Genomic DNA, 228002 nt, shown 5'->3' on the forward strand with positions numbered 1-228002 from the left:
TGCCGGGTGTCTAAATAGCGAGCCCGTGATGCCTGGGCTATGTACTTAGAATATTGCAAAATGTGCTTTCACCAAAAAGCTATTTTAAAATCGGACATATCGAGTGCATAGAGGAGGTCTGTATCTATAATTCTTAAAATAATTGTTATGCTTTTTGTGAACGTTTATCGTGAGTAATTTAGTAAAATGTTAGCGAATTCCCCGGAAGTTTGCGGGGGGTATGCTAGTTCTGAACGTCACATGCTAATGTAAAAAGCTGGTTTTTGATATAAATATGAACTTGATTGAACAAAACATGCATGTATTGTATAACATAATGTCCTAGGGTTGTCATCTGATGAAGATCATCAAAGGTGAGTGCTGCATTTAGCTGTCTTCTGGGTTTTGGTGACATTATATGCTGGCTTGAAAAATGGGTGTCTGATTATTTCTGGCTTGGTACTCTGCTGACATAATCTAATGTTTTGCTTTCGTTGTAAAGCCTTTTTGAAATCGGACAGTGTGGTTAGATTAACGAGAGTCTTGTCTTTAAATAGCTGTAAAATAGTCATATGTTTGAGAAATTGAAGTAATAGGATTTTTAACGTTTTGAAAATCGCGCCACAGGCTGCCAGTGGCTGTTACGTAGGTGGGACGCAAGCGTCCCACCTAGCCCATAGAGGTTAATGTGTTTGAGCCAGTCAGTTGTGTTGTGACGAGGTAGGGTTGGTATACAGAATATATCCCTATTTGGTAAAATACCAAGTCCGTATTATGGCAAGAACAGCTCAAATAAGCAAAGCGAAATGACAGTCCATCATTACTTTAAGACATGAAGGTCAGTCAATCCGAAACATTTCAAGAACTTTGAAAGTTTCTTCAAGTGCAGTCGCAAAAACCATCAAGTGCTATGATGAAACTGTCTCTCATGAGGACCGCCACAGGAAAGGAAGACCCAGAGTTACCTCTGCTGCAGCGGATAATAAGTTCATTAGAGTTACCAGCCTCAGAAATTGCAACCCAAATAAATGCTTCACAGAGTTCAAGTAACAGACTCATCTCAACATCAACTGTTCAGAGGAGACTGCGTGAATCATGCTTTCATGGTCAAATTGCTGCAAAGAAACCAATAAGGACACCAATAATAAGAAGAGACTTGCTTGGGCCAAAAACACGAGCAATAGACATTAGACCGGTGGAAATCTTTCCTTTGGTCTGAGGAGTCCAAATTTGAAATTTGTGGTTCCAACCGCAGAGTAGGTGAACAGATTAACTCTGCGTTATGTGGGAACTTTTAGCTACATATCATCACCATTACTAGTTTTAAACATGAACACTTCTTATTCCATTTACTATTCTAATTTCACTCAATTCTAATCTCACTCTAACCCAATTCAATTACTCCAGTTACATCTTAAACATCCAACATCCCACCATCCTCTTAATTCAACATTCTAACATATCACTATCAACCTCATCCACAGGTACACCTCCAATTGACTCAAGTTATGTCAATTAGCCTATCAGAAGCTTCTAAAGCCATGACATCATAAGACCTTATCCTCCGAGCCTAATAGACATAGTCCAAATATACTGTACCTTAAAAAAACATATCATCCTTAACCATTAACATTCAACATATTTAACCTTTAATTATTATTTTAATAAATTCCAGTCCCAATGAATTTCATATTTTCTAAGGTCAATGTCAATTTTTCTCTGTTCATTCTTCTTTGTGCTCCATGTGAGTGTAAGTAAAACTTCTTCATGGGTGTGTGGGTGCGTGAGTGGGGCCTTCCTATTCATACTTTCTGCCTCTAAAATGTCACAGAAAACTAGGCCTTAGCCTGCCATTCTGAGAGTATGTATGTACAGTTGAAGTCCGAAGTTTACATACACTTATGTTGGAGTCATTAAAACTCGTTTTTCAACCACTCCACAAATTTCTTGTTAACAAACTATAGTTTTGGCAAGTCGGTTAGGACATCTACTTTGTGCATGACACAAGTAATTTTTCCAACAATTGTTTACAGACAGATTATTTCACTTATAATTCACTGTATCACAATTCCACTAAATTGACTGTGCCTTTAAACAGCTAGGAAAATTCCAGAAAATTATGTCATGGCTTTAGAAGCTTCTGATAGGCTAATTGACATAACTTGAGTCAATTGGAGGTGTACCTGTTGATGTATTTCAAGGCCTACCTTCAAACTCAGTGCCTCTTTGCTTGACATCAAGGGACAATCAAGTCTGGTTCTTCCTTGGGAGCAATTTCCAAACTCCTGAAGGTACCACGTTCATCTGTACATACAACAGTACACAAGTAAAAACACCATGGGATCACGCAGCCGTCATACCGCTCAGGAAGGAGAAGCGTTCTGTCTCCCAGAGATGAATGTACTTTGCTGCGAAAAGTGCAAATCAATCCCAGAACAACAGCAAAGGACCTTGTGAAGATGCTGGAGGAAACAGGTTCAAACGTATTTATATCCAGAGTAAAAACGAGTCCTATTTCAACATAACCTGAAAGGCCGCATAGTAAGGAAGAAGCCACTGCTCCAATACCACCATAAAAAAGCCAGACTACGGTTTGCTACTGCACATGGGGACAATGATCGTACTTTTTGGAGAAATGTCCAAAATCTGCTGAAACAAAAATAGAACTGTTAGGCCATAATGACCATTGTTATGTTTGGAGGGAAAAGGGGAAGCTTGCAAGCCGAAGAACACCATCCCAACCGTGAAGCACGGGGGTGGCAGCATCATGTTGTGGGGGTGCTTTGCTGCAGGAGGGACTTGTGGACTTCACAAAATAGATGGCATCATAAGGGAGGACAATTATGTGGATATATTGAAGCAACATCTCAAGACATCAGTCAGGAAGTTAAAGCTTGGTCGCAAATGGGTCTTCCAAATGGACAATGACCCCAAGCATACTTCCAAAGTTGTGGCAAAATGGCTTAAGGACAACAAAGTCAAGGTATTGGAGTGGCCATCACAAAGCCCTGACCTCAATCCTATAGAAAATCTGTGGGCAGAACTGGAAAAGTGTGTGCTAGCAAGGAGGCCTGACTCAGTTACACCAGCTCTGTCAGGAGGAATGGGACAAAATTCACCCAACTTATTGTGGGAAGCTTGTGGAAGGCTACCCGTAACGTTTGACCCAAGTTAAACAATTTAAAGGCAATGCTACCAAATACTAATTGAGTGTATGTAAACTTCTGACCTACTGGGAATGTGATGAAAGAAATAAAAGCTGAAATAAATCATTCTGTCTACTATTATTCTGACATTTCACATTCTTAAAATAAAGTGGTGATCCTAACTGACAGGACATTTTTACTAGGATTAAATGTCAGGAATTGTGAAAAATTGAGTTTAAATGTACAGTCGTGGCCCAAATTTTTGAGAATGACACAAATATTAATTTCCACAAAGTTTGCTGCTTCATTGTCTTTAGATATTTTTGTAAGATGTTACTATGGAATACTGAAGTATAATTACAAGCATTTCATAAGTGTCAAAGGCTTTTATTGACAATTACATGAAGTTGATGCAAAGAGTCAATATTTGCAGTGTTGACCCTTCTTTTTCAAGACCTCTGCAATCCGCCTTGGCATGCTGTCAATTACCTTCTGGGCCACATCCTGACTTATGGCAGCCCATTCTTGCATAATCAATGCTTGGAGTTTGTCAGAATTTGTGGGTTTTTGTTTGTCTACCCGCCTCTTGAGGATTGACCACAAGTTCTCAATGGGATTAAGGTCTGGGGAGTTTCCCGGCCATGGACCCAAAATATCGATGTTTTGTTCCCTGAGCCACTTAGTTATCACTTTTGCCTTATGGCAAGGTGCTCCATCATGCTGGAAAAGGCATTGTTTGTCACCAAACTGTTCCTGGATGGTTGGGAGAAGTTGCTCTCGGAGGATGTGTTGGTACCATTCTTTATTCATGGCTGTGTTCTTAGGCAAAATTGTGAGTGAGCCCACTCCCTTGGCTGAGAAGCAACCCCACACATGAACGGTCTCAGGATGCTTTACTGTTGGCATGACACAGGAATGATGGTAGCGCTCACCTTGTCTTCTCCGGACAAGATTTTTCCGGATGCCCCAAACAATCGGAAAGGGGATTCATCAGAGAAAATGACTTTACTCCAGTCCTCAGCAGTCCAATCCCTGTACCTTTTGCAGAATATCAGTCTGTCCCTGATGTTTTTCCTGGAGAGAAGTGGCTTCTTTACTGCCCTTCTTGACACCAGGCCATCTCCCAATAGTCTTTGCCTCACTGTGCGTGCAGATGCACTCACACCTGCCTGTTGCCATTCCTGAGCAAGCTCTGTACTGGTGGTGCCCCAAACCCCGCAGCTGAATCAACTTTAGGAGACGGTCCTGGCGCTTGCTGGACTTTTTTGGGCACCCTGAAGCCTTCTTCACAACAATTGAACCGCTCTCCTTGAAGTTCTTGATGATCCGATAAATGGTCGATTTAGGTGTAATCTTACTGGCAGCAATATCCTTGCCTGTGAAGCCCTTTTTGTGCAAAGCAGTGATGACGACACGTGTTTCCTTGCAGGTAACCATGGTTGACAGAGGAAGAACAATGATTCCAAGCACCACCCTCCTTTTGAAGCTTCCAGTCTGTTATTTGAACTCAATCAGCATGACAGAGTGATCTCCAGCCTTGTCCTCGTCAACACTCACATCTGTGTTAATGAGAGAATCACTGACATGATGTCAGCTGGTCCTTTTGTGGCAGGGCTGAAATGCAGTGGAAATGTTTTTTGGGGATTGAGGGACTTTGCAATGAATTGCAAGTCATCTGATCACTCTTCATAACATTCTGGAGTATATGCAAATTGACATCATACAAACTGAGGCAGCAGACTGTGAAAATTCATATTTGTGTCATTCTCAAAACTTTTGGCCACGACTGTTTATTTCAACTTCCGACTTCAACTGTATGTATGTATGCACTGAGTATACAAAACATTAAGGACACTTGCCTGTCATAGCCTGCCCAGGTGAATTCATGTGAAAGCTATTCATCCCTTATTGATGTCACTTATTAAATCCACTTCAATCAGTATAGATGAAGGGGAGGAGACAGATTAAGGAAGGATTTTTAAGCCTCGAGACAATTGAGACATGTGTTGTGTATGTGTGCCATTCAGAGGGTGAATGGGCAAGACTAACTATTTACTGTAAGTGCCTTTGAATGGGGTCTGGTAGTAGGTGTGGTCCACCACCCAAAGGACATCCAGCCAACTTGACACAACTGTGGGAAGCATTGGAGTCTACATGGACCAGCATCTCTGTCGAACGCTTTCAACACCTTGCTGTTCTAAGGGAAAAGGGGGGGGGGGGGGTGCAACTTAATATTAGGAAGGTGTCCTTAATGTTTTGTACACGTGTGTGTGTGTGTGTCTTTAATGTTTTGTACACTGTGTGTGTGTGTGTCTTTAATGTTTTGTACACTGTGTGTGTGTGTGTCTGTGTGTGTGTGTGTGTGTGTGTGTGTGTGTGTGTGTGTGTGTGTGTGTGTGTGTGTGTGTGTGTGTGTGTGTGTTTAGTCATAACTTACAGTACTATACAACAGAAGTTATCAAATGCACTGCACACCACAATAGCATTAAATCAAAGGAACACAAATCACAAAGTTCTGAAGTGAAAAATATCAATAGCATTTAATCACCAAATATCATATATAAACATTTAGAGATAATTTTTTTCATGTAGCAGACAAAATGTTCTACAAAGTTGGCCTTCTTTCGTTGACTGATTTGAGTCATCTGTACAAAACACGAGGTGACATGGACGACTGCGCACAAGGAGAGGAAACGTTGTCCCAAGCAAACAACAATAGCAGCAAACCAAACCAAAAGTACAGAAAGACATTAAACATTCATATTATTTCATAGCCTAATAAATAAAACGATAGGAAAGCTGTTACGGGCTTTTTTGAATTAACTGATTAAAATGCCCATCCCCCATACTTTTCAAAAACATTCAACGTTCTTTAAATTTTGCAATGAACAAACTGCCCACTGAGTTCATTCTCACAATCAATGCTATTACCTAATTTATAACAGGTAATATGAAGCATACTCAAAGGTCAATCAGAGGTCATCGACCAAAACCCCCACATGCCTATCAGATTCTCACAACACTCATAGTGTAAGGTAGCTCTGGTCCAGAACGTTGTTTGGCTGCGCTCTCAAAGCTGAATGACGCCCTGGACCAGAGCTAAGTGTAAGGTGGCACCCATTGGGAAATCCTCACGGAGTGGGAGAGTGCTTAGGCTACTCACGTTCACCTGTAAAGAAATGTCAAATACTTTTTATTACTAGTTTATACATCAATCTGGAAATGTTCCATAAAATCATGCAATAAGTATATCATAAATTAAACATACCAAACTAAAACACTGACTTCAGAGTTAATAGCACACTGTATAAAGAGCAATAGTCCTCCTATAATGTGGACTGAGTTGTTTTCAATATTTAATTCCCCCAAATCAATCATGAAAAGCCCAGATAAAATGCTCGTCTTTAAAATGCCCATGGTCTCGGATGGGTACTGGGTTGAGGTGTGCAGCTTCGATGTATACCATTTTTGTTTGTTAATTTACTTTTGTAAACACATTCTTGAAGAGACGATTATTTTTATGTTTTGTACAATCAGGTTTTTGTCTAGTCTGTCTTGAATAATATCTAAATAATAATAAAAAACATGGTCCAAACTGAGTGTTCTTCAGTCTATTTAACAAAGGCTCTACATGATCGAGAATTGCAGAAAGAAAGTTAAACTGTACTACTGCTAATACTGTATTCTAACATTCATTGTAATTGAGTGACTCATCATATCTGATTGGCTGATGGCAAGTCACTTCCTGGATGTCTCATGTATACAGTGAGGTCAGTAGGAACGGTGATCTGGTAACTGGTATTCCTACAGAGAGTATGGAAATTCCCGTGGGTTGGAGGTCGCCCCCATAGAATTAGGAATTAGAATACTAGAATGGGTTAAAGGTCAGCCATTTTGGTTAGGGAGTTGGTCAACTATGGTTTGCCAGTGCTGTGATAAGATATTGTGTAAAATAATGCATTTGTAAAATGTATCTGCACTGTATATTTGTTAGCTAGCTATCCAGACAGTTTTACTGCCAATATTCCATTCAAACAATGTAGTCAATCCACAGCCATACACTGGCTGAAATCAGTAGATGATAAGACTTAGACAAGTTGTAAATGCAACAAGTACTTATATTGTATCATATAATAGCACTCTCAGATTTCCAAGAAAGCAAAAATTTTGACATTTATGGTCTGGTTACATATATTTTTGTGGCTATTTATACAGAAAAAGTGTATAAAACCCATATAAACTGTTTTTATGATTATATAACATATTTGGTTGAAAATAATTATATTACACAATTTCTGATACATCACATGCCTTTGTTTTAATTTCATGCATAAGTAAAATCCGGATTATGCCTTTCATTCCATTTAGACTGGTTTGGATTTCTCCCTGACCAATATGGCAGCCATTTTCACTCCATTCTGGAACTTCAAGGGTTAATGACATAACCGCCCTCTAGTAATTTAATAGGATCTCTATGGTCCCCCCACCCTCCCCAGATACGATATGAACATGTCATAAGCATGTAAAAAAAAAAATGAATTACAGGAAATTTGCTGTAAAACTGCAACATTATCTCTCAGCCTCATGCCAAAATGTATAGAATGACAGGAAATTTGCTTTAAAAATGCAAAATTCTCTCAGCCTCATGGCAAAATGTGTAGAATAGCATGAGACACTGCGGTACACCACTGAACTACAGGGTAGAGGGAGATGACACAGTACTGGGGAAGCAGGCTATCTAGGCTGTCCTTTATCCATGATCCACTCTTGGTCACACGGTTGACTGCACCTTTTCACAAACAGACTGGAGCAGGCTGAATGATAGCTGTGCCTCTGTGTCCATGGGGAAATTACAAGGGAAAGTACTGTAACTGCACTCCAACTGTGCGCTGTTCCAATTGTGCTGTATCCCTAATACCTTGCAGTCTGAAATGTAATCCTAAACTACACCTATCTCCCTTCACCTCACACAGTCCACCTTAACATTTCCCATGGCCCACAAAATCCATTGAGGGCTGTCCTTTCAGTCAGTACTGTCCATAGAGTCGAGTGTGCCTTTCTCCAGGGCTGGAGCAGAAGTGTCTACTGTCCAGATCTGAGATCTAAAGTCCCGCTCATCCAATAGGAGTGCACCAAGGCACTGCTGGGTGGAACACCAGGCATGACATGAAAGAAAAAACATTTTACAAATATTTCATCAAAAAAAGTGTGTCAAAAATATTACTCCTTTTTCTATAACCCAAATGTGTTTCTTCATAAAGGCTTCCAGGGGCTATAAAGCTCTGCTTGGACTAGAAGAGAATATCAACAAAGGGAATCTGGGAGTGGCATCATCAAATGTTTACACTGAAAGCTGCCCATACATAAGCTACATTCTCCAGAAGTTAGCATACACAAATGCATGAGCTTTTCAGATCACATAGACAAATCATTGCACAAGATGCAAGGTAAAGCTTCAGTAGGTCATCTTCAACCATCCAAATGGAGTATAACATTTGACATATAGGCTATGCATGTTTGTTCATACATCTAATTCAATACACATATATATATATATATATATATATATACACACATATGAATATATATATATATATATATATATATATATATACACATATATATATATATATACACACACATATGAATATATATATATATATACACACACATATGAATATATATATATATATATATATATATACACATATATATATATATATATATACACACACATATGAATATATATATATATATACACACACATATAAATATATATATATATACACACACATATGAATATATATATATATATATATACACATATATATATATATACACACACATATGAATATATATATATATACACACACATATGAATATATATATATATACACATATATATATATATACACACACATATGAATATATATATATATATATATATATATATATATATATATATATATATATATATATATATATACACATATATATATATATATACACACACATATGAATATATATATATATATATATATATATATATATATTCATATGTGTATATATATATATATATTCATATGTGTGTATATATATATATATATTCATATGTGTGTATATATATATATATATATATATATATATATATATATGTGTATATATATATATATATTCATATGTGTGTGTATATATATATATATTCATATGTGTGTGTATATATATATATATATATATGAATGAACAAAAATACATCTTTGGAATATATTTTAAGTATTTGTATTTTTTTAATTTTATATTTACTATATGTTCAAGTAAAATTCACAAAAACGAAATGTACTGTATCAGTTGATAGCAACGGTCCACTGTACTTCTGTAACAACGTTTTTTTTTTATCTCTCAATCACTTCTTATTTGGCTTTTGGAAGCACTTTTAGAACATATTGAGCATTGATGCTAACTAACATCTAAGTCAATAAAATATTTGTCTTAACATCCCTTTATCACACATTCAAATGGAGTGATTTTTTTAAAGGATATGGATGATAAAAAAAATCCATATCTCACACTTGGGGTAATTTACTATCATCAAAATAAGAGAAACTCTCTTCTTTTCAAGTGGCCTGTCATATGAGACATGCAATGGATACGCAGAGAGAGAGATTAAGGGAAATCACACTAGAGAAAGGGAGAGGAAAGAGGAAGTTGGAATTATGAAAAAAAATAACAACTGTTTTTGCAGAGGTCAAACCCCGACCAGAAGTGGATAAAGAAATGTTGAAGAACAAAGGGAAGAGTAAGAGAATGGATGTTAGGAGATAGTGGATGATGACTGTGGTAATGGTCTAGTCCAGGTGTCAGAGAGAGAGAAGAGTAAGGATCAGCTGGATAGAGAAAAGGATTCCTATTGAAGATTGTAGGGAATGGCCTCTCCCACACTCTGATGTGTTCTCCTAGAAGAGGGAAACAAAGAGAAGACACAGACTGAGAAGACTAGAGAACAACCACCTATATAATATATATAAAAATAATTACAATAGGAAGTGATGCACAAGAGACCACGGTTGTGTCCCAAATGGCACCCTGTTCCCTTTATAGGGCACTGCTTTTGACCAGGGCCCATAGAACTCTGGTCAAAAGTAGTGCATTACTGTATATAAGGAAAAGGGTGCCATGTGGGGGACACAGTATGTCTGTGGTACTAGAGAACTTCTTACCCAGATGTTGTAGTCCCAGCATTCGGTCGGGCCTCTCCGGTAGCGTGCAGAGTTCAACACCTCACAGGGATCCTCCTCCTGGACTGTTAGCCTGGGTTAAGGTCAGAGGGTCAACAAGGAAATGCAGTGACACTTTGGGCCTATATAAAGTCTTCGATATGTATATGATAACACCCAGTGATTCACTTATATACTAAATGTAGGCTACAGCTAGCTGTATTATCTAATAAGTCAATGCATTAGGTTTTTGTAACATGCAGGAGATCATTCCCCCTTGTAGACGTTGCAGTCCTGGTGACCAAATGAAGGATACACTCCGTTTTGACCTGGGTCAGTCTCTCGATCTCACAGGAGCTACAGGGCAGTGTCTCAGCCACCACAAACAACAGGTTGGTGTTCTCTATCCTCTTAGCATGAAATAACCTTCAACAGAGGAAAAGAGGTCATGTATTTGTACAAACATACACACACACATACGCACAAAACATGCATGCGTACACACACCTGGAGCAGTTCCCACAGTCCTGCAGCACATTGTATGAGTTGGTGGTGTTGGTGAAGTAGAACTGGCTTTGGATGGTCACACAGCTGCTCTCCTTCTGGTCAAACCCATCTGCCAGAACATCACCTGCAACAAAGGAGGAATGAAACACCCAGAAATGTTTTTTGTTTAGGGTATCTTGACACTTTGACAGTTATGAAATGTGAGGGGGATACAGGCACGTGGGAGAAACAGTGCAAAAGGTGGACGTGGGGATTGAACCTTCGTCTACAGTGGGGAGCCAGCTTCATACATGTGACATGTACATTTTTATATGTAAAAACACATCGAGCTTCATTCATTTCCAGCAAGACAGCCCTGGCAATGTGCTGTCCCGTGTACACCAACTACTTTCCATAGCCTATGGAAACATATTCCCCTAACATATCAGCTTGGAGAAAGGCACACATGCAGCACAAGAATAAGGAATGTGCACCAACCTGTGTAGAGCCAACTGTTGTAGGCAAGTCCATAGAGCAGCTGCTGGACTACAGACCTGATATAGATGAATCAGGTAACAACACACAGTGAGAGGGAAGCTGAGTCATAGAGTAATATCACAGTAATAGACAGGACATCTCTCTGACCTAAACCTGACTTGATACCTCATAAACCCATAAGAGTCTAAACCCTGTCTAGGGGGTTTCTACTACCAAGGATAATTTTGCCATCTAACTTTGATTTTTAAGAACCCCTTGAAGTGTCCCAAAAATATCAGAAAAAAAAATTTGATAAAAAAAATGGTTGGCCATACTGTTATTAGCCCATACAAACGCATTGAATAACATATTCACTTCACGGAACAACAGATAGTCCCCCCCAAAAAAAATCTAAAGGAAGTTTGTTCTGAAGTGTCTGTCCTATATCTGAGAGATATGAGAAAGATCAGAAAACTATTTTGTATGTATGTAACCCTTATTTTTGCCACAGTCTCCATATCTACAGTGCATTCGGAAAGTATTCAGAAAACTGTATAAAAAAACATATAAAAAACTGAAATCATATTACATAAGTATTCCAGACCCTTTACTCAGTACTTTGTTGAAGCACCTTTGGCAGCAGTTACAGCCTCGAGTCTTCTTGAGTATGACGCTACAAGCTTGGCACACCTGTATTTGGGGAGTTTCTCCCATTCTTCTCTGCAGATGCTCTCAAGCTCTGTCAGGTTGGATGGGGGCATGTCGCTGAACAGCTATTTTCAGGTCTCTCCAGAGATCTTCAATCGGGTTCATGTCTGAGCTCTGGCTGGGCCACTCAAGAACATTAAGAGACTTGTCCCGAAGCCACTCCTACGTTGTCTTGGCTGTGTGCTTAGGGTTGTTTTCCTGTTGGAAGGTGAACCTTCACCCCAGTGTAAACGCTCTGGAGCAGGTTTTCATCAAGGATCTCTCTGTACTTTGCTCCGTTCATCTTTCCCTCGATCCTGCCTAGTCTCCCAGTCTCTGCCGCTGAAAAACATCCCCACAGCATGATGCTGCCACCACCGTGCTTCATCGTTGGGATGGTGCCAGGTATCCTCTAAACGTGACGCTTGGCATTCAGGCCAAAGAGTTCAATCTTGGTTTCATCAGAACAGAGAATCTTGTTTCTCATGGTCATAGTTCTTTAGGTGCCTTTCGGCAAACTCCAAGCCGGCTGTCATGTGCCTTTTACTAAGGGGTGGCTTCCGTCTGGCCACTCTACCATTAAGGCCTGATTGGTTGAGTGCTGCAGAGATGGTTATCCTTCTGGAAGGTTCTCCCACCTCCACAGAGTAACTCTGGATGTCACGTTCTGACCATAGTAAGTTGTTATTTTCTATGGTAGAGTAGGTCAGGGCGTGACAGGGGGTGTTTGTCTATGTTTTGTATTTCTATGTTGGTTTTGTTTGGTATGATCTCCAATTAGAGGCAGCTGGTCGTCGTTGTCTCTAATTGGAGGTCATATTTAAGCTGATGTTTGTCCCACCTGTTTTTGTGGGTGATTATATTTTGTGAGTAGTGTTTGTTTCTCCTCTGCGTCACGGTTTGTTGTTTTGTCCTTCAGTTTATTTTGTATTGCATTAAGTTTCACAGTCTAAATAAATATGTGGAACGGAACACACGCTGCACTTTGGTCTGCTCCTTTGGACAAATGTGACACTGGAGCTCTGTCAGAATGACCATCAGGTTCTTGGTCACCTCCCTGACCAAGCCCTTCTCCCCCGATTGCTCAGTTTGGCCAGCTAGGAAGATGCTTGCCTCAGCACAATCCTGTCTCAAGCTCTACATACAATTCATTCGACCTCATGGCTTGGTTTTTGCTCTGACATGCACTGACAACTGTGAGACCTTATATAGACAGGTGTGTGCCTTTCCAAATCATGATCAATCAATTGAACTTACCACAGGTGGACTCCAATCAACTTGTAGAAACATCTCAAGGATGATCAATGAAAACAGGATGCATCTGAGCTCAATTTTGAGTCCCATAGCAAAGGGTCTGAATACTTATGTAAATTAGGTATCTGTTTTTTTATTGTTAATACATTTGCACATTTAAAAAAAAAAAAATCCCCCGCTTTGTCATTATGGCGTATTGTGTGTAGATTGATATCCATTTTAGAATAAGGGTGTAATGTAACAAAATGTGAAAAAAGGGAAGGGCACTGTATATAAGTATATGCACTGTATACTTCCATTCATTTTTTCAACTGGTACTGGGAGAACTACAACAAGTCTTGTGAGGCCTATGGGCATCCTAGAGCAAAACAACCGACATGTACGTGTTCGTGAGTCTCACCTTTCCATAGAGACGTCATATTAGTGTGTAGCCCAAACTGTTCAGACACTACAGCCAGAAGTTAGCAGATCGGCTGTACTGAATTTAGACAAGTCCCAAGACTCTTGTGGGAGGCGTAGAGCAAAACGGAGAACACCATTGTCACCACCATGTTCGTGAGAGTCTCATCTTTCCATAGAGGGGTCATAATAGTTTGTAGACTACAGACGATTTTGTGAGAAGACCGATTTTTGTGATGTCTCATGTTCTGATGTCTCATGTTCTCTAGCTCTGTCACCTTTCACCGCAGATGTGGAAGTGCAAAATAGGCAGATGCGGTGGATTGAGACGCATCCAATGCCAAAAACATATCTCTAGCTTAAACTGACAGATTCTTATGGGGATTTGTTTATTATCCTAATTAGATTTCTGCAGGGGCGGGGACATCGACCTTAGTGGGTAAACAGCCGAGACTAGACACGCTTAAAGGGGCAATCAACAACAACGTTTTGGTAAACAGCTGAGGGATGGAGTTGGAGAAATTGAACCACTCTCAAATTCAAACAGGGAGCTATGGATTCAAGGACTGACCATCCATGAGATCAAAATTATATTCCTATTTTGAAGTTACAGTATTTGTTTATTAATTATATTGTAAAACAAAGTTTTATTTTGGGTTGTGATGGAGTAAGACAGTTGAACTATTTCTAAGTTTTATTCTCCAAGAATCTATGGCTGTATCATTAAATCCAAAAATGTATGTACTAATCCCAGATCATCCCTTTAAAGGGTTACGTTTCATACATCTTGTTCTTTAGGTCATGTGATCTGTGCTAAAATAGAGATAGCCTCACCATGCTGCCGCCGATGTCCACCAGGCCAGACTGAGCATGTCTGCGATGGAGGGCTAGACAGAACACATTGGGACCAGGAGGGGAGGAGAAGAACAGAGAACACAAGGAGAAGCCATTACTCACTGAAAGATTTAGAATAAGTCCCAAACGCCGTTCCCTGTAGTGCACTACTTTTGACCAGAGCCTTATGAGGTTGAAGTTGATAGCCCCTTCCAGAAACAACCTTTAGCCCCTCTACACTCTTAGAAAAAAAGGTGCTATCTCGAACTGAAAGGGGTTCTTTGGCTGTCCCAGTAGGAGAACCCTTTGAAGAACCCTTTTTGGTTCCAAGTAGAACCGTTTTGGGTTCCATTTACAGTGCCTTCGGAAAGTATTCAGACCCCTTGAATTTTTCCACAGCCTTAATCTAAAATTGATTAAATTAAACAATTTCCTCAGCAATCTACACACTTCACCCCATAATGACGAAGCAAAACTGTTTTTTAGAAATGTTTGCTAATTTATTAAAAATAAAAAAAACGTATTTACATAAGTATTCAGACCCTTTGCTATGAGACTCAAAATGCATCCTATTTCCATTGATCATCCTTTAAATGTTTCTACAATTTCATTGGAGTCCACATGTGGTAAATTCAATTGATTGGACATGATTTGGAAAGCCACACACCTGTCTATATAAGGCCCCACAGTTGACCGTGCATGTCATGGCAAAAACCAAGCCATGAGGTCGAAGGATTTGTCTGTAGAGCTCCGAGACAGGATTGTGTCCAGGCACAGATCTGGGGAAGGGTACCAAAAAATGTATGCAGCATTGAAGGTCCCCAAGAACACCGTGGCCGCCATCATTTTTAAATGGAAGCAGTTTGGAACCACCAAGACTCTTTCTAGAGCTGGCCGCCCGGACAAACTGAGCAATCGGGGGAGAAGGGCCTTGGTCAGGGAGGTGACCAAGAACCCGATGGTCACTCTGACAGAGCACTAGAGTCCCTCTGTGGAGATGAGAGAACCTTCCAGAAGGACAACCATCTCTGCAGCACTCCACCAATTAGGCCTTTATGGTAGAATGGCCAGACGGAAGCCTCCCCTTAGTAAAAGGCACATGACAGCCCGCTTGTAGTTTGCCAAAAGGCACCTAAAGACTCTCAGACCAAGAGAAACAAGATTCTGATGAAACCAAGATTGAACTCTTTGGCCTGAATGCCAAGCGTCACGTCTGGAGGAAACCTGGAACCATCCCTACGGTGAAGCATTGTGGTGGCAGCATCATGCTGTGGTGGTGTTTTTCAGCGGCAGGGACTGGGAGACTAGTCAGGATCGAGGGAAAGATGAACGGAGCAAATTACAGAGAGATCCTTGATGAAAACCTGCTCCAGAGCGCTCACGACTTCAGACTGGGTCAAAGGTTCACCTTCCAACAGGACAACGACCCTAAGCACACGGCCAAGACAATGCAGGAGTGGCTTCGGGACAAGTCTTTGAATGTCCTTGAGTGGCCCAGCCAGAGCCCAGACTTGAACCCGATCAAACATCTCTGGAGAGACCTGAAAATAGCTGTGCAGCAACGCTCCCCATCCAACCTGACAGAGCTTGAGAGGATCTGCAGAGAAGAATGGGAGAAACTCCCCAAATACAGGTGTGCCAAGCATGTAGCGTCATACCCTAGAAGACTTGAGGCTGTAATCGCTGCCAATGATGCGTCAACAAAGTACTGAGTAAAGGGTCTGAATACTTATGTAATGTGATATTTCAGTTTTTTTAATAGAAATTACCAAAAATGTCTAAAAACGGTTTTTGCTTTGTCATTATGGGGTATTGTGTGTAGATTGATGAGGGGGGAAAAACGATTTAATACATTTTAGAATAAGGCTGTAACAAAATGTGGAAAAAGTCAAGGGGTCTGAATATTTTCCGAAGGCACTATAGAACCCTTTCTGTAGAGGGATCTACATGGAACCCAAAACGGTTCTACCTGGAACCAAAAATAGTTATTGTATGGGGACAGCCGAAGAACCATTTTGGAACCCTTTTTTCTAAGAGTTTCCCACTAAGGGACTTGTGTAGATCTGAGGCTATAAACAATGTTGTGGTAGCTGCATCTTTGATAGGCTAGGTGGAATAGTTAGTCATTTTCTCTGGGCCTGTATCCATCCGTAAAGCGTCTCAGAGTAGGAGTGCCGATCTAGGATCAGAACCCCCTGTAAAATACAAAACTGATCCTAGATCAGTACTCCTATTCTGAAACACTTCACAAATATGGACCCTGGAGATGAAATAGGGTAAGTAAGGTAAGGTAAGACTGCCCTGGTCCTGGAACTCTCACCACAAAGATGCCCCTGGGTGCTGCCCCTGTGTGGCTGCTGCTGACTGGCTCACATGCTGACTGGTACTGAAAGGACTGCCGGCGGGCATAGATGGAGTTGTTATACAGCGCGTGCATAAGATAGGGGTCCACATCACCAAAGAAAAGGCCCACCTGCAACAGCAAGACACTGGGATAACTGACAGGCACGTAGAAAAGATCTTTGTCAGACCAACATCTCCATATCTTTAATACACAGATCTATCATACAATATATTTGGTAACAATCAGTCTGCATTATTTGCACACTGAGCTATAGCAAAAAACAAGGGTCAGGCTTTGTGACTGGTCTGCACCTATTAAAACTAATGGAGTCAAATAATACAGACTGAATGTTATAATTTTAACATACAGCTACCAAAGAATCTCTCAATATCTTCGATAATCAACTTTACTGTGCTATTTGACCATTTAGAGATTGTGTAAATTGACCTGGTTGGTACCTACTGACGTTTACCCTCCATACCTTTTTCCAGTGATCCCTCTGGTTGGACATCACCAGGAAGCCACCATCGTCAATCAGATAGCAGAGTAAGTCCTAGAGACAGGGAATTGTATTGGATTATTATATCACTATCGACAGGCTCTCTCACACTCTCTCTGTATGTACAGACTCTCTCACACTCTCCTATTCTCTCTGTCACACAGACCAGCACTGGACACACACAAACAAATCACGCCATAATTCCCCAGACACTTGGTTGACATGAACTAGTCAAACTGTATGTGTGTGTGTGGGTTGTGTCTGGTTGGGTACTGTGACAGCAGTTTGTACAATTTTGGTATTTGGTATTTTTATTAGGATCCCCATTAGCTGTTGCAAAAGCAGCAGCTACTCTTCCTGGGGTAGGGCTATGTGAAAGGAGATTAATTCTTACGTCAGTGTTGACTTCGCAGTCCATCTCACAACTTCTGGATGGCCCACACTGTACAAAGGAAGTCAGAGTCATCATAACATAATAACGTTAGACTGGATCTGTTCAAGTCACTTGACAGCAGTCACATAGAGGACTGATCATTTTTTACCCAGCCTTTCATACTGTACCTTTTGCGAGCCTTGACGACTGTCAGACACGTTGCTGGCCAAGATCTTGAACTTGTCTACCCATGCTTCCAAGTCTAGCTTCACCCCCACCACTGGTCAGCAGGAGAGTTCAAACAAAACCATGAGACCAGAGCATGAAAGATAGAGATAACTGAAGAGTAAGAGATAGCCCACTAAAGGAGGAGGCCTTGCTCTGCTCCCGTTGCCAGTGAATTCATGATTCAGAAATCTGGAAAGTGTGGATAAATTCATTGTTTTATTGAAAGCGTACAGCCGAATTAGTTATTTTTGTCAAAAGTACTGTCGGTTGGGGCCTCCCGGGTGGCGCAGTGGTCTAAGGCACTGCATTGCTAGCTGTGCCACCAGAGATTCTGGGTTTGAGCCCAGGCTCTGTCGCAGCCGGCTGGGTTAGGGAGGGTTTGGCCGGCAGGAATATCCTTGTCTCATCGCGCACTAGCGACTCCTGTGGCGGGCCGGGTTCAGTGCACGCTGATCAGGTCGCCAGGTGTACGGTGTTTCCTCCGACACATTGGTGCGGCTGGCTTCCGGGTTGGATGTGCGTTGTGTCAAGAAGCAGTGTGGCTAGGTTGGGTTGTGTTTCGGAGGACGCATGGCTCTCGACCTTCGCCTCTCTCGAGTCTGTACGGGAGTTGCAGCGATGAGACAAGACTGTAACTACTACCAATTGGATACCACAAAATTGGGGAGAAAAAGGGATTAAAAAAATATTTAAAAAGTACTATTGGTTTTGAGTCAGGAAATGTGTACTTTTCCACCTAAAACATTTGTGATGATTGTAAAAAACACAATTTCAAATGTTGCTACATAATATCGAATCGAGGCGGTGAGTCACATTTACTATTTGAATTGCTACTAACCATTTTCAGCATCTCTCCGTATCTTCTAATGGAAAACAGTGACATTTTGTGCCTTCTTCACCCAATTTCCTATTTAAAGTGCCACCAGGGACCGAACCAGTCTTGCCAACTCCTCAGTAAGGAAAGTAGCTATTGGCTGTCCTAAAAGTCACTAAATGACGCCATCGCCTAATTTGCATAATTGGCAATGTAATTGTGATGGACGCTGTAGGAGAGAGGAATAATGTCGTGGGAGAGACAAAAAGTGAGTAAAAAATACCCTAAATATGTTTAGATCTACAAATGAGCAAGCTGCAGAGAGTGGCACACACAGCGAATAAGAACCGGATATTTGAGGCCATACTCCTCCTTCAGCACTTTATGGACCCCATTGTTAATCCCCATCATAACAGAGGCATTGTCAGTTCCTATCCCCAGGAGTTTCTCTTTTTTAAGACAACACTTCTCAAGGAAAGCCACAACAGCACGGGGTATAATTTGGCATCTTCTCCCTCCAACTCAACAAGCCCCAGAAATGTTGATACAATTGTCTGCTTGGTGTCACTAAAGTACCTTATCACAACCCCCAGGTACTTAGAAACACTTACATCCGTGGACTCATCGAGGAGGAGGCTGAAACGCTGGTCACCCACATCTGCGACCAACTTTTTCAGAAAGTATGGTGCTAGAACACCATTAATCATTTCTGTGCACATTGTCCTGTGCATTTTTAAGTGGGTAGCAGCAGTGGAGTCTGAGAAAACAGCTCTACATGCTTCTCCAATGTGATCACATGCCAGCATGGAACAGTGTTCGGATAGCTAATGCCATGGTGACCTCAGCCTTTTTTGCAAAGCCAATTTCTTTTACCATAAATGGCAGCTTGTTTTGGGTGGAACTGTTATAAGGCTTTGCCTTTTGAGTATGTTTTTGAGTTGTCATGTGTTTTTTTACATCACTAAGTTTGGCGTAGAAATCAGCCGTACAATACAGGCAGTATGCCCGTGTATCATCTCCAATAAACGGCTTCAACCAGCCTTTGAATTCAGGGTTTGATTCCCACTCCTTTCTGTATTTTTGAGTGTACAGTTTAGACTGAGACATGATGAGCTAGCCAGCTAGATGTTTAGCTTATGTCACAGAGAGGTACACACACAGAGTGGACAAGGTGAGTAAGTGACTGAAGCTGTGTGAGTCAAATGCAATGATTTATTTTTGTGCAGTGATTTATTTTAGACAAAGAACATTTTACATTTACATCCCGCCCTGAATGTAAGCCAGGGCGGGATCAGCCAGCGGTGGCTTCCCGCATGCGCGATTAATTTGCAGTCTGGATGTGGAGGGGTGAACATCTCCTGCTCTGACTGCTTTGGGAAGGGGTGGGGCCCACGGCAGCACCCGCTGCTCGTTGAGAAGAGTAAGAACGATACGTGCTTTCACGTCAGAGTCTCAAAGTCTCCAATAACACCAGAAAAAGTCGCTACATTTGTCGCTAGTCGCTTTCTTGAAAATGTGTCGCTAGAGGGGTCTGAATACTCGCTAAATGTAGCGACAAAGTCGCTAAGTTGGCAACACTGGACCGAACACCAGCTTCCTCTAGCTGCCATCTCTTTACCATTTTGTGTAACTAATTTTACCTGCGATATGCTCTATCAACTTTCGCACTAGCGCCTTCTCCCGCCCCCAAAAAATGAATCTGTGACATCAAGCTCCATATGAAGGCATATCGTGACGTTCCTTCGTAGCAGGGCCCTTCCCCACGAGGGCGCACATGCGCAGTTGTTACTCATCTCCGCTGCTGTGGCAGTCAGCCTTCATAAAATATTTACATAAAATAAAAGCAAACGTTTTAGATGGAAAAGTACACATTCCCTGACTCAAAACCGATAGTACTTTTGACAAAAATAGCTCATTCGGCCATACGCTTTCAATAAAACAAAACAGTTGCCCACACTGGCAACGGATCAGAGCGAGGCCTGCATCCAGCAACGTCAGGAGTAACATGACCCATTTTTTCAGCTGTTTCAGTACAGCACTACGGGGGGGGGGGCAACATCCACTGAACTAGTTTCAATTTATGGAATCACTTGGGTGTTTTGGGATTTTGGGTGAACTTCTACTTTAAGAAGATGGAGCAGGACAAAGCAACTAGGATCTGAGGCCATTAGAGTTTCAAAATTCCAGTAACTTTCCCTAAATTCCCAGGTTTTCCAGAAATCCTGGTTGGAGGATTCCAGATTTCTTGGGAATTTGGGGAAAGTTCCTGGAATTTTGCAAAGCTAGGGAACATTGACATTAAAAGATAACACCTCCTCCAATTACTTTATTCATAACCAAAACAGCTTTACCTGCCGGTTTCAGGTTCTTGCCTCCCAGGTTGACTTCCACGGCAGTGCTGACCAGGATTCCAATGGTGCCGTTCTCCGAGGTCACCGGATCATCCATGGCTATGACAAAGGTTAACAGGGTCAAAGTTCATGCAAACAGAAAGCAGTGATTGATCTGTGTTATCCTGACAGGTTAAAAACAAAATGTGTGAATCACTTATTTTCATGTTATATGAGTGAAATGTCTTTAAATGCCTACAACCTGCTTGCTATCTAAAAACCTGACTTTTATATCCAAGGTCATATACACTACATGATCAAAAGTATGTGGACACCTGCTCGTCGAACATCTCATTCCAAAATCATGGGCATTAATATGGAGTTGGTCCCTCCTTTGCTGCTATAACAGCCGCCACCTTCCTGGGAAGGCTTTCCAGTAGATGTTGGAACATTGCTGCAGGGATTTGCTTCCATTCAGCCACAGGAGCATTAGTGAGGTCGGGCACTGATGTTGGGCGATTAGGCCTGGCTCACAGTCGGCTTTCCAATTCATCCCAAAGGTATTAGATGGGGTTGAGGTCAGGGCTCTGTGCAGACCAGTTATGTTCTTCCATACTGATGTCGACAAACCATTTCTGTATGGACATCGGTTTGAGCACACGGGCATTGTCATGCTAAAACATGAAAGGGCCTGCCCCCAAACTGTTGCCACAAAGTTGGAAGCACAGAATCGTCTAGAATGTCATTGTATGCTGTAGCGTTAATATTTCCCTTCAATGGAACTAAGGGGCCTAGCCCAAACTATGAAAAGCAGCCCCAGACCATTATTCCTCCTCCACCAAACTTTACAGTTGGCACTATACATTCGGGCAGGTAGCATTCTCCTGGCATCTGCCAAACCCAGATGAATCCGTCGGACTGCCAGATGAAGCGTGATTCATCACTCCAGAGAATGCGTTTCCACTGCTCCAGAGTCCAATGGCGGCGAGCTTTACACCATTCCAGCCAATGCATGTCATTGCGCATGGTGATCTTAGGCTTGTGTGCAGCTGCTCAGCCATGAAAACCCATTTCATGAAGCTCCCAATGAACAGTTCTTGTGCTGACGTTGCTTCCAGAGGCAGTTTGGAACACGGTAATGAGTGTTGCAACCGGGCACAGACGATTTTTACGCGCTACTCGCTTCAGCACTCGGTGGTCCCGTACTGTGAGCTTGTGTGGCCTACCACCTCGCGGCTGAGCCGTTGTTGCTCCTAGACATTTCCACTTCACAATAACAGCATTTACAGTTTACCGAGGCAGCTCTAGCAGGGCAGACATTTTATGAACTGACTTGTTGGAAATGTGGCATCCTATGACGGTGCCACGTTGAAAGTCACTGAGCTCTTCAGTATGGGCCATTCTACTGCCATTGTTTGTCTATGGAGATTGCATGGCTGTGAACTCAGATTTACACACCTGTCAGCCAAATTCACTCATTTGAAGGGGTTTCTTCATACTTTTAGCCATGTAGCGTATATCAGTGTGTGTTACTCACAGGCTCTGGGTGGAGCTCTGAACATATAGCCCTTGTTGTCAAGGCTGCGGCGGTAGTAGTTAGAGTTGAAGGGCTCAGGGTCCTCATCCCACGACTCAGCAGCCCTGAGAATCACAGGACAACTCACATTCAAGCAGTATTGGTTGAGTATTCAAGCAGTATTGCTTGAGTAATGCGTAAGTATTCAAGCAGTATTGCTTGAGTAATGCGTAAGTATTCAAGCATACTCACATTCAACTGCCATAATGCTCACAGACAGGAAAGGCATGCAATTATTAACAAACAAACAAACGCAGTATATTTTATTAGCCAGAGTGATATCTGTAACTACTCAAAGACACACTCACGAGTTGGGGAAGACCCGGGTTACACCTCCGTCTGTGGCTGCAAATAATGCCAGGAAACCATACCTGAAGCAAAAAGTAATTTAATTCACTCAGACGTTTCACATATTGTTATTATTGAAATGAATTGGCTTTAATATCAATGATATAGGGCAATTATTTGTTGAGTTCACTCACGTTTGGATATCCTTGTTCTTCCACACTCTAGATGCTAGCTGCCAGATGATTCCAGAATCCAAGATCAGGTTGTGAATGAGGCCTTGATCACCTGTGAACACACACAGTTAATGTAACCCGTCAGTCTTTATAAAATATCATAGGTGAAAAATGTTTGCTTTTTGCACACTTCCATGTCGTCTTCAGCAGTTCAAAGCTGGTGTAGTATGGTGAATGGCATGGCCCTAACCACTCTACAAACTCATTGACATAAAGAAGAGAAACTCACAGTCTTCAGATTCTGGTGTGATCTCCACCATGAGAGACAGGAAGTTCTCCAGGAACTGTGTGTTGTTGTCAGAGATGTGCAGACGCTTGCAGTATTCCCTAAAATAAGAATGGTTGGACAGAGATGAGATTATATACACACACACACACACACACACACACACACACAACACACACACACACACACACACACACAGACACACATCTCTGTACCTGGGAGCCAGGAACACGTGTCCCCCTGATTCAAAGGAGCTGGGCAGCAAAGATTGCAGATCTGCAACGGACAGAAAAAGTAATCAACCGCCCATGTTATCGGGATCAGTGTCATCAAGCCGCACATAACGCCCTGGACCAGAGCTAAATGGAGACAGCGGCTCTCTGGGTGGGCAGTGGTACTCACACTGGAGCTGCAGCATCACATCACTCAGGTCTGCCTGGATGTAGTATTCACTGTAGGGCGGCAGTACCAGGCCCAGACTACAAGTGGCAGCATCCCCAACAGAAAACAGAGGAAATTAATCAAAGTCTGAGGCTCAATAGAAGACTCTACCGCCATTAAGCTGATAGATATAGAGTCCGACCACCTACACTCTCAAACCTGTCATCTTCAGCAGTTCATATCCTATTGCTATGGTTACCATTACTAATCCTCTACCCTTCAACCCACACCTCCATCTCCTGCCTCCTCACCTGTAGTCTGTACCATTGATGGGTGTCCAGGTGTAACTCCGAACTCCCTCATCTATGTATCGCTGCAATGAAGGGGGAAAAACCACATATTTAAAAGTGGTTTGCTCTCACGTAAGTGTGTTGATCAACCATCCATGACCATGGCTGATGGGTTACTGAGGTTGACAAAGTCATTACTGTGAATTAAGTGTGAAGTAAAGTATACCTGATATATTGCCTAGGTGTGAAGTAATTAACAAATACACACACATACACACACTTGCCTCATCAATTGATTTTACAAGCGTCTTAATCTGCATGTCACCCGGTCTTCCATCAATCATATGTTTGCGGATCTGGAATGTAGAGATAGTATGTTACCAACGCAGTGTTCAGTGTTTAATTGCTATATTGTAATTACTTCGCCACCATGGCCTATTTATTGCCTTACCTCCCTTATCCTACCTCATTTGCACACACTGTAAATAGACTTTTTCTACTGTATTATTGACTGTATGTTTGTTTATTCGATGTGTAACTCTGTGTTGCTGTATGTGTCGAACTGCTTTGCTTTATCTTGGCCAGGTCGCAGTTGTAAATGAGAACTTGTTCTCAACTGGCCTACCTGGTTAAATAAAGTAAAAAAAAAAATAAAAATACGCTGTCGCATCTCCATGGTCTAACCCAAAAACATGTTTTAGAACAGTAATCTCAGTAGGAAATATGCTAACATGGTTGCCATTCCTAGCTAGATAGCTAGCTAAATTGGTTGCCTAGCAACACACATCTTAAGAAGATTCGTAAGAAGATATTTGAGAAGTTCGTAAGAAAATCATTGAATCTTAAAATATTGTTGAGGAATTGATCTTACAAACTATCTTATGAACTTCTTATTTTCTTTCTTAAGAAGCTTCTTAAGTTCTTGCGTAAGAAGTGTTTTGTGAATCTAGGCCCAGGTGTTCTTAATGTTTTGTATACTCAGTGTATATAGTTTATGGCACAGTGTATGTTATTATACTCACTTCCTGTTTGGAGCTGTCCTCCACCTCAGCATCCAGGAAGTCAAGTGTTACAGGCTCTGGTAGGTCGAGCAGCTGTTGCGGAAAAGCACCAGTCACATTAGGGATATCACAGCATCCCCATGTTTTACAGTAACACATTCAGTTGAATAAATCTCGGTTGTATTCTATTTTCAGTTTAATACATGCAGTGGCAATCTTATCTTAGCTAATTGGAATGCCATGCAATAAGCAGTACACACTAGGTTCTATATCTAACCTACATCCAACCACATTCACTTTGTATCAAATAGAAATGTACAATCTACAATCTATTTACATTACTCCCTATAAACTGCACAGTGATCTTTCAGTGGGGGAATAAAGTATACATAACCTTTGGGTGAAGGTTTGGATGCAGGAGAAGGTATCCATTTGGGTCGATGGCGTATATGTACCCATTGGCACCAAGCTGCAAAGTTACGGAACAGAGAATAAATTATTACTTGTGTGCATGCAAGTGTGTGTGAAGTAAGATATGATGCGTTATACTGACGTTGTATCGTGGTGTCAGCTTTTTGATTTCGTCCAGATGCACGTCCACCCCCATGACACCTAATATGAGCTGATTCTGTGGAGAAAACAACCAGTAAAAAAAACCTCAAGAAATTGTGATTTATTAAAGAAAGATTGTCCATTAGGTCAACGTGAACTGTTTTAAATGACTGCACCTGTGAGTTTCCATCCACGGTGAGATTAAAAACAGGCATGGTTCCAGTAAAAACCAGTCCCAGACCCTATATAGAAACAAGACAAACAGAAGAACAAAATGTTACGTTTTTTTCCTAATAGTCCTCCCCCACACCACCAACAGAAGACATCATAATCCAGGCCTAGGCTTAATCTGTGTCTAGGAAACCGCCCCAATGTGTCTACATTGAGCAATGGCACCTCACTATATGATTACAGGAGATTGTAATGCTTATGGAACTTAGAAATCAGATGTGGATATATTATCATCCACCTTCAGAGCACTTGTAAGGGTCGATGCCGGAGATGAGAAGCAGGTACGGGGAGTCAAACATTTAATCGGGAACTGACATAGAACAAGACAGGAAAAGCATTAGCACACGGGTAAACAAGGACGTATGACAATCAATGCAGAAGCAGGGAACAGAGCGGGGAATCAGACAAATATAGGGAAGGTAATGACAAAGATGATTGTGTCCAGGTGAGTCCAATAATCGCTGACGCGCGTGACGGGGGGACGGCAGGTGTGTGTAATGATGATGGAGGAGCCTGGCGCCCTCGAACGCCAGGGGGGAACAGCGGAAGCAGGCGTGACAGCACTCAATGGTATGTCTCTGTCAGTGGACTATGTGTATATACTGCAGGGTCAACTGCCCCTTAGAATCAACTTCTCTGGTTTTAAAACAGCCTATGTGGCATCAATATGAGTCCGAAATATTAATTATAGTGTCAAAATTGACTACAAGGTGTAAATAGGATAATTTTGGTCATGAAGTCAGTCTCGTCCAAATTTGAGTTTGGCAAGTGACTGCGTCATCACTTACTTGAGGGTTTGGTTTGGATTATAATTCTGTCAACATTACTTTTAATGCACTACATTCCTAAAGAAACGAATGTACTTTTTACTCCATATATTTTCCCTGACACTCAAAAGTACTTATTACATGTCAAATGCTTATCAGGACAGGAAAATAGTCCAATTCACACATTTATCAAGAGAACATCCCTGGTCATGCATACTGCCTCTGATCTGGTGGTCTCACTAAAATAAAATGCTTCATTTGTAAATGATGTCTGAGTGTTGGAGTGTGCCCCTGGCTATCCGTAAATTTAAAAAACAAGAAAATGGTGCCGTCTGTTTTGCTTAATATAAAGAATGTGAAATGATTTCTACTTTTACTTTTACTTTTGATACATTTTATATTTTAGCAATTACATTTACTTTTTATACTTAAGTATATTTAAAACCAATTACTTTTAGACTTTTACTCAAGTAGTATTTTGCTGGGTGACTATTACTTGAGTCATTTTCTATCAAGGTATCTTTACTTTTACTCATGTATAAAAATCGGGTAGCCTACTTTTTCCACCACTGCGCAAAACAAACTCGCCCACTGGAACCTCTTCCCCAGACAAGACGTGTGGTTAGTAGCTACTCTAGAGAAAATGGGCTTCCAGAAAGTTGTTCAACAATCTTGGGCATATGGCCAGGATATGGATACATCCAACTAGTTTCTTCTTGGGCTGTCAAGCGTCAAACAGCTACATGTCATTATAGGCTACGCTGTTATGATACTAGGCTGTGATACTGTGATGTAACTAGCTAAATACATAGCCTCTCGCTTATGTGTAATGTCAGAGAAAGATTTGCATAGCTATCGTTGAACCTGAAGGAAAGATTTGCATAGCTATCGTTGAACCTGAAGCTCATAACCACGCAAAAGACATGTTTGATGCATGTTGCCAGCTCGCTTTCAATGTTTCAACACGAAATGGCTAGCTACTTTCCTTGTTTGTTGTAATTGACTGGCAAAGACAAACCCAAGAAAGACCCACCTCAAACCACACCCCCAAGACAACTCTTGTTTGCCTTCAGTCATGGCCGCTAGCATTTCTTAATGAGCATTGATAAAGAATTTGGCCAAAGCAGGAAGTGCAGTCGCCCTTTAAGTCCAAAGTAGATGAATTAGCATGAGTGCCAGTCTGTTTGAGCTATCATGCCAACTCTTTGTCACTCAATGTCATTCCAAACAGTGACTGACTGCAATGAAGTTGGCATGATAGCACAAACAGACTGGCATTCAGGCTATAGATTAGGTATAGCTGAATGTTCTGAGGTAGGTGACCTCACCAAGGCATCCTGATAGACATTGGTCCACTGAACCTGCTTGGCGCGGCTGCCTGCCAGGACCATCGGGCGGCCCAGCACATCCAGGTACTCCTGGTAACAACACACAGGAATAGCAAACAGTCAGGTATCAGCTTTGTAGCAATACTGATGTTACACATTCTGTAGCTTGTGTCCCAAATGGCACTGTATTCCCGTTATAGTGCACTACTTTGGACCAGGGCACACAGGGCTCTGGTTAAAAGTAGTGCACTATGTAGAAAATAGGGTGCCATTTGGAACGCACTCATGCTGATGTCACACAGGAAAAGTATTTCACATGACTACGTGCTGTTGCTGATGGAAAGATGCTCAGTAAAGTTTGTCCAACTTTATATCTTTGCCTGTCATCCAGCTGTCACAGTAATAACCTCAGCGTAATAATATAAACGCTACATTAGAGTCAGTCTCCGGTAAACAACAACAATTCCAGGAAGCAGTGCCAGGAGGAGAACTGGCTGACCCAGGATCAGCTGTGTAAGAGGCACTAGACAAACCCACCTGGGTGTTAATCCTTATGGCACAGATGGAGCGGATCTCAAAATAGAAACCTAGAGGGAGAGCAGAGAGAGAGAGGGATAAAAAGAGAGATAGGATGAGAAACAGAGCTCACAATTATGGCACAGATGAGGGAGAGTGAAGATGGAGGTTGTGTATCAGGCGCTTATAAACTAGGCTAGGGGTTATAAACTGAAAGACTACAGTAACTTCTCTTAAGCAGACAAGTGTCATGTTTATTAGCGCACAAGGAAATGAAAACGGCAATTTTGTTACAACCCCCTACTGCATCTATTTTTGGACAAGAGGGATCTTCACTGATGCTGGTTAGGAAAAATAGCACCTGCACCGATCCCACTCACCTTTATTGGCACACGCAATCCACTGCAAGGGTGTGACATCATAGTTGTGCTGCCCCACAGAGAATGTAAAGACCCGCACCTAAGGAGAAAGAGAATTCAAAGAACCCATTCATCTTTATTCTGGGACATTAACACAGAGATACACGGCCAACTGTGGTATCCATTGTGGTATCATTTGACAGGAAATCCCATTTGGAAGATTCCTGTAACAGGAGGAAATAAGCAGGTGGAATGTTTTAAACCCTAGTGAAGCATTTATGGATTCCATCAATGAAATAGTGATTGAAATGTTTTGTGTGTGTGTTTAGTTTCTGAGAAACGGACCGTTTTGTTGGGCCAGTTGTACTGCTCAAAGATGTCCTGAGCTCGATCCTCTCCTCCATCAGTGAACAGCATGATTATTTTATTGCAGTGAGCTCGCGGGACATTCGTCTTCTAGAAAGAGAAACAGAAAGCGTGTGTGCTAACATTAATACAAAACACAGCAAGTGAATGATTAATACAGAATGTAAGTATGTGACGAATAAAGCAGGCAAGAGTGGAACACTGTCTATGTCCCAAAGGGCACCCTATTTAAAAATAGGGATCTGGTAAAAAGTAGTGCACTATTAGAGCTGCTCCCCTAATATGGCTTTCACTATGATGCCCTACAAAGGCAAAGAGCAGTAACTATGCAAACAGTGAAACTGAGAAAAATGGCTTAAAGTGTATTTGCTGTCCAGCCAAATACAGCATGTTGTAGGTAGATATGTGATAATGCACTGATGTATTATCTTATTATGAAGTAATGTGTTATGCATATCAACCATGACCACTGATTTGACCTATGACTCATAAAATGCAGATACTGCACTCTGTCTTTGTATGACCTTAAACAACTATACTGAACAAAAATAGAAACGCAACATGCAACAATTTCAACGATTTTACTGAGTTACAGTTCATATAAGGAAATCAGTCAATTTAAATAAATTCATTAGGCCCTAATCTATGGAATTCACATGACTGGGCAGGGGCGCAGCCATGGGTGTGTCTGGGAGGGCATAGGCCCACCCACTGGGGAGCCAAGCCCAGCCAATCAAAATTAGTTTTTCCACACAAAACGGCTTTATTACAGAAAGAAATACTCCTCAGATTCCGCAGGTGAAGAAGCTGGATGTGGAAGTCATGGGCTGATGTGGTTACAGGTGGTCTGCGGTTGTAAGGCCGGTTGGACGTACTGACAAATTATCTAAAACAACATTAGAGCCGGCTTATGGTAGAGAATTGAACATTCAATTCTCTGGCAACAGCCCTGGTGGACATTCCTGCAGTCAGCATGCCAATTGCATGCTCCCTCAAAATTTGAGACGTCTGTGGCATTGTGTGGTGTGACAAAACTGCACATTTTAGAGTGGCCATTTATTGTCCCCAGAACAAGGTGCACCTGTGTAATGAACATGCTGTTTAATCAGCTTTTCGATATGCCACACCTGTCAGGTGGATGAATATCTTGGCAAAGGAGAAATGCTCACTAACAGGGATGTAATCAAATTTGTGCATCAAATTTGAGAGAAATAATATTTTTGTGCGTATGGAACATTTCTGGGATCTTTTATTTCAGTTCATGAAACATGGGACCAACACTTTACATGTTGCATTGATATTTCTGTTCAGTATATATTGGTAATGCAAAGGCAAAGTGCAATATCAACAATCTAAACGTGTTTTTTTTTTTTTTTTTTTCTGTTTGATGGAAACAGTTTGAGAGTCCTAACTACATTCCAACTGTATTTAATGGTTTTATGCTTTTCATGTTTTGTTGCATTTTTTCACCATAAGTTACAAACTATTTAATCACAGAAATGTTTATACTTTTAAGAAATCTTTGACTTTGTATAACTATCATTTTTACACTGTCATTTCCTTTATGTTAGCTAGTTTTTACATATTTAGTTTGCTATCTTTCTTACCATTGTAGGCTCTGCCCTAATTTATGTGCTCTCTATCACCTCTGGGTCCGCATGGCAAATGGCCAGGAAACCAAGGAAAGCACAAAGGACAATGCCTTCACCTCTGGGTCCGCATGGCAAATGGCCAGGAACAGAAGGAAAGCAGAAAGGACAATGCCTTCACCTCTGGGTCCGCATGGCAAATGGCCAGGAACAGAAGGAAAGCAGAAAGGACAATGCCTACACCTCTGGGTCCGCATGGCAAATGGCCAGGAACAAAAGGAAAGCACAAAGGTCAATGCCTTCACCTCTGGGTCCGCATTGGCAAATGGCCAGGAACAGAAGGAAAGCACAAAGGACAATGCTTAAGGACTAGACAGCCATTTATTTCCCTTATGAGGAGCCAAAATGTTATACTCTCTGTTACAGTATACAGAGGACTGACTATTGAATGTGTGATATAATAATACTATAGTATCCATGTTTGGTATCTATCTGAAACGTGTTCACTGAGGATAACTCCGATGCTATCTATATGGATGTACGGTCTCTGTAGTAACTTGCATCTATACAGGGTGAACTCTAAATGCAAGAGTTTTATGGTCGTCTCTGGAATTGGTCTCATCCCCCACACAAGCCTTTAGAATCTATGCTGTCACACCCTGTGGAGATTGGGCTTGGTGGTCAGGTTACACTAAACTTGGTATCGTTTGATTTGTCAATGGTGGTTGGCTGTGGGTTGAAAGAGTTTCACCTTCAGATGTTATGGATGGAATTAAATGCCTTTGTCCTCTCTCTTATCCTGTTTCCAGTCTATGGAGGAAAGTTGTATGACCAATTCTCATTTCCTAGGCTTCTAGGGCTCTGGTCTAGTAGGCATCTCTTTGTTCATGCTTTGTCTTGTAAGTTAACTTTAGGATCTATATGCCTAGAATTAGGTTGGTTAATGTCAGTATTGCCTTGTACTTTAAGTATGCGAATCCATTAAATTTACAAAGTTATTAAATAATACTTGATTGCACATGGTTTTACTATAATGTTAAATGGTATTCAGTAAATTCAGATATTCAGTTTAATAAACTTTGATCATATTAATTGCAAAGTCTTATTACAAATCACATGTGATGTACAGTTGAAGTTGGAAGTTTACATACACTTCAGCCAACTACATTTAAACTCAGTTTCTCACAATTCCTGACATTTAATCCTAGTAAAAATCCCCTGTTTTAGGTCAGTTACGATCACCACTTTATTTTAAGAATGTGAAATGTCAGAACAATAGTAGAGAGAATGATTTATTTCAGCTTTTATTTCTTTCATCACATTCCCAGTGGGTCAGAAGTGTACATACACTCAATTAGTATTTGGTAGTATTGCCTTTAAATTGTTTAACTTGGGTCAAACGTTTTGGGTAGCATTCCACAAGCTTCCCACAACAAGTTGGGTGAATTTTGGCCCATTACTCCTGACAGAGCTGGTGTAACTGAGTCAGGTTTGTAGGCCTCCTTGCTCACACACACTTTTTCAGTTCTGCCAACACATTTTCTATAGGATTGAGGTCAGGGCTTTGTGATGGCCAGTCCGATACCTTGACTTTGTTGTCCTTAAGCCATTTTGCCACAATTTTGGAAGTATACTTGGGGTCATTGTTAATTTGGAAGACCCATTTGCGACCAAGCTTTAACTTCCTGACTGATGTCTTGAGATGTTGCTTTAATAAATCCACATAATTGTCCTTCCTCATGATGCCATCTATTTTGTGAAGTGCACCAATCCCTCCTGCAGCAAAGCACCCCTACAACATGATGCTGCCACCCCCGTACTTCACGGTTGGGATGGTGTTCTTCGGCTTGCAAGCCTCCCCCTTTTTCCTCCAAACATAACGATGGTCATTATGGCCACACAGTTCTATTTTTGTTTCATCAGACCAGAGGACATTTCTCCAAAAACGACGATCTTTGTCCCCATGTGCAGTTGCAAACCGTAGTCTGGCTTTTTTATGGCGGTATGAGCGTTATGACGGCTGCGTGGTCCCATGGTGTTTTTACTTGCGTACTATTGTTGGGTACAGATGAACGTGGTACCTTCAGGTATTTGGAAATTGCTCCCAAGGATGAACCAGACTTGTGGAGGTCTTCAATTTTTTTCTGAGGTCTTAGTTGATTTCTTTTGATTTTCCCATGATGACAAGCAAAGAGGCACTGAGTTTGAAGGTAGACCTTGAAATACATCCACAGGTACACCTCCAATTGACTCAAATGATGTCAATTAGCCTATCAGAAGCTTCTAAAGCCATGACATCATTTTCTGGAATTTTCCAAGCTGTTAAAAGGCCCAGTCAACTTACGGTGTGCAAACTTCTGACCCACTGGAATTGTGATACAGTGAATTATAAGTGAAATAATCTGTCTGTAAACAATTGTTGGAAAACTGACTTGTGTCATGCACAAAGTAGATGTCCTAACCGACTTGCCAAAACTATAGTTTGTTAACAAGAAATGTGTGGAGTGGTTGAAAAACAAGTTTTAATGACTCCAACCTAAGTGTATGTAAACTTCCGACTGCAACTGTTTTTTTATAATATGCATATACACTGAGTGTACAAAACATTACTACAAAGTCTGATTTCGGTCAACATTTTTACAAAATGTGTAGTCACTGCTGTTTGCAATCGTACGACATTACACTCTCAGCCGTTTCTTATCCCCAGGTGCACATTCTTTAACTAATGCACAGGGTGATTTAGAGGAAGGCAAGGTTGATACTGTAACTAAAGTATATTTAACCAATAAGGCAAGAGGGGGTGTGGTATATGGCCAATATACCACAGCTAAGGGCTGTTCTTAGGCACGATGCATTGCGGAGTCATTGAGAGCCACTCGTAAATATTCTGCTGGTTGGCCTGTTATCTGTAATGAAATGCCCTTCATGTGCTTGCTCAAAGCACAAAATTGCAAGCACACACATTTTCTTTGGAAAATGTCCTTGTCTATTTCATAGTAGGAGCCCTAAAGAATTGGGCATCACTTGTACAGAATGCGGTCGTTCAGAGTGTTGAGCTTTAAGTCATTTACGTTTAGTAGCTGATTGAAGGCAAAGTGGAAACCAGACTTGTAGTCTGTGGTGCCTTTAGCTTGCATGAGCTTTACAGCCTCTTTGAAGATCTTCTTGTTGCGAACGTTGGCCTGGACCAGGTGTTTGAAGCAAGGGACCACTGCCTCAGCCTTTTCATTAAACTGAAACAAGAAAGGAGAGAGAATGAGAGCAGAAGTGGGATTGAGGAACAACAATGAGAGAGCAGGCTAGATAGCAAGAGATAGACAGTGAGAGAGCAGGCTAGATACATTTACATTTTAGTCATTTAGCAGACGCTCTTATCCAGAGCGACTTACAGTAGTGAATGCATACATTTCAATTCATACATTTTCTTTTTTTTTCTTCCCGTACTGGCCCCCCGAGGGAATCGAACCCACAACCTTGGCATTGCAAACACCATTGCAAACACCATGCTCTACCAACTGAGCCACAGGGAGATAGACAGCAAGAGATAAAGACAGTGAGAGAGCAGCCGAGATAGACAGCAAGAGATAAATACTGTTAGTGAAAGAGGAAATTGGTTATGAACATAACCGTTCATATGAGTGATTGCGGTGTTGTTTAAGGTTGTGCAACATGTTTTATGCTGATGTCTATGAAAATAGTAAGAAATAGAATTCTACAAAAAAAACGAATGTATAACCAATGAAATGTCAATCCCAGGTGTAACTACAGTAACTACCACACTATCACAGACACACTCACCCTGGCCACGTTGACATAGTCGTCATCAGACAGAGTGTCCAGCATCTCCATCACTGATGACTTGATCAGCTTCAAAGTGAGGCCGCTCACACTGCCACTCCTGAGGGGGGACAGGGGAAAGGTATCATGAGATGCATGCACTGCACTGTCTTATAGTGTAACCAGTCATTTTGGTACTAAGTTATTGGAACTTAAATTTGAGAACTCACACATCAACGAGTATGATCATGTCTTTGGGGGATGAGGCCCCTTGGATGTACCTTATGAAAAAGAAATAATTAAGAATTCTCAAAATGAACTCTTCAACCATAATCAAAATCAATTATTAAAAGAGAACAGAATAGGTAACACATACCATGGCCTTCTCCTCACATCATAAAGGTCGATCTTATCAGGGGCCCTCCACGGTGTGGCTACAGATAAGGCAATAAAAACATAGAATTGTAACTTTCAGTTTTTATTTGCCCCTACCAGTGTCACGACTTCCGCTGAAGTTGGATCCCTCTCCTTGTTCGGGCGGCGTTCGGCGGTCGAAGTCACCAACCTTTTAACCATCGCTGATCCTCTTTTCCAATCCCATCAATTACATGTTGTGTATTTAACCCTCTGTTCCCCCTCATGTTCTTGTCCGTGATTGTTTGTTGTAAGTGCTTGTGCACGTCTGTCCTAGTGTGCATTAGTTATGTACCCATTATTTGATTGTTCTGTTTTCCGGTGTTTTTTTTGTTATTAAACTGTGTCGTTTGGAAACACCATTTTTGCTCTCCTGTGTCTGACTTCTCTGCCGCCAGTATGTACCCCTTACAACCAGTATGCCACCAGACGATGATATTTGATATATATAAGACAATGGAGCTAATATTGTATTTACATTTCATAGGTTTTGTGGTATTACTTTCCTTTGAGTTTTGTAACCTTCAAGTAAGCCCTCTTTGAGGACCAGTGCAAAAACCTGACTTTCCTGTGTTTTTTTATATTTCCACACTATGAGGTTGGAATAATACTGTGAAATTGTGAAACTTATGAGAACGCGTAAGAGCTGTTTGCGGTAAATTAGTTAGTAGACTAAGAGAGTTCCAAACCGCTCTGCCAGTAACAGATAGTTTTCCCCACTCAGACCCCTCCCAGACAATCCTAAATTCTTGCTTGAGAAATTGTTCTTTGCCGAAAATCTATTTTAGTTTATTTTTAACAATTTTAATTGAAACAAATCGCAGGTACTTCATTGTTGCCTAGAAATGATAGATAAATGCATAGATAAGTGCATCCCAAATGGTACCCTATTTCCTATATACTGTAGTGCAATACTAGGAGCCCTGGTAAAAAAAAAGTGCACTATAAAGGGAATAGGGTGCCCTGGTTAAAAATAAGGCACTATAAAAGGGAATAGGGTGACATTTGGGATGCAGAAAATATGAGACAGAGGGGGGTTATTATGGAACACTTCAATTGTGCAGACTTGCTGACATTCAGTTTAGTTTCACAACCCAGCATATTTCCAACCATTCATATAACCATATAACCATTCACATTTAAGTCAATTTTTATTGCTTTACAGTATATTGCATTGTCGTGAAGGAAAGGACCAAAGAGATCCTATAATTCTAATAAGGACATCCTGTATTCCTGTAATCAGGGCATCATGTATGTCCTGTAATAAGGGCATCCTGTATTCCTATAATAAGGACATCCTGTATTAAGGACATCATATTTTCCTGTAATAAGGACATAATGTATTCCTGTAATAAGGGCATCCTATATTCCTGTAATAAGGGCATCATGTATGGCCTGTAATAAGGACATCCTGTATTCCTGTATTAAGGACATCATATATTCCTGTAATAAGGGCATCCTGTATGTCCTGTAATAAGGGAATCATGTATCCCTGTAATATGGACATCATGTATTCCTGTAATATGGACATCATGTACCTGGGTAGTAGCGGGTGACCCCAGTGGCGCTACCAAATGCCTGCCAGAGTAGTGAAGGATCCTCTTGACTGTTCTCCATAAACACCTTCTCCAGCGCCTGGGTCCAGTTCAGCTCATTTAGAATCACTGGGGCTGAAGGGGAAGACCATGTAGAAGACGGATTGGTCTCACTTACAGTGCCTATAGAAAGTCTACACACCCTTGAACTTTTTCACATTTTGTTGCGTTACAAAGTGGGATTAAACTGGATTGAATTGGAATTTTTTGTCAACGATCTACACAAAATACTCTATAATGTCAAATTGAAAGAAATTATATATATTTTTAAAAGATGAATGAAAAATCAAACACTAATATACCTTGATTAGATAAGTATTCACCTCCTGAGTCAATACATGTTAGAAACACCTTTGGCAGCGATTACAGCTGAGTCTTCTTGGTTAAGTCTCAAAAGAGCTTTGCCCACTGTATTGTGCAATATTTGCCCATTATTCTGTTGGAGACTATTTGACTTGAGCTCATTTTAGTTGCATAATGAGTCCATTTATGATTTCATAATCCCATTATCAGTAGTAATAACTTGTTATTGGTTAGGATATTGGAGATGGAGAGGGTTAGTGCAGCAACAAAGGGAAGTCCAGAAAGTCTAGATACACTAAATTACCAAAAGTATGTGGACACCTGCTTGTCGAACATCTCATTCCAAAATCATGGGCATGAATATGGAGTTGGTCCCTCCTTTCTTGTTATAACAGCCTCCACTCCTCTGGGAAGGTTTTCCACAAGATGTTGGAATATTGCAGCGGGGACTGTGTTCCAATTCATCCCAAAGGTGTTCGATGGGGTTGAGGTTAGGGCTCTGTGCAGGCCAGCCAAGTTCTTCCACACCAATCTCGACAAACCATTTCTGTATGGACCTCGATTTGTGCACGGGGGCATTGTCATTCTGAAACAGGAAAGGACCTGCCCCAAAACTGTTGCCACAAAGTTGGAAGCACAGATTCGTCTAGAATGTCATTGTAAGCTGTAGCGTTAATATTTCCCTTCAATGGAACTAAGGAGCCTAGCCCAAACCACCATACACCACCAAACCTTACAGTTGGCACTATGCATTGGGGCAGGTAGCGTTTTCCTGGCATCCGCCAGATTTGTCAATCGGACTGACACATGGTCAAGCGTGATCCATCACTCTAGAGAACGCGTTTCCACTGCTACAGAGTTCAATGGCGGCGAGCTTTACACCACTCCAGCCGACGCTTGGCATTGCGCATGGTGATCTTAGGCTTGTGTGCGGCTGCTTGGCCATGGAAACCCATTTCATGAAGCTCACCGACAAACAGTTATTTTGCTGATGTAGTGAGTGTTGCAACCGAGGACAGATGTTTTTTATGTGCTACGCGCTTCAGGAATCGGTGGTGCCGTTCTGTGAGCTTGTGTGGCCTACCACTTCGCGGCTGAGCCATTGTTGCTCCTAGACGTTTCCACTTCACCATAACAGCAGTTACAGTTGACCGGGGCAGCTCTAGCAGGGGATAAATGTGACAAACTGACTTGTTGGTGCCATGTTGAAAGTCACACAGCTCTTCAGTAAGGCCATTCTACTGTCAATGTTTGTCTATGGAGATTGCATGGCTGTGTGCTCGATTTTATACACCTGTCAACAATGGGTGTGGCTGAAATAGCCGAAACCACTAATTTGAAGGTGTGTCCATATACTTTTGTATATATATTGTAGGTTACTGTCCTCCTGAAAGGTGAATTCTTCTTTTAGTGTCTGGTGTAAAGCTGACTGAAGCAGGTTTTCCAAGGATTTTGCCTGTGCTTAGTTCCATCCCGTTTCTTTTCATTCTGAAAAACTCTTCAGTCTTTGCCGATGTCAAGCATACCTATACCATGATGCAACTACACCATGCTCGATGTGTGGGTGATGTAATGCATCATCCACAGCATAATTATTAACTTGACCATGCTTAAAGATATATTCAATTTCTGATTTATTATTGGTACCCATCTACCAATCACTGCCCTTTACTTTATGAGGCTTTCGAAAAGCTCCCTGGTCTTTCTAGTTAAATCTGTGATTGAAATTCAATACTTGACTGAGGGACCTTACATATGTTGTATGTATGGGGGACAGAGGAAGGGGTTTAGTCATAAAAAAATACAGAGTGAGTCGTCATTTATTATGTTATTTGTTAAGAAATGTTTTACTTCTGAACTAATTTAGACTTGCCTTAAACAAAGGGGGTGAATACTTACGAAACGACTATTTTTGTTATTTAATTTGTAAAAATGTGTAGAATTTTCTTTTGACTTTGACAATATGGAGAATTTTGTGAAGATCAAAGACCAAAAAATACAACTAAATCTATTTCATTCGCACTTTTTAACACAACAAAATGTGAAAAAAGTTCAAGGGGGTGTAGGCATTATATAGGCTTTGTACCTGTGAAGGAGCATGGTGTGGCGGTAGTGCATAATGCCACCCCTACCGCCACTTGTTTAACATTCCTGTTCTCCAGTGCTTGACATGGGCAGGAGCTCCCCGGAGAGGAGTACAAGCACCTCATATTTTGTGCTGCTTCAGCTCCTGTTCCTCTTATAGAATATTAGCTCAAAATAATTGTGGAGCTCCTGCACCTAAATATAAACAGTACTGGCACCCAAAATTGAGTACCGGTACCTATTTGAGTCCAAGTCAAGCACTGCTATTCTCCCCTCTACTAACTTGTAAACCTTATACTTTCCACCTGTCTAAATGAAGACTGAAAAACACTCTAGCCCTTTACACACACAAAGCATTTGGTATGGAGTTTTTCTGCACCAAAAAAATTATCACAAGCATTATTGAGGAGACAAACTATCTGCCAAAATATTTGTTGTTTCACAACCATTGTGTCAAATGTGTTGTACATCAGTTGTACTAATCAAGTGTGTACAGGGCCATAGTCTCAACTGAGCAGCAAATGACTGCTAAATAACATAATTACAAGATAATCATTGTCCATTTCACTAATGCGAAACTCACCTCCTTTGTAGATGTCTGTGGGGATCTGAACGGCTGTGAAGGAGTAGTTGACCTTATTTTTGAAGTTAGGGTCATACACAAACTCCACCTGTAGTGGAGGGCTCACCGTTTCCCCATCACCATCTTGCAGGGAGTACTGCTAACACACATACCCACGTAGATACACGCACACGTGCGCACACACACACACACACACACACACACACACACACACAAACATACACAATATTACTACCACTTCATTCTTCAACAGATTTCAAAAGTTTTATCAACAAATGAGAGAGGATGTGTAGAAATGAGCTTTTCACTTTCTACTCACATAGTCTAGCTCTGCCTTGGAATCGTAATATGTCATGTTCCACTCCTGGTAAAGACCAAAACAAAACAGACATATAACATGGATGATGACAAGTTAGCCTAGAGTTGCAAGGCTAACGCTAATTTACCAAAGATCTGGAATCGTAAGTAATTTTGGTAATTAACAGGAAATCTATGGCAATCTATGGTAACTTATAAAAATGAATTCATATATAGTACTCATTTTTTGTATATGTGTCCATATTGACCTTGAGTTTCTAGTGGATAGACCATATAGTTAAAGTGAAAATAGCCTAATTAATGAAAAAAAAGCATCTAGTCAACAATGTCATTATTTTCAATGAACCAAGCAACTCCACCAACTATTGACTTTTTCACAACTGCCACCAGTTTGGCACCAAAACATTTAAAACAAAGACATATTGAGATAGCAAAATAAATAGAAGTATGTCAAAAAATATATTGGATATTTCATGCTGAAAACCTCACATTAAACACCAACGGTATTCACTAAGTTGATGGTTTATATTTAGGATAATGTTTTACAGCTTTGTCATTTTATTTTATTTGGCCTATATTATATATTTTACATGTGATAAGGCCACACAGAGGACCAGAAATAACTACGGACACCTGTGATTATCTGGAGTATCTAAAAATAGATGTAATCTGATCAAATAAAATAAAAACTTGAAAGTTACCAAACTTCTGGTAGTTTACTGGTAAACCCTCCCTTTGCAACCCTAAGTTTGTCACAATCTTATAATAAGGTAACCAGAGTTAACGACCATACTCCCTCAACAAGTAAAAAATAAATTGGAAATGCTCATCTGAAACAAACTGTCCTGCTGTCATGAAGGAACACCAAACTACACCCCTGTATTTCATATACATAATACACCCACGACAATACGACAGTGTGGTCAAACCCACTGAATCATCCAACCAAACACTTTTTTTGTCGGTGCATAAGGATGGGAAGAGTTGTTACTTGTGAGCTCTGCTGGTTCGTACACAGCGAGCGAGCCAGTGGTGGTGAGGCTCACAGAGGGAGTCAACTGCTGCTGGGATGGCTGGGGTGGGGTGGTGTGGCGGGGGAGGGAGGATGAGTCCACCGGCCCTGTCCTGCCTCAATGGGCTAATGGACCAAACCATGTGGAAAAGTGGAATGTCAAAGTGTGTAGGGCTCAGCAGTGCTCCCCCCGGCTGAGCTGACCATGCTTGCAATAACATCTGCTAAATATGTGTCCAACAACATTTGATTTGATTTAGTCCGCGCCGCCAGTTACAGCTCCAGCTATCCCAGCCCAGCACTATCGAACCAGCTCATCCCTGAGCTCCGTCCTCTGCCCCTGACTGGTGGGGCTTGTGGGTAGGCCATGGTGAAGATGTGGGGCTTTAGGTGGAACTGAAAGGTGTCACAGAGGGAGTTCCAGGGCCTGGTTACCTTAGGTAATAATTTGCATAGAGCACCTCAAATATTTCCTTAGGTAAGGGAATACTTAACGGGGTTTACGGTAGTTTGAAGGCATGTATGGCAGAAATAGTATTTACATAGGAGACGGCTTAATTCACTGACTAAAGGTCTCGTCAAAGAGATCGCATTTGTTTTATGAGATAGCAAAATATAACTTCTATAATGAAGACAGGACACTCAATTGCTTCAGAAGATAATAAACCACGTTTCTTGAAGTTACTTTTTTCTCAACTTGTTTCAATTACTTTCTAGCATGTCAGAATAGCTAGCAAGCTAACTTTTCCATGGATTGTGCTCCTTCCATAAAAAAAAAATAACAAAGCTCATTTCCTGCAATTCTACATATTTTCCAACGGGTTTGGCCCATGAACAGGGTGGAATAAAAATGTTTTTTTTTTTTTTAATCACAGGTCGGATGTAGGGATGCACAATATATCGGAATCGGCCGATATTAGCTAAAAATGTCAACATCGGATTCAGCTCTATGTACAGTGGCAAGAAAAAGTATGTGAACCCTTTGGAATTACCTGGATTTCTGCATAAATTGGTCATCAAATTTGATCTGATCTTCATCTAAGTCACAACAATAGACAAACATAGTGTGCTTAAACTAATAACACACAAATGATTGTATTTTTCTTGTCTATATTGAATACATAATTGAAACATTCACAGTGTTGGTTGAAAAAAGTATGTGAACCTCTAGGCTAAGGAATTCTCCAAAAAGCTAATTGGAGTCAGGAGTTAGCTAACCTGGAGTCCAATCAATGAGACGAGATTGGAGCTGCCTTGCCCTATAAAAAAACTCACAAATTTGAGTTTGCTATTCACAAGAAGCATTGCCTGATGTGAACCATGCCTCGAACGAAAGAGATCTCAGGAGACCTAAGATTAAGAATTGTTGACTTGCATGAAGCTGGAAAGGGTTACAAAAGTATCTCTAAAAGCCTTGATATTCATCAGTCCACAGTAAGACAAATAAAATAAAGTGTTATTAGCCACATGCGCCGACTACAACAGGTGTCTTCCGCGCAGTGAAATGTTTAATGCTTACAGTGAAATTCTTACTTACGAGCCCCTAACCAACAATGCAGTTTAAAAAAAATACGATTAAGAAATGGTCACAAGTAATTAAAGAGCAGCAGTGAAATAACAATAGCAAGACTATATACAGGGGGGTACCGGTTACTTGAGGTAGTATGTACATGTAGGTAGAGTTATTAAAGTGACTATGCATAGATGACAACAGAGAGAAGCAGTGGTGTAAAAAGGGAGGGGGGTAATGCAAATAGTCTGGGTAGCCATTTGACTAGATGTTAGGAAGGATGCCTGTATCTTTGTAGCGAATGCATCCAAAGTGTAATTTATAACTTCACCATGCTCAAAGGGATATTAAATGTTTGTTTTTTTACACATCTACCGATGCTGCCGTACCAGGTAAAAGAGCAGTAACTGCTCATAGACTGAAACTGAGAAAAAGGACAAACGTTGTTACATTTTCCAGCCAAATGAATTGTAGTCTGATCATTGGAGATGTAGTTATCTGTTGTCTTACTATGAGGTTATTTTTTATTTATATTGACCCTGACCTCTCACATGACCTTTGACCCTAGACAGCAGCTACTGCCTTCTTGCTTGGTACACCACTGGAATACATGTCCATTATGATTGTTTTTTTTTTACTAAAACATGTGATCATAGATTTATTTGTGGCTGTCAGTGTTATATAGTTTGAAACTTGTATCAGCAAACAATAAATAATAACTAGGTAAACCGTAGTAACTGCAGCCCAAATCTTGGTGAAACCAAGGTAAAAGACAGTAACTGAAGTGAGTGATGGAAGTTACTGCTTTTTTTCCTTGGTTTCACTGTAACCTTTTCTCCAAAACAACACAGTGGAGGCAGGATATTTCTCCACATGATAAAGCATGTATTTAACGTATCAAAAATGTCTAACACATTTCTGACCAAATGTGCAGTTACTGCTCTTTTGCTTTGGAGGACAGAATAGGTGCCCTTTGCGAGGAATTGGAAAACCTCCCTGGTCTTTGTGGTTGAATCTGTTTCAAAATCACTACTCGACTGAGGGACCTTACAGTTAACTGTACAGTATGTGTGGGGTACAGAGTTATGTTAAACACTATTATTGCACACCGAGTGCAACTTATTATGTGACTTGTTAAGCAAATTTTTACTCCTGAACTTATTTAGCTTTGCCATAAGAGGGGTTGAATACTTACTGACAAAAAACATTGAAAAACATAATTCCACTTTGACATTATGGGGTATTGTGTGTAGGTCAGTGACAAATAAATCTATATTTAATACATTTTAAAGTGAGTCTAACGCAACAAAATGTGGAGAAGGTCAATGGGTGTGAATACTTTCTGAAGGCACTGTATTTTCCTCCCACTAGAATCAGTTACACATTTTGGGTTCACAATCTGTTTGGGCAAAATAATGTTCACCCTACCAAAATTTCTGCCGAATGCTGCCTTTTCGACATTACAGCCAAATGAACCTAGCCCTAAATTGCCAATGACCAAACAAGGTGAAAAATGTAGCCTATGGATTATATCACCAGTGGCATAAACAGAAATTAATTAACATTTTGCCATGGGGCAAAGAGAAAAATGTGGGGTTTTATATCTAATCTCATGCTATTCTACACATTTTGACATGAGGCTGAGAGAAAATGTTGCTGTTTTAAAGCTCCTGCAATACTACACACTTTGCCATGGGGCCGAGAGAAGTGTGGTTTTATAGCTCATCTCATGCTATTCTACACATGAGGCTTAGAGAAAATGTATCATTTTTAAAGATAATAAATGCTAAAATATAGGTCTTGACTTTAGGGCTGACCCCATTTAGTCAACTGTTTGGTCGATGGGCTGTTGGTCGACCAAGATTATTTTTTTTTGTCAAGCAGTTGCAAATATACATTGCATTCGGAAAGTATTCAGACCCTTTATCCACATTTTGTTACATTACAGCCTTTTTCTAAAATGTATTCACATTTTTTCCTTCAATCTACACACAATACCCCATAATGACAAAGCAAAAACAGGTTTTTAGACATTTTTGAAAATGTATAAATTCAAAACTGAAATATCAAATTTACATAAGTATTCAGACCCTTTGTTGAAGCACCTTTGGCAGCGATTACAGCCTCAAGTCTTCTTGGGCATGACGCTACAAGCTTGGCACACCTGAATTTGGGGAGTTTCCCCCAATCCTCTCAAACTCGGTCAGGTTTGATGGGGAGTGTTGCTGCACAGCTATTTTCAGATCTCTCCAGAGATGTTCGATTGGCTTCGAGTCAGGGTTCCAGCTGGGCCACTCAAGGACAGTCAGACTTGTCCCGAAGTCATTCCTGCATTATCTTGGCAGTGTGCTTAGGGTCGTTGTCCTGTTGGAAGGTTCAGAACTTCACCCCAGTCTGAACCTGCTCCAGAGCGCTCAGGACTTCATCAAGGATCTCTCTGTACTTTGTTCCATTCATCTTTACCTCCTTCCTGACTAGTCTCCCAGTCCCTGCCGCCAAAAAACATCAAAGGCATTATGCTGCCACCACCATGCTTCACCGTAGGGATGGTACCGGTTTCCTCCAAACGTGATGCTTTGTATTCAGGCCAAAGAGTTCAATTTTGGTTTTATCAAACCAGAGAATCTTGTTTCTCATGGTCCGAGAGTCTTTAGGTGCCTTTTGGCAAACTCCAAGCAGGCTGTCATGTGCATTTTACTGAAGAGTGGCTTCCGTCTGGCCACTCTACCATAAAGGCCTGATTGGTGGAGTGCTGCAGAGATGGATGTCCTTCTGGGAGGTTCCCCACAGAGGAACTTTGGAGCTCTGTCAGAGTGACCATCGGGTTCTTGGTCACCTCCCTGACCAAGGCCCTTCTTCCCCGATTGCTCAGTTTGGCCCCACGGCCAGCTCTAGGAAGAGTCTTTGTGGTTCCAAACTTCTTCCATTTAAGAATGATGGAGGCCACTGTTCTTGGGGACCTGGAATGCTGCAGAAATGTTTTGGTACCCTTCCCCAGATCTGTGCCTTGACACAATCCTGTCTCGGTGCTCTACGGGCAATTCCTTCCACCTCATGGCTTGGTTTTTGCTCTGACATGCACTGTCAACTGTGAGACCTTATATAGACAGGTGTGTGCCTTTCCAAATCATGTCCAATTAATTTAATTTACCACAGGTGGACTCCAAGTTGTAGAAACATCTCAAGTATTATCAATGGAAACAGGATGCATCTGTGCTCAATTTCGAGTCTCATAGCAAAGGGTCTGAACTTATGTAAGGTCAAGGAGAATCAGGATGTTGAGGGCACCAGTACTAGCAGCGGTGAGGTCATTGATGACTTTGAGGAGTGCATGATGATGGTGGGGTGAACATTTACTGTTGATATAATCATTACATCAATAGGGGATGTGCTTAATATCATGACCCCCTGCTGACTCTTTTATACATTACAAATGCAGACAGTCTGCTGGTAGGGTGTTACAGTAGTGTTACCTTGACGCTGTCGTGCCAGGGATGGTCTCGCTGGACACGTTCTGCTTCACTGGCCAGCCTCTGCAAGTTCAAGAGTTCAGGTTAGAGAACAGAGAAAACAAAGGTCCTGCCCTTTATTTTCAATAGGCCTACTTGAACGGGAAATTAAATATTTAAATGATATTCACATTATTTATAACAGGGCCTGCCATGTCAAATAGTGTCCACTGACAAAAGTGTCCACCCCTGGGTCACAACGGGATTCAATTAGCTGTTAGCGTCTGTTGCTAGGGCCGTTGCTAGAAACAGTCAAATCCTGACCAGCCTACGTAATGAACCAAAGCTGTTGCTATACTGGTTGCTATGCTGGTTGCTAGCTCTATTTAACCTCCGCGCTCGCGGAGGACATGGGCGGTTCTGGTTCCATTTCACCTCATACGCCCATTTCTAAAGTAGCCTAAACAGCCTGACTTCATAGACATGTAATGGGTTTAGAAGACTATAAGAGCTGAGTGTTTGTCTAACCACATAACCACCTGATGCTCTTATTCGTAAAAAAAACTGTGAAAGTGTAACGTCTGTCGTCGGGAATAGAGGACCAAAACGCAGCAGGAATGTGGATGCTCATCTTGTATTTATTTTTAAATAAAGAGAACACCAAAATAACAAAAACGAAGAACGAACAACAAAACAGTCTTGTCAGGCTCACACAGGCAAAACAAGAAACAATCTCCCACAACACCAAACCAAACAATTACCCATATATAGGACTCAGAGGCAACGAGAAAGCACCTGCCTCCAATTGAGAGTCCAACCCCCCATCAACCTAAACATAGAAATACAACAAACCAGAAAGAACATAGACCAAAACCCGGAAATAATAAATCAAACACCCTACTACATAAATCACCACCCCGAACCACAAACAAAATACCCTCTGACGTGACAGTACCCCCCCCCCCTAAAGGTGCAGACCCCGGATGCACCTCATAAATAAAAAATAAAAAATCCCCCTAAACTAAAGGGAGGGAAGGGAGGGTGGCTGCCGTCACCGACGGCACTTGTGCTACACCCCCCCTCCCCAACCCACCTATACAGGAGGTGGTTCTGGCTCCGGCCTACTGTCCTCCAGAATGCAGACAGACTTGCTCAGTTTCGGGCCGCAGACTCCCATCGTTCCGGATCGTAGGCAGACCTCTTCCGTTCCACACTGTAGGCAGACTCATTTGATACACAGTTAATCATATTTAGTTCCGGATCGTCAGACTTACTCAGTCCCGGGTCGCAGGCAGACCCCCTCGGTCCCGGGTCGCAGGCAGACCCCCTCGGTCCCGGGTCGCAGGCAGACCCCCTCGGTCCCGGGTCGCAGGCAGACCCCCTCGGTCCCGGACTAGACACTGTTGCCGGATACTCTGGACTGCACACTGGTGCCGGATACTCTGGACTGCACACTGGTGCCGGATACTCTGGACTGCACACTGGTGCCGAACTCTCGAAGCTGGGCTGACGCACTGGAAGCCTGATGCGTGGTACTGGTACTGGATGTGCCAGTCTGGGAACACGCACCTCAGGGCTACTGCAGGGAGCGGGAACAGGCCGAGTCGGACTGGGTTGACGCACTAGAAGCCTGATGCGTGGTGCTGGTACTGGAGGTATCAGCCTGGGAACACGCACCTCAGGGCTAGTGCGGGGAGCGGGAACAGGACGAGTCGGACTGGGCTGACGCACTGGACCGTAGAGGCATACTGGCGGTCTCGAGCGCAGAACTGGCATCGCTCTTACTGGCTGGATGCCCACTTCCCCCTGGCAAATGCGGGGCGCTGGTACTGCGCGTACTGGCCTAAAAATACTTGGCCTCGCCACAGTACCCATTACCCCAAAGCACGGGACCTGTCCAGTCACTGGTTGCCCAAAAGAGGTACGGGGATTTGGCCTGGGGCTCACTCCTCGCCCAGCCAAACTACCCGTGTGCCCCCCCCCCAAAAAAAATCTTGGGGCTGCCTCTCGGGTTCCCTTAAATCCTCCACAGCCCTGAAAATGCCTCTCCTCAACTCTGCCCATGTCTCCTTTTCCCGACAGTCCATATCATATTCCCATCTCTCCCTTCTCCGCTGCTTGGTCCTATTGTGGTGGGAGATTCTGTAACGGCTGTCGTCGGCAATAGAGGACCAAAACGCAGCAGGAATGTGGATGCTCATCTTGTATTTATTTTTAAATAAAGAGAACACCAAAATAACAAACACAAAGCACGCACGAACAACAAAACAGTCTTGTCACGCTCACACAAGCAAAACAAGAAACAATCTCCCACAACACCAAACCAAACAATTACCCATATATAGGACTCTCAATCAGAGGCAACGAGAAAGCACCTGCCTCCAATTGAGAGTCCCCATCAACCTAAACATAGAAATACAACAAACCACAAAGAACATAGAACATAGACCAAAACCCGGAAATAATAAATCAAACACCCTACTACATAAATCACCACCCCGAACCACATAACAAATACCCTCTACCACGTCCTGACCAAACTACAATAACAAATAACCCTTATACTGGTCAGGACGTGACAGAAACTTATATTGAAAGTAAAACTATGGAGCCATTATAGTAATAGAGGGACCATTTACAAGAAATGGGTATAGCAATAGGAGAGCTAGACAGCCCTCCTCACCTGAATTTCACTTTCTACTGTGCAGATATAAATAGGTGCTGGTGCAATCCTTTTTTCACAACTATACCAGAATCTCAGCCTCAGGAGGAACTAGTACCAACAAGGTAAGTCTAGTCACATTTTTTATTCATTTTTTTATTTTATCTTTTATGAACAATACAAAACAATTTATTCTGCTGATAGGAAAAATTGTTAGAGGACCTGATCGATATACAGTACAATATTTGCATTGCAAAAGGAAAAATTGAATTGCTATACTACAATGTTTGTAGATGCTGCCAATCATTTGTGCTAAAAGGAAATGTAACATTGTCTTCTATTGTTCCTATACATCTTCTATATTATGGGGAAGTTTCCTGGACATATATTAAAACTATAAATTAATTATACAATAACAAATGTTTACTGAAACACAAATTGAATTGTAACTTGTTAAAAATGCATTCCACCTGTCTTTGCTTTCACAAACACCAGCTGGTTTGGGGTGCATTTTTTGTTCCTAAGTATACTGAACAAAAATATAAAAGCAACATGTGAAGTGTTGGTCCCATGTTTCATGAGCTGAAATAAAAGATCACAGAAATGTTCCATATGCACAAAAAGCTTATTTCTCTCAAATTTTGTGCACGGATTTGTTTACATTCCTGTTAGTGAGCATTTCTCCTTTGCCAAGATAATCCATCCACCTGACAGGTGCAGCATATCAAAAAGCTGATTAAACAGCATGATCATTACACAGGTGCACCTTGTGCTGGGGACAACAACATGCCACTCTAAAATGCAAAGTTGGGTCACACAATGCCATAAGTTGAGGGAGCGCGCAATTGGCATGCTGATTGTAGGAATATCCACCAGAGCTGTTGCCAGAGAATTGAATGTTCATTTCTCTACCATAAGTCGCCTCCAACGTAATTTTAGAGAATTTGGCAGTACATCCAACCGGCCTTACAACCGCAGACCAGGTGTAACCATACCAGCCCAGGACCTCCACATCCGGCTTCTTCACCTGCGAGATCGTCTGAGTCTGAGACCAGCCACCCGGACAGCTGATGAAACCGAGGAGTATTTCTGTCTGTAACAAAGCCCTTGTGTGGAAAAACGAATTCTGATTGGCTGGGCCTGGCTCCCCAGTGGGTGGGCCTGGTTCAGTGGGTGCGACCCTGCCCTGTCTTGTAAAATCCAAAGATTAGTGACTAATTTATTTCAAGTGACTGATTTCATTAAGAACTGTAACTCAGTAAAATCTTTGAAATTGTTGCATTTATATTTTTGTTCAGTATAGATTAAAAATGTATTGGAAACAGGTTATCAAGTCATTGCGTTCGCAATACTAATATATTGCATATGAAATGTGTTCATTTTGTGTGAAATATCCAGTAGAGAATCCTGGATTAAGAAGCATTTTCAATGGAGATTCACTATTGAACTTGCTTTTTAGCCCAGGACCGAGCTAAATCTGTCTGTCAAACTGACACTAAATGTAATGTTTTTTTGTGAAATAAATAGAAGTCAAATTGCTGACTTACATCAAGTGCTTTGCGTTTCTTGGCCAGTAGCTTCTCGATGTCTGAAGCTACCTTCTCCACCATCTCATAAGGAGAATTCTTTACCAGGCTGAACTGCCTTCTTTTCTCATTGTAGATCTGCAAGAGTAAAACAAACAACAACGAAAAACATCAATTTGAGTGCAGTTAAAGGACAGTTCCACATATGTTGTACATGTACTGCTTGTATTACTGCATTTAACATCACTTGCAACAGTTTCCGATCTTTGAGTTGACAGCCACAAGGAGACACCCAGCACATACAGACCATATATCTGTTTGTATGTGGCGCTTAGCAGTCTGCAATACACTACATGGCCAAAAGTATATGGACACCTACTCATCAAACACTTAATTCCAAAATCATGGGCATTAATATGGCGTACCCCTTTGCTGCTATAACAGCCTCCACTCTCATGGGAAGGTTTTCCACTAAATGTTGGAGCATTACAGCGGGGACTTGCTACCATTCAACTACAAGAGCATTAGCGAGGTCGGGCACTGATGTTTGGCGATTAGGCCTGGCTCGCAGTTGGCGTTCGCATTCATCCCAAACGTGTTGATGTGGTTGAGGTCAGGGTTCTCTGCAGGCAAGTCAAGTTCTTCTACACCGATCTCGAAAATCCATTTCTGTAGGGACCTCGCTTTGTGTATGGGGGCATTATCATGCTGAAACAGGAAAGGGCCTTCCTCAAACTGTTGCCACAAAGCTGGAAGTACAGAATCGTCTAATGTGACTTTATGCTGTAGCGTTAAGATTTCCCTTCACTGGAACTAAGGGGCCTAGCCCGAACTATGAAAAACAGCCACAAACCATTATTTCTACCTCATCAAACTTTACAGTTGGCACTATGCTTTGGGGCAGGTAGCGTTCTCCTGGCATCCGCCAAACCTAGATTCGTCTTTCGGACTGCCAGATGGTGAAGCGCGTCACTCCAGAGAACTTGTTTCCACTGCTCCAGCCGACGCTTGGAATTGCGCATGGTGATCTTAGGCTTGTGCGCGGCTGCTCAGCCATGGAAAACCATTTCATCAAGGTCCCGACAAACAGTTTTTGTAGTGATGTGTCACGCACAGGCCATAGAGAGGGTTTTGTTCTCTATTTTGGTTAGGCCAGGGTGTGACTAGGGTGGGCGTTCTATGTTCCTTTTTCTATGTTTTTGTATTTCTTTGTTTTGGGCCGAGTATGGTTCCTAATCAGAGGCAGCTGTCTATCGTTGTCTCTGATTAGGAATCATACTTAGGCAGCCTTTTCCCACCTGTGCTTTGTGGGATTTTGTGTTTGTGTAGCTGCCTGTGAGCAGCCCAGAACGTCACGCTTTGGTTTCTTCTGTATTGTTTTGGTGAGTTTCATATTTATTAAAAATGTGGAACTCTAAGTACGCTGCGCCTTGGTCTACTCCTTTAGATGATTGTGACATGATGTTGCTTCCAGAGGCAGTTTGGACCTCAGTAGTGAGTGTTGCAACCAAGGACAGATGATTTTTTTAAATGCTTCAGCACTCGTGGTTCCGTTCTGTGAGCCTGTGTGGCCTACCACTTTGCGGCTGAGCCGTTGTTGCGCCTAGAAGTTTCCATTTCCCAATAACAGCACTTATAGTTGCCCAGGGCACCTATAGCAGGGCAAAAATGTTACAAACTGACTTGTTGGAAAGGAGGAATCCTATGATGGTGCCACGTTGAAAGTCACTGATCTCTTCAGTATGGGCCATTCTACTGCCAATGTTTGTCTATGGAGATTGCATCACTGTGTGCTCAATTTTATACACCTGTCAGCAACGGGAATGGCTGAAATAGTTGAATCCACTAATTTGAAGGGGTGTCCACATACATCTGGCCATGTAGTGTAGCTACTTGGGCCGTGACGATACCAATATCACAATATTCCTGAGTAACGTGGCAAGGAAACAAAACATGAAGCGGATTAAACTTCTTTAGAAAACAGCCCTAATGTTGGAAACAAACATCATAATGTTGCCATCCAGAGTCACATGTATCTATTTTTCAAGCTGTAGCACACTATCTTACATACAGCAGGTATTTAAAGGACCAAAGAGTTTGGTCTGCTTCGTATTTTCATTTTTGCCATGGAAAATATATTGTTGTACTGGTATCCACCTAGCCTTAATAGCTGCAGTGCAGACATGACATACTATTCAACCCAAATAGTATTTTTATGTTCCAGGGTTGTGTTAAAGGTCCAATGCAGCTGTTTTATCTCACTATCAAATCACTTTTGGCTAACAATTAAGTACCTTTCTGTGATTTATCAATTGAAATGTTTAAACTAACACAGCTTCTTAGCAAAGAGCAATTTCTCAAGCAAAAATGTTGATAGGACTGTCTGGGAGTGGTCTGAGTGGAGAGGTGAAAACTATCTGTTATTGGCAGAAAGGTTTGGAACGCTATTTCTTAATGGTCTACTGACTAATTTACCTCCTGGGGATGTCACCAGGGAGGACAACACTCCATCCCACCAAAACAGGCTGAAATTTCAACCAGTCTTTTCAAACAACTCTTACACTAAAAGGACATTTCCAACCTCATAGTGTGGAAGTGTGTATATATAGAACACAGGAAAATCACATTGACTGCACTGGGCCTCTAATTCCACAAATGTATCTATAATTAAATTATTTCTATCTGTAAATTTAATTAAATAAAAATTCCAGGTCAGTCTTTGAGTTTTGATAATTAAATTCCTCTCCATTCCAATGTTAGGTAAATTCCAAGAATTCAATTCCCTCAGGCTTTCAGACTTATCATGTGACTGTTCAGACAGCCTAACTATACTGGAACTATAGAAATACCAATCCTGCAGTCAATGTTTGATACATTGCATTACCTGGGAAATGTAAATATCCTGAATTCCAATTTAATTCAATTCCACAGATTAAATATTTTACAATTCCAATTAAATTCCAATAAAAAAAGGTCCATGCAGTTTAATTCCAATTCAATAAATTGAAATGTAATTAAATATAAATTCTCACCCCCACTAAAGGGTAAGAGAGATATGACATATCTGTAAAATACAGTCAACCCCTGATAGTGAATATCAGGTGTGAGTGCAAATTCTGTTCAAGCACAGTGCATCAGTCCCAATTCTTTTTACTTGTTCTGGGAACCTGCAGACACCATTTTAGCGCATGCATTGACCACAGCCCCAAGGCATTACATATATAGTACATACCCTGTATCATTGACTGTAGCCTACTCTCATTAATTGTGTCATTGTAATCAAAATCTTCAAATTGTTTTGAAAGTAAGAGATGGGGGGGTGTTGAAATGTGGAAAACAGTAATGAACTAATTTAATCAAAATGTGTTCCATGTATGTCACACAGAATTTGACCAACAATGGAGGAAAACATGTTGGAGGTAAGTACTGTACTGACTGACCGATATGAAGGAGAAAGAGAGAAAGTAAAACAAACGTTTAGGTTATAATTACAATCACTATCATGGGTTGTGTGAATGGTGTGCTATACTAAATTGCTGATATCAGTTTTCCCACCATCTTAAATTAGTCCTTGTGTTATCTTGATACAATTTCCCTGTATATAATTATAAGCAGTCTATGGCCACTGTTTCAAAATGCAAAATGTTAAGCATTTGTGGCACAAATCCACAATCATGCAAAAACATGCTAATATCGGTACCACTGATTTACATTGAACCCGTGCCACAAATGCTAAAAGGTTTGCATTTGGAAACAGTGGCCAGCCAGGCAAACAAAACAAGAAGTAACAGGTACTCTTCATTGTCTCTCACAGTAAAGGAGACAGAGACCACATGGTGGCTGCACTGAGGAGCTTTAAACTGAGTGATCCTGACGTGGGCCAGCTCAGATGCCTGCTATATGGACCAGTCGGTGCAGGAAAGTCCAGCTTCATCAACTCAGTCAACAATGTCTTCCAAAATCGGATAACAGGTGGTGCCCTGGTAGCTTCTACCTCTGGCACAAGCTTCACCATGACAATAAGCTGCAGTGCCTAATACATTTAACACAGACACAATGCAGGTATGGAATATGGCTCCCTAATATATCCTGGTACACTAAGACACAGTATTTCATGAGCTACAAACAGGCAGAGACATGAAGAGGGACTTACAGGAACAGAGGTTGTCTGCACTAATTTACTTGCAAAATGTAGTCAATCACAGGGGTGTAGGTTTGCAAAAGTAGGACCATGGAAAGAATAAATACACTCAGACTGTTGGAAACTTCAAATAAAATATGGAGACTCAGATGCATAAATGTATATAATTTACATATTTTTATGTGAAAAGGTGCATAAAGAAAAGGGACAAGACAAATGAAAGCACACATCTGTCTAAAGAAAATATAAATGAGTTGAATACATCACATTATCAAGACTAGATAAATGCAAAGCATGTAACTACACAGTAGAATACAAAGTCGAAAAGTACACAGTAGAAATGTTATATTTAAACAATAAGGCCCGAGGAGGTGTGGAATATGGCCAATACACCACGGCTAAGGGCTGTTCTTAGTCACGACGCATCAGAGTGCCTGGACGCAGCCCTTAGTCGTGGTATATTGGCCATATATCACAAACCCATGAGGTGCCTTATTGTTATAATAAATTACCAACATAATTAGAACAGTAAAAATAAATGTTTTGTCATACCCATGGTATACGGTCTGATATACCACGGATGTCAGCCAATCAGCATTCAGAGCTCGAACCACCCAGTTTATAATACGTATTCTACTGCTTAGTTATATCCTTTGAGTTAAAAACTGAAATGTTGCTCTTGCATTTTTACTTTAAGCACATTTCAGAGCATTGTGCCCTAAATCAATTTTATATAAAGGGTCTGAGTAAAGGGTCTGAATACTTACAGTACCAGTCAAAAGTTTGGATACACTTACTCATTCAAGGGTTTTTCTTTATTTTTACTATTTTGTACATTGTAGAATAATAGTGTAACGCCCTGGCCATAGAGGGTTTTTTTGTTATTTATTTTGGTTAGGCCAGGGTGTTACATTGGGTGGGCGTTCTGTTCTTTTTCTATGTTTTTGTATTTCTTTGTTTTGGGCCGTGTGTGGCTCCCAATCAGGCACAGCTGAAGTTCGTTGTTGTTGATTGGGAGTCACACATAAGTGCATGTTTTTCCGTTGGGGTTTGTGGGTAATTGTTTGTCATTGTGTTTCACCTGACAGGACTGTTTGGCTGTCAGTTTCTTGTTTTGTTTTTGTATAGTGTTCTTTCTTAATTAAATATGACGAACACTAACTCCGCTGTACCTTGGTCTTCTCTCCAGTACGACAACCGTTACAAATAGTGAAGACATCAAAGCTATGAAATAACACATATGGAATCATGTAGTAACCAAAAAGCGTTAAACAAATCAAAATATATTTGAGATTCTTCAAAGTAGTCACCCTTTGCCTTGATGACAGCATTCTCTCAACCAGCTTCATGAGGTAGTCACCTGGAATGCATTTCAATTAACAGGTGTGCCTTGTTAAAAGTTAATTTGCAGAATTTCTTTCCTTCTTAATGCGTTTGAGCTAATCAATTGGGTTGTGACAAGGTAGGGTTGATATACAGATAGCCTTATTTGGTAAGACCAAGTCCATATTATGGCAAGAACAGCTCGAATAAGCAAACAGAAACAACAGTCCATCATTACTTTAAGACAGGTCAGTCAATCCAGAACTTTGAACGTTTCTTCAAGTGCAGTCGCAAAAACCATCAAGTGCTATGATGAAACTCGCTCTCATGAGGACCACCACAGGAAAGGAAGACCCAGAATTACCTCTGCTGCAGAGGAAAAGTTAGAGTTAACTGCACCTCAGATTGCAGCCTAAATAAATGCTTCACAAAATCCAAGTAACAGACCCATCTCAACATCAACTGTTCAGAGGAGACTGCGTGAATCAGGCCTTCATGGTCGAATTGTTGCAAAGAAACCACTTCTAAAGGACATCAATAAGAAGAGACTTGCTTGGACCAAGAAACACGAGCAATGGACCGGTGGAAATCTGTCTCTTGGTAAATTCGATTTTTTTTTTTTTTTCCAACCGCCGTGTTTTTGTGAGACGCAGAGTAGGTGAACGGATGATCTCCGCACGTGTGGTTCCCACCGTGAAGCATGGAGGAGGAGGTGTGATGGTGTGGGGGTGCTTTGCTGATTTATTTAGAATTCAAGGCACACTTAACCAGCATGGCTACCACAGCATTCTGCAGCAATACGCCATCCCATCTGGTTTGTGCTTAGTAGGACTCATTTGTTTTTCAACAGGACAATGACGCAAAACACACCTCCAGGCTGTGTAAGGGCTATTTGACCAAGGGGTGTGATGGAGTGCTGCATCAGATGACCTGGCCTCCACAATCAACCAGCCTCAACCCAATTGAGATGAGTTGGACCACAGAGTGAAGGAAAAGCAGCCAACAAGTGCTCAGCATATGTGGGAACTCATTCAAGACGGTTGAAAAAGCGTTCCAGGTGAAGCTGGTTGAGAGAATGCCAAGAGTGTGCAAAGCTGTCTTCAAGGCAAAGGGTGGCAAATCTCAAATAAATGTAGATTTGTTGAACACTTTTTTTGGTTACTACATGATTCCATGTGTTATTTCATAGTTTTGATGTTTTCACTATTATTCTACAATATAGTAAAAATAAAGAAAAACCCTTGAATGAGAAGCTGTGTCCAAACTTTTGACTGGTACTGTATACACACACACACTTACACTAGGAACAGCTTTCTACTATTGAGTTGCACCCCCTTTTGCCCTCAAAACAGCCTTCCTTCGTCGGGGCATTTTCTACAAGGTGTCGAAAGCATTCCACAGGGACGCTGGCCCATGTTGACGCCAATGCTTCCCACATTGGAGTGCTAAGATGGCTGGATGTCCTTTGGGTGGTGGACCATTCTTAATACACACAGGAAATTGTTGAGCGTGAAACCCAGCAGCGTTGCAGTTTTTGACACAAACCTTTGGGCCTGGCACCTACTACCAGAACCCGTTCAAAGGCACTTAAATATGGTGTATTGCACATTCACCCTTTGAATGGCACACATACACAATCCATGTCTCAATTGTCTCAAGGCTTAAAAATATTCTTTAATTAACCTGTCTCCTCCCCTTCATCTACACTCATTGAAGTGGATTTAACAAGTGACATCAATAAGGGATCATACCTTTCACCTGGTCAGTCTACTGTATGTCATGGAAAGATCAAATCAAATTGTATTTGTCACATTACAGTGAAATGCTTACTTACAAGCCCTTAACCAACAATGCAGTTAACAAAAAATAAGTGTTAAGGAAAAAAATAGATAAGGAAAAAATTACAAATAAAAGTAACAAATAATTAAAGAGCAGCAGTAAAATAATGATAGCGAGGCTATTTACAGGGGGGTACCAGTACAGAGTCAATGTGCGCGGGCACCAGTTAGTCGAGGTAATCGAGGTAATATGTACATGTACTGTAGGTAGAGTTCAGGTGAAACATCAGGGGTTCCTAATGTTTAGTACACACAGTGTAGTACATACACTGAGCCTCAGTTTGGGATGCTTTCATGTGTGTGAGGGTATTTATCCTTTCCATAGAAAAAAAGATACACGTTATTAAATAAATGTATTTTCAGTATGACACGCACTACATTCAAGGCCGTTCAGGAGAAAAACGTGTTCCCTTTGCATTCAATGATGTCATGGGTCTGGAAGACCACAAAAATGGCATGCACCTTGATGACCTCATCAATGCTCTGAAGGGCCATCTACCAGAGGGCTATGAGGTAATGCAGACGTCAAAAACACACACACATCGCAAGTTTACACACACCTTAACCAAATACATTTAAACTCAGTTTTTCACAATTCCTGACATTTAATCCTAGTAAAAGTTCCCTTTCTTAGGTCAGTTAGGATCACCATTTTATTTTAAGAATGTGAAATGTCAGAACAATAGTAGAGAATTATTTATTTCAGCTTTTATTTCTTTCATCACATTCCCAGTGGGTCAGAAGTGTACATACACTCAATTAGTATTTGGTAGCATTGCCTTAAACAATTTAAAGTTGGGTGAAACGTTTTGGGTAGCCTTCCACAAGCTTCCCACAATAAGTTGGGTGAATTTTGGCCCATTCCTCCTGACAGAGCTGGTGTAACTAAGTCAGGTTTGTAGACCTCCTTGCTCGCACACGCTTTTTCAGTTCTGCCCACAAATGTTCTATAGGATTGAGGTCAGGGCTTTGTGATGGCCACACCAATACCTTGACTTTGTTGTCCTTAAGCCATTTTGCCACAACTTTGGAAGTATGCTTGGGGTCATTGTCCATTTGGAAAACCCATTTGCAACCAAGCTTTAACTTCCTGACTGATGTCTTCAAAATATCCACATACTTTTCCTCCCTCATGATGCCATCTATTTTGTGAAGTGCACCAGACCCTCCTGCATCAAAGCACCCCCACAACATGATGCTGCCACCCCCGTGCTTCACGGTTGGGATGGTGTTCTTAGGCTTGCAAGCCTCCCCCTTTTTCATCCAAAAATAACGATGGTCATTATGGCCAAACAGTTCTATTATTGTTTCATCAGACCAGAGGACATTTCTCCAAAAAGTACGATCTTGGTCCCCATGTGCCATTGCAAACTGTAGTCTGGCTTTTTTATGGCGATTTTGGAGCAGTGGCTTCTTCCTTGCAAAGAGCCTTTCAGGTAGTGTCGATATAGGACTCGTTTTACTGTGTATTTAGATACTTTTGTACATGTTTCCTCCAGCATCTTCACAAGGTCCTTTGCTGTTGTTCTGGGATTGATTTGCAATTTTCTCACAAGTACGATCATCTCTGGTAGACAGAACGCGTCTCCTTCCTGAGCGGAATGACGGCTGCGTGGTACCATGGTGTTTATTCTTGCGTAATATTTTTGTACAGATGAACGTGGTACCTTCAGGCGTTTGGAAATTGCTCCCAAGGATGAACCAGACTTGTGGAGGTCTACAATTTTTTTTCTGAAGTCTTGGCTGATTTCTTTTGATTTTCCCATGTCAAGCAAAGAGGCACTGAGTTCAAGGTTGGCCTTGAAATGCATCCACAGGTACACCTCCAATTGACTCAAATTATATCAATTAGCCTCTCAGAAGCTTCTAAAGCCATTACATAATTTTCTGGAATTTTCCTAACTGTTTAAAGGCACAGTCAACTTAGTGCATGTAAACGTCTGACCCACTGGAATTATGAGACAGTGAAATAATCTGTCTGTAAACAATTTTTGGAAAAATGACTTGTGTCATGCACAAAGTAGATGTCCTAACCGACTTGCCAAAACTATAGTTTGTTAACAAGAAATTTGTGGAGTTGTTGAAAAACAAGTTTTAATGACTCCAACCTAAGTGTATGTAAACTTGCGACTTCAACTGTACATACATACACTAACAAATCTTATATTTTCTTGGCCAGTTCAATCCTTTCCACCCATTATCGGATCAAAAAAAGGAATTCATTCAGAATCCCATCTTAAGTGACAAAACTCACTGCCTGGTGAGTATTGTGTCAGCGGACAAAATCTCGCATGCAAAAGGAGGTCATAGACAAGATGAAGAGCATCAGGGCAGAAGCCAGCAAACTGAGTAAGCTCTTTAAACTCTGTTTCTCAATGGTAACTACAACTATGTCTGGCGATCAGTTGTCACCTTTCAGCTGTAGCGCTTGACTTTTCACTATTACATGATACAGTGTTACTTATGCCAGTCCTTCTATTCATTAAATATTCATTTCTACGGCAGAAATCCCTCAAGTTCTTGTCATGACCATGCCAGACAAGGCTTGTGAGCTGGTGAACAAGGATGTGAAGAGAATCTTCTACAGCAAGGCGATCAAAGAGAAGGTAAATCACATGACCTCAGACCTGAACAAATGTCACATTGCCTAGACAAGTGTTTAACATGTCAACTAACCATATAATATGATGAGGCAATCTGATGCCCAACTGCACAGTTGATGATGTGGCACGCAACCATCGGTTGACACAATGTCTGCAATGTAGTCAGCCATTAAATCTTGGTTGTGCTGACATGATTCAATGATCATCACTCAGGCAAAACTGATCCAGACCTTTTTGTCTCCAACATTTTTCAGATGCAGATCTGCAGTAATGAGCTAGGCCTTCCCATGAACTGCATCCTGCCGGGGAAGAACTACCACGAGGAGGGGATGCTGGATAACGACATGGATATCCTGATACTGAACGCCATGACTCAGATTATGAACTTTGCCAACGACTACCTCTGGAACCTCCAACAACATGCAATTCAAAAAGAGAATGAGTATTAAGAGATTAGTTAGTGAGCCCTGTAGTATAAGATTGGAATGAAGTTCTTAATTTCTATATTTTTGACATTGTGGTCGTATCATTTCACTTCCATGTAGAGGCCTAAATATGTTATCTGCGGCTCTGGGAGAAATGTATTTTGAGTGAGTATGCATTTCGTGTGACAAGAAAATCTAGCAAATAAACTGAGCATTGCTGTGCATATATGCTACTTTTTAACATCAACACCCAACAATGTACAATTGTGTTAGATAAACTAGCATCGTTCACCAAATTCTTTAGATGACTTAAACTGATTTTAAACCATACTTTGTTTTACTGATATTGCTGTAACATGAATTTGATGTGACATTAATGTTGTATCTTTTTTTTGTGTGTAGCTTTTCTGCTTAAGTTGACTTAATTTCCAGGTAAATTTTAAGTTAAATAAAAAAAACAGGGTGTACCAAAAACATCACCATCTATCTCTCTAAAACCAGGTTTCCATCCAACCATTTCATGGGGATGAATTACCTGACGCATAAAGAAACTCACGATAGGCCTGATGGAAACAGCAAATTTGTCTGTAAAATTGTCCCAATGTCGACAAAACAAAATACACTACACAAGGGTGGATACATTTTGTGGGTCTGTGAAATAGATTATGCGACAATTGTGGCGGAAACGCATTTAAGTGCAAATATTGATATAATAACCATCATATCGAAGTACACTTGGGGTCACGCGATGGTATGTTATGTTGTACAACCACCACGATGTGGAAAAGCATGCAGAGTTTATAGGCAGGTTAAATATCCAAAATTATGATGAATTTCTGCTTGTAAACCTGTTGAATGTGAAGTGGATGGCTGTATTAAACATATCTTCATGAGAGGACCATGAACAGTACCTAGTAATGCCTTATACTGTTAGAAAGCGGCTTTGTTGCTTTTTTGGGGTAATTATTATTTGTATTAACTTTTTGCACTAGCACACACTGCTCTAGTAAATAGAATGAAAAAATAAACATTTTAGATTTAATTTTTACATTTAATTCGCTATGAACAACCAATTCATGAAAAATGACAATTGATATGGTATGAGATTTCAGCTGCCTAATTACTGTAATAAAACTAGTGGTCGGAAAATCTGACAAATTTCCTGGTGCACTGCTCTCATTCATTGATGTCTCTATCCCCCTGTGAAGAACACAAAGTATTTTTTATCACATCTTCAAATTGTGTTCGAGTTTTTTAAGTTAAATTCGATATAGAATGATGAGACTTCCTATGGCTGCAGTAGACTCTCAGCGCTATGCAGTTTGTGTGCCTGTGATGTACCGTCCACCACAAATTGACAGATAGTATGTTAGGAGAATTAGGTTAAGGTTAGGAAAAGGGTCATCACTGACCGGACTATGTTAATTCCCCTAATCTGCTGCGAAAATTGTATATTTTTCGAAGTGGCGCGTTTTTAGGGAATCTCGATTCAAAAAGTCCCACCGGTGACGTCTCTGGTAATTCCTTTGTCTCCGTCTTTCTGGCAGATGGACGCCTTCTTGGCGTATTGCTGGTTTGAGTGCACACTGCACACTCTCAACCCAAAGTAAAGATTGTGACTAAAACTAACCAGTAACCTCACAAAAGTAACAAGCTTCCTGTCCCATCAGAACATGCAAGAGTATTGTAGCGAATACATATTTAAATGCAAGGTAAACGTTTGAATTTGATTTGACATTGCACTTTTAATTGGTGCAATATTTTTAGAGAGAAATAGAGTATGTCACCAGTTGGGTTTCCAACTTTCTCACTACCAAATAAGGGACAAAAGGTGGCGTGCCTGTGCACGGTGCCACGGCGGTGTGGGTATGGTGTTGTGTGAATGAATATACAGTATATTGTTATTCAATTGGAAAGGCAAAACATTTTTATATTCCATTTAGTCTATAGCGTTACTAAAACTGTATCATCATGTAAACGTATGTGAATAAACCTCCAAATAAATGATCAAAGAAATCACAATTTGGACCTTTACAGCAAAAAAAAAAAAAAAATAATTTCAAATGGAAAAGAGGGGCATTAGTCACTCACCAAGTCTACTTTTTCCATGGATAATTTTTGCTGCTCTTGACTGTTTCAAGCAATCCTTTGCCCTTTTGCATAGCCAGAGAGAAGTCCTTACATGACAAGTCACAGTTCACAGATATTTGAAGTTCATTTTTGATCAGCTCTGTGCTGCATCCGTTTCTTGAGTCTGACCATTTAATGGTCATCAGAGAGAAAATCCTCTCTACAAAGGCATTTGAGCCTGGCACACTGAGGACAAATGAGACAATCCTGAACATGTTGATCAAGTTGGCTTTATCTAGGTTTTGGAAAACTGCCACCCACTTCTCACTGGTGGATTTTGTGGTATCCTGTCTGTCTTTCTGTATTTCCTCCCGGCTAGCACAAAACTCTTCATAGAGTTGGTCCATACTGACTGTCTCTGTCATTTTCAGGGCAACCACCACCTGCTCCAGGTCAGTGAAGGAGAGCTCCCCATAGAGGCCGATTTTCTGGTGAGAAATCAAACCACTTGTCAATGTATGTAATGACAGTGTCATAGAACTTCACAAAGTCCTGTTGCTGCTTGGACCTTTGTGCTGACAATTGTTTGTCCATCAGCTGCTTGGTCTGGTATCCAAAAAAGCTGTCCTGTTTCCGCTGAAGCATCTTCATTTAGAATTTCTGGACTTCCTCGTAAACATCTGTGATGCAGAGCGTTGTTTCCTCCAGCTTTTTTTTACGGGTTGGTCTAATACACACCCCACGTTGTGGAAAAAGCACAGATAAATCTCAGCAGCTTCCGTTTATTCTTCATACTCAAAAATACTCTTCAGTGCCACAGGACAGGTCTCCCCAAGGGACCTGAGGTATGAAGTAAGAGCTGGCCAGCTTTGCAGGAGACGATCGACAGCTGGTTGAAGAGAGAGCCATCTAGTGCAAACATGTCGCAGAATTTCACGCCACTCAATGTCAACAAAGGCAACACATGCACGCAGTTCCTCTCTTAGGGAAGCAGATACTGAGAAGTGGCTGTAGATCTTTAAAACATTGTCTCAATATCCACTGACAGCTGATCGCAGGCGTGCTTGCAGGCATTATGAGCTATGTGAGCTGCTTCCCTAAGAGAGGAACTGCGTGCATGTGTTGCCTTTGTTGACAGCTTTCAGAATGCGATTGTTGGCACTGCTCAATAACTGGTAAACGGAGTGGTGTTTTCCAAAGTTGACATTTGCATTATCTGCTGCATAGGCTGTGATGTGTCTAATTTCCAGTTCACGCTTTTCCAGACAGTTCATCAGCCATTTTCAGTTTCATCACTGTCTTCATGAACGTCAAGTAACTTGCACTGCACTCCATCAGACACAGAGAAATATCTCACGCACACTGGAAACATTTTTCGATTTCCCTTGTTTGAGGCATCACTGGCAACTGAGAAATACACGGGCTCACCTTCGGTCCGGGACAGATCATCCAAAATATCCCGCACAGTCTTTGGTCCTAAAACATTCATTGTAATCATCCCCGCTTTCGTTCTTCCCAAATCGAGGTAAAAACAGTTTCAGGTTGGATATTCGTCGGATATTCGACTGTAGTCTTCCTTATGTCCACCAACAGCAGTTAGAGACCGTCAACATAGTGACAAATCAAATGTTTCAAATTTCAATAGCTATTTAACCATTACTCCTAAAACTTTCAAAACTGGTTCTAGCTAACCCGATGGCATAGACACACATTGCACACATTTATATTCTTTCGCACTATTTTAAATTATTTATTTACATTTTTGAATTTCAATAGCTCATTGGTCATATGACCTACTGAACTCAAACACAGTTCAGAATGTCCACTGACTACCCTTATATATTGCACACCCTTTAGTTTGTCCATTTTCATCTCACATGGTTTTACATGAAGTTTTCAAAATGTAGAATTTCAATAGCTCCTTGGTCATGTGACCTACTGACTTCAAACAAGGTTCAGAATGTCCACTGACAATACCTTCATATCGCACGCTCTGATGTTTGTCTACTTTCATATCATGCTATTAGACTTAAATCTGTAAGCTTTGCAGGCCTTCATTTCACATGGGTGTTAAAAACATTTTTTTAAGTTAACAAATGTTCCAGCCTCGCAATAACCATCTTTCACATGGACACTGAAAAGATCCGCAAATGGCTGTATGTGGTATGGATCAAGGACAGGAGAGGTGTTCGAACAGAGGTGCTTAAAGGAAGGCGCACAGGTAGGCCTCATGAAAACCATGTTTCATATGCTCTTTTTAATCACAGTAATAGGCAGTGATTTGTCAGTAACAGTGAGCTTGATAAGGTGAAAGAATCCTTTTCAAAGCGTCACTTTCATATACTGTACATTAAGACAGATTCTTCTACGTTGAGTATTAGAACGCAGTTTCCATAACCTGATAATGATATTCGAGTGCATTCACAACAAGCCACCTGCAGACAACTTACAAAATGCAATAGCGCAACTGAGGGTTCGTTTTTCTGGTGAAAATAGTTATTTGATGCATGGCCTACTATTTCTAACTGGGAAAATAAATTCCTACGTCTTTTGTGAGTAAAATCCTTTTTCCAAAATTGATTTAGGTACATTTTAAGAGGTATGAGGGTTGTGATATGGGTCATTTAATAGTAAAATCATTTAAGGGATCAATACATTTCTATATTGCTTCCCCAGTATCTGCATGAACCATCAGGCCAAGTGTTTTTGGTTGACCCTGCTGGACAGAAAGAGAAGGAGGAATCGGAACACGCTGCATTCAAATTCAGGTCTTAGTTATTCCATTGTACTGGATCTATTACATATTAGCATTTTACGTACATTCATAAGTGAAATAATTTCTTATGACATAATGTGAAAAAATCTCTTGGCTGCTGGCTCTGTCACTTTCAGACATGCGCAGAGCAGCCTGAAAGGGGAAGGGAAGCTCTTGACTAGAACCACAGGGGTTCTCTGTAAAGAGAGAGTAATCCAAAGGCACAGACACACCCCTTGACTTTCAATTGGCACCGTTGACCTGTATGTATTCTCTCCTGATTGGCTCTGTGGTGCAGTCTGGCAGTCTGACTATAGTGCCAGAGGTATGAGGAGAGACATCCTCCTTTGTATTTATGGGAACAAATATTTCCTAACACTTTGGATCCTATTCTTGGACAGTTAGAAGACACAATGCATCAATGCAAAAAAATAATGACTAATTACTGTCCAATGGCTAACCTCAACCTCGTGGGTCTGTGGGTGTTTGGGCCAATAAAGTGCCAACTCAATTCTACCAGTGACGAGTCTCTCATGCCCCTATGAACGGGGACACAGAGCAATAGTTTTTAATCTAAACCAGCCCTTTTTTACTGGACTACACTAACCCCTAATTGGGGCTCTTTTCTTGACACATAGTAGCAGTTTACCAGATAAGAAGTCAAGAAGATCAAAAAGTAGATTGTTGTGAGGGTGTATAATGTCCTGTGCTGGCCACATTGTCATATCCATTCTGGATTCTGAGTGGTAAAATCATAGCTGAAAAATGCCTGTATGTGTCACGATCGTCAAAATGAGTAGACCAAGGCGCAGCATGCGTAGAGTTCCACATGTTTTAATAAAATGAAACTCACTGTTACGGATACAGGTATCCTGAGTGTGTATCCTGTATGTGTATTTCTTTGCTCTCCTCCTCACAGGTGACAATCATCACTCCCCAATCAGTCATCAATCAGTCCCCAATCAGTCATCAATCAGTCCCCAATCAGAAGACACCTGTTCCTTTTCCCTCAACTAATCACAGCCCCTTTCCCTTGGTTTAAAAACCCAGTCAGTTATTTTCTCCCAAGATCAATCTCTCTGTAGCTGCTTCTCACTCTCTGTGTTCAATCTCTCTCTGTGTCACTAGCTCTATATCTCTGTATTGATCTCTTTTGTTTTGCAACTACATGTCACATTTGTCCGGTTATCCTGTGAGTATTGTCGTGTCTTTGGGGTACCATTAAACTTAAGACATGTTTATCAATTAACTCCCTGTAATTATTATCATGCGATTAAACTGATTAATCGTTTAATTGTAATTAACTAGGAGATCGGGGCACCAAGGAAAATATTCAGATTACAAAGTTATAATTTTCCTAATATAACTTTCCTATATTATAACATTATATTATAGTATAGGCCGATTATCTTCTGGTTTAAATGGTGTATTTTACCTCGTGTCCAGTCTCATTCCAAACGTCGTAAATTGTTGTATCTGCACGAACCCAGTCTTTACTAAGAGTCATCCATACATCAATTGTCTTAAAATCATTTATTTACTAAACTAAGTAATTCACAGAAAGTATACAAACAGTAATTATCATCACAAAGAATTGGTAGAGTAATGTGCCCTAGTGGCTAACAGGCATGGCTGGTGTCTTGTTCAACAATGGGTCATAAAAGTTCAGCTGAGGAGGTACAGAGTTCATTAGTATTAACAATTGACATGCTAAATCTTTTGCACATGAACGCTCACTCATTTGGGAACAATTGCAATCAATATATAGTTACGCTCAGTGTGTCGTCGGGATCCTTGTTGGAGCGTCGTTCTGTTGGAGAGTTTTGTCCGCGTTCTCTCTCTCTCTCTCTCTCGGTTAGAATGGCTCTTTCAAAGCGACATTCATCAATGTCGTTATAGAATGGATGTTTCGTTGGTCTTCGCGTTCAATGATATAATTTCTAGCTGCAGACTATTAATTAATATCAAAGACTTGTTCTTATTCTGTCGGTATCAATAGTCTAAAAGTTAACCACGTGGTATGGTTCACTTTCAGTAGATGGGTTGGATGGTCAAACCTATTGACCAACTCGCAATGGAGTGGAGGCCGGGTCAGTAGAAAGTAGATCAGGGTATAGTTTTATAGTGAACATGTCACATGACGCCTGGTCCTGTCTGTGTCCCTGGGGGCGTGCCGATGACTGAGTTAAGCTTGGTACAGAAATACAATTCTATCACATTAACATCAGTACATAGCATCTCAATGTATTACAAAAGCTTTATCCTTATTAATACATTCTATACAACCATGTGGATGCAAGTCTCAAGGCTGAGGCTATTATATAAACCGTTTTATGGTAATATGGCTATATTGTCTCTTCTGAGTATCACAAAATTGTACCAAGCAGACCAGTTCGTAGCTGGATTCTTCACCAATCTTTCATACCTTCTCCAGAACCTAAATGTCATTCGGTTCCCCAATTCTGTGAGTTGGAAGAATTTCGTGTGTCTCTCTATGTGGCAAGAGATTCTCCTCTTAGAGTTTTACAACCCTTTCACACAGGGCCGGGGTGGGGGGAGGTAGGTTGGGGGATGGTGCAAGGGGGAGGGGGTCAACTGTCCTCCCTGTTCTCAAAGAGGCCAACGTCATGACAGTATTGTTTTGTTGTTTGACTGTTTGTTTGGTGGGAAAAGGGGGTACTAAGACAAGTCGCCCATGGGCATACATTACCCGTAGGAATACTTTGACCAAGTACCCTAGTTAGAACTGGGTGGACCACCCACTGTATTTTTGGTTAGTTAGCTAGCTGTTCTTGAAGTAGGCTAGTCTAGCTTAGGGGTGTTTTGGATTATTGTTTCTTTGCTTGGGTCCAGCTCAGCCCCTTTTCTCACACCCCTTTACCGTGTGTTTAAAATAAACCCTGAGTGTTTGACGGTAGATTTCAGTGGTCTGTGGTTTTTGTTCTCACTTACTTGTCACGATTATAATTTGCATGATTTATGTTACGGGTCTCGTTTCCATCCCCCCTAGACTGCAGGGACAAAGGGATTCGTAACACTCACCAAAACAAATACCGAGGCAAACGAAACGTGAAGTAATTTGTGTGCTCACAGGCACAACACAAACAAGATCCCACAAAACACAGGTGGGAAAAGGCTGCCTAAGTATGATTCCTAATCAGAGACAACGATAGACAGCTGCCTCTGATTAGGAACCATACTCGGCCCTACACAAAGAAATACAAAACACAGAATGCCCACCCCACACCCTGACCTAAGAAAATAGAGAAATAAACCATCTCTCTCAGGTCAGGGCGTGACAGTATGTGTATACATTTTCCCCCAAGACAGAACTGCCAAAGGTGGTGGAGTTGCAATCTACTGCAGAGTTCTGTCATGCTATCCAGGTCTGTGCCCAAACAATTCGAGCTTCTACTTTTAAAAATCCACCTTTCCAGAAATAAGTCTTTCACTGTTGCCGCTTGTTACAGACCTCCCTCAGCCCCCAGCTGCGCCCTGGACACCATATGTGAATTAATTGCCCCCCATTTCTCTTCAGAGTTTGTACTGTTATATGTGACCTAAACAGGGATATGCTTAACACCCCGGCCGTCCTACAATCTAAACTAGATGCCCTAAATCTCACCCAAATTATCATGGAACCTACCAGGTACAACCCCAAATCTGTAAACTCGGGCACCCTCATAGATATCATCCTGACCAACCTGTCCTCTAAATACACCTATGCTGTCTTCAACCAGGATCACTGCCTCATTGCCTGCGTCCGTAATGGGTCTGCGGTCAAACGACCACCCCTCATCACAGTCAAACGCTCCCTAAAACACTTCAGCGAGCATGCCTTTCTAATCGACCTTAGCATCGAATAGCCCCCGCGATATGCAACTTTTCAGGGAAGTTAGGAACTTATCGGCAGACTCAACAGCCTTGGTTTCTCAAATGACTGCCTGGTTCACCAACTACTTCTCAGAGTTCAGTGTGTCAAATCGGAGGGACTGTTGTCTGGACCTCTGGCAGTCTCTATGGAGGTGCCTTCCCTGTAGCTCAGTTGGTAGAGCATGGTGTTTGCAACGCCAGGGTTGTGGGTTCGATTCCCACGGGGGGCCAAGTACGAAAAAAAAAAAAAAAATGTATGGAATGAAAAAAATGAAATGTATGCATTCACTACTGTAAGTCGCTCTGGATAAGAGCGTCTGCTAAATGACTAAAAAATGTAAAAATGTAAAAAAAAAGGTGCCACAGGGTTCAATTCTCAGGTGAACTCTTCTCTGTATACATCAATGATGTTGCTCTTGTGGCTGGTGATTCTCTGATCCACTTCTACTCAGACGACACCATTCTGTATACTTCTGGCCCTTCTTTGGACACTGTGTTAACTAACCATAACTCTCCTTCCGTGGCCTCCAACTGCTCTTAACCTGTTAGGGCTAGGGGGCAGTATTTACACCGCCGGATAAAAAACGTACCCGATTTAATCTGGTTACCACTCCTACCCAGTAACTAGAATATGCATATACTTATTACATATGGATAGAAAACACCCTAAAGTTTCTAAAACTGTTTGAATGGTGTCTGTGAGTATAACAGAACTCATTTGGCAGGCAAAAAACTGAGAAGGTTTCATGCAGGAAGTGGCCTGTCTGACAAGGTGTCGTTCTTCTTGTCTCTGTTTATTGAAGAGTGAGGATCTTAGCTGTCCCGTGACACTTCCTACGGCTGCCATAGGGTCTCAGAAGGCGGTAAAAAGCTGAATCGTGGCTTTGCAGGCTCTGGCTGAAAAAAAGTAGCGCGTTTGGGTAGTGGCTGGTTACAGTACTGTGAGACTCAGGCTCGTGCCCGCGTCGACCAAAAGCTTTGTTTACTTTCCTCTGTTTAGCTAAATGGACATTCCCGGTCGGAATATTATTGCTTTTTTACGAGAAAAATGGCATAAAAATGGATTTTAAACAGCGGTTGACATGCTTCGAAGTACGGTAATGGAATATTTCGATTTTTTTTGTCACGAATTGCGCCATGCGCACGACCCTGATTTACCATTTCAGATAGTGTCTGGGACGCACGAACAAAACGCCGCTATTCGGATATAACAATGGATTATTTTGGACCAAACCAACATTTGTTATTGAAGTAGCAGTCCTGGGAGTGCATTCTGACGAAGACAACAAAAGGTAATCAAAGTTTTATAATAGTAAATGTGATATTGGTGAGTGCTAAACTTGCCGGGTGTCTAAATAGCTAGCCCGTGATGCCTGGGCTATGTACTTAGAATATTGCAAATCATTTCAAATTCCTTATAGTAAGCAAAGCAGACGGCACCATTTTATTTTTATTGACGGATAGCCATGAGCACACTCCAACACTCAGACCTAATTTACAAATGAAGCATTTGTGTTTAGTGAGTCCGCCAGATGAGAGGCAGTAGGAATGACCAGGGATGTTCCCTTGATAAGTGTGTGAATTGGACCATTTTCCTGTCAAAATGTGACAAGTACTTTTGGGTGTCAGCAAAAATATATGGAGTAAAAAGTACATAATTTTTTTAGGAATGTACTTTAGTAAAATAAAAATATATAAATAGTAAAGTACAGAAAAAAACTACTTAAGTAGTACTTTAAAGTATTTTTACTTAAGTACCACTGCGGAATGGGTAACTCACAGAAGGTATTGGAATATAACCAAATAACATAGAAATTCTATTTTTCTAAACAAACCAGTGCTGAATGCACACATGTGAAAATTATTATTAGCAAAAAAAAATCTAATTTCCAGTGGGTTTTATGTGCTCATTTTTTTTTTTACAGTTGATTGGCAAACCAGTCGGCTGCGACAGGGAGATCCATGGGGCAGCGCACAATTGTCCCAGCGTCGTCCGGGTTTGGGGAGGGTTTGTCCGGCAGGGAGGTCCTTGTCTCATTGCGCACTAGCAACTCCTGTGGCGGGCCGGGAGCAGTGCATGCTGACATGGTCGCCAGGTGCATGGTGTTTCCTCCAACACATTGATGCGGCTGGCTTCCGGGTTAAGTGGGCATTGTGTCAAGAAGCACTGCGGCTTGGTTGGGTTGTGTTTCGGAGGATGCACGGATCTCAACCTTCGCCTCTCCTGAGTCTGTACGGGAGTTGCAGCAATGAGACAAGACTGTAACTACCAATTGGATACCACGAAATTGGGGAGAAAAAGGGGTTAAAAATGTTAAAAAATATATGTATTGATCGATCCAGAAGCACATAGACTGTAAATACTAAAATAAGATAATAGTTGCCCGCCCAGCTGGACCAACCAAACTACATCTAAACTATATTGAAACTAATTTCACACATATAATAATAATAATAATAATAATAATAATAATAATAGATGTAGCCTAAAGACACGATTAAATTGACAATATTCTGATGGTTGATAATATTATACATGATCGGCCCGGCTGCATAGTATCAACTGTAAAGTTTGGTGGAGGAGGAATAATGGTCTGGGGATTTTCATGGTTCGGGCTAGGCCCCTTAGTTCCAGTGAAGGGAAATCTTAACGCTACAGCATACAAGGACATTCTCAACAATTCTGTGCTTCCACCTTTGTGGCAGCATGACAATGCCCAAGTGCACAAAGTGAGGTCTATACAGAAATGGTTTGTCAAGATCTGTGTAGAAGAACTTGACTGGCCTGCACCGAGCCCTGACCTCAACCCCATCGCCTTTGGTATGAATTGGAATGCCGACTCACCCAAAATCAGTGCCCAACCTAACTAATGCTTTTGTAGCTGAATGGACGCAAGTCACCACAGCAATATTCCAACATATAGTGGAAAGCCTTTCCAGAGGAGTAGAGGCTGTTATAGCAGCAAAGGGGGGACCAACTCCATACTAATGCCCATGCTTTTGATGAGATGTTCAACGAGCAGATATCCACATACTTTTGATAATGTAGTGTATGTGTCGTCAAAAAGAAAGGAGGACCAAGGCACTATATATATATATATATATATATATATATATATATATATATAAATAATATACTGCTCAAAAAAATAAAGGGAACACTTAAACAACACATCCTAGATCTGAATGAAAGAAATAATCTTATTAAATACTTTTTTCTTTACATAGTTGAATGTGTTGACAACAAAATCACACAAAAATAATCAATGGAAATCCAATTTATCAACCCATGGAGGTCTGGACTTGGAGTCACACTCAAAATTAAAGTGGAAAACCACACTACAGGCTGATCCAACTTTGATGTAATGTCCTTAAAACAAGTCAAAATGAGGCTCAGTAGTGTGTGTGGCCTCCACGTGCCTGTATGACCTCCCTACAACGCCTGGGCATGCTCCTGATGAGGTGGCGGATGGTCTCCTGAGGGATCTCCTCCCAGACCTGGACTAAAGCATCCGCCAACTCCTGGACAGTCTGTGGTGCAACGTGGCATTGGTGGATGGAGCGAGACATGATGTCCCAGATGTGCTCAATTGGATTCAGGTCTGGGGAACGGGCGGGCCAGTCCATAGCATCAATGCCTTCCTCTTGCAGGAACTGCTGACACACTCCAGCCACATGAGGTCTAGCATTGTCTTGCATTAGGAGGAACCCAGGGCCAACCGCACCAGCATATGGTCTCACAAGGGGTCTGAGGATCTCATCTCGGTACCTAATGGCAGTCAGGCTACCTCTGGCGAGCACATGGAAGGCTGTGCGGCCCCCCAAAGAAATGCCACCCCACACCATGACTGACCCACCACCAAACCGGTCATGCTGGAGGATGTTGCAGGCAGCAGAACGTTCTCCACGGCGTCTCCAGACTCTGTCACGTCTGTCACGTGCTCAGTGTGAACCTGCTTTCATCTGTGAAGAGCACAGGGCGCCAGTGGCGAATTTGCCAATCTTGGTGTTCTCTGGCAAATGCCAAACGTCCTGCACGGTGTTGGGCTGTAAGCACAACCCCCACCTGTGGACGTCGGGCCCTCATACCACCCTCATGGAGTCTGTTTCTGACCGTTTGAGCAGACACATGCACATTTGTGGCCTGCTGGAGGTCATTTTGCAGGGCTCTGGCAGTGCTTCTCCTGCTCTTCCTTGCACAAAGGCGGAGGTAGCGGTCCTGCTGCTGGGTTGTTGCCCTCCTACGGCCTCCTCCACGTCTCCTGATGTACTGGCCTGTCTCCTGGTAGCGCCTCCATGCTCTGGACAATATGCTGACAGACACAGCAAACCTTCTTGCCACAGATCGCATTGATGTGCCATCCTGGATGAGCTGCACTACCTGAGCCACTTATGTGGGTTGTAGACTCCGTCTCATGTTACCACTAGAGTGAAAGCACCGCCAGCATTCAAAAGTGACCAAAACATCAGCCAGGAAGCATAGGAACTGAGAAGTGGTATGTGGTCCCCACCTGCAGAACCACTCCTTTATTGGGGGTGTCTTGCTAATTGCCTATAATTTCCACCTGTTGTCTATTCCATTTGCACAACAACATGTGAAATTTATTGTCAATCAGTGTTGCTTCCTAAGTGGACAATTTGATTTCACAGAAGTGTGATTAACTTGGAGTTAGTTACATTGTGTTGTTTAAGTGTTCCCTTTATTTTTTTGAGCAGGGTATATATATATATATATATATATATATATATATATATATATTAAAATGCCTTTATTTGTATTTCATGTTCAACGGAAACAAAGATTAAAAACAATATGTGTGTTGACTGTGGTAGGGCAGGGCCTGTGATGTCTGCTAAATGAACAACTTAGGTTTATTTCTTTTGAAATAAATTGCCTTGTATCATGTTTTTTTATGACCTTCCTAAACAAAATATTAATGGATTTATTTGTGATTGTTTATAATAAAACACCAGAAAGTCAGAGCATCATAATATCTCAAAACACATTTTAATGTTTAATTACTGCCATTTCTAAAGTCCTGTCCCCCTTGTCCTTGACTTTCCCTAAATAAGTCTATATAACACACTGTCATTGTTAGACTCTTAATTTCACAAACAGAACAGGAGTTATAACCAGTTTTTGGGGACATGTAATATTTGGAATGATTTTCCCTGGCCTGCTCCGCTCCTTCTCCAATAGTTGAATGTACCATGTCCAGTTGATAATCACACCAATAATTGCCTCAAAACTGAACCTAAACTACACCAAAACTAATTTCACGCATATAACAACAGACAACAACAAAAAAATAAGTATAGTATGATGGGGGAGAATGGGTGATTCGATGAGTGAGGGGAAGCGAACGACGCATAATTATGTAATCACCAATTGTGAATGAAGAACAGGGCAGGCCATTCTATTGTATTGATATTTTCTAATTATAATCTCAAAATGGTGTACCCTATATCAGTCCACCAAATCCAATCAGTTGTGTTAGTCTCCTCTAGGCCTACTTGGAGTAGGCTACACAGTGAGAGGGTGCATCATTTACAATGGCAAGACCAAGATGAATGGATGCACATGCTGCGTTAGTGTTGCTATAAGATCTGAATGAAAAAAAAGTATCATGACGTCTCAGATTATTGTGCTACTGTGTTTGTTGATTTATCAAAGGCATTTGATTCAGTTGACCATGAATTGTTGCTAGCTAGACTCAGTAACATTGTTCTCTGTGAAGGGGCAGTAAATTGGTTTACTGTAATTTCCGGAATATTAAGCGCACCTGAATATAAGCCGCACCCACTGAATTAAAAAATATATATTATTTTGAACATAAATAAGCCGCACGTGTCTATAAGCCGCAGGTGCCTACCGGTACATTGAAACAAATGAACTTTACACAGGCTTTAACGAAACACGGCTTGTAACAAAAATAAATAGGTTTTAACGAAACACGGCTTGTAACAAAAATAAATAGGCTTTAACGAAACACGGCTTGTAACAAAAAAATAAAAAATTAGCAGTAAGCTTTAGTTGTCTTTTTGCACTGAGTCAATTCCTCACGCTGCTGTTTCCAACGTCTTATCATCGACTCATTAAGACCAAGCTCCTGTGCAGCAGCTCTATTTCCTTTTCCAACAGCCAGATCAATCGCCTTCAACTTGAAAGCTGCATCATATGCATTTCTCCGTGTCTTTGCCATGATGAGGGTGACAAAATGACTACCGTAATCAGAATGATGGGAAGTTTGAGAGCGCTCGGTTTAATCTAAACAGTAAACAAAAAAGTTGTTTGACCTTAACCTGTTGGGGCTAGGGGGCAGTATTTTCACGGCTGGATAAAAAAAACGTACCCGATTTAATCTGGTTACTAATCCTACCCAGTAACTAGAATATGCATATACTTATTATATATGGATAGAAAACACCCTAAAGTTTCTAAAACTGTTTGAATGGTGTCTGTGAGTATAACAGAACTCATTTGACAGGCAAAACCCTGAGACATTTTCTGACAGGAAGTGGATACCTGATGTGTTGAATTACCTTTAAGCCTATGCCATTGAAACACACAGGGGCTGATGAATGTTTTGGCACTTCCTATTGCTTCCACTAGATGTCCCCAGCCTTTACAAAGTGTTTTCAGTCTTCTACTATGAGATCTGACCGAACAAGAGCCTTGGAACGGTGATGGCCGATTAGACTCTGGCGCGCGAGGTCATGTTGGGTACCCTCGTTCCAATACGTTTTAAAAGAGAATGCATTCGTCCACCTTTAACCCGTTCGGCAATTTCATTGGTCTAATGAAAGCTTCATGCCGCCAAAAAACTGAGCACGTCACAGAATGTGTTTTTTTGGAGAAAAAAAATGAAAGCGGGAAAAATCCATATATTAGCCGCGTCATTGTTTAAGCCGCGATGTTCAAAGCGTGGGAAAAAAGTTGCGGCTTATAGTCCGGAATTTACGGTAGTAACTATCTTTCTGACAGAACACAATGTGTATATGCTGACAATCACAAGTCTAGCTTTCTTGAGATTAATAGAGGTGTGCCCCAGGGTTCCATTGTAGCTCCTGTGTTGTTCTCAATTTGAATGAATGATTTGGGAAATGGGATGCAACCAGCAAAGTTGCATCTATATGCAGATGATACAGTCATATATTCATGTGCTCCTTCTCTGGTTCAGGCTGTTGAAGAGCTCCAGACTGCTTTTCAGTCACTGCAGGCCTCTCTTTATGGTCTCAATCTGGTCTTGAATGTACAAAAAACTAAATTCATGACCTTTACCAGAGTTCACACTCAGCCAGAGAAGGTTAGCATTGTCACATCTGGTGGCTTATCCATTGAAAAAGTGTCATCCTACAAATACCTAGGTATATGGTTGGGTGACAAGTTGTCCTTTAAAGTTCATATGGATAAGCTTGTGAGGAAGCTTAAATTGAAATTGGGTTTTTATTTTCGTAATAAGGCTTGCTTCCTGCTTATGGCTAGAAAGAAGCTTGTTCAGGCCACTTTTCTCTCTGTAATTGATTATGCTGACTTGTTGTATATGCATGCAACCCCCTCTGTCTTACAGTGACTGGACTCTGTTTATCATGCATCCTTGTGCTTTATTACAAATGCCAAGTCACTGATCCACCATCGCACATTGTACAAAATGGTAGGTTGGACCTCACTTTATATGTACAGAAAGCTACATTTGTATGTGTTCATCTACAATGCCCTTTTGGGTAAACTCCCTTTACCTCTGTAGTCTGGTCTCCTTCACCATCAGCAGTTACCATACCTGGTCTGCTAGGTGGTTGCTACTTAAAGTCCCCAGGACATTCACAGTATTAGGCAAGACTGCCTTCTCGTCCTGTGGACCAGAGGCATGGAATAGTCTACAATCCATGCTTCATCTAGATAAGTTAGTGCCACTGAATGAATTTACAATTTTGATGGGAGACTCTGTGTAAATGGTATGTTTAGCCTGGAACATGTTGTTGTATTGTATTGTTGTATGTTTTAATTATGTATTGTATTGGTTGTTTCTGCCTTCTTGGCCAGGTCTCCTTTGAAAAAGAGACTCTGGGTCTGAATGGACTTTTCCTGGTTAAATAACGGTTAAATAACAATAAATGATTCTGATTCATGCTGAACGGCTTTTCCATATCTGGGAAAGGATCCATATCGGGCAGCAGGTGAGCGAGTGTCGGATAATGTTTTGGATCAGATGGCACTGCTGTACTAGGTGTACGGAGGAACTTGCCGCTGGCCTGTTACTGTGTTCTTCAACATGCTTGACTTGGCTGCTATCAACGTACACGTGTTGTTCAAGCAGTGCATGAATAAAACCCATGAGCAGAAGAAACTCCATCAGGAGTCTGGCACACGGGCTACGTGAGAGACATATGAGGGCCAAGAGAGCAACAAAGATTGAACGCGAGCCATTGCTCGAGCCAAAATTGCGCACAGCTCCCGGCGAGGAGAAGCTGCAAGGTGGGCAGATGCACTCGGAACAGAACCCACGACACCTGTTTCCGCTCCAAGCGACTTGTTTGTGGGAAGTGTTGCAATCTAAGTGAAAAGTGTTGAAGATTTGTGGCGACTGTTAGGACAAGGGATAACAGCTAAATGAGATCCAACTGTTGCGTGAAGATGCACACCATACTGTAAGCACAAGCGAGGCCACAAATAATGTGTCCAATAACTGTCAATAATATTATATTTTTTACCGCTGTCATATCGACACTTATATTCATTAGAATGCCATTATTGCTTTTGTGCTGATTTTTACTGTTCACAAGCAGGCTTTCACAAGCAGGCTTTCACAAGCAGGCTTGGCGCCTATACTGATATTTAGGCCGCCACAGATCCACAGACGACACAATTTCTATTGCACTCAACACTGACCTTTCCCACCTGGATGAAAGGAACACCTACGTGATAATGCTGTTCGTTAATTACAGCTCAGCATTCAACACCATAGTGCCCACAAAGGACCCTGGGAGTAAACACCTCCCTCTGCAACTGGATCTTGGACTTCCTGACGAGCCGCCCCCAGGTGGTAAGGGTAGGTAACAACCCATCTGCCACGCTGACCCTCAACACAGGGGTCCCACTCGCTGTTTATTATCTATGCATGGTCACTTTACCCCTACCTATATGTACATATTACCTCAATTACCTCGACTAACCTGTGCCCCTGCACATTGACTCGGTACCGGTACCCCCTGTATATAGCCTCGTTATTTTTTACTTCAGTTTATTTAGTAAATATTTTTCTTAACTCTTATTTTTCTTAAAACTGCATTGTTGATTAAGGGCTTGTAAGAAGGCATTTCACGACAAGGTCTACACCTGTTGTATACGGTGCATGTGACAAATAATATTTGATTTGATAAACAAGGAGTACCGGTACTGAGTCAATGTGCAGGGGTACGAGGTAGTTGAGCTAAGTGAGGTAATATGTACAGTAAATGTAGGTAGGGGTAAAAGTGACTAGGCAATCAGGATAGATAATAAAGAGAGTAGCAGCAGCGCATGTGAAGAGTGCCTATTTGTGAGTGAGTGTGTGTGTGTGTGTGTGTGTGTGTGTGTGTGTGTGTGTGTGTGTGTGTGTGTGGCATCAATATGCATGTGTGTGTGTGTTGGAGTGTCAGTGTAGTATGTGTGAGTAGTCTAGTGAGAGTGCATGGAGTCAGCTCAAAAAAACTAAAAGAAAGGGGTCAATGTAAATAGTCAGTTTAGCCATTTGATTAACTGTTCAGCAGTCTTATGGCTTGGGGGTAGAAGCTGTTTAGGAGCCTTTTGGTCACAGACTTGGAGCTCCGGTACCGCTTGCCGTGCGGTAGCAGAGAGAACAGTCTATGACTTGGGTGGCTGGAGTCTGACAATTTTGAGGGCCTTCCTCTGACACCGCCTGGTATAAAGGTCATGTATGGCAGGGAGCTCGGCCCCAGTGATGTACTGGGCGATATGCACTACCCTCTGTAGCGCCTTGCGGTCGGATGCAAAGCAGTTGCCATACCAAGTGGGGATGCAGCCAGTCATGATGCTCTCAATGATGCAGCTGTGAAACGTTTTGAGGATCTGAGGGCCCATGCCAAATTTTTTCTGCCACCTGAGGGGGAAGAGGCGTTGTCTTGTCCTCTTCACGACTGTGTTGGTGTGTTTGGACCATGATAGGTCCTTAATGATGAGAACGCCGAGGAACTTGAAGCTCTCGACTTACTCCACTTCAACCCTGTCGATGTGGATGGGTGCAGGCTTGGCCCTCCGTTTCCTTTAGTCTACGATCAGCTTCTTTGTCTTGTTCACGTTGAAGGAAAGGTTTTTGTCCTGACACCACACTGCCAGGTCTCTGACCTCCTCCCTATCACTGTTGGTGATCAGGCCTACCACCGTCGTGTCGTCGGCAAACTTAATGATGGTGTTGGAGTCATGTACGGCCACGCAGTTGTGGGTGAACAAGGAGTACAGGAGGGGACTAAGCACGCACCCCTGAGGGGCCCCATGCATTGAAGGTCAGCGTGGCGGATGTGTTGTTGCCTATCCTCACCACCTGCAGGTGGCCCATCAGGAAGTCCAGGATCCAGTTGCAGAGGGAGGTGTTCAGTCCCAGGGTCCTTAGCTTGGAGGGCACTAGAGCGTTGAACACTGAGCAGTAAGAAATGTAAAGCATTCTCACGTAGGTGTTCCTTTTGTCCAGGTGGGAAAGGGCAATAGAGATTGCGTAATCTGTGGATCTGTTGGGGCGGTATGCGAATTGGAGTGGGTCCAAGGTTTCTGGGATGATGGTGTTGAACCATGACCAGCCTTTCTAAGCATTTCATGGCTACAGATGTGAGTGCTACGGGCGGTAGTCATTTAGGCAGGTTACCTTGGCGTTCTTGGGTGCAGGGACTATGGTGGTCTGCTTGAAACATGTAGGTATTACATGTATGGATTATAGGTATTACATGTTTGCATCTGTATGCATTACATTTACATTTACATTTATGTATAATGATATATAATGTATAATAATGTAAATGTAATGTATGCATCTTTGTATGCGTCTCTGTGTGTGGAGTAAAGGTGATCTAGAGTTGTTTTTCCCCTAGTTACAGAAGTGACATGCTGGTAGAAATGAGGTCAAACAGATTTCAGTTTTTCTGCATTAAAATCATTGGTCACTAGGAGTGCCGCCTCTGGATGTGCATTTTCTTGTTTGCTTATGGCCCTATACAGCTAGTTGAGTGCGGTCTTAGTGCCAGCATCAGTTTGTGGTGGTAAATAGACAGCTACTAAAGATATAGATTAAAAATCTCTTGGGAAATAGTATGGTCTACGGCTTATCATGAGGTATTCTAACTCAGGCGAGCAGAACCTAGAGACTTCCAGGCATTGTTAACAAAGAGACACACCCCTCCTCCCTGAGCTTACCAGACGTTGATGTTCTGTCTTGCCGATGCACAGAAATCCCAGCTAACTGTATATTATCCATGTCCTTGTTCAGTCATGACTCCGAAAAGCATTGAATATTACAGTTCTTCAGGTCCCGTTGATGGGATAGTCTCGAACGGAGCTCATCCAGCTTATTCTCCCAAGATTGCCAGCCAGCAGCATACCACCCTGCTGGCTTGCTTCTGAAGCTAAGCAGGGTTGGTCCTGGTCAGTCCCTGGATGGGAGACCAGATGCTGCTGGAAGTGGTGTTGGAGGGCCAGTAGGAGGCACTCTTTCCTCTGGTCTAAAAAATATCCCAATGCCCCAGGGCAGTGATTGGGGACACTGCCCTGTGTAGGGTGTGGTCTTTCGGATGGGACGTTAAACGGGTGTCCTGACTCTTTGAGGTCATTAAAGATCCCATTGCACTTATTGTAAGAGTAGGGGTGTTAACCCTGATGTCCTGGCTAAATTCCCTATCTGGCCCTCATACCATCACGGCCACCTAATCATCCCCAGCTTACAATTGGCTCATTCCTCTCCCCTGAAACTATTCCCCAGGTTGTTGCTGTAAATGAGAATGTGTTCTCAGTCAACTTACCTGGTAAAATAATGGTAAAAAATTGCCTGTTGGCCAATAGAACAGAAGGTAGAGGCGGTCTATCCACTAGCCGACTGTAGTCTCGTCAGATATCCTGCACGCCGACCTCTATAACGCCACCTGTATGTCGGGGATTTGGGCCTGGTCCGGATTGAGCAGTAAGTCCTTTGCTGCCGACTCATTGAAGTAGAAACCCTCATCTAAATCAAGGTTAGTTTTGATGTCCAGAAGCTCTTTTCGGACATAGGAAACAATGGCGGAAACATTTTGTACAAAATAGCACAATTGGTCAGGAGCCCATAAAACAGCATCTATTCCCTCCAGCGCCATTCTATTCGCAGTTGAGTAGAAACTCGAGTTTGGGTAGAAACCACAGATAAAATAGATAAAGGTTCAGTTCAATTCATGGGCCTTTTTCAAATGAGCACAGGATTCTCCTGCGGCCTACACTGTGTAGCGCCAGGCTGTGGAACATTCGCTCCCGGAGCTGTTTCAGACACTGGGCAGGATTATGGGTAAATGAATGAGGAAAAGGTGCATGGCTCCCATCAAGGATTTACTGCAGGCTGCCAGACCATCTGTTCTTCTCTGACACCAACACAGAGGACACGAGCCACGACCATCAGTCATCGCTCACTCACAGCATCGAGGACACCCATCCCTCACCATGTATAGGACCCATTGGCCCACTACAGCTGATCCAAGTTTTACAATTCGGCTACTGTACAGTATATGTTAAAGGATGTTGTATTGTTCAGCACCTGTCATAGTATGGTCACAGGCACACACACATACACGCAGACACACACACACGTGCACACTCACAACTCTCTCAGTACAGAAGACACACCCACATGTATATCTTACAGTACACAGAGGGCAACTCAGACACACATATTCTGAGACTTGACAATCAGGGGCAAATGAGTTCAAAATATAGGTTACAATGTGATCCAATGAGAAAACGCAGGGCAGATTGACAAGCCGTCTCTCTCCCTGTTGAAACATGATATGCGGTAGCTTTTAGCCTGGGGAAGAGAGGTTAGGCAAGCACTCACCCCCTTTAGCTGCTGGGCTCCGCTGATGTGCTGGAAGACTCTGTCGATCTCCTGCTCGATGCGCCTGGCCCAGTGCATTATTCTGTGGACACACAATATGGAGGTGAGGTGTTACCCAATACCAGCACATCTGCATATTAACCCAATCCAAACTGAGACAACGGGAGTTTGTTATGACCAGGACCTTGCTTGCGATCCCCATAACCAGCTTCAACAGTTCCCATTCCCCTCCGAACACATGGAAATGACGACGCCACTCTAACAAATGCTAGAGAGAGAAAGTGGAGGCTACGGGCCCTGGTCAAAAGAAATGCACTACTTCGAGAATAGGGTGCCATTTGGGACGCAGCCTTGGTCAAAAGTGGAACTGTATCTACAAGATATACTGAGTCGAAGCAAAGGGACTCTCGGACTCGTGGTTCCAAGCCAAGAACATCAGTTTCCTCTCACTCCCTTGGTGGGGTTAGATTCTCTCCTGCAACAAAGCCAGAAGAAGAAGCACATTCAACCACCTGACTCCACACTAAAAAGAAATGCAAAGCCCCAATGCTTGACTCAAGTACTTTGTGGAGCATTAATCATTGATGGGCCCATTCAGCGAGATAAAATATGAGGGCCATATTTTGTTGCTTCATCAGGCCTGAGAAATGCTGCAGTAAAGCAAGCACATCTAAAATGGTGGAGCGAGTCAATCGAAGGACACATTATTCTTACTATTGTAGTCCATTGCCTTATGCTACACCTTAATAATCACAGCAAATACACTTCTGGAACAATCTTCAGTTAGTGTTCCAAAAGAGGGTTTATGACTCTGATGCTAAACAGTAGATATAGTAGGTCTATAAACACGTCACTACCACATCAAGACATATAGGCCTAGACTCTGCCTCGAGTATTAAAAACAGACTGTGCATTAAGAACACAGTGTATTCAGTTGTCCATACTTGCACACTGTGAAATCAAGTCGAAGGGCTATATATAGGCACACAATGTAGGTAGCAAGTATCAGATGAGTCATGACCAGCAGCACAAGAATCAAGTGGGTAACAACTGTAACAACCAGGCTACAGTATAAACACGCTCGTGAATCATCGGCTATGGAGCCACAACACAGCCAGTCACAATGTAACCGACACCACTACAGCTGGCTGAGAGAAGAGCCGATGCAGACTGATACTGTAGAAAGACAATGCATTCCACTCCCAGACGTTGGCTGCTGGATGACACATCAAAGCGCTATCAACGACTAACAGACTCATTAACGATTTAAAAATAGCCGTAGTCCTGTCTGATGCAAATGAGGCTACTGTCTGATGACTACGCAAGAGATGCCGGACACAGGAAGACAGACATGATATGACCAAAGATGGTATTGTTTTAAAGGAGAGGTGGCAAAACAGGCTTCGTTTCACGACTGTTGCAATCCGAGCTGCAGAGCACCCCCTGTCTGTTGGCGAACACAAACAGACAGACATAATATGTGATATGATATGACCAAAGATGGTCATTTAGAAAAAAAAAAAGGAAGACTAGGGTGGTAATAAACGCCTTTAGTATATGATAGTGCATGACTAAACAGGCTTGGTTACATGACTACGGCTAGTGCCCACAGAACAGCAGAGCAGAGCAGAAGTCCTCTCTCTGACTGTGGCGACATCCCAAATGGCACCCTTTTCCCTGTATAGTGCACTACTTTTGACCGGGGCCCGTTATAGTGCGCTAGAAAAGTAGTGCACTAAATAGGGAATAGGGTGCCATTTGGGACGCCCCAGCGTGTGTGACTCAGAGCAGCTGAAGCCCAATCCTGGCTTTTCTTAGTGCGCTCCATTTCCTCTCCTCCTGGGCCCCACCGGGGCATCAGTGAACTGTGTGTTGCGGAGCTAGCTGCCTGCCATGCTCCTGCCTCTCCTCTGTTACCTACCATCCATGCACACCCCAGGGACCTGAGAGAGAGAGAGAGAGAGAGAGAGAGAGAGAGAGAGAGAGAGAGAGAGAAAGAGTAGCACTACACGGCCCGCTGTGACCCATATTCACTTCCAAAGGGAGAGGGAAGGAGAGAGAGGGAGCGGATGAGATATTCAGAGAGGGTGGGGTGATCAGAGAGGGAGAGGGGCAAGAGAGAGAGATTCTGAGGAAGAGCGAGTGTGAGAAAGAGACAGAGGGGAGGGAGGGAGGGACGGGGGCTGTGAGGGATGGAGAAAAGGGATAAACCCTGACTGCTGCAGTATTAATTCTTAATTGGAGGGAGCTGCTGTTCTTCAGTGTAGCGATTCTGCTTCATTTAGCTTACATGAAGAGACCCAGGGCTGAGGGAAGTGGTGCTGTTTCAATGCACTCACTCAGCAGATAACCAGAGGGAAGAAGGAGAGGACAACCTTATGTACCTCCCACAATAACCCAATTCATCACACACCCCCCCCCCCCCCCACCACACACACACACACACCCACACCTCCCCTGTTGCGCCAAAGACCCTTGCTCTCATTGGAACACAACAAACCGCTCCCAGTATCTCCAGCTGTCATTGGCCCCGAGTTTCCTTCTACTGTCCCAAAGATCCCAGTCCCATCTGGTGAGTGCCTGCCTGCCTGCCTGCCTGCCTGCCTGCCTGCCTGCCTGCCTGCCTGCCTGCCTACAGAGCCTGGAGAAAGGCCCGGAAAGCTGTGGTCTCCAGTTAAGTGCCAGCTGTGCTTACGAGTGAAAGGGTTAAAGGTCGGAGAAGAAGAGCTGGGAAGAGGATGATTAAAAGTAGGGCACAAAGTGATGACTATTCCACTATGGACAGATTGACGATAATTTTGAACGCAGGCTTAATAAAATCAGCTTCAAGCATAGCTAGAATGGCATTATTACTGTCGGGCTCACCGTAACTGCCAGAGTAAGCCATGCCTTAAAGGAAGTAAGTAGCCTACAGTTGTTAAGTCACCGTTACCTGTCTTGCTTCCGGCTAGTGTTTAAGCTCCTCTCACAGACCAGTTAGGGCACAGAGATTGTCTATTTTGACATGTGGACATGGGCTAATGGCTACAGAGGTTTTTATTGATTCATTCTATAGATCCATTTTAAAGCAAGACATGCTTTAGCCCCAGATTACGTTCCAGATCTGGTGGTCGTAGTCCCAGCAACCACATAAAAGGCAAAACTGATCCCAAATCAGCACTACTACTTTGAGACGCTTGGTACATATATCAAGCGTCTCAAAGTAGTAGTGCTGATTTAGGATCAGTTCTGCCTTTTAGATCACAGTGAATAAGATTACACGGACAGAGGGAACCTGATCCTAGATCAGCACTCCTCTGAAACCCTTGATCAATTTGAAAGGCTTTCAAAGAGAGGACTGGAGTGAGTGACTTTGTCGAGACTGTAGGCTACACTTGAATGTATGTCGTTTGTGCAATGAAATACAACAAGTGTATTGAACAACAGTGTTCTGTAACCCTGCACACTCAACCATCACGGCTCCTATAGAAAATGCAATCCCATCAAGTAGTCGGCAAACCATCAAGACATGCATGTCGTTCTGCACAAAGCGCCAAACGAAAAACCCACATTTCATAGGCTACCTAACTAGACCTACATCCCAAATAAAAGCATCTCCACATGATGTGTCATTCTGATTCCACATGCTTCAATCCCAAACAAAAGCTCAAGATTTGACAGCATTAGAAGTAGTGGAGCACAGCTATATGCTACCATGTCCAAAAACAAATGACCTCCACTATATTCCCCTCAGGACTGTGACAGTCTGGAAGGAAAGCAACAACAAAAGCCTGATGCTGCCCAGTTTGATCAAAGACAGCAGCCAGCACTGCATTGACATCATGAGACACACAGAGATGTTGTGACGACTAAACTCTCATTGAGCCACATATGAACACAACAACCATCAATTATGTGGCAAGCAGCCTGCTCTTGCCAACCAGACTGTTGACAGAGACTGGCTAGCAAGCAAACAGTATTGTTTGTGCCAATGATATGACAAAAATAACACATCTAGAACATTTACATTTTAGTCATTTAGCAGACGTTTTTATCCAGAGCCATTTAAATGAGCAATTCGGGTTAAGTGCCTTGCTCATGGACAGATGTTTCGCCTATTCTGCTCGGGGGTTCGAACCAGCGACCTTTCCGTTAATAGCCCAACGCTCTTAACCGCTGGGCTAAACGGGAAATTATATATGTAGTCAATGGTAAATGGTAATTGGTGAATAGTGCCGTGTTTGTATGTGATTCCTTCATATATTGTGTATGACAGAAAGCAACGGTCCACATCCTAATTTATTGCCCGTTCCTCGTTTGCGGAGCAGTCGCAGCATAGCGAGAAATATGTTCACGTCAGAAATACAATGCGAGTAACCTAATTTAATGATAGGAAAGCAGAGGTGGTACACCAGCACAATGACAGTCACCCAACGTGGCAATCAAATGCTGGACCTCAAAATACGCATTTTGTCTTTGACACCTGAGCAGCCAGTGATATAGAATACTTACGTGTATTGCTGGGGGAACGTGAGACCATCGGCGCCAGGCCACTGTACATTGAAAATCAAGATAATCTGGAAAGATAGCAAGCAGACAATGCTGCAAGACGGAGTGCATATCGCCATTTTCCATTAAAAATCTTGAAAACGGGTTTGGAAAAAATGTGAACTAAGATCCCAAAACGTTAATGTTCAATCGCCTTTCGAGTTTATTTCGGGTCGCCTGCTGATTTCGACGGTAAACAAATGTGGACTAGCCTATGATTGATGCTCCTGCCAAGATACCGCAGTCGCTCACTCGCCCACTCTGCACTAGCCTCAGCAGCATCCGACGCCCAGGCACGCGTGTAGCCTCTCTATTTCACGCATGAAGAGGACCACTTTGAATCCAATGTGATATAGGCTCAATTTCACAGATGAGCTAGACTTCAAACGCATTGTCATTTAATTTAATTCCCAAACACAAAACATTTGCATGTATTTATTATGCTTTCAAGATTTAATGACAATAAAAATGATTTATTTTTTATAATTATTATTATTGAAAAAACATCTAAAAAGGTGATTTACCATGCCTATATTTATTTTAATGTGTTAAGCCTAGTGATGTAGAGATTAAAAGGAAACTTGATATGCATGAAGGAAACTTATGCAATGCAGTTTGCCTACTGTACTTCCTCCTACTTCTTCTGACTACTGGGTAGCCTAATAGCCTATATCCTACTGATATCATGTGAACCCACTGATGCGCAACTGTGTAAGAGCTCGAGCTCCTTGGATAAATCACTGTGCGTGGGAGACTTGCCAATGTAGCCTATAGCAACTGAACAAAACGTCAATTCAATCCTTTCTCTTCTACCGTCTCTTCAAGCTTGAAAAACCCTAACAGTACATTGCTTACTTGAGCAATGGCCTTGTGCCTGTTAATGAATTTAACAGGTCCCTCTTTGTGCCTCGGCCCCTAGTGTTCCTTCTTGAAATATAGACTGAAGAACTCAGCTCTCTGCTGGTAAACTGACCTTCTAAAGGTTACATGAGATTGCTGCTTCAAAGCAGCTTGTTGAGTTCTGGGTGGCTGGCTTGTGCCCCATGTGAGGGACCTCACCCGCAGGCAGCGAGGCAATGCCAGCAGGTGTAAGTTGAACTCGTATGCATGCTCTCCACATATTGATTAATGCTATCAAAGTTAAAGGGGAACTCTTTTCCCCCATTAGTCCACTGTTGATACAGTGCCAAAATGTCTTGCACGTCAGCATTCAAGTTTGGAAGATATTGGACATTCAAGAAGCAAAGTGTCACCGGCCACATCATCATGATGATGTAAAACGCTCTCCTGAATAAAAGGCAGTCAAAGCACGATACGATAAGAAGTTGAAAAATTCCCATTGTTGTGCAAAATACAAGGTCAACCAATTACTTTTGTACTATAATTATAAGGTGGAGTTGCAGGATATTTGGGCAGGCCAACACATATTAAGGAAGTTGTAATTGAAGACATCTACTACGACTGAAAAATCCCAGCTCGCTCATACTAAGCAGATGGACAGAGTGTGGCAGCATATATTCCTGTTTCTCCAATCTCCAGACAGGGGTGAGGGGGCAGTGGGGTGCTAGAGGTTACAGCTTTGAGGACTCTCCCTGACAGCCCTGCAGGCTTTAATCCTGTTGCCACATCCTGGGGAGAGCAGTCTAATTACTGACCCACCACTACCTCTTCTCTTCCTGCTGATCCCCCCTAGGAGGGCACTACTCTCTTAATTGGAATGGCTCTCTAAAGGGAATTGAACAGTAGTTCAACACTTCATGTGTCTGTCTCTCGTGTGTGTGTGTGTGTGTGTGTAGCCAAATTCGAGTTATAATAGCCCTACATTAATAAGTACTTTGGTTTTGTGCACTGAGACAGGGAACATTGTCAAGTCGGACGGACCGTGAACACATTGCGTAATGTCAGTAATACCAGCCAGACCTTAACCTTCCTATGACCTCTGGTCATGTTAACTCAGTCTCAACGTTAAAAATCACACAAGTATCATGCGGTTCCACTACAGCATATTGAGGATAGGTCTATGGACACAACCCTGCGGTCTCAGACTAGGTTAATTGGGAGCAGAAAACAACCTTTTCTCAGTCAGTCAAGCCTCTTCGTCCGCTAGCCTCAAACTCTTTGGCATATGCCTAGTCGTTTACTGGATTGACATTTGTAAAAAAAAAAAAAAAAAAAAAAAAAAAAAAATAATTTTTTTTTTAAATGCCCAAACCGAAATATAATTAACATGACCTTAGAATACAAAAAGGCAGAACTGGATAGTTGAGCACTCACGGGGGCACTGGGAAGCACAATAAATAGAAATTCAAACCAACTTAAATTATTCTAAAGAATATTGTAGCTTCTACAAAAAAAAAGTATATATTTTTTAACTCATTGAGGATCATAAACATTTAAAATCTTCCCCATTACTGTCATTGAGTCTATGAGTAGCGGCAATGTTGTTAACGTTGGTTCATACCCGAGATAAACACATTATGGTGCTTATTATGGTGCCGACGGCCTCGACGTGGCTACAATGTAGTTACTCCTCAGTTCCTCTGCTTCATTTATTCTGTTTTCTAAAATACCTTATGCTCATGTTGTAAGATATTTCTGTCTTAGTGTTTTGAGCTGTGTGGTGTGCATGATACCAACTCTGTTTTTTTTATTTATTTGTCAGAACAGATTTAGCTACACTGCTCTTCCCTATCTGCAGTCCCTGGGCAGAAAACATGAACACTCGATAACCTGTAAAAATCACATATAACACAACAGTTTAATAAAGTGATATCTTTATTCAAATCAGCTCAATCAAAAAGCAGGCACAAATTAATTTTCAAAAAGAATTTAAAAAATCATATGAATCTGTGGTTTCAAGTAGTTGATGAAATATGTGAATGTTAACATGGCATTACTTCAGTCTTGCTTGTGTGGTTGGGGGCTAATCAGTAAGGTTATGGCGTAAATAATAAAGTAGCTTAGCCAATCACATTACAATAGGACTGGAAGATACCAAGTTGAACAGAAGATAACTTGGTAAGTGTACCGACATACCACTTCCTTAACAATCTAATGGATGGATTTAACCTTTTTAAAAGAATACTCATTAACTCTTTTAATAACAGAATCTTTTGCCCAATTGGGTTCTGTGTTAGTGGAAATCTATTGCTCAATTTCACTAACTGTGAAACCAAGTTGGTTCTATGTTGTTTTAATCAAATGGTTATAACTGTTATAAGTTGTTCAAAGCGCAAATATCAGAGAAACTTGATTAACTGAGGGGATAGTTGATGCTAGGTTTAAGTGGATAAGTAGTATTATGGAGGGACATTGAAGTTATGCTGTACAAAGTTTGGATGAAGCAGCATTTTATTTACCGACTTCAAAAAGAGTGTCATCTGATATAACCGTGTTGCTTATCTTTAATACATCTTTGATAATCATTTAAGATTATAACACATGGATTAGAATAGTGAATGATCACACCCTTTGTCAAGACCGCTTACACTGACGCATGAAACACATTCGCTTAAGTACAATGTTGTTACAATGTGTAATGCAATGGTATAATGTTGTCCTGAGTTGCTATGTCCGGTCTGAGAAAATAAAATAGATTTTATGTATACAAAAGGCATAGAGACAAAATGTGAAGTGCTAAATTTGACTATTTTAAATTATAATCTGTATGAAGTAATCTCATCTCATTCTTTGGCGCTGCCTTGTGGATTATTCAAAACCATCGGGATTATTCAAGATTTGTTTATCTGTGAGAGGTGTCAGAGCAGACTTACACGTGCCAAGGGGAGGTTCAGAGACACAGGATGTGAAGTAGCCAAGGTATTGACCTTTGACCTCTAAACTAGCAGTTCTCAACTGGTTTGGTTTCGGGACCCACGTTTAACTGGGTTGCCTCAGTCGTCACCAAATATTCGAGTGACCCCCCCCCCAAAAAATATCTTCACCAAAATGTAATCAAATTTGCGTCACCCACCAGTTAAGAATGGCTGCTCTAGGCGTCGCAAGGCAGAGCGGGCACATTTGCTAATGCTGGCACTAGGTTCTCGTACACCTGAATGCCTTTGAGGAAGACCTGCTCGTTCAGATACTCGTTGTGGTCGTGCAGCAGGATGGGTGTCCGGTTCATTGGGGAGAAGCCGATGGCAGGGAGGCCCACCTACAGCAGGACAAACATGATTTTGAGAGATCCTACTTTTTGGAAAGAAAGCATTGCCACTAATATCCGACACACTGACAATGACCTAACAGCAGAAACACTTTTTTTTGCCTCAATGAATAAATCAACATTAAATAACTTTGAAAACGTAATTTTGCCCAGTAAGGGCCCTCGCTCAACCATTTTACCAAATATTGGATCAATCTCAAGTGGGATGATTTTAAAGGGAGAACTGCATTTAGCTCGTTCAAAGCACTGCGGTTTGTCTCTACGGAGATTTCTGGCTTGTGGCATTTATGCTGCATTTCTTCTCCTAATTATCAAGTAAAATGAACAACACATATGGACAGAGCTTTGAAGTGCAAGCTTCTACAACAACAAAACATGTTTTGTCCTGAGGTCATAAACATAAAAACACATGCAGTTCTAAGTGTCTGAACGTAAGATGTTGTTATGGTGTATTAGGGTTGGGGGGTATCCCCGATTTTCATACCGTTTCTGTACCATACCAAGGTATACGGTATTATTATTATTAAAATAATACAATACATTTTTTTTTTAAATGCACAAAACAATTCAGGCAACAGGGATCTTTATCTAGGAGGGGATTGCTGTAACCAAGAAGCTTGATTTTGACATCTAGCAAGTCAAATTGATAGCTGGAGCCCTGAGCTGGATATAATTGATTTGACACTTCTAAGATTTCTTAGTTATACTTAACTTATAGTTAGTTATAAGCAGTGGCGTAGCCCCCGGGATGCGGGGGTGCCCCCCCCCCCCCCCCAAAGAACAGTATTGAAAATCATACCATCAGTATTTCCAAATCACCCAGTATATCGGCCAATCCTGTTTTACACACTACATTACCCATGTGTCACTGCTCTAACTCACCGCTCTGATGAAGCGACTGTCCGTGGCTGCAGGGAAGATCTCCTTTTCCAAAGTCATGTTCCTGAGGCGAGAGAAATTCAGATGAAGCTCGCCTTTACGGAGTGTGTGTGAGTTTGTGTGCGAGTTTGTGTGTCCTCACATGGCTTTGCAGGTTGTACTGAAGGTGTTCCACCAGGGGTCGCTCTCATCTGTGGATGTCAAATTCTGGTTCATGTGTTTCTGTGGAGGACACAGAACATCTTACAACTAGGTCGTTTTCATTAATGTACACCGTAGCAAAACAAGCGTTTCTTATTGGAAAGTTCAGGGAGTCCCTCCCCGTTTGGGTCTGTTTACTTCAATTTCGTATCTACTGAATATGACCGAAATCTGAACACATTAAAGCATACTCTACTGATCTGTGATCAGTTGTCTCCATGCCCATATACAAGTGCGTGTATAGAGAGATGCATTTTATTGTACTGACCTGAGCAAACTCATACGTGATGCCCTCTCCTGCCTCCTTACACCACTTCTTAATCTGCTCCTCGAACTCCTAACAATGGAATAAAATATTTGAAATGGTGAAAATAACATTGCGCTGAACTACGTATAATAACAACCCACGCGCGGTAGGGATGGACACAGACTATCCGGATATCCAAAACGGACGTTAGCTAGTACTCTAACAAAGAGTAATCGTTTTTGGATAATTTCTTTTAGGCATATTTTAACAATTGAAAAGTTTTCTAAATTGAAAAATTGCCCATGTCACATTGTTACACACAAAGATATGACATTTGAAATGCTTAATTTAAATGAAACAAACTTAAGAATATAGTGTTTATTTACGGCGCACTTGGTTACTGCGGATTCAGCCGTCACGTGGCTTTGACGGTACATAGCGCATTTACAGTTGCGCAATGTAAGTAGCCTACAGTTCTGAGGATGCACAAAGTGATTGTGCTCAACGACATTTAGACCTCCAGTCAGCCCTGGCAATGGTATGCCATTTCCCCCACTTCAAATAGCGATTAGCCTAGTACCAATGGAGGGTCCACAAGACCTGATACAGATCAATGCAACACTCACCTGAAAACTTTTTGGGAAACAGAATCAGTTCTATGATGGGAGCATCAAACTTTCACTGTGTTGCTGTTAGTCAAAGTCGACCGATATAGCAACAACCGCGCACTGTCTGCTGTTGTGGAATTTTGCTTCATTCTGATTGGTCAAGAGAGTAGAGCAATTTATTTTATTTTTAGAATTGTCTTTTTTATCAGGATATTATTCGAATAGTGAAATAGGCCGAAGCTGTACTATACTTAACAAAAATATAACCGCAACATGCAACAAATTCAAAGATTTTACTGAGTTACAGTTTATATAAGGAAATCAGTCAATTTAAATAAATTCATTAGGCCCTAATCTATGGATTTCACATGACTGGGCAGGGGCACAGCCATGGGTGGCATGGGAGTCAGGCCCACCCACTGGGGAGCCAGGGCCAGCCAATCAGAATGATGTATTACAGAAAGAAATACTCAGTTTCACCAGCCATCTGGGTGGCTGGTCTCAGACAGGTGAAGAAGCCGGATGTGGAGGTCTTGGGCTGGCTTAGTTACATGTGGTCTGTGGTTGTGAGGCCGGTTGGACATACTGCCAAAATTGTCTAAAACATTGGAGGCGGCTTATGGTAGAGAAATGGACATTCAATTCTCTGGTGGACATTCCTGAAATCAGGATGCCAACTGCATGCTCCCTCAACTTGAGGCATCTGTGGCATTGTGTTGTGTGACAAAACTGCACATTTTAGAGTGTCCTTTTATTGTCTCCAGCACAAGGTGCACCTGTGTAATGATCATTCTGTTTAATCAGCTTCTTGATATGCCATACCTGTCAGGTGGATGGCTCATCTTAGCAAATGAGAAATGCTCACTAACAGGGATGTAAACAAATTTATGCACAACATTTGTGAGAAATAAGCTTTTTGTGCATATCGAACATTTCAGGGATCTTTTAGTTGAAACATGAAACCAACAATTTACATGTTGCGTTTATATTTTTGTTCAATAGTGTTTTCATTAGTTAATTACATTTTTGCAAAAAAAAGGTAAGAATATGGGTGAAGTAGGCAAAAATGTCCACTCTTTTTCAGGATCAGACCCAATTCTCATTTGAAACAGTTTTTGTGTTTAATAGGCTAAATTACACATTATGTTAACATCTGACTCCAATTTGTAGTCTATGACATTTAAGAGTTAGATATGCTAATTTATGAAGCAGTAGTTTGGATGTAGTGAACTACTTTTCGTGCAGCTTATCTTCTCCCAGTGTGAAGTGGTTGGTAGCTTGGTAAACTATATATTCAGAAGAGCTTCCACAACATTGATCATTTAAAATGTCCCTCCCTAACACACAAGGCACACATAAACAAAGGCACACACACACACACACCTGCAAATTGACCGTGGGTGGTATTCTCAAGTCAAAACTGACGTCCATCTCGGCAGGGATGACGTTGTAGGCCACGCCTCCTTTCACCATGGTCATGTTGACAGTGGTGACGTCACCAAGAGTGAAACACTCGCTGGTGTTCAACCTGCAACACACACACCCCAAAATCACATTCCTGTTAAGTAGCTATGGCTCCCTCTAGTGACTGAACTCATCCCTCTTCCTGCCTTACTGACCTGTGTTTCTCCTTCTCCCTGAAGTCCAGGAAGGAGTTAATAATACTGCGCTGAGAGAAGGGAGACAGACAAAAGCAGGTGAGGTCATTGACATCATCGTCCTCCAAGTGATCAGAATCAGCACCCTTTTCTGCTGTCTTTGGCCAAGTGAACTATAGCGTGTGTGAGGACAAGGGCTGTGTCCAAAATGGTGACCTACATTTTAGTAATTTAGCAGACGCTTTTATCCAGAGTGACTTACAAAAGCAATTAGAGTTAAGCGCATTGCTCAAGGGCACATTAACAGATTTTTCACCTAATCAGCTCTGGGATTCAAACCAGCAAACTTTCGGTTACCGGCCCAACGCTCTTACATCGCTAGGCTACCTTCCGCCTATTCCCTATATAGTGCCCATACTTTTGACCAGGGCCCACAGGAAAAAAGGTGCTATTTGTGACACACTCAAAGTCCCTCTAGCTGTGAATAAAGGAAGTCTTACCAGTTTCTCTGCAGCCGTGTTCTCCACAAACCTGGAGCCGTGGCCAGGACTGCCTGGGCAGTGGACCGTTATCCCTGAGGGGAAGCAGACACACATGCTTTCTCAAAAAAAAATATATTTTTCACATTCTCGCTCCTCGTCTCTTTCTCAGAACACATTGGTGGAAAAGGTCTGACTGGAGGATCCTTGGACCTTCTCCAATCCATTTGAGACGGCAGACTGGTCTCAGACTAGACTTAACACAGTAAATGAAAATCTGGGACACTCAAATTAATATGGTTACATTCAACCTAATGTGGATAAGAGCATCATTGGAGGCTGCTGTAATAATGGCCGGAACGGAGTAAATGGAATACACATGGAAACCATGTGTTTGATACCATTTCACTTATTACCGTCCTGCCATTACCACGAGCCCATTCTCCCCAATTAACGTGCCACCAACCTCCCATGAAGAGCACCTGCTAAATGACTAAAATGTTAAAGCGGCAATCAGCGGTTGAAACAATAACAAAACTCCTCCCTGCCACTTAAAGTCCAAAACAGGATGTAGCTACTGCATATTCCCCCTTTAAAAAGGCAAAAACTAAATTAAGAGTGGTTGGTAAAAGGCAAAGGTCTAGCAACCCAATGGTTGCTTGTTCGAATCGCATCACGGACAACTTTAGCATTTTAGCTAATTAACAACTATATACATTGCATCTACCTAACATGTTAGCTAACCCTTCCCCTAACCACTTTAACCTAACCCAGCTAGCGTTAGACAAAACAAATTGGAACGCATAACATTTTGTACGAATTGCAACATATTATACGAATTGTAATTACTAACACATCATACAAAATGGATGATGGACATCCACAAATAAATACACTGAACAAAATTATAAACGTAACATGTAAAGTGTTAGTCCCATGTTTCAAAAGCTGAATTATTTATTTTAAAAAAACAACACATTTAACCTTTGCCAAGATAATCCATCCACCTAACAGGTGTGGCATATGAAGGAGCAGATTAAACAGCATGAAGAAAAAGAAAAAAAAAAAACACACAGGTGCCTTGTGCTGGGGACAATAAAAGGCTACTAAAATGAGAATTTGAGGGAGCATGCAATTGGCAGGCTGACTGCAGGAATGTCCACCAGAGCTTTTGCCAGATAAATAAAATGTTAATTTCTCTACCATAAGCTGCCTCCAACGTTGTTTTAGAGAATTTGGTAGTACGTCCAACCGGTTTCACAACCGCAGACCACGTGTAACCACGCCAGCCCAGGACCTCCACATCCGGCTTATTCTCTTGCGGGATCGTCTAAGGGGGGTGGGGGAGTGTTGAGGAGTATTTCGTCTGTAATAAAGCCCTTTTGTGGGGAAAAACCTCACTGATTGGCTGGAGCTGGCTCAACAGTGGGTGGGCCTGGCTGCAAGTGGGTGGGCATACACCCTCCCAGGCCCACCCATGGCTGCCCCCTGCCCAGTCATGTGAAATCTATAGATTAGTGCCTAATGAATTTATTTTAAATTGACAGATTTCCTTATATGAACTGTAACCTAGTAAAATCTTTGAAATTGTTGCATGTTGTGTTTATATCTTTTGTTCAGTATACATACCATACACAACATATCATCGTTTATTTGAGTGTCCCGGATTTTAATTTACTATCCCAGAGTCCAGGTTGGAGGAGGCGAGGAGACAGGTATTGAGGAAAGACTAATTGAGATAGGATCACAGACAGACTAAGGCCAGGGTGAGAGGAAGAGACATTTCTTGTGCGTGTGTATTTGATCATTCGTCATCGTTACAGCTAGGGCCAGATTCTCTAATACTCAGGGCTGATACTTACACCAGGGATTCCTCTCGCCATAGAAGACAGTGAAGGCTTCCCCAGGGTTGGCAAGACCTAAAAAAACAAAAACAAAAACATCCAGACATCAGTTGACAGAAGGGAAGTATAGGGCCTAAGGAAGTGTTCGTTTCAGTGCTGGATAGCCCGAGTATATCCCAAGGGGCACCCTATTCTTTACAGTGCATTCGGAAAGTATTCAGGTCCCTTACCTTTTTCCACATTTTGTTACATTACAGCCTTGTTCTAAAATTGATTAAATTGTTGTTGTTTTTCTTGTTAATCTACACACAATACCCCATGACGATAAAGCAAAACCTGGTTTAGACATTTTTAAACACAGTATGACGTTACAAGCTTGGCACAGATCCTCTCCGGCTCTGTCAGGTTGGATGGGGAGCGTCGCTGCAGAGCTATTTTCTGGTCTCCCAGAGATGTTCAATCAGGTTCAAGTTCAGGCTCTGGCTGGGCCACTCAAGGACATTGAGACTTGTCCCGAAGCCACTCATGCATTGTCTTGGCTCTGTGCTTTGGGTCGTTGTCCTGTTGGAATGTGAACCTTCAACTCAGTCTGAGGTCTTGAGCGCTCTGGAGCAGGTTTTCATCAAGGATCTCTCTGTACTTTCCTCCGTTAATCTTCCCCTCAATTCTAACTAGTCTTCCAGTCCCTGCCGCCGAAAAACATCCCCACAGCATGATGCTGCCACCACCATGCTTTCACCGTAGGGATGTTGCCAGGTTTCCTCCAGACTTGACGCTTGGCATTCAGGCCAAAGAGTTCAATCTTGGTTTCATCAGACCAGAGAATCTTGTTTCTCATGGTCTGAGAGTCCTTTAGGTGCCTTTTGGCAAACTCCAAGCGGGTTGGCATGTGCCTTTTACTGAGGAGTGGCTTCCGTCAGGCACTCTACCATAAAGGCCTGATTGGTGGAGTGCTGCAGAAATAGTTATCCTTCTGGAAAGTTCTCTCATCTCCACAGAGGAACTCTGGAGCTCTGTCAGAGTGACCATCGGGTTCTTGGTCACCTCCCTGACCAAGGCCCTTCTTCCCAGATTGCTGGCTCTAGAAAGAGTCTAGGTGGTTCCGAACTTCTTCCATCTAAGAATGAGGGAGGCCACTGTTCTTGGGGACCTGGAATGCTGCAGACATTTTTTGGTACCCTTCCCCAGATCTGTGCCTTGAAACAATCCTGTCGCGGAGCTCTACGGACAATTCCTTCAACATCATGGCTTGGTTTTTGCTCTGACGTGTACGATCAACTGTGGGACCTTATATAGACAGGTGTGTGCGCATTTCCAAATCATATCCAATCAATTGAATTTATCACAGGTGGACTCCAATCAAGCTGTATATCATCTGAAGGATGATCAATGGAAACAGGATGCACCGGAGCTCAATTTAGAGTCTCATAGCAAAGGGTCTGACTACTTACATAAATAAGGTATTTCTGTTAATAAATTTGCAAAAATTATAAAAATCTGTTTTCACTTTGTCATTATGGGGTATTGTCTGTAGATTGATAAGAAAACAAATATTTGATCCATTTTAGAATAAGGCTGTAACGTAACAAAATGTGGAAAAAGGTAAGGGATCTGAATACTTTCCGAATGCACTGTATATAGTGCACTTCTTTTCACTAGAGCCCTATGGGGCCTGGTCAAAAGTACCGCACTATAAAGAGAATAGGCTGCCGTTTGGGATGCAGGCCTCGGTTTATAGTTGGGTGTTAATAAGTGGTACAGTTAGTTTTTTTTTGTTAATTTACCTTCGTCAAGTGCAAAGCCAATGTTTAATTCCTCAAACTCTGGGAGCTTCACAAACGTCTCCATTCCTTTGTGACCTCCGACCTCCTCATCTAAGACATTCAAAGTGTCAAATCCAGAGCAAAGAGTAATAAAGCTTCTCTCAAGCAATCACATTTATGTACAGAAGTTGTCAAAAGTGCTACCCGTGTCAAATGACAGGGGCGGAGTTTCAAATGGCACCCTAATTCCCTATATAGTGGATTACAATTGATCAAGGCCTATAGGGCTCTGGTCAAATGTAGTGAACTATATAAGGAATAGGGTGGCTTTTGGGTCAGACCCGTGGAATGACTACATTATTACAGTGTTGTCACAGTATTACATTCTGAGAAGCCAGTCTTGGCCAATGACTGCTCATCCTACCTGGCACAAACATTAGGTGGATGGTGCGGGTAAACTTCTTTCCCTCTGCTTTAAGTCTTCTGATGGCCTGGATATACCTATGAGAGATGTCGAGCAGTAGCCTTGTTGGTTATGAGGCAAACAAAAACTGGGAGATGTGAAGGACACTGGTAACATCGAAATTGGAGTACAGTTGCAAAATTCTGGTAACTTTCCTAAAATTCCCTTTTTTCCCCCCCATTATGATTATACTGACAACACAGGTAGAGGGCAGACCACACACAGTCCCCTACCAAATCAAACCCACCCCAACCCCCCAATGCTCTAACAGAGCCCCACCCCAACACCAGACTTAAAGCAGGCATGATATACAATGAGTAATATAATCAAATTGTAAAAAAAAAATTAATAAGAGTAAAAAGAGTACAAATAATTTGGCTTGGTTTATGGAGTAGTGAAACTAGCTGGGTCCATGTCTTCTGCAAAGGATTGTAAAGGTTGCCAGATACTATAAAATGTAATTGCAGATCCCCTAACGGAGTAGCGTATTTTCTCTAGCTTGAGATGTTGCCTAGCTTCCTTTATTTAAAAAAGAGTTTTGACCCGTTGTGTTAGGATAAAATATCCAAACAGGGTGGTTATGACATCACACTCACTGTATGGTGACACACTTCATGTCCTGTGTTCCTCGAGCGTAGATGTTGCCCTCTGCATCTTTCACAGCAGCAAAGGCATCATACTTCCAGTGTTCCTAGAATGAGACAGATTCATAGGATGAGTTCCTTTCCCTGCGTTTCCCCTCGCACTAGTGGTAAAGATGACAGTGGGGTTCCAGGAGCGTCTCAGAGTTGGAGTGCTAATCTAAGATCAGGTCCCCCCTGTCCATGCGAGACTGATCCTAGATCAGCGCTACTCTGATATACTTTACAAATACATGCCCAGGTCTTTACCTGGTAAACAGGCACAACGTCAGTGTGGGAGTTGAGCAGGATGGACTTCAGAGCAGGGTTGGTCCCCTGCCAGGTCATGATAGACACAACCCTACCGGGGCAGACCTACGGACAGGTGTGAGGAGGACAGAGACAGGAGTTGACATGAGGTCTAGTGTGTAAAGAGTTGAATATCAGAAGACATGTACCTAAGCACACAAACCTCAATTTTCTTCATGGGCAGCCCAAGCTCCTCTGCTATTCTATCCAGGAACTTCAGAGCAGCATCTGTAAAGGGATAAACACAACCCAAGGGCCAAGACTGTTTACACTATGACAAGGTTTATAGTAGTCTCATACAGAAAACCCAAAATGCATAGGTACAGTAATGAGTAGAATATGTGTTGGTCTGAATGTAGCCGGTTTTAAATTAACTGCCACAGTTATAAAACACTCTCTCCTGTTTAATAATTACTTCGATTTTGTTGTTTTCCCACCATTAAGACTGACAATCTATAACCATTACCTTTCCAGTTTGAGTTCAATCAAGGGGACTCTAAACTCAATATTCTTAGTGGCAAAGACTGGAGTTAGGCTAATAGTCACAGACAACACAATAACAGAAATAACGTAAGGTTTACTGCTATAACCCCGGTTGGGGAGTAACGGATTACAAAACACGAACTAATCTGTTAAATTACCATCAAAAATATTGTAATCAGATTACATATACTTTTGAAAAACTAGGGGATTACTTCTAGGAGTCCTTTTAAATTCAAAAATGATATTTGCGAAAAAGATCATGACACCTTTCTTTTTCCTCAATGACTTACAAATCAACATTGAAAAAAGGCGGAAGTTTAGGTTTGTTCCGCCTGAGCGAGTCTGACCACAAATCAGAGACCACTATGATTGCACACCAAATCCATTTGAAGGATCATGGGAAAAGAGCAGGAATAGGCAACAGTCCAAGCTATGTCTTCCAACGGTGCGACTGCTGTCGATATCCAAAGACCGTACATCCAATTTTAATAAACGCTTGGAGGTAAGGACGACAGCAGTGTTGTAGACTATGGGCAATACGGATATCACTTATTGATATCTACAGAGCACAATGATATGAATCAAACTGGTGCCCTCTCATTTAGCTATTTGCACCGTGATTGTTGTGGATGGATGTTCACAAACGTATGTGTACTTTCACCCAATAATGGTTGATATGAAGAAGTTTAAGGTGCCTATCAATCATTGTTTTTAGAACCAGTGGACAGCCAGTGAAAAATGCGCTCTTGCAATAGCTGCACAGTGCAGATACCAGCCTATGGAATAAAAATGTGGGGTTCCTCCTTCCTAAACTCCTCTGTGGTATTGTGCTCCACATCATACTGTCAAAAACAAGTTTAATTTAAGGTTAGTTTAGGTTGTTTGGGCACACATTTTTTTCTGGAGGCAAGCCGAAGTTCAGGGCCGAAGTCTACGCCCCTTCGTCAGTGATTGGTCAACAGTAGGGATTGTTCAAGAAAAAAAAAAAAAAGTATTTCGTTTTCGTGCACGTTTCTTTATATAAAAATACTGCACCAAACATCTTAGTTAGATGTAAAATTGCGTGACTAATATTTCTTTAGTTAGATTAATTCAGACTATTTTGAGGAAGTATACTGGCTACGGCGTCTAAAAATGGACAAACAGTACTATTGCCGTTTTTTCACATTTTTCAAGCCAATGGTCTTTTAAGGGAGAATGCGAGCACACTCATTCGGTTAGGCGCCAGCCGAACTGAAGTATGCTGACTCCTTAACAGACACAGCTTTAAGGGGAAAGTAATCAGATTACTTTACTGAGCTTGGGTAATCCAAAAGTTACGCTACTGAAAACAATTTGGGGCAACTAGTAACTGTAAAGGATTACCTTTAGAACATCTTCCCAACCCTGGCTAGAACATACTCATAGGACATTTAGTACAACATACTGTGCAGACAAAGGAGTAAAACACTGACAGAGAGAAAAGAAACAGGTCTTCCTGACACACTAGTATTAGTCCCAACAGTGACCTATGGACCCTGGACAAAAGTAGTCTGCTATATAGGGAATAGGGTGCCATTTGGATCTCAGCCTAAAGTTGAAGACGTGCATAAATTCAAATGTCTTCCACCGAGAAGAAGTGGACCTTACACCATTGTTGGTAATAATTAGCCAATTGCTGGCCTTCAGTCAGATTTTCTCTTTTCAGCGTTATATAGTCCAGTGGTAAAGGTTGAAGAATGGATTGTACAGTAGATCACTTATTTATGGTAGCTACAGTGCATTCGTAAAGTATTCGCAGATCACTGCACATAGCCCATCTGTAAATAGCCCATCCAACTACCTCATCCCCATACTGTTATTTATTTTACTCCTTTGCATCCCAGTATCTCTACTTGCACACGCATCTTCTGCACATCTATTACTCCAGTGTTTAATTAATTCGCCACTATGGCCAATTTATTGCCTTACCTCACTTATCCTACCTCATTTGCACACACTGTATATAAACTTTTTCTATTGTATTATTGACTGTATGTTTGTTTATTCCAAGTGTAATTGTTGTTTGTGTCGCACTGCTTTGCTTTATCTTGGCCAGGTCGCAGTTGTAAATGAGAACTTGTTCTCAACTAGCCTACCTGGTTAAATAAAGGTGAAATAAAGAATAAATAAAAAAATTCAGACCCCTTGACTTTTTCCACATTTTGTTATGTTAAAGCCTTATTCTAAAATTGATGGAATAAAAAGTAAATCAGTCTACACACAATACCCCATAATGAAAAAGTGAAAACAGGTTTATAGACATTATCAAGTTTAATAAAAATAAAAAACAGAAATACCTTATTTACATAAGTATTCAGACCCTTAGCTAGGAGACTGGAAATTGAGCTCAGGTGCATCCTGTTTCCATTGATCATCCTTAACAAGTTTCTACAACTTGATTGGGGTCCACCTGTGGTAAATTCAATTGATTGGATATAACTTGGAAAGGCACACACACCTGTCTATATAAGGTCCTACAGACCAAAAACCAAGCCATCAGGTCGAAGGAATTGTTGATAGAGCTCCGAGACACAAATCTGGGGAAGCGTACCAACAATTGTCTGCAGCATTGAAGAGCCCCAAGAACACAGTGGCCTCCATCATTCTTAAATGGAAGAAGTTTGGAACCACCAAGACTCTTCCTAGAGCTGGCCGCCCAGCCAAACTGAACCATTTCTGCAGCACTCCACAACTCAGATATTTATGGTAGAGTGGCCAGACAGAAGCCACTCCTCAGTAAAAAGGCACATGACAGCCCGCTTGGAGTTTGCTAAAAGGCACCTAAAGGACTCTCAGACCATGAGAAACAAGATTCTGTGATCTGATGAAACCAAGATTGAACTCTTTGGCCTGAATGCCAAGCGTCACATCTGGGAGAAACCTGGCACCATCCCTACGGTGAAGCATGGTGGTGGCAGCATCATGCTGTGGGGATGTTCTTCAGAGGCAGGGACTGGGAGACTAGTCATGATCGAGGAAAAGATGAACAGAGCAAAGTACAGAGATCCTTGATGAAAACCTGCTCCAGAGCACTCAAGACCTCAGACTGGGGTGAAGGTTCACCTTTCAACAGGACAACGACCCTAAGCACACAGTCAAGACACCGCAGGAGTGGCTTCGGGACATCTCTCTGAGTGGCCCAGCCAGAGCCCGGACTTGAACCCGATCAAACATCCCTGGAAAGACCTGAAAATAGCTGTGCAGCAACGCTTCCCATCCAATCTGACAGAGCTTGAGAGGATGAGAAGAATGGGAGAAACTCCCCAAATACAGGTGTGCCAAGCTTGTAGCGTCATACCCAAGAAGACTCGAGGCTGTAACAGCTGCCTAAGGTGCTTCAACAAAGTACTGAGTAAAGGGTCTGAATACTTACGGAAATGTGATATTTCTGTTTTTAAAAACCCGTTTTTGCTTTGTCATTATGGGCTATTGTGTGTAGATTGAGGGGGGGAACCATTTAATTAATTTCAGAATAAGGCTGTAACGTAACAAAATGTGGAAAAAGTGAACGGGTCTGAATACTTTCGAATGCACTGTAAATAGTGGAGAGCGGCTTAATCTGGTCCATGCTTTTTGGTTAGCTGTATGATACTGTGTGGTGGTGGTACACAAAACCTTGTCCACACAGTATGACATTTTCTATGTCCCAAATGGCACCCTATTCCCTACTATATGGTGAGAAGGAGTGAACTATATTGAGAAAGTGTCAAATTTGGGATGCAGGCATTATCATATTTACATCCACGATATAGCTTGAACACAGATCCATAACTTACCATAGTCAGGCTCTGGGTGGACAGTCCTGAGGCGGAGGTACTCTCTAAACAGGTTCACTGAGGGGTCTTCTCCCGATGTGGCCTGGCCTCCACCACAACCACCTGATCCATCCTTATCGGGCAACATAGTAACTCTGTCTTAAGCAGGGAGAGAGGAAGCAGCCTCTGAGTGATGTAGGCTACAGGTACACATCCGTGTGTGTATCAGTGAGAGCAGCCCATAGGTAGCGATTACTTTTTCAACAAGCCATTTTGCAAATTAACCAATATATTTTAGTGAACTTTAGCATGAGGACATTGTGCATGCTATGCGAAACACAGTGCAGCCACATTCACATGACTAGCAGTGGAAACCTGCTTAGCTAGCTAAATATATTCCAAGCCAAGGATTAGATAACTAACGTTAGCTAGCTAAATAATAAATTAGTTAACTAGCTAACAGTAGTGTATTAAGCAAAAACGCCAGCGTATGTAAACGTCACACAGAGTAGCAGACGATTTCATGAGACCCTTACCTTGATATATCACGACTGACTGCCTCACGAAATGAAAGTTCACTGTCACTGTTTACTTGTAGTGATGAGTCGTTCGCGAACGAGCCGGCTCGCATATCAGAAGAGCCGAATCTATTTATAAAAATATAAAACAATTAAGAGATGAATAATCAAAAGATTTAAATGAATAGAATGAACAAATTCAAAGAACAACAAAAAAATCTAAAATAATAATATAGGCCAAAATGCTCAAGCGCACACACATTCGTTCAAACTGACTTGGCAGCTGACTTGTAACATTCTGTACAAGGGATGTGCAATCGATCTCCGATCTCCATCGATTGTTCTCATCGCATCAGTACCAAAACAGGCTCCTTGTATATTTGCTCCAACGTGTATTTGTTGTAAACTGACAATTACTAAATACATAACTGTTTTCTGAAGTCCTATTAAAAGAAATTGAGCACAATAACAGCACAACTCAAATAGAGGACATGACTTTTTATGCCAATTAACTTTTGAGGCTTTTATTTGTTGTCCAATGAAAAACAAAATCACCTATTATGTACAAGTTCATTATAAAATAAGTAGTAGTCATTGTCATAACAAAAAAATGGAACGAGTTTACTTTTCTGGTTGAAACAGCTTTCCACAGATTTAGCAGATACAGCACCTTAATTGGAATGATCACACAGGGCCCACACTTGTTTTAGTTTTCTGATGCAAAACATTTTGCTATGGTGTGCACTTATGAATACGACCCTGGTACTATCTCCCTAGCTCTCTTTTAACCTCTTTATCATCATGTCAACTGATTTAAAAAAAATCATGGAACCAATAATGGTGCCTGTAGAACAATAAATACTTTGAATGTGCATATACTGTACTAGATGCTCAACTCAAACCTATTCAAGGGTTCTCCTTGCCTTTAAAGAGCAAACTTATTTTAGAGTTGCTTTCTATTGAACGGGATGTTAACAAAAGCATCGTAATGGAAGCAATTCCACCGGGGTGACTAGGGGGGGTAATTTATCATATCAAAGCAGCCTTTGCCCTATTGTCCCAGAGGAATACTTTCCCTTATCTGAATTGAATAACACTCCTCCGCTTCCACGCAAACACAACCCTGTGTCGCTCTTCTTTCCCACAATCTTTCTTCTCCACTCACTCCAGTTTGCTGAGAAAGTCTAACAGTGATTGGTGGAACTCCCTAGGTTTATCCATGTAGCAGTCAGGGCGCGCCCCCATCCATTTTCAGGACTGAATGGTGTAGGAGCTGCATGAGGTTCTTGTGGGACTGGGCCCCCAGGTTGGTGTCCAGTCCTCCAAATACGGAGTATGAGTCTGCATAGGGAGCTAGAAGCAAGCAGGGATCACAATACAATATATTAGTGGATGGCTGAAAAATTCAGGTAACTTTCCCAACATTTTCCCGAAATCCCAGTTGGAAGATTCCTGGAATCAGGACGGAATAAATAGGAAATCCGGGAATCCTCCAATCGAATTTTGACACCTTACATTAGTGTTTTAATGTACATTCATGAACAGTATTACTTTCAGACTAGAGTAAAAATAAAGAGGGATTAAATTGACACATCAATATCATAAAACAAAGAGGGCATGCTGTTCTCAACAGATAAAAACAGACTATCTGTCATTGTGCCAATGCATTACAGATACTTGTAGCTTCATTCTGCAACCTAGTGGTCATTTTGCATGGATGCACAACATAAACAGGTCAGTTATACAGTGGGGTGCAAAATTATCGGATCCCTTGAAACAGATGAGCAAAAAAATACTATAAAATAAATACAAATACTGAGCTATATTGTGTGCAAAAACATTTTCTATATTATAATATTTTATACTAATACAATTGCGCAAAGATATAGATTTTGTTTAACAAGTAATACAAAATACATTTTTAAAAAGATAGGGGTCAAACTTTTTTGTTCCCCTGTTTTAAATACTCCAGCACTCTTCCTGGCGAGAATAACGACACTGAGCCTTTTTCTAAAATGTTTTATGATTTTATGAGAACACATGGGAAGGGATCTTAGACCATTCTTCCATACGTAATCTTTCCAGATTCTTGATATCCTTCGTCTGCGCTTATGGACTGCCCTCTTCAATTCAAACCACCGGAAAATACCTTGTCATCCCGACTGCAAAATATGGTGGTAGATCTTTGAAATTATGTCACCAGCAGAATCTGAGATAGAATTTAGTAAGTAGACAGATTTCGCTTTATTGGTTGAGAATGTGCATCGATTTCTCAATTGTCTGAAAAGCAGCAAATCAGCTAGAGTTATTCTCGCAAGGGGAGGGTGTGGGAGTATTGAAAGCAGGAGATCCAATCATTTTGACCACTATCTTTTTTTAGATTTTATTTTATTATATGTTAAACAAAATCGCTTTCTCTGAGCAATTGTATTAGTATAAATATCTGTTTTCATTTTTTGTGTGCATACAATATAGCTCAGTATTTGTATTATTTCATACAGTCTTTTTTGCTCATCTTGATCAAGGGATCCAATCATTTTGGACTCCATTGTCTAACTTTTTTTTTTTTTTTTACATGTAAACAAAACCTGCATCTCCTTAGCAGAAAAATATCAAATCTTAATTACTGATAGAGGTGCTCTGTAATTCAATTTCATTCTGAATAGAGTTAAAACACACAAACTCAGACTGTGTTTCAGCCTAGTAAACCCAACCAAGGATAACCTTAAACCAATCACGGACTTGCACTAATCCACGACGACAATATCCTGTTGTTGTTATTGGTGCATTTCTCTGTGCCCAAGACCATTATGTCAGATTCTAACTGGTTAAGAGTGACTATGTAGCCTAACTATTACAAAGTCAATAAAATACAACTATGTATTTATGCTTCATCGTTGCCACTTTCCTACAGCATTTTCATACTGCTTCTGTTGCTACTACTAGTAGCATCACACTGGAAGCTGGCTGGGTCTCACGCCCCAAAATAGATTATCTAGTTCCTCACACAATATACTCCAATTCTTTGCTTTATTGAGGTTTATTTTTGTATTGGTTCACTTTATGCCATTTTTGCTAGTGAAAAATGTAGAATGCCAGATACTCATTGAGTTGTAAGGGACCCACTCTCAGGCCTGTAAATGCTCCGATATCACCCACCCAGACATCCAGCATTACAGTTCTCGCCTGGATGCCCTGGTTCTACTGAGGGGTGTAGTTGCTGGTTCCAACAGGGGCTAAGGGGATGGAGCAGTGGAGCTGGGCACTGTGTTTCGTGAGGAAGGGGATGGAGCAGTGGCCGCTCATAGATGGGCTCAGCAGCACCGTTGTCCGGACGCCCAGCGCCTCCACAAACCTCCCTAGGAGGTGCTGATCTGTCTTCAGAGCATCCGAGTCTGGAGAGTTCCCAAATCCTGGAGGGAGGGAAGGATTTAGAGAAAAAGGGAGAGCTAGAGAGGAGAAGAGAAAGCAACTGATAAAGCACTATAAAAAAGTGGGAATAAACATCTGTGGAATTCAATGAGAACCCATGATTCTAACTGGCTATCAGAGGAGGCTGGTGGGACTGACACTGCCATCAGCATGACGCAACAGGAACCGTGATTCGTCGGACCAGGAAATGTTTTTCCACTCCTCAATTGTCCAGTGTTGGTGATTGCGTGCCCACTGGAGTCGATTCTTCTTGTTTTTAGCTGATAGAAGTGGAACCCGGTGTGGTCGTCTGCTGCAATAGCCCATTCGTGACAAAGATCGACGAGTTGTGCGTTACGAAATTGCAGTTCTGCACACCACTGTTGCGACATTATGTCTGTTTGTGGCCCGCCTGTTAGCTTGCACAATTCTTTCCATTCTCCTTTGACCTCTCTCATCAACGAGCTGTTTCTGCCCACAGGACAGCCGCTGAATGGATGTTTTTTGTTTGTCGCACCATTCTCTGTAAACTCTAGATACTGTCATGCGTGAAAATACCAGGAGGGCGGCCGTTTCTGAGATACTGGATCGACGACCGTACCACACACAAAGTCTCTTAGGTCAATTGTTTTGCCCAGTCTTGCCGCTGACCTCCTCCTATAGGTTGTCTCATCGTCATTGGTGATCAGGCCAACCACCGTCGCATCGCCAGCAAACTTAATGATGGTGTTAGAGCCACGCATTTGTGGGTGAACAGGTAGTAGAGGAAGGGACTAAGCACTCACCCGGAGGGGCCCCCTCACCACCAGGGGACGGCTCGTCAGGAAGTCCAGGATCCAATTGTAGAGGGCGGTGTTCAGTCCTAGGGTCCTGAGCTTAGCGATGAGCTTTGAGGGTTCTATGGTGTTCAAAGCTGAGCTGTAGTCAATGAACAGCATTCCCACGTAGGTGTTCCTCTTGTCCAGGTGGGAGACGGCAGTGTAAATTGCAATATAGATTGTGTCATATGTGGATCTGTTGGGGCGGTATGCAAATTGGACTGGTTCCAGGGTGTTTGGGATGATGCCGTTAATGTGAGCCCTGACCAGCCTTTCAAAGCATTTAATGGCTACAGATGTGAGTGCTACGGGGTGATAGTCATTTAGACAGGTTACCTTGGTGCTCTTGGGCACAGGGACTGTGGTGGTCTGCTTGAAATATGTAGCTATTACAGACTGGGTCAGGGAGAGGTTGAAAATGTCAGTGAACACACTTGCCAGCTGGTCAGCGCATGCTCTGAGTATACGTCCTGGTAATCCATCTGTTCTCATGCATGGTTCAGTGTTGCGACCTTAGAAGGAATTTAGCTCGTCTGGTAGGCTCGCGTCAATCGGCAGCTCGTGGTTGGGTTTCCCTTTTGTAATCCGTGATAGTTTAGGGATATATACGTACGATCACTGTGGCGACAACGTCGCCGAAGCGCTTATTATTGAAGCCGGTGACTGATGTGGTAAACGCCTCAATGTTATCGAATGAATCCCGGAACATATTCCAGTCTGTGCTAGCGAAACACTCCTGTAGCTTAGCATCCGCTTCATCGGACCACTTCCGTATTGAGCGCGTCACTGGTACTTCCTGTTTGAGTTTGTGCTTGTAAGCAGGAATCAGGAGGATAGAGTTATGGTCAGATTTACCTAATGGAGGGCGAGAAGAGCTTTGTATGCATTTCACCTGTAGTTGCACAGGTGACATGCTGGTAAAAATTAGGTAAGACGAATTTCAATTTCCCTGCATTGGAATCACTAGCTACTAGGAGCGCCGCCTCTGGATGTGCATTGTCTTGTTTCCTTATGGCCCTATACATTTGGTACATACATGAGTGCAGTCTTAGTGACAGCATTGGTTTGTGGTGGTAAATAGACAGCAACGAAATATATAGATAACTCTCTTGGTAAATAGTATGGTCTGAAGTTCATCATGAGGTATTCTAACTCAGGCGAGCAGAACCTAGAGACTTCCTTAACATTAGAGATTGCGCACCAGCTGTTCTTAACAAAGAAACACACACCTACCCCCTTAACCTTTCCCCGAAGCTGCCGATCGGTCTTGACGATGCATAGAAAAAACAGCCAGATGTATATTGTCTATGTCGTTGTTCAGCCACGACTCAGAGAAACATAGGATATTACAGTTCTTCAGGCCCCGTTGATAGGAGAGTCTCGAACGGCGCTCGTCCAGTGATTGTACGTTCGCGAATAGAACGGAGGGTAGAGGTGGTTTATTTACTCGACGTAGTCTCGTCAGGGAGATCGCTCGTTTGCCTCTCTTGCGCCGTCTCTTCCTCTTTCGAGTCCCGGGATTAGGGCCTGGTCCGGGATGAGTAGTATATCCACAGCTGCCGACTTGCTGAAGTAGAAATCTTCATCCAAATTGAGGTTAGCGATCGCTGTTCTGATGTCCAGAAGCTTTTTTTCGGTCATAGGCAATGATGGCGGAAAATATTCTGTACAAAAAGTTGAGATCAGAGTAAAAAAAAAAAATGGCAGAATTGGTCAGGATCCCGTAACACGGCAGCTATCCATCTCTGCAGCGCCATCTTCAACAACATCTTGAACACCACCGTGCAGCCCATTAAAGCTCATTTAAGGGGCCTTTGACTGCATTTCAGCTAGAGTATCATATTCTCAGGCTTGGATGTGATCGGTGCTCGTACCTAGCAGGTCAACAGCCAAAGCCTGGTATCCGTTAGTGGCCAGCAAAGCCAGGGTGCCCAGTTCCACCCAGGTTTTGGATGAGAAGGCTTGGCCATGGAGAAGGACCACTTGCAGCCTGTAAAGTAAAAGCAACCAGGTGTTTAAGTAACTCTTTTTCTCAGCCCTTTATCACTACTGTAATCCATTTGCATAGGGTAACCATTATTCAGTATCTACAGTGCATATTAATCAACACATCCTTTAGGTCGCGAGTTAGCCTAAATCTTATGTACATTTTGAACTTCTAAGTTTTCAGATAAGAGGTTGCTGGGCTATGCCTAGCCATGACACATTACTCCAAAGACAAGTCATTTAAAATTGTGACATCTTTATATTGCCCAATCGGCTATGTCCTATGAGGAGGGATCAGACGTGTGAATGTCTAACAGTTTTCAAGCTATTTTTTTACAGCTGCTGATGGTGACTTCCCTCACCTGGGACCAGCTCCATTGATAGGCAGAGCTTCCCTGGAGAAGAGTGGGGCCCCCGGGTAGCTGCCCCGTGCGGACGGATGATCTCCGCATGTGTATTTCCCACCGTGAAGCATGGAGGAGAAGGTGTTATGGTGTGGGGGTGCTTTGCTGGTGACACTGTCTGTGTTTTATTTCAAATTTAAGGCACACTAAACCAGCATGGCTACCACAGCATTCTGCAGCGATACGCCATCCCATCTGGTTTGGTCTTAGTCCCGCTATCATTTGTTTTTCAACAGAACAATGACCCAACACACCTCAAGGCTGTGTAAGGGCTATTTTGCCAAGAAGGAGAGTGATAGAGTGCTGCATCAGATGACCTGGCCTCCACAATCCCCCGATGTCAACCAAATAGAGATGGTTTGGGATGAGTCGGACCGCAGAGTGAAGGAAAAGCAGCCAACAAGTGCTCAGCATGTATGGAAACTCCTTCAAGACTGTTGGAAAAGCATTCCAGCTGAAGCTGGTTGAGAGGATGACCGCTTTGCACACTCTTGGCATTAAGGCAAATGGTGGCTATTTGAAGAATTTCAAATATAAAATAAATTTTGATTTGTTTAACACTTTTTTGGTTACTTCATGATTCCATGTGTCTACAATGTAGAAAATAGTAAAAATAAAGAAAAACCAATGAATGAGTAGGTGTTCTAAAACTATTGCCCGGTAGTGTATACCAAAATATGATTACGTTCTGATCACTTGAACATTTATTCACATGACTTGATTCATGAACTGTGTAATAAAATAATAATGAAACAGTAACCCCATGCGTCCAAAGTAACCTAAATATAGTACCATATCAAAAACTCACATTGTAGACAAACACGTCCCGAAGATTCCGAACAGCACTTACCCTGCTGTTTGCAGAAGCAGATATATAAAGTGTGTTTCGAATAAATAATTTCGAAAACGAATTATTATTCTGCGTTGTTTTCGTTCCAAGTCAAATCAAGGTACATTTAAAAAATATATCAAGTTAATGTAACTGAGTAACAGGTATCAAATAATTAGCTAATTATTAACAATGACATCTACAAGATCTAGTAATGATAACGTTATTTTATATCGACCAAATCTAGCAATTGTTTCTAATCGAACACATTTGTGGGCTGCACAACAACATGGCGGGGTAGCTACTGCAGATAGAGAACGGAGTGACTCGATGTTGTTTTAGGTTTGTATCTGGTAAATTAGTGAATTTATTAGCTATCGTGCGCTCAGGTTCTCTGCGGAAGTTTGGTATTGTATTATATAGTTACTCACCTTGAAAGTAGTCTAGTTGGATTGAAAACTGAAACAATGGTTCGTTTTTTTAAAGCCAACATCCGCGAAGTTTAGCCACAGCTAGTTAACCTAGATAACCCTCCAAATAACATGTAAATTAAGTCAAACCAAATAATGTAGTTAATTTGGCCATGACTGCATTTGAGATCTAACCGGACGACACACACTACAATATTTCCCGCTGCTTTGTCGTTCGATAACTAGCTACCACGAGTACATTCATTTCCAATGGAACGCTGCGATTGCCTTGCGAACGTATACGTCAAACTGTATGCGTAGACAGCTTGACAGACATGGTAGTAGAAGGTGAGTGTTGAACTTTTGCTGCACACATATCCAGATGATGCTGCATACCATTTTGCACAATAACACTGTCGGTATGATCGAGTCGACACACTGGCATTGCGCAAAATGGTATGCAGCATCATCTGGATATATGTGCTCAACAAAAGTTCAACATTCCCCTTCTTCTGTCACCATTTCTGTCAAGCCGTCTACGCATACAATTTGATGTATACGTTCGATAAATCCAACATATGCACCAGGTACCAAAACGAAAATTGATGTTGGTGTGATCGTGGCGTTCAACTTCATTGTGTTATGGTACACCAGAAGTACATTTAATTTCCAATGGAATGCTGCGTTGCAGAGGCAGTTGCAGTGTGTTCTGTGTGATGCATACAAGTTGGATTTATCAAAAGTATGCGTAGACAGCTTTACAGAAACGGTAGCAGAAGGTGAATGTTGAACTTTTGTTGCACACATATACAGATGATGCGGCATACCATTTTGCGCAATGACGCTCTAGGTGTTATCGAGGCGTAGCGTTTGGCTGGAGCAAGGAGTCCGAGTAGCCAGGCAATTTGAGGTCCCCCAAACTCTTGCATTCTGCTTTATCTAACATCTTTAAAGAGATAGTTGTTTGTAGAATTATTTTGTGTGTGTGTATTGTGCGCTCAGGATAAGACGATAACATGGAGTCCACTGATTTGGAGAGGGAGGACGCTCCTAGCTCACTATCTGGATATGCCAATGGCGAGATCATGACCTTGGAGATCTCAGACGTCTCTCCAGACTTGCTTGTTCTCGAGGTAAAGGACAGCAACCTACCTGAAAGTATCCATGGCAGCCTGGACATGGAGATGAATGCTGACTTTCATGAGGATGATGATGATGGGCATGGTAAGAGAAGGCAGCAAGGCTATTGGGTCGTGGGTTAGGCTAACTTGCGATTAACTGGGTTATTGACTGTTATATAAATACATACAAGGTCAAAAGCATTTAAACTTTGTCCTTGTTGCTTCTGTCTTTTTGTAAAGGTTTTGCAAATATGGAACTCCAGTTCTTTCCCTGTGATGCCTGCGAAGCCTCCTTCACTAGCGAACCAGAGCTGGAGCAGCACTTCATAAGCTCTCATTCAATATGTGATGTAGCAAGTGAGAGAGGAAGACAGAAGGCCAAGTCAATGGAAACCGAAGGTGTCTCACCCCTGCACACCTGCATGACTTGTGGAAAGGTGTTCAAATATCTAACTTCATTCCGAAAACATGAGGAAACTCATATCAAAGCCCTGTACACCTGCAAGACTTGTGGGAAGGAGTTTAAATACCTAACTTCGTTTACAAAGCACAAGGACACTCACGTTGTACCAAGAACGAGAGGAAGAGGAAAGGGTAAGTCGATCAAAGCAGTTGGCCTAAGTGTCAATAAGAAAATGAAAGGCCTTCACACCTGCAAGCACTGTGGTAAGGAGTTCAAATACGTAACTTCTTTCATAAAGCACGAGAAAACTCACAGGATCACGATAACCAAAAGAAGCAGAAAAAAACAGAGGAAACTTTCAACTTCCAAGATTATTATACGTCTTGAAGGCAATAGGAAAGATGCCACAGAAACTCATATAAGGGCCAACAAGAAAAACAGGAAGAACAGCGAAGACACTAAGGATCAGAATGATCAGGATGCATGTATTTTAATATCTTCCGCTGAGCAGCAAACGCCTGACACTAAACGTTCTCCTCCATTTCCTTGTCTGGACTGTGGGAAGATTTTTAAGTTTTTCAAATCTTACCAAAAACACCAGAAAAGACATGCTTGGGCCCAGGGCAAAAGTGAAGGAGTGCCTCCTAAACAGAAGCACGGACCAGAAGCGAAAGAAAATATTAGATGTCCGGTTTGTGGTAGAGCGTTCAACAAGCAAACAACTCGCACCAAGCACCAGAACACTTATCATCTGAAAAATAACTTGCATAAAAACACAAACATTTTAACGTGCTGTGAATGTGACCGCCATTTTGAAAAGGCAGATCTTTTCCAAAAGCATAAGTGCTTCCACCTGCGTAAGCAAGTAAAGGCTTTCATAGAGGCAGGTAGGGTGAGCCAAGATGGGGATGTTTTCTATTGTCAACTCTGTGTCCTACAGCTCACCAGTGGACTAGAGTTTGAGAATCATGCCAGGGACATACACCCGGACCAATACCGCAAAATCCTTAAAGCGGTTGGTAATATCATTAAAGACACCTTGAAAGGCTTGCAGACACGAAGGGTTGACAATCAGTCAACAAGTCAGGAGGAACCTGAAATAGACTTAAACAGTGTAGGAGAGACGGAGGAAGATGGATCGCGACAATTCATTTGCAAGAATTGTGGGGAATATTTCATATATCGCGTTTCGTTTACATTTTGCGGGAAGTGTTTAAAGGATCGCAAAGACCGCAGGAAAGCATCCAAGGTGTACCACTGCGAGGAATGTGGCCAACACTTTGGCCGAAAGGATCACCTGAAGCGCCACAGCTATTCTCATTCTGGCAGTTCCTTTGTCTGTTCCGATTGTGGTGTTAAATTCAGGGATCCGGGAGAGTTGCGTACACACGAAAAGACTCATCAGGTGAGAAACCATGCCTGCCAGCGGTGTGAGAAGCGGTTTGAACAGGAAGAGGAATTGATGTTGCATCGTGAAATTGCTCATCCTGAACCAGGCGGTTATACATGCCACCGGTGCGGCAAGACATTTAGTACAGTGAAAAATCTGGGAAAACACAGAATGATCCATTCGGATAAAACTCCCCATGTCTGTTCAAATTGCGGTACGAAGTTCAAGAGGCGAGAGCACCTGAGGCGGCATGAGAGCCTGCACACCAACGAGAAACCTCACCTTTGTCATTGTTGTGGGGATACATTCGGGCGGAAGGAGGACCTTAACACCCACCTCGGTAAAATGCACATCATATCAAGACGTTTTCTTTGTAAAGCTTGTGGGACAAGTTTCAAGGACCGTAACGCTCTCAGGAGACATAGGTATCACGCTCACACTAAGGCTGGCAAGGTGTTCCAATGTGAGGCGTGTGGCCTAAGCTTCGGTCGGGCGGATCATCTGAAGCGCCACCAGCACACACATTCCACTGAAAGACCCTTCTCGTGCTCAATGTGTTACAAAGTATTCCACCGGGCAGACAACCTCAAGAAGCATGAAAGAAATCACAGGAACAAGTGGTTGGAATACCTGAACCGCCACAAAACGCCCAAGCAGGAGAGCAGAGTTTCTGAGAGCTCCAAGTGGAAACTGCGTCGCTCTGAAGCATCTGCCCTACTAAAGCTCATCCAGAGTCACTCCAAGCAGCAGCAACATACCTGCTACGTTTGTAAAAAGACTTTCAGAGGAATTTACTATCTAAAGAGGCACCGTCTACTAAACTGCTGTGTACAAAGAAATAAAATGATGGATTCATTCCGATATGGAACTGTTAAATAACCTACTTTGTGGTTGATAACCTGACAGATTTAGAAGTGAAACTTCATTTTATTTTGTAGAACTCGTTGGTGTGTTTTTGTATATAGTGAGCTGTAGAGCTGGGACGATAAACTGAAAATGGTCGACACTGACCACACCGATCGCTTATCGCAGGCATTTAGCTGATATCGTTCATTAAGATAAGTAGCCTATACTAGAGAAATGTGACGTTTTGAAATTAAATACGTTTGCTAATATGGGTGATTGTTAATGGGACAATTGATTGTTACAACCATCAAACTAGGAGAAGTAGTACTAAACAATAATTTTTAAAAAAACGGTGGTGCACATCGTTATAAACTTGTCGTGCGATTTTATCGTTATTGCATCAGTTCAGGCAATTTATCGTGGTATGGATTTTTTTTGGTCCATATCGCCCAGCTCTAGTGAGCTATGGCTTGCTGTATCTTGTATTGTCATGCATTTTCACAATGAAAATTATTACATCAAAAATATTTATTTTCTTGTTTCCTGTATCATATACCCCCCCCCCCATTCATATCTCCAAATATCCTTCAACATACTGGAATTGTTATTGTAGCAGTTAGGAAGATTGCATGCATACTTTGTAGTATACCGTAAATTCCGGACTATAAGCCGCAACTTTTTTCCCACGCTTTGAACCTCGCGGCTTAAACAATGACGCGGCTAATATATGGATTTTTCCCGCTTTCACATTTTTTTTTTTCTTCAAATAAACACATTCTGTGACGTGCTCAGTTTTTTGGCGGCATAAAGCTTTCATTAGACCAATGAAATTGCAGAACGGGTTAAGGTCAAACAGTGACGAGAGCGACAATGAAAACGATCCAATATCGGATGAAGCAATTCTGAGGCTATTCAACTCCGACACCGAAGGAGATGACTTCAGTGGTTTCAGTGCACAGGAGGAGGAAGATGGTGACCAATGACTTTCTTGGTAGGCTACTGTTTACTGCTAATTTTAAATTTTTTGTTACAAGCCGTGTTTCGTTAAAGCCTGTGTAAAGTTCATTTGTTTCAATGTACCGGTAGGAACCTGCGGCTTATAGACATGTGCGGCTTATTTATGTTCAAAATAATACTTTTTTTAAAATTCAGTGGGTGCGGCTTATATTCAGGTGCGCTCAATAGTCCGGAAATTACGGTAGTTCTTACTCTTTACTCTTTTGTATTACTTTGAAAGTGAACAATGAAACACATGTCGATTACATACAAAAAAAATATGGTGTAATAAAGAGGAATCACTATCCTTTCTGTTCCAAAGTGTCCACATGGTGGAGATCACAGAGCATTGTTGTGGCCCAGGCTTCTATATTAAGGAAAAATTAGACGAGGATGGTATTGTGTTCATCTCTCACCATCCACAGATCTGCATGTCACAATATCTTTGTTTTTCCCCTCTTAAAAAACTGGTTCTAGAAGGGTACAGAAAATGTCCCCAAAAAGTTAGGATACATATTTTCCTGTGAATAAACACGTGTTATATTCCGTGAATACAGATCCTGTGAAAAGCCTAAGATTTAAATGGCTTTAATTACAATATGTTGCCACGTTGTTTTTATTTTTGTTTGATAAAAAATTTAAAAAATAATAGCAGTCTTGCAAGCATTCATATACTGAACAAAAATATAAATGCAACATGCAACTATTTCAATGATTTACAGTTCATTTTAGGAAATCGGTCAATTGAAATAAATTCATTAGGCCCTAATCTATGGATTTCACATGGCTGGGCAGGCACGCAACCACTTTGCAGCCAGACCCAGCCAATCAGAATCAGCTTTTCCACACAAAAGGGCTTTATTACAGACAAATACTCCTCAGCACTACTCAGATGATCCCGCAGGTGAAGTTGGATGTGGAGGTCCTGGGCTGGCGTGGTTACACGTCGTCTACGGTTGGTTGGACGTACTGCCAAATTCTCAAAAATGTTGGAGGCAGCTTATGGTAGAGACATGAACATGCAACAGCTCTGGTGGACATTCCTGCAGTCAGCATGCCAACCGCATGCTCCCTCAACTTGAGACATCTGTGGCATTGTGTTGTGAGAACTGCATATTTTAAAGTGGCCTTTTATTGTCCCTGGCACAAGGTGCACCTGTGTAATGATCATGCTCCTAATCAGCTTCTTGATATGCCACACCTGTCAGGTGGATAATCTTGGTAAAGGAAAAATGCTCACTAACAGGGATGTAAACAAATTTGTGAGAAAAGCTTTTTTGTGCATATGGAACATTTCTGGGATTTTTCCTTTCAGCTCATGAAACATGGGACCAACAAGTTACGTTTATAGTTTTGTTCAGAGTATAATCTATTGATTCATGGCATTCACATCTTGTCCACACATTCCCTTCAATATTCCAATTGTACACACATCAATGGTATTACACGTGCCAAAACATTGGATCAACTTTGACAGGGAGGGGGGGGGGGTCCCTAAAGAAGCAGAGGCTCAGTCTGGTTTTAGTTATAAAACAAGGCTCACTCTGTACTCTCAGCCAAATATTGCTTTTTGGACGAAAAAAAAAAAATCGAGGGAAAAAAAGGAAGGTAAAAGCCACAGAGGGGAGGAGCCCAAGGAACAGCTACCAAGTGGCAAAGGCCCTCACGTGATAACATCACAATGTTATAGTTTTTATGATGACACAGTAAAATCCTACAAAAACTCAATTTAGCTTCTCTATACTGATCATTCATGGGGGACAAACATTTGAAACAGCTCACCCTGCAACACGTGGCAAGTGATTAAACTCTGACTCACCATGATGTAAATAATGACAGAAAAGCATAAATCCAAGATTCAAATTCATTGAGTCTTTTTATATTTCAAGTTTAATGTAAATAACTACTAATTACAATTACATCCAATCCACATGTGACAGTAAATGAGAAGCATGTTTGGGACATAAATAAGAGCAGTGAAGATGACTAACAGAGCCCCCTGGAGGTCTGACTGTGGTCCCCTGAAAAAGCACCCGGAGGGTCATGTCTAGATGGGATACAGCTTGTGAAATTGACGTCAAAAGTAGAATTTTTTTTTTGTGCATTTCAGCAAACCCACCTAATTCTCCTAACCTGCTGTGTAAGTTATCCTAAACCTGTTACAAAAAGTAAATTGACAAAAGCTGTATTCCTTCTAGATAAAAACCACACATGAGAGGCCAGAGCCATTTTCAAAGGAATTTTGGTTTCAGGCAACAGAAGGAAGAATAGAGTAGAAACAAATGGCAAAATGAGCAAAACAGTGCTTTCAGTTTTGGTTTGCAATCCTCACAGACCCTCAAATAACATCTACAAAAGATAGATGGTAGAGGCACCAGAATAAGGATGACAGACATGTTAGGCCCAACACACTTTTTGGAAAGGCACTTCACACTGGCATACCGTGTCATCTGTGCCGATGTGGTATGTTCACAAATGTCAAAGAACAGGTTGGCTAAAAATATGAATTGAAAATGATTAGATGAGTCTTTCTTGCTAATGTGATTGAGGTGATTAAAATGTTGCAAAAGCAGTGCGCGTGACACAGAAAGACAGCTATATAGATTAAAGGAATTCCTTGCCACAATGCTAAGCCTCACTGAAGCTCATGGATATTCGAGAGTCAGTTCCAAATATTCCAGTTATTTTCCACCACAACATTACAGACTTTAAAAAATAAGACCGTAGAAAAAGAGTGTTACAAAAAGATATATATAAACCTAAAAAAAAAAAAAAAGATTTTGTTTTTCCCTTGTCCTATCTGCAGTTCTGCTAGATCAGAGCTGGTTGAAGGTGTAGCCGTCTAGCCGAGAGAGGTAGGACTATCCAAGCACAGCGCAGGTCTCTTCGGACAAAAGCTTCACAGTGGAACAGTCTCCATCAAAAAGTAGCATTCTTGTTGTGTGGTGCGTTAGTTTCGGTTGTTGAGGTTTCTCAATTCCCTCGGATCCACATAAGGCAAGAGAGAGGAACATTCTAACAAACTAGTCTCACCAGTAGTAACCTTACCAGTAGTAACCTTACCAGTAGTAACCTTACCAGTAGTAACCTTACCAGTAGTAACCTTACCAGTAGTAACCTTACCAGTAGTAACCTTACCAGTAGTAACCTTACCAGTAGTAACCTTACCAGTAGTAACCTTACCAGTTTTTATAAAAAATGGAACTAAGCAAGTCAGTTAAGAACAAATTCTTATTTACAATGACGGCCTAGGAACAGTGGGTTAACTGCCTTGTTCAGGGGCAGAACGACGGATTTTTACCTTGTTAGCTCGGGGATTCGATCTAGCAACCTTTCGGTTACTGGCCCAACGCTCTAGCCACTATGCTACTTGCCGACCCTAGTAACCTTACAACCTCTAATGACACAGTTCACACAGACACACTCAATATACAGCTGAGGTCACCATTCATACACATTACAGACATCTTAGTTCTAGTTCTGGCTGCTAGCTCCAGATGTCTTCCAGCTCTGGTGAAGGGAGGGATAGACCTTCCTTTCTACCTCACAGCACTCACAATAAAAACATCAAGGCAAAAAATAGAAGGCCTATTGTTTTCCCACTTCACATGCTGTCCCTTTAAGCTTGCGTGGGTAACTGAAGGGTACTGAGGAGCATCTTCAGTCCCCTTCTTCACCCTGTTGACAGATGACACTCCCATGTCCTCTTCTCCATATGGATCAGACCCACAGAGCAGCTAGAGCCCATCCCTGACCAGGAATCCCCCTGAGGCCCAGCAGAGGCCAGGACTGTGGTTGTTTCCCCCCATATTGCACGTAGTCAGCTCCTGCTCGCCTCCGTCAGTGGAGCAGAGTGAGAAGCCCTAGAGGGAGTAACAGGGTCAGTACGGACCACACTCCCCAGACAGGTGCGGCAGCACTCTTCCCCAGCTCTCTCTGGGCACAGCCCTCGCCCTTGTACCCGCTGTAGCACTGGCACTGGAAGTGTTGCCTGTACCTAGCCAGCTCCCCCTGATCTAGCTGACCTGTCACCTTCAGCCTGCCCCCCTGGATGCTGATGCTGTGGGTGAGGGGGTTGAGGTGCAGGTAGGCGTCAGTGTCTGCGAGCGTGCGGAGGCAGCGGCCATGGGAGGTGCACAGCTGCTGGCTGCACAATTCTGCTGCCGTCGAGACGTTAAGCAGGTACCGTCCAAACGGGCCGCGTAGGTAGTCATTCAGACTGGAGCAGCTGTTCTGAGGGAGGGAGGGAGGGAGGGGAGCGAAACAGAGGTGCAGACTCAGAATGGACCAATACATGTTAACATTTAAATTGTGGATAGACGGACAGGAAATAGTTGTTCCAGAGGGGAACACCAGGGGTGTATTCATTAGTCAGATTCCGTTGTCTGTTGCAAAACGTTTTTCAGCGGAAATCGTTGACTCCGAACAGAAAACGTTTTGCAACAAAAACTTGATTCTATTGAAAAAAATACATGTAGGTCCCTCCCTGTTTCGTTCTGTTTTCGCTGTTGGCTTCAATTTGGTTCCTGCGACTAGTGAATACACCCCAGACTGATGACTCAAAGTCATCATGCATAATCTATGAACGATCAAATAGGGGGGGTGTCCCAAATGGAACCCTATTTCCCTACAGGGCCTTGGTCAAAAAGTAGTGCACTATGTAGGGAATAGGGTGTCATTTGGGAAGCAAACCAAATGGTGTCATTCATAGATAATGAATAGTTTGAATCACTGTATAGGGAATTTTCAGGGAGAACACTCACATTGCTGCTGCTGTATGTACGTTACAGAGGGGAACACCAGATTGATGACTCAAACTAGGCTATGGATAATCTATTCGTGATCAAAATAGCTCTTGAAGGAGAACACTCACTTTGCTGCTGGCGTAGGTATGGTCTCCCCAGACGATGACCCCAGCTGCTCCCAGGGCTACACTCTCCCCGATGGTGGACACCAGGTCTGTCTGCAGAAACGCACACAAACACACACACTCAGTCCGGCAGCACATGATGAACACACTGGCCACGTTTGAGATCGACTACATTGCAGCCAGCGACCACAGGCTGACAGATCTACAAATCATAAATGAGTGGTCATTCATGACGTAAGGTGATTTGTAGTTCAGTCAGTCAGTCAGTGGCTGACCACTATGACGTTGAACGTAATCTGAAACACACCCTGCCCTCTATGAACAGGAACGTGTCATCATTTAGTTAACACTGACCAGCTGAGCTCACCCACGCCCTTCACAGTTCACGGCTGCGTCCCAAATGGCACTCCTGTTCCCTTCATAGTGCACTACTTTTGACCAGGGCCCATAGAGCTGGTCGGCAGGTAGCCTAGTGGTTAGAGAGTTGGGCCAGTAACCGAAAGGTTGCTGGAGCGAATCCCCGAGCTGACAAGGTAAATATCTGTCGTTCTGCCCCTGAACAAGGCAGTCACTGTAAATAAGAATTTGTTCTTAACTGACTTGCCTAGTTAAATAAAAGAGCTCTGGTCAATAGTAGTGCACTATCTAAGGAATAGGGTGCCATATGAGACGCATTCCCATTATACCTCGACATTCTGAATCATCCAATCTATTCTCTAGACACCCTGATTTAAAACACAGACACCAGATGTGTCACTCTCCCACACACACACATCCTTTCACTCCGACACACTCGTTCAACATGGAGAGATATAGGGCAATTATATCATGGAGTCATCAGTTCAGACACACTCCAACGAAGAAATTAAGCATGGCGCCGACAGGCCTGTCGGCTAACCGTGACGCCTCGTTCATTCATTCAGAATATTCCGACACGCCAAAAAAAACGTATCTCTCTCGGTCCGTCTCCCATCCAGTGCGTCTGTGTGAAGAGTGGTCCAGTGGGAAAGTAAACAGTAACGCTCATTCATCCAGTCAGATAGACACACTAGTACCAACTCCTATAAACGTCACCAGACACAGCCACCTGAGACATGTACTGTTCTCCATAGCCCAGCAGGCGGTACCGGTGTATCAAGGCTCAGACCAACAGACTCCTAAACAGCTTCTATCCCCTGGCCATAACACTGTTGAATGGCTAACAACTACTGCTAACCCTCATACCTACGCTGCTGCTGCTGCTAAAATGATTATTGACTCGATTTATTACTACCACTACGCTGTTGTTCATGGATTGCCATTAGTAGCCATGTATCCTGCTACTGGTCACTATTACTCCTGTTTACATGTATATATTACCATAAGTATACAATATATATACACAGTGTACAAAACATTAGGAACATGACAGACTGACCAGGTGAAAGCTATGATCCCTTATTGATGTCACTTGTTAAATCCACTTCAAGCAGTGTAGTTGAAGGGGAGGAGACAGGTTAAAGAAGGATTTTTAAGCCTTGAGACATGGACTGTGTGCCATTCAGAGGGTGAGTGGGCAATACAAATTGTTTTAACTGCCTTTGAACGGGGTATGGTAGTAGGTGCCAGGCACACCGGTTTGTGTCATGAACTGCAACGCTGCTGGGTTTTTCACGCTCAACAGTTTCCTGTGTGTATCAAGAATGGTCCACTACTCCAAGGACATCCAGCCAACTTGACACAACTGTGGGAAGCATTGGAGTCAACATGGTCCAGCATCCCTGTGGAACACTTTCAACACCTTGAAGAGTCCATGCCCCGATGAATTGAGGCTGTTCTGAAGGCAAAAGAGGGTGCAACTCAATATTAGGAAGGTGTTTTTAATGTTTTGTACACTCAGTGTATAATCCTGCTACCAGTCATTTTTCAGTTCTGTTTACATGTACAGTATAACAGCTAACGACTATAAAAGCCTAGAAGCCTATCAATTCATTTGTGACTCTAGTTTGGGTAAGAATCAGTTGCTTGAGACACAGTATTTTGTGCGCCGCTATGTACACGTGTGTGTTATTGGAAAGTTGGCGATGGGTAATGATATTTGGTGTAGAAACCGCAGACAGACATATATAGGTTTCTGGGGAAACACAGGCGACTCTGTTGCTGTGTGTGAGTGTGTGTGTTCTATATTTAGCACCTGACATATTATGTAAGCCATGGGCTTTAAAAAAAAAAGAGAAAAAAGGAGAGCCGCACATTCTAGGAGCGCAGACGCAGTCATTTTATAACCAACGTTTCGACAGGGTATAAAGCCTTTAACCCTGTATGTGGTCTTGACATCTCACGGGCCGGCTCCTCTCATCAACCCCATTTAAAAACCGGAGAGCATTTTGATGATGGATCGTTAGATTTTTAGGCCCTGTCAAGAGTAACACAGTGCTTTGCAAGACCAGAAGGAACCGGTCTGTGATTATCCACGTCGCTCAGAAAGACCGCACACTGATGCTCTTGTGGAAACGTGATTGGCTGCATCTACACAGGCAGCCCTATTCTGATCTTTCCCCCCCCACTAATTGGTCTTTTGACCAATCACATCAGATCTTTCCACATCCAATCTTTTTCAGAGCTGATCTGATTGGTCAAGACCAATTAGTGAAAAAAAAGTATTGTCAGAATTGTGTAAATGCAGCCATGCAGTCACACACACACTAAACTAAGAAAATGCATTGGGGTGCAGAAGACCAGAGATGCCGAAGAACGCGGACTCAAACAGGCTGGAAAAAAGATGGCGGAAGCGGACGATGAAGTGGATTCTGAATCTAACGGCGGTAAAAATCAAGGAGAATTGGAGTATTGTCCAAGAGAATGGAAAACGGAGCAAAGTAGTATACAGTGATGAGAATGTCCCTTCGTATCTTGTCGGAGTACGGTTTGTTAATGAGGAGCAGTTGAGCAGAGTACCAATCTTGAAGAACCCATTTGAGCCATCCAAGCTGGTGGAGAGAGTGATGGGTAAAGTGAAGGCTGTGAGGTTCACGAGAGGCGGGCTTGTTTCAATTTTTTGTGCTTCTGCGGATCAGAAAGGAATGTTCGTTGCGTCTCACCCGATTTGATAAGTTTGAAGTGTCCCTTCGGAACAGGGCACCCCTTAAGGGGGGGGGGTTATAGCTGGCGTCTCGTGTGGTTATATTCCTGGAGTGCTTGATGCACGTCGAATGAATCGTGTGGTGAATGGTGAAAGAATGAGCAGTCTATATGGAAGTTACATTATATGGAGTTCCTCCCTGCAGTTGGGTTATATAAACTACAGTCAGAGCATTTATCCCAAGACCAATGCAGTGTGAGCATTGTAAAGCTTTTGGACATGTTTCAAGTGTTTGCAGAAGGGAGAAGCCCAATATGTCCAAGTTGTGGAAAAGATCGTATCGTGCGTTTTAAAAGTGAGGAAAATGTGACATGTTGCAATTGTGGTGGGAACCATGAAGCTACATATTTCGATTGCCTGACAAGGGTAAAAGAGAATGAGGTGGCCAAACGCAGGGCTGTCCAGAGCATTTCATATGCAGCAGCTGTTAATGGTTGAGGATTTGAATGGTGCTCCTAAAGAGTCCATGGTGGTGGATAGGCCTTTATAGCTATGGTGATTAATGGCACTGCCAAGGTGGAGAGAAGGTCCAGGAAGATAGATATTGTGGATGCGGTGGAGTTACATGGAATATTGGCACAAGCCGTACCACCCTCTCTGGCCCTAGAAGGAAGATATGGAGATTTGAAAGAAGGAAGAAGTGGGAGTTTTGTTTTTGTCAATGTACTATTTTTATTTGGGTGGATTAAGTTAGGGAAACTATCACATATGGATTTTCTTTTTACCTCATTTTTGTTTTCAACCCGTCCAGTTGGCTGCGGCAAAATACCTTTTGGGGTTGTAGTCCGCCATAAAATCCACAGAAGAATAAACTGAAAAAAAACAGCTATAGTAACAGTCCGCTGAGAATTTCAAAAGCTACTGTGCGCCTGGCTGACTTCTTACTGGAATAACAATAACAGTGATATCAGGTCTCTGCACAGCACAAGCTATGGTCGTGGTGAGTAGCCTAATATCTATAGGTACAGAATTAAACAACGTCGGCCCTCACCTCAGTCAGCAGAGTCAGCTCGTTGGCGTACGTAGGCCGGGTGTAGACGAAGACGGGCCGTGCCACCCCGTCGCCCACCGAAGCCAGCCGCATCCCCTCCTTCACCCGGTTCCGGACAAACTGGCGCCCGAACGTGGTAGAGCGCAGCACCGTGCCCATATAGACGGAGGGGAACAGAGCCGTGCTCTCAGTCCACAGCCAGGTGAGCTGGTCATTGCGGGCCACCTCCACATCAGGGCAGCGGCCTGTGTAGTTCTTCAGGCCGCTCCGGTAGTCGTGGTTGTAGCAATCTGGGAACAGGTAGAACCCCCACAGCTGGTTGGGCTGCAGGCTCTTGGCCAGCCTGAGGGTCTCCAGCATGAACTTTCGGGCCGACAGCTCAAACTCCTGCTGAGCCACTTTCCCCACTTGCTCCGGGGGCCAATCCGGGTTTTTCTCGGCCACTAGTTTCCGGGATTGGTCCCGGTACACGTTCTTGACGTCCCAGTTGCGGATCCACAGCGGACGCCACTCCTCCCAGTCAATGACGGCGAGGCCTTTGGCGTTTGGTTCGCGTATGTATTTGTGCAAACTTTCGGGCATCTTCTCCTGGTGCTGCATGAGACTGGCAGCCTGAGGGATTCCACCGTTCACCACGGTGCCGTCACGCTCGTAATACGGGTACAGCCCTAACCGGTCCTTATAGAAGATGGTGAGGTTCTGTCTGACGAAGCCCTCGTTAGGCGAAGCTACGATCTGGAACTGCTCCAGCGGGAAATGCACACCGTGCCGGGGGCCACAGTCCTCCGTTGGGGCATTCCAGGCGAGGAGCAAAGGCTTCTGGGAGAACAGGGGCCATCTAGTGGGCTTCAGCTCTTCAGCTCGGAGGACATTCCTGGGAACGAGCAGAGCCAGGAGCAGCAGCCAGGGAAGCTGGCCAGTCAGGGCCAGGAGTGTGTGAAGCGCTAACCCCATGACCACCTTCTCTGCCCTGGAAGAGAGAAACAATGACAATGCAGATCTTTAAAAACACAGCCAATGGAATCAGTCTCTCCAGTTAGTTTCTCTGTATAGACTATATAATTTGGCCTTGATCCAAAGTAAGCTATTGCTGAATTAAAGGGCATGTTTAGTTACTGTATACTGTCCCTTAGGTGCCCTCACAAAAACTAGTTCTCACTGTGTTGTGTAATAATTACCCTTGAGCAAGACTGGGTGTGTTATCGACAGCAAATCAACATTTTCTTTCACACACTGACTGGCACACATATACTGGAAATGACCATCCAACATGACAGGGTATAATAACGTGTAAGATAGAGGGACATTTAAAATTACATTTTGGTACTCTACTAACATTGATTGATTAAAGGTAATGTAAGCCTTAGGGCTGACCCCAATTAGTCGTTAGGCTGTTGGTCGACTGAGATTGTTTTAGTCGAGCAGTAACAAATATACACACACAGTACCGTCAAAGGTCTGGACACACCTACTCATTCAAGTGTTTTTCTTTATTTTTACTACTTTCTACATTGTAGAATAATAGTGAAGACATCAAAACTAACACACATGGAAACATGTAGTAACCAAAACAAAGAGTTAAATCAAAATATATTTTATATTTGAGATTTTTCAAAGTAGCCACCCTTTGCCTTTGACAGTTTTGCGCACTCTTGGCATTGTCTCAACCAGCTTCATGAGGTAGTCACCTGGAATGCATTTCAATTAACAGGTGTGACTTGTTAATTTGTGGAATTTTTTCCTTAATGCGTTTGAGCCAATCAGTTGTGTTGTGACAGGGTAGGGGGGTATACAGAAGAAAGCCCTATTTGGTAAAAGACCAAGAACAGCTCAAATAAGCAAAGAGAAACAACAGTCTATCATTACTTTAAGACATGAAGGTCAGCCAATCCTGAACATTTCAAGAACTTTGAAAATTTCTTCAAGTGCAGTCGCAAAAACCATCAAGCGCTATGATGAAACTGGCTCTCATGAGGACCGCCACAGGAAAGGAAGACCCAGAGTTACCTCTGCTGCAGAGGACAAGTTCATTAGTTACCAGCCTCAGAAATTGCAGCCTAAATAGATGCTTCAGAGTTCAAGTAACAGACATCTCAACATTAACTGTTCAGAGGAGACTACATGAATCAGGCCTTCATGGTCAAATTGCTGCAAAGAAACCACTACTAAAGGACACCAATTAGAAGAAGAGACTTGCTTGGGCCAAGAAACACGAGCGATGGACATTAGACCGATAGAAATTTGATTAACCACATTACAATGATTTTGAAATATGGAGACGTTATAAATTAAACTGTTTCACGAAAATGTTTGCAGCCTCCTCGTGTAGCCTATTACCAGCAACTTCAGGGGAGTAATGGCAGAGTCTGCTAAAGCCAGCAGGAGGTTGGGTCAGGTTAAGTTTTTTTATTTAGTTTATCTGGATCTCTGGCACCCTCTTAAGGAATTGGTCTTATTCATCAAATGGTAAGCTTAAAGCATCAGACAAGCTCAATGCATATAATTGATTTTATTGAAACACCGGTTGTGTCTATATGGAAAAATACACATTTAAAATATTTAATTATAGACGACTTTCGGCAAGATTTTTTATTTTTGGGAGACAGCCCTAGTAGGCCTACAGTAAAATGACTAAAATAAAAGCATAGGCAAAGAGACACACAGAACTGACTGACAATGCATGGGGATATTATATCTTATTTCTGTTCTTGTAGACAAATACTAATGACTGAATGTGACCTTGTCTGGCAAGCAGACTGATACCTTTGGTTCACAGTCAGAATAGTTCCGTACATTTGTTATGCCAAAATGTTTAATAAAATGATATTTTAACTTACCATACCGGTTGTCCAGTGTGGTTGGCCCTTTTGCAGGTAGGAATGTGAGACAATATATACACAGGAAAGTAGAATTAAATAAACGTTTAAGTGCTTTTAGTATGCTCAGATTTCTATCACCTGAAGCATGCACATAACCATTTTATTGGCAAGTATGCATGCTTTTTTTAGTCTTGTGAGCATGATTCCGGTGATAGAACTCTGAATGCACTACAAACGCTTTGAAAAGTTGGTAACTATACATTCCTACCTGGGGAAAAAAAACAACCACATGGTAAACCGGTAAAGTAAAAAATATAATTTTATTCAACACTGGCTTGTAGGCCTAGAGGTCGCGAGATAAAACTTTTATGATCCAAACGCTCATTTCTGCCGAAGTTTTTGGTGTCAATTTCTGCTGCCTTTGACGCGATCCGAATAGAACAATACACTCGAATGTAAAACCAAACCAGCTCGCCAGTTTCCCCCACAATGTGATTTGTCTGAATGATTGTCATTAAATTAAACTTATACGTTCGCGAAGTAATTAACGTTATATGAAAACGAAATTCACCACAAGGTCATTCGAGCACACGTTGTAGCGGTATACGTCGACAAAAGTTAGCAAGAGCTCGTTTCACATTCCTGCGTTTACGTATTACTACATTATAGCCAAACACAATAGAACGGAACGGTGAATGATACACTTACGAACTGGGCAATAATATCACACTACTCGCTAGAAATGTAGCAACCCTAGTTGACCAAGTGATTCTGACCTGTAGCACACGACTCTCTCCGTCCCAGGACACCGGTTTATTCCACTCGTGTGGTTTCAAACAAAAAACGAGATAGACGACTCTGCCGAGTTCCTGGTATACGTATCATTGTGACCGAAGTGTTCCAGCCGTTTTCTTGCTGACAACATATTATATTTCGTGCAAATCTTATGTAGCCCACGTCACTTAATGTTCGGCATTGAGCCCGGTTCCAACTTCCAAGGAGATAAAAGTATTCGAGGTGCTTACGAGTTCAGCACTGCTCGTTCTATTCTACGGGGAATGGGCGATACATTTCGGAATTGACGTCAATGTTTAGGCTACTTTGTCTTGCTGATCAATAAAACATCTATGTCAGTGGTCTAATGAATGTGGTGGGGGGGGGGGGGAATGTGTATGTTAAAGCAATACTAATGTCTTTCTGTGTCTTTTTTTGGTTTGATATTTGCTTCCGATTACACCCCTTAAATTTCAATAGTGGTTTAGTCTTCCAATTTCGCTGAGGAAGGGACATCACTGGCACTGCTTGGGCTGAACTACTGTACAACGACTACTAGCTAGCCTGATAATACCAGCATCACATTACAGTAGTGTGGATGTCCACTATAAACGAGCATATAAACATTATTGGTGGTACATGGCTTGTTAGTCTGTGTGTGTGTTATAATTCAATCACAATATTGTAGTCCTTACTGATAATTTTCTGGGAACTGAAAAGCTATGTGATCATAGCTACTCGTTCCAACTTTTCAGGAAACTGCAATAAAGCTTGCAGCAATAAAGCGTACAGCTGTGTAACTACATCCTTTCATCCACGGTTCACCCCCTAGAAAGCAGGATGTCAGCTGCCTTTGAGTTTGCTGTGGACATAGCTGCTGTTCCTGAAAGAGTTGGAACCACTGACTCTCCGTGCTGACTCACCTGGTGGGTTCAAAAAAACGTAGATTGGGAAACTTCTCCCATGGGTGCTGACCAAGCATATCAAAACCTAAAGCAGGAAATTCTGTCTCTCATTCTCACTGTCTGTTTGCTTCTTCACAGATGACATTTCAGTACAGGGAACACAGAAGACCAGACCATTTTAAGTGATCTGTGACACCTAAAGGTATCTTAAACAGGGCTTGCTTTACATCAGTGCCACCATGTGTATCTGTCTGTAGGCTAGTCTGTCTGCACTGAACGTCCATGGTTGAAAGCCTTGCTCTTTGCTCCTCTCTAAGCCATGTGGAGTGAGCAGTAATTGGGGCTTTAGTTTGGAGTTGCTACTAACACACCTGTAGTTAGCCAACAGTAGTAGTGAAGCCACTACAGTAGAGAGGATCTGTGTTATTGCAGTTTTCATTTAGCAAAATGCAATCAGTGCTATAGTATGCCACCCACAGCTAGGCAGCTATTGACACAGATGTGTGCCACGGGAGGTTGGTGGCACCTTAATTGGGGAGGATGGGCTCGTGGTTATGGCTGGAGCGGAATCAGTGGAATGGTATCAAATACATCAAACACATGGTTTCCACTTCTGAACACGACTGTCTCCCGTACATAGACTACACACACACACACACACACACACACACACACACACACACGCCCGTATGCGCACACAGACACTCACTAACTCACACACACACACATTAAACATATGAAAAAGCTGAAAACACTTGTTAGAGGAAATTGTCATATCTAATTAAAATTACTTTACGCATTGAGGTCTGTGTGTGGTATTGTTAAAAAGGCATTAACGTGATGTGCCTCCTGTCATAGCAGATAACACACACTGTGTCTGAAATACAGCTGTTAATCATGCTGGGGTAACTGAGTCAAGGAGTAGAACACATCATTTTTTATAATAATTTGATAAGTAATACATTCAGAGTAAGAAACAGAGTTAAAAAAAAATAAGAACGCAGACAAATATGTGCTACAAATATGTGACCCTGTAATCAGTTGTTGAATGAATCTGTCTCCCACTTACCCAACAGAGGCTACAGTCCTTTTCCTCTGAAATCTACCGAAGAGGTCTGGATGTGTAGTATAGACCAGTTGCTCTCCACCTTATAACATTGGCTTAAGTGTCTTGGGTCCCCTTGCGTTGAAAGTCCTTTGAATGTGCCAGTAGGTTAGGCAGAGGTGCACCGCCTCTCTCTCTCTGTTAGAAAAAACAGCCTTACATCTTATTTCAACCTTTGGCAAACCCCACCTCTGTCCCTCCCCCATAACCCTGACAACCTGACCCCAGGCTCATGAATTCAATAAAATATACCATTCTCACCAGGGGCTCAAACAAACCAAGAGGCACTTCCTTTCCTCTCACGCTCACAAGTAAATTCAGACTTTTCCCTTCATTTATGAGTAGACTGACAGGTTGTTGGACTAGGTATTGGACTAGGTATAAATTCTATGAAGCATAGAGATACTTATTTTACAAGACAAATTATTACAAGACAATCCTCAAAGGCGCAAAGCCTACAAAAATCCTGTGCGTGTGTGTTCGTGTGTGTTTGTGCATTAAGGTACATGATAGGGTTCAGCTTTGAAGCCAGGGGCTTTCTTTGTTTTTGTCACTGATCAGCTGACTGCAGGACGACCCAAAGCATCTCCCATTGTCCAGCTATTGTTTAGATCTGGGTATAGAGTTCAGTCTGACCCGTTGGGGGAAGGGTACGTCTGAGGTCCACACACACAAAAAATAACATTTTGGGCTAGCATGAAGGGTATTCGGCAGCAGAAAATAGTTTTCAATCTTATCAGCAGTAGACATTTTGTGGAAAGTACATTAAAATGATCATGTATGTGCATTCTGTTCTTTGCATTGGGTATTTTGGGTGACTATTGACACATAAGGCCTCTGTGGTAGGAATATTGCCACTTTGTGCTGCAATGTGTTGAGCGCTATATAATAGTCACTTTCTCATTGAGTGATAGACCCTGTCCTCAGTGTGTCCCTATATACTGTAGGCAGAAACAAAAACTGCTTTTATACGCTGGGCATAAGCAACAGTTCCTAAGCCATAGGTCAAAGCCAGCTTGTGAATAATCATTAGTGCCAGTTAGTGGGGTGAGATGGGTTACGGTACAAAATAGGGTACTACTCAAGGTATTAACTATGTTAATTGTTATCATCAAGTTCAGATCTTCAACAAGTTGCTCAGTCTGAACTTTATGTAGGTTTTAGCAGTACCTTTGTACTAGTCTTGCACTACCAGACATCACACCATATTCTAGTTAGTTTCTATGGATACATTTAGAACGACGAGTCAAGACTGCCTTGTTACAGACGTTCACTGCTAGTGATGGTAGTAATTATCCCTTTTTCTGCCGTCACCATATTTAACATTACAGAACTATAGGATAGAACTGGGAAGAGCCTCTGGATGTCTCCAATCAAAATAGTTTGTATTCCACTTTGGCAAAATGTAATAGTTTTGAATTTCACCCCTGAAGAGGTAAACTGAGACGAGATGGGGCCAGTTCAAACACTCCTGTCCATCTGTCCTGCATGGGGAATTTGATCTTTGACCCACTGGTTCTACCTTCATCTACACCCCCATAAAACCACAGCCCTGTGAGGACATAAGAGATGGTCAGGGATAACAGAAAAGCCACATGAGGTAGAGGAAAATGGCTCCTTGAATCCTTGTCTTTCCAAATGGCTCCCTTGTCTTTCTTTGGTTTTCGTTTGCTTTAATACCCTTGCATTTCCTGATGTGTTTACATTCGTTTACAGTTCGGTTGGCTCCAGTCCCACCCACAAAATGTGTCATGGAAATTCACTAAACAAAACATGACGCACAATTCAGTGGAATGACAACTACAAAACATTCTGAAGGGAGTGGCTCGCTATCTGACAGCCAGATAGAAAATAAATATGATTCCCTTCTCAGAAGTGTGATTCTAGAAGTACTTCTTCTTTCCCTGAACTGAAAGAAAAATGTCCTCCAGGGGAAATGGACATGAGTTATTTTCCCTGGTTGACACAGACATACTCAGGAAAGTGATATCACAACTTAAACCTTCTACCTGCCTTTTTGATCATATCCCCACCACATTCTTCAAAACAGTTTTTAATTGCATAATTAAAGAAGTGCAAGCCATTGTTATTCACTCCCTGTTCACAGGCACTTTCCCCACTGCACTAAAAACTGCTATGGTGAAACCCCTTCTGAAGAAATTAAATCTAGATTATTCAGCTCAGCTCTCTTTCGGGCAAATCAACCCCAAAAAAACAGCAACATTTATTTTTTTTAAATTCCAATCTGGTTTTCGGTGCCCACCTCAGCACAGAGATCGCCTTAGTTAAAGTGGTAAATTATATTAGAGCCAACACACATGCCAAACCGCTCTCTGTCCTTGTACTGTTGGACTTAACTCACACTGGTGACCATGATGTCCTTCTGGAAAGACTAGAGGTGGGTTGGCCTCTCTGGTCCAGTTCTAAATTGGTTTAGGACCCATTTAAACGGTTGATAGTTTTTTTTGTACTGTTCAGTTGACATATGTTATCCCTTGGCAGCATTATCAGAAAGTACGGCGTTGATTTTCACTGCAACGCAGACGATACACGAATTTACATTTCTGTGTCACCAGAGGATTTTAGCTCCGCAGATAAATGATTAGACTGTATTAGTGATTTAAATACTTTGATGGCTCACAACTTCCTCCAGCTAAATCAAGATAAGACAGAGGTACTTATTATTGGAGCCAAAGCACAGAGGGAGAATCTGGCCACACATCTGAATTCACAAGCAATACATTTAAAACACCAGGAAATAAACCTAGGTGTCATTTTAGATACTGAACTCAATTTCAAATCACACGTTAGGAATGTGACCACCTGAGGAACATTGCCACGGTGTGGCTGTTTCTATCTCAGGCTGATACAAAGAAACTCAACCATGTTTTTATTACAAGCAGGCTTGACTACTGTAATGATCTCATGTCTGACCTACCCAAAAACGCCATTGTTCAACTGCAAAACATACAGAATGCTGCAGCACGGGTATTGACCAAGACCAGACAGAGAGCACACTTTACACTGGTTTTAAAGTCTCTGCACTGACTGCCTGTGAGTTTTAGAATTAATTTGAAGATTCTTCTATTTGTTTTTAAATCAATCCACGATTGGTTTTGCTTGTCCTTAGGGTACTTTTTTAGTCTCAGTTTTTATCGTTATTCTTTTTTTATCCTCTTGTGTTTGTTATGTAGTAAATACTTCTGTTTTTATTTTCATAGTTTATTTATGTTTTTTTTCCTGTGAAGTGCATTGTGTTGCATTCATGTCTGAAATGAGCTATATAAATAAAGCTTGATTTTGATTTGAAGTTGGTTGGATGTCCTTTGGATGTTAGCCCAATCTTGATACACAAGGGAAACTGTTGAGTGTGAAAAACCTAGCAGCGTTGCAGTTCTTGACACACTCAAACCGGTTCACATGGCACCTGCTATGCTACCCAGTTCAAAGGCACTTAAATATTTTGTCTTGCCTATTCACCCTCTGAATGACACATACACAATCCACGTCTCAATTGTCTCAAGGCATAAAAATCCTTCTCCGCACCCTTCTCTGCACCCTTCCTCTACACTGATTGGAGTGGATTTAACAAGTGACATAAATAAGGGATCATAGCTTTCACCTGGATTTACCTGGTCAGTATGTCATGTATATATATACACTCACTGGCCACTTCATTAGATACACCATCTTGTTCACGAAAATGGCCCGCTCCTACAGACAGTGAGTCACTTGGCCGTGGCTTGCTATATAAAGCAGGCAGACAGGCATCGAGGCATTCAGTTACTGTTCGATTGAATGTTAGAATGTGCAAAACTAGTGAACTAAGCAACTTCGAGCGTGGTATGATAGTCAGTGCCAGGCACACTGGATCCAGTATGTCACACACAACGACAGTGTCTAGGGTTTACCGAGAATGGTGATAGATCCAGTCAGCAGCAGTTCTGTGGTGGCAAAAAACAGCTCGTTGATGAGAGAGGTCAAAGAAGAATTGCAAGTATCGTGCAAGCTAACAGGCGGGCCACAAACAGACAAATAATGACGCAGAACGGCATCTTCGAACGCACAACTCGTCGATCCTTGTCACAGATGGACTATTGCAGCAGACGACCACACCGGGTTTATAATGTTTTGTACACTTGGTGTATATTATGTGTGGGAAAAAAGCTATATGGTTGTATAAAAGCCAACATGAACAAAAAGGTCACTCATGTTCACTTTCGGACCAAAGAGAATTTAGGTCTTCTCAAAAGTCCCCGACAGAAAGATTCAAAATTTCACAACACACCTTACCAAAAAACAAAACTTTCCATTTCACCTCTGCATAACCCTTCACCCAACCTCTGGAATATTATTCTAGCTTTGTGGAAAAGTGCAGAGACATAAAAAAAACACTTCACCGCTGTTTCATCTCCCTCCTGTGACGCAGTATACACAGCGACTCTTCTCAGAGCTTTTTTATAGTCGGTAAAGAAAAAGAAAACGTGTATAAAAGTAATAAAGTGGAGTGGATCCTGACCCAGCATTCTTTTATCCTTTAAGCAGAACAATAACTCAGACAGCTTTGCATGAAGAACATTTCCCATGGCATGAATTGGGCATGACCATTCTGCTGACCCTTGCACGCACACACACACACACACTCAATACACCTTCAAATGGCCAAATAACACAATAACACATAGTTCTGAAAAAGACACAGGCTTATTTTAACACCTTTCTACTGAATAATATGTTGTGTAAATTCTACACATGGAACACAAAGTCAATCTTAAATTAATCATTGTTTATTAACAGCAAGCTGGAGAGGTCAGTCAAACTTAGATGCATATAGTACCGGTCTGAAGTGAGCTCCACCGGGGCAGTCCCGTTAGTTCTCTTATATACTGCTTATTCATTATTCATAATTAACATTTGGTTCATGCATGTGACCGACCAATACCTCACGAGGCTTCTTCTCTTCAAGCTGAGACCTTAAAACTGAGATATCCCTTTCGTTCTCAAACAAGGTTCTGGGCGTACTCCCAAATTGCAGATACTGATAGTGAGGATTCCTCCCAGGCATGTTTAATCAGTCACTTGCATGAACACAGAAATTGGTTATTAGAAAAGCACAAAAATACAATTTTCATCACAAATACATAGGTGAAAGGTGTGTGAGTGAAAGGTAGCCCCACGAATACAAACATTCACATTCATACCCACACCCCTGGTGAGAGATGCCCTCCGCTGTTTCCTGTGCAGTAGTTGGGGTCACTTATTCCACCATTTGGATGTCGGTGACATACTCCCCAGGTTGCATTTTCCCCTCTCAGCACAGGACAGGAAGAGGCCCCCCAAAACAACTGGAACATTAGTGGGTTGTGGCTGCTGTGACAGCGTGACACTGACAACCGCACGTCGGCACAGTCCCCGTTGGTGTGACACCAGGGCCAAGGACATGATGCCACACACTGCTACTGAACATACAGTACTGGTACTGCCTGGGCACAATCTTCAGCTGCCAACTGTGTCAGGGTCAAGGGAACACAGACAAAACCATCTTGTGTAAACACGTTAGCGATTCAAAGTGTTCAATAGTTCCATAATGTGAAACGCAAAACAATGTCTCTGAAGCCTGTCGGACAGATCTAATGCTAACCTCTGGAGTAAAATAAGGGTTCAAGTCAGAGCCATTAGTGATCTTAGTGAAACGGATTCTATCTATGCAACCTACTATTCACTTTTCATAGACACAATATAGTGAATGACAGTGACAGCTTTTCAAGTCATGCATTCCAGACTACATATGCTCCGATCAGTGGGAGAGAAACTGCAGCAGCAGCCCCTGTGGCATCTAGCTACTGCTCTGGAGTTTAATGAAGTCAGTGTAATTACTGTGGTGTCATCTGTTAGCAATCAGACACCATTTACAACAGAGAACGACATGCTATATGCAGCACACACACAGAGGTAGACCCCCTTACCTGGAATATCAAACACACTGACATAGTGGAAGGACCACTTGAGAAGGTATGTAGAATGTGTAAAAACACACCCTCACATTTATTGATGAACTCCATCCTCCCCTCCCGTGCACCCTACCACTGTACCACCCTGGTTGTCAAACCAAAGTTAAAGGACTTGGTAAACATTGCAGGCGACGGTCAACTGACTGATCTACAAATCACCTTGCATCCTATTCAATATTATTTGTAGCTCAGTCAGTCAGTCATCATTTATTGAAAATGCACCATGTCAGCTGCAATGTCAAACAAGCCCAATCACTTCCCTAACAGTGCATTTCATATTATGGCTTGACACTGCAGGAGTCATCTGTGCCCAGAACCCAAGCACAGTCATGTCCAGAGCCTTCTGTTTACATCGAGACATACAGTATTAGAAGGCTCTGCTGATGTTAAGCTAGATTTGACCACTATCTATACCTCTTCCATTGAGCTGAGTTAACTGAGGATACAAGTAGCAATTTATCAGACAAAAGCGTATAAAACTGGCATACATGGGCCTATATGGCATAAATTATTAGATTTGAAACTCCCTCCCCTTACCCAATTAAAACCCATCTTGCTGTCTCCAGGGAGCTCAGCGCCTGTCTTCGGAACAGGGATTAACTCAAGGAAATGAGACTGCAGGGGACCAGTGTGTGGGAGAGCGGCCAATGGGGGCTGTGAAATCCAATTAACGTCCCCCTGTGAGGCAGGCTAGAGAGGTGTGTGTCTGTGGACATGGTAATTCAATAGAATGTGCCTTGGTGAACATGAACATGCTCTGGCCCAATGTTGATCTTTCAGGGAAAGGTCTGGAAGTGTATACCCGTTAGATAAGGCAAGCTTCCTACACGTCAATACAACTGGCTGAAAATGGCTGATAATACCATCTGTCTAACATCTGGAAATGTCCCTTAGAGCAATGCTCTCATTGGTTGGCCAGAACAATGGTGTTGTTGGACATGAGCTTACCTGGTCACATAGCATTTCATATTATTCTGTACGTAAATCCAAACTTATATGTTATGAATTCTAGCTAGGTGGCAAACGTTAGCTAGGGGTTAGGCTTAAGTTTAGGAGTTAGGTTAAAGGATTAAGGTTAGGGTCAGCAAAAAGGGTTAAGGTTAGGGGAAGGGTTAGCTAACATGCTAAGAAGATGCAAAGTAGTAAGTAGTTGAAAAGTTGCTAATTAGCAAAAATTCTAAAGTTGTCCATGAGATTTGAACTCGCAACTATTGGGTTGCTAGTCGTTTGCCCTAGACGCCCACCCATCTACCCCTACTTTCGTTTTGCCTTATGTAACCATACCAAACGTAACATTGCCATACCTCCTCATGCCATTTGCACACACTGTATATAGACTTTCTTTTTTTTCTATTGTGTTATTGACTGTACGCTTGCTAATTCCATGTGTAACTCTGTTGTTGTTTCTGTCACACTGCTTTGCTTTATCTTGGCCAGGTCGCAGTTGTAAATGAGAACTTGTTCTCAACTAGCTTACCTGGTTAAATAATGGTGGGGGGGGAAAAAAAAAAAAATCATACTAATTTGGGTGTCCTGGATTTACGTTTACTGTTACGTCTAGTCTATAAGACCAGGCTGGCAGAGATAAAGGGGGGGGAGATCTCAAGGGGAAATGCTTGAGCCAATCACTACTACTGGAGGTTAAAGGGCAAATATCAAAGGTTCTGCAGAATCAAATTACTTATAAACTGTGTAGCTTGGGTCCTGGATGCTGATTGGCTGAAAGGTATGATGCAAAATGACTTGTTTACTGTTCCAATTATGTTGGTAACCAGTTCATAATAGCAATAAGGCACCTCTGGGATTTGTGGTATATGGCCAATATACCACGACTAAGGCCTGTATCCAGGCACTCCAAAATTGCGTCCGGAGGCTCTGTATGGAGGGTGTGAAGGAACTGTGGAGCTTCCGGAGGCCAAATCTAGTTCCGTAACGCATTGCCCTGCGCCTCACAAATGTAACAAGGCGTTTCACTCCACATTGGCATGATTGGTTGACGGTAGGTGGGGACAGTATGTCCTGTATAAACACAAACTCACTTCCTTGACAACAGCTCTGCGAAGCGCAAGTATGAACGCCCTGACTTCTGCAGAGGCCCGCATCGCAGAAAATGCTGTACGGCCAACAGACTCTGGAATGACCATAAATTGGCTTTTATACACGTCAGGGGCAGAGGAAAGAGAAGTTCCACGGTTGAAATGAGGGAAACATGGGTTTGGCTGTGTTTACACTGGCAGCCCAATTCTGATCTTTGGCAAACAAGCTGATCTGAACAGTACAAAAAAAAAAAAAAAAAAAAAGGGATCAGAATTGGACTGCCTGTGTAAACGCAGTCTTTGTGTAATGGTGCATGGAAGAAATAAAAAGGGACAGACACAATTAGATACATTGAGTTGTGATTTTAAAAAAAACAAAGCCATTGTATAACAGTTATAATAAATTAACATCGCCCAAAGCAGCGAAGGAACAGGACTTTCCTATAGGGAGACTCAAGTCAATGCTTGGGCCCATATTTAAAAAGCGGCTCGGAGTAGGATTGACCATAATCTCAAAGGGTTAACACTGATCCTAGATCAGCACCTACTCTGAGACGCTTCATGATTAGGATTGACCACCGCAGCCAGTCAATCAAACACGTCACATCTTTGCCCCAGCTAACACACCAGACTCCAATAATCAACTAATTATGATCTTCAGTTTAGAATGTTTAAATCTGCAGTGTTTGCTAACAATGGGGAAAAAGTGCAACACCCCACTTGCCCCCCCCAAGGACTGGATGTAAAATGTCCATTAAAATGTTCCTAATACCTCTGACCTCAGGATTTTGCCTTAATGGGTTAAGCCCTATCATTACCCCATCCAAAGTAGTTGCAAAATTCCAGGAATTTCAATAAAAGTCCTGGTTGGGGGATTATGGATTTCCTGCCCATTCTGGGAATCTTCCAACAGGGATTTCTGGAAAACCAGGAAATGTATTGAAAGTTGCAACTCTACTTTGGATGCTCTGAAGACTGAACCGGTAACGGAAAATCTCACACCTTAATACCCGTTCCCCTCGCTGCTCCGTACAGATGGTAAATTCACTCTAGGCCGGGGTATAAAGATATAGGACCTCCGGCCTATTCTGAGAGACACTACTCTACTTAACAGCCCATGGGTCAATTGGCCTCTTACATTCTCCTTACAAAGTACAGTGGATCATCCTACCAGAGCACACTAATGCGAGACAGGCAGACAAGGAGACACATTGTCACACTTCATATCCACTAACACACACACACACACACACACAGGACCTGCATTGTATATATTGAATAGGTTGAGGGTAACGCGAGCAGAATGATGTCTTCATCATCATCATCCATCTTCTCTGACATCTTTTACAGATCACTGATGGGACTCCGTGAGTGATCACTCACTACTGTGTGTTGCACGACTGCACACGGGCCACACCTTACAGAGCCGCATGTCATGCAGTCTCAAGACGCGTTGAGCAACAGCACGTCTGTCCTCACAGGTCAGGGCGCCCCGGCCAAACATCATCACGGGGAGACCATGGCGGATTAGAGGAGGGTAGGGCTTCAGGGTAAAGTATAGGAGGAGAGGGAAACAAAGGGACCGAGTTGACAGTGGCTAGTCTGAGTCTGGTCTCAAAACATGGAACCAGGCTTCCTCAAACCTCACAGAGAACGACCGGGAAATCCACATGGATGCAGGGGTGATCCAGCTTTATGGTTCCCTAGAAGGGAAAGGAGACAGAAAACACAAAACTAAGCACACGATCATTCATTATTTACCTAGCCCGTAACATTCAGAGATGTGATCAGGATATTGCCATATTGAATATACTGGTTTGGGGGCGGGACAATTTAAATCATGCATACTAGATGACTAGAGGATGACATCAGAAAATAATGGAATTCATGTTTAACCCTTAACAGTCTAAGCTGGGAGTGGGGGTTCTACTAAGCTATATGTAATTGTTTTAAGAAGGTCATACCAAGGATCATTTAGCTATTTGATTTTGAATTAAGACCCCTTGAAGTATCAAAAAAAAGTTTTTTTTTGCCTTAGTGCTATTAGCACAAACAAACGCATTGAATAACATTCACTAGATGGAACAAATACCTAAAGGAAGTTATTTTTTTTTTTAAGTACATGTATTTAACCCCTTGTTTTTGGAACTAAACAGTCTCCATATACATTTCCATTATTATTTTTATTTTTTTTAATTTCTCCCCCACTGGTACCTTCAGACAAGCCTTTGGGCGTCCTAGAGTCTCACCTTTCCACAGAGGTCATATTAGTGTGTAGGCCAAACCGGTCGGACGCTACAGATGATTGTGAGAAAACTGATTTTCAGGATGTCTCATGGTCTGACAAACACTGCTCTAGCGCTATCACCTTTCACGGCTGATGTGGAAGTGTGACATCTGCAGATTGAGGCTCATCCAATGCAACAAATGAAATACCTATAGCTTAAACTGACATTTCCGCAGGGACGCGGACATCCACTCTAAGGGGTTAATCAGAAGAAGAAAAAAGTCTAATACCGGGGGTGAATTCATGAGTGCACACCATAGCAAGGAGTTTCTATTGGACAAATTCAGGTAGGACCCCACATTTCATCCTGTTCGTTTCCTAGTGAATACACCCCTGAATTTTGTATTCTGACAGTTTGAGAGAAGGGCCTGTTACCTGAGGTATGAGGTTTTTCTGGATCTTCTTCAGTTTGGCCCTCCTACGGCCATTCTTCATCACAACTGTCTCCTCGTAGAACTCGTGGGCCAGGTCTCCATCCTCGTCAAAGTACAGGGAGCTGAAGGCAGATAAAGGTTACTGCTGGGTGGGGTCCAGAGAAATAAGAGCATGACAAATGTCTACCCAGTACAGATGTTGCATGGTTAAACCCCTCCCGTCGCTCACTGCCACACTGAGCTAGAAAGGGATGTCAAACATGTACCATGTGTTGATCTATGTACACCCCGATACACAGACCTAGGGCTACTGACATTGTGAGGGGAAGTTTCTAGAAAGATACACTATAAAAAGGGTACACTATTGTGTAAGTGCACAATATTGGCTTCAGTTTAAAGTTGAATTAGGACATCCAAATCTTGCTCAATCCTGAGATGTGACTGGTCTTCTGACTTGTAGCATGTGCTTTAATGTTATGATGACATAGCTACTTGTGATGCTATATTTACCTCCATCTGGTAAACACGAAGGGCGTCCCATTTCGGAAGCTTCGGAGCCTTGCCAGCGACTGTTCGACTCCCTCTTTGGTTGGATCACCATCGCCACTGCCTGAACCTGCAAAAGGCCAATAACCTTTGGTTTTGGAGCCACTCCCGCCCATCTTCAACTGTAGGACATTATTTTCTTGGCCGGACTGCACCCAGGAGAGATGTAGCGAGTTGATGCTCGATGTAGGTGTTGACAGGTCTTGAGACAGGGATGTTATTTATAAAGTAGAAGACAGTAGGTAGCTACAATTTAAAGGAATTACAGAGAAAGGAAGTTAGCAGCCGTTGATGAATGGTGACATGTTTCTCTGGCAGTTGCTGTTTGAACAAAAAAAAATCGTATTAGCCAGATTACATGGAATCTTATGTTGGGATCATCTGCTAACTACATGCATACTTTAGTTATTAGCTTTCAAAACCAATTAGCTAGCTAGCAATGCTAGCTAACGTTATCGGTTAGCGACCCGTTTACAGCAGTAGTATTTCATATCTGAGACAGGTTGAAGTCTTGAGTTGGTTGGCAGAACATACCACCGTGTCTGTGATTTGGTAGCGAAGGCCTTTTAGAATATCAGATAGCTAACGTTAGCTAGCTACAAAACGCCATACTTGCTGTCAAGGTAACATTAACCAGCTAGCTAACGTTAAACGTCTCCCTTTGATTTAGGTTGCATGCTTGCAAGCACATTCACTGTCGACATACCGAGTAATTTCAGCTTGATGTCAATTAGTCGTATTTTACAACTTCCTTAGACGCCGAATGTCTTCGAAACACAGGTAGCGAACGTTAGCTCTCTCAAACTGAAACGGCTAGTCACCGTTTTTAGCCTCTCCTCACTTCCATCAGTGAGCATGTACTTACGTCACTTCCAGTCCATTTTTTTTAACAGAATGGAAGGTTAGAGAAAGTTCTTTATGGTGAGGAAAGAGAGAGCAGATAACAAAAAGAATAGCCTACTCTAAAGTGGGCAACGTAAAACATGACAACAACACTGATAACAAAATAAAGATTCAATGACATGTAGATCATGTGTTATATTTTTATTAGAAGTGGAAGTATGAACACATTACAACATAGATTCTGTTCCCTAGATATTTCATTCCCATAATAAAACATGCATTACAGGCTAATTAAAAGTTAACAGGATTGCTCTGAGTAATTAGGGCAGATAGCTTTCCAGAAAGCTGGGCCATGTTCAGTAGGAAGAAAACTTTTTTGAAATGGGGAGAGACCTAAACTGTCCCAATAAGAACACAGAATTTTGTTTTCAATTGCAAAACATTTTGCTGCAGTATGCCCTACTGAACACAACCCTGGTCTGCAACAGATTGACATGTCAGACACATTCAAGGATCCTGTTATTAACGACAAAGGGGAAATATGAGAGTAAGAACAGCTCAATACAGTTACATCTTTATTTACCCAATCCTCCCCACAACAACTGAGCAGCAACATACAATGTTCCCAGTGAAAAACTCCAGTTCTCCAGTTAAGCAGTGTCCAGACCAGGAAATCTCCTAGGTGTCCAGTCAATGACAGTATCGTTTGTCCTCATTCCTCAGATAACTTCCTCCTGTCCTTCACAGTAATGCCCAATCCAGGCCACACAACAAGTAGCAGTAGCCTACTGGTTTGCACTAAATAGCTCTACTCTCTCTCCTAACTTGCACTGCTATTACCCTGTCTGTCTCAAAGACGTGTTCATGGTTGATCTCTGACTTCCAATGTCGCCCCCTATCTAACCCCCTATTGGCCCTAGTTGCCCTTCACAGCTGCAGGGGTTGCTGTGCTGTGCTCTATCTGCTACAGCAGGGACAGCACTAAAGACATTTGAACTTTGAACTCAAGAGTGGCATTGTGTGCCATGCTCCTGGTGGCCGCTGGTCAACAGTGTGTATGCCTCTCTACCATGATGTCACCCATCATGCCATCACATCAGCCGGGGGTGGTGATGCTGGCCATGGCCTCCTTCATCCTATCCCTGGCCAGAGCGTAGCGCTTGACTATCTGCCGGACGTGCTCCTCTTCCTCACGCTGAAGGATCCGCAGGAAATTACGCAGCTCAGGAAAGCTGAATGCATCCCACTGTGGGAGAGAGAGAGAGCAACTCAAAGAGTAAAGTTACATAATCACTGTCAACACTTTTCAATGCACATCATTTCAGTATTGAGCATACAAGAGCCTTATTGTGTGTGTGTCTGTGTGTGTGTGCACGTGCATGTCTGCTCGTATTTTAGAGGTGTGTACTCACATTGACCTCCCCCGTCTCATTCTCTTTCAACACCAGACTGAGGACTTTCTCGTTGGGTCCGGCACACAGACGCAGGTGGAGCGGCCTCTCGTCATCAGACAGCTTACGAAGGTATACTAGAAAAGTAAAAGAAAGGAGGAGACAAAGGAGAGAGAGAGAGAGATGGGAGGAGAGAGAGAGATGGCAGGAGAGAGATGGGAGGGGAGAGAGAGAGATGGGAGGGGAGGGTAGCGAAAGAGAGGGGAGGGGAGAGAGAGAGATGGGAGGGGAGAGAAAGAGATGTCAGGGGAGAGAGAGATGGGAGGGGAGAGAGAGATAGGAGGGGAGAAAGATGGGAGGGGAGAGAGAGATGGGAGGGGAGAGAGAGAGAGAGAGAAAGGAGGAGAGAGATGGGAGGGGAGGGGAGAGAGAGATGGGAGAGAGATGGGAGGGGAGAGAGAGAGATGGGAGGGGAGAGAGAGATATGTCAGGGGAGAGAGAGAGATGGGAGGGGAGAGAGAGAGATGGGAGGGGAGAGAGAGATGGAAGGGGAGAGAGAGATAGGAGGGGAGAAAGATGGGAGGGGAGAAAGATGGGAGGGGAGAGATAGAGGTGGGAGGGGAGAGATAGAGGTGGGAGGGGAGAGAGAGAGAAAGGAGGAGCGAGATGGGATGGGAGAGAGAGATGGGAGAGAGATGGGAGGGGAGAGAGTGATGGGAGGGGAGAGAGAGATGGGAGGGGAGGGAGAGAGATGGCAGGGGAGAGAGAGAGATGGGAGGGGAGAGAGAGAGATGGGAGAGGGAGAGAGAGATGGCAGGGGAGAGAGAGATGGGAGGGGAGAGAGAGAGAGATGGGAGGGGAGAGAGAGAGATGGGAGGGGAGAGAGAGAGAGAAAGGAGGAGAGAGGAGAGAGAGAGATGGGAGAGAGAGATGGGAGAGAGAGATGGGAGGGGAGAGATGGGAGGGGAGAGAGAGAGATGGGAGGGGAGAGAGAGAGAGAGATGGCAGGGGAGAGAGTGACACTGACACTTTATTACATTGTGTTTGATATCATATTGAGTGTAATGATTTGAGCATGTTCATGACAGTGCATTTAGGTTACATTGCTTACGGACACTCACTCTGGTTTTCACGTTCACTGCGCTCAAATAGAGCAAACTTGGCAGGGTTGTCCACCACAGTGAACTTATTGAGCAGGGCCTCTATGACCTCACGTGCCCGCGTCTGGGAGCTTATGTGCAGGTGTTTGGCCGTGTCTTTGGGGAGGTAGAAAGATGTCCGGTGCTTAATCTCCCCTTCCTGTTGTCCCTCTTCCTGTGGTGAAGACGCCTTCCGAGGGGGTGGGAGTGACACGGGCCGAGTCAGCTTAAAAAGGACCCTGATGAAGCCAGTATATGATCGGTCTCGGTTCTGAAAGAGGGATGCAGGAACATAGAGTCCTTAGACGGATTGTCAATGGACATGTCAATACAATGTGAACATAACGTGCCTCAGGAACTCAAATTATAATTTACAGATTACCACATACGTACACAGAAAACAGGACATTGTTTACAGCAACTCATCTACAGAATGAGGTTAACTGGGGATTCGACACAGGTGTGTGTGTGCGCACATCTGTTGTTGTGTACATTTGTGTGTGTGTGTGTGTGTGCATGCAATTACAATCCCTTACCAGCACCATGTAGAGATTGCTGTTGATCTGAGCATTATATTCCTTCACCTTCTGCTGGATGTCACCGACAGACAGCACTTGTTTCCCCCAGTCAATAGGTTCAATCTTAAAAAGAGGAGGAAGATGAGTATCAAAACCAATCTTCCATGACCTATAGTCTAGAATCAAAATCCTCGGCTCACTGACTATCCAACCACAAGATGTCAGCAGAGAGACTACTTGTTTTTCTGCAGCTATATCACAAACCTGCTTTATCATCTCCCAAATAGTTTTTAATGAAACAAGTTATTGGTTTAGCCATGTGGTAAGTCAACGTGGACTATGTCCGTTCTGCGTACAGTAGCCAGTGCATGGTACTGTATTACAATGGTACAATAGCCTATGTCCTCTGGCATAACGTTTTCACATAACACAACCTCTCTTTCTGTACAGTAATCAGCAAGTTCACTCCCTTGGGTTTAAAGCCAGATACATCAAGCAGGAAGCTGTGTCCAGCCTTGCTCTCTCAACCCCACTCCCTACCAAGCACAACTAGCAAGAACATCAGGAAACTCCGCCTTCCACAAGAACAGAGGAGAGGAAGTCAGTAAGGACACACAGACACACACGCACGCACGCACGCACACACACACACACACACACACACACACACACACACACACACACACACACACACACACACACACACACACACACACACACACACACACACACACACACACACAAACAAAGGTTAAATATAGGCTTTGGTGGTATATATCTGCCAGTTCCAACCACCATATTAAGAATTTCCACACAGTAGCACAATATCTCTTTGTACCAATTTTCCAGTGTGTCATGCAAAAACGGAATAATTCCCATCTGGAAAAACAGCTATTTACAAATGGGACAGTGTAAAGCTTTGTAAGCACCCCATTTGCACATACATGCATATTACCTGACAAAACTCTGTAGAGTAACAGAGTTTCTGTGTATGTGTTACTTTCTTGCATCAAATGGCAATAGTTTGACAACATATGTAATAGCCTAGTAGATAGCCATAGGGTAAATTTGAGACTGTTGTAGGCTAGTGGCCATGACATGACAATATGCAAATGAGCTGAAAACTGTACAGTTTTAAACTATTGTAGCTAATTTATTTAAGTGGTAGCCTATTACTCAGCGTGGAATGAATATGAATATGTTACATGTACATATTGCCTAAATTACCTCAACTACCTCATACCTCTGCACGACTCAGTACCGGTAGTCCTTGTATATAGCCGCGTTATTGTTATTTTATTTTATTTTATTACTATTTCCTTTTTTTTCTTCTTATTTTCTTATTATTATTATTATTAACTTTTTAACAACATTTTGGGGAAAGGGCTCATAAGTAAGCATTTAACGGTATAGTCTACACCTGTTGTATTCGGCGCATGTGACAAATACAATTTGATTTGATAAACTCATGCATTATTCAAATATTTGAAGAGGACAAAACCTATGGGACAAAAGCCTCATCTCCCGTCTCCCTATGATTCATTAACATATGTTTAAGTCACTGTATTACACAAATGAGTCTAGCAATGTACACATGTAGAAAATCCTATTAGGCCAGCTACACTCAGAACTGAAAAAAACGACATTATTTTGACAACAGACTTATGAAGACTATCAACAAAGACACTGCACAAACTTTTAGGCTACATAGTCATTAGAAAATAAAGGCAAATATGATTTGGGGGATAGTACGTTATCAACTTCATAGACCAGACTTCTCTTGAGTTTTTTTAATTGCCGCGGACGCCTCACCTTTTTCCTTTTGACTTTGATAAAGAAGGATGTGCGCGCTGTGAAAAACTGCTCCAGCTCCGAGTCCGAGTCATCCTGGCTACAGTATCCGCTGCTGGTCGTGCTGCCCCAAGTCATCTCAAATGATAGGGGCTTTTCCATTGCCTCTTTTAACGCCATATCTCTATATTACAATATTAACATATTTGTGGATCCCTCGCCAATTGTCATCAGTGCTCACAATCATAGCCTAGCTAATTAATTCATTAATTATATCCACCGAGAAAAACTTTGAACTGGAAAATTGAACCAAAAGCTCATCACTACACGTTGTAATATTCTACCATTCCCACTACTACTCTACTCGTTCCGTTATATCAGTTCTTCACATGATTTAGAATTGATGGGGAGTACTATGTGGTTCTTGAGTCCCACCCATTGCCCCTTCCAGACCGTGAAATTAACAGACTGAATAAGCGTCTAGCCCCTCCCCTACTGCCACCATACGCGCAAAGCCCCTCCTTGTTTCCAGTGAAAAAAATGTAGCAAGTGGAAAGTACAGCTGTGACTGCAATTGGTCATGTGGCCATTGTCCAGACCACACCACAAAAACAACAATAGTCAAACTACAACAAACACATTGGACTGTTCTGGCTCATGTGCTGTCAAGAAGAGACTAGCCTACACATCGGCCTAGAAAAATATGTAGCAGAACAGACGTGTTGAATAATATATTAAAATGTGTTTACTTTTTATTTGATGCTTTATGCATGTAAGGATAGTTTTTTTTCTTCTGTGGTTCAAAAGCTGAACAGCTGTTTTATTGTGATGTTGCTAAGCAACATCCTCCTCTCCACCCCTCTCCTAAATTGCTTGATGAGTCTCTGGCTGTCCTGGCAGGCAGTCTCAGGAGGTAGGCAATAAAATCTCTTTCTCCGTGAGCACATGGCACTAAAAAGCAGTAGGCCTAGACAATCCCCCACTCCCCTCCCCTCCCCCAAACACACACACACACACACACACAGAGACAAATCACAGGAACATGTTCTGTTGGATTAGTACAGACCTTGGACCTTGGTTTATCTCTACAATACACAAACACTACATATTGTACCCCCTTTTACCCCTTCTGCTAACAGCACACTATATATTATGTTCTCCATGAATTCCCTCTCCTTTGTTGAAATAACATTTACAGTGGAAAGGAAACTGACAAACAATAGAGACACACTGCAACACCTTGTGTCTCTTACTCACCACATCCACGTTAGTGTCCGTCTCTACGGCGTCTTCAGAAACATCCGTTAGGTCAGTGAGGAGTCTACTATCGGTGCTGCAATCCAACTGGATAAAGGGCCGACACTGGAAGTGACAGGTGTAACTGCAGTCTTTGGGGAGAGAGAGAGACAGAGACAGAGAAGACAGAGAGAGGGAGAGAGAAAGAGAGAGAGAGAGGGGGAGATGGCCCACGTGAGGACTAGAGGACGGTTGATTGCTTCAACCATTATCATTCACACATTTTGGATCAACCATTTTGCCTCAAATCGGTATATTCTGCCAATCATCATTCATCTTGTGGATGGAAACTAAGGGGTTAAGTTAACTGAATTCACCCTCCCAGCCTTCTCATGATCGCGTGGCATAGGGGTCAGCAGCAGCACAGTAAATGTAGGTCGTCAGTGTTCAAGGGTAGTAAACTACATGAAGTTCAACTAGTAATTTAACTACATTTTGCAGTCGTTTGGTGGCAGTTGAACTAAAATTAAATCTAGGTAGTGTTTTCAGTAGTTAACTAATTTTTTTGCCATGTAGCGGTGTAGCTACCTAATGGAACTACAAACTACTTATTTTTTACTAAAATAAAATATTGTTGAAATAGGCAATAATTTCCTTTCTTTTTTGGCATCAGACGTGCCTGATTCTCACTTGAAACATAACTGTTGTGTTTAACAGGGTAAATGACACATTCTGTTAACATATGACCCCAAAGTCTTGTAATTTGTAGTCTATGACATTTCAGATTTACATGTGATAATTTTTCATGGAGTAGTTTGGATGTGGTAAACAACTTTATCAAAGTAACTTTAGTTAAGTAAACTCTATTTTTCTAAAGGGTAGATTTAGTGTATCTTAACTTCTTCCATTATGAAGTAATTGGTAACTTGTAAAACTCTCCTTTGGGGGGGGGGGGGGGGGGCTTCCGAGTGGCGCAGCAGTCTAGAAGCGTCACTACAGACCCTGGTTCAATTCCAGGCTGTATCACAACCGGCTGTGATTGGTAGTCCCATGGCCCAGCGTCGTCCCGGTTAGGGGTAGGCCATCATTGTAAATAAGAATTTGTTCTTAAATGACTTAGCTAGTTAAGTAAAATAAAAACGTTTATTTTTTCAGAGTAGCTACCCAACACTTTGTAGGGTGAAGTTACCCGTAGACACTGATCTGTTGTCAATTTTGAATTCGGGGACCAAAAGATGATTCTAGATCTCTACGAAGGGAAACTTCAGCCCGGAGCCCATTAGTAGCACTGGGAATCGAGACTAATGAATGAGTGGCTTTGACTATACAGTTTACTGTACTCAGCCCCATAGTACCTACACATATTTAACGCATATACATTTGAATGCTGCTGTAGATTCAGAAATGCATGCAGTCCAACGACTCTTTGGGAAGAAACTTTTTCCCATGCTCACGTGGTCCCTAACGCAAAAAAAAGAAACACCAGCCCCCCCACAAAAAAAACCATAATTAAAGTAACTTTTGGATTACCAAAACGTAATCTGATTACGTTCTGTTACTTTTTGATCACTTTCCCCTTAAGAGGCATTAGAAGAAGACAAAAAGTCTCTGACTTGTGGTCAGACTTGCTCAGGTGGAACAAGTTTAAACTGGCAACTTAAAAAAATTCTGATTGAATGTCATTGAGAAAACAGAAAGGTGTCATGACATATTTTTTCACAAACATCCTTTGTGTATTTAAAAGTAATCTAAGGAGTCATCATCTAGTTTTTCAAAAATATATGTAATCTGATTACAATATTTTTGCTGGTAATCAGATTACATGTAACTGATTACATGTAATCAGTTACTCCCAAACCTTGAAAACACAGACAGTGATCCTACACGCGCACACATACAAACACACACACACACGGATGGTACTCACTAGCACAGCTCAGGCTCTGTTTGTAAAGGCCCCAGATGAATTCACCACACAAATCGCACCAGCTAATCTGGGTGTAGCTGCAGGGCTGGAAGTCATGTCCCTTTCCAACCTGACCTGTGAACCACGAGGGCCCCTCAACACTCACACTGTCCCCCACCAGACGGACCACGTGGCTGGGCCTCTCCGGAGCCCTCACCTGCCTGGGGGTCAGGGGCGCTGCTGGGGGCAGAGAGGCTGGTGGGTCTGGTGCCAGCTCAATGCGATCATTCAGGCTGAGGTCTTTCAGCTCAATCAGCTCACACTTGGACATGCCATTTACCCAAGCAAACAGCCGGGCAACGGCTTGTGGCGGCTCACTTCCCATGGTTAGCATGGACTACACCCGACTCAGTCTCGATGGCATTAATCCATCCACTGGCCGTCGCAGCATCTGTATTTAGAGCCTTGGTCATGTCAGATGAGGTGATGTCTATAATGCAGAGAAAGTGTTGACTGAGGGCTATCTGGGTTTAGTCCATCTCCAGTGTGGTGTGTAATGTGCCAGAACAGGTGTCCATGGGGTCTTCTTCAGGCTCTGTCATAGACCAAGCCGGTTATCTAAATCAGAGGGAATTCAAAAAAAGGAACCATACAGGAGTTCTATAATAACAATTAGACTTCATCACATCTCAGCATTATTCTGACTGCAGTCTATACCAACTGTTACAGTAATTCCCTTCACCATGCCATCACAGGCCTCATTTGTATCCACCAAAACTAGAGAAACATTTCAATTCTGTTTAACAGTTCAATAGGGAACAAAAGTTGTTGGTAGAATATAGCTGGCTCTGACTACCACATATATATATATATATATATATATATATATATATATATATATATATATATATATATATATATATATATATATACTGCTCAAAAAAATAAAGGGAACACTTAAACAACACATCCTAGATCTGACTGAAAGAAATAATCTTATTAAATACTTTTTTCTTTACATAGTTGAATGTGCTGACAACAAAATCACACAAAAATAATCAATGGAAATCCAATTTATCAACCCATGGAGGTCTGGATTTGGAGTCACACTCAAAATTAAAGTGGAAAACCACACTACAGGCTGATCCAACTTTGATGTAATGTCCTTAAAACAAGTCAAAATGAGGCTCAGTAGTGTGTGTGGCCTCCACGTGCCTGTATGACCTCCCTACAATGCCTGGGCATGCTCCTGATGAGGTGGCGGATGGTCTCCTGAGGGATCTCCTCCCAGACCTGGACTAAAGCATCCGCCAACTCCTGGACAGTCTGTGGTGCAATGTGGCGTTGGTGGATGGAGCGAGACATGATGTCCCAGATGTGGTCAATTGGATTCAGGTCTGGAGAACGGGCGGGCCAGTCCATAGCATCAATGCCTTCCTCTTGCAGGAACTGCTGACACACTCCAGCCACATGAGGTCTAGCATTGTCTTGCATTAGCAGGAACCCAGGGCCAACCGCACCAGCATATGGTCTCACAAGGGGTCTGAGGATCTCATCTCGGTACCTAATGGCAGTCAGGCTACCTCTGGCGAGCACATGGAGGGCTGTGCGGCCCCCCAAAGAAATGCCACCCCACACCATGACTGACCCACCGCCAAACCGGTCATGCTGGAGGATGTTGCAGGCAGCAGAACGTTCTCCACGGCGTCTCCAGACTCTGTCACGTCTGTCACGTGCTCAGTGTGAACCTGCTTTCATCTGTGAAGAGCACAGGGCGCCAGTGGTGAATTTGCCAATCTTGGTGTTCTCTGGCAAATGCCAAACGTCCTGCACGGTGTTGGGCTGTAAGCACAACCCCCACCTGTGGACGTCGGGCCCTCATACCACCCTCATGGAGTCTGTTTCTGACCGTTTGAGCAGACACATGCACATTTGTGGCCTGCTGGAGGTCATTTTGCAGGGCTCTGGCAGTGCTCCTCCTGCTCCTCCTTGCACAAAGGTGGAGGTAGCGGTCCTGCTGCTGGGTTGTTGCCCTCCTACGACCTCCTCCACGTCTCCTGATGTACTGGCCTGTCTCCTGGTAGCGCCTCCATGCTCTGGACACTACGCTGACAGACACAGCAAACCTTCTTGCCACAGCTCGCATTGATGTGCCATCCTGGATGAGCTGCACTACCTGAGCCACTTGTGTGGGTTGTAGACTCCGTCTCATGCTACCACTAGAGTGAAAGCACCGCCAGCATTCAAAAGTGACCAAAACATCAGCCAGGAAGCATAGGAACTGAGAAGTGGTCTGTGGTCACCACCTGCAGAACCACTCCTTTATTGGGGGTGTCTTGCTAATTGCCTATAATTTCCACCTGTTGTCTATTCCATTTGCACAACAGCATGTGAAATTTATTGTCAATCAGTGTTGCTTCCTAAGTGGACAGTTTGATTTCACAGAAATGTGATTGACTTGGAGTTACATTGTGTTGTTTAAGTGTTCCCTTTATTTTTTTGAGCAGTGTATATCCTACAAATGAAAAAAACAGGAGATTAATATTTCTTGGCCAAAGCTAGAATTAATAAGATTATATAAAATGTGGGACAAGATGACTAGTTTAATCCTGCATGAGAGCGCAGCGGAGAGCATAGCCTTTGACATGACAGAAATATGACAACATTACAGGCCACCTGTGTTCCTGTGACTGTTGGGAAAGAGGCACTCAGCAGGGATTGACATGAGGAAAAAACAATACTTGACTATAGACTGCAGACAAAAAGGCACCAATTCTACTAGGGAATGCATACAATTGAGAGGGTAAATTACAATAGCCTATCCATTGCTATCCCAAACATGTGCAGCATGCTCATTTAGACCAGTGGTTCCCAACCAGGGGTACTAGGACCCCTGGGGGTACTTGGCCTATCCCTATGGGATAGCTGCGAACACTCATGGAACCATAGCCCTACTGGTAAAATGCACATGAGGGGGTACTTCAGATAGGGGTACTCCGGCCAGAGCAAAATTGAGTTGGAAACCACTGATTTAGGCTATAGGTTTTGGATATAGAATAAGGGATTCCTTCCCTCTAAATTGAAATAGATATATCTCAGATAAAAGAGGAGCCCTGACAGAGGACACCCTAAATCCACTGGTGCCCTAGGTGTGACCTGGGCAAACGTACCTATCTTTTTTCTATTAGGAATGCAGTTCATTTCAATATGTTTTCTCCCAACCCAAGCTGTTGTTGAAACTTTTCGTTCCCCCTTCAACGCACCCCTTTTGTGTCTCTTATAGACTAATTCAGTGACACAAATAAGAACAAGAGCTGCACGGATTTACACCTGGCCAACTGGGTCACCACTACGTGCAGCGCAGCGCAACAACTATCCACATTGGTTACAAATTAGTTACACAGACTCGACCATGTTTGCAGCTTTTATAATAATGACTAGACTAAAATATAGCCTCTGTGTATTGATGTTAAATTGTACTTTACCATCGGAGTTGTTATTGAGGTCATCACATCGAAGATTATTAGGTAGCCTACAGTTTCTATGAACTTAATTGAATTAAAACTATCCTATACATCCCAGAACAGCACTATTATCGATGACCATGTTAATAACGACCAGTTAACTAGCAGTTTCAATCCGACGGCTAAGCTCTCCAAGGGACCGGGTTTACTGACACAGGTTTACTGACACTGCGCGCGACCCAACATGATGCACCACAAACAGCAAATTTGTAAAAAAATCTATTTTCTACCCAACTAACTCACCTCTCTTCGTGTCCACCTCCTCATTGTTGGTTAGGCATTAATCGTGGGTAGCCTACATTCTGACTGGAGTCCAAGGTTGAGGTCCATCAATTCGTTTTTTTTCTCTCCTCTCAAAACTGCCTGACCGTCACTCTCTTCAATGTTTGCGCATGCACTCTGTAGCCGTCAGATTACTGCTGCCTAATCCGGTATTTAACTGTCGTGTTTCATGTCGCTCCTCAATCTTCATGCCATGAGGTTTAACCGGATAGGCTGTTCTCCATCAAATAAAGCAAAATGTTTATATATGTAGTATTTATATAGACAAAATTCCTAGAAATTATGTTAGTGCTCACATGAAACAAATTGGAAGTGCATGCCAGTGGGGAGCTGTCCATTGCTGAAGTTGCTGAAATCGATCCGCAAGGTGTGGGAGAAAGTGAGATCTAACAGTCCACTTTATAAGATGTGATATTAACCAGGCCTCCTATGTAATTTTGTATTCTACAATATTTAAAAGATCTGATATTTCAATACATTTTGTCACCCTATCCCCCCCCGAAATGTAGCCTGGCTGTTTTACGGATTAAATATTCAATGTTTTGGAAATCACCCGAAGAGAAGCCTCGGGTTAGAAATATGGAGCTCCGTTCTCCAAAACCACACAGTGAAGATGAAAGCAGAGATGTTAGTCTACATTGTATGAATATTAAAGTGTAATGTGTTTTTAGTATAGCATTTGCAGACCTTATTGAACAAGATGAATGCATGGAGTAATGAACAGCAGGTGAATAGGATAACTGCTCTGCACGGTAGGCCTATAACTATCATGCTCCCTCCTTTTTATGATGAACCCAGTGTGACTTTATGTTATCCTTTATCTTCTTCCTTGCTCAGAGAGGAAACGCTGTCTTCGTCAAGGGGAAGGGAGGGAGGGACTCTGAGAGGCCCATAGTAGATAACAAACACTGAGCAGTGAGAGCGAGAGCGAGAGAGAGAGTCTGGCACTGGGCCATTGGTTACAAGAATGGAAGGAATCCTCTCCTTCTTTCCCATTGGAAAAATATGTTAATTGGTTTTGAATGGCTGATTTGCTATGGTTGCTGCCTGCTGGAGTCCGAAATTAATCCACTCATTTCAAAGCATCAATCTGAGCAGGCTCTTTTCTGACCAGTAATCCAACATTAGTGAACTGAATGCAAAACTAATTTGACAAGAAATATGTTGCATTATTAACACTGGCCCAGTTGGAAGTCCTGAACCAAAACCATTTCATAAATTATAAAATAGTTTATTCCTACATTTGATGGGTTGTATTGTATAAACATACTTTTTTTCTCATTCTTGAGAGGGAAAATAGAAGGCAAGAGGAAGTAAAATACACCTTTATCATGATGTCAAACATTTTGTATCCTTCCTGCCCATTTATACACAGTTGAAATAGAAACCAAGAGACAAGTACTGTATAATTAAACAGAGAGAGAGAGCAAGAGAGAAAGAGAGTGAGAGAGAGATGGAGAACATACTATGACCACATGTGAGTGAATAAACAATTTAGTCCAGCAGATAAAAAACAAAAATATCCGAAATCGTTCTGTTTTATGATACAAGTATCAAACCATTTTATAAAATGGCTGCAATTCGGATTTTCTGTTAGAATAAAATAGGGTAAAATCATCAATTACTTTTGATGTTATCTACCCACTAAATAAACCCCACAGATAATATAGACAATCATTCTGATCATAAAATAGTCTTAAGACCCAGTGGTGTAATGTACTTAAGTAAAAATACCTTAAAGTTATAAGTTTGGGGTATCTGTACTTTACTTTACTATTCATATTTTTGACAACTTTTATTTTTACTCCACTACATTCCTAAAGAAATTAATGTACTTTTTACTCCATACATTTTCCGTGACACCCAAAAGTACTCATTACATTTTGAATGCTTATCAGGACAGGAAAATGGTCCAATTCACGCACTTATCAAGAGAACATCCCTGGTCATCCCTACTGCCTCTGATCTGGCTCACTCACTTAACACAAATGCTTCATTTCTAAATTATGTCTGAGTGTTGGAGTGTGCCCCTGGCTATAGGTACATTTTAAAAACAAGAAAATCGTGCTGTCTGGTTTGCCTAATCTAAGGAATTTGAAATTATTTATACTTTTACTTTTGATACCTAAGTATATTTTAGCAATTACATTTACTTTTGATACTCAAGTATATTTTAAACCAAATACCTTTAGACTTTTACTCAAGTAGTATTTTACTGGGTGATTTTACTTTTCCTTGAGTCATTTTCTATTAAGTTATCTTTACCTTTACTCAAGCTATGTGTATGTCGTATGTTACAACTTCACAGGAGAGGCATTTGAACGTAAAACAATATTTGTTTTTATCAAAATGCGTTTTTTGACAGAAATGTCTTCTGGAACATATGAACTTTCATGTGCCTTAATAACAAACTTGTATGCCATCTGTAAATACAAATAAAATGTTTTAATTATGAGCCTAGTTGGTTTAACAACTGAAAAAGTCAGGAACCTTCCCGCTAGCCATTATTGGCTGAGATAATGGATGGGCTGGACATACCGAGAGATGCGTTCGAATTGGTCTGCCATGTATCATGCTTCTGTCTATAACATGAGCTGCTCAGTATGTGTAGATGATCCTTGCTACCGCGGCTTTTTTGAAAGATATAACGTTAGCCATGGAGAACTGCAAAAGTGTTGCTGCTGCACTCAACAAAACTGCTGCCCTGAATTTAGCAGGCACTATTGACAAAGATCTGTAGGAAAAAGTTGTGATAGAATACTTTCTGCACACTGTCAGTATGAACCGGAGTGACTTGACACAATGGGCCAAACAAGCGTTCATCCATGCATACGGGTAAGAGTCTGCAGTGGAGAAGGTGGAAAGCTTCAAGTTCCTTGGCGTACACATCACTGACAAACTGAAATTGTCCACCCACACAGACAGTGTGGTGAAGAAGGCGCAATAGCGCCTCTTCATCCTCAGGAGGCTGAAGAAATTTGGATTGGCACCTAAAACCCTCACAGACTTTTACAGATGCACAATTTAAAGCATTCTGTCGGGCTGTATCACCGCCTGGTACGGCAATTGCACCGCCAACAACCTCAGGGCTTTCCAGAGGGTGGTGCGGTATGCCCAATGCATCACCGGGGGCAAACTACCTGCCCTCCAGGACACCTACAGCACCCGATGTCACAGGAAGGCCAGAAAGATCATCAAGGACAACAACCACCCAAGCCACTGCCTGTTCACCCCGCTATCATCCAGAAGGTGAGGTCAGTACAGGCGCATCAAAGCTGGGACCGAGAGACTAAAAAACAGCTTCTGTCTCAAGGCCATCAGACTGTTAACTAGCCATCACAAGCACCTTAGAGACTGCTGCCCTATATACATAGACTTGAAATCACTGGCCACTTTAATAATGTGTAACGCAGACGCTGGGAGTCAGGAAGCAAGTCTAAGGGGTGAATTTAATAATACAAAAAAACATGGAACAATACAAAACAAGAGTAGCATCTGGACATGAGAAACATAACTAATACTGCCTGCGGAAAGAACCAAAAGGAGTGACAGATATAGGGGAGATAATCATAGAAGTGATGGAGTCCAGGGAGTCTCATGAGGCGCAAGTGCGTGTAACGATGGTAGTAGGTGTACGTAATAATCAGTAAACTGGCAACAATGAGCGCCAGAGAGGGGGAGCGGGAATAGATGTGACATAATGGAACACTAGTCACTTGAAGAATGTTTACATATTTTGTACTACTCATCTCATATGTATATACTGTATTCTATTCTATTCTACTGTATTTAGTCTATGCCGCACGGACTGTTACGGCTGTGTACGGGAGGCGAAGTCAGGTGCAGGAGAGCAGAGTAGATTTAACAGGCGCACTTTTATTCCGGTCAAGAAATAGGCACAAAATGACATCAAAGTGCCCAGAAGAAAACACGGAACATGTACAAAAGTATAGCGTGTGAACATCTCACATAACAATAAACAGTTACACACAAAGACATGGAGGGGAACAGAGGACTAAATACATGCAGTGTGATTAGATAATGAAAACCAGGTGTGTATGGAAACAAGACAAAACAAATCGAAATATGAAAAACGGAGCGGCGATGGCTAGAAAGCCGGTGACGTCGATCACCGAACACCGCCCGAACAAGGAGTGGAGCCGACTTCGGTGGAAGTCGTGACACGGACTTGGAGCTAGAAACACAAGCATTTCGCTACACCCGCAATAACATCTGCTAAACATGTGTATGTGACCAATAAAATTTGATTTGATTTGATTTGGTCTAGCTACATTTTCAGATATTATACTTTACGTTTCTAATTTTGTAAGAAACTCGTTTTCATTGCAAGTTAAAGCGTATTGTTAGCTAGCTAGCAAACATTAGCTTCCTGGCTCTCTAGCTAGCGTTACGTGTTTGATATGTGTAGTAATATAATTTGTATCTCAGAAACCCATTGCTAGTTATAGCCTAATGTTAGCTAGCTAGCTAACATTAAATGTAGTTGGTTAACTTTATTAACCGGCAGACTCATACTACAGCATTTCATGCATGGTGGCTAGTTATGACAATATATTTGTACTGTATGGGTTGGGATTATGGTTAATTGTTTATCAAGCTATCTAGCTACATGTCTAAACAAAAGACTCCACTTCGCCAGATGATTACATGACCCATCAAGTTTGCCAGGTGTGTCTGGGTAGGCATCATGTAATATTTTTTTATATTTATACACTTTCTATTTTTGATATTGCTACTATGCAAATATGCAAGTAACCATTTCACTGTACTGTTTTCACCTTCTGTATCCTGTGCATGTGACAAATCACCTTGAATGGGTGTTGACAAAGAAGAGCTCTCCAGTAGGTGTACCATAATATTCAAGGGACATTTTCTCAAAAGTGGGGTTACAAGTTAATCAACTTTCAAAACAGAATTACTTTCCCATTGTACCTCAACTACAGTGTATGCCATTTTGTAGCTCTGAGTCTGTACTTAAAAAAAACACAATTTAAAATGTTGCTACATACGACCGAATTGAGGTGGTGGGTTACATATTGGACTTGATTCACTTGGCTATATATCCATAAATAATTGGCACATACAGCCCAATGATGGCTTAAAATGTTTGAGGGGGTCTAAAAAACACAATGAAATGGCCAAAAAAAATATACGTATCCTTTAAACTTTTAGTAGACAAGTGGTGCAAACACATGCCAAATTACAGTGTTTTGTAAATGTTTTTTATTGTTAGTTCCAATAGTTTACATGTAAACACTCTAAAAAGGTATATGGGTGTTCCCTGTAGTCTACTGACTGCAATTATATATAATATGATTATCACTCAATTTCATGCATTTAAACCCTCGAGTGATGAGAGTAAATACTCTTTTAGCGGATTTCAGAGCATATGATATTAACAAGCTACAGACTAACCTACCTACATTGTTTCCATCTGTGCACATTTATTCTATAGCAGAATCATGAGGAAAAAAATGCAACCATTTAGTACAATCATCCATAAATGTCATAAGAAATTACGTGGTGTTTTTGGTCTTATAGTAATGTTATAGTATGCTATTATGCTCAGGCTGTTATACAGAATCATAATGAATCATTTACTAAGTGTTCTTGCGAGACATTGATTCATCGTTCTGGTGTGCACCGGCAGCATTATACCCATGATTATACACCGTTTTCCAAAATGACCGCCAACCAGCTCCATAGGGCCATATTGGACAGGATTCCCATGGCCATATCTCCATAAATAATTGGTACATACAGCCCAATGATTAATTCAAATGTTTGAGGGGGTCTGGAGAACACAATGAAATCTATACTTTAAATTTTTTGTAGAAAAGTGGTTAAAAAGGGCCACAACATTATTGCCAAAAATACTTTAGACATGCCCTTGTGTGAAATTTGGTGGCTCTATCACAAAGTCCCCAAAAAAGTCATGTAGCTGCTGGACTATAGTCAAAATGACCTCAATATGACCCCTATTAAGGTCTTAAGAGTACTTTATGATCAGAATGATTGTATATATTATCTGTGGAGTTTATTTAGTGGGTAGATAACATTAAAGTCATTTTTTATATTGTTTAGAATGATTTTACTCTATTTTCTTCTAACAGGAAATTCGGATGGCCGCTGTTTTATGAAAGTGGCCTCCCTGGTGACTGACAGGCTTCCCAGACTGCCTCCAATCTTTAAAATGTTCCTTAAGTTATATAGTATTAGTGTACCAAGTTTGATACTTGTATGCTAAATGGAACAATTATTTCAGCTATCCGCACGACTAGTTGGTTGCAGTGTATCTGAGTGGACGAGGGCCTTTATGCCCTAGTGAGAATGTGTCATGCTAGTGTCTAGCCGTGTTGCACAAGTCTCATGCTTGTTTGGGAGGAATTGGAGCACATTGAGTAGTGAATGGAGGAGCACTGTGTCCTTTGAGTGGTGCAGTTTGAAATGGGTGGTAGCCTATTCCAGGTGCCCATTTAACAGCAGTGAGCAACACACAGCACAATGCTACAATCATACAATGGCTCCACAGAGAGATCATTATGCACCATGATGAGTTTACAGACTGCATTATTCAAGATTTAGCAAATTACTTCTGGACATTCTGTTGTATTCTTGATTCCTTGTTCATTCCCTAGGCCTACTGCTCGGTGCTTGCTCTACTGGCAAAATTCGACTTTCCACCAAAAATAATGATTAGGAAAAGTTAATTCGTGCAGTGAAGAAAATACAATGTTGGCCAGCTGATGGTTTGTGCTCCATGATCATTCCTTTTTTTTTTTTTTTTAGCATTCCTTCTGAATATAACACAGTGTTGGTGCAACAGTTGGAATCCAGCCTGTTCCACGATGGAAATTAAATAATTAACCCCTCTCTTTATGTAGTCGGGTCTTGATAAGGAAGAATGTGCTCAGTGCATTCCAAAAGCTTTGAAATACTGGAACGCAACTGCTTAAATAAACTACAATTCCCAAAATGCACCTGAGAAAGTAGGAAGTGTATAGTGATTCTTTCCACGTCACACCGCAGCCCAAATTTCAACGTCAAGCAAACGCCGCATAGTCATGCTGATTGAGAATAGAACATTGCGCGCAATTAAGGACCATTTTCATAACCTCTATTCAATTTAAATATTGACATTCCGGTAGGTATTAGTCTTATTTAACAAAACGTGTGGTTATTGTGGTAGGCTACTGTTTGACGTGCTTATCCCACTCTCACTTGTCAATAACGGTTTGCAATAGCTTTCGCGTGAAGCATATTTTACTTTACTGAATCAATTTAGTGAGGAACTTAATGGTGTTATGCTTTGGTATGAACTTTTTCTATGGGTTTCGAGGAATCTACTAAAAATCTGCGTTTTCTGTTTTCAGGAAAAGGTATCAACTCCCCCTTGTGGGGTAAAAAGGTAGCTGTGGGTTGAAATGTGGTTGCCCTGACGTTGGAAGCGCACAGTTCTACCTGTCCGTCTCTTGTACGAGGGAAAGGCGGGAAACCATGGCGGAACTCCCCGAATCAGAACCCCGAATGTACCGTTTTGGGAAAGTCGCATGTGGGATACTGACTCACGTGCTTTGTGTTGTCTTAACGGTGCTTATCACGGTATTGGCCAAGCCTGGAACAAGTGAGTAATCCAGCCTTGGCGCCAGCAGCAGAGCACCCATCAATGCTGTTCAATATCTGCATATAACACATGGAATACTTTATATTGAGTTGATGAAACGAGACAATATTTTTGGGGGTTGATCTGTTTTTCAGGTTTGTTCTCTTGGCACCCTTTCCTGATGACACTGGCGGTAAGGATGACACTTCTGTGTGTGCATAATGTAATCTGTGAATTCATCTCATTCAAACATCTCAGAAGTGTTACAACAGTTCACGTTCATTCTATCTTTCCTCCACCACTCTCACCTTTTCTTGCCGTTCTCTCGCCATCTCCTCTTGATCCCCCTCTTCCCTCTTAGTTCTCCCTCTTCATGACAGAGGCTGTGCTCCTCTTCTCTCCACATTGCTCTCCCATTCGGAAGCTTTCCCACAAGACCAAGGGACGTGTCCACTGGATCCTGCAGTGCCTCTGTGCCAGCTGTGCCACCCTGGGCCTGGCATCCATCTTCTACAACAAGCACCTGAACGGCAAGCCCCACTTCGCCTCGTGGCACGGCCTGGTGGGCCTGGGGACATTGTGTGTTGTTGGGGTGCAGTCTCTGGCCGCTCTGCCCCTCCTCTACCACTCCCTGGCTAAGGGGTGGTCCCTGGCTAAGCTGAAGCGCTACCACGCAGCATCTGGCCTAGTCACTTACCTGCTGGGAAGTGTCAGTCTGCTCCTGGGCATATGCTCAGTGTGGTTTACAGGCGCTGTGGGAGGATACACTTGGTACCTGGCAGCACTGTGCCCTGCCCTCAGCACCCTGGTCATCATGAGCCAGGTGTCCAATACCTACATGGCTAAGAAACGGCTGGTGTCCTGACCAGGCTGGCCGCCAAAACCAAGCTCACAAACAGCAGCCATAAACTGTTTCTGTATTCAAATGAAGCTTTAATAAAAGCTTTACTGTAAGGCTCGCCGTAGGGCTATCTTTGGAAGACCAACCTGCATTCTGCCTAATGCCCAAAAGTACCAGTGCCTTACATTGGTGAAATTATGGTTTTGTTACATCTACTGCTGAACTATTTCTAATTTCAAAGTTTGGTCTATGTGTATGTTAATTCTACCTTGAGCAAAAAAAGTGCACGGAATCACCAATGAGCATAGCTTAGCTGGTTTTTTTTTTTTAATGTGATGACAGGCCTCGGTCTTTTTGAGTATTTAGTAGTGTATAGTAGTACAGTAGTATTTTGTATCCGAGAGCCAAGGAGACAAAGAATGCCTGTTATGCGTCTAAGGAAGTACTAATATTGGTTGTTAACCATGCAAAACAACTCCAAGCGGCCACTGATGCTGCTTGATTGTATTTGCCTTTAGGCTTGAATGGACCAATGCACATTTTTTTGTGATTGTTTTTATAAGGCGATACATTTGTGTACTAGTTTACATAAGTATTCAGACCCTTTGCTATGAGATTTGACATTCAATCCAATGAATTAGGTTGGACGCCCAGGTGCGTCCTGTTGCCATTCATCATCCTTGAGATGTGGTTAAATCAATTGATTGGACATGATTTGGAAAGGCACACACCTGTCGATATAAGGTCCCACAGTTGACAGTGCATGTCAGAACAAAAACCAAGCCATGAAGTCGAAGGAATTGTCCATAGAGCTCCGAGACAGGATTGTGTCGAGGCACCAATCTGGGGAAGCGTAGCAAAAAAAATAATTCTGCAGCATTGAAGGTCCCAAGAACACAGTGGCCTCCATCCTTAAATGGAAGAAGGTTGGAACCACCAAGACTCTTCTTAGAGCTGGCCGCCCAGCCAAACTGAGCAATCGGGGGAGAAGGGCCTTGGTCAGGGAGGTGACCAAGAACCCCATGGTCACTCTGACAGAGCTCCAGAGTTCCTCTGTGGAGATGAGAGAACATTCCAGAAGGACAACCATCTCTGCAGCACTCCAACAATCAGGCTTTTATGGTAGAGTGCCAGACGGAAGCCACTCCTCAGTAAAAGGCACATGACAGCCTGCTTGGAGTTTGCCAAAAGGCACCTAAAGGACTCTCAGACCATGCAATTCAAGATTCTCTGGTCTGATGAAACCAAGATTGAACTCTGAACTCTTTGGCCAGAATGCCAAGCTTCACGTCTGGAGGAAACCTAGCACCATCCCTACGATGAAGCATGGTGGTGGCAGCATTATGCTGTGGGGATGTTTTTCAGTGGCAGGGACTGAGAGACTAGTCAGGGTCGAGGGAAAGATGAACGGAGCAAAGTACAGAGATCCTTGATGAAAACCTGCCCCAGAGCGCTCAGGACCTGAGACTGGGGAGAAGGTTCACCTTCCAACAGGACTACGACCCTAAGCACATAGCCAAGACAACGCAGAAGTGGCTTCGGAACAAGTCTCTGAATGTCCTTGAGTGGCTCAGCCAGAGCCCGGACTTGAACCCGATCGAACATCTCTGAAGAGACCTGAAAATAGCTGTGCAGCGACGCTCCCCATCCAAACTGACAGGGCTTGAGAGGATCTGCAGAAGAAAATGGGAGAAACTCCCCAATTACAGGTGTGCCAAGCTTGTAGCGTCATACCCAAGAAGGTAATAACTGCCAAAGGTGCTTCAACAAAGTACTGCGTAAAGGGTCTGAATACTTCCGTAAATGTGATCAGTTTATTTTTTATAGATTTACAAAAAAAAAACTTTTGCTTTGTCATTATGGGGTATTGTGTGTATATTGATGAGAAGAATCGATTTAATCCATTTTAGAATAAGGCTGTAACATAAAATGTGGGAAAAGTCGAGGGGTCTGAATACTTTTTCAAATGTACTGTAACTTCAAAAAACATCTGTGCGTAGAACATACAAAGCCCATTAAAAAAAAAAAGTCAGTGTCATAATAAAATGAAGTAACAACGCAGGAGAAGTGTGTTTTATTATGTTAAAATAACATTAACGAAGTAACACAGTTGTCATATGCTGGATACATGGGGGTGACAGAGATCGGGAGGGACACAGTCAGTCTGTGCCACTTCTCTGCTCTTCCACAGACACTGGTCAAAAGATCAACGTGGATAAAAAGAGAGAGGGGGGGAAAAAAAGTCATAAAAAAATAATACAGCAGATGAATTCGTTTTCATCATTATAAATAAAGAATTTTGGTAAATTCATACAATAAGATAAATTACAAACTAGTCAAGGCAAGCTAACATTATCAAGATGTTATAAAATAACATTGTTACTTAAACAACATATGGATCATGTTCTCTTCATGATAACACAAAGAAATAATAAGCACAGTGAAACTATTTGGATTGAGAGGGAGGATGGGGATTCCTTCTCCAAGGAAATAGTGTTCCCTGTTAAAAGGACTGGGATGATTGGCTAAATCATTTGATAGACACAAGACATGGCCAATTAGAAAAAGGTTGAGGTTCCGAAGTGAGGTGGAAAAAAACATGATCAACTAGAAACAGGCTGTAAGGTAGAGGACAAGGAAGTAAGCAGTAGTGGGAGGGTAGAGTGGAGGTTGTGAGGAGTGTATGGTGAAATAGGTAGTAGAGAGTAAACTGAAACTCCACAAAAAAGTGAGAGTTATATAATAACTCCAGTAGGCTTATTCCATGTCCAATTGCAGATTTTATTCCAGTGGAAAAACAGAACCTTGAGGCCCGATCCATTCCACTCACAATGATTTTGACATGACATCACAGACCGAGAAAGGTACTGACCAACCACGGAGAAACTTTTGACTACTTTAATACACTAAGTAAATGTCCAAATACTTATGTAAAAAAAAAAATATTACATATTCAAAATGGGGGGACTAGACACATAGTGCTTTCATTTCTAAATGGTAAACAGATACATTGCCTTCAGAAAATATTCACACCCCTTGCCTTTTTCTACATTTTGTTGTTAGAGCCTGCCTGAATTTAAAATGAATTAAATTTAGATTTTGTTTTGTAACTGGCCTACATACAATACCCCACAATGTTGAAGTGGAATTATGTTTTTCAAAATGTTAACAAATTAATTCAAAAGGAAAAGCTGAAATGTCTTGAGTCAATAAGTATTCAACCCCTTTGCTAAAAAAAAGTACACATTGAATATCCCTTTGAGCATGGTGAAGTTATTAATTACACTTTGGATGGTATATCAATACACCCAGTCACTACAAAGATACAGGCGTCCTTCCTAACTCAGTTGCCGGAAAGGAAGGAAACCGCTCAGGGATTTTACCATGAGGCCAATAGTAACTTTAAAACCGTTACAGCCATAAGCCAATGGCTGTGATAGAAGAAAACTGAGGATGGACCAACAACATTGTAGTTACTCCATAATACTAACATAATTGACCACGGGAAAAGAAAGAAGCCTGTACATAAAAAAATATTCTACAACATGCATTTTGTTTGCAACAAGGCACTAAAGTAATTTCGTAAAAAATGTGGCAAAGCAATTAACCTTTTGTCCTGAATACAAAGTGTATTGCATAGGCAAATCCAATACAACAAATTACTGAGTACCACATGTTACAGGTATGCTTTTAAATCGATAAGGACTGGGGAGTTTTTCAGGATAAAAAATAAACAGAATGGAGCTAAGCACAGGCAAAATCCTAGAGAAAAACCTGGTTCAGTCTGCTTTCCACCAGACACTGGGAGATGAAGCCACCTTTCAGCAAGACAATAACCTACAAAACAAGGCTAAATCTACACAAGTTGCTTTCCAAGAAGACTGTGAATGTTCCTGAGTGGCCAAGTTAGTTTTGACTTACATCTACTTGAATGATGAACAAATTTGGCAGAGCTTTTGAATTTTGAAAAAAAAAAAACAATGGCCAAATGTTGCACGATCCAGGTGTGGAAAGCTCTTACAGACTTACCCAGAAAGACCCACAGCTGTAATCACTGCCTAAGGCGCTACTACAAAGTATTGATTCAGGGGTGTGAATACTTATGTAAATGAGATGTCTGTATTTCCTTTTCAGTACATTTCAAAACATGTTTTCACAAAAAGTATTCAATCTATTTAGAATTCAGGCTGTAACACATCAACATGTGTAATAAGTCAAGAGGTGTGAATACTTTCTGAAGGCGCTGTATGTATGAAAATACACTCAAATAAGAGGTGATATTTTGTACTGTTGCCTCATGAAAAACTTGATCTCAAATTCAAAATGCTGGAGTATAGAGGCAAATGTAAAAATGTTAACTTCACTGTCCAAATAAATTTGTAGGGGAGTGTATATTGTCTTCTCATCCTTTCCAACTGGGTTTGCTACAATGTCTATCAAACAGCTAACGGCTCTAAAATCACGTTTTTTTATTTTGAATGCAAACGGTCCAACAGACGATCACATAGTACCATCTGATGTGAGCTCCGAGGAGATAGTGTCCTGACAGGCCTCAGTAATCGTCACGGGGGTAAAATAACTGCACGGCCATGCTAGACGACATAGCGGTAGAGGCAGTGCTTGGAAGCCTCATGTTCAACCAACTGGTCCCCTACAACAACAAGTCCATCCATTCCCATCCATGGTCTCTGGTGCTCAGCCTCACCAACCTCAGGGGCTCAGGCAAATCTTCAGTCTCTTCAGTAAGATATTCAGCATAAGGATTTTGTTACTTTGTCTTGGTAAGCACATTGAGGTACGCCTCGTTCCTGCTCACTTGCCCGCTCATAGGAGTCTGTGTGTGTGTGTGGAGAGGGGCTAAGAGGGTTAGCCAGGTTAGGGCGGGGAGTTGTTTGTTTTTGCGACTTATCCCCTCAGGGTTAACGAATGCTGGCTCATTGTCCTGTTACCTCGATGACGTCATCGTCCGAGCTGCTGCCGCCGTTGTCCGTGGCCATGTGATGGGTGTCAGGCCGGCTCAGGGCTGCACCCAGGAGGCTGGAGGGGGAAGAGGGGTAGTGGGAGAGGAAGCTGGAGCTTCCTCCAGAGCTGGCTGGGCCTCCTCCCAGGGTGTTGGGGTACATCCTGGGATCAGGCAGCAGGGACTGACTGTAGTTCAGAGGGAAGCCTGGGGACAGAAGGTCGGCTACACTGGGATTCATCAGGTAGGGGGGCAGAGTGGTGGAGGCAGAGGACACAGGCATGGTGTTGGTGGAGGTGGTGGTGGAGGAGGGGAGGTGTCCATTGCTTCCTGTGGCTGAGGAGGCATGGTTGAGGAGGTCCGCCCCTGCCGAGGGGAACATGGCCTGCAGGTCTCCCAGAGTCTGTCCTGCTGACTGGAGGAAGGGGGACGAGGAATTGCCTCCCATCAGCAGCGGGTGGCTCATGTGTCCCTCCAGGGCCTGGTTCATGGGGGGGAAGCTGAGGCCGCCGCTTCCCAGGGAGAGGCCCGGGAAACCGGCTGCTGTCGAGCTGCGTTTGCCCCCCTGCTTGTGTCCACGGCTCTCGGCCATCTTGCGTTTGGAGCGTTGCAGAGCCTCGCTGATGCTCATTCCGACGTCCTCTCTGAACTGCCGGCTGTGGTCCGATTCTGTGGTCTGATTGTGCTGCTGCATTCTTCCCCCTCCCCCTCTGTCCCCTGTAAACGTGTCCGATGGTGACGGCAGCTCATTGCCCACGGTGACGGTATCCGCGGTGACGGCGTAGCGGCTGAGCTCTCGTAGGATCTCGGGGGTGGAGGGCCACAAGGCGCTGTCGGGGGTCAGCCGTTGGCGCTCCCCGGGAGACGAACAGCCGTTACCGATGGCGTGAAGAAGGGAAACCTGGGAACCTGAGGAAAATAGGTCAAAATGGAGAGTAACTATTCATTTTTCAAACAGTGGTACAACTAGATTCCCTTAAGTCCGCATCTTGATGAGGTCTCACTACTTGTGTCTCCCAGGGCTCAGCACTAGGTCCACTCTGGTTCTCTCTGTAGTCTGTACACCAAGTCACTTGGATCTATCATATCCTGTCAAATGGATTCCTTATCAAATGTAATGTAATTTAACTTATAGTGCACCTCTGTTGGTAGCAGTTCCTCCCTGCACTGCTCTGCTGAGCTTCCCTGAGCGGATGGCAAAAATCCTGCCATCATTGGTCTTGATGTAGGTACCTGTGAGGAAGACTGGAGTTAATGGATGATAGTAAATCAAATCAAACTTTGTCATATGCACAGGATACAGCAAAGTTAACGCAGTGCAATTAAATGCGTACTTGTAAGCTCTCCTCTCACGACAACAGCTAATAAAAGTATAAAAGGTATTCAGGCAAAAATTTGGTTAAAAGGAAGCACAAGTCAGTTTTGATGCTTAGGTTAATGTACCGAGCCCTTTATCTAAATGAGATAACTTGGAGAATTCAGGTGCCCATGTGGCTGTTGTAAACCACTCTCTAAGGTGTGTACAGTATTTGGATTAAAGTATGTAGAGAAATAATTTGACGACATGCAGGTAGATATGGGACCATAGCTTCTACAGTATACAGTGCATTCGGAAAGTATTCAAACCACATTACTCTATCAACATTTTGTTACGTCACAGCCATACTTTAAAATTATTATTTTTTCCCCCCTCATCAATATACACACAATACCCCATAATGACAAAGCAAAAGCTTTTTTTTTGCAAATGTATAAAAAAATAAACTGATCACATTTACAGAAGTATTTCAGACCCTTTACGCAGTACTTTGTTGAAGCACCTTTGGCAGCGATTACAGCCTCGAGCCTTCTTGGGTATGACGCTACAAGCTTGGCACACCTGTAATTCCGGAGTTTCTCCCATTTTTCTCTGCAAATCCTCTCAAGCCCTGTCAGGTTGGATGGGGAGCATCACTGCACAGCTATTTTCAGGTCTCTCCAGAGATGTTCGATCGGGTTCAAGTCCGGGGTCTGGCCGGCCCACTCAAGGACATTCAGCGACTTGTCCCGAAGCCACTCCTGCGCTGTCTTGGCTGTGTGCTTAGGGTCATTGTCCTGTTGGAAGGTGAACCTTTGCCCCAGTCTGAGATCCTGAGCGCTCTGGAGCAGGTTTTCATCAAGGATCTCTCTGTACTTTGCTCAGTTCATCTTTCCCTCGATCCTGACTAGTCTCCCAGTCCCTGCCGCTGAAAAACATCCCCACAGCATGATGCTGCCACCACCATGCTTCACCGTAGGGATGGTGCCAGGTTTCTTCCAGACGTGACGCTTGGCATTCAGGCCAAAGAGTTCAATCTTGATTTCATCAGACCAGAGAGTCTTGTTTCTCATGGTCTGAGAGTCTTTAGGGGCCTTTTGGCAAACTCCAAGCAGGCTGTCATGTGCCTTTTACTGAGGAGTGGCTTCCATCTGGCCACTACCATAAAGGCCTAATTGGTGGAGTGTTGCAGAGATGGTTGTCCTTCTGGAAGGTTCTCCCATCTCCACAGAGGAACTCTGGAGCTCTGTCAGTGACCATCAGGTTCTTAGTCACCTCCCTGACCAAGGCCCTTCTCCCCCGATTGCTCAGTTTGGCCGGGGGCCAGCTTTAGGATGAGTCTAGGTGGTTCCAAAATTCTTTCATTTAAATATGATGGAGGCCACTGTGTTCTTGGGGACCTTTCAATGCTGCAGATATGTTTTGGTTCCCTTCCCCAGATCTGTGCCTTGACACAATCCTGTCTCGGAGCACTACAGACAATTCCTTCGATCTCATGGCTTGGTTTTGCTCTGACATGCACCGTCAACCCCCGGGACCTTATATAGACAGGTATGTGCCTTTCCAAATCATGTCCAATCAATTGAACTTACCACAAGTGGACTCCAAGTTATAGAAACATATCAAAGATGATCAATGGAAACAGGATGCACCTGACCTCAATTTCAAGTCTCATAGCAAAGGGTCTGAATACTTATGTAAATAAGTTATGTTTTTTTATACATTTGCATACATTTCTAAAAACCTGTTTTCCCTTCGTCATTATGGGGGTATTATGTGGAGATGGATGAGGGAAAAAATGTATTTAATACATTTTAGATTAAGGCTGTAATGTAACAAAATGTGGAAAAAGAGAAGGGGTCTGAATACTTTCCGAATGCACTGTATACAGTGCCTTCAGAAAGTATTCATACCCCCTTGACATATTCCACATTTTCTTGTGTTACAGCCTGAATTCAAAATGTATTATTTTAAAAAAAAATCTCACCCATCGACACAATACCCCATAATGACAAAGTCAAAACATGTTTTTATAAATTTTAGCAAATGTATTGAAAATGAAATACAGAAATACCTAATTTACTTAAGTATTCACACCCCTTTGCTATGATATACAAAATTGAGCACAGGTGCATCCAATTTCCTTTGATCATCCTTGAGATGTCAATAGAACTTGATAGGAGTCCACCTGTGTCCAATTCAATTGTTTGGACATGAATTAGAAAGAAACACAGTTTCCCACAGTTGACAGTTAATGTCAGAGCAGAAACTATACCACGAAGTCCAAGGAACTGTCAGTAGATCTCTGAGATAGAATTGTGATGAGGCATATATCTGGGGAAGAGTATAAAACAATTTCTAGAGTGTTGAAAGTTTCCAAGAGCACAGTGGTCTCCATTGGCAAATGGAAAAAATATGGAAAAACCCAGACTCTGCCTAGAGCTGGCCGTCCGACCAACCTGAGCAACCGAGCAAGAAGGACCTCGTAGTCGCCGCTGAAGATGCACCTACAAAGTATTAACTCAGGGGTGTAAATATTTATGTAAATTTGATATTTCATTTTCAATAAAATGTGCTAACATTTCTAAAAGCATGTTTTCACTTTGTCATTGTGTGTAGATGGGTGAGAAAATAATCTAATCAATTTTGAATTTAGGCTGTAACAAAATGTGGAATAAGTCAAGGGGTATCAATAATATCTGAAGGCTCTGTAGGCTGTGTTCTTGTTACCTTTTGACCCTTTGATCATGTGGATACTCTCTCCTGCACCGATACGGGCCTGGACATCAGTGGTGCTGTTGGCTCCTGGGATCACTATATCTGAGAGGTCCAAAACTTTTTTTTACTGAAATTATTCTAACCTAAAATTGCTTAAAGTTGGAATGGTCAACTTAACATAGCTGCATGACAACTGGCACCCTATTCCCTATGCTGGTCAAAAGTAGTGAACTATATAGGGAATAGGGTGCTATTTGGGACATAGACCGGTGTTATAGGGTCTATCCTAATGCAGCCTCACAGCATTTCAGTTATTCCTTCAACTCTTAAACCTACCCTTGGGTCATGTTCAGTAGGCACAACGTGTAAGAAATTGCTCTGAAAAGGACAAACTAAATGTAATCCAATAAGAAATGCTCATTTCCATTTTGCTACAGTGTGCCCTAATGAACAGGACCATGGCAAGCGTATCAGTGTTTATCAACAACAATTCTATTAAATTCAAACTCTAATGTCCCCGCAGGGAAATGTATTGTACCTGTGGTAGTGACGATCCTCTGGACGTAGACGCCAGCCTTCTGCAGGTAGTTGACGGGGAAGCCGACCCCGGAGCTGGAACCCGCCACACCCATGCCCGCCATGCGGGGCATCATGGGAATGGGGGTGGACTGGACGGGCCGGACGCTGGCCACGGGCTTCTCATCACCCCGAGCTATGGGACGCCTAGTGGATTCAAAACACACAAGGATGAGGATCATACACAGTCTGATGTGGTTCAGATGGCATGGTTGAATTTGGAGGCTAGAAGGGTGAATCTCATGAAACCAGTTTTAACCATGTCTGTAGAAAATACAGTTACAAAACCATGATGAATCTGCAAAAATATACTATCGTTCTGAAGAGTAAGATGCATAGTTTGTCAAAGTGTCTTATTTTTTATACATTTTCTTTAGAATTTTGTAAACGTTCACCCCTAATTCTCATTACCGAAATGCGTCCGGATTAAATTCTCAGGTCATTTTATAAAAATTTACTTTAGAAAAAACAAACTTATTATAATAAAACACAATGTCGCTGTAGTATTTCCATAATTCATAACAACGGTAAACTAGCTGAAGTTTACATTGGACTACAAAAATGTATTAAATAAAAACAGTGTCTGTGGACACTACCGTAACACCTTTTCAAGTTCCTGTAAAAAGTCAATCAGTTTTTAAACAATTCTATTTACCAATGATGCATCATCTAGATGAGTAGTCCTTAGATGTGCGCAAGCTAAAAGGTGCTACAGAACAGCTTTCACATTTTGACAACTGACGCCGCTCTAGCGGGAGAAATCAATAGGTGAATATCACACCCAATCACAACACTGGCGGGTAAGTAATACCGTCAAACACCATCATTCCACTATTAGCGCCAGATATATTATGGACATTTTCTGAAATTACACAATGCAGAACTTCTATGTGAAGCACCTTTAAGTTCATTTCTTTGCTTGTATGCCTTCAAAATGAGGTTCTTATTCTCAAACCATTACCTTACCAACATGGACGCATGAATGGGCTTTAGTGATGTGGTCAATTGTTTGCTGACTCATAACGGTTGTCTCCTATTATTTACAGATTTAGCTCAGGTCCTCATTACAATGACACTCGAAATTGAGCTCAGGTGCATCCTGTTTCCATTGATCATCTTTGAGATGTTTCTACAACTTGATTGGAGTCCACTTGTGATAAATTCAATTGACCGGCACACACCTGTCTATGTAAAGGTCCCACAGTTGACAGTGCATGTCAAATCAAAAACAAAGCCACAAGGTCTAAGGAACTGCCGTAGAGCTCCAAGACAGGATTGTGTCGAGGCACAGATCTGGGGAAAGGTACCAAAGCATATCTGCAGCATTGAAAGGTCCCCAAAAACACAGTGGCCTCCATCCTTCAATGGAAGAAGTTTGGAACCACCATGACTCTTCCTAGAGCAGGCTGCCCAACCAAACTGAGCAATCGAGGGAGAACGGCCTTGGTCAGGGAGGTGACCAAAAACCCCATGGTCACTGACAGAGCTCCAGAGTTCCTCTGTGGAGAAGAGAGAACATTCCAGAAGGACAACCATCTCTGCAGCACTCCACCAATTAGGCCTTTATGGTAGTGCCAGACGGAAGCCACTCCTCAGTAAAATGCACATGACAGCCTGCTTGGAGTTTGCCAAAAAGCCCCTAAAGACTCTCAGACCATGAGATCTGGTCTGATGAAACCAAGATTGAACTCTTTGGCCTGAATGCCAAGCTTCACATCTGGAAGAAACCTGGCACCATCCCTACGGCGAAGCATGGTGGTGGCAGCATCATGCTGTGGGGATGTTTTTCAGCGGCAGGGACTGGGAGACTAGTCAGTATCGAGGCAAAGATGAACAGAGCAAAGTACAGAGAGATCCTTGATGAAAACCTGCTCCGATCAAGACCTTAGACTGGGGCGAAGGTTCACCTTCCAATAGGACAACGACCCTAAGCACACAGCCAGACAACACAGGAGTGTCTTCGGGACAAGCCTCTGAATGTCCTTGAGTGGCCCAGCCAGAGCTCGGACTTGAACCCAATCGAATATCTCTGGAGAGACCTGAAAATGTCTGTGCAGCGACGCTCCCCATCCAACCGAACATAGCTTGAGAGGATCTGCAGAGAAGAATGGAAGAAACTCCCCAAATACAGGTGTGCCAAGCTTGTAGCGTCATACCCAAGAAGAGTCAAAGCTGCAATCGCTGCCAAAGGTGCTTCAACAAAGTACTGGGTGAAGGGTCTGAATACTTATGTAAATGTGATATTAAATTTGCAAACATTTCTAAAAACCTGTTTTTTGCTTTGTCATTATGGATATTGTGTATAGATTAATGAGGGGGAAAAACTATTCAATCTATTTTAGAATAAGGCTGTAATAGAACAAAATGTGGAAAAAGTCAGGCTCAATTTTGTTTGGTATTCTGTGGATTTCATTTAGAGAAGCCCATGTTATCACACACACGAACCTGCAGCCACTAGCTAGCTTATCACTTGACATTTGAAGTTACCACCGGTCTGCCCATGGAGCAGTGACAGTGTTTTATTGAGCAGCCACCACTCTTTGACCATGGCCAATGACATACTATTTACTTTAAATCATGCGTAATCCTCTGAGTAAACCGTCTAACTTTTAAACCATATACGATTCATAAACAATGAATGAAATAATTTTATGGGTGAACACCCTACAGAAAACCTAGTTATTTTGACAAAAAAGAAGATTCAGAAGATGACAGAAAACAAGATGCATTAGGGTAATGAGAAAATACATTTTAATAATTACATTTTAAATCTACGAATTATGTTTGACTCAGGCTTTTTCATTAGGTGAGCAATGTTAAATTATTAGAAATTGGTTTCTTTACAACCTTTTGGGACTTTGAAAACAGTGGAAATTGTAAAATGCATAATATCTGATATATAAACATATTAATATTACGAAATAGACAAATACAGATCCTAATTCAAGTGATCCAAGAGGAATTTGGTGATTTTTGTTGCCAAATGCCAGTTGTGACAATGATTTAAAGGGATCATTTGTTTGGATAGGTAGTAGTTTAGGCCTGCCAATTAGGCTTTGCACAACCCTATTGAAGAATTTGCAGGTGCTTCCACACAGTTGTGGGTCCTGAGTTAATTAAGCAATTAACATCCCATCATGCTTAGAGTCGTGTATAAAAATACCCAGTTGCCCAATTTTTTTGGCCTACTATGGCTAGAAGAGATCTCAGTGATGTTGAAAGAGAGATCTCAGTGATGTTGAAAGAGAGGTCTCAAATGAGCATAGGGGGTTTAAAGGGTGTGTGTGTGTGTCTCAGTCACCAGATCTCAACCCAATTGAACACTTACAGTTTAAGTCGGAAGTTTACATACACTTAGGTTGGGAGTCATTAAAACACGTTTCTCAACCACTCCACAAATTTCTTGTTAACAAACTATATAGTTTTGGCAAGTCGGTTAGGACATCTACTTTGTGCATGACACAAGTCATTTTTCCCAACAATTGTTTACAGACAGATTATTTCACTTATAATTCACTGTATCACAATTCCAGTGGGTCAGAAGTTGACATACACTAATGTAAACGTACTTTTGTGCGAAAAGTGCAAATCAATCCCAGAACAACAGCAAAGGACCTTGTGTAGATGCTGGAGGAAACAGGTACAAAAGTATCTATATCCACAGTAAAACGAGTCCTATATCGACATAACCTGAAAGGCCGCTCAGCAAGGAAGAAGCCACTGCTCCAAAACCGTCATAAAAAAGCCAGACTACGGTTTGCAACTGCACATGGGGACAAAGATCGTACTTTTTGGAGAAATGTCCTCTGGTCTGATGAAACAAAAATAGAACTGTTAGGTCATAATGACCATCGTTATGTTTCGAGGAAAAGGGGGGAGGCTTGCAAGCCGAAGAACACCATCCCAACAGTGAAGCACAGGGAGTGGCAGCATCATGTTGTGGTTTGCTGCTTTGCTGCAGGAGGGACTGGTGCACTTCACAAAATAGATGGCATCATGAGGCAGGAAAATTATGTGGATATATTGACGCAACATCAAGACATCAGTCGGGAAGTTAAAGCTTGGTTGCAAATGGGTCTTCCAAATGGACAATGACCCCAAGCATACTTCCAAAGTTGTGGCAAAATGGCTTAAGGACAACAAAGTCAAGGTATTGGAGTGGCCATCACAAAGCCCTGACCTTAATCCTACAGACAATTTGTGGGCAGAACTGAAAAAGCGAGTACGAGCCAGGAAGCCTACAAACCTGACTCAGTTACACCAACTCTGTCAGGAGGAATGGGCCAAAATTCACCCAACTTATTGTGGGAAGCTATAGAAGGCTACACGAAACGTTTGACCTAAATTACAATTATTTAAGGCAATGCTAACAAATACTAATTGAGTGTATGTAAACTGACCCACTGGGAATGTGATGAAAGAAATAAAAGCTGAAATAAATCATTCTTCTCTACTATTATTCTGACATTTCACATTCTTAAAATAAAGCGGTGATCCTAACTGACATAAGACAGGGAATTTTTACTGGGATTAAATGTCAGGCATTGTGAAAAACTGTGATTAAATGTATTTGGCTAAGGTGTATGTAAACTTCCGACTTCAACTGTATGGAAGATTCTGGAGCGGCGACTGAGACAGCATTTTTCACCAAATTATGGAATTTCTTGTGGAAATATGGTGTCACATCCCTCCAATACAGTTCCAGACACTAGTAAAATCTATGCCAAGGAGCATTGAAGCTGTTCTGGCTCGTGGTGGCCCAATGCCCTACTAAGACACAATGTTGGTGTTTCCTTTATTTTGGCAGTTACCTACCTGTCTGTTAGTGCTGTGATAGCGCAGGTAAGAGAATGGAGAGAGATTGTCACTCACCAGTTGCGCTGGTTAAAGGCTGGGATGTTGATGAGGGTCTGGTCACTGGTTGGGTAGTAGTGGGCGTAGGAGGGGCGAGAGTAGGGCACGGAGGCACGCTTCTCGTCCTCGTAGCTCTTCTTAGCGGCTCTCTTCTCTGCTTTAGTGAGCTTGGATTCCTTCCGGTCCACCAGCAGAGACTCATGGTGGAAGGGTTCCTGGTGGGGTACAGATCAACAGGGTTAATCAATTGCGCGTGTGCCATAGTAATGATGTACAGCGATGAATGACAGTGTGTGTCTGTGAGAGAGAGTGAGTGTGTGTACCTTAGTGATGAGGTGGGGGTAGAGCTGACAGGCTTGGCTGATGACCGTCTCCATCTCTTTGTGGGGCTGGGGAGGAGCTTTAGTCGGGTCAGGCTCCTCCTCTGCAAAGTGCAGCAGAGACTCCACCTCCTTGCGGGTGAACGTCAGAACCGGGTTCAGGTCATCCACCACGCGGTCTGGACACAACCAATAACAGTGTGTTACTGACCACAGACACAACCAATCAGTGTGTTACTGACCAACTATAAACTGGGTGGTTTGAGCCCTGAATTCTGATTGGCTGAAAGCCATGGTATATCAGACCGTATATCACGGGTATGACAAAACGTTTAGTTTTACTGCTCTAATTACGTTGGTAATCAGTTCATAATAGCATTAAGGCTCTTCGGTGGGTTTGTGATATATGGCCAATATACCACGACTAAGGGCTGCGTCCAGGCACTCCGCGTTGCATCATGCAAAAGAACAGCCCTTAGCCATGGTATATTCGCCATATACCACACCTCCTCGGGCCCAATTGCTTAATTAGATTCTCCTGGGTTGTACTACGCCGTCATTCATAATTCAACTTCAAATTCTACACGCTGCCATTCATTCCGATTTAAGAAACTCAAATTAATCCAGCAATTTCCACACACACAGTCATATCGTGCATCACTGTACCCCCCCTCTTACCAGACATGCCCTGTTTGGAGACCTGTCGGTCGTAAATCTTCTTCTCCAGGGTGAAGTCACAGACCAGGCGGTAGATGTGGCAGGGCTTCTTCTGGCCGTAGCGGTATACTCGACACACCGCCTGGGCGTCGTGACACGGGTTCCACGACGCATCAAACACCACCACCCGGTTGGCTCCGATCAGGTTCACCCCCAAGCAGCCCGCCCTGCAAGTCACACAACACAGGCTTATTGACAACATGCACAAGTGTGTGTGTTACCCTGTGTGTGTGTGTGTGTGTGTGTGTATATGCCTAAGTGAACGGCTGATCAAGTGTATGCAAAAGGAATTGTGTGTGAATAAATATCTGGTGTGGGCGAGTGTGTCTAATTGAGTGTATTTGTCTGCATTTACACAGGCAGCCCAATTCTGATCGTTTGCCCAATTATAGGCAAACGAGCTGATCTGATTGGTCAAAAGACCAATTAGTGGAAAAATAATCAGAATTGGGCAGCCTGTGTTAACACAGCATTTGTTGTGTATTTGATTGAACAATATATAAGCATAGAAATATAATTATTAGAAAGGGCAGAAGCCATCAGATCACAGCAATTTCACTTCTATGTGTATCAGTGTGTGTGTGTGTGTGTGTGTGTGTGTGTGTGTGTGTGTGTGTGTGTGTGTGTGTGTGTGTGTGTACAGTCTAGTACCTCGTTGACAGGAGGAAGACCCACGTGGAGGTGTTCTCTGGGTCGTTGAACTGGTTGATGAGTCTCTCTCGCTCTGAAGCAGACGTACTCCCATCCAACCCTGGGGGATGACAGACAAGACACATTCACCACATCAGCATCATGGGACGATACTAGTTAAATCGTCTTGAGTTCCAAATGGCACCCCATTTCCTTATGTAGGGCTCTGGTAAAAAGTAGTGCACTTTGTAGAGAATAGGGTGCAATTTGGGATGCAAAAATACTTCACTAGTGGATCTAGTGTAGTGCGGTGGTAGTAGGGGGCCGTATGACTTCAAAGAAAAATAAAACACCTGGGCCGCTCAGATTCATTCATTTTTTCCCCGGCTGAGATTATAACGAATGGACAGAGGTGACCTGATCCTAGATCAGCACTCTGAGATTATGAATATGGGCCCTGATGGTTGAGAAAATATCGAAGTGAGAGTGTAGATGAGTAAAGTTATCAGTTTGAAGCCAAGTACATGTCACAGGACAAATTACCGTGAAAACAACTCCGGTCTAATAGTCTGGAACAACAGAGTACGTTAGTGGGCATCTAAATTGGATCTGGGTTCACAGCTGAGCCGACACAGAAAGAGAGTCAAAGGGTTGCCATGGGAACGACGACACTGACACCGTCCCGGGAGTAGTGGTTGCCATGGGGAACAGGGTCGTGTGAACGACGACTCACTGTAGTAGTTGATGTTGCGGACCCAGGTCTGGTTCTGGCCATGGTTGTCCGGGGAGACACGAACTGCTGGCATTGGCCGTCTGGTCAGGAAGTCTTCAATGACTGTCAGGGTGGACAAGCTCTGGCTGATGGACACAAACACGTTAAAAACACATTCAAGTCAGTTAACTACAACCATATGGATACTTCCAGATTAAAAAGCAAAAACACACATTTCCGTCCCCTGCAAGAAAAAGGTCAACGACGTTAGACTATAAGACTATGCTCATAGAGAAAACACTTCATTCAAACCGATGATGTACATAAACACACTCCAAAAGAGCCGTAGGAATAAGTCCAACCTGAAGACCAGGATCTTGTCTCCTCTGATCACGCTCTCGTCGATCAGATGGAAGAGCAGCAGCATCTTGGCGGAGTTCTCCAGAACTCCAGTCTGGTAGTTGCTCATGATGTCCTTGGCCTGAACAGAAATTGAACAGGACAGGAAGTGGGTGAGTGAAGCTGTCCATTTCTTTCACACCAAGGGAGGTCTAACGCTTTACAATATAACGTTAGAATAGGGCTGTGGTCGTTCATGACATTGCCAGCCGGTGATTGTCTAGTAAATAACTACCGGTCTCACGGTAATTGACTGTTAATTAACATAAAAACATTTAGCATTTCCTGGCTTCCACGCATAGCCTACAAGCCAGTGATGCAGACCTTTGGAACATCTACATTTTAAAATGTATAATAAATCCATATAATATAGACATCACCATCACAATAAATCAATGATTTATTTTAGACAGTTCTAAAAAAACATCATATGAAGACAATGTAGTCTATTTCAAAAGAACTGAATAGCAAACTGAGTTGTCCTTATGTTAGGCCCTGATCTGGCTATGCCATATGGCTGTGGGGTACACCAGTTCATTTAGCAGACAAGATTTGCTTAGAATTTCATGGCATTATTTTATATTATAGTATGAAGAATACAATTGAACATAGCTGAATAAAATGAAGGATCTTTTCTCCAAACAATTTGAGGAAGTGCGCACATATGGCTATTCTGTGTTGAGAGGTTAACAAAGACACAGGTACTCCAATATGCTTAATTTAGAGTTATTAATGTAACTTTAGTTGCGATACAAACATTGGGCTATATGTTTAGATTTTTTAGACATTCTAAGACTGCATGATGCAACTAATGATGATTTGAAAAAAGTAGCTTGAAAGGTATGAGCTCTGCTTTGTTTTTTTGCGCAGGCTGTACACACTTCATCAGTCCCTCATTCACAATTTGACAAGTACTTGATAATGCCTCAAATTTCCCGGCTGCATCATCTTTGTGTGGCCGTAATGCCACCTACAAAATCCATGCCTTTTGCAGCCAGTGGCCATTGTGCCCTTGGTCTGAATATAATAATTATAATTTACTTTTCCCCACTGCGTGCAGAAGCACCTCTCTCACGCACATGGCTCTCAGTCACGTGATCGGGTCTTTCTCACAGGCTACAAGTGAAGACAGACACGTCGGAGACGCAACTGCGCTCGTCCTTATCCAATTCCGAGGTGCATATTGAAGATATTGGAAGAACTGTCCACATTTACCAAAAAGATGAGTAGGCCTAACGAACAGCAAAAACAGCAAAAATCTATTATCCCCCATAGTACAGAAGTTGACCTATTCTGTGTGAGAAATAAATATCCCAAACAGTCTGGGACAGTTGTGGGATGCGATAGTGATTGTATTAATTGGGATCTATCATAAAAAAATAACCGTTTTAAGCAATGAGCCTGACGCAACAGATGAAAACGTTTAGCTTAAAATGTTGATAAACTATTAGGCTATTTCTTCACATTATAAGCACATCAATGCGCACACAAGCGCAAATGTTCCATTAGCAGGAAAACACCATTCTCAAAAGTGCACACAAATACGATTACGTATGTAATACTTTTATTAAAGGTGCATTTTTATGGTGAAAATTATCATCCCCAAACTTGAAACCAATGGTGTAAAGTACTTAAGTAAAAATACTTTAAAGTACTACTTAAGTCGTTTTTGGGCTATCTGTACTTTACTATTTCTATTTGACAACTTTTACTTTTAATTCACTAGATTACCAAAGAAAAGAAATGTACTTTTTACTCCATACATTCCCTGACACCCAAAAGTACTCGTTACATTTTGAATGCTTAGCAGGTCAGGAAAATGGTCCAATTCACGCACTTATCAAGAGAACATCCCTGGTCATCCCTACTGCCTCTGATCTGGTGGACTCACTTAACACAAATGCTTCATTTGTAAATGATGTCTGAGTGTTGGAGTGTGCCTCTGGCTATCAGTAAATATAAAAAAACAAGAAAATGGTGCTGTCTGGTTTGCTTAATATAAGGAATTTGAAATGATTTATACGTTTACTTTTGATACTTAATATTTAAAACCAAATACTTTTAGACTTTTACTCAAGTGATATTTTACTGGGTGACTTTCACTTGAGTCATTTTCTATTAAGCCATCTTTCTTTTTACTCAAGTAATGACAATAGGGTACCTTTTCCACCACTGCTTGAAACTCAAATCGCTGCATATGTACAGTGGTTCCTCCTTCAAAAGTTGCAGCGTACTGCGGCGCAGCTTGCATGGTGCCGCAGAATTCTATGGCACGTTATTCAAGTGTGAACCACTGTTACCATTAATGCTAGTTAGACCACCAGAGGGGATCTTTGAGAAGCATTTGGTAGCCTTCAATAAATGGCTGTACTAAAGATTGCAGGCACTCGGGAGACCGGGGTTCAATTCCCCGACGGGGAGGAAGGAGTAGGCTGTCCTTGTAAATAAGAACAAATTCTTAACTGACTTGCCTAGTTAAATAAATCCTATTGCTTCGAACTTCAATATGCTCTATAATAAATAAGACCTACACCACTTTTAACAGTACATTACTCAACACTAGTGAGACTCATGTCGCCTATGGTAGGCCTACAGTATATCGAAAAACATGACGTGACTCTCGGCCAATAATTACATATAGAGGATTGGAGGATATTTCTGTAATTCAGGGATATTTATTCCCATAGTAATTCATTATGGATCCATAACTAAAAAAAACATTGACATTTTGAAAGAGTATTTTTATAATTGTATTAATGAACGCATAAAGATGTTAGTTACATTGTTTTAGTTTGAACCTGTAGACTGGCACTAAGAACAGAACAGCGGGAATGTTTCACTAGTCAGCACCATTATTAGTGCAATGCCCCTTAAAGTGTGGCAGGATGGGGCCACGGGTATTGAACCAGCATCTGTAGCAACACAGCTATGCAGTGTCTTAGACCGTTGCACCACTCAGGCGCTGTACAACTTCAACAAATCGGGAGTGACGGTGCGACAGTAAGAGCAAAATAATCCTAACAAAATAAAATAAAAATCTTAATGTAACAAGTTTTATTAAGAAATATTGAAGTCGTGCACAATTATCAGTTTCTATTTAGGTTTATGTCGCCCATTCATTGTCAGTTAGAGACACAGTAGGACCCAAAAGCATAATCAGTGCTCTAACTCACCATTGAACTGGTCTGGAGCAATGAAGTGGTGACGCAGGGTACCGTACTGAACCACAAATTACCTCTAAGTCCCGCGGCGTAAGCTCGCAACTTTTAAAAGGAGGAACCACTGTATGACAGTGACATGGAACCCAAACCAGCTGCGCGCGTGCACCATCGTGCATAAATTTATTTCGTCCCCCTACACCAAACGCAATCACAACACGCAGGTTAAAATATCAAAACAAACTCTGAACCAATGACATTAATTTGGGGACAGACCGAAAAGCATTAAACATGTATGGCAATTTAGCTAGTTAGCTTGCACTTGCTAGCTAATATGTCCTATTTAGCTAGCTTGCTGTTGCTAGCTAATTTGTCCTGGGATATAAACATTGAGTTGTTATTTTACCTGAAATGCACAAGGTCCTCTACTCTGACAATTAATCCACACATAAAACGGTCAACCGAATCGTTTCTAGTCATCTCTCCTCCTTCCAGGCTTTTTCATCTTTGAACTTATATGGTGATCGGCATCTAAACTTTCATAGTATTACCATGACGACCGGCAAAACAGTTCGTCTTTCAATCACCCACGTGGGTATAACCAATGAAGAGATGGCACGTGGGTACCTGCTTCTATAAACCAATGAGGAGATGGGAGAGGCAGGACTTTCAGCGCGATCTGCGTCAGAAATAGGAGTTCTATTTTAGCCCTTGGCATCGCAGACGCTTGTTGGTGCGTGCGAGCAGTAGGGGTGCAATAATTGAATAACATGGATTTCTAAATTTATTTTGCGACGCTCGTGCACGCGACGTGTCCGGTCAGCATGTTAGGCTCTATACCCGTTAAGAAGTTATTTGGCCACTTTAGTTGTGATACAAACCTGATCAAAACACATAGGCCTATGGGTTAGGCTACATGAGGTGTGCGACTATGATTTGAAAAAGGTCGCAAAAACAAAAGCATGCAGTGTTTGCCTTAAGCTGGGCATCATTCAAAATTGATAATATATAATTCTCAAGTGATAGGCTAATATTGTCACTCATCACACTATTCTTGATTTAATCTTGTCTTTACATATACTAAATAATATATGTGTGAAATTTGTTTGGATTTAGAATGTCTCATTATCATGCACCGGTCTCGAAACAGGGGCAGCGGGGGAAAAAGGAATCTATGTACTTAAATAGCAAATGGAGGACACTTCTCCCATGGTTCATTTTCATGCCATACTGGTAGGCTATACTCCTGTTTTAAAGAGAAGAAATGTGCTTAATATTAAAAAGGTTGAGAAATAAATATTAGTAGGCCTAAAGTATAGAAAGCTGATGGGATCCTCCTCTTTTTAAGAGGCCATCCCTCAGTTTTCTCCCACAATTACATAGCCTATAGAAATGTTGCGCAACATGAGCTCTCATGAAGTGTTTGATTAGATATTTGAGAACATTTGCATTGATGTCAGAGTGATTAGAGGGACAATAGAGTGCTGAGTACCAGGCAGTTAGCAAGTTTGGTAGGCTACTAATGACCATCAGCAGCATCAGAGCTTGGAGAAGCCTAATTACCGTGACTAAACGGTCACATGGAATTTGACTGCCATCATGACTCGTGACCGCTGGTGTGTCGTAAATACAGTCAACATAACAGCCCTACGTTAGAATCCCCACAGTGGAAATTCATGCAATCATTTTGCAATAATGGTGTTATTTTACATTTTTCCCAACACTAAGATAGCCTGGTTTAACTAGACTGAGCACAGCAACGTTCGGTGTGGTTTGACCAGGCTAACTCAGGAGAAGTACCTGCCAAATTCCAACCAACCAGCAGGTGGGTGGGGAGGACAGAGACAGAGAGAGGTGTCAAGGCGTACCCATTCGTAGGTGATGACTTGATTGGCTCTCTCCTGGATGGGGTTGAGTGGGGGCAGGGTGACGTTGGACCGGCTGTTGGCCGAGTCGGCCGCTTTGGTCTTCAGGCCAGCGCCAGGGGCGGGGCAGCGGGGGTTGGCGGCCGCCGTGATGTCATCCAAGTCCAAATCCTGCTCGTTGGCCAGGTTCTCTTTCTGAAGGGTCTCATAGAGCACGTCAGGGTGGTTCCAGATCTAAACACACACGATTAATGAACAGACTCCAATAATGTTATTCTGGTCCAGGTGTCAAGATTAGGCTGATTAGCCTGACTGCTTAAAGGGACAGTTCACCCAAATTACATATTGGTTTCCTTATCCTGTAAGCAGTCTATGGACAAGCTATGACAGCAATCCATGCTTCAGTTTTGTTTACCTGGCCACTGTCTCCAAATGCTAACTTTTTAGAATTTGTAGCACAAATCCAATGCAAGACAATATCCCCAGTATTAGCGTTGGTCCCTGCGTTTCATCTCCAAATCATCCGAAATTGTGTAGCTGCTGTTGCCTGGCTCTCTGTACCCGTCTGTCTGCATGCCTAACCCCACAGCACCAGTGAAGCCATCTCAGACTAACCTTGCAGCAGACGCAGAAGGCCTTGAGCGGGTTGAGGCCCAGCCAGCCGCTGTTGCCTGCCTCTCTGAAGCGGTCCATAAACTCAGCGTAAAGGGCCCTCTGCAGGGGCGACAAGCGCACCATGATCACGTGCTCGTCCTTGGAGGGCAGCTGGTCCCTCAGAACGTCGTGGCCTCGCCTGGGACAGACACGGAGGAAACAACGCGCAAAGATCAGCTTATTACTAGAACGTATACCTAGACAATTCAAAGAGCTATAGGAGAGAGTAGGGGCTAGGGGTTGATTTGGGATTGGGGATGATGCCTGGGTCACCCAAATCTTCTCCCTAAACACCAGCAAGACTGTTCTCTGCTCTATAGTAATGCGATAATGGGTCGTATATGTATGTATGTAGCAGAGCCAGAGTACTGACTTAGGATCAGCTTTGCCTTTTACGTCACAACGAACAAGATTACATAAAACAGATGATCCTAGACCAGCACTGCTACTTTGAGATGCTCGATACATACGGCTACAGGACAACTTGAGATCAGGATTTTGGCAAAGTCAGGGGATAGGTTTGTTTCAATAATATGTGAATGGAGGATAATGTGAGCAAAGTTGGAATTCTTGATTAAGTCAGGAGAAATCCTATTCGTGGCTCTTACCTCTGGACGAACCCCTCCAGCAGGCTATGCAGCACGTGGCTTCTGTATCTCATCAACCTGGCGTCCTGTGGCGTGCTGTCCACACACTGCCCGTTCAGAATGGGCCTCTCGAACATGTTACTGAACTCCTGCCTGGTGCCCAGGAAGTCAGGCCTGACAAAGTCCACCATGCACCAGTACTCTATCAGGTTGTTCTGGAGGGGGTAGCCTGTTAGGACCACGCGTCGCCTGGAGCGAATGTTCTTCAGGGCCTGCGAGGTGCTGGCGTGGTAGTTCTTGATGCGGTGGCCCTCGTCACAGATCACCACGTCTGGACCGGGCCTGGCCAGCGCCTTCTCGATACCTGGGTGGGTAGGTGGAGAGGAGGAGTAGAGAGAGCGCAAAACACAGGTTGAGGAAATGTATGGAGGAGTAGAGAGTGTATGTGTGTGTGTGGTGTGTAGGTGTGTGAGAAAGGAGAGAGTAAAACACAGCTTACGGGAATGCCTGATGAATAAATCAAATAACACTGTTCTCTAATCTACTATCAGTAGTGATTAATACCATCATTTTCATTCACTATGATGTCATTGATGTGCAGGCAATACATCAGCCTTGGCATTTGAATAATGGTAGTTTATGCAGATTTTGATAACGCATTATTCCCCAACATCAACTCACTATACTGTATTGTTTCATCGTTATACTGGTATGCAATTTTTCATTTTCAATGGATCAGGGGTCTCATGTAGGAGTTCTGATCTAGGATCAGATTTGCCTTCTAGATCACTATGAATAATATTAGATGGACAGGTGGGACCTGATCCTAGATCAGCACTCCTACTCAGACTACTACGGCCCTAGATCACCTACAGCGGGCCCTGCAGCGACCTCTAACCCCTGACCTTTCATGAGCTCCTGCTGCCTGTCCTCTTCGTCCAGGTCGATGATGACGGGTCCCTGGGGCTTCTTGGACTTCCTCTTCCTGCCCGTCACAAAGCTCTTCTTCAGGGACAACAAGCGGTACATCTCATAACCCATCAGGAGCACGCCCCCATCACGTGACCAGTCCTCCACTACCTTAGCCCGGGCCACCGTGGTTCTGTAAGGCGCACACACATACACCAGTCAAAATTGGTAAACACGCACACATACTAGTTAGTGCGTTTTGTGTTATGGATATAACACACACACACACACACGTTAGCTAGCTCTACTATATAATGGTACGTACTTGTGCTCGTCATTGAGGATGTGGACTCTGAAGGTGCGTCCTGCGACTGTGGCAGGGTCACTATCAGGGGGCAGGGCCTCTTGTGATGGGAGCCACAGGTTAAACTCTGCCAACCAGTTCTGGAGCGTGTTCACCTGAGGGAGAGAGAGAGAGAAAAAAGCTAGATAGATGTATGCATACACACACACACAAGACAGACAGCTATACCAACAGACAGGGGAGATGCACAGAGAGCAGAGGGAGAGAGACAAAGAGAAACACACACACACACACACTCAAACCACACACCCAACCACTCTCCCTATCGGTGAACTCACAGGGACGATGGCCAGTACAGTGTGGGCCTCGGTGTGTCGCAGCAGGATGTCTATGAAGGAGATGACCTGCAGGGTCTTACCCAGGCCCATGCTGTGGGCCAGGATACAGCCAAACCCGCTGCTGCCCTTGTAGCGCTCCAGAGACTCCACCAGGTTGTCATAGAGGAACCGGATCCCACCGACCTGGGAGGGAGGGAGGAGAGAGAGAGAGATGGAAAGCAAAGGGTGAGAGGGAGAGGTGAATCAAGAGCCGAGTGAAGCGGAGATTGGCGATGGAAAAAGTGAATGGTGTCACGTCTGAACCATCTTCATACGTGTACGGTAGAGTACACCTTGTCCTCCGCGTCTCACGGTGCAAGGTAAGGGCTAACAGGCATGCTACACTGGCCGCGTTACTTAAGCAGAGCGGGAGACGCTCCCCCCAAAAACTGGCAATGAAGCCTAAGTGTAAAATTACACCAGTTATTTTTTTCACTAATTCGATATTTGGCTCACGCCCGAGACCACCTTGACAAAGTGGTTCACGCTCTGCTCCCGCCGGTCAAAGTCACGCGTCCACTGCAGCAGCTAGAAGACTAGGACCAGTTTCCCAGACATGGCTTGACGTTAGTCCTCGACTTAAAAACACTTTCAATGGAGATTAACAAGTGAGAAGGTAGGTTTTTTTAATCCAGGACTAGGCTTAATCTGTGTACGGGAAATTGGACCGTAGTGACGGCCCAGCAAAGCTCCCCTGTAATACCTGGTGAGGTTTGACTGCACGAGCCAGCTGTGGGACGAGGTACAGGTCTTCCTCCTCCGCTGGGTGGTTGATGTTGACCAGGACCCTCCCCTGGGCGTCTGGTTGGTTGAGTGAGTCGTTGATGTGGGCCCCGCTGCTCTCCTCCGTGCCACCCGCACCTTCATCCTCATTGGCCGATTCGCTGCTGATCGGCAGTGTGTCGTCGTCCCCAGAGCTCAGCTCGATCACGTCTGGGTTGGGGAGGAATTTGATTGATTAGATGTATTTATTTATTTTTGGGAGGGTAAAAAAACAAAATAACAGTTAAAAATGTAAAAAGTGAAAGCTTTATAGCACACTTATTTCCAATGTAGAGAAGGCTTGGTCCAAAGCAGGGGAATGTATATTTACAGTTCATGATATTAAGCGTTCATAACATGACAGCTAAAAACGACGTTATGACTCACATAGATTATTAAGTAATTATGAGGTCTGTGCTCCTTCTAGATACAGCATTTCTAGTACTAACCAAGAACTGTGTATATGTTACGGTTTGTCTAACCAAGGATCCTTATAACTAGGTTTTACCTAGAATGTCTGGGTCTAAGCCTGTAGTGTAGATAGTAAGGTTGTCACAATACCTGTATGGCTATACTCAGAAGTAGCATGGCAAGGAAACAATAAAATAAGAAGCGGACTTCATTTCTCAAGGAAAACAGTCCTAATTGGAAACAAACATCCTTGTGTCGTCACCCAGAGTCAAATTTGTTCATTTCACAAGCTATTAGCACACAATACATATATCACTGGGATAGTTTGGGATTTTGGAAATGAGGACCTTTATCGAGTTCCCTAGGGTCAGATAAACTCGTGGATACCATTTTGGTTTGAAAGAAGTCGCTAGCGTTAGCGCCATTGCTAACTAGTGTTAGCGCAATGACAAAGTCTATGGGAACAGCTACTATGTAGACTTCCAGTCATTGCGCTAACGCTCGCAAAACTACCTCTAACCTTCATACTGGACGAAGATACATATATGGTATCCACAAATTAATCTGACTACGGGGAAGTAGATGAAGGGCCTCATTGACAGAATTCCAAACTACCTCTTTTAAAAGGACCAAATAGTTAAGTCTGCTTTGTGTTTTTGCCATGGAAAATCACGAGCATCGTAGTATTATGATACTGGTAACGTGACAACCCTACTAGACAGAGTGCGATGGTTGTTCCCTCTGTTTTAGCAGTCCTTCTATTGGTCTTACCGTCTCTGATTGTGGGTGTGATAGTGGGGATAGCTGGTGGCTTGGTGTCCTCCTCTTCCTCTCCACTGCTGTCGCTGCTGTCCAGGCAGATTACGTCCTGCCTGGCTAGGAAAGCAGCCTCTAACGACCCCTGGCCCTGAAACTCCTCCTCCCCAGGCCTCCCTGACACCGCTTCCACTGGAGGAGAGGGGGAGATGAGAGAGGAGAGATAGCGCACCGACCATTGCTGCTATTTTTACTTTGACAACGTAAGGGATTTAAGGTTCCATGTGAATAAAGTCAGAGAGAGAGACATACATGCAAAGACAGGAAATAAGTAAGAGGTTAGGAAAATAAATCTCCCTCGACCGTGGGGCGGCAGAATTAGGGCTCAATAAAATCTGCGTTGTGGAGAACGCAGACGGAATCCAGACATTCAAACGCTATTCAACAATATTAAAACGTTTATTGAACTTGGTAGGAAATCAACCAAATGTATTCAGCTTATTAGAAAAGTAATTCATTTGCCCGAGTTAATCGTAAGACATTAACAAAATGCATCAATGATTCATATTTTCCTGCAACTTTCTGAAACGGCACAGGAATGCAGTTAGAGTACCTGTCAGAGGTGATAATGATAGCCATCTTCTAGTAGAGATGGAATGGCTTTCCCAAAAACCTTCTCAATTAAATGTTAACTACAAAGTACACTATGTTCTCATTTAAAAATGGTCAAAAGAGCAGTTTCTCAATAAATTATTTTGATAGGACAGTATGGGAGCGGTCTGAGCGAGGGGAAAACTGAAAACAAGCTGTTATTGGCAGAGAGGTTTGGAAGTCTTCTAATTTACAAACTCTGCCATCACATGAGCGCTACAGAAACGTCGCTAACCAAACAATGGCTTCTTTGCTGGTGCACACTTTAATTAAAATGTCACGACACCCGAAAATCTTCATTTCTTAGATTTTCCGAGACCTCAAAAATGGTCTCCTGATGTGGTTTAAGCATTGTTGTGGACTTGGAATATCCAAATTGGGTTGTTTTTCTATATTAAAAACATGCAAAACTGAAAAAAACTGAAACCTGGAAAAACAAAAGAGAAAAACGGAATTTGGGAGAAAAAATATATATATTTTATAGGGCCCTACAGAATCCTTTGTGTGACAAACCTCAAAATGGAGCCCCTCTATGACAGTCGGTGTCCAGAGGGCTTCAGGCTGAAATAGGACTCTCACCTGCTGGAGGAAACTCTTGGACGGGTGGTGCCATGAAGTCCTTCCTCTGCTGCTCCAGACGCCTCAGCCTCTCCAACTCCTCCTGCTGGGCTGCTTTGGTCACTGCCTCCATCTGGTGCTCCTTCAGCAGCTTCCTGTTGGGAGGAGAGGAAGAAGGGATGGGTTAGAGGACATGAGAACAGAAGAATGGGTTAGAGGAGAGGAGGATGGGTTAGAGGAGAGGAGGATGGGTTAGAGGAGAGGAGGATGGGTTAGAGGAGAGAAGGACAGGGGGACAGGTTAGAGGACAGGGGGATGGGTTAGAGGAGAGAAGGACAGGGGGACAGGTTAGAGGAGAGGAGGACGGGTTAGAGGAGAGGAGGACAGGGGGACGGGTTAGAGGACAGGGGGACGGGTTAGAGGAGAGGAGGACAGGGGGACGGGTTAGAGGAGAGAAGTAGAGGACAGGGGGACGGGTTAGAGGAGAGAAGTAGAGGACAGGGGGATGCGTTAGAGGAGAGAAGTAGAGGACAGGGGGATGGGTTAGAGGAGAGAAGTAGAGGACAGGGGGACGGGTTAGAGGAGAGAAGTAGAGGACAGGGGGACGCGTTAGAGGAGAGAAGTAGAGGACAGGGGGATGCGTTAGAGGAGAGAAGTAGAGGACAGGGGGACGGGTTAGAGGAGAGAAGTAGAGGACAGGGGGACGGGTTAGAGGAGAGAAGTAGAGGACAGGGGGATGCGTTAGAGGAGAGAAGTAGAGGACAGGGGGACGGGTTAGAGGAGAGAAGTAGAGGACAGGGGGACGGGTTAGAGGAGAGAAGTAGAGGACAGGGGGATGCGTTAGAGGAGAGAAGTAGAGGACAGGGGGACGGGTTAGAGGAGAGAAGTAGAGGACAGGGGGACGGGTTAGAGGAGAGAAGTAGAGGACAGGGGGATGCGTTAGAGGAGAGAAGTAGAGGACAGGGGGACGCGTTAGAGGAGAGAAGTAGAGGACAGGGGGACGGGTTAGAGGAGAGAAGTAGAGGACAGGGGGACGGGTTAGAGGAGAGAAGTAGAGGACAGGGGGATGCGTTAGAGGAGAGAAGTAGAGGACAGGGGGACGGGTTAGAGGAGAGAAGTAGAGGACAGGGGGACGGGTTAGAGGAGAGAAGTAGAGGACAGGGGGACGGGTTAGAGGAGAGAAGTAGAGGACAGGGGGACGGGTTAGAGGAGAGAAGTAGAGGACAGGGGGACGGGTTAGAGGAGAGAAGTAGAGGACAGGGGGATGCGTTAGAGGAGAGAAGTAGAGGACAGGGGGATGGGTTAGAGGAGAGAAGTAGAGGACAGGGGGATGCGTTAGAGGAGAGAAGTAGAGGACAGGGGGACGGGTTAGAGGAGAGAAGTAGAGGACAGGGGGATGCGTTAGAGGAGAGAAGTAGAGGACAGGGGGATGGGTTAGAGGAGAGAAGTAGAGGACAGGGGGACGGGTTAGAGGAGAGAAGTAGAGGACAGGGGGATGCGTTAGAGGAGAGAAGTAGAGGACAGGGGGACGGGTTAGAGGAGAGAAGTAGAGGACAGGGGGACGGGTTAGAGGAGAGAAGTAGAGGACAGGGGGATGGGTTAGAGGAGAGAAGTAGAGGACAGGGGGATGCGTTAGAGGAGAGAAGTAGAGGACAGGGGGACGGGTTAGAGGAGAGAAGTAGAGGACAGGGGGACGGGTTAGAGGAGAGAAGTAGAGGACAGGGGGATGGGTTAGAGGAGAGAAGTAGAGGACAGGGGGACGGGTTAGAGGAGAGAAGTAGAGGACAGGGGGATGGGTTAGAGGAGAGAAGTAGAGGACAGGGGGATGGGTTAGAGGAGAGAAGTAGAGGACAGGGGGATGCGTTAGAGGAGAGAAGTAGAGGACAGGGGGATGCGTTAGAGGAGATAGGGTGGTTTCAATCCCCTGTTATCGAAAAGATGAGTGTACCTACCTGATGTTCTTCCTCATGTGTAATGTCTTCGAGGGTTTAGCAAGCTTAGGCTCCTTAGACTTAGAGGTTCTCGGTTTCTTCTTTTTGCCAACTGAGGTCTTGTCCTTGCTGGGGGTCTCAGGACAGGACGAAGGGGCCTGGGACTTTGAGGCCCTCGGTTTCTTCTTCTTGCCCGTAGATGGCTTGTCCTGGCTGGGGCTCTCAGGGCGAGAAGGAGGCTGGGAACTGGGGCCAGAGGGGGGCTGGGAGCGAGACTCAGGCCTAGAGTTGGGCCGGGAGGAAGCCCTGGAGGGGGGCTGGGAGGATGGCTGAGACGGAGGCTCAGAGGGAGTCTCTTCCGAGGGTGAGGTAGCTGAGGGGGAGTCCCTCCCTCCCTGGGTCTCCGTCTCTGTACTGCCCTGGCCACTCTCTGGCCGCTCTGTGGGAGAGAGGAGCAGAGAATGACAATCAATCAACTAATTCTAAAATCCAGGCCTGGGCTTAATCTGTGTCTGGTCAATGAGCTGAAGAATCTCCAATAAACAAGATTCTTAGTCCAGGATCAGACTTAATGATTTATCAGGGAAACCATCCCTAAATCCTAACTCTTCTATTGTTTACTGGGCCAACCAATCATCTTCTCTATGGTCCATTCATGACCGTTACTGTCCGGCCCCAGTCAAGACTGACGTTACTGTCCGGCCCCAGTCAAGACTGACGTTACTGTCCGGCCCCAGTCAAGACTGACGTTACTGTCCGGCCCCAGTCAAGACTGACGTTACTGTCCGGCCCCAGTCAAGACTGACGTTACTGTCCGGCCCCAGTCAAGACTGACGTTACTGTCCGGCCCCAGTCAAGACTGACGTTACTGTCCGGCCCCAGTCAAGACTGACGTTACTGTCCGGCCCCAGTCAAGACTGACGTTACTGTCCGGCCCCAGTCAAGACTGACGTTACTGTCCGGCCCCAGTCAAGACTGACGTTACTGTCCGGCCCCAGTCAAGACTGACGTTACTGTCCGGCCCCAGTCAAGACTGACGTTACTGTCCGGCCCCAGTCAAGACTGACGTTACTGTCCGGCCCCAGTCAAGACTGACGTTACTGTCCGACCCCAGTCAAGACTGACGTTACTGTCCGACCCCAGTCAAGACTGACGTTACAGACAGTGTCTGTCCTCCCAAATGGCAGCAGCCATGTCACTCACCAACTGCATCATCTTCATCATCCCCATCGTTGTTATCTTCATCCTCAATCTCCTCCTCCTCCTCCTCTTCGCTGTTAACGCTGGGGTCCAGGTCGCTTCCTGAGATGGCCTCTTCAGACATGACGTCCTGCAGGGCTCAGAGAGCATTACCTACACACATATTCACTGGGAGTACCTGCAACACAATACACATCGCTTAAAGCCAACTGTCAAACAAAGCACAACAAAATGGAGTCCCCCATTAAAAAAGGGATAGTTCACCTAGGCTAAATCAAGGTCAGGAAACCAATATGTGGGCAATTCCACAGTAACAGAATGACACAGACTCAGATTTGTATGCCAAACAACAACCATTGATTTCAAAGTTGAACTCCATGAACAAGGACTACTTTACAAAAACACATTTACTGTAAAAACGGTGCAGATACAAAGTTAGGTAACAACATTTCTGTATAATCTCCCTCAGTTTTTTTTATGCGTCCACATTTTCCCCCAAACTGAAATATCTGCTGCGAATTAAAGATTCAACGATATCTGCAGAAAGAATGGGGTGTCAGCTATGACATGCTGAGTTGGGAAAAAAAATCTATTTTGGTTATTGAACTACATTAAGCAAAGGAAGGAAAGGGGGGGATACCTAGTAAGTTGTACAACAATGCATTCAACTGAAATGTGTCGCTTAAAGTGAAGTGGATTTAAACCCGGTAACAGAATTACATCATGGGTCCCCGAGCTGTACTACACAGAAACGCAAACTATGGATATGAATGTCATTCTCTTCATGGTGATGTATCCTGAATATGTACACAAAAAGGTAGAAATATGCAATATCCTCCTTTTGGGTATTATTCTACACACATATTTTAATGAGCCCCACCCCCAAACAAGAGGTTGGTCCAGACTGGACCAAATCTGAACCAATCATAGAGGTCTATGTTTCTTTTTATTGAACCTGTATTTAACTAGGCAAGTCAGTTAAGAACAAATTCTGATTTACAATGACGGCCTACCCCGGACGATGCTGGGGCAATTGTGCGCCGCCCTATGGGACTCCCAATCACGGCCGGATGTGATGCAGCCTGGATTCAGGTACCAGGTACTGAACCAGGTACTGCAGTGACACCTATTGCACTGAGATGCAGTGTCTTAGACCACTGCGCCGGAGCCCTCACAAGTTTGGACATCAAAGTACAGCACAGTAGAGCTCAGAAGAGTAGAGTACAGTAAAGTAGAGTTTAGTACAGTAGAGTTCAGCACAGCACAATACAGAACACAGTGTACTCAACTCGTGTGTTCTACTGTGTATTGTCCTGAACTCTACTGTACAGTATTGTACTGTACTCTAATTTTCTTTACTGTACTAGTGTTGCGCGGTATAACAAAACTTCGGTACCTTTTCGATACTAGAACATGAAAAATGATTTGGTGCTAGAATTCTTGTTACTTTCGGGACTTCTGTCAAATGTGTCTCGCGGCTCAAGTCTGTACCAGCGCAGCCGATGTACCCTTTATAGCGCGAGCGCACTGTGCCTGCTCCACTTAGCCTGAATCATGTTAGCTCCCCACTCACGCTGCACAGAAGTTAACACACTTGAATAATGCGACAAGGCATTGTGAAACTGTTAATTACTATTTGTAAAACAATGTCCATACAGGCTAGAACACTTTACCATGCATGCGATACCGGTATCTTCCAGCTTTGTAGGCTAACTATCCTTGCTAGGTTACAGCTTGAAGCCAACATCAATTCACTACCCCAGTACTTTGTTTGCAAATCATAACGCTAAATATTCTGACATCAAAGCTGACCGGCCTCTCACTCACGTCTCTCCCAAAGATGATCTATTGCCTCAGCGAACTGAATAGGGCTCCGGCGGGCTGCTCCCCTCTTGCCTTGCGAATGACGTCATTACCGGTTAAAGAGACAACGCTCACTTTTATAAAAAAATTAACTACTTCTATGCAAATGTTTAACAGTACAATAAAATAAGTCCCAAATTGAAGGGAAACAGATTGCTTGTCATCTCTAGCCCCATGAAATCAGCCAAAACAAGCTCAATAACTCAATGCACTCCTATTGAATATGCATTCTACCTGTACTGTGAATAAGCCCAGGCTACATCTTGATTTAACCAGTTCATCAAGAGATATACCATTCAAAGACAATTATTACCAATATGTTGTTATGTAGTTATATTGGTAAAAACTAAGTCAAATTGATTGTGTAATTGATTCATTAATGCATACATGGCTGTCTCTGTAAAATGTCTCAGAAAAACAAATATTGATATTGAACTCAAAAGATGCCCACCGATTGAACAGAGGAGTAGATGAGTTTCTCTCTCTGGACCAAATGCCATTCTGTGACTTTGGCTAATATGCATTTTTTCCCCTTACAATTGTATCGTTTTGGTATTGAGTATTGTGATACTAATCTGGTATGGAAGTAAAAATGCTGGTATCGTGACAACACTACTGTACTCTACTGCAGTGTTTCCCAACCCTGGTCCTCCAGTATCCCCAACACTACACATTTGTATCATAACCCTGGACAAGCACACCGGATTAAACTTGTCAACTAATCAGCAAGCCTTCAATGAGTTGAATGAGGTGTGTATGTCAAGGGATACTATGAAACTGTGCTGTTGGGGGTACTGGAGGACCAGGGTTGGGAAACACTGCTCTACTGTCCAAACTTGTGAACCCAACTGTGGTTTGTGACTACTATGGTTTCCCAATGTAATCAATTCAATTGTAGAAATTCCGTGACAAATTTTTCTGAAATAACTGAATTTTGAGTTTTATTCACTTCATTAATAAACAAAATTGATATCAGTAAAAACACTAACTAATTGATAGGGCTACCTGTACTTGTTACTTCTGTGAACGTTCATTATCTTCCCTCGTCATGAGGACGTGGGTTTTTGGTAACGGCATTTCAAGGCACAAGGCAATGTTTCTTCAACTTCCAGAACTAAATATAAGTGTTGATATTAGTTGTCAGGGGTCTTCACATCAACATTATTTTGTTTTGATCTATTTCTAATACCTTTAAAATACTTTTATTCTGGTAGTTGTTTTCTAAGACCACTTTTCCATCTGTTTGACCAGAAATAAAAAAAATTTAGGATGGAAAACGGTGGAAAAATGTATATGCCGTGATTTCAAAATATATATAAATAGACTCTTAGCTTTCATTTGATATGCTCCTATGAACTTCACATGTTGGTGCTCATGGGTCTTTTTACATGGAAATGCACATGTCATTTTGGAATTCTGGTGAACTATCCCTTTCAGCTTGGCAAAGTGGGGAGAGTTTGATCTAGGGTATGAAATTACTATGTTGGGTAAAACAGGCTGGTTATTTTCATCAATAAATCGATTAATTTTGTACATTCATCATCTATGACAGAGGGATGCATGAAATAAAGCAGTACAGTAAAACAAACTGTCGTTGCTTGGTGGGTTGCTTTAACTTCGTCTTTCCTAAGGCATTCTCAAAGTGTCAGAGAGAAAAAGAGGAAAGGAAGCTCTGTGAGTGTGTGTCAAAGTGTGAGTGTGTGAGTATGTGTGAATATGTGTGAGCGAGCGAGGCGGCAAGAGTGTGAGCGAGCGAGGCGGCAAGAGTGTGAGCGAGCTGGCCAATTACATAAGACCTCAGTTACATAACAGGCCTTTGCAACTCAGACAGACTGTGTTAAACAGCAGGATATATAGGCTAACCCAAGACACACAGACTATAGTCGTCGCTCCCGTTTTCTCTCACCTCATACAAAGGCCTGTACACTGTTCCTTCAGATGGTTATGCAACGACGGTCAGGTCTGAGTGTCACAAACCCCCCCCCGCCTCCCACACTGGCAGACAGAGGCTGCGTCCCCATTCTCCCAAGTGGGCACGTCAAGAATTTAACAAATTGTAGAAACTCCCTTCAGCCATCGCTTACACCGATCCTATGACTTTCAATCTGAGGGGGAGATGTGTGCAAGTGCACACTTTTAGGAGAAGGGATGTCGTACCCAATGGTGAAGAAACATTCTCTCTCACTGCCTACTGTTCTCCTATTAATGACATACAGTTGAAGTCGGAAGTTTACATACACCTTAGCCAAATACATTTAAACTCAGTTTTTCACAATTCCTGACATTTAATCCTAGTAAAAATTCCCTGTCTTATGTCAGTTAGGATCACCACTTCATTTTAAGAACGTGAAATGTCAGAATAATAGTAGAGAGAATTATTTATTTCAGCTTTTATTTCTTTCATCACATTCCCAGTGGGTCAGAAGTTTACATACACTCAATTAGTATTTGGTAGCATTGCCTTTAAATCGTTTAACTTGGGTCAAACGGTTCAGGTAGCCTTCCACAAGCTTCCCACAATAAGTTGGGTGAATTTTGGCCCATTCCTCCTGACAGAGCTGGTGTAACTAAGTCAGGTTTGTAGGCCTCCTTGCTCGCACATGCTTTTTCAGTTCTGCCAACATATTTTCTATAGGACTGAGGTCAGGGCTTTGTGATGGCCACTCCAATATCCTTAAGCCATTTTGCCACAACTTTGGAAGTATGCTTGGGGTCATTGTCCATTTGGAAGACTAATTTGTGACCAAACTAACTTCCTGACTGATATCTTGAGATGTTGCTTTAATATATCCACATAATTTTCCTGCCTCATGATGCCATCAATTTTGTTAAGTGCACTAGTCCTTCCTGCAGCAAAGCACCCCCACAACATGACGCTGCCACCCCAGTTGGGATGGTGTTCTTCGGCTTGCAAGCCTCCCTATTTTTTCCTCCAAACTTAACGATAGTCATTATGGCCAAACAGTTCTATTTCTGTGTCATCAGACCAGAGGACATTTCTCCAAAAAGTACAATCTTTGTCCCCATGTGCAGTTGCAAACCGTAGTCTGGCTTTTTTATGGCGATTTTGGAGCAGTGGCTTCTTCCTTGCTGAGCGGCCTTTCAGATTATGTCGATATAGGACTCGTTTTACTGTGGATATAGATACTTTTGTACCCGTTTCCTCCAGCATCTTCACAAGGTCCTTTGCTGTTGTTCTGGGATTGATTTGCACTTTTCGCACCAAAGCACGTTAATCTCTAGGAGACAGAGGTCTTGGCTGATTTCTTTTGATTTCCCCATGATGTCAAGCAAAGAGGCACTGAGTGTGAAGGTAGGCCTTGAAATACATCCACAGGTACACCTCCAATTGACTCAAATGTTGTCAATTAGCCAAAAGCCATGACATAATTTTCTGGAATTTTCCAAGGTGTTTAAAGGCAAAGTCAACTTAGTGTATGTAAACTTCTGACCAACTGGAATTGTGATACAGTGAATTATAAGTGAAATAATCTGTCTGTAAACAATTGTTGGAAAAATTACTTGTGTCATGCACAAAGTAGATGTCCTAACCGACTTGCCAAAACTATAGTTTGTTAACAACAAATTTGTGGAGTGGTTGAAAAACAAGTTTTAATGACTCCAAACTAAGTGTATGTAAACTTCCGACTTCAACTGTAGATGCAGAGCGTGCTACAAAGCTAGAAATGAGCTCTCTCATGTCATGTCTCTCATAATGTGTGGACCAGAAAGCTTGGCAACAGAAATACCTTATTTACATAAGTAGTCAGACCGTTTGCTATGAGACTCCATTGATCATCCTTGAGATGTTTCTACGACTTGATTGGAGTCCACCTGTGGTAAATTCAATTGATTGGACATGATTTGGAAAGGCACACACCTGTCTATATAAGGTCCCATAGTTGACAGTGCATGTCTGAGCAAAAACCAAGCCATAAGATAGAAGGAATTGTCCGTAGAGCGCCGATTCAGGATTGTGTCGAGGCACAGATCTGGGGAAAGGTAGCAAAAAACGTATGCAGCATTGAAGGTCCCCAAGAACACAGTGGCCTCCATCATTCTTAAATGGGAGAAGTTTGAACCACCAAGACTCTTCCTAGAGCTGGCCGCCCGGACAAACTTAGCAAGAAGGGAGGTGACCAAGAACCCGATGGTCACTCTGACAGAGCTCCAGAGTTCTTTTGTGGAGATGGGAGAATTTTCCATTAAGACAACCATCTCTGCAGCACTCCACCAGGTAAACAAAGCCAAAGCATGGGTTGCTGTCAGACCTTGTCCCGGTGTTTCCTTTGGAAAAATGTGTAGCAGTGAGGGGAAAAGGTAATGAGAGACTGAGAAGCTGAGTTCTGGTGACTTACTACTCCAAATTGTATGAAAATAAAATTATACTGACACCTTTTAAAATATAATTTCCACCTCCAGAAATGGGTCCAATAATATATTGGTAAAATTAATTTGACATATTGGTCCATGCATATAGCCTATATTAGCAGGTATGCTATTAGCAATAAGCATAATCACCCGAGGACCAACTGATGCAGCATAGTGGCTATAAATAAATACAGTAGGCAACCCCATGCTTCAGCCTATCTGCACTTACCCTATTGGGCTAATCATTAGATAGATCCCAAATTGGGTACTTACCTAGTTAGCATACTACCGTTGAATTGTATGTCCCCAAAAACTTAAACACAGTGACTATATGTAGGCCTATCTGTTAGGGTAACTTGGGGTAATATGCCTCGTCTGTAGTTGTCACAGAACCCACTTCATGTCACCATTTTTCCCTCCAACACTTTCCCTGGTTGCCACTACTCTTGCTCAACTAAAAATGTAGTTTGTCTCATCACAATTTAAGTCACTCCCCAAAAATTATTTTGAGGTTGGGTGGTGGTTTACCCCAAGGTTGCAGCTGTTAACTCTGGGCCTATTTAGACGTTGAGAAATAAATAAGGAATGGAAATTTGGAATCCAAGCCGACTATCTACTATGGGGTAGTCTGATTTTTCTATTCATTAGTAGTTTTGTTTGCAGAGGAAAATTAAATGTGGACTGTTTTATCATCTTCAGTGCGCCTTGGTAGAATATTTTTTTCGTGTTCCATATTTTTTGGGCATGGTGGCGATTTTGCAGTGGCTCGACGCCACATAAATGACTGCAGCGGAAATACAGCCTTGTCAGCAGGAACAGCAGTGGTCAGAACCTGGTAATATCAAGATGTAGGATGGGACATAAACCTAAACTTCAATGACTAATTTCTCTGAACGGGGGACCCACAAAAGTCACTGAGAATACATTACATTGCATGAAGAGGCAATCTGAGCCGCAGCTCCATAACACGGAACCCAAACCGGCTGTGCACGTGTGCCATCGTGCATACATTTATTTTGTCCCCCCACACCAAACGCGATCACGACACGCAGGTTAAGATATCAAAACAAACTCTGAACCAATTACATTAATTTGGGGACAGACCGAAAAGCATTAAACATGTATGGCAATTTAGCTAGTTAGCTTGCACTTGCTAGCTAATTTGTCCTATTTAGCTAGCTTGCTGTTGCTAGCTAATTTGTCCTGGGATATAAACATTGAGTTGTTATTTTACCTGAAATCTACAAGGTCCTCTACTCTGACAATTAATCCACACATAAAACGGTCAACCGAATCGTTTCTAGTCATCTCTCCTCCTTCTAGGCCTTTTCTTCACTTGACTTTATATTGCGATTGGCCATTTTCATAAATGAGGTGCATTACCGCCACCGACCTCGTTCGTCTTTCAGTCACCCACGTGGGTATAACCAATGAGGAGATGGCACGTGGGTACGTGCTTCTATAAACGAATGAGGAGATGGGAAAGGCAGGACTTGCAGCGCGATCTGCATCAGAAATAGAACTGACTTCTATTTTAGCAGTGTGGGTGCAATAATTGAATAATCTAAATTTCTATTTTGCGACGCGAGCGGTGTTGTCAGCCTGTAATACTTATCAGATATAGAGAACTGATACTGATGTTGGGTTGGGATTGTCGTGGGGGGGTCTGTGGGTGGCGTTTGACCATTTCTTTGGATTCCTCGTCTTATTCACCGTTAGAAAAAATATATAGAGATATATGAATCCTATTCATTTAAGATGGTCAATTTGGGTGCAATCAATTAGCTTAATTTCTCAGAGATCAAAATAATGTTGCAGGAATGCTAATCTTATCTGATTCTAACTACAGAAACGATTTCAGAACAATCTGAGATGGTGGGTGTCATGGCTTTCTGAAATGACATGAAACGACCCACATGCATGTCCTGCATCAAATATTAACACACTCATGCTGATAAAAATATTAACTGTATGACCACTACACTGAGCAGCATGTTGATGATATACCTCTTCTCACCTGCATATCAAAACTCCCAAGGGCAAATCAATATCAACCCCTGTATATTTTTACACTCTGTTGACATTTCAATGTGTCAAATGTTAAATCATAGGACATAAAGATGTTGTTGCACCTTGGCGTGAAACTTTTGTGTTACTTGAATTTCGGAGAAGAAAAAACAAGATGTCACATTTTTGGTATTGCACTACATTAAACATGGAAAAGACAGTTAAGGAATATATCTGAGCCTGAGATTTTGTTTCCAAACAACAATGGCAATATTCCTGCTAATCAATATAATATGGATGCCAACATTAACCTCTGACTGTCAATCCCTCTCTGTCCACACACACACACACACACACACACAATTGAGCAATTATAGCGCAGTGTGTTACATAAAATGCTAAATGCAAGAGATAACAACCAACTCTAGCTTCTGTATGTAGCCATCACGTGGAACCATAAACGGGTAGCTAACTAGCTAGAATAGGGGCGCATCATTAGCAAATACCTAGCTGGCTTAAAGTTACTTGTTGTTTTCTACCTTGTGCCCATCGTCAGATATGTCATTATTAACTCGCGAAAATCAACATAATAGCTACTGTTATTAGCACGCTAACTAGCCGGATATTGAGAGGTTGGCTTATTAAAACGCACATCTGAGATGAAATATTGCTAAGAGATGCTGTTGCTAACGTAGCATGCTACATGTCTGGCTATAAACAGATCACAATCCAAGATAATGTATTTTACGCTAGCTAGCTTAGCTAATTTGTCACAATTAGTTAGCTAACACCAGTTAGCTAGCTGACGTTCAACGAGTTCCATAAAAATGAACAAACGAGTCGTACCAAATACAGCCTGCTAACGTTAGCTAGCCCGTGCGTGTTTGAGCAGCTAGCTAGCTTGTTGTTGTTAGTGAGCTAGCGTCATGTTACCATACATTCGCTGTTTTCAGCCAACGTCTATTGTCCAGAGGATGGCTAATCAAGAAATCCCCTTATGTAACATGGTTAACCTGAAACTAAAATGAAGTTCGAATCGAAAAGTTGTCAAACTATGTACTTACATTTTGCATTCCCTTAGGAAATCGAATTGATGATATGCTTATGGTTAATACATTATTTTATACAAACTGTATTTTTTTTTATTTCCCCCTCACTGTTTCTTCAAGGGTAACAGTAACACGGTTCCCCAGCACAGATGGAAAAACAACTCGCTAGAAGTCGGTTCCCGAAGGCACACTCGAATGACAAACGGTTTAAAAGAAGCCAAAAACTGCTATCGGGAAAGGTAAAAAAATCATATTTGATTTTAGATTATGCTGTACTCGCCAACACTAAATCATTAAGTTAATAGCATATACATTAGAGCATGTAATTGTTCTATTAATGAACATCACGACAAAGTATGTTATGGCACCATCTGCTGGTGTAGTCTTGAGGTTGATACGGAGCTGTGCGGTGACAAGTGGAATGCACTGTTGAACGCTACATCCTGAGGGGTTCGTGTTGATTGTAAGAAGATTGTCAGCCGGTTAAATGGCGTCCCTTGACAAGGCAAGAACAATGTGTAATGCAGAAGTGCAGTATTCTCATAAGGAGCGTTATACTTGGAATACGGAGGAGGTGTAGAGGTGTAGAGGTGTAGAGGTGTAGAGGTGTAGAGGTGTAGAGGTGTAGAGGTGTAGAGGTGTAGAGGTGTAGAGGTGTAGAGGTAGAGAGGTGTAGAGGTAGAGAGGTGTAGAGGTAGAGAGGTGTAGAGGTAGAGAAGAATGGTAGAAAGTGTAAGCAGAGGGAGTTGAAGACAAGGAGGAGAAATATAAGTGAATGAGGGCGATGTATCGGAGGTGGTAGGTGTGGTGAAGTTCTTGGAGCCCGGGTCTTGCACCGAGGGTCAGGATAAAGATGAGTCTGTGATCGTAGGAGTGAAGTTTTTGGAAAAAGTGGACTTTTGACTTTTGGCTGATCCGTTTGACGTTTCATGGTGGGTGCTGTGCTGTTTCAGAGTTGTGGAATCGGTGAGTGTAACCAGAAGTGGTATTGTGTTAATTGTATGTGTTTCTGCTGGTCAGAGAGAGCAGGCGCCCCGTGTTAAACAAATGGGGCCAAGATATGTGAATTGTTTTGTTCTCAAGAAAAGGGCGCCATTGAAAGAAGTGATTACTGGGGTTGCGGTAAATGTGAAAGCTGAACAACTGAAGGGGAAGATTCCCGGGGGTTGTGATGCTCGTCGTTTGGTGCGACGCAGACAGGGTGACGTGAGTGGAGAAACAGAAGAGTCATTGTCTGTTCTTTTGAGTTTTGATGTTGAGTCTTTGCCCGTCAAAGTGATGTTAGGATATATAAGTTTTCCTGTATGAGCTTTTATGCCGACTACATTACGTTGTTACAGGTGTCAAGCGTATGTGGCAGTAGTGTGTAGGAGGGAGGTTCCTATGTGTGAGAAGTGTGCAGAAGGGCATGAGACAAATGAATGTGTAGAATTGGGGACAGTGGTGGTTTGTGTTAATTGTGGGGGTGCCCAGGGGTGCGAGAGAGGCAGGTTGAGGTTTCCAGGGTTAGAGTAGTGCAGAAGTTGTCATATGCTGAGGCAGTGAAGAAAGTAGAGTAAGATGGGTCCTGGCCCCTTACACTAAGTCTGAATTTGTCCTGCTAGGTGACCTAAACTGGGACATGCTTAAACCACCTGACCAAGTCCTAAAGCAATGGGACTCTCTAAACCTTTCTCAGATTATTACCAATCCCACAAGGTATGACTCCAAACACTCAGAAAAGGCTACTCTCCTCGACGTTATCCTCACAAATAAATAGGTATCAGTCTGGTGTTTTCTGTAATGACCTTAGTGATCACTGTTTTACAGCCTGTGTTCGTAATGCCTGCTCAGTGAAACGACCTGTCCTGATTTGTCATAGACGTTTGCTAAAAAACTTTAATGAGCAAGCCTTCCTTCATGAACTGGCCTCTGTAAAATGGTATAGAATCAACTTGATCCCCTCTGTCGAAGATGCTTGGACCTTCTTTTTTGATATTTTCAGTGGTGTTGTTAACAAACACGCCCCCATAAAGAAAATGAGAATTAAAAACAGGTTCAGCTCCTGGTTCGACCGTGATCTTGCAGAGTTACTCCACCTCAAGAATTGCATTTGGCGACACGCTCGGCACACGCATACTCAGGCTGACTGGCTCTCGTTCAGGCAAATGAAAAATAAGCGCACTCAGGCTATCCGGAAGGCAAAAGTTAGTTACTTTAAGGAGCAGTTCTCTCTTTGTGGGTCTAACCCCAAGAAGTTCTGGAAAACGGTTAAAGACCTGGAGAATAAACCCTTGATGTGGTTGTTACTGACAAGAGGCACATGGCTGAGCTCTTTAATCACCACTTCATTAAGTCAGGATTCCTATTTGACTCAGCCATGCCTCCTTGCCAGTCCAACATTTCCTCATCTCCCATCCCTTCTAATGCGACTATCCCTGATGCTTTTCTGTATTTTTCCCCTGCCCCGCTACAAAGTTTCTCCCTGCAGGCAGTCACTGAGTCTGAGGTGCTAAAGGAGCTCCTTAAACTTGACCCAAAAAGGTCAGACTCTTTCTTCTTTAAGGTTGCTGCCCCTATCATAGCCAAGCCTATCTCCAACCTTTTTAACCTGTCTCGTCTTTCTGGGGAGGTTCCCATTTCTTGGAAGGCAGCCACAGTTTGTACTTTATTTAAAGGGGGAGATAAATCTGATCCTATTTCTATTTTGCCCTGTTTATCAAAAGTGTTGGAAAAACTTGTTAATAATCAACTGACTGGCTTTCTTGATGTCTATATTCTCTTGGGTATGCAATCTGGTCTCCACTCAGGTTATGGATGTGTCACTGCAACCTTAAAGGTCCTCAATGATGTCACCATTGCCCTTTATTCTAAGCAATGTTGTTCTGCTATTTTTATTAACTTGGCCAAAGCTTTTGATCTGGTAAACCATTTCAATCTTGTGAGCCAGCTAAGGAGTATTGGTGTCTGAGGGATCTTTGGCCTGGTTTGCTAACTACCACTCTCAAAGAGTGCAGTGTATAAAGTCTGAAAATCTTCTGTCTCAGCCACTGCCTGTCACCAAGGGAGTACCCTAAGGCTCGATCCTAGGCCCTACACTCTTCTTAATTTACATCAACAACATAGCTCAGGCAGAAGCTCTCTCATCCATTTATATACATATGATCTTATACTCAGTTGGCCCCTCCCTGGATTTTGTGTTAAATGCTCTACAACAAAGCTTTATTAGTGTCCAACAAGCTTTCTCTACCCTTGACCTCCAAAACAAAGGTCATGTGGTTTGGTAAGAAGAATGCCCCTCTCCCCACAGGTGTGATTACTACCTCTGAGGGTTTAGAGCTTGAGGTATTCACCTCATACAAGTACTTGGGAGTATGGCTAGACGGTACACTGTCCTTTTCTCAGCACATGTCAAAGCTGCAGGCTAAAGTTAAATCTAGACTTGGTTTCCTCTATCGTAATAGCTCCTCTTTCACCCCAGGTGCCAAACTAACCCTGATTCAGATGACCATCCTACCCATGCTAGATTACGGAGACATAATTTATAGATCGGCAGGTAAGGGTGCTCTCGAGCGGGTAGATGTTCTTTACCATTCGGCCAACAGATTTGACACCAATGCTCCTTATAGGACACATCACTGCACTCTATACTCCTCTGTAAACTGGTCATCTCTGTATAGCTGTCGCAAGTCTCACTCCCCCCCCCCCCCCCCCTTTCTGAGATATCAACTGCAGCCCTCATCCTCCACATACAACACCCGTTTCTGCCAGTTATATTCTGTTCAAGGTCCCAAATGCACACACATCCCTGGGTCGCTCCTCTTTCAGTTTGCTGCAGCTAGAAACTGGAACGAGCTTCAAGAAACACTCAAACGGGACAGTTTTATCTCAATCCCTTCATTCAAAGACTCAATCATGGACATTCTTACTGACAGTTGTGGCTGCTTTGTGTGATGTATTGTTGTTTCTACCTTCTTGTGCTGTTGTCTGTGCCCAAAAAATGTTTGTACCATATTTTGTGCTGCTACTATGTTGTATTGCTACCATGCTATGTTGTCTTGGGTCTCTCTTTAAGTAGTGTTGTGTTTTCTCGTCATGATGTGTGTGTTTTTTGTCCTGTATTTTATTTTTAATTTTTAATCCCAGCCAGGGCAGGAGACCATTTGCCTTTTGGTAGGCCGTCATTGTAAATAAGAATTTGTTCTTAACTGACTTGCCTAGTTAAATAAAGGGGGAGGGATCGTGAGAGGAGTGGTGTGAGTAGTAGACCTGTACCAGTACAGAGGGATAGGCCAACAAGTGATCTATGTTTCAGTAAGATTGGATTTTTTTCTTTTTCCATTTATAGTGATGGTTATCAACTGTACAGCAGGATGGAACGTAAGTCGCAGAAAATAGAGGTTGTGGTGGCAGCTGCAGAGAGGAATTTGTGCTAGATATCCAAAAATCCAATCTTACTGAAATCATTTCGCTACACCCGCAATAACATCTGCTAAACATGTGTATGTGACCAATAAAATGTGATTTGACATCAGTTACAGGGTGTGATAAGGGGTGGCGTCCCATCCTTTCAGACTGTTGGCCTTAAGTAGGACTAAATATATTTAAATAGTGGAGTATGGTATTTATTATAATTTTTGGGAGGAGTGTACTGTTAGATGGTAGGGTATTTGTTGTATTTTTTGTTTTTTGGGGGGGGGAAAACTTTTTTTTTTTTATATGCAAAGTATAAGGGAGTTATACTCCAGTCTAGTAGGTGGCGGTAATGCAACATTTTATTGGATGCCAACCGCCCGTTAAACCTAATCGAAGAAGAATAGTAGTCTTGAATTCGACCATATCGAAGTCGCACATAAATTACGTGCAATTAAAGCGTCCAATCTGTCGTTCTTTTGTGTTATAAATGAATGTCTTCGTTCCGTTAGCTAATTATGTAAAACTTTTGTAGTGGTTATGGGAATATGGACTGGCTCAGTACTTAGCCAAATGTCGATGGACTGTAATTGCATACAAAAATGAATAAAGGGTGGCTGGAACTCGAGAGTGACCCGGGTAAGAAGCTAATGCGTTAGCTGCTAACGTTAGCGAACAATTCTTTGTTAGATATAATCTAATCTGCAATCAGAATGTTTGATCGTCTCAATGTTTTACTGCCAGTGAACACAATACATGTAATAGCAAATTACGTTATATAGATTTATACGCAGGGCTATAAGTTAGCTAGCTACTGTAGCTTATAATATATCAATTCCACACTAGTTAGTACTATAACGTTACATTGTTCATTAGTTGCACCAGCAGGAGGAATTACCTACAATGTTTCTGTTTGTATGATCGATGCCATTGTTACATTTTCAATTAACGTGTTTTCTTATGGCCTGTGCAGGGCTATTCACGCTCTTGGTGGAGGATTTTGGTGAGTTGATTTGACAGGTTGGCTAATAAAGTAAACCTGTACTGGATAAGTGTGAGCACCATATAGTTTGAGTATCCCTTTGTGTATTTTGCATGTGTGTTTTGTAATGTAGGCGTGAAGGGGGTTCAGGTGGAGGAGATATACGACCTACAAAGCAAGTGTCCAAGGTATAAAGCAATGGTCATCAAGCCACTGTCAAACTCTCTGAAAGCCTCACTATATATACAGCCCACTGTGTGTATATATAGCCTAGGCCTACTAGTGTATAAACCCAAATATATGTGGACAGCTTTCTGATTTCCTTGACTCTTGTCCCGTCCCCCCCAGTCCTGTCTATGGCTTCATCTTCCTGTTCAAGTGGATTGAGGAGCGAAGGTCTAGGAGGAAAGTCTCCACCTTGGTGGATGAGACCTCTGTCATTGATGATGACATTGTTAATGACATGTTCTTTGCCCACCAGGTGAGTCTGTTTTAATCCTTGACTATAAGATTCAGGCCAGTCAGTTTGCAGTAATAGTGATTTGCATGCAGGGAGGCTATATTGTTGTCAGAATGTGGTGCATTCCGTCATTTCCTACTGTGTCAGAGGAAGGCATTGTTTTTCTCTTCTTTCTGTCATTGACTTCCTTTACACGGTTATATATTTTTTCTGTGCCCAGCTGATCCCCAACTCCTGCGCCACCCATGCACTTCTGAGCGTGCTCCTGAACTGTAGTGGGGTTGAGTTGGGCACTACCCTCAGTCGCATGAAGACCTTCACTAAAGGCTTCGGTCCAGAGGTGAGGACACACACGCACTCCTACCTCTCCAATTTCTGCTGTGGTGTTATGATTATAATCAAATTTTACATTGCATTCTTTTGTGTTCTTTCAGAGTAAAGGCTACGCCATTGGAAATGCCCCAGAGCTGGCCAAAGCACACAACAGCCATGCCAGGTAGGAGGTGCTGCTGCGTTTGTACCTCCCTATTGAGTATGCCCCTTCCTACAACTAGGTTTTATTCAGTAGGCACATAAAAAACAGGCTGAAACAGAGGTACCTACCTGAAATTCTCCAATTAGAAACAGTTGTTTTCATTTGCTGTTGCAAAAACATTTTCTACGTTGTGCACTAATGAATACAACCCTGATTTGTACAAATGTGACTGCCACCCATGATTGATTCTTCCTTCTCTTGTTTCCATGGAGACCGGAGCCCAGGCACCTGCCGGAGAAGCAGAATGGGATTAGTGCCGTGAGGACCATGGAAGCGTTCCACTTTGTCAGCTACGTGCCCATCAAAGACCGACTGTTTGAGTTAGACGGCCTCAAGGCATACCCCATTGACCATGGTGAGACTGCACACTGTGATGGACTAAGGGAAGCAGCGTAGTACTGCTCACTCACGTTGAGACAGCCTAGCGCAGCCTTAAAGTATGGGTCACGACCTAAAGTGGGTTGCGGACCTGTTAATTGCGGCTCACGATTTGTCCTGAGTAAATGTATAATTATTTTATTAAATTACTGGAATTGATTTGGTTAAGTGCAACTGTGCTCTCTGCTCAGTTTGGCAGCTGTGTGAGTGGGAGGGAGATGCCCGTGTGCTTTGCAGTTCACCCAATCTTTTTTCTGCAGTTTTATTGAAGATCACGCTGCTGTCATTCAGCAGTAGATGATGCGCTGTCAGCCACTGACTTGTCATTCCCACTCGCCATCACTCACCGCTGTCATCAAATGGACTCAAGCTATCCACAAGTTTTGACTGAGCGCAATTGTCATGAAATGCAAATACAGTGATGAGTTTCTCTCTCTTGGTTTCATACAAACTTTGAGAAATAACGAGGAGCCCAGGGAGTTATTTCAGAATGGGGCAGAATGCTTCAGGAAACAGTGCTTCGACAGTGGGAAAAGTAAGTCAGCTAGCAAGGCATTGTCATTTTATAACAAGCAGAAATTAGGGAGTACTATCTTTCATAGTAGTCAATGTCAGTTTCTCTTTCAAACAATCCCCTTGGACACAGCTAATAGCTAGCTAGCTAACGTTAGCCAAAGCAAACTTGCTAGCTACTGCAACCCTAAGTAGCAGTACAGATGAAGATGAAAAATTATCAGGACTACTGTACATCTTACTGTAGAAATTATTGTTGAAAGCAAGTTAAGTTGAAACTGTTCTGTTAAAATACAAGTAATCATTTTGATTCTGGAATTAACTGATTTAAAGCAAGATGCTTTTTGAGGCAAACACGCACAGTTCTGGGTTGCTCATCTACAGCAGGAATCGGTCTACTGCTTTCTCAGTCAGGCAGAAGATGTCTTGATCCAGTTTGGCACCACATACCTATGTGAGTCAGGGTTCTCAAATCTGGCGTCCTTAAAAAAACAAGTACAGAAACGGACTCAATGCTGAGTATGACTTGTGAGTTGCACTGTCAAAAACGGAGCCCAGAATAGACCTGCTTGTTGAAAACTACAACCAGCCACACACCTCTGTTTGTATGTTTGTTTTCTGGTCTACATCTGTGTGATGTGATCAATCAGTTCATTCCAGTTCAGAATATTTTTTGTTGTATTTTAACAGCAACAGTTCCAGCCTAGACACATATGTAGGAGTGTTTTTAAAGGGGGGAAAATAAACATGAATGACTATTTACAGTTGAAGTCGAGTTTGAAGGTAGGCCTTGAATTACATCTACAGGTACACCTCCAATTGACTCAAATGATGTCAATTAGCCTGTCAGAAGCTTCTAAAGCCATGACATTTTTCTAAGCTGTTTAAAGGCACAGTCAACTTAGTGAATGTAAACTTCTGACCCACTGGAATTGTGATACAGTGAATTAAGTGTTGTTAAAATGATGTGTCATGCACAAAGTAGATGTCCTAACCGACTTGCCAAAACTATAGTTTGTTAACAAGAAATCTGTGGAGTGGTTGAGAAACGAGTTTTAATGACTCCAACCTAAGTATATGTAAACTTCTGACTTCAATTCTATATGGGTATTTCATTGAATTATTTGTTTTTGTCTTGTTTTAGGCATAAGGGCAATTTAAATGTACCGGTTTGTTACGCATAGGTCCATGTTTTCGTAAGCTTGGGTCCCAGGAAACCACAGAATTTCTCATTTGGGTCTCGCGCTGATACATTTTAAGAACCCCTGGCCTAGTGTCTTCATTGCGCTGTAATGTCATGTAAAGCACATGACTATGACTTCTCTAATCTACTGTGTGGCAATACAACCCTTGACGAAATACTGCGAGACTACAGTGGCTCATTTTCAAATGGTGCTCTATTCCCTATGTAGTCCACTACTCTTGGCCAGGGCCCATAGGGTGACCACATGGGCTCGAGATGAAAGCAGCGGGGGGGGGAGTCAATTCTAAACATTTCTTCCTCCGCTTCTCTCTCTTTCTCTCTTTCTTTCTCTCTCAGGGCCATGGGGAGAAGAGGAGGAGTGGACGGATAAGGCGCGACGGGTCATCATGGAGAGGATTGGCTTGGCCACAGCTGGGTGAGCCTGAGGCCTATCTCCTGCCTCAGTAACACTGAATGAGATGTTACGCACGCACACACACTCACACACTTTCTCTCACCTCTCAGAGAGCCATACCATGATATCCGCTTCAACCTGATGGCGGTGGTTCCTGACCGCAGGGTGAAGTATGAGTCCAAACTAGAGATCCTCAAGAGGAACAGACAGATGGTTCTGGAGGGATTACAGCAGGTCAGGAAACCCACACAGAGGAGCCAATTGATACAGCCCAGTGAGAAAGTGTGTGTGTGTGTATCTGATCGAGTGTTTCTTTTAGCTTGCCCTTTGTCCTGGTTAAGCAGAGATTTGACTTTAGGATCAATAGAATGGTCTAAAATGTGCCAACTCTACCCAGCCAGTGCCCCTGGCAAGCTAAAACGAACGCACCCAGACCAATAGACCACGTGTGTCCGATTGACTTGACATGAATGTCACCTGTTCTCCAGCTGATCCGGGTCACCCAGCCAGAGCTCGTCCAGGACAGAAAGCAACAGGATTCCTCCCCCTCAGAGGACACGCCCCCTGCTATCAAAAAAGAAGAGGCAGAGCCTCAACCTGTTACATCACAGGGGGCCGAGCAGACTCCTCCCACAGGTATTACATTCAGCTCCAACCACCCCAATGTAGATTGTTTTTATAGACATGAGAAAGGGTTTCTGTGAGTCTGTCGTTGTCTCCCAAATGGCACCCTCTTCCCTATGTAGTGCACTATTTTTGACCATAGCCATATGGGCGCTGGTCAAAAGTAGTGCACCATGAAGGGAATGTGATGCCATTCAGGGTTCATCCTGTCTCAGGGTATGATGAGCTGCAACAGTTCCACTGATGTTCATGACTGTCTCTCCCCCTGTTCTGTGGACGAGGCAGCAGCCCAGTCGACACCGAGCCCCTCAGGCAAGGGGAAGGCCATGGGGAAACCAACCACGCAGCCTGTCAACAGCCCCACCCTAATCGTCCCGCGCCTGCCCGCCTTCCTGGACAACCACAACTACGCCAAGTCCCCCATGCAGGTCAGGAGGAGGGGGATGGGTTACGATGTGACACAACTCAAATTTCCACACACAAGTCTCATTAGCATCAATGCATGATGGATTTTCACGACAGGCTTGACTTGCGTACAAACATCTCAAGTTAGGATTCGGCCCCAAGGACCAATACTATATGTTTGCCGTGACAAGGTAGATGATTGGTTGTTCTGTGATTGACAGGAGGAAGAGGACCTTGCGGCAGGGGTGACAGGGGTAGGTCGTCCCCGGGTGCCTGGCGCAAACCAGCCCCCCTTCTCTGATGATGACGATGAGGAGGAAGAAACTGGCACAGCAGCAGGCACACCCACCAGGTCAGCTCCACACAACTAGAGTTATTCTAGTTCTGTGGTCACTCTCTCTTTCCATTCTAGTTCCTGTGGTCACTCTCTCTTTCCATTCTAGTTCCTGTGGTCACTCTCTCTTTCCATTCTAGTTCTGTGGTCACTCTCTCTTTCCATTCTAGTTCCTGTGGTCACTCTCTCTTTCCATTCTAGTTCCTGTGGTAAAGGACTTAGGTGCTGGTGTTATTCAGACTAAAAAGCATTATACCACATTTTTCATTGAGTCCAAAATGTTCCCCTCTGTGACTTGAATGTTCGTATGTTCATGTTGGTGTGTTTAGGTTCAGGCGGAAGGCGGGCCTGCGTTCCCGTACGGGCCGTGTAGGCGGCAGTGGCGTGGAGACCAAGCTGGCGCTGAGCGTCCTGGCCGAGAAACTCAAGAAGGAAGTCCAGAGGAAGGACGCTCTGGCCACGCCCCTCTCGGTCCGCACCGAGGGCCGCACGGGGGGCATCGTGATCACCGCCACCTCGCAGCCTTCGCCCACGCCAAGCAACGAGAGCACCGACACCGCCTCGGAGATCGGCAGCGCTTTCAACTCGCCACTGCGCTCCCCGGCTCGCTCCCAGGCGGCCACGCGACCCTCCAGCCCTGTGGCGTCCCACCTGTCCCGTGTGCTGTTCGGGGAGGATGAGGGTCTGCTGAGGCTGGACGCCAGGCACAACAGGGCTGTTAGAGAGCTGGGGCCCTCAGTCAGCACTGCCCTGCTGCACCTACAGGAGGATGGTGTTATATATGCTGTACCGCCACCCGGTGAGGATGTGTGTGTGCAAGATAGGGAAAGTAAGAGACTGGACCTGTGGGGAAGCGAACATGGGCACTTGGATTTTAAGATTATCATCATAAATGAATTATCAAAGAGCAGCTGCTTACCTTCAAACCTAATTACATAAGCCATATTAATACCTGGATTATACTAATCTAATACCAGACTGACACAGCTCTGGAGATGCAAGAGCTGAACAATGCGTTAACTAGTAGGGATGTAACGATTCACCAATACACACCGGCCCCCGATTTCAAATGAAACGAGTGCATTGGCCCACAAACCGATCCAAATGTAGCATGCATCAGTCAGAAAATCGATTCAAACGTTACGAATCGCCGGTTGACTAAAATGTTTTGCTCATATTACCTTGTTTTTACCTTCTGAAAATAACTCATCTTTGTGTTGAACTGCATGTAACTGTGTTGACAGTCATTGGTCTACAGTCATTGGTCTACAATTAATTTTGCATGCCGAACAACCCCAGGCCGTATCGGTAGCCTAGTCAAACCGCACACTGTGCCCAGCTTCATGCGCTGACCAACGTGAGGTAGGCAATCTGTTCCTGATCTTGCATGATATTAGTTGAGTAACAACCTATATAATTTGCTAGGTTATAGTTATCTATGCACTGTTAAATTGTGTTTTACCAGAATAGAAGTAAGCTACAGGAGACAACTCTCATTGGCTGTACCTGCTGGCAATAGATTTTATTTTGATTGTTCATCATCGGCAATAGTTTTGGTAGTTTAGCTTTAAACACTATACACTGAGTGTACAAAACATTAGGAACACCTTCCTAATATTGAGTTGAACCCCCTCCCCCCCTTTTGCCCTCAGAACAGCCTCAATTCATCGGTGCATGGACTCTTCAAGGTGTCAAAAGCATTCCACAGGGATGCTGGCCCATGTTGACTCCAATGCTTCCCACAGTTGTGTCAAGTTGGCTGGATGTCCTTTGGGTGGTGGACCATTCTTGATACACACGGGAAACTGTTGAGCGTGAAAATCCCAGCAGCGTTGCAGTTCTTGACACAAACCAGTGTGCCCGGCACCTGCTACGATACCCCGTTTTTTTTTTTTTTTTAAAGGCACTTATTTTGTCTTGCCCATTCACCCTCTGAGTGGCATACATACACAATCCATGTCTCAATTGTCTCAAGGCTTAAAAATCCTTCTTTAACCTGTCTCCTCCCCTTCATCTACACAGATTTTTGATGTAGATTTAACAAGTGACATCAATAAGGGATGGAAAGAGCATGTGTTCCTAATGTTTTGTACACTCAGTGTATATGGTCATTTTTAGATATACCGCGTTAAGTTGATAATTTTCATAGTGAGGACAGCAATCACTTGCGCACTGCATGGCGGAAGCAGAGGAGAAGAGGTCACACTGTTAAAACCGTCAAAATGGGGGGGGGTGAAATCTAAAGTGTGCTATATATTCATTGGCTATGTAATGGCTAATTTGGGAACAATAAATATTGATGCATTACTAGCTCAAACACTTAATCTGCAAAAATGACAAGTTAATTAGTGGGTGGTGATTTCAGAATCAAAGTGGGGCGACACAAAACTGGCTACATTGTCGTCGTCCTCCCCCATCTGGTAGTGGGGTGGTACCTAGTCTCCCTTATAGCTCAGGTGCCTACATAGTACCTACACCATAGACATATGTGATTTACACGCGCGCACACACACAGCCCTCTCAGACAGATCCAGCTCAGAGAGGCCCAACTCATGAGCTCTATCAGCAGCAGATTTGAATTTAGAATGGAAAATGAATGTGTTTATGCAACAAATGTTAGTCCATCGAATCGTATCAAACCGAATCCCATCGATTCGCTCTCAAATCAAACCGAATCGCACTAAAACGTCTCGTTCATGAATCCTATCGGAGCCCATGCACAGTTGAAGTCGGAAGTTTACATACACTTAGGTTGGAGTCATTAAAACTAGTTTTTCAACCACTCCACACATTTCTTGTTAACAAACTATAGTTTTGGCAAGTCGGTTAGGACAGCTACTTTGTGCATGACACATCATTTTTCCAACACTTTTTTAATTCACTGTATCACAATTCCAGTGGGTCAGAAGTTTACATACACTAAGTTGACTGTGCCTTTAAACAGCTTGGAAAATTCTAGAAAATTATATGGCTTTAGAAACTCCTGATAGGCTAATTGACATCATTTGAGTCAATTGGAGGTGTACCTGTGGATGTATTTCAAGGCCTACTTTCAAACTCAGTGCCTCTTTGCTTGACATCATGGGAAAATCAAATAAATCAGCCAAAAATATTGTAGACCTCCACAAGCCTGGTTTATCCTTGGGCGCAATTTCTAAACGCCTGAAGGTACCACGTTCATCTGTACAAACAATAGTACGCAAGTATAAACACCATGGGACCAAGCACCGTCATACTGCTCAGGAAGGAGACTCGTTCTGTCTCCTAGAGATGAATGTACTTTGGTGCGAAAAGTGTAAATCAATCCCAGAACAGCAGCCAAGGACCTTGTGAAGATGCTGGAGGAAACGGGTATAAAAGTATCTATATTCACAGTAAAACGAGTCCTATATCGACATAACCTGAAAGGCCGCTCAGCAAGGAAGAAGCCACAACTACAAAACCTCCATAATAAAGCCAGACTACGGTTTGCAACTTCACATGGGGACAAAGATTGTACTTTTTAGAAATGTCCTCTGGTCTGATGAAATAGAACGGTTTGGCCGTAATGACCATTGTTTTGTTTGGAGTAAAAAGGGGGGGTCTTGTAAGCCGAAGAACACCATCCCAACCATGAAGCACGGGGGTGGCAGCATCAAGTTGTGGGGGGGCTTTTCTGCAGGAGGGACTAGTGCACTTCACAAAATAGATGGCATCATGAGGCAGGAAAATGATGTGGATATATTGAAGCAACATCTCAAGACATCAGTCGGGAAGTTAAAGCTTGGTCGCAAATGGGTCTTCGAAATGGCCAATGACCTCAAGCATACATCCAAAGTTGGGGCAAAATGGCTTACAATGACGACAAAGTCAAGGTATTGGAGTGGCCATTCAAAGCCCTGACCTCAATCCTATAGACAAATTGTGTGAAGAACTGAAAAATCGTGTGCGAGCAAGGAGGCCTTCAAACCTGACTCAGTTACACCAGCTCTGTCAGGAGGAATGGATCAAAATTATTGTGGGAAGCTTGTGGAAGGCTACCGGAAACGTTTGACCCAAGTTAAACAATGTAAAGGCAATGCTAACAAACACTCAATTAGTATATGTAAACTTCTGACCCACTGGGAATGTGATGAAAGAATTAAAAGCTGAAATAATTCATTCTCTCTACTATTATTCAGACATTTCATATTCTTAAAATGAAGTGGTGATCCTAACTGACCTAAGACAGGGAATTTTTACTAGAAATAAATGTCAGGAATTGTGAAATACTGAGTTTAAATGTATTTGGCTAAGGTGTTTGTAAACTTCCGACTTCAACTGTAGAAATAACAAAATATGCTGAAAAGCTGCGGTGTTGTTCAATGTAACCAGGTATAAAATCCCGACCTACGGTTCGGTTCGCAATGCTCCCACATAAGGATATAGAGCATGTGAGAAGAACCCTGTGGCTTCACATTATTCGACGTGGGAAATGTGGGTACCCGGGGTCCATCAAATCGTCTCGAAAGGGATAGATGCACATTCCTATTAGCCAGACAGAAATGTATGGAAGGTGACACCACTGAATCTGATGGCGAGTTGATAGCTGGTACATATTCACTACAAACTAAACGAAAGAAAATGGACAAACGGGGAGGAACTTCCTGAACTTGTCTAAGAACCCCTCTTTTTTTTCCCCCTTTTTTTTTTGGTTCCAAAACCGTTTTTTATACAGTGTGCAATGATTCATATTTTTGGGTTTATTGCTCAATAGATGTTGTTTCTGTGCCTGTGCAGCTGATACGCCACCTGAGGGGTCCAAGCGAGAGAAGGCAGGCACTCCAGAGAAGGTAAAAGACAAAGAGCAAGGGAGCAACCCAGCAGGAGGGGGGGAAGGTGTGAAGGAGGATGGTAAGGAGGGACCATCGGTGGAGGTAAAAGAGGAGAGCAAAGACGTCAAACCCAGAAAGGAAAAGATCATCTCCACGGAAACCGTTGGAAGCAACAAGCCCTCAGGGGAGAAATACTCTCCTAAAGTAAGTCTTTTTTTTCTTTCTTCTTGCTAGAAACATCTGGAGATTTCTGTATTCTATGGCTCCTCAATCCTTTTTCACTTTTTTATTTCGAGCTCTTGTCTTGTTTTCCACTCTCATTTTGAATGTCTTTTTGTTTTCAAATTCATCGTCTTTCACAGTATTGTGTCTAGTAGCTAATTCGAGCTACAAGTTGACTTGCTGTGTATATAACAGTTTGTTTATAACCAAATGTCAGCCAGTTGATTTCTTCTCTAACTCTTGTTTTCCTGCAGGAGCTGCTTGCTCTGCTCAAATGTGTGGAGGCGGACATTGCCAACTATGAAGTGTTTTTGAAGGAGGAGGTGGAGAAGAGGAAGAAATACAAGGTTTATAATAAATTCTAATCAAGTTCCTAAGTAGTGGGATTAATGAGTTTGGTCACAAAAATCCAAAGCTGTGTGGGTGTTAATGAAAATGTTGAACTGTGTTTTGACCAGATCGATGACCAGAGAAGGACCCATAATTATGACGAGTTCATCTGTACCTTCATATCCATGCTGGCCCAAGAAGGTAAGGTCACCTCTCAACTCTTTCCCTTGGTAGAACTAAAGGTGGAATTTCATGCATGCACACATCCAGTCTTATTCTCTCTGTTTATTAGCTAATCCCTGTTTTATATTGAACCTCCCTACTGTGCAGTCAGGGACCCACACTGCCTGAGAGTGTACCATTATGTGGACTACTCTCTCCACATCTTCCCCTCTGACAAGTGTTTTTATGTGATTTCCTGTGGAAAATGTGATCTAACATTTTACTAGATCATAGGCAATTTTACAGGAACCAATTGTACAAGTTCTCGCTCTCCTTCTGTCTCCAGGCATGTTGGCTAGTCTGGTGGAGCAGAATATCTCTGTGCGTCGTCGTCAGGGAGTGAGCATCGGCCGTCTACACAAACAGAGGAAACCAGACCGCAGGAAACGCTCGCGACCCTACAAGGCCAAGCGCCAGTGACCCCCCCCCCCCCCCCCCCCCAGGAAGTGCTTGCTCGGGATCACCAATCACAGCAGAGAAAATACAAAAACCCTTGTTGCACACATAACACTGTCCTGTGACGTCAGGGAGAAAAGGACTCATTCATATTGCTGTATTTGTGTCAGTCTCTGACTTCATCAAATGGACCATCTGTTGATTAGTTTAATCAGGTTTGCTTTACCGTAAGCAGAAGAGTCATTGTGTATGTTAGATTGTGTCCTGAGTGACACCCTATTCCTTAGTGCACTACTTTTGACCAGAGCCCTACATAGTGCAATACTTTTTATGGGCCCTGATCAAATGTTGGGCACTATATAGGGAATTGGGTGCCATTTGGGATGCACTCCTAGTCTCCATGTAAAAGGACCTCTGTCTGTGCCATCACACTGTGTACTGGGTCGTGTTCATTAGGCACGCGGCGGCAAACTTTTTTTTTTTTAACATTTTGCAAAGGAAGATGAAAATGAGTTTGCAATTCCAGGTAGTTCCTCCCTGTTTCAGTCTGTTTTTCTTCCATTTGGTGCCTAATTAACAAAGGTGTGACAACCTGATTGCGAGGGACACAGGAAGCTTCTGGAAAGTCTTGGGAGTTGGTCGGATCATGTGATGCGACTCCTCTTTCCTGTCAAGAAGGGCTGGTTCACCGCTATTTGCTTGCTTGTATTATGCTTTGGCAGTACCGTACTATGCGTCCCAAATGGCACCCTATTTCCTATTTACTGCATTACCTTTAGGTCTCTGATCAAAAGTAGTGCACTATATAGGGAATAAGGTGCAATTTGGGATATACCGTATCCCCTTTCGAGGTCCTGTAAATGAATGGATGAGATCTACTCATTTTTTTTATCTGTAAATGATCTCTAAATGTAGATTCTAATGTTGGAGAGCGTGAGATGTGTGTGGGGGAGTGTGTAAGCAGTTTGTGTGTTTCTGTACATATGTATCTGTCAGCTCAGCATCAGTGGTAACAATTTTTTTTTTAATTTTTTTAATCCTAGTCACATGAATACTACAATGAACTCCACAAAAGCACTATTGACCTCACTCACTTCTCATCATGCCATAGGTGGATGCTCTGGGTCATATATTTGGTGAGATAAAAACATATCACATGGGCTTGGCTTTGACTGCATTTATTCCATTACTTGCACAAAGAGACTTCCATCCTCTTAGCAGACTGAGTTTAGTCCGCGACCATCCTCTCTGATTTGAATAGTGTTATGAACGGAACCCGCTGAGGCATAGAACGCAAAAACCTTACTTGCGCTTCGCGCCAATAGGACTCCTCCATTTGTGTGGGAATTGTAACATGCTTCATATAGTGAGGATCGCTACAAGAGCTTTAAACACTGCTCAAAAAAATAAAGGGAACACTTAACACAATGTAACTCCAAGTCAATCACACTTCTGTGAAATCAAACTGTCCACTTAGGAAGCAACACTGTTTGACAATACATTTCACATGCTGTTGTGCAAATGGAATAGACAACAGGTGGAAATTATAGGCAATTAGCAAGACACCCCCAATAAAGGAGTGGTTCTGCAGGTGGGGACCACAGACCACTTCTCAGTTCCTATACTTCCTGGCTGATGTTTTGGTCACTTTTGAATGCTGGCGGTGCTTTCACTCTAGTGGTAGCATGAGACGGAGTCTACAACCCACACAAGTGGCTCAGGTAGTGCAGCTCATCCAGAATGGCACATCAATGTGAGCTGTGGCAAGAAGGTTTGCTGTGTCTGTCAGCGTAGTGTCCAGAGCATGGAGCCGCTACCAGGAGACAAGCCAGTACATCAGGAGATGTGGAGGAGGCCGTAGGAGGGCAACAACCCAGCAGCAGGACCGCTACCTCCGCCTTTGTGCAAGGAGGAGCAGGAGAAGCACTGCCAGAGCCCTGCAAAATGACCTCCAGCAGGCCACAAATGTGCATGTGTCTGCTCAAACGGTCAGAAACAGACTGCATGAGGGCCCGACGTCCACAGGTGGGGGTTGTGCTTACAGCCCAACACCGTGCAGGACGTTTGGCATTTTCCAGAGAACACCAAGATTGGCAAATTCGCCACTGGCGCCCTGTGCTCTTCACAGATGAAAGCAGGTTCACACTGAGCACGTGACAGACGTGACAGGGTCTGGAGACACCGTGGAGAACGTTCTGCTGCCTGCAACATCCTCCAGCATGACCGGTTTGGCGGTGGGTCAGTCATGGTGTGGGGTGGCATTTCTTTGGGGGGCCGCACAGCCCTCCATGTGCTCGCCAGAGGTAGCCTAACTGCCATTAGGTACCGAGATGAGATCCTCAGACCCCTTGTGAGACCATATGCTGGTGCGGTTGGCCCTGGGTTCCTCCTAATGCAAGACAATGCTAGACCTCATGTGGCTGGAGTCTGTCAGCAGTTCCTGCAAGAGGAAGGCATTGATGCTATGGACTGGCCCGCCCGTTCCCCAGACCTGAATCCAATTGAGCACATCTGGGACATCATGTCTCGCTCCATCCACCAACGCCACGTTGCACCACAGACTGTCCAGGAGCATGCCCAGGCGTTGTTGGGAGGTCATACAGGCACGTGGAGGCCACACACACTACTGAGCCTCATTTTGACTTGTTTTAAGGATATTACATCAAAGTTGGATCAGCCTGTAGTGTGGTTTTCCACTTTAATTTTGAGTGTGACTCCAAATCCAGACCTCCATGGGTTGATAAATTGGATTTCCATTGATTATTTTTGTGTGATTTTGTTGTCAGCACATTCAACTATGTAAAGAAAAAAGTATTTAATAAGATTATTTCTTTCATTCAGATCTAGGATGTGTTTAAGTGTTCCCTTTATTTTTTTGAGCAGTATATGTTGAGACACCGCTGGAGACTTTCCTAAGGAGGAATACCCTCTGGAGTCCAGAGGGCAGACAAGCGGGGGAGGCCCAAGACGCCATGGCAGAGAACAGTCAAGAGTCGAGACTGTGCTCCAGCCACATCAGTAGAGCAGGGCCATGGTGAAGATGGCCCGAGACCGACAGAATCGAAGAGCCTTTGCTCTGGCCCTATGCCCCAGCCAGCACCACTGAGATGAGTGAGTGTTAAGAGAATGTCCAAGCTGCCTTTTTGTTTAGTTGCTGCCTATGTCCACGAGGTGTAGCAATGGCTCCAGGATGTGCTGCTGAACCCCCTTAGTCACACAGTTATATCATCGACACTTTTCCATGGTCAGCAAGGCCTCTCGCCACATGGGTTCCTTCCAACGTAGTGTCGCTTTGGAGACGTTTAGCTACATTAATATATGCACCCAGAGAAAATAATTGTCTCTCCATCATCCCCTGTGTGTTTGCATCCAAAGCTGCAGTCTCTCGGTGGGTGTACACAGAGTATCCAAAACATTAAGAACACCTGCTTTTTCCATGACAGACTGACCAGGTGAATCCAGGTGAAAGCTATGATCCCGTATTGATGTCACTTGTTAAATATACTTCAATCAGTGTAGATGGAGGGGAGGAGACAGGTTAAAGAAGGGTTTATAAGCCTTGAGACATGGGATTGTGTATGTGTGCCATTCAGAGGGTGAATGGGCAAGGCAAAATATTTAAGTGCCTTTGAATGGGGTAGGATAGTATGTGCCAGGCGCACCGGTTTGTGTCAAGAACGGCAACACTTCTGGGATTTTCATGCTCAACAGTTTCCAGTGTGTATCAAGAATGGTCCACCACCTAAAGGACATCCAGCCAACTTGACACAACTGTGGGAAGCATTGGAGTCAACATGGGCCGGCATGGGGGGTGCATCTCAATATTAGGAACGTGTTCCTAATGTTTGATATACTCCGTGTATGTGTGTGTTTTTATGTTACTGTGTTAACCTCACTAGGGTATGTGGGACGCTAGCGTCCCACCCGCGGGACACTCGCCAACAGCCAGTGAAATAGCAGGGCGCCAAATTCAAAACAACAAAAATCTCATAGTTCAAATTCCTCAAACATACAACTATTATACACCATTTTAAAGATAAACTTCTCATTAATCTAACCACCGTGTCCGATTTCAAAAAGGCTTTACGGCGAAAGCATAGCATTAGATTATGTTTTGACAGCGCCTACACAAGAAAAACCACACAGCCATTTTCCAAGCAAGGAGAGATGTCACAAAAATCAGAAATTCTGCTAAAATTAAGCACTAACCTTTGAGGATCTTCATCAGATGGCACTCATAGGACTTCATGTTACACAATACATGTATGTTTTGCTCGATAAAGTTCATATTTATATCCAGAAATCCCATTTTACATTGGCGTGTAATATTCAGAAATGTTTTGCCTCCAAAAACTTCTGGTGAATGAGCACATCAATTAACAGAAATACTCATAAACGTTGATAAAATAAAAAACTGTTATTCAAAGAATTAAAGAAACTTCTCCTTAATGCAACCGCTGTGTCAGATTTCAAAAAAGTTTTACGGCGAAAGCACACTTTGCAATAATCTGAGTACAGAGCTCAGCCATCAAAGCAAGCTATACAGTTACCCGCCAAGTTCTGGAGTCAACAAAACTCAGAAATAGTATTATACATCTTCACTTACCTTTGCTGATCTTCATCGGAATGCAGTCCCAGGACTCTTACTTCCACAAGAAATGTTTGTTTTGTTCGATAAACTCCATATTTATGTCCAAATACCTCCATTTTGTTCGCACGTTCAGATCACTATTCCAAAGGCATAATGCGCGAATGCAAAACCCTAGACAAAAAGTGAAAAAGTTCCATTACCGTTTGTAGAAACATGTCAAACGATGTTTACAATCAATCCTTAGGATCTTTTTATCATACATCTTCGATAATATTCCAACCAGACAATAGCGTATTCATTACAGAGGAAAAAGAAGGAACGGCGCCCCTGCGTGACCGCACAGTAAACAACTCATTGGCCTCAGGCAGTCCACTTGTTGAGTCAGCTCTTATTCTCTCCCCAGTCACGGTAGAAGCATGAAACAATGTTCTAAAGACTGTTGACATCTAGTGGAAGCCGTAGGAAGTGCAAAATGAACCCTAAGTCACTGCATACTGTATAGGCAATCACTTGAAAAACTACAAACCTCAGATTTCCACACTTCTTGGTTGGATTTTTCTCAGGTTTTTGCCTGCCATATGAGTTCTGTTATACTCACAGACATCATTCAAACAGTTTTAGAAACTCAGAGTGTTTTCTATCCAAATCTACTAATAATATGCATATCCTACCTTCTGGGCCCGAGTAGCAAGCAGTTTAATTTGGGAACGCTTTTCATCCAAAATTCCGAATGCTGCCCCCTACCCTAGTGAAGTTTATCAAGATCTCTAACCATGTTTTGACCAGATCGAAGACCAGAGGAGGACCCATAATTATGACAAGTTCATATTCACCTTCATATCCATGCTGGCACAAGAAAGTAAGGCCATCTCTCACCCACATATCCAGTCATCTATGAGGCGTGTGCTAAATATAGGCTTAAACCTTGGTATACCTTACATGCTTGACACCAACTGTCACAAGTCAACAATTCTGCCTATGGACATATTCATGAGCTCTATATATTGCAGGAGATCGACCATTGAGCAGTGTAAACCTAGCATTATACATAGACCCACAACCAGGAATCCATAACCCAAGCTAGCCTCAATCTTAACTTTGGTCAAGTCAACACAACTCAACCTTATGAAGTAAAAAAACCCACTCCGATTTTTTTTTTTTTTTTTTTTTTTTGGCCAAAATGTCATTATGAATGTAGAGTGTATGTATTAAATGGGGCTTGTTCCGGTATACTGGTTTCACCTTCTAATCTTCCTTAACCCAATGGCATTGTCACACCACCACGATAGAGCTGGCCATGCACACTGAAGATGTAGTGCTCTATGTAGGAAATAGGGCACCATTTGGGACACAGATTCACTCAGAGCCAACAGTGCATTGACATGACTACATTGGAGTTGGCATTTTCTTTTTCATTATTTTAGGCAGGAAATGAATCGTGGCAGACGGTGGTATGCTAACCCAATGTTAACTTTTAATCCTAACCTTAACCTCACTGAAAATATACCTCATTTTAACTTAACCTAAGTCTTGACCCTATGTCTGATTTCATTCTTCCGCTGCGCTGCGTCTCTCCAACAGCACCCTGGAGAGGCGTGCAGGGCATGGACAAGCTAAATATTTTGTGCCCCTGTCTTTGGCAAACTGGGCACTGCTTATCATGAGGCGGCATCATCACTCACCTAAATAGCCCTTATGCCACTGGGTGAGAGAAGCTATCATTGTTTATGGGCAGAATAATGTGAAGTTTTATGTGTTGTTGGTGGTGTGTCTTTGTCAGTTTAGCTCGGAAAATGCTGCCCTCTTCAAACTGCCGCTCTAGAAGGCTGCCTAATGGACTGGCCGACACTGCTCTACATGATTATTATTTACCACCTCTATCATTCATTTTCATTTAAGGTTATGGTTAGCAGTGTGGTTAAGGTTAAGTTTAAAATCCAACTTTAAGAAGATACTTTTTTTTTTTTTTTTAAATAGGCAGGGTTTATGACTTTGTGGCTATAGAAGCTAGTGACAACCGGGTTTTTCGCAGGAGCGTGAATGAATGAGAGTGGTGCTGAGGGGAGAGATTGTAGATAGCCTTATCAATGATGGAGTAGCCTTCGCTGTGGAGGAAATGACATCCGCTGGGTCCTGCAGAGCTGATCAATAGTTAACTGATCAATAGTCACGGAAACCGTGGCCAGAAAGGACAGACAGGGGGACTGGAAGGGACAGGGCAGCTGGCTGACACCCAAATAGCACCCTATTCTCTATCCAGTTTACTACTTTTGATCAGAGCCCTGTGGGCCCTGGTCAAAAGCAGTGCACTAAATAGGGAATAGGGTGCCATTTTGGATGCATTATCTGTCTAGTGCCCTTTGAGAATGTAGCCTTTTAACGAGGAAGAGACCGTGCAGGCTTCATAGAAGATTTGGTTTATTCTATTTAGTGGTCATTATTTTCAATCCATCTCAGCGCTTTAGAGCATAACAGGTTGCACAACCTGGAGAGCACCACTGTAATTGGTC

The 228002-nt window shown here is 42.7% G+C and overlaps 9 protein-coding genes, 1 long non-coding RNA gene and 1 other non-coding gene across 24 annotated transcripts; 4 read left to right on the forward strand and 7 right to left on the reverse strand.

Annotated features, from left to right (window-relative positions):
* Positions 1–9392: 9392 nt before the first annotated feature.
* On the reverse strand, positions 9393–86928 carry LOC106565177 (calcium voltage-gated channel auxiliary subunit alpha2delta 2b). 2 transcript variants are annotated; one of them, XM_045691449.2, is made up of 38 exons: positions 86585–86928; positions 82094–82175; positions 50023–50139; positions 45838–45897; positions 39844–39888; positions 39525–39660; positions 36497–36628; positions 34921–34978; positions 34775–34825; positions 34566–34665; positions 33839–34000; positions 29158–29268; positions 28834–28912; positions 28475–28524; positions 27938–28027; positions 25788–25853; positions 25613–25687; positions 25454–25528; positions 25081–25152; positions 24343–24414; positions 24080–24141; positions 23790–23866; positions 23603–23663; positions 23391–23488; positions 23123–23213; positions 22949–23011; positions 22602–22705; positions 21086–21184; positions 17881–17972; positions 17714–17761; positions 17302–17373; positions 16797–16949; positions 14477–14529; positions 11324–11379; positions 10847–10970; positions 10656–10765; positions 10343–10425; positions 9393–10078 (listed from the first exon to the last, which is right to left on the reverse strand). In XM_045691449.2, exons 1-38 carry the CDS (start codon positions 86698–86700, stop codon positions 9983–9985), a joined length of 3291 nt encoding a protein of 1096 aa, XP_045547405.1. In that variant the 5' UTR covers positions 86701–86928; the 3' UTR covers positions 9393–9982. The 2 variants fall into 2 exon arrangements, with proteins under 2 accessions (XP_045547405.1, XP_013987495.2); XM_014132020.3 differs by having other exon boundaries at positions 39525–39663.
* LOC123725515 (uncharacterized) lies at positions 48563–61519 on the forward strand. Its single transcript, XR_014379713.1, has 5 exons — positions 48563–48600; positions 53387–53420; positions 53816–54063; positions 57667–59909; positions 60161–61519. It is a non-coding gene; the product is annotated as an uncharacterized LOC123725515 (long non-coding RNA).
* A 2449-nt stretch (positions 86929–89377) lies between the features above and the next one.
* On the reverse strand, positions 89378–104868 carry acy1 (aminoacylase 1). 3 transcript variants are annotated; one of them, XM_082958360.1, is made up of 16 exons: positions 104850–104868; positions 104592–104702; positions 104077–104214; positions 99960–100024; positions 99758–99862; positions 99464–99558; positions 98829–98905; positions 98426–98515; positions 96660–96716; positions 94819–94892; positions 94340–94389; positions 94104–94248; positions 92134–92202; positions 91807–91886; positions 91668–91728; positions 89378–90776 (listed from the first exon to the last, which is right to left on the reverse strand). In XM_082958360.1, exons 3-16 carry the CDS (start codon positions 104201–104203, stop codon positions 90612–90614), a joined length of 1260 nt encoding a protein of 419 aa, XP_082814486.1. In that variant the 5' UTR covers positions 104204–104214; positions 104592–104702; positions 104850–104868; the 3' UTR covers positions 89378–90611.
* Positions 104869–105081: 213 nt separating this feature from the next.
* LOC106565176 (protein ABHD14A) lies at positions 105082–112979 on the reverse strand. Of its 2 annotated transcripts, none has more exons than XM_082959059.1 (4): positions 112001–112979; positions 110677–110792; positions 107733–107986; positions 105082–105926 (listed from the first exon to the last, which is right to left on the reverse strand). In XM_082959059.1, coding segments are annotated over exons 1-3 (330 nt in total). In that variant the 5' UTR covers positions 112003–112979; the 3' UTR covers positions 105082–105926; positions 107733–107774. The 2 variants fall into 2 exon arrangements, with proteins under 2 accessions (XP_082815185.1, XP_045547411.1); XM_045691455.2 differs by having other exon boundaries at positions 112453–112978.
* Positions 112280–117495, forward strand: LOC106565175 (uncharacterized). The gene is made up of 3 exons (XR_014379714.1): positions 112280–112363; positions 113434–113655; positions 113793–117495. It is a non-coding gene; the product is annotated as an uncharacterized LOC106565175 (transcript).
* A 1564-nt stretch (positions 117496–119059) lies between these two features.
* On the reverse strand, positions 119060–131903 carry LOC106565174 (hyaluronidase-2). Of its 5 annotated transcripts, XM_082959055.1 has the most exons (6): positions 129765–130096; positions 129007–129033; positions 126170–127139; positions 125904–125990; positions 122061–122150; positions 119060–121420 (listed from the first exon to the last, which is right to left on the reverse strand). In XM_082959055.1, exons 3-6 carry the CDS (start codon positions 127121–127123, stop codon positions 121028–121030), a joined length of 1524 nt encoding a protein of 507 aa, XP_082815181.1. In that variant the 5' UTR covers positions 127124–127139; positions 129007–129033; positions 129765–130096; the 3' UTR covers positions 119060–121027. The 5 variants fall into 5 exon arrangements, with proteins under 5 accessions (XP_082815181.1, XP_082815182.1, XP_082815183.1 ...); XM_082959056.1 differs by lacking the exons at positions 129007–129033; positions 129765–130096 and adding an exon at positions 131737–131903; XM_082959057.1 differs by lacking the exon at positions 129007–129033 and having other exon boundaries at positions 129697–130096.
* Positions 131904–141184: 9281 nt separating this feature from the next.
* tusc2b (tumor suppressor 2, mitochondrial calcium regulator b) lies at positions 141185–143906 on the reverse strand. Of its 2 annotated transcripts, none has more exons than XM_014132012.3 (4): positions 143733–143906; positions 142991–143272; positions 142482–142602; positions 141185–141522 (listed from the first exon to the last, which is right to left on the reverse strand). In XM_014132012.3, the coding sequence occupies exons 2-4, from the start codon at positions 143140–143142 to the stop codon at positions 141457–141459; spliced, it is 339 nt and encodes a 112-aa protein (XP_013987487.1). In that variant the 5' UTR covers positions 143143–143272; positions 143733–143906; the 3' UTR covers positions 141185–141456. The 2 variants fall into 2 exon arrangements, with proteins under 2 accessions (XP_013987487.1, XP_045547413.1); XM_045691457.2 differs by having other exon boundaries at positions 142991–143347; positions 143733–143871.
* A 149-nt stretch (positions 143907–144055) lies between these two features.
* Positions 144056–155747, reverse strand: rassf1 (Ras association domain family member 1). 3 transcript variants are annotated; one of them, XM_014132010.3, is made up of 7 exons: positions 155618–155747; positions 151872–152468; positions 149966–150096; positions 146936–147040; positions 146382–146670; positions 145282–145397; positions 144056–145115 (listed from the first exon to the last, which is right to left on the reverse strand). In XM_014132010.3, exons 2-7 carry the CDS (start codon positions 152242–152244, stop codon positions 144966–144968), a joined length of 1164 nt encoding a protein of 387 aa, XP_013987485.1. In that variant the 5' UTR covers positions 152245–152468; positions 155618–155747; the 3' UTR covers positions 144056–144965. The 3 variants fall into 3 exon arrangements, with proteins under 3 accessions (XP_013987485.1, XP_013987484.1, XP_013987486.2); XM_014132009.3 differs by lacking the exon at positions 155618–155747 and adding an exon at positions 155336–155482 and having other exon boundaries at positions 144638–145115; XM_014132011.3 differs by lacking the exons at positions 149966–150096; positions 151872–152468; positions 155618–155747 and adding an exon at positions 148730–149083 and having other exon boundaries at positions 144638–145115.
* A 6913-nt stretch (positions 155748–162660) lies between these two features.
* cyb561d2 (cytochrome b561 family, member D2) lies at positions 162661–166182 on the forward strand. Its single transcript, XM_014132008.3, has 4 exons — positions 162661–162821; positions 163051–163301; positions 163436–163473; positions 163642–166182. The coding sequence occupies exons 2-4, from the start codon at positions 163175–163177 to the stop codon at positions 164143–164145; spliced, it is 669 nt and encodes a 222-aa protein (XP_013987483.1). The 5' UTR covers positions 162661–162821; positions 163051–163174; the 3' UTR covers positions 164146–166182.
* On the reverse strand, positions 166181–204866 carry rad54l2 (RAD54 like 2). The gene is made up of 22 exons (XM_014132005.3): positions 204733–204866; positions 195431–195605; positions 194249–194666; positions 192318–192451; positions 191103–191279; positions 189862–190091; positions 189120–189302; positions 188803–188936; positions 188474–188670; positions 187590–187932; positions 186943–187120; positions 186331–186561; positions 181268–181386; positions 180927–181051; positions 180215–180314; positions 179525–179730; positions 178850–179025; positions 178545–178741; positions 173635–173819; positions 173109–173198; positions 170222–170314; positions 166181–169990 (listed from the first exon to the last, which is right to left on the reverse strand). Exons 2-22 carry the CDS (start codon positions 195549–195551, stop codon positions 169056–169058), a joined length of 4572 nt encoding a protein of 1523 aa, XP_013987480.1. The 5' UTR covers positions 195552–195605; positions 204733–204866; the 3' UTR covers positions 166181–169055.
* Positions 204711–222061, forward strand: bap1 (BRCA1 associated deubiquitinase 1). 3 transcript variants are annotated; one of them, XM_082959062.1, is made up of 17 exons: positions 204711–204956; positions 210083–210112; positions 210225–210279; positions 210440–210572; positions 210772–210891; positions 210986–211047; positions 211299–211441; positions 213518–213596; positions 213686–213809; positions 214064–214210; positions 214475–214627; positions 214826–214956; positions 215268–215737; positions 219697–219935; positions 220208–220300; positions 220412–220484; positions 220792–222061. In XM_082959062.1, exons 4-17 carry the CDS (start codon positions 210555–210557, stop codon positions 220923–220925), a joined length of 1986 nt encoding a protein of 661 aa, XP_082815188.1. In that variant the 5' UTR covers positions 204711–204956; positions 210083–210112; positions 210225–210279; positions 210440–210554; the 3' UTR covers positions 220926–222061. The 3 variants fall into 3 exon arrangements, with proteins under 3 accessions (XP_082815188.1, XP_082815187.1, XP_013987478.2); XM_082959061.1 differs by lacking the exon at positions 204711–204956 and adding an exon at positions 209458–209748; XM_014132003.3 differs by lacking the exon at positions 204711–204956 and adding an exon at positions 209460–209748 and having other exon boundaries at positions 214064–214211; positions 214485–214627.
* The last annotated feature ends 5941 nt before the right edge of the window (positions 222062–228002 follow it).

Source organism: Salmo salar, chromosome 12, assembly GCF_965601325.2.
Source record: "Salmo salar chromosome 12, fSalSal1, whole genome shotgun sequence".
NCBI classification, from domain to species: Eukaryota; Metazoa; Chordata; class Actinopteri; order Salmoniformes; family Salmonidae; genus Salmo; species Salmo salar.

Coding starts and splice junctions, on each gene's coding strand:
- LOC106565177 (XM_014132020.3), bottom strand. CDS start 86,700: ATGGCGATATGCACTCCGTCTTGCAGCATTGTCTGCTTGCTATCTTTC. Junction 45,898..50,022: donor AGAAACGCAAAGCACTTGAT/GTAAGTCAGCAA, acceptor TTGAACTTGCAG/AGGCTGGCCAGTGAAGCAGA. Junction 39,664..39,843: donor CCAAGGCAGAGCTAGACTAT/GTGAGTAGAAAG, acceptor TATGTGTGTTAG/CAGTACTCCCTGCAAGATGG.
- acy1 (XM_014131722.3), bottom strand. CDS start 104,686: ATGCGAGCCGGCTCGTTCGCGAACGACTCATCACTACAAGTAAACAGT. Junction 98,906..99,463: donor ATGAAGTGTGTCACCATACA/GTGAGTGTGATG, acceptor CATCTCTCATAG/GTATATCCAGGCCATCAGAA. Junction 90,777..91,667: donor ACAGTCGCTTCATCAGAGCG/GTGAGTTAGAGC, acceptor GTCCTGCTGTAG/GTGGGCCTCCCTGCCATCGG.
- LOC106565176 (XM_045691455.2), bottom strand. CDS start 112,514: ATGTTGGCTTTAAAAAAACGAACCATTGTTTCAGTTTTCAATCCAACT. Junction 110,793..112,452: donor CCAACTAGACTACTTTCAAG/GTGAGTAACTAT, acceptor TTTACTTTACAG/GCTGCAAGTGGTCCTTCTCC. Junction 107,987..110,676: donor TTTGGCTGTTGACCTGCTAG/GTACGAGCACCG, acceptor CCCTCCCTCCAG/GATTTGGGAACTCTCCAGAC.
- LOC106565174 (XM_082959056.1), bottom strand. CDS start 127,123: ATGGGGTTAGCGCTTCACACACTCCTGGCCCTGACTGGCCAGCTTCCC. Junction 122,151..125,903: donor GGGTTGAAAACAAAAATGAG/GTAAAAAGAAAA, acceptor GCGTTTCTGCAG/ACAGACCTGGTGTCCACCAT. Junction 121,421..122,060: donor ATACCTACGCCAGCAGCAAA/GTGAGTGTTCTC, acceptor TCCCTCCCTCAG/AACAGCTGCTCCAGTCTGAA.
- tusc2b (XM_014132012.3), bottom strand. CDS start 143,142: ATGGGCGGGAGTGGCTCCAAAACCAAAGGTTATTGGCCTTTTGCAGGT. Junction 142,603..142,990: donor TTCGTGTTTACCAGATGGAG/GTAAATATAGCA, acceptor ATCTGCCTTCAG/CTCCCTGTACTTTGACGAGG. Junction 141,523..142,481: donor AGAAAAACCTCATACCTCAG/GTAACAGGCCCT, acceptor TTTCCCTTCTAG/GGAACCATAAAGCTGGATCA.
- rassf1 (XM_014132010.3), bottom strand. CDS start 152,244: ATGCTAACCATGGGAAGTGAGCCGCCACAAGCCGTTGCCCGGCTGTTT. Junction 150,097..151,871: donor ACAGAGCCTGAGCTGTGCTA/GTGAGTACCATC, acceptor CTCTCCCCAAAG/ACTGCAGTTACACCTGTCAC. Junction 145,116..145,281: donor ATGAGACGGGGGAGGTCAAT/GTGAGTACACAC, acceptor TCTCTCCCACAG/TGGGATGCATTCAGCTTTCC.
- cyb561d2 (XM_014132008.3), top strand. CDS start 163,175: ATGGCGGAACTCCCCGAATCAGAACCCCGAATGTACCGTTTTGGGAAA. Junction 163,302..163,435: donor ATTGGCCAAGCCTGGAACAA/GTGAGTAATCCA, acceptor TCTGTTTTTCAG/GTTTGTTCTCTTGGCACCCT. Junction 163,474..163,641: donor CTTTCCTGATGACACTGGCG/GTAAGGATGACA, acceptor CTTCCCTCTTAG/TTCTCCCTCTTCATGACAGA.
- rad54l2 (XM_014132005.3), bottom strand. CDS start 195,551: ATGTCTGAAGAGGCCATCTCAGGAAGCGACCTGGACCCCAGCGTTAAC. Junction 189,303..189,861: donor GTGCAGTCAAACCTCACCAG/GTATTACAGGGG, acceptor CCTCCCTCCCAG/GTCGGTGGGATCCGGTTCCT. Junction 188,937..189,119: donor CTGTACTGGCCATCGTCCCT/GTGAGTTCACCG, acceptor TCTCTCCCTCAG/GTGAACACGCTCCAGAACTG.
- bap1 (XM_082959061.1), top strand. CDS start 209,712: ATGAATAAAGGGTGGCTGGAACTCGAGAGTGACCCGG. Junction 213,810..214,063: donor TTCTGGAGGGATTACAGCAG/GTCAGGAAACCC, acceptor CCTGTTCTCCAG/CTGATCCGGGTCACCCAGCC. Junction 220,485..220,791: donor ATCCATGCTGGCCCAAGAAG/GTAAGGTCACCT, acceptor TTCTGTCTCCAG/GCATGTTGGCTAGTCTGGTG.